The sequence below is a fragment of the Rhizophagus irregularis genome, chromosome 13 (assembly GCF_026210795.1).
Source record: "Rhizophagus irregularis chromosome 13, complete sequence".
NCBI classification, from domain to species: Eukaryota; Fungi; Glomeromycota; class Glomeromycetes; order Glomerales; family Glomeraceae; genus Rhizophagus; species Rhizophagus irregularis.
The window spans coordinates 496152-784509 of NC_089441.1; the positions used below are offsets into that span (position 1 = coordinate 496152).

General features: G+C 28.8%; 60 protein-coding genes across 61 annotated transcripts; 26 read left to right on the forward strand and 34 right to left on the reverse strand.

Annotated features, from left to right (window-relative positions):
- Positions 1-3328: 3328 nt before the first annotated feature.
- Positions 3329-4977, forward strand: OCT59_004741 (uncharacterized protein; the record flags this gene model as incomplete). Its single annotated transcript, XM_066137896.1, has 6 exons — positions 3329-3491; positions 3571-3873; positions 3948-4069; positions 4141-4355; positions 4621-4667; positions 4745-4977. The coding sequence occupies 6 exons, from the start codon at positions 3329-3331 to the stop codon at positions 4975-4977; spliced, it is 1083 nt and encodes a 360-aa protein (XP_065997093.1).
- A 101-nt stretch (positions 4978-5078) lies between these two features.
- Positions 5079-6038, forward strand: OCT59_004742 (uncharacterized protein; the record flags this gene model as incomplete). Its single annotated transcript, XM_066137897.1, has 1 exon — positions 5079-6038. One exon carries the CDS (start codon positions 5079-5081, stop codon positions 6036-6038), a length of 960 nt encoding a protein of 319 aa, XP_065997094.1.
- A 3472-nt stretch (positions 6039-9510) lies between these two features.
- OCT59_004743 (uncharacterized protein) lies at positions 9511-10652 on the forward strand (the record flags this gene model as incomplete). Its single annotated transcript, XM_066137898.1, has 5 exons — positions 9511-9670; positions 9750-10043; positions 10121-10236; positions 10309-10523; positions 10601-10652. 5 exons carry the CDS (start codon positions 9511-9513, stop codon positions 10650-10652), a joined length of 837 nt encoding a protein of 278 aa, XP_065997095.1.
- Positions 10653-10906: 254 nt separating this feature from the next.
- On the forward strand, positions 10907-11671 carry OCT59_004744 (uncharacterized protein; the record flags this gene model as incomplete). Its single annotated transcript, XM_025329542.2, has 1 exon — positions 10907-11671. One exon carries the CDS (start codon positions 10907-10909, stop codon positions 11669-11671), a length of 765 nt encoding a protein of 254 aa, XP_025167354.2.
- A 2136-nt stretch (positions 11672-13807) lies between these two features.
- OCT59_004745 (uncharacterized protein) lies at positions 13808-15302 on the forward strand (the record flags this gene model as incomplete). Its single annotated transcript, XM_025311198.2, has 3 exons — positions 13808-14272; positions 14356-15223; positions 15298-15302. 3 exons carry the CDS (start codon positions 13808-13810, stop codon positions 15300-15302), a joined length of 1338 nt encoding a protein of 445 aa, XP_025173936.2.
- Positions 15303-19602: 4300 nt separating this feature from the next.
- Positions 19603-20619, reverse strand: OCT59_004746 (uncharacterized protein; the record flags this gene model as incomplete). Its single annotated transcript, XM_025332780.2, has 1 exon — positions 19603-20619. One exon carries the CDS (start codon positions 20617-20619, stop codon positions 19603-19605), a length of 1017 nt encoding a protein of 338 aa, XP_025167352.2.
- A 2176-nt stretch (positions 20620-22795) lies between these two features.
- OCT59_004747 (uncharacterized protein) lies at positions 22796-23005 on the reverse strand (the record flags this gene model as incomplete). The annotated part of the gene is made up of 1 exon (XM_066137899.1): positions 22796-23005. The coding sequence occupies one exon, from the start codon at positions 23003-23005 to the stop codon at positions 22796-22798; it is 210 nt and encodes a 69-aa protein (XP_065997096.1).
- Positions 23006-23981: 976 nt separating this feature from the next.
- OCT59_004748 (uncharacterized protein) lies at positions 23982-25041 on the forward strand (the record flags this gene model as incomplete). The annotated part of the gene is made up of 6 exons (XM_066137900.1): positions 23982-24025; positions 24216-24238; positions 24401-24446; positions 24538-24553; positions 24640-24665; positions 24855-25041. The coding sequence occupies 6 exons, from the start codon at positions 23982-23984 to the stop codon at positions 25039-25041; spliced, it is 342 nt and encodes a 113-aa protein (XP_065997097.1).
- A 1928-nt stretch (positions 25042-26969) lies between these two features.
- OCT59_004749 (uncharacterized protein) lies at positions 26970-28118 on the forward strand (the record flags this gene model as incomplete). Its single annotated transcript, XM_066137901.1, has 4 exons — positions 26970-26992; positions 27161-27214; positions 27846-27853; positions 27925-28118. The coding sequence occupies 4 exons, from the start codon at positions 26970-26972 to the stop codon at positions 28116-28118; spliced, it is 279 nt and encodes a 92-aa protein (XP_065997098.1).
- Positions 28119-32173: 4055 nt separating this feature from the next.
- OCT59_004750 (uncharacterized protein) lies at positions 32174-32464 on the reverse strand (the record flags this gene model as incomplete). The annotated part of the gene is made up of 1 exon (XM_066137902.1): positions 32174-32464. One exon carries the CDS (start codon positions 32462-32464, stop codon positions 32174-32176), a length of 291 nt encoding a protein of 96 aa, XP_065997099.1.
- A 24465-nt stretch (positions 32465-56929) lies between these two features.
- OCT59_004751 (uncharacterized protein) lies at positions 56930-57354 on the forward strand (the record flags this gene model as incomplete). The annotated part of the gene is made up of 2 exons (XM_025328264.2): positions 56930-57183; positions 57273-57354. 2 exons carry the CDS (start codon positions 56930-56932, stop codon positions 57352-57354), a joined length of 336 nt encoding a protein of 111 aa, XP_025167346.2.
- Positions 57355-58244: 890 nt separating this feature from the next.
- On the forward strand, positions 58245-58493 carry OCT59_004752 (uncharacterized protein; the record flags this gene model as incomplete). The annotated part of the gene is made up of 1 exon (XM_066137904.1): positions 58245-58493. One exon carries the CDS (start codon positions 58245-58247, stop codon positions 58491-58493), a length of 249 nt encoding a protein of 82 aa, XP_065997100.1.
- Positions 58494-63491: 4998 nt separating this feature from the next.
- Positions 63492-63911, forward strand: OCT59_004753 (uncharacterized protein; the record flags this gene model as incomplete). Its single annotated transcript, XM_066137905.1, has 1 exon — positions 63492-63911. The coding sequence occupies one exon, from the start codon at positions 63492-63494 to the stop codon at positions 63909-63911; it is 420 nt and encodes a 139-aa protein (XP_065997101.1).
- A 787-nt stretch (positions 63912-64698) lies between these two features.
- On the forward strand, positions 64699-65214 carry OCT59_004754 (uncharacterized protein; the record flags this gene model as incomplete). Its single annotated transcript, XM_066137906.1, has 1 exon — positions 64699-65214. One exon carries the CDS (start codon positions 64699-64701, stop codon positions 65212-65214), a length of 516 nt encoding a protein of 171 aa, XP_065997102.1.
- Positions 65215-72827: 7613 nt separating this feature from the next.
- On the reverse strand, positions 72828-73228 carry OCT59_004755 (uncharacterized protein; the record flags this gene model as incomplete). Its single annotated transcript, XM_066137907.1, has 2 exons — positions 72828-73055; positions 73148-73228. 2 exons carry the CDS (start codon positions 73226-73228, stop codon positions 72828-72830), a joined length of 309 nt encoding a protein of 102 aa, XP_065997103.1.
- A 109-nt stretch (positions 73229-73337) lies between these two features.
- OCT59_004756 (uncharacterized protein) lies at positions 73338-73808 on the reverse strand (the record flags this gene model as incomplete). The annotated part of the gene is made up of 1 exon (XM_066137908.1): positions 73338-73808. One exon carries the CDS (start codon positions 73806-73808, stop codon positions 73338-73340), a length of 471 nt encoding a protein of 156 aa, XP_065997104.1.
- Positions 73809-73890: 82 nt separating this feature from the next.
- On the reverse strand, positions 73891-74385 carry OCT59_004757 (uncharacterized protein; the record flags this gene model as incomplete). The annotated part of the gene is made up of 1 exon (XM_066137909.1): positions 73891-74385. One exon carries the CDS (start codon positions 74383-74385, stop codon positions 73891-73893), a length of 495 nt encoding a protein of 164 aa, XP_065997105.1.
- A 99-nt stretch (positions 74386-74484) lies between these two features.
- Positions 74485-76332, reverse strand: OCT59_004758 (uncharacterized protein; the record flags this gene model as incomplete). The annotated part of the gene is made up of 1 exon (XM_066137910.1): positions 74485-76332. One exon carries the CDS (start codon positions 76330-76332, stop codon positions 74485-74487), a length of 1848 nt encoding a protein of 615 aa, XP_065997106.1.
- An 83-nt stretch (positions 76333-76415) lies between these two features.
- Positions 76416-77582, reverse strand: OCT59_004759 (uncharacterized protein; the record flags this gene model as incomplete). The annotated part of the gene is made up of 1 exon (XM_066137911.1): positions 76416-77582. The coding sequence occupies one exon, from the start codon at positions 77580-77582 to the stop codon at positions 76416-76418; it is 1167 nt and encodes a 388-aa protein (XP_065997107.1).
- A 1726-nt stretch (positions 77583-79308) lies between these two features.
- Positions 79309-80283, forward strand: OCT59_004760 (uncharacterized protein; the record flags this gene model as incomplete). The annotated part of the gene is made up of 2 exons (XM_066137913.1): positions 79309-79323; positions 79459-80283. The coding sequence occupies 2 exons, from the start codon at positions 79309-79311 to the stop codon at positions 80281-80283; spliced, it is 840 nt and encodes a 279-aa protein (XP_065997108.1).
- A 5908-nt stretch (positions 80284-86191) lies between these two features.
- On the reverse strand, positions 86192-86491 carry OCT59_004761 (uncharacterized protein; the record flags this gene model as incomplete). Its single annotated transcript, XM_066137914.1, has 1 exon — positions 86192-86491. The coding sequence occupies one exon, from the start codon at positions 86489-86491 to the stop codon at positions 86192-86194; it is 300 nt and encodes a 99-aa protein (XP_065997109.1).
- An 11461-nt stretch (positions 86492-97952) lies between these two features.
- OCT59_004762 (uncharacterized protein) lies at positions 97953-98252 on the reverse strand (the record flags this gene model as incomplete). The annotated part of the gene is made up of 1 exon (XM_066137915.1): positions 97953-98252. One exon carries the CDS (start codon positions 98250-98252, stop codon positions 97953-97955), a length of 300 nt encoding a protein of 99 aa, XP_065997110.1.
- Positions 98253-109666: 11414 nt separating this feature from the next.
- Positions 109667-110384, forward strand: OCT59_004763 (uncharacterized protein; the record flags this gene model as incomplete). Its single annotated transcript, XM_066137916.1, has 3 exons — positions 109667-110119; positions 110204-110278; positions 110373-110384. The coding sequence occupies exons 1-3, from the start codon at positions 109688-109690 to the stop codon at positions 110382-110384; spliced, it is 519 nt and encodes a 172-aa protein (XP_065997111.1). The 5' UTR covers positions 109667-109687.
- A 2562-nt stretch (positions 110385-112946) lies between these two features.
- On the reverse strand, positions 112947-114561 carry OCT59_004764 (uncharacterized protein; the record flags this gene model as incomplete). The annotated part of the gene is made up of 5 exons (XM_066137917.1): positions 112947-113261; positions 113344-113577; positions 113649-113842; positions 113915-114166; positions 114237-114561. 5 exons carry the CDS (start codon positions 114559-114561, stop codon positions 112947-112949), a joined length of 1320 nt encoding a protein of 439 aa, XP_065997112.1.
- A 388-nt stretch (positions 114562-114949) lies between these two features.
- OCT59_004765 (uncharacterized protein) lies at positions 114950-117693 on the forward strand (the record flags this gene model as incomplete). The annotated part of the gene is made up of 5 exons (XM_066137918.1): positions 114950-115925; positions 116015-116427; positions 116632-116889; positions 116961-117416; positions 117511-117693. 5 exons carry the CDS (start codon positions 114950-114952, stop codon positions 117691-117693), a joined length of 2286 nt encoding a protein of 761 aa, XP_065997113.1.
- A 1022-nt stretch (positions 117694-118715) lies between these two features.
- OCT59_004766 (uncharacterized protein) lies at positions 118716-119238 on the forward strand (the record flags this gene model as incomplete). Its single annotated transcript, XM_066137919.1, has 4 exons — positions 118716-118731; positions 118824-119012; positions 119083-119139; positions 119210-119238. 4 exons carry the CDS (start codon positions 118716-118718, stop codon positions 119236-119238), a joined length of 291 nt encoding a protein of 96 aa, XP_065997114.1.
- A 2822-nt stretch (positions 119239-122060) lies between these two features.
- Positions 122061-123277, forward strand: OCT59_004767 (uncharacterized protein; the record flags this gene model as incomplete). Its single annotated transcript, XM_066137920.1, has 8 exons — positions 122061-122071; positions 122475-122514; positions 122585-122618; positions 122698-122733; positions 122820-122865; positions 122945-122973; positions 123164-123193; positions 123273-123277. 8 exons carry the CDS (start codon positions 122061-122063, stop codon positions 123275-123277), a joined length of 231 nt encoding a protein of 76 aa, XP_065997115.1.
- Positions 123278-125189: 1912 nt separating this feature from the next.
- OCT59_004768 (uncharacterized protein) lies at positions 125190-126912 on the forward strand (the record flags this gene model as incomplete). The annotated part of the gene is made up of 4 exons (XM_066137921.1): positions 125190-125694; positions 125777-126680; positions 126751-126810; positions 126884-126912. The coding sequence occupies exons 1-4, from the start codon at positions 125212-125214 to the stop codon at positions 126910-126912; spliced, it is 1476 nt and encodes a 491-aa protein (XP_065997116.1). The 5' UTR covers positions 125190-125211.
- A 1308-nt stretch (positions 126913-128220) lies between these two features.
- OCT59_004769 (uncharacterized protein) lies at positions 128221-129843 on the reverse strand (the record flags this gene model as incomplete). The annotated part of the gene is made up of 1 exon (XM_025328822.1): positions 128221-129843. The coding sequence occupies one exon, from the start codon at positions 129841-129843 to the stop codon at positions 128221-128223; it is 1623 nt and encodes a 540-aa protein (XP_025165010.1).
- A 3161-nt stretch (positions 129844-133004) lies between these two features.
- On the reverse strand, positions 133005-135128 carry OCT59_004770 (uncharacterized protein; the record flags this gene model as incomplete). Its single annotated transcript, XM_066137923.1, has 8 exons — positions 133005-133048; positions 133140-133202; positions 133460-133504; positions 133588-133626; positions 133698-133739; positions 133821-134029; positions 134282-134628; positions 134706-135128. The coding sequence occupies 8 exons, from the start codon at positions 135126-135128 to the stop codon at positions 133005-133007; spliced, it is 1212 nt and encodes a 403-aa protein (XP_065997117.1).
- Positions 135129-137066: 1938 nt separating this feature from the next.
- Positions 137067-138144, forward strand: OCT59_004771 (uncharacterized protein; the record flags this gene model as incomplete). Its single annotated transcript, XM_066137924.1, has 5 exons — positions 137067-137097; positions 137719-137772; positions 137835-137876; positions 137951-138001; positions 138083-138144. 5 exons carry the CDS (start codon positions 137067-137069, stop codon positions 138142-138144), a joined length of 240 nt encoding a protein of 79 aa, XP_065997118.1.
- A 3005-nt stretch (positions 138145-141149) lies between these two features.
- OCT59_004772 (uncharacterized protein) lies at positions 141150-143066 on the reverse strand (the record flags this gene model as incomplete). Its single annotated transcript, XM_025322919.2, has 2 exons — positions 141150-142460; positions 142839-143066. The coding sequence occupies 2 exons, from the start codon at positions 143064-143066 to the stop codon at positions 141150-141152; spliced, it is 1539 nt and encodes a 512-aa protein (XP_025165008.2).
- Positions 143067-147613: 4547 nt separating this feature from the next.
- OCT59_004773 (uncharacterized protein) lies at positions 147614-149592 on the reverse strand (the record flags this gene model as incomplete). The annotated part of the gene is made up of 7 exons (XM_066137925.1): positions 147614-147657; positions 147731-147766; positions 147865-147903; positions 147976-148885; positions 148974-149134; positions 149321-149450; positions 149539-149592. 7 exons carry the CDS (start codon positions 149590-149592, stop codon positions 147614-147616), a joined length of 1374 nt encoding a protein of 457 aa, XP_065997119.1.
- A 6123-nt stretch (positions 149593-155715) lies between these two features.
- OCT59_004774 (uncharacterized protein) lies at positions 155716-156267 on the reverse strand (the record flags this gene model as incomplete). Its single annotated transcript, XM_025329683.2, has 1 exon — positions 155716-156267. The coding sequence occupies one exon, from the start codon at positions 156265-156267 to the stop codon at positions 155716-155718; it is 552 nt and encodes a 183-aa protein (XP_025165004.1).
- A 6291-nt stretch (positions 156268-162558) lies between these two features.
- OCT59_004775 (uncharacterized protein) lies at positions 162559-163074 on the forward strand (the record flags this gene model as incomplete). Its single annotated transcript, XM_066137926.1, has 1 exon — positions 162559-163074. The coding sequence occupies one exon, from the start codon at positions 162559-162561 to the stop codon at positions 163072-163074; it is 516 nt and encodes a 171-aa protein (XP_065997120.1).
- Positions 163075-170518: 7444 nt separating this feature from the next.
- On the reverse strand, positions 170519-170917 carry OCT59_004776 (uncharacterized protein; the record flags this gene model as incomplete). Its single annotated transcript, XM_066137927.1, has 1 exon — positions 170519-170917. The coding sequence occupies one exon, from the start codon at positions 170915-170917 to the stop codon at positions 170519-170521; it is 399 nt and encodes a 132-aa protein (XP_065997121.1).
- A 109-nt stretch (positions 170918-171026) lies between these two features.
- Positions 171027-171497, reverse strand: OCT59_004777 (uncharacterized protein; the record flags this gene model as incomplete). Its single annotated transcript, XM_066137928.1, has 1 exon — positions 171027-171497. The coding sequence occupies one exon, from the start codon at positions 171495-171497 to the stop codon at positions 171027-171029; it is 471 nt and encodes a 156-aa protein (XP_065997122.1).
- Positions 171498-171579: 82 nt separating this feature from the next.
- Positions 171580-172071, reverse strand: OCT59_004778 (uncharacterized protein; the record flags this gene model as incomplete). The annotated part of the gene is made up of 1 exon (XM_066137929.1): positions 171580-172071. The coding sequence occupies one exon, from the start codon at positions 172069-172071 to the stop codon at positions 171580-171582; it is 492 nt and encodes a 163-aa protein (XP_065997123.1).
- Positions 172072-172164: 93 nt separating this feature from the next.
- OCT59_004779 (uncharacterized protein) lies at positions 172165-174018 on the reverse strand (the record flags this gene model as incomplete). Its single annotated transcript, XM_066137930.1, has 1 exon — positions 172165-174018. One exon carries the CDS (start codon positions 174016-174018, stop codon positions 172165-172167), a length of 1854 nt encoding a protein of 617 aa, XP_065997124.1.
- A 12036-nt stretch (positions 174019-186054) lies between these two features.
- OCT59_004780 (uncharacterized protein) lies at positions 186055-186606 on the reverse strand (the record flags this gene model as incomplete). Its single annotated transcript, XM_025333683.2, has 1 exon — positions 186055-186606. One exon carries the CDS (start codon positions 186604-186606, stop codon positions 186055-186057), a length of 552 nt encoding a protein of 183 aa, XP_025185993.1.
- Positions 186607-191927: 5321 nt separating this feature from the next.
- OCT59_004781 (uncharacterized protein) lies at positions 191928-193360 on the reverse strand (the record flags this gene model as incomplete). Its single annotated transcript, XM_066137932.1, has 5 exons — positions 191928-192485; positions 192633-192692; positions 192852-192893; positions 193108-193173; positions 193265-193360. 5 exons carry the CDS (start codon positions 193358-193360, stop codon positions 191928-191930), a joined length of 822 nt encoding a protein of 273 aa, XP_065997125.1.
- Positions 193361-195256: 1896 nt separating this feature from the next.
- OCT59_004782 (uncharacterized protein) lies at positions 195257-197396 on the forward strand (the record flags this gene model as incomplete). Its single annotated transcript, XM_025329398.2, has 4 exons — positions 195257-195496; positions 195668-195706; positions 195809-195892; positions 196026-197396. 4 exons carry the CDS (start codon positions 195257-195259, stop codon positions 197394-197396), a joined length of 1734 nt encoding a protein of 577 aa, XP_025185995.2.
- A 591-nt stretch (positions 197397-197987) lies between these two features.
- Positions 197988-198266, reverse strand: OCT59_004783 (uncharacterized protein; the record flags this gene model as incomplete). The annotated part of the gene is made up of 1 exon (XM_066137933.1): positions 197988-198266. One exon carries the CDS (start codon positions 198264-198266, stop codon positions 197988-197990), a length of 279 nt encoding a protein of 92 aa, XP_065997126.1.
- A 53-nt stretch (positions 198267-198319) lies between these two features.
- Positions 198320-198667, reverse strand: OCT59_004784 (uncharacterized protein; the record flags this gene model as incomplete). Its single annotated transcript, XM_025333684.2, has 1 exon — positions 198320-198667. One exon carries the CDS (start codon positions 198665-198667, stop codon positions 198320-198322), a length of 348 nt encoding a protein of 115 aa, XP_025185996.1.
- Positions 198668-202667: 4000 nt separating this feature from the next.
- Positions 202668-203672, reverse strand: OCT59_004785 (uncharacterized protein; the record flags this gene model as incomplete). Its single annotated transcript, XM_025314076.2, has 1 exon — positions 202668-203672. One exon carries the CDS (start codon positions 203670-203672, stop codon positions 202668-202670), a length of 1005 nt encoding a protein of 334 aa, XP_025185997.1.
- A 6333-nt stretch (positions 203673-210005) lies between these two features.
- OCT59_004786 (uncharacterized protein) lies at positions 210006-211714 on the reverse strand (the record flags this gene model as incomplete). Its single annotated transcript, XM_066137934.1, has 5 exons — positions 210006-210037; positions 210111-210158; positions 210229-210534; positions 211099-211111; positions 211199-211714. The coding sequence occupies 5 exons, from the start codon at positions 211712-211714 to the stop codon at positions 210006-210008; spliced, it is 915 nt and encodes a 304-aa protein (XP_065997127.1).
- A 1102-nt stretch (positions 211715-212816) lies between these two features.
- On the reverse strand, positions 212817-213303 carry OCT59_004787 (uncharacterized protein; the record flags this gene model as incomplete). The annotated part of the gene is made up of 3 exons (XM_025324460.2): positions 212817-212842; positions 212915-212971; positions 213042-213303. The coding sequence occupies 3 exons, from the start codon at positions 213301-213303 to the stop codon at positions 212817-212819; spliced, it is 345 nt and encodes a 114-aa protein (XP_025185999.2).
- A 716-nt stretch (positions 213304-214019) lies between these two features.
- OCT59_004788 (uncharacterized protein) lies at positions 214020-214436 on the reverse strand (the record flags this gene model as incomplete). Its single annotated transcript, XM_066137935.1, has 1 exon — positions 214020-214436. The coding sequence occupies one exon, from the start codon at positions 214434-214436 to the stop codon at positions 214020-214022; it is 417 nt and encodes a 138-aa protein (XP_065997128.1).
- Positions 214437-215612: 1176 nt separating this feature from the next.
- On the reverse strand, positions 215613-217245 carry OCT59_004789 (uncharacterized protein; the record flags this gene model as incomplete). Its single annotated transcript, XM_066137937.1, has 5 exons — positions 215613-215638; positions 215711-215758; positions 215832-216147; positions 216646-216717; positions 216802-217245. The coding sequence occupies 5 exons, from the start codon at positions 217243-217245 to the stop codon at positions 215613-215615; spliced, it is 906 nt and encodes a 301-aa protein (XP_065997129.1).
- Positions 217246-219872: 2627 nt separating this feature from the next.
- On the reverse strand, positions 219873-221796 carry OCT59_004790 (uncharacterized protein). The gene is made up of 3 exons (XM_066137938.1): positions 221292-221796; positions 221169-221199; positions 219873-221080 (listed from the first exon to the last, which is right to left on the reverse strand). Exons 1-3 carry the CDS (start codon positions 221566-221568, stop codon positions 220210-220212), a joined length of 1179 nt encoding a protein of 392 aa, XP_065997130.1. The 5' UTR covers positions 221569-221796; the 3' UTR covers positions 219873-220209.
- A 5910-nt stretch (positions 221797-227706) lies between these two features.
- OCT59_004791 (uncharacterized protein) lies at positions 227707-229696 on the forward strand. The gene is made up of 4 exons (XM_066137939.1): positions 227707-228242; positions 228316-229180; positions 229255-229314; positions 229411-229696. The coding sequence occupies exons 1-3, from the start codon at positions 227715-227717 to the stop codon at positions 229302-229304; spliced, it is 1443 nt and encodes a 480-aa protein (XP_065997131.1). The 5' UTR covers positions 227707-227714; the 3' UTR covers positions 229305-229314; positions 229411-229696.
- Positions 229697-233448: 3752 nt separating this feature from the next.
- On the forward strand, positions 233449-235490 carry OCT59_004792 (uncharacterized protein; the record flags this gene model as incomplete). 2 transcript variants are annotated; one of them, XM_066137941.1, is made up of 15 exons in its annotated part: positions 233449-233513; positions 233756-233795; positions 233880-233920; positions 233998-234045; positions 234129-234185; positions 234268-234317; positions 234403-234441; positions 234523-234565; positions 234641-234685; positions 234779-234814; positions 234901-234954; positions 235037-235081; positions 235168-235217; positions 235308-235361; positions 235438-235490. In XM_066137941.1, the coding sequence occupies 15 exons, from the start codon at positions 233449-233451 to the stop codon at positions 235488-235490; spliced, it is 720 nt and encodes a 239-aa protein (XP_065997133.1). The 2 variants fall into 2 exon arrangements, with proteins under 2 accessions (XP_065997133.1, XP_065997132.1); XM_066137940.1 differs by lacking the exon at positions 233449-233513 and adding an exon at positions 233616-233655 and having other exon boundaries at positions 234268-234313; positions 234523-234561.
- Positions 235491-240520: 5030 nt separating this feature from the next.
- On the forward strand, positions 240521-243680 carry OCT59_004793 (uncharacterized protein; the record flags this gene model as incomplete). Its single annotated transcript, XM_066137942.1, has 7 exons — positions 240521-241084; positions 241175-242024; positions 242129-242529; positions 242603-242954; positions 243111-243470; positions 243539-243586; positions 243655-243680. The coding sequence occupies 7 exons, from the start codon at positions 240521-240523 to the stop codon at positions 243678-243680; spliced, it is 2601 nt and encodes an 866-aa protein (XP_065997134.1).
- Positions 243681-244935: 1255 nt separating this feature from the next.
- Positions 244936-247155, reverse strand: OCT59_004794 (uncharacterized protein). The gene is made up of 7 exons (XM_025314078.2): positions 246848-247155; positions 246666-246744; positions 246475-246589; positions 246230-246402; positions 245765-246138; positions 245601-245670; positions 244936-245523 (listed from the first exon to the last, which is right to left on the reverse strand). Exons 1-7 carry the CDS (start codon positions 247115-247117, stop codon positions 245066-245068), a joined length of 1539 nt encoding a protein of 512 aa, XP_025186008.1. The 5' UTR covers positions 247118-247155; the 3' UTR covers positions 244936-245065.
- Positions 247156-249214: 2059 nt separating this feature from the next.
- On the reverse strand, positions 249215-249722 carry OCT59_004795 (uncharacterized protein; the record flags this gene model as incomplete). Its single annotated transcript, XM_066137943.1, has 4 exons — positions 249215-249246; positions 249323-249389; positions 249460-249635; positions 249701-249722. 4 exons carry the CDS (start codon positions 249720-249722, stop codon positions 249215-249217), a joined length of 297 nt encoding a protein of 98 aa, XP_065997135.1.
- Positions 249723-253784: 4062 nt separating this feature from the next.
- On the reverse strand, positions 253785-258959 carry OCT59_004796 (uncharacterized protein; the record flags this gene model as incomplete). Its single annotated transcript, XM_066137944.1, has 6 exons — positions 253785-253825; positions 253904-253981; positions 254052-254487; positions 254571-254746; positions 254816-257029; positions 257126-258959. 6 exons carry the CDS (start codon positions 258957-258959, stop codon positions 253785-253787), a joined length of 4779 nt encoding a protein of 1592 aa, XP_065997136.1.
- A 5368-nt stretch (positions 258960-264327) lies between these two features.
- On the reverse strand, positions 264328-268157 carry OCT59_004797 (uncharacterized protein; the record flags this gene model as incomplete). The annotated part of the gene is made up of 6 exons (XM_066137945.1): positions 264328-264679; positions 264749-265031; positions 265166-265521; positions 265587-265919; positions 265996-267341; positions 267420-268157. 6 exons carry the CDS (start codon positions 268155-268157, stop codon positions 264328-264330), a joined length of 3408 nt encoding a protein of 1135 aa, XP_065997137.1.
- Positions 268158-268370: 213 nt separating this feature from the next.
- Positions 268371-272049, forward strand: OCT59_004798 (uncharacterized protein; the record flags this gene model as incomplete). The annotated part of the gene is made up of 9 exons (XM_066137946.1): positions 268371-268388; positions 268632-268736; positions 268811-269218; positions 269300-269686; positions 269761-269872; positions 269957-270162; positions 270238-270630; positions 270703-271086; positions 271186-272049. The coding sequence occupies 9 exons, from the start codon at positions 268371-268373 to the stop codon at positions 272047-272049; spliced, it is 2877 nt and encodes a 958-aa protein (XP_065997138.1).
- A 4590-nt stretch (positions 272050-276639) lies between these two features.
- OCT59_004799 (uncharacterized protein) lies at positions 276640-278328 on the forward strand (the record flags this gene model as incomplete). The annotated part of the gene is made up of 3 exons (XM_025310109.2): positions 276640-277104; positions 277191-278079; positions 278141-278328. 3 exons carry the CDS (start codon positions 276640-276642, stop codon positions 278182-278184), a joined length of 1398 nt encoding a protein of 465 aa, XP_025186013.1. The 3' UTR covers positions 278185-278328.
- A 7662-nt stretch (positions 278329-285990) lies between these two features.
- On the forward strand, positions 285991-286928 carry OCT59_004800 (uncharacterized protein; the record flags this gene model as incomplete). Its single annotated transcript, XM_066137948.1, has 3 exons — positions 285991-286018; positions 286469-286755; positions 286902-286928. 3 exons carry the CDS (start codon positions 285991-285993, stop codon positions 286926-286928), a joined length of 342 nt encoding a protein of 113 aa, XP_065997139.1.
- Positions 286929-288358: the final 1430 nt, after the last annotated feature.

Below are 288358 nucleotides of genomic sequence, written 5' to 3' on the forward strand. Positions count from 1 at the left end.
TTACATTTTATTTTTGTTTTAGAAACATTACTAATGTGCTTTTTCTCTAGATCGTAATTTGTTCTTTAGTTTAAAAATTTATATCAATCAATAGATATTAAATATTTCTCTTAAACTTGTGTAATTTGTTAGCAATCTCATTAATTTTGAAAATAATTTATTTTAAATTACGACAAATAATTATATTTAAAATATAAACAATTTATTTTAACCTAAAATTTCTATCAATTTTTATTAAAATTTCGTATAATTTCAAAGTAAGTATAATTCAGCTTGGGAAACAACTTTACTTATACCATAAAAGATGGGTTGATTAATAAAAAAATTGTACCAATTTATAGGTGATCAGACACTTTTTTCGGGTTGCGGTACATTTCGCCGAAGCTATTTCACCAAAGGGATAGATATTTCATCGAAGGGACGTTTCACCGAAAGTGCATTTTATCGAATCAATTTCACCGAATCGTCCATTTCGCCAAACGGACATTTCGCCGAAAATGGTAGCGATTAACACTTTAATTAAAACAGTTCATGTTTAAAGAAGAGTTAGGACTATAAAATGTAAAATATATGAAATGTGATTTATTTTGAACTTGTTCATTTCTAATAAAATCATGATATTCGAATTTATAATAAATGTTTTTTAACCATAATTGGGTTAATAAATTTATAAATTAAATTGATAATTGAAAAATTTACAATAATTTATTATCTTTAATACACGCCAAAAGAATGAGGAAAAGAAAAACAATTAAGAAAAAATTATCATTAAATAGATTATGAAGGGAAAAAAAATTTTTTAAAAAAATCAGTTTGAAAAAAGATCAAAAAATATATATATATATAATATTAAAAAAATCAAGTTTGAAAAAAAAAAAATGGAAAAAAATATTTAATAATATTAAAGCATTACTTGTAAATGAATTTAATAATATTAGATATACTTTTAATAGTTACTCGGCACTTCGTGCCGTGCCGAGTAACTGTTGTATTTGCAATAAGCAATATGATTGGTGGGATTTACTGAGCGCAGCTCAGCAAATTATATTCGTAACTGTTTTATCAGGCTTATGTAATAGGTATTTTTTATACAACTTAGTAAACTTAGTAACTGGTTGTACTAACATAAATCACCAATTAGTAAATGCCCTAATAAAATTTATTCGTTTCCATTGATGTTTGGCCTAAAATAATATAAAAAATTTAAGTGTGTACTGTAACGATTTATACTGTAAATAAAATTTTAATTCCGGCCGGCATTAAAGCTCGGCCAGAATTAACTTCGTGTAACCTAGAAACTTTTTTGGTTACAAGGTGGTACAAAACTTGTACCAATCAATAGGGAATACACGCGCTTAAGCGAAACTATTTCTAATGGTTAAAAGTGGTCAATTTGACTTAGAAAGTGGTCGATTTGGCCTATTTAATGAAAATTCATGATTATTAGCTACTTCAAGGCCAAATTGACCATTTTTAAGATCAAATTTACTAGCCAGAATTAACCAGTGACAATGATGTAAATATTAAAGGAATAAAAAAAATTCGATTTTCCGTAAAAACCCTGATTATCCAAATTGTGACATGATTTTTATGGTAATAATATCGATTAAAATCGATTGATCGAAACCGAAAATCGAATTTTTTAAATCGAATCTTGAGATTCGATTAATCGCGATTAGTCGATTTTCTCAAAATTAGAATCGATATCTGCATCTGACTCACGTCATCTGTCACCTGACGCAAATCTAATTTTTTTTTTTGTGCACTTTTCAAATGGGGCTCAATTAAAATTTTTTTGATATTAATATTTCCATTTAAATTTCTATTTACGAAATTTTTTTTTTTTTTTTTTTTTTGTACAAGATTAAATTAAGAGATCTCAATCAAATTAATTTTGATACACAAGAACGCCCTGGTCGCCTCGCATCAAATAATATTCATGCAAAGCAATGATTTTTTTGATTTATTAGGATAAGTGCATGCATATTTGTCTGAATGAAAAATACAAAATCCGTTCTTATTATTATTCTCATTATCTAATGCTATCGAAATCATTGACCATTTTAAAATAAGATTTTTTCCGTTTATACAATACCAAATAATGTTTAATTGCTGCCATCCCAAAATTTATTGGTCGAAATTGTATCCTTATTTAACGTTAACTGTTAATATTAAAATTTTTATTAAAATTTTATAAAATACGCACCTTGTCGATCAAATATTTGAACAGCAGACCAAAAAAAATTTTTATTTTTATTAATAACCGGTTAGTTTACCGTTTAAGACTTTAGTTAATTGTAAAGGTTTCATTTTATTTTAGTACGATATTCTATAAACATCACAATTATTACTGTAAATTCTATTGCTAATTCTGGGAACAAAAAATAATTAATTACAGAAAATTACTGGTACAGTTCGATATATTAAAAAATGCAATATCTATGTTCACTGTTTGTATATCGAATTCGGTTCGGTTTTGAGCTATAATTACTTTAATTATTTTTAGTCTATTTTTTAGTTTTATTGTTCTAGTTTAGATTTGTGCATGATTAATATTTAATAGCTATAAAATACACTTCGACCGGATTATTTAATGGTAGTCGGTTGAAGAACTATTTTATTTAATGTGTAAATAAGTAAAAGTTCATAAAATTGTATCACCCTTTAATTTAACAAATCCGGCCTTTTTATTATTATTATTATTATTATTTTATACTCCTTAAACAAATTTTTTAAATTCAAATTCTTATTTTCAAAACCTCTTATTGTGTACTTCTTTTTAACATCGTATCGGGTCAACTGATATTTGAGTACCTATTTCAGTATTTAACTGAATTTGGGAGACCCAAATTATCAGAAAACCTGTTTGATACGTTCGGTTTTCAGCCTCCTGTTTAAGACAAAAATCACATGTGATTATCTTTCTTTTTATAGTCGAAAGAATGAATTTAATCTGCAGAATATGTAATGATAAAAAAAAAATTCGTAAGCGAATATGCATACGAAATTTCTTTAATATATATGTAATGAAAAAAAAAAAAATTCGTAATTTTGGATGTTATTGGAAATTTACAATTACTTTGATAAATGTAATGATAAAAAAGTTCGCAGTTTAGATGCATATATTCGTTATTGGAAATCTACAATCATTTTAATCTGCTGATATATTTATTCATTATTTAATTTTTACAATTAATATACTGTATATGTATATATAGTTTTCATGTGAAACAAGATTTTAAATGCTACGCAATTAATAATAAAAAGAGCCTGAAAAATTTTTTCAAAAATTAACAATTTCTTGTTATTTATTAAATTTATATTAATCATGAGTGACGAGCCACGACCGTTTCATGTATTCCGTTTCTTTTTATACTTGTTAATTATTATCGCATATCTTTTCTACTCATCTTATTTGATATATAACATCGTAAATGATAAGCCAAACTTAAAAGTTGACCAAATCTTTTTGAATGAAATTGACGTCCCTGGTAGGATTTTACTTTTAATAAATTAAAATATTAAACTATTGAACCATTACGCTAAGCAGACGCCTTTTACTTATAATAGATATAGTAATATGTGGGGCATCCCCAGAATTAAGAATTTTACGATGTGACTTAATAGCAAATAATGACGAGAAAACCCCAATTGATGGCTGTAATAGCTATTTACCTCCTAATGTAATCGATTATGATATCTATAGAGATCATTGCCTCACCTTCAAAGCTAATAAAACCATCAAATTTGTCAAACCAAACAGTGGCATAGATGGTTTGCAAAAGATTGGCTTTTATTTCTATGATAATACGACCGCTGCAGAAATGAACACTCTTGGCATAGCTTCACTTACCATACAATTAACTCCTCCCGGTAAGTAATAATCGCTCGAAAATCACATTTAGTTTGACCTTTTGATAATTAAAATTTTATTTGTTTTGAAATAGATTTCGATTTTAATTCATTGACAAATATGAACAAGGCTATTAGTCAAATGGACAAGGCTACTCTTTCAGAGTTTAAGCTTCAATTGAACTTTATTGCCGGAATGGTCAATTATGCTGCAGTGGTAAGATATTTCACATATTTAATTATTTAGTTAACGTCATATTTATTAATTTTTTGTTATATTTCTTCAAGGTGAAGTTTAAAACGAGTACTTATAGGTCTATTCTTCCGAGGGATGCTCGTGCTATTTTTGGATTAGATCCAAATTACCACGTGACGTCAAAAATAGAAAATTTTATCAACTATTTTCCTTTTAATAATAATCCGCATGATATACCAGTAGGAACAACTGGTTATTTTTCTATAGCTGCTGGAAGCTTTATTCAAGAACAGACAAGCGAAGAACGGTAAGTTTAATTGTTAATAAAGTCGACTCCCTATATAACCACACCCTTTGGGACCGAAAAAAAAAACGGTATGATTATAAAAATATTGTATGATGTGACCAAAGAGGAGATTTTTTAATAAGTTTGTTAGTAACCTAAGCTAATATAATTATGCTTATAAAAGGATGTGACTACATATAGGGTGACTATAGAGGGGTCGACTCGTATTCTTAGTTATGATAATTACGAACATTACATTAACATCTAATTTTTGAACCCTATATAGATCAAATACCATTCTTAGTGCGATCGCAGCAGCTGGTGGCGCTTTTGGTTAGTAACTTTAATAAATTAATCATTAATAAACCTGAATTATAGTTTTAAATTATCTTCTTTTAAATAATCATTAGGCACTATCATGGCGGGTATTATAGTATTTTGTTTTGGTGATTCACGTTTAAATCCATTGGGCTTTTTACGTAATTCTCTTAATATCAGTCAAGATTCCAAAGAATTCTATGAACGTAGTAGATTTTATTCGAAACCTGAATTAAAATTTTCAAAAATTAACGACGAAGACAAGGCATTAGTACTTGTAAATGAATTTAATAATATTAGATATACAATTTATTACCATCTTTAAATCAAAGTAATATTGAAAAAATGGACAAAAATCGGAGTTGGCTTAAAAATAGGCTTGAAAATAAGCTTAAAAATAAATTCATCAAATTTTATCACTGGCTAATGAATGTGGAAAATATTGAGAAAATATTTCATGTATATGAAAAAGATAGAGAATACTATAAATTTTCAAGTATAAATGAAGATGATGGGAGATTGCTTAACAATGAAATTAACAAAATTAGATATGTTATTGATGTATACTTGTATGATACTAAATCAAAAGATCAGAAAAAATTAGCTGAATATAAATATGAACGAGAATTAAAATTTTCAGACGATACGAAAAACGAAGATAAAGAATTGCAAATAATAAATGAAGATGATCAGAAATTGCTTAATGCTGAATTTCGTAAAATTAGAAAGTTGGTTGACAAACATTTGTTAGGTAAACCAGATATTGAGGAAATATTCGATGTATACAATTTTCTTAAAAATAATAATTTTTCAAATGATATAAAGAGTATGGACGAAGGAGATACTCTTCAAAATAAAGATTTTTCAGAAGATATGGTCAAAGATAAGAAATTACTTAACGATGTATTTCAACAAATCAGTTATGTGATTTTTCGTCACCTATTAGATATACCAGAAGATGAAAAAATATTCAATAAATATAAGGAAAATGTTCAAATATCAAGTTTTTCAACTAGTATGAACAATGGTGATAAGAAGTTGCTTGTAGATGAATTTGATAGAATTAAACATATAATTAATAGTCACCTGTTTAATGGACGAAAAACTCTAGAAGTATTTGAAAAATATATAGAAGAACGAGAATTAAATTTTTCAAATAATATGAGTGAAAAAGATAAGAAATTACTTAACGATAAGTTTTGCGAAATCAGAAAAACAATTGATAATTTCTTGTTAAATGAACCAAGAATTCAGACAAAAGAAACCTTTTCAGAGAAAATGGATAGCAAAGATAAGGAATTACTTATGTCTTATATCAATAATTTCGATAACAAAATTCATAATATTAGAAATGATATTGATAACTACATATTAAATAAGGTGTAGTTGTATAATATATAATATAGTTTAATGTATAATGCTGTAATATTATTTTTGTATTCATATACATATACTGTATATATAAATAAGATTTTAATCCTTTATACTCATGAAAAATAAATCATTTTTTCTTAATTGTATCATGCATTTATTTTTTTATTTGGAAAAATGAAACCGTCGCACTACGTCATTTATCACATATATTACATATGTTAAATTTTACAGGTAAAATATATCTTTGACGTTTAGATTACCCTCCTGCATAGCTACTATTTGAGTCATGTGTACGTTCCAATTCCGGTTAATGAAATTATGATATCATCGTTTTCGGTCATTGGGACGATGCGACCGATACGTTAAATTTCTTTTTCAGGGGTTTAAAAAATTTTTTACTTTCATTTTTTTTTTCACTCATCTTTTTCGATTTGTCATTTTTTTTAATTGCGGAACCATCTTCGTTTTTATTAAAAACGTTTAATAAAAAGAATTTGAAGATCAATGATGAAATAATTTAATTTTATATCTTGTGTCAATCAAAATAACATGCCGGCCTCAAGTAATCTGAAAAAAGTTAGACTGGAAAATTATTTTCGGTTTATTTATTTAATAATTTTATTAAAATATAATAAAAATAGAAAAAAATTTTTTTTATGTGATTCATACTTTAAAATTACGATATGCAGAAATTTTCCTCGCCAACTCATTCAATTAGTAATTAAATAATATCATTAGCTAAGTCTATTTGGTTCATGCTAATGTTGATGCTAAATATCAAATATCAAAATTTATTGTAATTATATAGATTATAACGATAATGTTACATTCAACTCAATATTTCAGGATATACATAATTCATATTTCTTGTAAAAGGAACTTTGCTTATTTTAAAGGTGACGAGTGTAGGATGTTGATATCAGTCCAAGATCGACTGATTAATTACAAGTATTTTAGTGTTCTATACCAATACATTGGTTTATTCTCTTTTTTTTACTATTTTATTAAAATAAAACAAACATTTAATATATAAAATATTTTCCTACTTATATTTCAAGTAAAAAAAAAAATGAGAAACGTCCAAACTCCAAAGTCAAAATCAAGATTCAAGTCTAAAAGAGAATAAGATCATCATTTTTAACATTTTCATATGACAATAGTTTATCCATTGTAATATTGTATTATCCTTTTTTTAATCAGCAACTGAGAGAAAATGAAATTTTTTTATAATAATTATGTAAGCTAAAGTTCCTTTTCCTCACTAGCAGTATATGCATAAAGCATGTTACAAGAATCTTGCAAAAATTTAAACCAAATTTAGTAATCAAGAATTTTTTTATCTGGGTTAAATAAACTATTTACAGAAGGATCTGGCACATCGTGATAACTAACATGCTAGATAACTTGCTTAACGATGAATTTTGCAAATTAGAAAAGTGTATAAATAATAATTTAAAGGAAATTTATGTATCTATACAATATCTAAATTGTAGTTATCAAACTCTTTTATATATTAGTTAAATTATCTCTAAACTATTAAATATTTGGTTTGATGATCCATAAATCACTCTATCTTTAATTGAAAAGCCACCAAAAATATATATATTTTTGAATATCATGCTTTATTTTATTTATGGTATCACAATGGATTCATTCATGATGCTAAAAAGAATCCAAGATTTCATTTTCAAGTGTCGATCCGAGCGTTCTGCATCTTGATGCACAATTTACCGTTGTAACACCAACAATTTTATAATTAAAAATTCTACCCACGTGACCGGTGACATTTAATGGGATGTGAAAAAAACAATTTTGGGAGGCAAAAAAATTGTCCCTCAGATTCAATAAATATAAACGCGGTGGGGTGTAATGTCGGTGACGAACATTTTTAGGTCACGTGAGGTAGAAATTTGTTGGTGTTACTGGAGAAGATCTGATGCACATCAGCTGTCACCTGACGCAAATCGACAATACATACAGTATTATATATATTGTTTTGTTTTGTTTTCCTTAAATAATAATGATAATAAGAAATTTTTTTTTTTGTGCTACTTTTCACACTGGACTCAATTTTCTATTTAGATTTCTATTTACAAAATTTTTTTTTTTTTTGTATTAAAATTAAATTAGGAGATCTCAATCAAATAAATTTTGATACACAAGAACTCCCCATAATAATTAATAAAAAACTTTAACATGATTAGATGTTCATTTGGTTCAAAATTTTTATTCATACAAAGCAAATATTTGTTTTGATTTATTTGGACAAGTGCATGCATATTTGTCTGATATGAAAAATACAAAATTCGTTCTTATTGTTTGTTTATTCTATCGAAGTCGTAAGCTATTTTAAAATAAGATTATTTCTGTTTATATAGCATCAAATAATATAAATTTGTAAAATACGCACCTTGTCGATCATAAGAACAAAATAACCTTTAATAACCTGCTATTTTACCATTTTAAATTGTTATATTTTAGTACATTACACTTAATTGTTCAAAATTATCAAAACCTAATATTATTATGATTTTTGGCGTGTTTTATGCTCTTATTGGTTAATTTAAACCACGTGACTAATCTCAATATCATAAATTGTATGGACAGAAAATTTCTGGTACTGTTCAAATATAATATCCATGTTCCTAGTTTGTGTATCAATTGGGTATGCAATTCGGTTCGATTTTGGACTTTTAATTGAAAAAATACAGTTTTAAAACTGAAAATATCCATAACTCAACTAACTCCAAAAATTGGTTGAACTATAAAAAACATTTTGGCTGGATTATTTAATGGTAGTCGGTTGAATATGTGTAAATATGTAAAAATTCATAAAAATTGGATCATCTTTAAATTTAACAAATTTTGTTTTGCCTTTTATTATTATTATTATTATTACTATTTTATTTTCAAAACCTTTTAACATGGCACAAGGTCGATTGTACCCAGTTGCACCCGTTTTAAATGCAGTAATCTGAATTTGGGAGACCCAAATTATCGGAAACCCCGTTTGATACATTGGTTTCAGCCTCCTGTTTAAGACAAAAATCACATGTTATCAGTTTTCTTTTTATAGTCAAAAAAACGAGCTTAATTTGCAAGATATGTGTGTGTAACAATAAAAAAAAAAATTCGTAATTTTGGACGTTATTGGAAATTTACAATCACTTTATCTTGTGAATGCTTCAAAACTACGAATTTTTTTTTTTATTATACATACATATATCTTGCAGATTAAGCTCGTTCTTTTGACTATAAAAAGAAAACTGACAACATGAGATTTTTTGTCCTGACGTTATTGGAAATTTACAATCACTAATATCAAAAAAAAAGAAAAATTCTATGAGATGCTATTTAGTTTTTACAATCACTTTTTCTTGTGAAACAAGATTTTAAATGCTACGCAATTTATAATAAAAAGGACCTGAAATTTTTTTTTTCAAAAATTAACAGTCTCTTGTTGTTTGTTAAACTTATATTAATTATGAGAAGGATATTCGCGTTTCTTTCAATCCGTTTCATTTTATACGTTTCAACTTTTGGATTATATCCTTTATACTCATGCTACTTAATATATAACATCGTAAAAGATAAGTCAAACTTAAAAGTTGACCAAATCTTTTTGAATGAAATTGACGTCCCTGGTAAGATCTTACTTTCAATAAATTAAAATATTAAAATATTGAACAGTTACGCTAAGCAGACGCTTTTTAATTATAATAGATATAGCAATATGTGGAACCCGAGAATTGAAAATTTTACGCTGTGACCTTATAACAAATAATGTCGAGAATAGCCAACTTAATGGCTGTAATAACTATGTACTTCCTGATGTAGTCGATTATGATATCTATAGAGAACATTGTCTCACCTTCAAAGCTAATAAAACCATCAAATTTACCAAACCAGACATAGGTGGTTTGAACAAGATTGGTTTCTATTTCTATGATAACACGACTGCTACAGAGGCAAACACTATTGGCATAGCATCACTTACCATACTAGTAATTCCTTCTGGTAAGTAATAATCGCACGGGAAATTATATTTGATTTGATCTTTGCTAATTAAAACTAATTTTTTTTTTAAAAAATAGATTTTAATCCAATGACAAATTCGAACAAGGCTATTAGCCAAATGGACAAAGCTACTTTGTCAGAGTTGAAGCTTCAATTAAACTTTATTGCCGGGATGGCCAGATATGCTGCTGTGGTAAGATATTTCACATATTTAATTATTTAGTTCACGTCATATTTAATAATTTTATTGTTATGCATTTTCAAGGTCAAGTTTAAAACGAGTACTTATAGGTCCATTCTTTCGGGTGATGTTAGTGCTATTCTTGGATTTCGTCCCAATTACCACGTGACGTCAAAAATAGAAAATTTTATCAACTATTTTCCTTTTAATAATAATCCGTATAATATGCCAGAAGGAACAACTGGTTATTTTTCTGTAGCCGCTGGAAGCTTTATTCAAGAACAGATAAGCGAAGAACGGTAAATTAATTGTTAATACTCTCAGTTATGATAATTATGAACATTACATTAACATTTAATTTATAATCTCTATATAGATCAAATACTATTTATAGTGCGATTTCAGCAGCCGGTGGCGCTTTTGGTTAGTAACTTTAATTGCTTGATAATTTAAAACTATAAACCGAGTTGTATTAATGATTTTCTTTTAAATAATCATTAGGCATTTTGGGGGTGTTATGTCATATAGTCTGTATAGTCTCATTTCAACAAGATCTTATCCGAAATCTGAATTAAAATTTTCAAAAATTAACAGCAAAGATAAGAAATTACTTGTAAATGAATTTAATAATATTAGATATACAATTTATTACCATCTATTAAATCAAAGTAATATTTACAAAATGAACAAAGATCGGAGTTGGCTTAAAAATAGGCTTGAAAATAAGCTTAAAAATAAATTCATCAAGTTTTATCACTGGCTATTGAATGTGGAAAATATTGAGGAAATATTTCATGTATATGAAAAAGATAGAGAATACTATAAATTTTCAAGTATAAATGAAGAAGATGAGAGATTGCTTAACAATGAAATTAACAAAATGAGATATGTTATTGATGTATACTTGTATGATACTAAATCAAAAGATCAGAAAAAATTGGCTGCATATAAATATGAACGAGAATTAAAATTTTCAGACGATTTGAAAAACGAAGATAACGAATTGCAAATAATAAATGAAAAAGATCAGGGATTGCTTAATGCTGAATTTCGCAAAATTAGAAAGTTGATTGACAAACATTTGTTAGGTAAACCAGATATTGAGGAAATATTCGATGCATACAATTATCTTCAAAATAATGATTTTTCAGAAGATATGGATGAAGATAAGAAATTACTTAACAATGTATTTCAACAAATTAGTTATGTGATTTTTCGTCACCTATTAGATATACCAGAAGATGAAGAAATATTCAATAAATATAAGGAAAATGTTCAAATATCGAGTTTTTCAACTAATATGAACAATGGTGATAAGAAGTTGCTTGTAGATGAATTTGATAGAATTAAACATATAATTAATAGTCACCTGTTTAATGGACGAAAAACTCTAGAAGTATTTGAAAAATATATAGAAGAACGAGAATTAAAGTTTCAAATAATATGAGTGAAAAAGATAAGAAATTACTTAACGATAAGTTTCGCGAAATCAGAAAAACAATTAATAATTTCTTGTTAAATGAACCAAGAATTCAGACAAATGTAAACTTTTCAGAGAAAATGGATAGCAAGGATAAGGAATTACTTACATCTTATATCAATGAAATTCGCAAGATTAGACATGATGTTGATAAATACATATTAAATAAGGTGTAGCTGTATAATATATATATATATATATACTGTAAATTTATATATAATAATATTATTTTTGTAATTCATATACATATATTTTCTTGAAAAAAGTGAACCGTCGTACTGATATTTTTTTTTAAAACTAAGGTACAAATAATTACTATTGCATAAATATCTATGATATTTTGATGTATTACGTCATTTAAATTAAATATCACATATATTAAATTTTACAGGTAATTGGGGTCATGTGTACGTTCCAATGCGTTAAATTTCTTTTCAGGGGTTTAAAAAATTTTTTTACTTTTCATTTTTATAAAATTAAACACGTAATCAATAGCACCCTGTTTAATCAAAAAATCAAGTAATATATAAAAAATATAAATGAATAGATCATATGATTTTAATATTACTAACTAATCGAAAATTAAAGTTTTCACATAAAATGAATGATTACATATTATATAAGGTATAGCTGTATAGTGTATAATATTATAATAATACTTTTATTTATATATATGTAAATAAGATTTAATCTTTTATACTCATGAATAATAAAACATTTTTCTTGATATTTAATTGTATCATACGTTTATTTTTTCACACATTCTTTTGAAAAAAATAGTGGAAATGTCCAAAATATGCAGAAAATGCAAAGAAAATTTTTTAATATTGCTCTAACGCATAATACCTAATTATTATGCAGCCAAATTGATCATGATGTAATTGCTGTTTTTAACATACTGATACTTTATCTTTAACGCATTACGTCATTTAGATAAATATCGCATATACAGGTAAATACTATATGTTAATTAAATAGCTTATTGAGTTTATTTATATGAAACAATTGAAACATGATCTATTGAAATATCACCGAACTGCTCCGCAGTTCGGATGATATTTTAACCACCATACCCAATAACTGTTATTTATTTACGGTAATACAACGCAAATAATTATTTAAATCAAAGTGTTTTAGGATTGACTTTTTGATAAAATATATTTTTTGGAAAGTTCCATGTGTTGTGCTAAAATCCATTAATTCCTTTTTTTAAATACGATATACGAAAATTTATTATGTCGCACATAAATAATGTATTTAGCTTTTGTACATTTTTTCTGTGCACTTTAATTGTTATTACCTTTATTATTAACAGATAATATAATACTCAATTCTCATTTGAAAAATTCTTGCAGAGATTCTAAGTATGAGGGAATACTGACTTAAAATAACTTAAAATATTAGACTAATCATAATTTTAAAAGTACTGATATAACGTAAATTTCTAGAAAAAAATGATGTATTTGGAAATTTGATTTTTTATTAGTATATAAATCGAAAAAAAATATGAAATTAGAATTTTTTTTTTTGATTCAATTATAACGTATTTGACAGCATCAACATAAGCAACGGAACACTAAAAATCATTTAAAATATTCCCTTTATTTAACTCCAAAATAGCGTGAACAATACTTTTCTAAATATGGTAATTGTTCAAAGTTAAATTGATGGCGAGAATTGTCAATATTGTCAATAATAAACAATAAATAAACAATATGAATGAAGTAATTTCAAATCGGTGAAGTATTTCTCCGATTATTCGGAAAAAACTAAAAATGCTATTTACTAATTTTAGTAATTTATTCATTTTTTTTTTTAAGGTTCATTCTTTTGAACATTCCATCTTAATTTAATTAATTCATTTAAACAATGATTCTTTGATCAACTTTCAAATTTTTTTTTTGTGTACACATACTGCGTAAATTACGTAACTATGTATTAACAGTTACACAGTTACACGAGTAAATAAATACTAATTTGGGGATTTTAATATTTATTTTAACTCCTTTTTCGTTCTTATTATTTAAAACATATAACAATATAACGCCCACGCAAAAAAAAAATAACTTTTTTCTACAACGTAAAAAAAAAAAAGAAAAAAAAATGGATATGAATAAAAATAATGAAACTAAAGAAGTTTCAACAGAAACTGAATTTAATAAATTAAATATTGACAATATCGACAATATCGACAAAAAAAATTGTTCTTATTGTGATAAACCATTTAACGAAAAATTATGGTGTAAAGAATGTGATCCTCGTCATAAAATAGAAGGTTGGACTAGTGGAAATAATGATATTGATAAATTTATTAAGGATACAATTTATGACGCAAGAAAATTTAATTTTAATAGTTTTGTTGAATGGATACCTTTTGATAGATTTGAAAATGTAGAACAAATTGGTGATGAATATTCCAAAATATATTCTGCGACATGGAATGATGGTCAAGCAATTTATACTATACAAGATGATGGAAGTTGGAGAAAATTGGATCCTAAACCCATGAAAGTTGCTTTAAAAAGGTTAAACGGATCGGAAACTATTACAGATGAAAATTTAAATGAGGTAATATAATAATTTATATAAAATTTTTTATTATACGACAGAAAAAAAAAAAATATTTAATATATTACTTTATTTTATAATAGATTAAAATGCATTGGGAACTTTATTCAAGGAATAATTCATTCTTAGAATTTTATGGAATATCAAAGGATCCAGAAACTAAAGAATTTTTTGTGGTTATACAATTTGCAAATCAAAGAAATTTGAGATATGTTCTTTCAAATCATTTTAGCACAATTTCATGGAAAGAAAAGATTAATTATTTATATGGATTAGCAATTGATCTTAAAAATTTACATGAATTTGGTTATTATCATAAAAATGTTCATAGCGGAAATATATTACAAGATGATGGTGATTCTTATTTATCAAATTTTGAATATTCTGAACCATCAAATAAGCAAGAATCAGATAATAAAATTTGTGGTGTATTATCTTATATTGCTCCAGAAGTTTTAATTGGTGAATCTTATACATTATCTTCAGATATTTATAGTTTTGGCGTAATTATGGCAGAAATATCATCTGGTAAACCACCTTTTTATAAAAGAAGACATGATGCTAACTTAGCATCAGAAATATGTAATGGAATCAGACCAGAATTTGGAAGAGGAACTCCTGAAGTTTATAAAAAATTAGCTTATAAATGTATGAATGCAAATTCAAATCAAAGACCAACAGCTAATGAATTACATGAATTATTATATTTTTGGAGGGATTCTATTAATTTTTATGATAAAAAATATCCAGTAGTAGAAAAATTCGGTTATAAAGAAAAAGAAATTAATTCCATATTTAAACAAGCTAATAGTGTAAAATTAACTAACACAAATGCATATGAGAAAGTTCCTGATGTTTTATATAATAGTAGAGTTTTTACGTTTAATAATTTACCAAAACCTATTAATTCATCTATTATTATTACATATTTAAATGATGATGAAAATAAAGGTATTTTATATATTTTAAGTTTATTAATTAAAATTATTAATATTAATTTTATTTATTTTTTTATTTATTTATAGATTAAGATCCTCTGGAGGTTCTACACGTCACCGCTAATACATTTAGACATAATTTACTTAAAGTTATAAGCTTTCATCGCAATATATTTAATAAATTTTATATAAATTTCATAATTAAATTTTACTTGATAAAAAATATTTGCAATATGTTAATTCTTGAAAACTTTACACATGTCAAATCAATAATATTTAATAAAAGGACCTCGTAAATACGTAAGACTATTGGAGGTCTGAAGCGTGCAAATTTAACAATAGTAATTAAATGATGGCGTCATAAAATATCACTAGTACAATAACGTTATAGATAATTTCGTAAAAAATATGCAAGATATCACTATTTGTATATACCAACACGTGACGCAAAAAGATTTAAAATAATCAAAATTTACCAAACTGTAACAATCTAACAATCGTCCTTCCTCAGATAAAAATATATTTTAACATATTCGTTCTTTCTTCAATTGTTGATTATGCAATCAAAGATATATTTACATTACGAAAGGAAATCTATATCAAATTGCCAATGAATTTTTATAGAAATAAAAGCCACGTCGTAGAACTTCCCATCATAAATTACCATTTACAACTTGATTTTTATAATAAGATATTTTTTAACATTAAAAGTTATCTATTATTTTTAAACTATTCTTTCTTAAATCATTTGATAATCAAACATCAACTTTCTCGATTTTTTAATGAAACCAATAGTGGATCATCCTTCGGAGGTATTTATGTAATGATTTAGGGTACAATTAAATTAATATATTTCAAGAGCTCGTATTAAAAAAAAGATATAGGAGACAAAAATAAAGATTAACATAAATTTTACTAATGAAGTACGACAATTAATTGTCAATTTTTTCAAAAAACATTATTCGATTATCGCCGTTTTCAATTTGGTTGAAACTGCGGCTTGTCGATCAATTATAATAAAAAGACCGAAAACTCGTAATTTTGTGAAACTGTACTAATGAAGCATCACGTTTCACATATGAACATATAAAATATTTTGATTGACGCATTATGCTAAGCCACTCCTATATTACTTTTATAATTTTTTTTTTATTTTCGTAATGTTTCAATGGGAGATTACTAGCGATTCAACTCTAAGTATAATGGAAGTATAACAGCAGTTCCTCACCGAAAACTGCAACTTCATACTAAGTATTATATTATTATTTTTTATTTAACTGAAGTATTTAACTGAAAATACTTATTAATAATAACAAAACTTTTTTTATATGCAGCCAGATACCATGTATTTTTAAATGTTTATAACTATAGATAAATGCGTTGGGTATTTGTGTTAGAGCAATTTTTGGATTATAATTAGAAAAAGATTTATTTCTTTTTTCAAAATTAAAGAATCATTTGAATTACAGAACACTAAGATTTTGACTTTTTTTTTAAAAAATATCGTCACAATTACAGTATATAAACGTTGTAATATTTCAATTATCTGTGAATAATTTTTTATTTAAAATAGTAATTATTATTTTTAAATGGTTGGTGAAATTTTCTAATTATTGTAAAGTTGTAAAAGGCATAATAATAAATTTTTTTTTTAACTTTTGAACGTTTACGCGAAAATAATTATTTTACTTAGTAAATTATTATGTGTTTTCATTGGCTGATCATTGTTGATCAACATGTGATGTAAGTGTTTTCGTATTTTATTATTTTTATTTATAATTTGATCAGTTTCAACTAAATCGAAAATAGCGATAAAATAAAATATAATAAAAAAAAATAAACACGTTTAAAAAAAATTATGAATCCCTAATATCTTATTGTTATCTCTAAGAATCTTTGTATTCTTTTCTTTTTTTTAAAATTTTTTTTTAAAAAGATATACAGTAAATTACATGATAAAAAATTCTATTTTCAATAAATTGATCTGGATTTTTATTTTTAAGAAAAAAATTATTTATTATACTGTACATCTTTGTGACTAATGAATCATAAATTCATTAGCACTAAATAACATGAACTTGTTTTGCGATTAATATATTAGTATATTACGGAATTGTTTAAAAAAATACATATAAATACATTGAAAAAAATTCTGTTGAAAGTTTATATTCTTTCGTAAAACAAATGACTGTTTTCTTATTCTTTTGCGAAACAAACTTACTAATTAAAACAAATCACAAAAAAAAATGGATAATGCCACATATGCCATTGATTGATGTCTTAATATCGGATATCAAATCAATCGATTTACACGAGAAAATATCAGAAATACTTTGTATTAAGTACCTTTCAACTGCTGCCGAAAGAATCAGATGACATTGAAGAAATAATATTTGGTGATTTTCAGAGACTTATCGGTGCAAAGATTATGAAAATAAGAGGAAAGGTTAAAAACATAAGTTTCCTTCATCGAAACGGGATCACCAAAAACTTTTATATATGTGAAGAGGTGTTGAATTCGATATAACCCTATTTATTGCTGATTAAAAAAAAATTTTTTATACTTGAAAATAAAAACATAAACAACGCGAAATCTAATGGTTTTTTTTAAGATTCTAATGGGTTTTTGGTATAGGTGACAATTTCACGCTATTTACATATTAAATATAGTTAGAAACTATTTTATCACATCTGGTAAAAGAGCACCATCTGATGCTGATTTTCCATTTCAATTAGTACATCATGAATTTCCAGTTCGCTTTAGCATTTGTTATGATAACCAACAGCAGATGCAAGCGATAAAAATTTTATAATTGACTTTAAAATTAGGTGAATTATATTATTCAAAATATGAGATAGTGGGGAAACTTTTATAAATTTTTTAACTCTTTTTATCATTAAAGATTTTTACTTTAGTATCATTAGAATCTTCTTTGTTAAAAATATTAAACAATAAGTTACAAAAAATAAAATATTTTTTTTTTTAAAAAAAATAAATAAATATTAAAATTTAAAACCACAAAATAAATTAGATTAATTTTTCGTTTCTCATATCACTCTCATATCCCGGCCGGGTCAGTTTTTGTTACAGCTGATTTCATAATATACGGAACACCTAATAGTTACCGAGAGACAACTAGGTACATTCGGTAAAACTCGGTAAAGTTCAGAATAAGGTAAAACCATATTGTTAGATAGAGCACTGGTCCGAGCTACAGTGGTGTAGTTTTTATTTATTCTGAGTTATACCGAATCTTACCGAGTTTCTCTGAGTAAAAATGGGTGTAAATTTCAAAAAAAAAATTTTATATTATTATTTATACCGGGTAAGATTTTTTAAAAGTTAAAAAAAAAAAAATTTTCATATGAATTTTACATATAAAATTTTTTGAAAAAAAATTAAAAGTCGGGTTGCCGGGTCATTTTCAAAATTGTTATGTTATGAGAACCGAAAAATTAAGTTTTACCTGACCTAATTTAGCTAATTTTAAACCTATTGTAAAAATAAATTATACTTTAATACATAAAATTTTTTGAAATTTCAAGTACGTTATTGCGCATGAACGTGATAACGTGATAGTTCCAATCATTTCTCGTGATAGTTTTTAAATTTATTCAATTCCGGATATGACTAATTATTATTTTATAAAAAGCATAAAAAAGACGAGATTAATGTATATAAAATTTTGCTTTACTCTGATATTCATTATTTTGATATTAAATATTTAGAAATTTTTAATGATTGTATTAAGATCAGTAATCTCGTTTATAGTTACACTCCCGCGCAAAAAGTTTAAGGACCACCCGGTAAATTGTAGAAAAATGGCTTTTTCTAATAAATCAATATTTTTTAATAAGCCGTAAAAAATTATGCATAATGACTTTAATAAATAAAGAATAATTTTTTTATTATTACTTGAAAATAAAAAAACATTTATTTTTATTTTTATTTTTAAAAACCACGTGAACAAGATTACAGAAAGATAGACAAGAACAAAAGATAAAACAAAAGTCGAACGCTATCTAATACTAAGCTATAATCAAACCGCCCAAGGACAGCGCCACTCTGGTACCTTTAACAAACCCGGAGGAGTCCCTAACACGACATCACATCCCAATGGACCAAAGAAAAGGCAATCTAAACATAGACCCGTATTTTTCTTTCGGTCGAAAAGACCGCCACCTGTTAATACTGTAAGAGGTGGAATGGTTCACACTATTCTTATTGTTGTACGTTGTTAAAAAGGTGTACGTGGGGGTTACCCAAAAAAAAAAAAGATGTATAAAAATACTAGTCAAAAAAAGTAAAAAAAAGTGGCTAGGTATAACGCAAACTATGACTATCAGCGTGCCACTAAAAAAAAGATAAGCTGATAGGTGATCTAAAAATTGTTAAAGTGAGGCGGAGACTTTAAAGTCTGCTGAAGAGAGAATATCTAGTCTCAATTTTTTGATGTGGGTGGTGTGCCTGTCTGCATTTATAGTCGAGACAGGAGGACGTTTATGTGGTCTGATTTCAAGTTGTTTCGCATCATCGGATGTATGTCCTTTATAACGATAATGGGAGGCATCAATGTTCATGACTGAGAAATAGTCGATATTAAAACGACCAAGCTCCTGTTCTAACTGGAGTAATTGTTTGTTAGTTTTGAAAATGTTTTTTCCCTGTTTATGCCTGTTCTCTAGAACAGCACGACGCTCAATCAGAGGCGAGATTTTCTTGTGATAATGATCCTGGAAATTGGTGAGGTCTTTTGTCATATCTTCACGATATTCTATACGGTTGATAGAGGTACCCCAGAGTTGAGCTCTGGCAGAAAGTTCTTTTTCAAAAATGAGGCGAGCATTATCATATGCTTCTTGATCTTTTTGTTGACGTAAAGCTAATTCATGAGCTTCTTTACGTTTTTTAATACCATCTAACCAATACGCACAGCCTGGCGTAAAATGTTGACCTTTGAGTTTGGCCTGTCTTTTAGAAATATAAACAGGTTCATCGGTTACGTAAGGAAGGAGACTGTTAGGAATCCAAATACCCAGCTTGTCGTGCCAAATGTTCTCATCTTCGACGGGAACGGGTTGTGAATTGGTGGCAGGCGAGCAAGTACTTGTCGTACTAATTGAATCGTCCCTTGGATAACGTGGAGCGGGTCGGCGGAACGGGTTATGGTAATTCACATGTTGTATAGGTTTGTTAATATACTGTGAAGGTAAAAATAGAAAACGGTGTTGTCTACCACGCTGAAGTTTTTCTTCAAGACTATCCACACGTCTCTGTGACTTTTTGTTATTACCACGATTGTAGAAAACCAATCTACATGCCCGCTGAAAGCGGGATTTTTGTTTGTTACTCCTTTTACTATTGTCGGAATGGTGTGAACGGAAATTATCGAACCGTTTACGGTACATAAGGTGTTTCTTCTGCGTGTTGAAATGTTTATATTCGTTCGCTAAGTACGAGACATCATACGAAATGCCTAAGCGATTTGAGTAAACATGTTTTTTCGTGCCATGTTTCCAGTTGAAATAAGTGTGCAATGCGTGAGCTTCTTTGTGGTTAATAGTGTCATTATGGGTCAATAACGGGGTGTGTTTCTTGACATTATGAAAAATGTCTAAATTTTTATGATGAGAAACGCAGGCTCGTCTATTATGAGACATAATGAAGGGAGAGGGGACACTACACAACTGTGTGTGTTCACTTCCAAAATTGTGAGTAATGGAGAAGTTACATGGTGTGAAAATACCAAAGTAAAAACGATAACGTTTATAAGAAAAATTAAAGAAAGTTTTTGTGCGGGAATTTCTTTGTGTGACTGTGTCAGCACGTGATTTGATAAGAAAATATCTATCAAGTAATTTGGAACGAATAAGATTAAAATATTTCTTTTGAATAGATCGGGGGATAACTTTTTGATGGGAAAAAAAAAGTTGTAACATCTTACTAATCTGGTATTTCAGATTAGGAAAGCTACAGGTGGAAGAGTAGCTAATAGGGGTCGATTTCATGTGATAATCATTTGTGTGTATTTTAAGATGAATATCATTGGTGTTTGTTGAGGGATCGACTAGCTCAAAAAAGAAACTTTTTGATCTCCTGATTTCATAAATCTTGTTACATCCAGCCCGTTTGGGTCTAGTCACGTGAAATTTGTGGAATGAGACATCGAAAGAAAATTTTCCCAAGGAAATATGTTTAGGAAAAAAAGAAGCCATATTTTTCAATATGTTGTATGGGTGTGAGATAAAAAAAATATTTTATTATAAAAACTTCTTTCAGAGGTCGGGTAATAAGGAGAAGAACCTTTCCATAAGAGGCCACCCAGTGGTCCTCTTTCTTCTCGAGCGTTAACAAACGTAAAAAAGGGTAAGTAAAAAAAAACAGTATTTAACTGCGGATTTCTATGTAAAAAAATGGAAAGGGGAAAGAGTTTTTCAAATAAATATATTTTTGAAAATAAAAAAACATTTATTATCGGTAATTTAGTATTAATGTTTTCGCGTAGTCACGTTGTTTGTATCACGTGATTCTTCAAGAGAAAAAATGTATAAAATTCTTTTTAAATAAAATTCTTATTATTTATTATTTACAACATAACAAAAGAAATTCCCAGCTTGTAACTTCATAAAATTTAAAACTACAATATCAATAAAGTTTTTTAATAAAATTGCTTAATTTTTGATGAAAATTATAAAAAAAAAATTAAAAATATAATAAAAACATTCCTCAGTACCTGGTGGGATAACCACGAGCTTTTATTACTGCTTCTATTCTACGATTCGTTAGAAAGAACAGTTTCTACCCTTCGTCGCCAAATCCACAAGTTGCAATGTGTGTATCTTTCCTACTATATTATTATTATTATATTATTCCAATATTAATTTGTTGTTGCTTGCTGTGATGCGGATTTCTTATCACAAATGTTCTTTATCATATAAATCATGCTCTCTACAAGCTTTTGGTAAAACCTCATGTGGATTTGCCCTAGGGATGGGATCGGTTCGTCGGTTCTATTTCGGGTCTTCGTCGGTTTAGCAAAATATGAGTTACATGCGTCAAATTTAAGACGCAGGTAGAGCATGCGATGAAGACCCTATAAAAAATTTTTATCCAAATATTTCCATTATTTCTCCGTGTCTTCCGTAAAAATTCCGTGAAAATGATACATTCACGGATATCCATGTTAGCGAGATGAAAATTTCCATGATTTAAGGTTATTAATTCCATGAAAATGATACATTCACGGAAAAAACATGGAAAGATAAAACACGGATCAGATTTTTTACAGGGAGATCGATTAGAAAATTTTTGATTGGTCATCAAACAATGGTTGGTCCGTGATCGTCATAATTTTGATGACAACCCGATTTGGAGCGAACCGGTTCGGAGCCAGTTCCGGTTCGATTTTTAGAACAGTTCCCCAGAGTGTTTCAAAGTTCAGAATCTGCTAAAATTAGAATCGGTTCCAGAACCGGTTTGGAACCGCTCTGTTTGGAACTTCCCTATCTCTACTGACTATGGGAATAAATTTATTCCCATTTCTTCTATAAAATTTCTTGTTCTTGCGCTTGTATTAATGGTGCATTATCTTGTTGGACCATTTTCTTTCTCAAAGTTCTTTAAAAATGGGAACACATGATAGTCCGGTATTTCTTCTATATATTTTGTGCTATCAACTCGACCATCAATTCTTAATCCAAACCATGAAAAACATCCACATTCCCCTCCATATTTCAAGACAATTAATGTTATATTTTTCCTCCTGGAAGCGCCAAACCCGAATTTTTCCATCATTTTGAAACATAGTAAATCAATAATCTGTGTTCCATAAACGTCTTTCACGAGCCCAATCTAAACGTATTTTTCACTAATATTAAGGGCTGTACAACTGTTACAGCATGTTTGTTTCATATTACGCCATACATAAATTAATTTCAGTAGATCCGTTAAAATTTTCTCATTTTTTTCCACAGGTTCACGCCGGTTTTTAGTAATAATTGCCGATTCGTCTAAAATCGGCACTGCGTTACTAATAAAATTCGGGGATAGTAGCGATAATAAAAAAAAGCGTTTTTCACATCTCACGCGCGGAATACAGTAGATTTCCACCCATTTCACAAACAGAAGTACCATAAACTTTTACCTGGTTCTAATAATAAAAAATATTTCAAAAAAGTCTTTTAAAAACAACTAAAGTTATATGTTTCTAATGTAAATAACGCAAAATAGAAAAATAAAATAATAAAATATTGAAATTTCCTATATTTTAAGGTATAAATCTGACGCGCGTACATAGTAAACTCATTATTTTGCATATGAACATAAAATTTTTTTTTTTGCAAATTCTTTTTTTTTCAAGTATTTGTTTTTTCAGTATATCATATGATTTTTATTTATATTTAATATGTCGTCTATGAAATATCTTTTTTTGATTGTGTTCTAGCACAAAATCGGAAATTTAAGGTGTCGTTTATCCTGTTCAGTCAACTTTTTTGGGCGTACACTTCGGGGAGCAACGGTAATAGCACCTTTTTTCACGATATTTTGTTATTATAGTAGTTTTACCATAGCCTGTTTTTTTCTGAAATGGTCCGTTCAGAGTTACCAGCTAGTAAAAACCAATAACTTTTCCACGCTCAAAATCCATTGGTTCTCTTTTTTTAACCATCTTTGCGTTTAAAATGAAGCTAAAATTTTGTGTAATAAACATTACTAATTTATGACATAATAAATAGTTTTCGTTTAAATCACAATCATTACTGTTTGGGTAATGTTTATGCAGATCTTGATGGTTGGTTGTAAACCTTTTGCGCGGTAAATCCTGAATATGCTAAATTGGTTAAAAACTTGTTTGATCTAAGTAAATTCTCAAGGTTATAGGTTATATATTTTTAAAAAGTGAAATTGTTCAAACAAATAAAAGTACACCAATTTTCTTTCATAACGATTAACTTTGTATAATTAAACCCAAACCAAAATCGGACAAAAACTTTATTATTTTTAGAAAAAGAAATGACAAAAATTGGAGTAATATATAAAGTTTCAAAAAAGAAACATCTCGAGCCCTAACCTATTAAAATGAGAGTTCCATTTCATTACGCCATATCGCTATCTTGGTTATTGCTATCTATTCACAAACCAATTTCATCTAATGTACTAATATAATTTCGTAAAATCCTTAAACTTTAGTCTTCTTAATTCCTCCAAGTGCACGAATCTCCATTGCTCCCAAACAGTTAAGTTGTTACCTTTGAAAGATATTAGACCCGAACCTGCAAGAGAAATATGAGTGCATTAATGGATTATTTTTACATCATCCTTACCAGAAGAACTAACATTAAGGTATAATTAAGTAAAAATTTTCCTTTCTTAAACTTTTTTATTATTAAATGGATTTATTTTATTACATTAAAAAATAATATAATTAGATTAATTATTGTAGTATAAAAAACAGGTGATGTGTTTTTCCTATTTTGTACTTTCTGTGCGTTATTCTACAATTCTTTAAAAGTTAATTTTGTTATTTGTTCCCATGAAAATTCTCGAGTTTGGGAAGAAAAAAGAGAAAATTCCTTATCAACGTTATATACTCTCACCAATTCTATCGGAAGAGAATGAATCTAATAACGCCGAAGGAACGTAGATTCTTAAAATTAGAAGAAGTGATACCGAAAGTTGAGGAATTGAAGAGTATATTCAAAAAGTGCGGAGAAGAAATGGAATGGGAAGCGATAAAAGAGAATTTGAGGATGATCGTAATTCAATATCGTCAAAATTTTACGACGTTAAATAATGATTTCACAAAAAAAGTTAAGGAGGAGGAACAGTGAAATATATGAAAGAATATAAATGAAAAGAGGGCGAGTATCAGAAAAGATGGAGAGTGGAACGAGAATAGAGTAGATCGACCAATCCTAAGTTGAAGTCACGTGATTTACGTTATAAAAGATTTCCAACAATTTGTTTTTTGGAGTTTTAATGGGATACAGCCACCGGTAACCGCCGGAATTCAAAAAAAGGAAATTTAACAATGTAGTTATTGTTGTAATTTTATTTTTTGATTTCGCAGATCACAATATCACAAATTGTATAAAAAATGAGTAACTGTAACTATTAGCTATAGAGAACTTTAAATTTAGTCACAGGATTAGAAAGCAGGGGTCGAGTTTAGTTTTGGGATTTTGGGAAATATTGTTATCTAACACGCTATCACAGGTAGTGTATATATAATGACACCATCTAGAATTAGGCTCTTTTTGGATTTGCTGCTAAATTTTCGCGAGTAGTTAGGTTTGCTTATTTTAAATGTAGCTTGTAGCTTTCCTATCTATAACTCACTAATTTAATTTGATAATATATTATTAGTTTAGTTTTTTTTTGTTTTTTTTTCTCTTTGTTTCTTTTAGTTTATGGCATTTTGTTTGGTTTATATTTTAGATAGACACTTTATTGACTACATGAACAAAACGTAATTCTTTGCGTGTATATGGCGGTATTACGTTACCATGAACTGATCTTACTAATGGTTTTAACAAAAAAAAAAAAAGTTCTCGAGTTGGGATCATCAAATATTCTTTTTTGGTTGGATCTGCCTATTTCTCGATTTCTCGATTGGATTTTAGATTATTCGCCCCACCTTCATAATTTGGTGAAAGTTCAGAATAAAAATGACATCAAAGGCTTGTCTTTGCGCATAGTCCACCTTCGTTTTGTTAAAATGTATAAGCACTTGTTAGGACCAACTAGAAAAAATGCAAAATAAAATTTTTAAATTGATTAAAAAATTTTTATCAAAATAAAGTATTGATTGAATTGTTTTTCGATATTTGTCTTTCTTTTTTAGATTAGTCAAATATTTTCACCACAATCTTTTTTTTTCATCAATTCAAAACTTTTTTTACTAGGTTAAAATAAGAAAATGATTATTAATCACTTTTATTAAGAATTACAAAATCAATTGTAAATTTTGTAAATTGTAAATGGTGATCTGCAAATTCGCATTCATTTTTTTTTTAAAAAAAAAGCAAAAAGAATTATTTAAAAATTATTAATTATTAAGGACGAAGTTCATTTTGATTCTATTTTTCTTTTTAATTAAATTATTTATGAAGTAAAATCAAAAATGAAAATCCCATTTCCTTTTTTATTTTAAGATTTTTTTTTTTGATTTTTTTTTTAAAAAAAAGGTGCTTTTTTACAAAAAAGAGAAAAAAGATAAATCAAAAAAGGTAAAACCATTTCCTTTTTTATTTTAAAAAAAAAACGAAAAAAATTTTTTTTTTACATAAAGAGAAAATGGGTAAATCAAAAATGGAAACTATTTCCTTTTTTATTTTCATAAAAAATGTTGGTTTTTGCTATACTAACATATATGTAAAATTATCTGAGTGACTTTTCATCCAAATTTGGATTTATGGTTAGATTAAATGCAAATCTAATCCATAAAAATGCACTAACTAATCCATAAAAATGCATAAATTTTTTCACATTTTTTCATTTCAAGATATTTCGGCAATTTCGGCAATTTCGGTACAAAAAAGTCTATCGAATTATTTGATATGCTAGATGAAAATATCCTAGATACTTTTTTTGGCTTATCATTTCCACCATATTTTTGATTGATCTACAAATTGTATTGATATATACGGCATCATTTATACCGTTTTGTAAAAAAAATTGCTAAGCGTGCGTGAGACGATTTTCTTTTTTTTCTTTCTTCATACAATCAACTTATCAACTGGCTTTTTACTTGTAAGTTATGAGTTTAAGAAATTCTAAGAAGTATTTATTTATTTTTTTTCGTATGATTATAGAAAATATTTTTTTTTCATGGATAAATAACGTAATATTTTCATGAATTAATAACGTAAGATATTAATTGTTGACACGAAAAAAACATTTCTTTTTTCCGTAAATGTAAATAAAATTTTATTTATTCGTAATTAAAAGTGATTGTAATGATGAAAATGTTTTCGATGAATTTTCATATACTTCTATAAGAAAGTATAAGACATCATTATGTAAGATCATAATTTAGAAATGTTTTCATCGGGCTGATTTTAAGAAAAAAAAAATTGGGTAAAAGCGTGAGGGTTTTCTCCTTCCGTTATCATTCCGTTGTGAAGCCTCTTTTTTTTTCATGAGAAAAAAAATTTTGGATTTTTTTTTTAAAAAAAAAAAGAAGTTTGAAATTTGAAAAAGGTATATAAAACAAAGTATTTCATACTTTTTCCATTCAATTATTCACTATTTAACAAAATTCCCACTATGCCTGCTAAAATCTCAACTATTTATTACCTACTACAGAATGACTGACTCAAGATTATATAGTCAAAGAAATCACAAATAAATGATATTGATGCGACAAAGGACATTTATCTTTTCCATCCGACCGAAATATATCGATTTTGAGAAAGGCGATGTCATATTTTTGAAAAAAAGTTTATGGGATGTACTGGGTGTCCTATAAAAATTTTATCCGTTATTTCTGAAAAAAACTCCATAAAAATGAGCCTCCATTCACGGAAAATGTCGGAAAATGTAAATCATTCGATAAATTCCGTGATATACCGGAAATATGATTCTTTTACCGAAAAAAAGATGAAATGTAAAAACGGATCGACTTTTTTTACAGGGTATTCTGTAAGTAGCCAAATTTTCAATGTGTGAATGATTCTATCCTTTTACTGATTTTACCTCTTAATAACACTAAGATCAATGCAACGTCGATAAAGGTCATGGAAAATTTGGATTTGATACAAAGCCATCGATCAAATTAAATATTATGGTTGTAGGGAGAGATCAACAACAAAAAACGATCAGAAATGTAGATGGAAAATCGGTGTTGGATTTTTACGTTGAAGAAAATCTCGATTCCGTGAATCCTGGGTTGAAGCAATTTCGCTGAAGGGAATCAAGGGATGTTTCACCGAAGTGCCATTTTCGCTGAAATGACATTTTTCCGAATGTCCATTTCCCTGAATGGCCATTTTTACCGAAGTACATTTCTCCGAAGTCATTTCGACGAAGGGACATTTAATTCCCTTTTCTTTTTTATAAGAAAACGAATTATTTACACATTACAAGTCACGTTTGTTTATTTTTTATTTAATTAAAGGAAAATTAATTTTATTAAACAATTTCATCGTACTCATCAAATTTTCTGAAAAATTTTTTTTTTTTCTTTGTATTGATTAAGGAATTGTGTTAATCACTTGGTTAAATCTTAGGTACCTTTTCAATAAAACCAATTCCATTAATTAAACGATGAGATTCACAACAGGGATATTCGTAGGATCAATTAATACGAACCGGCGGTAATTGATGAAATTACCCAAGAAGAAGCATCACCCAGCAAACATATTATAAATCTTGAATCCTATAGAAAATTTTATCCGTTATTCCTGAAAAAAACTCCGTAAAAATGAGCCTTTCACTGATTCATTCACAAAAAATGTAAATAATTCGATAAATTCCGGAAATATGAGCCTTTTACGGAAAAAAAGATGGAATATATAAAACGGATCGACTTTTTTTACAGGGTTGGTATTTTATAAGTCAAAATTTTCAATGTGTGAATGATTCTATTTCTTCCTCTTAACAACATTAAGATCAATGTAACGTCGATGAAGTCATGGAGAATTTAGAATTTGATACGATACCATAAATATTATGGTTTTAGGGATCACAACAAGAAATGTGGAAAAGCGATCGTGAACCCCGTGAATTTTGGGTTAAGATAAGACATGACCCTAATTTTAGGTACCTTTCCGATAAACCAATTCCATTGACTAAACAATGAACAGATTTCAGCCATTTTATGAATATTAAGGAATTTTTTTTTTAGATATCTTATCAATGCATAACACAACACAACAAAAAAAAATTGAATCCGTAATTACTAGATTATGCATTGGGGTGCAGTGTTATAATATAAATAAAAAAAAAAATTTTAATTTTTATTAATTAAAATCCGTGTAAAATGCGCCCATTCGAATTCATCCGGTAGGATCATCTGCGTGTCCATTACCCAAGTAATATTGCAGATCCATAAATTTTTATCAACAAAATTTTCATATTTATTTATTTCATATGAAAATGAGAATAAAAGAAACCTTTTTGTAACGTATGATTAAACCGAACATAATTCCTCTGCTGTCCTGTCATACCTTCTTGGTATAACATGGCGTGGGTACTAGTGATAAAGTACTAGCTGACTATTATAATATTATAGAACAAAAAAAGAGGTATAAACATGATATCATGAGAATAAAAAAAACCTTTTTGTAACGTATTATTAAACGGGACATAATTCCTGAATAAATTTAATGATAAAAAAAAAATTATTTTTACTTAAACAAATCCACCTTAGATTATATCTTATTTGACAAAATAATTTATTAATTGGTTCTCGATTCCTTCGAAAACGAGTAATAAAGGTTTTGAAGATTATATGAACAGACAATATAAACAATGAACAATATAAAAAAAAATAACCGGGAAAGGAAACAGTAATTGGCGTAAATAACAACAATAATAAATGGACAATTATTTTTTTTTAATATTTAAAGGATATGACAAGGTGAATAAAATTTTTTCTCTACCATTATGTCTTGATGGTCTTTTTATATATTTCTCATAATTTATTCACTCTTTAAAAATTTCTTCACGCTCAATGTATGGCATTTATATTATAAAAAATTGAATAATTTTTTTTGTCAATATATATTCATATTTTAATTTATTTTTTGAAAATATTAATTAATTATTAATACTCTATTCTTTTCTATATTTTAGAACTATTGCTAAAAGCAAAAAAAATTAAAAAAAATCATGTGAAGAATATTATGATGGGAAGGTATATTTAGATAATTAAGAAACCAATCGATAAATTCTAAATTTAATTGTGGGGAAATTTATTTCTTATTTTCTTATTTTATTTTATTCGAAAAAAAAAAATATGTATGTTATTATTTTGAAAAGCCAAAATTTACTTCTTTTTCTTTCCTTTTGATAAATTGAACATTAAGAATTTTTTAAGTGAAACATGTTAAATTAAGTAAGTATATATGATATAATTTAGTTATAGAATTTTTTATGATTTATTAAATTAAGAAATTTAAGTATCAACTTGTTGAAACTTGTGAATTACTGGAATGTTTTTCACTTTATTTCATCATTTAATAATAATTTTTTTTAGGAGGTAACTTGATATATACAAGACTTTGGACGATATTCGGTTTGTTAATCGGGTATTGCAAAAAAGTACAAAAATACACGTGAAAGATTTTGATACAAAAAATAGAAATGTTGTTTGTCGATTTTAGAAATATTGAAACAGTTTACTAATCAAAATTTATTAATAGGTAAGTTTTACATAAATAAACAATAGAACAAAGAAAAAACTTTTGACAAAATTAATAATGGTAAAGATAAACAATAATAGCTGATAATCACAATATGATGGAGATTATATTTAATTGGAAATAATAAAAATAAATAGATTTTGACATAAATAATAATTGATCGTTGGTAATTGGTAAATTATATTTTGTAATTTATCGTAGTATAAGTTATTTTGTATTTTCTGTGCGTTGTTCTACGAAACATTCGTTCCCATGGAAGTTGATCATCAAAACACTAGCAATGTATATTAATGTTTATTCCTTTTTGGTTGGATCTGTTTGGCCAAAATAGGAAAATATTTCTGTAAAACTTTATTTCTTATTTCTATAAAAGTATTCCTATTTTCATTTCGATTTATATTTAGATTGAATGTTAGATTATGTCGCCTCACCCTCCCTTCCATATGATCGCATGTCATATAAATAAAAAAGAAATTTATTTCGTATATCGAGGATCGAAATTTTTTTTTTGTATATAAGAAATTATCTAAGATGTAAATGTATCGTTTTTGACCCACCACGCGGTGCTAACTTGACCCGCATAAAGCATAATATATTTTAACAATAAGTTACCACCAGTTTGGCATCAAAGTTACTTTTTTGGAAAAACTCGGCTTATCATTTCCATTTTAGTTTTAATTGATTTACAAATTGTAATGATATGTTACAGTGCTGAGCGTTTGAGGTTTTTTTTCTTTTCTCCTTTCCATACAATCAACCGATTTTTTACTTGTAAGTTATATGAGTTTGGTGCTTTCTAAGAAGTATTTCTTTTTTTTTTCTATTTTTTTTTATTTAATATACATTCTTTTTTTCATATGATTATAAATTTTTCATGGATAAATAACGTAATATATTATTTGTTCGACATGAAAAAAAATTTTTAAAATTTTTTTATTTCGTAAATATAAATAAATTATATCCTATTTGTATCGAAAGTAATGGTAATGATGAAAAATGTTTTTTTGATGAATACCTCTATAAGGAAGTATAAGATAATGTTATGTAAGAACATAGTTTATGTCATCTGGAAAATGTTAATTTTAAGAGAAAAAGCGTGAGAGATTTCTCCTTTGGTTATCATTCCTTTGTGATTGTGGTGGAGCCACTTTTTTTTTTTCATGAGAAAAAATTTCGTATTACTTTGGATTGCTTTTTTTTTCAAAAAAAAAGAGATTTGGAATTTGAAAAAGGTATATAAAACAAAATATTTCCTACTTTTTCCATACTTTACTTAACAAAATTCACTAAAATCTCGACCATTACCTAGATTACACGGTCAAAGAAATCATTCGAGAATAGATAATAGTATGCGACCAAGGTCATTAACTTAAGGTCAAGATCTGACCAACCTAAATTGACGATTTTGAGAATGGTGATGTCATATTTTTGAAAGAAAAATTTTTGTGGGATGTCCTGGGTGGTATTCTGTAAGTATCCAAATTTTTCAATGTTTTTAATGTGTAAATGATTCTCTCCCTTTGCTGATTTCGCCTTTTAACAACACTAAAGTCAATTCATGAAAAATTTAGATTTTGATACGATGCCATCAATCAGATTAAATATAATGGATGGCGGTAGGCGGGTAGGGAGATAAGTAATGTAGATGGAAAATTGATGTTGGATTTTTTGCGATCGCGAATCTTGTGAATTCTGGGTTGAGATAAGACACGACCCTAATCTTTGGTACCTTTCCAATAAGACCAATTCCATTAACCAAGCAACGAGATCCACGGTTATGCTTAGCATTAGATGGAAACATTTTCTCACCTATATAGCTTTCAGCAGATGTTGTTCTTGGGATAATATTGAAATATCTCACCTTGACATATTCGCGTTCATGAATCATGATTGACCAGTTTCAGAATAAAAGAGATTGGCTAATATCCAATACGAATCTGTACCTATTCTCTTGACTCTTCAATAAGCTCCCCTTGCTATCAGAGATATTATTAAATTTTACATCTTAATCAAATAATACATAATAATTATTTTTATAATTCGCTATTACTTGCAAGTTTTAATCTATTATTTACCATTTTTATATAAAAACTTATTATTAAATATTATATATACTGTAAATAAAATTTTTTTCAATATACTTATTTTATTACATGAAATCTTCAATAAAATAAAATAAAATAAAATCACAAATTTACTTTACGATCTGCGTGTCCATTCCAAGTAATAATGGCGCCGTAGCTGCCGTCCTTGGAAAGATCTACTCTAAATGTATCCAGGGGATTATTGAACATTTACCCCGGATGTAAAGATGATCATTGAATTTCTACACCGGATGTTATATAAACTCCTCCAAGCTTTGGCACGTGGTATAAAGTGTGGCGTCTAAATTTTGATTGGTTGATCTTGTGTAACATTTAACTTTTGAAAAAAAAATAATAAACTTTTTTTAATATTTAAGTAACTAAATAAAATGAATTTTTTAAGTTTAAATAGTTTTATTATATTTTTATTGAATAATACTGTAAACAATACAGAAAAATATACAGAAAAATTTTTACTTTATATATTTATGAATTATGAGATAAAAAATTTATTTTTTCTTTGTTTTTTTTAAAAAAATTCTCTGTATAAATGATAAAGTAACATATACTCTAATTAAAAATATACAAGTTTGTGTTATTTATACAAAAAAATGTTAAAATATATAAAATTAATATATATAAATACTTTAATACTTGCTAAAACAAACTTTAAAAATTTCAAAGAAATGTAAAACATTATATTAATATTTATTATTTATAATATATAAAAATAATAAAAAAAATAAATGAAAAGAAAAGACAGTATTTATAATATAGATTTCCAAGGTTTTCAAAAAATAAAAATGTATAATGAAATAGGTGAATAGGTGAGTTAATATTTGATATGAGAAAAAAATTATTTATTAATATCGCATCAAATACAGCTACATTATGGATTATATACCTGAGCTTTTTTTTGTTAATTGGTTATTATTATGGGATATATATATTATTCATTATTCCTTTTTTTTATCACTAGTCGAAATAGGACAATTCAGCCTAAATTTGACCAGGTCGAATATAGGTTGAATAATGATCTAACCTGTGTTAAATTAAGGTCAAATTTTTGGGTGCATTTAGGGTGCCAATCATGTTATATTCGAAAAGAATATTTGACTAATATTAGACTTTAATTTTACTATCATTCGACTAGTATTAATAATTTATTTGACTAGCATTAGTAATTTATTGGACTTAAATTTTAAGCCAAATTATGAACTATTGGTAGTAAATTTTTTACTGAAATGTTTCTGAATTTATTCATTTTATTAGATATTTGCATTATATTATTACAAATTATACTATCTATTTTAATTCTACTCATAATATCTATTATAAAGACTAATTTATTTGCAAAATTCACCAGAAATTGTTCAACAAAAAAGCTGATTTTTCCTACAAAAAAGAAAATAATGTTAAAAAAAAGTATTAAATAGTGTTTTGAGAAAAATTTCAAAACTTGCCTGTATTCATTAAATATCCCAGATTTGGCTGTCCAAGGAACTGATATCTACAAAAAAAAAATAAAATAGAAAAAAAATGAAAGTTTCAAATTTTTGAATCAAAACTTACCATATCGGCATATCTAAGTTCCAAAGCTGAAAGAATCAATACTTACAAAAAAAAAGAGAAATTAAAAAAAAAATAAAAAATAAAAAAATGTAAGTTTTGCTTTGAAACTTACCAATTCATTCTGAAGCCAAGTGGCATCCAATATCAAGAAATCCAACTAAAGTCCAATGCTGAAGGAACTAAATACCTATAAAAAAAAGATAAAATTAAAAAAACAAACTAAAAAAATTATTAAATAAGTTTTGAATAGAACTTACCATATTGGCATAATAATAAAAAAAACCAAGATTCGTACTTATGAATCTTGGTTCTTCTTCAGAAGCCCTGAAAGCTAAAAAAAAAAGAAAGAACAGTTATTAGTAACTGTTCATAATATTAAAAAAAAATAAAAAAAATAAAACCAAGATTTCTTACTTATGAATCTTTGGTTTTTTCCCATTCTTCTGAACACAGAAATCCACCTGATCCTAAAAAAAGAAAAGAACGGTTAGTAAACCATTCATATATTAAAAAAAATAAAAAAAAAGAATCAAAGATTCATACTTACTTATGAATCTTAGTTTCTTGGTTTTTCATTCTTCGGAAGCCCACTTAATCCTAAAAAAAGAAAAGAACGGTTATTAGTAACTGTTTATTAATATTAAAAAAAAACAAAAAAAAGAACCAAGATTCGTAGTTACTTATAAATCTTGGTTCCACTTTTTTCAAAGATCAGAAGCCCACCCGAAACCTAAAAAAAAGAAAGAACGGTTTTTAGTAACCGTTCATTAATATTAAAAAAATATAAAAAAAATAAACTAAGATTCGTACTTACTTATGAATCTTGGTTTCTTGGTTTTCCGTTCTTCAGAAGCCTACCTGATCCTAAAAAAAAGAAAAAAACGGTTAGTAAACTGTTCATATATTAAAAAAAAAATATATAAAAAATAAACCAAGATTCGTACTTATGAATCTTGGTTCCTATTTCCCAAAGGTCAGAAGCCCGCCTGATCCTAGAAAAAAAAGAAAAAGAACGGTTATTAGTAACTGTTCATAATATTCATAATATTAAAAAAAAAATAAAAAAAACTAAGATTCGTACCTTGGCTTTTTTTGTCTTTCAGAAGTTCATCCCCTTTTATTTTCCCTTTCGTTTCCCCTTTCATTTTCTCTTTCCTTTCATTTTACCCTCGTTTATATTTACCCTTTCTTTTTCATTTTTCATTTTTCTTTTCATTTTTCCCTTTTGTTTTACCTTTCCTTTTAGTTTTTTCTTTCATTTTACCCTTCCCTTTGTTTTACCCTTTCGTTTTTCCCTTTCACTTTTTCACTTTCATTTTACCCTTTCCCTTTCACCTCATTAAACAAAAGAGTGATTCAATTAAAGATTTATTCAGATAATACTATATTATTAAGATTGATCAATATAATGACTACTCATTAATTTAATTTGATTTCCAAAAATTCTTGTAGAGATCATAAGCTTTATTTTACCTTTCATTTTTCTGACCTATAAAAAAAATAAGAATAGTTAGTAATAACCATTCCAAAATATTAAAAAAGAAAAAAAACAAAACCAAGATTCGTATATATTTACGAATCTTGGTTCTTTTCCGTTCTTTGGAACTAGGAAGCCTGCCTAAAACCTAAAAAATAAAAGAATGGTTGTAACCGTTCATAATATTTTTTTAAAAAAATAAAAAAAAAATCCAAGATTCTTATGAATCTTTAGAATTTTCTTGTTCTTCAGAATACGGAAGCCCCTCCTGAGACACTGAACCTATAAAAATAAAAGAAAAAGAATGGTTAATAACCGTTCATAATATTAAAAAATAACAAAAAAAATAACCAAGTTTCGAACTTACGAAACTTGGTTTTTTCCATTCTTCAGAAATCGCCCAAAAGCTGAAATTAAAAAAAAGTAAAAAAGAATGGTTTATAGTATTAACCGTTCATATTTAATTAAAAAGACAAAAAAAAAATCCAAAGAATTTGTACTTATGAATCTTTGGATTTCTATATTTCAGAAGACCAGCCGAGAACTGAACCTAAAAAAAAGTAAAAAAGAATGGTTAGTATTAACCGTTTATATTTTATTAAAAAAAAATAAAAAAAAACTCCAAAGAATTTGTACTTATGAATCTTTGGGTTTCTGTACTTCAGAAGCCCACCCGAGCCTTTTAAATGGACATCTTGAATTTAAAAAAGAAAAAAATGAAAATGTTAGTAAAATGTTTCGTTAAAAAAAGTAAAAATTTGAAGGTATATGTATACCTTTGAAAGAGATAAGTGATGAAAGGAAAGGAGAAGTAAGCTACTCATTTCAGGTGCAGTGGAGGAGGAAACAGGTGTATTGGTTTTAATCATAGCGCTTTTATAGAGAAAATTTGCAAATGAAAAAATGTGTTACATTATGTCATGCAATAAAATTTTAATTTTACTTTTACAAAAATATTAAATGTTAATTTACTTATGTGAGGAATTCTCCTGTCACACAGACTTGCCATAGAACGTGATCTTGCAAAACTATCATATATACGTGATGCTCTTCGATAAAAAACATTTTACTATTAAAAATTAACCACAATTTATATTAGGCAATTATATATAGAAAAATATTTAAAATACATTTATAGATTTTTTATGATGTGTAACAAAATCATTTCAACAGCGCAGTAAATTATGATAATTTTGGCCAGTACTATTTGTCAAAATTTCACTTCTTTTAGATAATAAATTATTGGTCAATAATATTATTGTTAATCAGTAAAATTTCAGTGTAATAAAGTTAACTCTTCTGATTATTTTCTAGAATTTCTAACTATCACCGGGGATGATGATCACTGGTGACTGAAATTATGATGATTGACCAGCATTAAAAAAATATAGTGCCGGTAAAAATCGATAATTCTGGCCAACGGTGATGATCCCTCAAAGTAAAAATCAATTTTCTAATTTGTATTTATATTAAAATAATTTAATGTATAATCCTTATCAATTTGCGAAGCAGCATAAGCAGCATAGCATCATATCTATATACCAGGTTCAATAAAATTATTAGATTATATATCAGTCACTGGACATTTCCGGCAACAGGAATGTCAAATGGATTTACTAATTAAATATGCAGATTGTCAATCACTTTTTTTACTATGATTTGTTAGTAAATATTCAAAATTCTGGTTTTTTCTTACATGTAAACTTTAATTTTTATCCAATAAATATGCGCAAAAAATTTTTTTTTCTTACTCTCTAAGTTCTAACTGACTATGGCAAGTGGTAGTGGTCAAAAGTGCGTAGCAAAACATAGCGTGTACATGCTACAAAACATAGCGTATACATGTTATCTTTTACGGCGGGTTACCCCTGTTCTGTTGGATTAACCTGTCAATTTCAGGGGTAACCCACCATAAAAAACAGCGTGTATACGCTACATAATTTAACGTGTATACGCTTTATATTATAACGGTTTATTAATTTATTTTGGATCAAATTTTAAAATTTTCAAGGGATTGAATACCCGCTGCTTCACATATCAGGTACCCGCTGCTTCACACATTGGGTACCCGCCATTTAATTTTTTTTTTAAAAAAATTTTTTTTTTTTTCTTGGCTTTTTTTTATAAACAAATTTTGTAGAGAATTTTTATTTTTAATATAGGCAAAGGCTTTGTTTGATAGAATTTCATTGGGAATTTTTTTAATAAGAAGATTTTTTTTGATAAAAAATTTCATTAGAAAATTTTTTTTATTGATAGGGACATTTCTGGGTTTTTTTTTTTATGCATAATTTCGTTAAAAACTTTTATTTGATAGAAATTTCATTGGAGAATTTTTAAATAAGATTTTTTTTTTTTTGTAGAAAATTATTTGAAGAATTTTTTTAATAGAGAAGATTTTTTTTTTGATAGATAATTTCGTTAGAAAATTTTTTAACAAGTGAAATTTTTTTTGATAGAGAATTTTGTTACGAATTTTTTTTAATTGAAGGAGTTTTCCTTAATAAAGAATTTCTTTTGGGAATTTTTTTAATAGGTGAAAGTATTTTTTGACAGAGAATTTTATTAGAGAATTTTTTTTTAATAGGGGGATTGTTTTTGATAGAGAATTTCATTAATTGCCGATCCGTTTAAGAACGGCACTATCGTATATATAAAATACATATAGCTTTTAAATCTGACGCGCGTACAATGTAAAGTCATTCTTTTCCATAGTAAAGTTATAATTTTTTTAACATATTATTTTTCCTTGGGTTTTTTTACATATATTATATGATTTTTATTAAAAAATATTGAGTTATCGCAGTTTTAGTATTTGTGAATTTATTGCCAACTATGCAATTTTCGTTAAATTTCACCCCGCACATATAATGCTAAAAAAGTAAAAATTGTGCCAATATTAAACGAATTGACAATTAAATAATTAATAAATGGTTTTTTTTAGTAATTTAAAGTTGGTTGATTGTTACTATAAGCCATTTGTTGATATTTAAATATATTAATATAATAAAAAGTTATCAAAATTCGCATATAAAAGTTAAATCTGACGCGCGTGAAATGTAAAGTTGTTTTTTTCAATAATAAAGGTACAAATATTTTAGCATATTATTTTTTCTTGGGTTTTTTTATATATTATATAATTTTTATTATATATAATGAATTATTCCCTTCTTTAGTATTATGTAGTTTTCTTACAATTGTGCAATTTTTGCTTAAATTTAACCGTTAATTAACCCTGAAAAAAGTGCCGATTTTAAACGGATCAGCAATTAAAGAATTTTCTTAAATAGATTTTGCTGAGAATATTTTTTTTTTGATAGAAATTTCATCATAGAATTTTTTTTTGATAGATAATTTCGTTAGTATAAATTTTTTTAACAGGGAGATTTTTTTTGATAGAGAATTTCGGTAAAGATTTTTTTTTTTTAATAGGAGAGGAGTTTTTTTTTTAGTATAGAAATTCTTTTGAGAATTTTTTTTAATAGGTGGTAAGAATCTTTGAATTTTTCTTTAATCGGGATATTTTTTTGATTGAGAATTCATTAGAGAATTGTTTGTTGAAAAATTTTTTTATTTTTTTGATGGAGAATTTTGTTTAGAAATCTTAATAGAAAATTTTATTGAAAATAGTTTTTTTTAATAAGTGTATCGAGAATTTTGGCTTGAAAATTTTTTTTAATAAAGAATTTCATTAGAGATCTTTTTTTTATAAAAAATTGATTGAAAATTTATTGGAAAATTTTTTATTAAATTTACAATTTTAATAAATTTTTACTTCTCTTCATCTTCCCATCACTTCCTTTCATCTCCCATCGCTCCTTTTCGTCTCCCATTACTTCTCTTCGTCTACCATCACTCCTTTTCATCTCTCATTATGTCCTATTTCTCCTTTTTGTTTTCTATCACTTTTCATTACTCTTTTTTACTCCCTTTCATCTTCTATTACTTTTCATTACTCCACTGTTATTTCATTTTTTTATTAGCATCTTTATCCTTGATCATTGTAATTTACTTATCTTTTTTATTTATTGTTATTGTTAATTTTATTTGTACACTTCAATAAAAATAAATATGGTGATTTTTTTCTTTAAAATCGTAAATGTGTGACTTAAATTTTAATATTTGTCAAATAAAATTTCATTAAATAAATAATTATCATTATTGATGTTTATCAAAAGTTAATATGCAGACTGCCAGTTCTTATAATGGGTACCCGCCGTTTCTTATAACAGGTACCCGTCGTTTCTTATAGCGGGTACCTGCCATTTCTTATAATGGGTACCCGCTGTTTTTTATAACAGGTACCCACTGTTTCTTATAACGGGTACCTGTCATAACATATAACGTATATAACGCTATGAAATATAGCATATTAAATGCTATTTTTTGCAACAGGTTACCCCTGAAACAGACAGAACAGGGGTAACCCGCCGTGAAATATAACGTATATGCGCTACAAAACATAGCATATACACGTTATGTTTTGCTACGCACTTTTGACCATGGCGGCTTTCCATAACTGACACGTCAATATAATTTTCCAAGGGTTGTTTATTAATAACAAGTTAGAAGAATCTCTACTTGAAGTTGGCTATTTTTTCGTTAAAATACTACAAAGTTACAAACATATAGAATATTTTTCAAACTATAAAAGCCAATTTAGCCTTCAAAATTATACTACTTCTATTTAAGATCTCATTTTTAAACGAAACTAATATTATTTTAATTGATGGCCGACCCTCTCCATAGTGAATTTTTATATAGTGAATAATGCTATAATGAAGAAAAGTTTAGGTACAGATTTTTTTTATATATAATAAATTGACCCTCAGTATAGTGAATTTCTCACTATAATGAATTTTAATCTCCAGCCCATAGGATTCACTATAGTGAGGGTGAACTGTATAAATCTGATGTGGAAAATGGATAATAGAAAAAAGTTGTTGATTAGTGAATATTATTCTGAAACATGTAATTAGAAATTTATTTAAATTATTGATATTTTTTTAATAAAATTATATAAAAAAGTTGAATGTGAAGTTTAGAAGTGTCTGTAAACTAAACATTTTTTGGTTCTGACGCTTACTGTATAATAAGGAATTTACCTTCTCAGCTATTTATCAACAACGCACATCTAAACTTCCAACCAAATTTTACAACAATAAAACTATACTAATAGTTGGTTCGTCACGTAAAAATCTCTTTGAAAGAACTAATATTGGCGGAAGGATCTCAGTTTAAAGGTTAAAAAGTCATAGAAAAACCTTATATAGTGAAATATTTAAGGAAGTGAGGTATTTTGATAAAATTAGTGTCATTTGAAAGTTCATATATGATACTTTTAATGTATTGTAAAAAAAGTTATATTTTGTTAAATCTTTGTCCCGTTCGAACTAAATGAAGATAGACTAATTTATGTAGTACAAAATTTTTAATTAGTGATTGGCGCTGCGCTGGAAATGTCCAGTGACTGATATGTAGTTTTCAATTTATATACCAGTACGGTATCATTATTTTAATAGTCTCTCCTTAGTATTAGTATTCACGTGGCTTGGCTTATTTGTCTTCAATGTCGAGATAAATATGCACTAGACGATTTGCGATTTGATAGTTAACCATGTAATATTCCTTCCTATCCACCTACGTCATCTTTATTCACCCTTGCTTTTCCTTTTTTGATTATATCTCCTTTTATTTGTATCACTGATGCAAAAGTATTGATCTTGATATTGTATGACATATCTGTCATGTGAAGTTACGCGAAAAAAATTACTCCTTATGACATGTAATAATTTTATAATTTAAATAATTTAAATATTTATCTTTTTTTTTTGTCTTCTTTTTTTTAGGTCTGTTTTCTCTCTTTTTTGTCTTCTTTTTTTAGGTCTGTTTTCTCTCTGTCTAGGTCTTCTCTTTATTCTTAGGCCCCTTTTCTTTACGTTTTCCTTTAGGTATGTGGGTTGTAGGTTTGTGTGTGTGGTTTATGTGTGGGTGGTGTGTATGTTTGTGTATTTCCTTTGCTCTTTCTCTCTCATCCCTTTCGTTTCCCTTTAGTTTTCGTTTTTCTCTTTCCCCTTTCCCTTCGTTTCCTTTCCCCTTCGTTTTCCCCTTTCCCCTTCGTTTCCCTTTCCCTTCGTTTTCCCCTTTCCGTCCCCTTCGTTTCCCTTTCCCCTTCGTTTTCCCCTTTCCCCTTCGTTTTCTCCTTTCCCTTTCGTTTTTCCCTTTCCCCTCTTCCTTTTGCTTTCCCCTTCCCCCCTGATCAATGTTGCTGCACCTCAACGTGGTGATCAGGTGACAACAAGTTTTTTAAAAAGACTTGGCTAAGTCAGCAACAAATAGTAATTACATATTACATAAATCATTAAATCGATTTGTTCACTTTTATTAATTTATTAAATTGATTTCGTTACTAAATAAGTAATTTGATATATCTAATTTTTTTAAAGCTATTTGATAAAATTTTTAACATTCAAATTTAAACAATGATTTTCTATAATATAAAGAGTACATATTAGAAATTACGCAAAATAGACTATACTATAAAAGCATACAACGTTTAAAACTATCACAGCTAAAGTAGAATACCACTAGAGCAGACGGAGCCTAAGAAGTCATTAGCAGAGGAACGGTAGCCGAATTATTCTTTCTACCGGTGAAAAAGGGTATAGTCATTGTTATTTAACAGGTCTTTCCGAAGAATTTAATGCATTAATGTCGAATTCAGGTAAAGAAATCATTACTCTTATATTCAGAAATTAAGTCGCAAATGTACTGTAGATCAAATCGGAAAATTTCTTTGCCGAAAATTACGTCATAAAAGTGATGATTTTTTTTTTTTTCACAAAAAACCAAAATCCTTTTTTTATTCAATCCGAAACGCAGCACTATTTCTTATTAGAGCAATAAAATTATTATTATTTTGATCCTAAAGTAAGTACAACGTCCATTTTAGTTGACGAAATAAAAAATTTATTACGGATAAACTTTTCAAATTTTATGTCTTATAATTTAATATAATTAACAACGGGATAACAGTTCTTGCGGACTTTGCTAGGGAACTCAGTGAACGGAAATAGTTTGAATTTTGAAAGAGATGTTATATAAATATGGTCTTGGCTCCAAAGTTCACGTTTATTCGGCCATGGTTGATTAAGAAAATACGTTATCAAGGTATAGGATAATCATGACAATTCCTTAGTATTAAACTCTGGTTTTTCAATCTCAGGGATCTATCTTATTTGCATCACTGAATATAAACAACATAATGATCTCTTGGGATTTATTTCTGGAAAGATGTTAACGCTTTTACCGCTTTATAATTTACTAAAAGGGCATCGGAAGAAAACTGAGAAGTATCTTACGTTGTTTAAGAGCGTGAAAAAGTTATAAAACAATTGTATAGTTGTTAAAGGAATTTCCCTATAATGTCACTCTAGTGTTACAGATTCTTTCTCGTTTATGTAATTTTTATATAACTTGGCACGATCTTTTAATAATAAAACATAATAGTAATCATTATATATGATGGAAATTTGGGAATATGAAATGCCTAATCGTCAAGATTGTCTAATCTATGATTGTAGCCATGAAATAAAATCTAGAATGTTTAAGGTTTGCTTAATTAATTATCATGTTTTTATATCCTGTCGTTAGGATTTGCTTAATTAACTATATGTTTTTTATGCATCATTTCGATATATTGAATTTATAACTTTAATATTTAGGTGAAATGAGAAAGGAAATAAGGCTCAATAATTTAACATTATGGACAGTGTAACTTTGACAAATATTTCAGAGAGGTTTCCAGCTTGATCTACTAAACCAGATCATCTCTGAGATCTCAACGAACCGTTACTACCATAGTACCATGATATACTCCATTAAACATGTCTCAAGGAACGGTTTGTGCGTATATCTGTTAAATGACCAGAAAAAATTTTTTTAGTCGCTTCAAAAAAAAAAAAAAAAGTACCAACACATAAAATTAAAATCATCCCGGAAAAATGATAACTGTAGATCACCAATAATAATGGGCAATATTTCTCCTGCTGGACAAGAGAACATCACCATCTACATGAGATCAATCAAAAATTATTAATAATGAAAATAATGCCAATACGAATGTCGATAATGATACTTTTGTGAAAGAGAATAGTACTCAAACCTGATCAAGAAGAAATTCGTCTAACACAAGCGATCTCCCAATACCAAAAATAAATTTTGAAAGCTATACTTGGGCCCGACTGAAAAACAATATAATGATATTAACGCTTTAAAGGTAGGTCAAAAAACATGACACAACTAGTTAGGCCAATTTTGAAGAAATTCATGTTATTACAATTATGGGTGAGCACATGAGAAGAGGGTAGAAGAAATTATGAATGCATTATACCTTCCGGACTTTAATAAGGATATTTTACGTAAAGGCAATGAAGATATAAAGTAAGAATTAAATGGATCGTCATAGTGTGAATTCTTTTTTTGATCACGTGCAACTATTCATGTCATTCCCCGCCACATGACGTTATTATTTTTTTACTTTCCCTTTTTTTCGAATAAACAATATTTGACCAGAGAAATTAACTTGTGTAACAGAATTTACAATGATCAACCATTTGCGTAAAATGAACATTTTTATTAATTTGAACTTTGGAAAAAATCTTGCTTGGATATTATTCTTTATAAATCGGCTGGGAATTACTAAGAATTAAATTATTTATAATTAAAAAATTTCAAAATTTTGAGAAAATGATTGATTAATCGCCTTTAATCTAATAATAGGATTCCAATCTATTCCTAATTTGTGCGATAATCTAAACCAAAAGTGGAATAATTTAAAACCTGTACAACTCCTTAGTGCGGAGTAGTACATGATCGCATTTTCCACCACCTTCTTTGACTTATTTGTCTAAATCTACTTTATTGTTTCGACCATAAAGGCAAATTGTCATTATTTTTTTTAAAAAAAAATGACCAATTTTGTTAAGTTTTTCTCATAAAAAGTAAGTGCCATTTTTTTACTTTGTCAATTTTACTACTTTGAACATAAAGGAAGTTACTAATTCGTTTTAGATTTATCTTATTGTTTAGTTTTAGATTTATTTTATTGTTTAGCTCATTAAAGTTATCAGATTATTCATTTTTTCCCACAGCCAAAATTAAATTTGGCTGGAATTAAATTAACACTGGCCAAATTTTGGATTTTTGGTACCCGATCAAAAAAAAATTCGGGGTATGGTCTTAAACATATTTAATTATATTAATTGTTTAACATATAAGTGAAAAAAATGGCTTGCATTTGATTGTTTTCGTAAAATAATAATGAAACTTGTCAAAAGATGGAAAGAAGTTATTTCTTACTATCCTCAAAAAGATGGAAAGATGTTATTGCTTACTATCCTCAAACAAAATATCAAACTTCTCCTTAATTTGTAATAAAAGATGTTTGATATCTCAAAAAAAAAAATCAAACTTTTCCTTAAATTATCATTTTCTTGTCGATTTTGTTGAAGAAAAATTTCTTTACATTCTACTGATGTCAAACACTTCTCCGTGAACCTATCTAAAATTGTCAAAGAAAAATGTTTGAAGTGAAAAATTTTTATTTTGATTAATCAAAATTTTCCAAAATTGTCGAACAAAAAAATGATAGGATTCAGTAGTTATAAATACAAGCTCTATCTCCATAAAATTTTAATCAAAAAAATAAAACAACAAATTACAAATACAATCTACAAATCAAACCTTTAATTTAAACTCAACAAAAAAATTTAAACATGCAATTCTCAAAAGTCAGCTTTTTCTTATTCCTATTTACCATCATTACAATCGTTAACGCTATACCAAGTAACGATTTACAAAAACGTATCTCATGCAGTTTTGGCGATGCTGGTTGCAGTAAATATCTTTAATTATTTATTATTATAAGTTTTTAAAAGTATTTTTTTTTCTTTTTTTTTTGATACTAATCATTCTCATTTAAAATAATTATTAGAGGCCTCATGTTTCAGCAAAAATGGTTGCTGCTGTAATACTTGTAATGGAAGTTCTTGCAAAGATATTTGTGATTGCAGTTGTAGTTGCTTTAAAAAATAACAAATTAAATGTTGTTCAATTTTTATTTTATTATTTTTATTCACATCTTTACAATTTCGATATGTTTATTTAATTCATTTGTTTGTCTTTACTTTTTTGTATTAGTTTTTATTTTTTTTCTTTCATAGAAATAGAAATAATGCAATGACGCAATTCGCGTGATTCCTCTGAAATGTGTAATTTATAAGTCCAATATGTCATGCTAAAAATAAAATGTTAATAAATCTAAATTTTTGAAATTCTACGCTTATTAAGGTCATCAATTACTATTCATTATTCTGCTGCTTTTGTGAATCTAAATCCCATGACGATTACTGCGCTGTAAATTATTTCATAAAAAAATAAATCGGATACATTTATACATTTATTTTATTCGTAAAAATTAATAAAGATATATAACATATAATTTTCTTTTTAATTATTATTACATTTTTTTTTGCTTTGCTTGAAAATTTAAATCAATCGTATTTATTCCATATTAAAGATCAATTTCTATAACAAGTACTTAATAATTTTTTTTTAAATGAACTGAAAATTGATTGTGATGAAATATGTATATAAAAAATTCTATAAATTCTGATAAATTAGTAAACATATATATTTTTTCTCCACAAATACACTTAGTTATTATAGATTAAAAACGCTCCACGAAAAAAAAATTGAATAAAACAATAATAATTATTAACAGCAGGTTAAATTCGATCATAAAGCAATCAATGTGACTAACATTACAAACAGCTTGCTACATATTTTAAAATTTTATTAATTCCCATTCTTAGATAAAGTTTTGGCTATATTCTATTGACCAAAAACTTTTAAATTATATAAATTGCAAAAAGATAATTTGTAAAAAAGAATAACGTCACATTTTATGATAAAGTACTCCGGCCCTGCCACAAAGGGACTTCCTAAGAAGCGCACTATGCTCCGCCCGTGAAAATCACGCATAGCACCATGCCGGACCACAACCAACCGGTCCTATCGCAGGACTGCAGCAAAGGCTGGTACCCACGAGCTTACTAAAAGTAAGCGTCTATGCTCCAACCCTCGCATAGTACTATACCGCTCCAAAAATATTCCCAACCAGCCCTACTGTGAGACTGCAGCGAAGCTGGTACCCACAGGCTTACAAAGTAAGCATGCTATGCTCCCGCCCATGCATAGCATCATGCTGCTCCAAAAAAAAATACTCTTCTTACTTGAAAGCTCACTTAACATAATTTGTTTAGATAGTTAAGCTTGGAGACGAAAAAAAGTGTAATAAGATTGATATGAACGAGGCTGAATAGAAAAGGAAGAAATTGAAGGAAAGAGAGGAAGAAGGAGGAGACAAAAGAGTGGGGAAAGAACAAAGAGAAAAGTAGAAAGAGTGAGAAGAGAGAGAGAAGAAGGAAAAGAACGAAGGGAAGGAAAAGAAGGAGGAAAAGGGAAAAAGAGGAACGAAGAGAGGAAGTGAGATAGGGAACGGAAAAAAGCGTGAAAACAGACGGAAAGAACAGAAAGAAGAGAGGGAACGGCAAAAGTAAGAGAGAAGAAGAACGAGAGGGAAGTGTAAGTTAGTCAAAAATTTTTTGGGTGATTATTCTATTTGTCGTACTTCATAATCATTTGTCATTTATGTCATCATTTTGATTTGTTGACATCTTATCACGTGATTTTAATCGACGAAAATAACAAAATTAAAGTATAATGTAGGCCAGAATTATAGTGCTGGCCAACATTAATCTCAAATGAGGGCCGTTTGAATCATTTATTATTTCAAGTCATTTTCTACACTGCTTTTGAGAATAACACGATTCTGTTTGTTTTCTAAAGGTTTTTAACGAGCAGCAAAGTTGTAAGAAATAATTTAGTTTTGGAAAACTTCATTTATATTTTTATATTTTTTTAATATTTAAAAGAATTTTGCAGTAGGTAACAGCGAAATTTATCATTGTTATTAAAAATAAGTATTAACTCTTAATATTTATTTTAAATATGAGAATGGCATGATTTGTTACAAAAGTAATTTTTTTGATAAATAATTAGTATACTACAAAATAATTAATTTAGTTCTAATTATATATTTCATATATTAATTTTAATAAACGTTTTATATCATATTTTGTCTTTTACTATAAATTTGCATTACTAAATATTTATTTACTATACCTAACTAGCATTTGTGTTACCGGAATTGGATAATAAATTTCCAACGTTTTCTTTGGAATATTTTGATTTAATAGGATAATTTTGATTTTCTTTAAATAAATAGAATGATAAAAGTAATGTTAAAATGGGACAAAAAAATAGTAAAAAATTTTTATTATGATTATAAATTGTTAGGGATAACTTTTATTTTATTTCTTGAAAAAATACTTGTCTTTGAAAGTTTCTGGAACATTTGAGCAAATTTGGTGTTCATTAAATCCATATATTTTGTCTGGTAGGAAATTAAATCTGATTAATATATATTATCATATAAATAGAATTTGTTTTAATTGATTTAGCATATATATATTGGAAGCTGATATTTAACCCTTCAAGTTTTGATACATCCTCATATTTTGATCTCTTTTTGTTTATAATCCTATAATTAAATTAATATTAATATAAATTTAAATAAAATAAAAATCTTAAATAATTAAACTTACATTCTTAACTATAAATTTTATAAAGCGATCATTAGACAAAATTTTTTTAACATATGGGTCCTGCTGATAAGCTGATTTTAAATTCCTAACATTCACAATTTATTATCTTTTTTTATTACTTTTTTTGGTTGGATATAATAATTTTGCAATAATTTGAATAATGGTGTAGTTAGCCGAAAAATTCAGCCGAAGGCGAAGTAAATTTTCGGCTAGCCGTAAATAGTAGTGGTCGAATGAACTCGGCTGGGTGTTGTTTAGCCGAAAATTTACTGCGCCTTCGGCTGAATTTTTCGGCACTACAATATTATATAATTTTGATGTAATAACTAATATTTTTTATTAATATTTAATAATATTTAATAATTTTAAAGGGTTTTGTTTTTTATCGCACCCGCGATATGTCGCAAGGGCATGCGCCTCCTAATTTTATTGGCGAAAAATTTTTTTGTGGCGCGTCAAATTTCAATTGTAACACGATCTTAAAAAATTTTTTTTTAAAAAATTCTTCGATCTGTTTTGGTTTCTTTGTCCCTACCCTTTAATAAAAACAAACCTTTACATTTCTTTTCTAATTACGTTTTCATTAAAAACATTGTTTATCATGTTTATATTCGATGGTTGGTTTCTTTTTTCTTCTTTTTTGTCTTGTTTTGAAAACTACACTAAAGGTTTTTTTTTCTTTTTTCAGGTCCTTTGCGTTGTGGATTTTGACGTTAATATCATTTGAAAAGAGACTTTTCGTTCTTTAAAGACTCGGTAGGTGAAGTTTAATACACCGTGTTTAATAACCTTAAAAACACTATTAACGATTTTTTTTTTTACTTTAGATTCTTTCACTTTAGATTCTTTTCACAACGGAAGTTTAATGTCAATTTCGTTACTCTTCCTTCTTCTCATTTGGAAAAAATATTGGTAAGTGTCGGTTATATAGACTATGAACTAATTTAAACGGCCTCTTCAAAGTTTTTGTATATGTATTAACCTCTTGTAAACAATATTAACCAATTTTCTTCTTTTTTTTAGGTTCTTTAATTTGATTTCCTTTCTAAAGAAGACCTCTTACTTTCCACTTTGGCGAAGTCTCGGTAGGTGTTATTCAGGTTGTTGGTGTACGCGAAGCTTTTAGAAACAACACTAACAGGTGTTTTTTCTTTTTTTTTAGGTTTTTTTTCGTTGTAAAAGCTAAGATTTACCGCCAATTGTGTTTTTTTTCATTTCGGTAGGTGTTATATAGGTTAATGGTGCATGTAATAACCTGTTATAAATGATATTAATGAGTTTTTTTCTTTTTTTAGGTTCTTTCACGTTGTTAAAGCCAAACTTTAAAGCTGATCTCATTTTTAAGGTACCTTTGTTACCTTTCACTTCGGTAGGTGTTATATGGGCTAATGGTGTATGTAATAACCTATTATAAATGATAATATTAATGAGTTTTTTTTTCTTTTTTTAGGTTTTTTTCACGTTGTTAAAGCCAAACTTTAAAACTGATCCCATTTCTAAGGTACCTTTGTTACCTTTCACTTCGGTAGGTGTTATATGGGCTAATGGTGTATGTACTATATAGTAGTCTTTAAAATGAATTAATGGTTTTTTTTCTTTTTTAGATTCATACGGATGTAATTCACCCGACAATGATGATACAGCAAGTGTAACAAGTACGACTAGTGAACATGAAAAATGCACATGGAAACTCTGATGTCTTCTATTTCGGAGATAATAAATAGATTAGTGGTGTATGTATATCTTTGGGAAGTATTAGTGAAGATTTAATTAGGAGGCTTAATAAACTTTATTGTCAAATTTAAAGATACTTTAGCATTTGATAACTATCTTAAAATATTACAATTTCGCTTATTATGACCCATATCACCACAATTTCCACATTTATATTGTTTACTATTTACTGAAGTCGTAGCCTTTTCTTTTTCATGGCTTGCTTTAATTCGTTTTGTACCCTTCGGGCGTCCTTTAGACCTGGTTTGTTTATTAGGATTATTGAGAATAAAAGGAAAATTTTCCTTATCAGATTCATCATCTTTTGTATCTTCTAATTCGATATTTTCATTTTGTTCTTCATCTTGTTCTTCATCAACATCTTTTAAGTAATTCTCCAAAATATGTATTATACGTATATCCCTTTTACTAACAGCTTTCATAGTAGCTTTATGTGATAAGCCAGCAATTTTACCATATAATTGTATGTCTGTAAGTTGTTCATGCCGAGTAATAAATTCTTGTGATGTTTTGCAAATTGCAGTTAAAAATGGAACATTATGTTGAGGAATAAGAGGTGTAATCTCATTTTCAAATTTGCTAGCAACTAAAAATTGCTCTTTACTAGGATCTTTATCTCTATAATACCATCGTGAAGGAATAAGTCTTAAATGGAATCTTGCTGCAGGACTACGAAGCATTATTTGAAAATAATGCCTGCAAATAATTCCTCGATTAATAAGAGATAGACAAGAGCAATAATGAGATCCATTTATTAATAAGATAATAAAATGTTTCTCAACAAGTTTGTTTTCAACATTTACAGCCCACATAGATGAAATTTGATCTTTATTAATGTTGGAAATCATACATGCTGCAGTTATTTGACGAGCATCAGATACATCTTCCAAATATTGACCTAATAAGAGATCATACTGCAAACACATGTAATAGCAATGTTAAATCAAGTAAAATACAAACATAATAAGTATACAATTATTATTGTAATATATACTTTATCAAATTCATCAATTACTTCTTGGGTAACTTGTACAGCATTATAAAAAACACACTGACGAATTTCATCTCTTTGAAGTTCTAATATGGCAGGAGGCAAATATTCTTCAAGTTTTTGGTTAATAGAAGTAAACATGAACGCAGCAGTGGAAATCTGAGTAGGCATACAGGGAATAGCAGCTTTCCATAACACAAGTTGATATTTTTTGTTTTCTGCCATTTGTCTTCTCTCTATTACATCCCCAAGTTCACATAAAGAAATATTAGAGTTAAAAATATAACTTTTAATCCATGCATTAATGCTTTCTACAGGAGAAGATGCATGGAGTCCTGCAGTAAATTGGTGACATGTCCAAGGATGAGCCCATGATTCTTTAGTATTATAAAGAGTATTTATCAAATATTGCTGTATTTCAGGATATTGAGTAATTAATTTTCTCCATTCTGATTCAAAGGAAAGTGTGTTTAGTGTATTACGTACAGCATGAAATTTTGTAAAAAACTCTTGAAATTTATTTCCAATTAGTTTTTGAACCTTTTTAATCAAATTTTGGCTAATATGAAAAGTGCAATGCATCGGGTATGTGGTAGGAAATGTAGACCTAATCGCAGCATGTACAGCTGGATCTGCATCTGTCATTATTACTTGTGGATACACATTATTTGTTGCTAAATTGAGTTGTTCAAATGACCATTCATGTGATTCTTTTGTTTCATCAATTAATAATGCTTGTGCAACAAGTCTTACATTCCGATTTTCATCAAGAATAATAAATAAACTTAAAGCCATCTCATACCTATTGGTTTTACAAGTTACATCTTGTACCACAATATCTGAATACCGATACCATAATTCTAACTGAGATGGCGTCATCCAGAATAAATGTGTAAGAGTATTATTATTATCAAATTTGATCGCAACCTTCCACATTGGATTATTTTGTGATAATTCAAGTAATTTCGTATACAATTTAGCTGCATCATTACTATCATCTTTATTTTGTGGACGAAAATGTTGAATTGCTTTATACAAATCATTATCATAAATTATTTGTCCTGGGAACTTTGCTTCAAGATATTGTCTTTGTGTAGCAGCTCCCATTCTGCATTTAATAGTAAGAAATTCAATCTCCTTCATAATTTCAGGAGGTATGTATTTGTTATCTCCAAATTGAATGATATTAGGATTAAGATTATGTGAATGGATATCATGAAGTGTTGTAATATAAACATATTTAAAAGGATTTTTAGAGGTAGGTTCTGATAAATTAATATGCCAAGCACAGCCTAGACGTTTTGTTGTTGTCTCTTTATTGGATTTTGTAACATAATTACCATGATGTTCACATTGTGCAGTACGTCTACGAAAAGTTCCATCAGATTTTTTCTCAACACGACTATATATGATATTAAACCCTTGCTGCTTTGCCCGACTTTCAATAGTTTCAAATGCTTGCTTCCAAGTGGTGAAAGCCTTTCCTTGATACAAAACTGGTTCAGAGTTTTCTTGTTGCATTGTAGTAAACAAAGGTATAAGGTGTGTAAAAAGCAAAAAAAAATAAAGGGACGTACAAAAAAATTAGGTAAACAAATAGTAACTTTTGTGTTACAATCACAATTCATATATTTACTAGCCAATAAAATTAAGCATTGTCCGCACACTAATATTTTCGTTTATTCAGAACTAAAACCAAGTTAATGACATTTATAAAAGCAATAACATATACTATTAGTCCTATCAACACTTTACCGAAAATGAAAAGTCTTTTTTTAACAAGATTTAAAATTAAAATTAAGCTTCTGCAATAAAAGAAGTCTTTTAATATAATATTTACCAACTCTCTATCAAAATAAAAAGACAATACCATCAAGAAAGTAAGAAAAGTAAGGATTAATCATTAATTATTAGACCTTTTCTATATAAGAATTTTATGTGTATGTAATTAATTACTTTATTAAAAAAATTGTTAAGCATCCTGGTTCCTAATTTATATACTTTAATCATTTCCAAAGGCTGTTTCATACACCATTAGCCCATATAACACCTACCGAAGTAAAAAATAACAAAGGTACCAAAAAAATGGAGAAAAAAGGATTTATACCATTTATCCTGGTAGAGCGTTAGAATTTTTCCGCCAAACAATTTCTACTAGTCCTTTATTACCTGGTATGTTTCGTCCGACGGTATCAGCTTTAAAGTTTGGCTTTAACAACGTGAAAACCCCTAAAAAAAGAAAAAAAACTCATTAATATTATCATTTATAATAGGTTATTACATACACCATTAGCCCATATAACACCTACCGAAGTGAAAGGTAACAAAGGTACCTTAGAAATGGGATCAGTTTTAAAGTTTGGCTTTAACAACGTGAAAAAAACCTAAAAAAAGAAAAAAAAACTCATTAATATTATCATTTATAATAGGTTATTACATACACCATTAGCCCATATAACACCTACCGAAGTGAAAGGTAACAAAGGTACCTTAAAAATGAGATCAGCTTTAAAGTTTGGCTTTAACAACGTGAAAGAACCTAAAAAAAGAAAAAAACTCATTAATATCATTTATAACAGGTTATTACATGCACCATTAACCTATATAACACCTACCGAAATGAAAAAAAACACAATTGGCGGTAAATCTTAGCTTTTACAACGAAAAAAAACCTAAAAAAAAAGAAAAAACACCTGTTAGTGTTGTTTCTAAAAGCTTCGCGTACACCAACAACCTGAATAACACCTACCGAGACTTCGCCAAAGTGGAAAGTAAGAGGTCTTCTTTAGAAAGGAAATCAAATTAAAGAACCTAAAAAAAAGAAGAAAATTGGTTAATATTGTTTACAAGAGGTTAATACATATACAAAAACTTTGAAGAGGCCGTTTAAATTAGTTCATAGTCTATATAACCGACACTTACCAATATTTTTTCCAAATGAGAAGAAGGAAGAGTAACGAAATTGACATTAAACTTCCGTTGTGAAAAGAATCTAAAGTGAAAGAATCTAAAGTAAAAAAAAAATCGTTAATAGTGTTTTTAAGGTTATTAAACACGGTGTATTAAACTTCACCTACCGAGTCTTTAAAGAACGAAAAGTCTCTTTTCAAATGATATTAACGTCAAAATCCACAACGCAAAGGACCTGAAAAAAGAAAAAAAAACCTTTAGTGTAGTTTTCAAAACAAGACAAAAAAGAAGAAAAAAGAAACCAACCATCGAATATAAACATGATAAACAATGTTTTTAATGAAAACGTAATTAGAAAAGAAATGTAAAGGTTTGTTTTTATTAAAGGGTAGGGACAAAGAAACCAAAACAGATCGAAGAATTTTTTAAAAAAAAATTTTTTAAGATCGTGTTACAATTGAAATTTGACGCGCCACAAAAAAATTTTTCGCCAATAAAATTAGGAGGCGCATGCCCTTGCGACATATCGCGGGTGCGATAAAAAACAAAACCCAATTTTAAAATATTAAGTGAAAATTAATTTCTATTAATATAATTTTAATAATTTTTATTCTGAATTTATTAGTTAGAAAAAAAATATATTTCATTTTTTTTGCTTTATATTAATATTTTTAATATACTGATTGAATTCAATAAATCATTTTTAATTCATGACGTAAACATCGAGTTCATTGCTAAATAAATATTAAAGTCTTTAATTTCTAATTGTACTTTTTTAATAAAATGTTCAATTACAAATTTATACTTCGGTAGAAGAAAGTGGTGATATATAGAACACGTGTATGATAAGGTTTGTCTAATTGTATACGTCGTTTAAGGATGTTATTTATTAAACTTGTTTATTAAAAAATTAATAAAAATTCGGTTGTTAAAAAATAAGTTTGGATAACCGTGACATAAAATTCACAGCCTTGGGCTGCATTAGGGAATTTGACCAGAATTATTTTGAGATACCAATTAACCGTCTTAATCGATTAATTTAATCGTCTACAATAACACAGCCACAGAACAGTCAGAACATCCATAATATATTTTTAGTTTGATTTGATTTATATTTTTTAATTTGTATTTATTACGTTGTTTTTTATCTGTACTTTTTATGTTTAATTATTTTTCTATTTTTTATCTTCGTTAATTTGTTTTTTTTTAATTTGTTGTTTTTTTTTATTTAGTAGACGATTTATAACTAGTGGCAAGGACATTAAGGAGTCTTGGAGGAGATTAGCCTATGTATCTGCCTTCTATTATAAAAATAATTAGTATGTTTCTTAAACAATACTAGGAGTTTAGGACCACTTCTTTTTTTATAGTTTCGTTTCTTTCGTGTTATTCTTGAAATTTCTTTACAAACGGATTGAGTATTTGACTAACGAATTGAAAAGTTTTTAAAATTTTTGAAAATAGCTAGATGTAAATTTGATCGAGCATAACCGTCATTGAATCATTTATTTAATCGATTATCCCGATTCTGGCCGAAATTATTCCAGTGCGGGCCCAAATTTACTACAAAAATTGTTGATTTAAGCACATGGTCAATTAGCAAATCAAAGTTAAAATTATCAATAATGATTTGATATAAAAATGCATAAAATAATCCAAATAGTTCAAGGAATATGGGAAAGAAAAGTTAGAAACTAATGTGACGTTCTACTAGAGGCGTGAACAAGAGCGACAAAGAATAAGATGTACTTTCAAAACTGCTGATATACATCTAAAGAAAAAGATATTAATAATATTGATTTTTTTTGATAATTCCTTTTGTGCATACTAAACCACTTACCGAATTCAATTGTAATATTCTAAAGTTTCACTTTAAATTAAACAAAGCTTTTTGCCGCGTTATCTAGTGAAATATGAATCTGGGTGATATCTTAAAGAATAAACATTAATTGTGCAAAATTTCCCTTTTGTTTAAGTATATTATCCTTTTATTATTAACCACAAACTGCAAACTCATAAAAATCTCGGTATTAGATTTTAAATTTTAAATTGAAAGAAAATAGTCGAATAAGCAACTTGTATTTGTAAATCAGGCCCAAACATGTGCTACATAAATAATACGTACTGAACCTAAGTTTTCAAGTTTAAAAAAAGTTTAGTTCTAAGGAAACAACCGAAAACTTTTTCCAACTAATTAGATAAATATCAAAAAATTTTTAGGTTTATCTAATTGACTGTCGTTTATTATTATTATTTTTAATTTAAATAGTTCCAAGTGGAAAAGAGCTTATATGGATTCATGATATACATTATTTAATTTATTACTTTTAATTGAATTTAGTAAACTGTTCATTAACCGATTTTTATAGATTCGGTTAACTTTATTTTATTTTGTCGCAAAATCACTGACAGGTTTTTATCTTACATAGGTTGAATTCGTAGAAAAGAATTTCGATTTGTAAGTTGGTTTATACATAAAAACCATTACTAATGGTTATTTATTTATTGTTAAATAAAACCATAACTGATAAATAATAAGTAAAAGAAAGTTGTTCCTATCATAATTTTATAATTCGGATAAATCAAATGAATCATATAATTTCCTTGATTTCAAATCCTTCTTCTATTGTTGTAGTATGTATTCTATACTTGGTCCACGTGGTCCAACCTTGGTCCAACAACTAGAAATTATAGAAAAAACATAACTATTAAACTAGATATAAATTTTCTTACGTGATTATTTCGATCACGCGATTAGGACTGATCAATCGGCGAGTTTGTGTAACACTACCGACATTGTTGTTATTGTCCAATTATTTTATTATTCATTTTCCACTTTAAAATTCAATTAATTATAATGGTTGAAAATTATTTGTCAAAATTATCTCAAAATTTGCTTGATGTTTTAAATGATGAAGAATTTTACGATATTATTATTGAAGTTGGTAAAAACCCTTACGTAAAAATATTTCGTACACATGTGGTTATTTTATATTATCGTTCCCCTTATTTGAAAAGAATTTTATCAACTAATAAAAAGGAAAATGATAGAACTTTTGCGCACATTAAATTATCAAATATTTCATCAGAAAATTTTTCAATAATTTTAAGGTACTAATATAAAAATAAATATATTGTTACATTATTATTTTTTTGCTTTATTTTTCAGAAAGTAAAAATATATTCATAATTTTTTATAGATATATAATTTATGGAGGTAATGATTCTTTAGAGGAGTGTGATGTTTTAGATATCATTAAAAATTTTGGGTGCTTCAAGTGAATTAAGTCTTCAGGAATTGGTCGCTTTATTTACAATCATTTTTGATTGAAAATAAAACAAATTGGACTGAAGAAAATTTTAATTTTATATATCAAACAAGTTTTGAAAACAATTCTTTATTGGAACTTCAAAAATTTTATATTGATTTAATATCAAAAGACCCAGATTAAGATATTTAAACCATCAAATTTTTCTTCAATTCCGGAAAAAATTTTGATATCTCTTATTCAGAATGATCAATCTTCAAATGAGCGAAGTTCAAATTTTGGGATCAAGTGATTAAATTGGAGAATCACTCAAAATTCAGATCTTTCCTTTAATTTTACAAACTAGTGCTGTATTCAAAAGATGATTTCAAACTTTAAAAAATAGTATCCATTTATTAAATTTTATAATTTAACTTCTAAAGAATTTATGATAAAGTATTACCTTTCAGAAAACTTTTACCAAAGGAATTATATGAAGATTTATTAAAAGCTTTTTTTTGAGTCTTTCAGATACCGATAGCAAGTCAATAAATAAAACAAGGCATTATAAAACTAATGATAATTTATTCTTAACAAACAACGATAAGAATTTTGTAACAAAGGTTGTTAGTGGTCAAGTAAACAAAATTAGTGAAAAAGATACAAATTGATTAATGATAATATACACTCCCCGCGTCAAAAGTTTAGGACCACCTAAATTTTTTTGTGGTCTGATCTCTATTTGTCACTTGCATAAAATGTCACATCCTTTATGCAGTGTAACTAACACTATTAATATTCGTAACATGCGAGGTGGTGTAAGATTATCCCTGAAACGAAAACTATTTATGACGTACGTTAATTAGTAATGTTTATTACACAAAGTTTTAGCTTCTTTTTTGTTTTAAAAAAAAAATAAACATAATGGTTAAAACAAAAGAACTAACGGATTTCGAACGTGGAAAGGTTATCAGTTATTATAAAGCTGGTGACACTGAAATAGCTATTTCAGAAAAAACAGGCTATGGAAAAACCACTATCCACAATATAATAACAAAATATCGTAAAACAGGTGCTATTACTGTTGCTCCTCGAAGTGGTCATCCAAAGAAGCTGACTGTAAGGGATAAACGAAAATTTAAGGGAAATTTTTATTGCATCCACTGGAAATGATATCAGCAGAAGTACTATGCAATGAACATTATATGGCATGGGTTATAATAGCTGTACAGCACTTAGAAAACCCAGTATTAGTGAACGTAATTGAAAAATACGATTAAATTGGACTCGTGAAAGATGTTTATGGACCATAGATGATTGCAAGAAAGTAGTGTGGAGTGATGAATCTCGATTCACCATGTTTTAAAATGATGGAAAAATTCAGGTTTGGCGTCTTACAGAAGAAAAATATGATATTAATTGCTTCGTCCCAACAGTGAAACATGGTGGAGGTGGAGTTATGATGTGGGGGTGTTTTTCATGGTTTGGGTTGGGTCCCTTGGTGAGGATTGATGGTTGAATTAATAGTCAAAGGTACATAGAAGAGATACTTGGGTGTCACATGATACCATTTTTAGAAAGTTTTGAAGAAGAAAATGGGGACTATCTGTTCCAGCAAGACAATGCACCAATTCACACTAGTGCAAGGACGCGAAATTTTATAGAAGAAAGTGAAATAAATTTGCTACCATGGCCAGGACAAAGTCCTGACCTTAACCCTATTGAATATTTGTGGGATGAGCTTGAAAGGCGCATACGAGCTAACGAGCAAAGCAAAATAATCCTAAAAATTTAGCAGAATTGGAGGTACTTCTTCAAGAATGTTGCTTAGAAATTCCGAGTAAAGTTTACCAAAAGCTTGTGGAAAGCATGATTTGTAGAATTGATGCAGTCTTAAAAAGCTCGTGGGTATCTCACAAGATACTGAGGAATAATGTTTTTATTATATTTTTATATAGTAGGTTTCGTAAATTAATTTTTTTATTTACATTTTCATTAAAAATTAAGCATTTTTATTAAAAAACTTTAGCATTATTTTAATTTATACAGTGCGGTACCTCTATAATAGGTATCCCTTATATCTTGTGATCTAATGGTCAGAATTTTATAAAATTTTAAAATTAGATAGCTTTTAAAAAGATTAATACATTAAGCAAATAAAAAAATTTTCTCAATTTTTTTTGCTGACATAATACAAAATCACATGACTTAAAATACATTTGATTGGCTAATACAATACTTAATGTTAATTAGAATTATGCATAATTTTTTATATATAATTTATTATTCATTATAATTATTTAAAGTAATTTGATTAAGCATATCATCAGGAACTTTTCTATAGGATTTATATTTTTTTTAGCAAGTTTTCCTGTAATTCTTTTTTGAGAAATAAACATAATATAATTTGCAATAAATAAAAACTACCAAAATTTTTTTTAAATTTTTTTTCAAAATTTTTTTAATAAAGCATGGGTAAGTTTATAAGCTAAAATGATTTATTTGAATAAGTACTATCAAATTATTGTTTTTTTTATGTTACACAAAAATCACTTATTCTCAAATTTTTCCCATCATAATAAATTACCTGAACTTCAAACTTATGTAACATTAGCAAAATTTATTATTTTTTAATCTAACCTGATAAGTTTAAAAGCTCTTGATATGCTTTATTAAAATTATTGGTTAGAATTTTAAAATATTATTTTTTGCTAATGTGACATCTTTTTGAAAATGGGTTGGTTATAGAGGTACCACACTGTAGTTTTGTGAAGTTATGGGCCAGAAATTATATTTTTTTATTATACATAACAAGAGGTTTAATAAAAATTTTTTTTTATACATTGCAGAAACTTCATTTTTTTAAACAACGTTGTCACTACGCTATAATCACATGATTAGCTCATTGTCTTGTGCGTCGCTATCAAACGTCATACGACGCGTTGCAAAAGTAAGAAAATGCATTGCCACTATACTTTTTTAATTTACTGTAAAAACGATTTCACTATACTTATTTTACTATTGTGAATATACAGTCTATGTGCTATTATTTATTATTTACAACGTTGTAAACATACTTTAATTACAAATATTTAATAAAGTAAATAATGCAATTTATTTTTACGCCAAATTATACATTATTATTAATAATATAATTCCCTGTATAAAATATAAAAGCATCTAAAAATAAATTATTCCATGCATCCAAATACTCCAAGAAGAACTGACCATTTACAAAAAAGAATAAATGAAACATTAGTGAATGTTTCGTTAAAATGGATTAAAAATTCCTGCTCTCCCTACTGAAATCCACACATCCAGAAAAATTGGCTGTCTAAAAAAAAGAATAAAAATAAACATAAGTTTCGTTAAAATAAAAAATTCAAGGAAGATTGCTGAAATACTCACCAAAATTCCATGATTTTACACGTCCTAGTACTGGTCCCTTATAAAATAGAAGAAAATAACAAAATATTAGTAAGTTTCATCAAAAAGTAAGGTTCGTTAAAATAAAGATAAAAAGAAATCCGTTGAAAAATTTGCTGAATTCAACAAAAATCCAATCTTCGACCATCTAAAAAAAAATATGAATGAATTGTTAAAAAAATATTTTGTTGAAAGAAATATATTAAATCCTTTCCCTATCGAATTCTCACACGTCCTAACGAACAAAGAAAAACCCCCAAAAAAGGAAAATTAGTATATATATAAATGAACAAAAACCAAATAAAATAAAAAAACCTACCTAAAAGAGCACCATTCGCACATCCAAAGAGTTGGAGACCCATCTAAAATAATGAAAAACGAAATTGTTAGGTTAACATTTCGTTAAAATAAAAGTTTAAGAATGTAAAAAAAAATACCGTAATCTGCGTCTAAGGACCCTGAAGCTGCCTAAAAAACTGAAATGTCAGTAAACATTTCATTAAAGAATAATTTAAAAAATCACTTTTCCTACCAAAATTCCCACACGTCCAAATATTCAAAGACTACAAAAATGAACAAATGAAACATTAGTGAATTTTTTGTCAAGAGAAACAATAAATAGTAAAAAAAACTTCACCCACCAAATTTTCCATGTATCTAGATACTGTATTTTGTCTACAAAAAGAAAAAAAAAGAAACTTTAATTGTTTCTTTAAAAAGTAAAGAGAAAAAAAGTTCTTTTTTTAATTAAAATAAAAAACTGCTAAAAAAACGATTTACCCACCAAATTTTCCATACACCCAAACATATAAAAAACGCCTAAAAAAGTAAAAAATGAGTGTTAATAACCTTCATTAATAAGAGAAACAACTTGAAGAGAGAAACTTATGAAACCATGTTCAAGGGGATTCAAAGTAGCTGCTAAAAAAAAAAGTAAAGAAAAAAATGGGGAAAGGGTGAGAAAAACAAAAAGAAAAAGAAAGGATAAAAGAAAGGGGAAAGAACAAAGAGGGAAAGAGTGGGAGAGAGGAAATTGAAAAGAGGAAATTATGAAAGGAAAGAGAAAGCTAACGAAAAAAAAGATTAAGCTTAAAAAAGCTTAGTCTTTATCAAACTGCAATTTGCGGATCATCATTAATTTGAATGATTTTTGAAATAAACTATTCTCTTGTATTTAGTGATTTATATACGATAATTTCTTCTTTCCATGCACGTTCTCTTCACATTATTTTACCCTCTTAACTATTGAAACTTATCTTTAATTTTTTTTTAAAAGTTTTTTAAATCGAAACTTTTTAATTATTTCTTTTAATTTTTTTAAAAGTTTTGATCGAACTGTCAAACTTTTTTTGAAAAGCTTTAAAATTTTTAACGTATAATATTAGAGATCATAAGCTTTCTCACCAGCTGGCAAAATGTATGAAATTTCTTTTAAATCACAAAGAAAGCCTTGCTAAAGTTATCTTTAGTGTAGGTCTAGTAATACATTGCCTTAATTGAGCATGGCTACGAAGTTTGTTGTTTTTTTTTTGTTATTTTGTAATGACATAATGATAATGGTGTGAAAAAAGGTAATTTTTTACGATTAAAAGATGTGGGAATAGGTGTAAAGGTGTAAAAAGGAGAATTTTTGATTAAAGAATATAGGAATAATGTAAAAAAGAAATTAAAGAAATGTAATAAATCAATAAAAAAAATAACACAGTTACGTTATTATTTTGTGCAGATTGATTAAGTCACGAATTTTTTAAGTAAACTTAGCCAAGTCACATGATCAAAATTATATACCAGTGCATTTGGAGTATTGTAAATACATATGACATTATGGGTAAAATTTGAGAAAAAAAAAAAAACTCTCTCCGCTCTACCCAATTTTTGTTAAAATGGCGCAGTAGAATTACTTTTATTATTACGAACTAGACGTTTTTTTTATTTTATTTTCGCTAGCTATTACATTTTTTTTTAACTTACAACAACTCGCGAATATACACAAGTCACTCCATATCTTTTAGTATATACATATGGTAAAAGTTTTACTTTTAATAGAATTATACAGTCAAGAGACAACGTCATATATACCCCCTTTACGTAATATACACCCCAGTAGTTATATAAGAGTTTTTTTTATTTTTAACTGTTGCTACATTATATACTTGAACCTTTATATTTTAATATTCAAAATATAAAATTTTTACTATCTTTTATTATTATATATCCCTTAAAATGTCTTCCAAAAATTTTTCTTTGGAAAAAAATTTTTCGAAAACTCCTTTGCAGGTATCCCTGAAAAAATTCCATGTGACCAAACCAAATCGATCAGGTTACAACAAGATATATGAAATACGTCGATCAAGAAGTTTCTTTTTTGAGCTTGCTGATCATAATTCAAACACCAATAATATTCAATTAACAATACACACAAATGATTATCAGATGAACACAAAACCTATTAATTATAAAAACACGAGTTCATTTCCAAATAACAAATACCAAATTAGTGTTATGCTCACACACTTTTTTTCTTCACAAAGAGTTATACCCCGACGTATTCAACAAAAATATTTCAATATGATTCGTAATAGATTATTGGACCGAATCAATATTATAGAATCACGTGGTTCGTTGGTAACGTCCAGAAATATTCACACTCGAACTTTTTTTAATTTTAGTTACAAAAAATATAGATTTTATTTTGGAATTTTTATACCCTGTTCTCATAATCAATCAACTCCCGACACCTTCCCTATGTTAGGCAAATGTAGAATTCCCGCTCCTTTTATTATGTCACGTGATAGACGTGCTTGCGTCAATCACCAACCACAATTTTTTAAAGAAAAGATTTTTCATAATATTAAACCCAAACCTGAACACAATGATAAAGATATCACGCCTGATTTTACTAATAGTAAAACTTCACACGCTAACCTGTTGTATTTTAGATGGTTAGCTGGACGACCAAAACATATTTTCTCTAAAAGAATGGGTATATCCTTTATTTCTTCTTACCATGCTCGGGACAATTTATCGGTCCTGAAATTTCACAACAAACACATGTACAGAAAAAGACTATCCAACTTTGAAAAGATTCCAAGTCCTAATCTTCGTACACAGAAAAACAAGAAATTCGTTTTAATCGCGCTTGTCGTCGCATATTCAGTAAGATGAAATTACCTTCTGGACGTACCGCTCAACACTCAGATTATTTGGCTATGGGAAGAAAATACCGATTCCTATTCGTTAAATCACAGTATATCGTCATCGGGCTGGTAGTGTGCTCTCGCTAGCGCTCACCCCACCTCGGCCTCAAGGGCCTCGCAGTACCTACATCTCCCCTCCGTGGGGCAGGTTTACCTGCCACAGTACCATGGTCTGCCACGGTATTTTTCCACTTATTTTTTTTTCTACATTTTTTCTTATATATAACTTACTATGACAACTATGGCAACTATGGCAGACTACTTAAAAACGGAATAAAAACGCGAATAAAGCTGAAATCAAACAGAATCTCCTGCCATAGTACCTGCCATAGTATGAAAAATCTTATAATAATACTATGGCAGCCTTAGTCAGCCCCTCAGACCCCAAAACCCGATTCACGCTATGATTACCCTTTATATACTCACCTAGACCCCCAAGTATGACCCCCTATGTCCTGAACTATGGCACCCGAACTATGGCAGCCGAACTATGGCAGCCGAATTATGGCACCTGAACTATGGCACCCGAATTATGGCAGCCGAACTATGACCCCAAGTATGACCCCCTATGTCCTGAACTATGGCACCTGAATTATGGCAGCCGAACTATGACCCCCAAGTATGACCCCCTATGTCCTGAACTATGGCACCCGAACTATGACCATCAAACTATGACCACCGAACTATAACCACTTGCCCCCGTCAGAAAAAATATATTTGGCAATTGAAGATTAGGTAACTATAAGTAACATACAATGATAAACTTACACGCCGCCACTTCTCTTGCCGAAGATCTTGGTCTCGATCTTGTAGACATCTATGGAATCTGTAAATGGATCCAAATGCAGGCTTCGCCCTTCAATGACCCGGACATAGTAGCAGAGATGGTCAGAAACCTTCCGGTTAAAGAATTCAGAAAACATCTCAAGATTAACAGACTCTGGTATAACTGTTGTAAAGCCGAGTTGTGGAAGCGGCATAAAGAAGCTGAAGAGGTATACAAACAGGCAGTAGACTACTACAAAGAAGCCATTGACAATTTCAATGAAGCCGATCAGAAAAAATACACCAGGTTTGCAGGGATGGTAGTAATAGAAAGAGCACTCCTCAGATGCGGCTTTATAACGCAAGAGTCTGACTGGGAGAAATGGACTCAAATAACGTACAACATCCAATTGCTTAAGGAAGGTCGCACTCCTGACGACTCGGATGATGAATCAGATGATGGAGAGGTATCTCTCGATGACTCAGATGATGAGGAATACTTTTAGAAGGCGGTACTAATCCGTCTTCCTCTTTTTTGCCTCCTTAAGGCATTTATCAATACACTGCTTACACGTGTCATCAGAATCTAAGATTTTCTGCCCGAGTTTTTTGCATTGCCGATTGTACGCCGTCTGATGTCTTTTAGCCGCAGTTTCTTTTTTCTTCTCCTTGGTTTTCTTTTTGATAACCCAGTCTATCCCAGTAAAAGTATTCTTATGCATCCCACAAACTACACAGTCACCATGTAAACGATAGCGGCCATTTGTGGTCATATCTTGTATTTCACTAGCAGTCTCGGTTTCCTTCTTACACTTTAGGCAGTAAAATCGTGTCATCTTAAGATTTGAAGTCCGAAATCTTTCCTTTAATTTGTCGTAATATGTCGCATTTAGAGAATTACTACAAATACTACAATCTCTCCAGAGTACCGGCACGAATTCTGAAAGGTGAGGAGCACTACAACCTATATAAAAAGCCCCTAAAGGAGAAGTCATCAGAGCGTCCACGAGTAGTTGTATGGAAACCAAATGCAACACATCAGGCAGATCTTGCAGAGATGCCAGTCGACCCCAAAGGATTCCACTATTTCCTCGTAGTGGTGGAAGTCGCGGGTAAACAAGTCGATGCAGAACCCCTAAAGGATAAAACCGCAAATAAGGTTCTCAATGGATTTGTTAAAATCTACAGAAGAAATCGCATTAAGCCACCAACACATCGAATAGAGACAGACTCCGGATCAGAATTCACCAATGATCAGGTACGTGATTTTTTCCTGAACAGCCTAGGGGTGATGATGAGGTTCGGCGAACCAGGAAGACACAAACAGCAATCATACGCTGAACGAGCCATCCAAGCAATCCAGGAACCTCTCCTAAAACGAATGGTGGCACAGGAGTTGAAGACCGGGGTGATATCCGTGGAATGGTCAGAAGATTTCCGTGATGTAGTTAATAAAATAGATGAAATCTGGCAGAGAAATCCCCCAGACATTCCGACAGGGTCACCCAAAGTGTCAAAAAAGACGGAACTTCTCTCTGAAGGAACACATGTCCGAGTCAAGTTAGACGAACCTATTTCAGTACTCGGGAATAAACTCCATGGAAAATTTCGTACAGGTGACATAAGATGGAATCCCAATATCCGTGTTATCAAAAAAATGATCCTCTCACCCGAACAGCCTCCTACGTATCTTCTTGATGGACCACACGGGCGTCTAGGTGTATCCAGATGTGCGTACACCCGAAAAGAGTTGCAGATTGTTCCAGAAAATGAACATCCCCCACCTGACTCCGTGATAAGAGGGCAACCCGAAAGATTTGTACCTGAGCGGATACTCCGGCATCGCATCAGGAAGGGTCAAGACCAGTATCTAGTCAAGTGGGAACGATACCCAGATACCGAAGCCACTTGGGAACCCGCTGACCGGTTGGAGGAGGATGTCCCTGCCTTAATCCGCAAGTTTTGGGAATAAAAAATAAATATTCCCTATTTTTTGTCTCCTCGATTCACGTCAGAAACTATCGGGATAAAAACATTCTTCTCATTACAAGTAAGGGCGATATGTTCACGTGATTCATGGACATCATAATTGTAACGTTTCAGACACGTCCGGCTCAATCCAATCTCCCTATGCTTGTAATCGCTTAAAACCGCGAGATTCTCAGTGATTACACAATCAGGGGTTAGTTTGATTGACACACCTTTTACCATGCCGAATGTCCTACCAGAACCCGGAGCACCGGATATGTTATGTGTAATACTCTTGTCGATATCCAACCCTAATTCTTCAGCGGCTTCCCTCTGAATAAAAGACGCGTTAGCACAAGTGTCTGCTAAACACTGAATTGCTATCTCATTGACCTTCCCATCCAGCGCTAAAAGATCTTTAGTATTCTCCAAACGAGCTATGTCAATATCCATCGGGTCATCTTCCCTGATATCCTCTTCTTGTTTTTCCTCAACTAGGTCTTCTGGAATCTCTGTACTTTTACGAGCAGACTTTAATTCTTCCCGAAGAATCTCGCGGAGTAATTTTCTAAAATCTGCAGACCTTAATAAACTTAATGAATCATTTTTGGTGACGGCTTTTATAAGTGTGGGCTTACTACTAGTAACCTTCACAGGAATCTTAATAGGAGTCATTTTAACTGATTTTTTTGGAACAGATTTAAGAAGTTTCGAGATACTTACACTCTTATCCGAGTTTACTTTTTTTTTGTACTTCAAACCGCACAAATCCGAAAACCACCTTCCTCATCGGGAACAATTTTCAAGTCATCAAAACTCGCGGTATTAGTATCAATATCCATAGCATCATCATTAAGATCGAGGTTTCTCATTGCTCGGGCTAATTCCAAATCATCGCGTCTATCTTTAGCCTTCTGAAGTCTCTTTGGAAATCTTTTAGACGTCTCATATCCCATAATAAGATCAATAACATGTTGATCATCCTCACTAGTCCACTCAGGAGCATCAGGGTCACCAGGGTCATCACCAAAATCATGATCTACATAACCATCATCCCAATCAGGATCCTGATGATCCTGAACAACGCGTAGCCGTGGCTTTGGCCGAACAGGTTTAATCTGTTGTCTATAGACCGGTGGTTTACGAACTGGCTTAGATGCTTGTAATTGTTTAAATTGTGCCTGGAAATTCTTGGTAAGTTCCTCGGCTTGTGCCTTGAGCAATTCTTGTAATCGTTCTTGAGTAATAACGTCTGTCGACCTTTGTATTACAGCACCTTCGTGTGGAGTCACGGGATGAGTATAGCCAGCCAATTCCTCTTTTTTAGCCTTTTCAATACCCTGACGCCTTTGTAATCCATAGAACATTTCGCCCTTTCGTCGCTCAAGATCACTTAATCTATCGATTAATATATTAAGAGGCGCCGCCCCGATTCTGGAAGCTTCAATAACGTTTTCTGGCAAAAGTCCTCTATAGAACTGGTCAGTAACCATAATTCGATTATATCCTACAATATCCCCAGCCCTCTCAACTCGCTTATAGTAAGATCGAACAGGTTCGCCTTGTTCCTGGTAAAGGTTACTAAATCGTATCTGAAGTCTTTCTTCCACGACGGTTGGAAAATTTGTGCGCATATGCATAAATGCTTGATCCAGGAGAATCCCCTGTAAGACTATCGGTTGATTCTGGACAGCAGCATTAAATGGACCTCCATGATTTCCCAACCCATTAACGGGTTGATGAGTAGGACGTCCGCCCGCACGCCTCCACTGCTCTTCAACTTTAAAATTCGATCTAATGATATCAGCGCGTGATGGGAAAAATGCATCTCCAACGGTTACCGCCGCATTACCTGCAACCCTTGAATATACATCAGCATCAGACCCGGGTAAGTAAGTACCAACATGTAATCCATTAGCAACCTCAGGAACAGCCAAAGCTCTGAATGCTCGGCGAGTAGCACCGGCTCCACCATTTGCAGCAGCCACTAACCGAATATTTGAGAGTTCCCAATTTTTTCCAGTAAGTTCTGCATCAAACCACCTCGCCGCTTCATCTCTCATACAGCTACGAACACAGGTCGAAATGCTAAAAATCGGCAAAAAAAATGGCGCGAAAAGCAGTGGCTATTCTTGGCTATTCTTGGCTATTCTTGGCTGTTTTTGGCAATTTACGAATTAACCTATACTATTTGCAAATAGTTTATACAAATTTGCGAATAGTTTATGCGATTTGCGCCATTTTTTTTGCCTATTTTTGATCATTTAACGTGTGGAAGAACCCCTATCGCTCTCACCCGACCAGGAGGCGCACCGGCATCGTCCAATGGATCAATACCAACGGTATTAATATACCCTAAAAAGTTATCAATAAAAAGATTAAGATCTTCATCTTCCCGACCATGAAATATGGGGGCAGCTATACCAACAACAGCCATATCGTATTTTGTGGATGGTTGAGAGGAGGTGGAGGAGGGTTCAATTGTCTAATCCGAAACCATTGTACTTGGATACGCAGAGTGGCTATTTGTTGGAAAAGTCGATTCCTAAGACGTCCCAATGTCCGAATTCCAAAAAGAACCCGATTATTGGCATATACAAGCCGATTTCGTGCCACATCACGCTCGCCTATAGCCCTATTACGTTCACCTATAGCTCTATTACGTTCTCCTTTCATAAGATTATATTGCTGCTGAAGACGATGATTAGTCGTCCGCATACCACCAAACTCACGTTCCAATTCAGCCAAATTAGCTTCTAAACTAGTAATAGTATCTTGTACGTTATTTAGCTCATCTTGTGTAAGACCTAACAAACCTGTTTGAACCTCGAGTTCGTCTTGTAATTCATCGCATTCTTTTCGAGATCGATCGCGTTCCGCTTTTAATATATCGCGTTCTTCGTATGTTTCTCTACAGCGATGAATTAATAAATTAAGAGCATATTTAAGACGATGGTTTGCATTTTGTACATCTCGATTAACAACCATGCGATCACTGACAGTTAAAAAATCTGTTAGATCCTTAATTACCGCAACTAATGGTATATTATTCATATCACGCAAATCCCTAGGAGGCGGTCCAGTAGGCTCTGAAGGAGTATAAATTGCAATTGGTGTCGACATCGTATTTAAACTAAGATAGAATAAAATTCAAATGGATCTTTATGTATACAATTTGGACGAGTACACGACCGACTCGAGACAGGGTAATGAGTTTGCCCCATCATGGCCTTTCCGTCTTGCCGTAGCAGGAAGTTCTGACTCGGGTAAGACAACTATGATCATTAATTTATTAATGGGAGACAAGAAGGCAAAGGAGGATGGCGAAAGGTACATATTATGTGATGCGGTAATTCTAGTTGGCAGATACCTCGATGAACCGAAGTGGGCAGTCGTACGTGATTTTTTCAAAGAAGAAGAAATTCCGTTTACCGCAGTATCCCATAGTGAGATTCCAAATGTTAAGGACTTCAACTCCACCCAGGCTACTGTGGTAATCTTCGAGGATTTGATGGATGCGCCTAAAAAAACCCAGGATCTCATCACTGGATTTTTTACACACGGACGACACAAAAATATTTCATGTATTTATGTGGCCCAAAGATTCTTTACCATTCCCAAGGCTATTCGTGAAAATGTGAATTATATTTCCCTACATGGAGGTCACGGAAGTTTGACCGATACTAAGAGGATCATCCGCCAGTATACAGAAGAATCGGAGTCACTAGCTCCAGTAATCGATGACCTTACTCTACAACGCGAATTTGTAGTGTTTGATCTTAGAAGATCCAAGAGCGATCCGTTATCCATTCGGGTTAGATGGGATACTAGTCTCAGTTCGATCACTGATCAATCTCAGTTCGATCCTAGTTCGAACTCAGTTCAATCCCCGTTCGATCCGAGTTTGAACCCAGTTCGATCAAAGTTTAGTCCTTATGGCCAGAAAGCTGTAGCTGAAGCAAAAAAGTCCTCCCAGCTAATTGAGTTTGCTCGGGAATATCCATCGCCTAAAGAGAGAAAACACCTCCTCGTATCTGGTATTATAGCTAAGAACGCAGATACCTGGATTAAGTACGTCTTTCGGGAAGCCTACGGACTATCTGGTAAAACCCTGGGATCAGACTTCCAAAAATTCTTAGCAAAAGTACGGGATAGGACCGCGAAGACTGAAATTCCAAAACCTGAGACCGTAAAGGAGTTATTCTTCCGATATGAAGTCCTGAAGTCTAGTCACCCTTTGGATAATAAAAAAATAATAGAAGGCATCGGGGTCCTTTTACAGATCTTTTCTAAGGGTCATATGGACCGTCGAGCATTACGAGTAGGGATCAATAGTATTTTGTAAGAATCTGGTTGCTTTAGCAACCCATCTCGCGAAGTTCTTCCGCAGAAGCCCTAAGAATCATGGCGCTTTTTTTACGTCCTTCGAAGTCAATCCGTAGCATCCTAGCTTTTAATCCAATAGCTCCTAAGGCTCGAGAAGCAAAGTTCTTAGTCATCGGATTTCTTACATGATTTACATAGTTCTCATAGAATGTAGTAAAGGGTTCGTCAATACCATCTGGGTATGTATTCCGTAAGAACTGATATAAGGCAATTTCCCCACTGTCACATCCAATGGCTATAAGCTGTTCAAGAAGCCACTTCCTAGTATCCTCGTATGAATCTCCGTCCATAATTTTCATATCTAGTCTTTGTGTGAATAATTGTGTAAAATCCGCATTACTTGCCCGACGGATAATCTGGACCAACTTATCCCTGGCAAGTCCCAAGGCTTGTAAAGGTTCACTCTCGTCACCAATCTTCTTTATAATCTGTCTATACAACATGCTGGATAATCCTCTATATGCCGCTTTTGCAGAGAATACTCCACAGTTCTGACACTGGTTTATTACGATTGATGTTGACATGGCTATCTTTCTTTGATTATTCGCTCATTTAGTATCCTTCACAATCTTTTTTATATATTGTTATCTTTAAATACCTGTCATTTGTATAAAAAAAAAATAACTGGCATTAAGGGATCAACCGTTGGAAAGACCGGAAGACCAGAGGACCGGAGGACTGACCATTAGGAAGCGCAGTCCTTGCACAACTTGTCCGTTAAGTCACTTGGGCTTACAGGCATGAGACATTCCCTACACAACTCAATATTAAGCTCTGCAAGTCTCAGGGCATAGTCCTCCAAAGTTCGTGGACGACCGGAAGGACCGGAGGAAGGTGTCCCGTTAGTCGTATTCTGCTGTAAGATAAAATCATCATATTCATCTTGGTCAGCTTGAATAGCGGCTCTGATTTGTTGTATATTATTGAAAGTTAACCGCTGGCCATCAAGATTTTCCTCATTATAGCGTGTTTCATTGATGATTTCCTCTATAAGCTCCTCCTTTTCAGAATGAACAAGGTAGTAGTCCTCAACTACCTCGTAGTCACTCTCAACCAGTCTATGATACGTTCTAGTACCGTGTTGAATATAGCGTCCTGTATCTGTATTTAAATATACAGGTTGTTCCTGGGTGGAGGCGGTACGGTTTGTCTACGGACAAGCCTTCCATCGATATAATCATGGGATTCCATAACTATTCGATTAAAGGTATCTCCACCAACACGGATTGGACGTCCGGTTATAGGATTAGTTATATAAGGGTATGACATGTCTTTTTTCTGTACGTGTCTACATACCTAATTGTTATCTTCAATTTACAATAACCAAGTGACATCGTCATCAGTCCTTGTCAAAAAATGCGAGGATGCCTGATGATGAGGTTACATGGTCATCAGTCCTTGTCGCAAAACACGAGGATACCTGATGAATAAGTTATTGGATTATTGGCCTAAAAAGCATTCATGGAAAAACTATGGATTATATTACAGAAAATGTGAACGGAGTTCATGTCACGTGATACCCTGAACAAATGTGTAGAGTGTCACGTGATTTCATGCGGTACGTAGATCATTTCCTTTTTGGGCGATACCCGTTCCACAAAAAATCGATTTTGGTAAAAATGCGTTTGGAACCTTGTGTAACATAAATTTCCTTTTTCGGTAATTCGGGATTACGCGGTAATGCCGGCCGGATCTAAAAAATATGACTCTGCAGGGTAATTCCTACGAAAGTCAAGTACAAAATGCTTACTCTTGTTGAGTCCATTCATACCACTCCCAGTCCCCAAGGATCGCCTCCCCATCTTTGTTCACTTAATGCATACTCTATGGTTTCCCTCTCTTGGGGGTCCACGACCATCCCATTCCTAAGCATTTTCTCCATAATATAAAGCTGATCCTCGGTGAGGCGGTCTATCCAGTTTTTATAGAAGTTGTTTACATCTTCAAACGTCATCCACTCAATATCCCCCTTTTCAAACCGCTTTCCAAGAGCCTGGATTTCCCAGTACACATCCCCGATCGTAGTGGCATAATTTTTCCACCTCTTATATGCCTCTTGACGAACTTCCTGCCACCACACTCTACCTTACTCACTGCAATAAGGTCAGTATCCGGGATCTTTGCGACAATGCGTTCGACTATTTCTACTGGTAATCGGTCCAACATGATGTTATGTTACTTATACTATAGCTATCTTCAATTACTGTATGCCTATTACACATGGATAAAAAATATATACTAAATTCGTACAGAATCGTAGGACCACAGAAGCCGCTTATGCAAGAAGTTCTGTTAAGGTTTTCTCAGCCTTGTTTTTAGTAATAGCTCGCTTTGGGGGACCGGTTGATGAGTCCTTAGTCGCATTATAATACAATTCGAAGAGGGCCTCAAGCTTATCTAGGAGAGCTTGTTTATTCTTGTATGATTCGCGGATTTTTGCTATTTTAGCAGTATATGCCGCATTATCTGGGAAGAGTTTTCTGGCCACGAACTTCACATATGATACAGGAGAATTTGCCGTTTGGATTCGCTTGATATACTTCACGTGGTCCTGGACGAGGTAACTGGTTTTGCTAAACCCAGATACTAATGCGATTACTATAGTATCTTTTAATGCGCGGATAATCTTGGGGACAGTTTCGTCAGAGACAACATTAGGCTGAATGCGCGATGCCTCGTAAATAACCTCCTCACTAGTGCTGTCAGTGCTGTTAACAATGCTTGCGAATTCGGTATATGTTGACATGATTCTTTGTACTTTGTAAAAAATATAAATCTTCAGTTACCTGTTCATTCGAATGAGAAAAAATAAATATGAACCTCGGGGTTTACACTTGGGATACTGCAAGACAGTAGAAGCGTCGCTCGGCCTTTTGCATCAATGGAGAGCCTGGTCTATATAACCAGGGGATAGCGACTTTCTGGATTATCCTAGCCGCTTTATTGTTCCTTCTTTCTATATATCTCCTAAAGGCATTCTGGATCATTTCAGCATGATGAGTATAATAGTCGAAATTAAAATGCTTTGGGCAACTATATAAATGTAGTCGCACCGCTTGATCCATGAAAGCGTCAGCTCCCCATCCGCGATCAATAAAAGATTTACAGTAGGTACAGTACCACCTATTTGGTAGTCGTGATACTATTCTCCTAATGTGCACAATATAAGCATATACAGCTTGACGAGACCTTGGATAAGGTAGCCGCCTATGAAAACCTATTCTACTACAAGTCTCATAATATTGCACAGCATTCTGAATGCGCTTAGCCCACGCGTGGAAACTTTCGTCGTCTTGTCTACCTAATCCGTTGGTGTTTTGCATTTGGGTATCTCGTAAGATTACATATCCCATAGGTTTATTCAATTATGCCATCACAATATGTCAGTAAAAAATATACATACCGGTCCCTAGCAATCATGTTCAGATAACCTTGTTCGCATTTTTCACATGGCAGTATCCCGCGGTTTCAAACTTGAAAGTCTTTAGAGTCATATCTGCATTTTCTGAACAAGTGAAAAGCGCGGGGCTATCTGGCTGTTCTTCTAAAATAAATCCATCTGTATGGATACGTCGTACTTTATCCTTGTATGGTTGAATTGCCTCAGATGTGATTTTGCGACCACGTGCTAATAAGAATGGGGCGATCCTGGGATACTCACCTTTGAAGGGATTACCCGGGTTTGTAAACTGGAATCGCCACTGGTCAGATCCTACTGGTATGATAGAGTCGAGTGTATGGCCCTCTGGAAATGTAAATGGGTCTGTTTGATCTGTGGTGAGTATCTTGTAATTACGCTTCCTCTGGTATAATGCTCCCCATAATGTGTTGAGGACTCGCTTTGCCACGCGGCCAGCTATGCCACCCTGGTTTTTAATTTTGAAGAGGAAGTGTACATACTCACCGAATATTACGGTCCCAGGGATTCTTGCGTCTCTGTCGTATATCAAGGCATTTGGCTTCCCATCCTGTATTAACTGTATATTGAGACCAAGTTTTTTTGCTCGTTGTAAGTCGATGAATGTATAGATTCCCCTTTTATTCTGTCGGAAGAGAATATTATTCCCATTTACCCTAGCACGGAATAATCCATATAAGGCATAACCCCTGTGGTCAACAAAGTCATTAAGTGTCTGGAATTTACCCCGTCTGATTGGAAAGTTCGCGTTCGATTGTTGGATACTCGGGTATAAACTTGTTGCATCGTACTGTCTTCCATAGCCCTTCCACTCGTTATCTGCCCAGATTAATCCGCCCATCATTGCATCACTTAACCACTCTGCTTCTATCGGGTCAAGAGGATCATTGGCTGGAATCCCTACACTTAATCGTTCGAATAACCAGAGAGCCGTTCTTTTGTAAGACCAGTTATGGTATGATAAGTCGATTCCTAAACCGAACTTCTTTGTCTCCTGTAGAAAGGAATTCCGCTCCTCGTGGATTCTCTGATATGCTTCTTCGAGAGTTTCATATACCCCAGTCTTACGGTTTTTCTCGACGGGGATGAAAGAACTCTTGGAATTCTTAGTTTTTTGAAACTGCCCAATTGTGCAAGACTTAACCGTTTTGCCGTTGTATATTGTGACTACATTATTGGTCCCATCTTCATGGTATACAATGGGTAAATTATGCTTTCTATCTATTTTACTGGGGTGGAGTCTTCCGGGATTTAACGTGAGGGAGTAATGGCCCTCAGACAGGATGAGAGTCGCACGTCTATCGGACTTACTCTTAGAGATTCGGGTGATGTCCCCCACAATATTAATTGCGAGACTTCCTGCGAGTTGTTCAACCTTGTCCATGCATGAAACTGGGATGGGAGCATCGCGATTGAGACCTAATGCCTTTTTGATATACTTGGGCTTTTCGATTGACTTTGGCATTTTAGAGAATGTGCCGTAGATATTTTTCAGGCATTCATACAGGCAATCATTTAGCTCCCCGTTGCAACCTCCTGCAACCGGTGGGGCATCTCTCACATAAATTATGAATCGTTCAAAATAATCAGGGTCTGCGTCATCCGGTAGTTGTGCTTCGTCGTAGTGGTCCAAGAGTGAGAAAAGGCTAGCTGGTTGGTTTCCTGATGTCCATCCACCGGGTTTCCAGTTTTCATAGGGGAGCAGGATCTGAAATTTATGTGTCGGATACCGGGATTGGAGTCGCTGTCCAAGTTTTGCTATTGCTCCTCTGGAAAATCTTGCGCCTGAATACTGTAATTCTTTGATATCCGGTCTTGTAGGTAAAGCACGGACAATCTCTGAATAAACCATTTGATGTATTTATGAATTGTGTTCAGTTGTAATATAGGTTTTTTATACAAAAAATATAAGATAACTAAGAAGTGCTTATCTTATTAAAAGGAGTCAATCTTGCTGCATACACGATCAAGATCCTCTTCATCCCAGTCGTCGATGAGTCCATTGGCGGCTTCCCATTCACGTTCCATATCGGTTTTTGGACATTCCTCGGGGATCTCTCGCGCTTTACCCTTATCTGCCCTCATAGTTTCATAACCAGAGGGGGTGGGGATAATTTCAGCATCACGATTATCCTTGTATACTCTTATTAAATCCGTGAGTTCTTTACGGCTAGGTGTTTTGGGTAAGTATCCATTATATTCGATCCAGTCCTTGAAGCGGTCTACTACTTCCCTAAGGTAGTACTGGTACTCGTTCTCAATACGTGTTGTGGGACATTCCTTTACTTCAAACGCGAGTATTTCCCAGTCATAGTCATCTGACGCGTCTTGGTACTTGGCCCATAATTCCTTACCTGTATTGTAGAGATCATTGAAGACCTGGTCCTTTGAATTTTTAACCCACGGTTTGCGATCCCATCGGTGCCTTTCATACCAAGCCCAGTGCGCTCGAGTACCTTCCTTTGGTTTAGGGTCCCAGTCAACTTCTAGTTCTGTGTCGGGTTCTGGGATAGGTTGCTCTTCAGGAGCCGGTTCTGGGTCAGGCTTAGTGACAGATGCAGAAAATTCTGCGAGGGATTCGGATTTTGTGGAAGATTCTGCGGGTGACTCGGGTTGTTGCTTAAGAACTGGGTCTACGGTTGTAGAATCCGAGTCTGATAACAAGTCATCTAAGACGTCGTAGTCATCTGACTCGGGGATGGATTCTTCTTGGTCAGATTCCTCGTCAGATAGATAACAATCTGAGAAGCTATCTATAAGTTCATCGGTGTCTGACTCATTAGTATCTTTATCGGGATCCGGTTGTTCTTCCCTTAACTCTTGTTGACGTTCTTTTAAGTGGTCAGGCTTGGGTGGAAGCGGTGGAGGAGTCTTACGAATTACAGGTGCGGGTTTTTCCTCAGCGGGTTCGGGTTTTTTCTCAGTGGGTTTTTCCTCAGCGGGTTTTTCCTCAGCGGGTTTCTCGGCAACTAACTCTACTCCCTCTACTGGTGCTTCCTGTACGTCTTGTACATCTTGGATTACTTTACTAAAATTCTCCACGATTTTTGCTTTATCTAGTATGTAATAGTTTATTCGGGTACCTGAGCGGCTTACACGCATTTTAGGGGCGAATTGTTTAATCTCCATACCGAATTTATTGTCACTTAGTGTTTTGTTTTCACCCTTCTCACTGCACCAATTCTGGTAAGTGCTATAGAAATTTGTACACGGGATTTCAAGTGTGTCGCAATTGTCGGCCACATCATTTCAAGGTAATATTGTATAAAACGCTGGGGATTCGGGATACTTGCTTCAATTAACTCCCGTTTCATTTGAGTATCAGGAATAGATCGGGGATTGAAGCCAGTTAAGTCTCGGCTAAGTAGATAGGACATGAAGGAACTGGCTGTATCCGGATTTTCTAATACTTTTACGAGAGAACCGAAGTATTCTCTATTGCCCTTATATTTGGCTGAGACGTTGAGAGCTACAAATCTTTCATCTCCCATTTCTATGCGGATTGGCATAGCATGATTACTGAGGATCATGTAGCCAGCAAAGTCATCAATAACCTTCACATCTATCCCCTTTTCCTCAATAGAGATGTAAGGCTCGGTGATTAAACTCTTGAGTCGGTTGTTTGCCCCGTGCCATTCCTTGCCTGACATATCGCATTCATTGAGGATGATAAGTTTTTTGGCACGAACAGCCGCATTGAACCTTCCCATTACATCTTCAAGACGAGTAGTGGAGAGGAAATTTTCACGGCCAAGAATACGTTCTCCGATAAAATCGGTTAAGATATTCTTACCACATCTGGGGGGACTGCGCATGATAATTGCTGTACCGGGTTTTTTGTCTGGATTTTGAATTAGAAATGCGAGCCAGTTGAGGATGTATATAGTTAATTGCTTATCTTCTGCACACCATACCTCATGAACATGTCGGATGATTGGATTAACTAGGTTTGGTTTGATGCGCTCAGCGGGTTGGGCCCTGAAACCTAGGAAGAGATTGAAGAATTCAGGATTATACTTTGGCGCATTTGGGGGATAAGGCATGAAGTTTACATCTGTATAACAGATCTTTGCGATTGATGCTTGGAGAAGAAGATCCTTTAATTTGGTGGATGTGGTCACGTCACTGTCTTCTCTGGTATCTGACCGAATAATTACCTTGTGCTTAGTAGAAATCCCCTTAAGATCTGCGGCGAACTCGAAGTATATGCTTCCATTGTAAGCCTTCTTTTTTCTAATCCACATGCTGGATTTTGTGGTGATGAAAGCCACAGAAGCCAAGATTGCTGAATTGACGCTTTCCTTCGTGTGTGTACCTACACATTTTTTAAGAAGGTCATCGTAGAAGAAACGGTTGTTGGGGTTAAAGATTGCTGGAACTTGAGCGGCCATTTTTTGTTCTATCAAATCGAGTACTAATTTATAGTTACCTAATCTTCAATTGCCGAATGTATTTTTTCTGACGGGGGTAAGTGGTCATAGTTCGGGTGCCATAGTTCGGCTGCCATAGTTCGGCTGCCATAGTTCGGGTGCCATAGTTCAGGACATAGGGGGTCATACTTGGGGGTCTAGGTGAGTATATAAAGGGTAATCATAGCGTGAATCGGGTTTTGGGGTCTGAGGGGCTGACTAAGGCTGCCATAGTATTATTATAAGATTTTTCATACTATGGCAGGTACTATGGCAGGAGATTCTGTTTGATTTCGGCTTTATTCGCGTTTTTATTCCGTTTTTAAGTAGTCTGCCATAGTTGCCATAGTTGTCATAGTAAGTTATATATAAGAAAAAATGTAGAAAAAAAAATAAGTGGAAAAATACCGTGGCAGACCATGGTACTGTGGCAGGTAAACCTGCCCCACGGAGGGGAGATGTAGGTACTGCGAGGCCCTTGAGGCCGAGGTGGGGTGAGCGCTAGCGAGAGCACACTACCAGCCCGACGACATATCAACAAACCAATCAAACATTTATTATACAAAAAGGACAACATTGCTCCGAATGCTGACAACTACCAATTTTTTATACCTTTTTATATAAACAATTCCCAACACGCTAATACAATCAAGGCGAATGTGAATCATCTTGGGGCTCGTATTCACATTTCTTCTACTTCACTATCATTCGATGATTTGATTCCTTGGGTTGAAGAATATAATCCTATTCCTAACATATTTATCCCGTTAAAATACCGAGATATTATCCCAAAAGAACCTATTTACATTTTGACTGAAGAAGGTGATACTTATATTCCACCTGGCTCTAGACAGTGGTTCACTTATATGTACAATTTAGAAAAGAGAATCAGAAGACAACAACGTTTCGATGAACAGGATCGCCAACTCCAGGCTGAAGCTCTAGCCGAATGGAATTTACGAGAACAAAATAATAATGCAAGGGCCGCTTATTATGGTACAAGTCGCAAACATTTAGGATCACGTTTACGAGATCCAGTTATACTTACAACCGTACAGAATTGCTATGATGAATATATACGCCGTCATATTGAAGACAAGAATCACCCCGATCATATCAATAATGAAAGAAAACAGCGTAATCTTAACAAAAATTTATCTAAATTTTTGAAACAATTTACATTCAATTCTCTTACTCGTCAAGACGACTTATCAGATGATACTAAAATTTTAGAACATCGACCCAACAAACACGATTCAACTCGATTTACTAATACAATTTCCAACAATTTATCACATCCTAACAAACGTCCTCGTCCTTCTACTGATACATTAGACAACTCCACAGTAGCTGGACCGTCAACTAATTCAGAAAAATTTTTTATTTATATGTAATTTTTATACATTAGGAGTTAAATACCCTTATCAAGTAGTTTAATCTACATTTTATTTCACTTAATTTTTTTTATATATATTTTAACAAAAAACAACTTAAAATAGTGTGAAACATTCCACTTCTTACAGTATTTACAAGTGGCGACCTTGGTCGAAAGAAAAATACGGATTCTTATTTTTTAGTTTGAATTGTTTTTAGATTCTTTTTTACGGATGGGTCTTTAGGTTTTCTTTTTTTCTTTTCCCCATTCGAAGTATTAGCGTAGTTCTAGTAGTTTGAATAGTATTGTTCGAAGGGTGGGGTCCCGTAGGGGATTAATTTCCAAAATTCTATACACGCCTATTTGTACCATCATGTAAATGATGTTTTACTCTTATTTTGTAATAGTTTTGGGAGTACTACTCTTTTAGTAATAAAATAAATAAATAAATAAATAAAACATATGACATTATGACGTAAACTACCAAAATGTACTAGATTAAACAAAAAATTTAATATGACTATTTGACGATCATTTAGTATAGTATCATCATTATCACTATGCAATTACAAGTATCATATCTACATTTTGACATCTCTGAAATTTAATAATACAAATAATTTTTTAATACAAAAAAAATTTAAATTTACAGTATTATTACAATATATCTAACAACACAGTCACAATGTCATAAGTGTATTGCAACTTTGTGTTAATGTACAATGCATTGTCACGTTATTACAACTGTGATGTTATACCATAGTGGAAGTGTTGTCTTAAAATCATAAGTTTCTGCTATGTAATTTATTCAATATGAATTTTTTTCTCTCTTTTTCGATACATCACGTGATGTAAACATTAGTCACGTGACTGTGCGAAAGTGAAATTACTGATAATTTATTTTATTATTTTTAAGTAATAATAAATAATTGTTCTTTATCCATTAAAGTAATTATAAATGATTTTTTTATAGCTTAAAAATATGTTGATTCATTAAAAAAACCAATTTTTTAAAAATTTACCGGGTGGTCCTAAACTTTTGACGCGGGAGTGTAGCTTATTGGGATGAACATATAAATGATAAAGTTAATGTACAAGATGCAAAAGTGATTAATAATAAATAATTTATTGGGATGAACACGAATGATGATACAAATTTATTGAGGTGAACGCATCAATAATAATTATAAATTTGTTAATATAGTATTTAGACGAATCTATAGCAAAAAATTAAATCGTTTGCAACATAACGACTTTATCGCTACTGTTACGCGAATTTTTGCGCATGTGATTTCCGATATTATATGGTGATCCGATGAAATTCGGTACATTTGTGTACATGTCGATTTCCGGTGTTATGAGACGATTTACGCCGATATATGATTTGTATATATCGGTTAACTATATTAAAGATATTGATTTTGTTTGATAGATTTACTTATATATCATTTTTATAGTTATTTTATTTTATTTAGATAATTTATTTATATTATTTATTTTCTTTATTTGTATTGTTTATATATAAGATTTTATTAGAAGTTATTGTAGGGAAATTAGCTCAATAGTAATTAACCGTCTAAAATTATCATTTGTACTTTATTAAAAATGGCTTATAATCGTATTGTAATTGTATTGATATATTACGAAATCAATAACCCATCAATAGACATCTATAGATTAGATTTTGCCTTGATGACAGGAAAAAGAGATGACGGTTAGATAAAATAAGATATAAATACACCTTCCGCCAACTCTTTGATAGAGTAGTTACCATATAGCTATTTTTCTGTAGTTATTTTGTCGTTAAATATCTTTAAGATATATTTCCTATCCCTTTCTGTCACTTTTTATCACTTTGTTGTAAAGATCCGAATTTACACCTGTTTAATAAAATCGTTATATTTGGTCAATATTACACGTTGTTTCTAACAGTCATATAACAGTTGTTGTTATAACCATTGCGTATTTTCATTTATCGTATTTATAGTGTTTACCTTGACGATTCTTAACGAACAATACCGGAAGTACCTTGGATAGGTAGTATTGAGTAAGAATTTTGTTGGTATTCGTGTAGTTATACGATATAAGTCATCCGCCATTCGTCCCTTAATTACCGTCATTATTCGGTAACAATTGGTGCCTTCTGCCAGAAACTAACAAAAATCGACCGTGTGATTACCCCTGAATTGAGTTGACAACAAAGGATAATCTTTCCTATTGTATGAACAATAGAAATCTCCTGAAACGCCACGATCAGTTACACCGGATATACCCTAATATTCTCCTATTTGAATTAGCAGACGATTCTTGTTGTATTTGTCATCCCGTTCTCACAATACCAGACCGATATTTCCTACGATTTTGGAACTGGTATTCATTAGAGATTCCCACGTTATCTTATTCTGCAAAAACAGTCCAATATTTCTACGAATATAGCCAAGGAACGGTATTAAGACAGCAATATCTTATACGAAAATTAATATCAAGTATTAGATATCAAAACGCCTCGTTATCTTACGACCGTTTAGCCATCAAGATATATACCGCTCGTGAAAGGTTTCAGAACTTCAACCTTGACCCTTTTGTTTGTTATCAGCACGAAGACGAACCATTAGGATACGAGTTGTCTTTTATAACACCACCGACCTCTCCGATATTACGATATCCCAGAAATTTTCTTTTTATTAACGAACCGTTATACCTAGAATACCTGTTTGACGACGAAAATATGTCGAATCTTCAGAATAATCAAGGTCAAGGACAGCCTCCTAACCGATTCAACCAAGCTCCTCAAGTCAACCAAGCAGATATACAAGCCTTGACAGCAGCCGTACAGGCCTTGACAGGACAAATGTTAGCGCCTAATAATCTCGGAAACGCAATGAACACGTTAAACGCAACGGTAGCCGCGAATAACAATGCTTTACAAAACCGAAACCATAACGTTGCGCAAGTACCGACGTTTAACGGAGGAAACCAAGATCCAATCACCTGGTTAAACGAGTTTAATGCAACTGCGACGGCTAATGGATGGAACGACGCACGAAAACTACAAGTTGTCCCCGCTTATTTAAAAGGACCAGCTGCCGTTTGGTATCAAGCAGCGGTATTGGCGCCTATTAAAGCTTGGGCAGCAGCAGCCAACGTTAACAACTTCGAACATGCCTTCCTTACTCGGTTCTGAACTGCGGCTATGGTAGAGATGTGGGCGACTGAGTTAGATCAGAGACAGCAACAACCGAACGAAAGCGTGGATGAGTATGCCTCGTCTATCCAGGAACTATATCAACGAGTTAACGATGCCGCCTTCGCCTACCCCGATAATTTACAAGCTCGGAAATTTGTTTCTGGATTGCAACCTGAGCTCTATATGGCGGTAAAGCCCTTTGGGGATCAAACGTTAGCGGATGCAATAGGAAGAGCCAAGGGCTGTGAACTCACCTTACGATCAGGAAAAACTAAGTTATTGAACTATACCGGTCAAACTACGTCTGAAATCACCGAACTCACTAAATTGGTCGCAGCTCTAACTGAGCAAATCACAGAAATCGGAAAGAAGGTTACAGGAAATCGACCGCCACCACGAAGTGATAGTAGAAATCCGAATGTTCCTTCGGGACCAAATCGAACGATTGTTTGTTATACGTGTGGAGAAGCTGGGCATGTGAGTCGAAGGTGTCCGAATAACGCAACAAACACCAGCGTTACAAATCCAGTAATTGCACCTGTTGTAACAACTACACCACCTACTTCAGCCACTAATGATACTCAGAGTTTAGTACAAGAATTACTGAAACAGTTGAATTCCGCGAGTAATACGACCACCACTAATGGTCAACAATCGTCTTTAAACTAAGTGGTGCATCTGCGGGAGGTGTAGATGCGAAACCTGATAAATCCTCTATATCATTAAATACCTTATTCGAAGCTTATCCTGCCCAACGAAGGAGTCAAATGAGAAGAGCCGAACCATATTCTAGACCAGTCGTTTCAGAAGAAGAGGAATCGTCACAACCTCTTGATATTCCGACTGCTCCAATTGATATACCAAAAACAGTTGAACCAATGATAGTTACCGAAACGGCGGAAACATCATCCAAAGCTATTGAACGAACTACCGTTAATATAGCCGCGAAGAAAAAGAAAGCTCCGGTAGTTAAGAAGAAAAAGAAGATGAATCTTCAGCCCTTGATATCACTACATGTACCACCTTATTCGATGGTAGACGACATCAAGAATCAACAAGCTCGTATCACATTCGGACAATTATTGGAAGTTGCGCCGAAGTGTCGTTCAGAACTGATACGAGGAATACGAAAACCCACGGTTCGAAAGATGAATCTCGGTGAACAGGAAACAGAAGATACGGCCACTGCATTGTATTGTGATGCAACGGTGAAAGGAACTGAGATCCTGTTGATTATCGATAGTGGTGCCGCCGGAAGTATTGTGTCATGTCAATTATTAAAAGACCTTAAGATCCCTATCGATAGGCCATCGACCACCATGATGATTAATGTGAATGGTGAACGAAAACGACCGTTAGGAGAAGTGTTGAATTTCCCCATCACCATTCAAGATATTACTGTTCCAATTAACGTAGTAGTAACTGAAGCCGAATCTTATGCTGCAATTGTTGGAAATGATTGGTTAAGTAAAGTCAGGGCTAACATCGACTACGAATCGTCTACCATGAACCTCACTTGGAATAAGCGGACCATCGGAGTGCCAGTTGAATATCGGCTCATGCCTCAAGAGAAAAGGAAGCTACAAGGCCTTATTGATTCAAGCAGTCCACCGAAAGAAGACGATGATGGATCGGAAAAAGAAGATACCGACGAAGAGGAAACTGATGATGACTCCATTAAAGAAGAAGAGGAGGAGTTTGAAGACGATGAGCCTGAAGAACGAGTGTTCTTCACTATGCAGTTTGAAAAACCTAGACGTCCGACGCGTATTCGGTATCGCAATAATAAAAAGAAAGCTGAAGTTCGGAAGCGAGATCCACTTCCAGAATCTTCAGTAATATTAGACTGCAAGTTTGCTAACGTTGTTATAGACGCCATATATCCATGTGAAGATTTTGTGTTAACCAACGAAGGGATTTACCTTGGTAAATGTTTCCATACGTGGGGACATCTTCAACATTTGAATCAAAAGTTCAAGACGACGCCTCCTAAGAAAGCAACTTGGGTATATGATTGGAAAGGGCCGAAAGCTAAATGTTGGTGTCGAAATTCATTATACTCCCCGGTGTCACCCCCGTCTGCCACCCGGCGGTAAACAAAGTTCCCTGCTTCTGTTATATGTGCTCCACGAAACATTAATATTCTTGCTTGGTTTAGTTTTATTACTACTTAACTTTCAAATTGCGATAGCTCTCGCCACGATATTTCATCCATTATCTTCTTTCAAAATACGATAGTTCTCTTTACAAAAGTTTATATTTTATTCATTTCATAATTCTCGTTATGACATTAAATTCACCATGAATTTGTCCAATTAAAATTAATTAAGCGAACATTACAGTAAAGTTTAGGGCGAACCTATTACCTTTAAAATAACATTACGCTTTACTAACAATTAATTAAACAAAATTACTTTTTCATCATAAGAAAATAGTAACAAAAACAATCGAAACAATTAATTTTCATATAAAGGGTATTTTATTTATTCTTCATAAAATTCACAATTAACTAATTTACTTAAAGTTTTACATCGTATCTGACGACTGTGGAATTCACTTCCCATTCCGCTCCTATTTAAACCAACTTTCTTATTCTTTCTTTTCCTACTTCTTATTTCTTTCTAATATTTTATATGTTATCTTTTATGCGCTATCTTATATGCTATTTTATATGTTATCTTTTCTAATATGTTATACTATTTTAATACGCTATCTTTTCTTTAAAATAATCTTTCGCATGTTATGTTGTAAAGATATAATCCATCTTTTGTGGCCGTGCTATCTTTTCTTTAAAATAAAATAATCTTTCAAATATTATATCGTAAAGATCCATCTTTTGTGGCTGTGCTATCTTTTCTTTAAAATAAAGTAATCTTTCAAATATTATATCATAAAGATCCATCTTTTGTGGCTGTGCTATCTTTTCTTTAAAATAAAATAATCTTTCAAATATTATATTGTAAAGATCCATCTTTTGTGGCTGTGCTATCTTTTCTTTAAAATAAAGTAATCTTTCAAATATTATATCGCAAAGATCCATCTTTTGTGGCTGTGCTATCTTTTCTACTGCATCTCGTCAACTATTCTTCTACTGCGGCTGCAGTTCATCAATATTTTACATGTTCCTATTTTTTTGTTCCTTTAATTCGCTATCCTTCCTTTTTATATGATTTACCATTTGTGGCTTATGATTACTCCTCCTAATTGCTCTTATTGTTGAACTTGATAAACTGGTTGCTAAGCCACATCGATCAACTCCCCACTTGATCTATTGGTTCTCCGTTAATCATTTAATAAACATTACATCATGTAGATCATTCCTTCTCCTAAAAGTTTATCCTTTCCGGTTAATTTTATCCTATCATGTGACTTCCTATCGTTTAATCTTTTATTCCATATTATTCCTCCATATTATGCGATTACTCCAGTATCTATGGCTACAGTTTGCCCCCCACCTAAAATTTGAGTCCCATCAAATTCGAACTATTACTTCAAAATTTGTCCTATCAATATATTCTTTCAGTAATTCACCATTTACTGGTGTTTTCAATATCTTCCCTTCCATAGTTTTAATTCTGTATGATCCTTTAGAAATTATCTCATGTACATAATAAGGTCCTTTCCATTTTTCTTCTAACTTTCCAGACCATTGTTTCTCTTTTGCTGCATCATAATATAGTACTTTATCTCCGATTTGTAATTTCTGCTTTATTCTATTCTTTTTATCATGGTACGATTTTTGTTTTTCCTGAGATTTCCTGACATTTTCTTTAGCTTGATTCCTAATGTTTGGTAATCCTTCGATCAACCCATTAACTCTCTCTGCCATGGTAATTTCCTTATCTTCTAAATCTAATAATGTCTTCATTTGTCTCCCATATATTAAATATCCTGGTTCCATTTTCGTTGAATCATTCCTTTTAGTTCGATACGCGAACAATACTCCTGGTACTTTCAAATCCCAATCTTCGATATTACTTAGCTTTGCTAATGATTCACATAACGTCTTGTTAAATCTTTCAATTAACCCATTAGTTTTTGGATGATAAGGCGTCGAAAAGTTATGTTTTATCTGAAATTCCTCCATTAATGATTTCACTAATTTATTATTGAAATGACTTCCTCTATCACTCAGTATCTTCTTTGGACATCCATGCCTACATATTATATCTTCATAAATAAATCTTGCAATTTCCTTAGCGTCTGCTGTTTCCAATGCCTTTGCTTCAGGCCATTTCGTAAAATAATCCATCGCTGTAACTATATATCTATTATTTCTCTTTGTTACTGGTAATGGTCCCACTACATCAATCCCAATTTGATAAAATGGTTCTATAACTTTGATTACATTCAGTTCATGTTTTCCTATTGGTTTTCCTCTTCTCTGACAATTATTACATGATTTGACATAAGCTTCCACATCTTTTCTCATCCCTTTCCAATAATACCCATCCTTGATCCTATTATACGTTGCATCTATTCCAAAGTGTCCTGATAATTCATGATCATGAGCTATGTACATTAATCCTTCAAATTCGTATTTTCTTATCACTCTTAGTCTTTTCTCATCTTTTATTTTGTAAATTGATCCTCCTATAATTTCATATTCCCGTTCGTCATTGATATTCCTCGCTATCCTATTATATTCTTCCTCTTCCATGTCTATGTTGTAATTCTAAAAGCTAAGGTGTTGTAAAAGGTTGAAATGTTATAAAGGGTTGAAGTCTTGTAAAAATTAAGGTGTTGTAAAAATTAAGGTGTTGTAAAAAAAAAAAATTAAGGTGTTGTAAAAATTAAGGTGTTGTAAAAATTAAGGTGTTGTAAAAATAAAGCGTCGTGATAACTGTTCCATATATTTTTAATTTTTATCTCTTGATTTATTTTTGATCCTTGGTATTTCTATCCTTCTTATATATTTTTCATTCCCTATAATCAATTTAGATCGTACCCATCCCAATCCTTTTTCTATTGGTCTTTCTTCTATTATCATATTGTTTCCATCTTCCATAATTAATTTCACCTTTTTCTCTTTTAGTCTTATTATAATGTGTACATCTACTAGTATGAAGTCTTCTTCTTCTTCAATCCTTAAATGGATAATTGTTTCGTTCTCTTCCTCTTTTATAGTCACTTTCCATATCTTATCGACCTTTACTCGATAGGTAAGAAACCAATTCATATAACAATCTCCTAATACCATTTTGGAAATATAATTTTAAGCTCTTTGATGTTTTTCTATCTCCTTATATACTTTTCTCCAACTACTATCGTCATTCCTAACTTCAATTTGACTGTATCTTTTGGTATCTTTGTATACATCCTGGTTTTCTTTAAACATTTTAACCATGTCCAAATATTCATCTTTCTTTAATGTTGGGTATGACGATTTCTCCATTTTCTTCATTTCTCTTCCAATATAATTTTCCCAACATACATCGCCATCTTTTTCCAAAAATATCACTATTGATTCATCTATTGTTCCTTTTAATCTGAATATTTCTTTTTCCATCTCATGGTTCCCATGTGGAGTAATTAATCCTCTGTTGAAACTTTTCGTCTTCTGATAATAATATTCGCAATATGGCGATTTGTCTAGAATTATTATATCCGTATCTTCATCATATTCTAATATTCTTCTGTTTATTTGTTCTACTACTTCCTTTCTAAATTTCCATTCTGTTTCTAATTTTGATTCGTGAAATTCACCTTTGTCTTTTCTTCTCCTTTTGAATGTATTAAATCTTACTTTTAATCCTTGCTTTTCCCACTCTTTAATCAAATTTTGTACTATACTTGTTTTTCCTAATCCATCCACTCCGTCGATTATAATAACTTGTGGCTTATTTTCTCTTCCCAATTTCTTTAATAATTCTTTTTCTGTCCTTTCCTCCAAATTCAAAAGTATTGCTTCTTTATCGGTAAAATATTTTTCATCATTCCATCTCCCTTTAAATCTTTTAGCATTATACCATTTATTCCTAAATTTGATATATCTCAATTTCCCCTTATTACTTTCTATTTTTGTTATTTCTTGATTCTCGTTCCTTTCTGTTTCTTTTTCTTTAAATCTCAGTCTTGATAATCCATCTGCATTTTTAATTTTCTTTCCACTTCTATGTACTATTTTAAAATCAAATTGTTGTAATTTCATTACCCATCTTGCTCTCCTTCCCGTTTGTTCCTTTCCATCTGTTAATCCTTTTAATGCTGCGTGATCTGTTATCACTATAAATTTCCTTCCCACTAAGTATTTCTGAAAATGTTGTATTCCCCAAAATACCGCTAAGCATTCCAATTCTGTTGGTGGATAATTCTTCTCTGCTCCAACTGTACTCCTACTTGCGTAAGCTATTACAACCTCTTTATTTTCTTCATTCATTTGAGCTAACACTGCTCCTAATCCTATCTTAGATCCATCAGTTATCAATATAAATTCTCTGCTGAAATCCGGATATACTAAAATTGGATTTTCTGTCAATTTTGTCCTTAATACGTCAAATGCTTCTTGTTGTTCTTCTTTCCATTCAAACTTTTCGTTCTTTCTTGTTAAGTTAAGCAAAGGTTTTGCTATCTTCGAAAAACCTTTTATAAATCTCCTATAATATGAACATAATCCTAAAAATGATCTTACTTCTGTGACAGTTTTCGGCCTCCTCATATTTTCTATTTTCTCAACTTTCTCTTTATCTGGTTGCAATCCATCTCTTCCTACTATATGCCCTAAGAAATTTATATTTCTCAATCCAAACTGACATTTCTTCAATTTCACAATCATATTATTCTCTCTCAATTTACTCAATACTTTATCTACATGTTCTATATGTTCCTCAAAATCTTCTGAATAAATCATTATATCATCTAAATACACTGTAACAAATTCTCCTATATATTCTTTTAATATTTTATCCATTAATCTCTGAAATGTTCCTGGTGCGTTCTTCAATCCAAATGGCATAACATTGTATTCATATAATCCTTGTGAACAAATGAATGCTGTTTTCTCTTTATCTTCTTCTGCCATTTCTACTTGATGATATCCTGCTGCTAAATCCAAACTTGTGAACCAACTTCCCTTTCTAAATTTTTCTAACAATTCGTCTATCCGGGGTAAAGGATATTCATCTGATTTTGTCACATTATTTAGCTTTCTATAATCTATACAAAATCTATAATTTCCAGTTTTCTTTCCTGCTAACGTTACTGGAGATGCCCAATTACTCCATGATTCTCTTATCTTTCCCATCTTTAACAATTGTTCAATTTCTTTCTTTATAAACTTTCCTTTTTCATCAGTTTCTTTATATCTCTTTTGTGCTATTGGTCCTTGATTTTCTTCAATTATTATTTCATGTTTAACTGTATTTATCCTTCCCAGTTTCTCTTCGTCATATTCGAATATATCTTCATATTCCCTTATCAATTTTTTAAATGCTATTCTCTCCTCATCGTTCATTTCTCCCAGATGTGTTTTCTTTTCAAATTTTTCTTCTTTGCTCTCATTTAGCATCTTTACCGTCTCTCCTTCATTCAGAAAGCCAAGACCATTCATTTTTCCTCATCCCTCTTTTCTCTATCAGTTTTTACAATCGATAACAACTCTTCTTTTTCCATCTCCTCATATTCATCTTCACTCTCTGACTCTTCACTAGAATTGCCATCTATATCATCTATATCCTTTGGATCTCCATTAAATTCACCCCTATTCCCTGACTCCTCAAATTCAACATTTTTCTTTCCTCTAAAATCAATTGGTATTTCATATATTCCATTATCCCATTCTATTGTTAACAGACCTTCTTTCATATTTATTATCCCATATCTTAATAAATCAGTTCCTAATATTAAATCTTTTCTTCTCGAGTCGATTACTTCGAACTCCAAAGGTATTTCTAAATTTTCGTCAATTTCTATTCTAATTTCCACTCTTCCTAATGAAGCTATGTTATTTCCATCTGCTATTGTTAATACGACATTACTTTCCTTCGTTATTGGTATATTTAATTCTTTTCTCAGCTCATTCGTTATTACTGAAGGTCCTGCTCCTGTATCAACTAATGCTCTAATCATTTTTCCTTCAATTATTATATTACATCTTGTTGCTTGTGATTTTTCTTCTTTCTGATTAATATTCTTTAATTCCCCCGAGTGTAGTCAATATCTCAAACCATTTAATAACTTCTTCCTTACTTCTGGTCTCTCATTCATCATTTGTTCCCAATTAATTGGTACGCTTGAATTTACAAATTGCTCAAAAGGATCAAAATCTCCAACATTTGGTATATTTCGATTTAACTTCACTTTCTCGTTTGTACATTCTCTAGCAAAATGTCCTTGTTGTCCACAATTGTGACACCTATTATTATTCTTTCTAGTTTCATATCCTTTCTGTAATTGTTCTTTTGTAAAACCCCTCTTATTATTCTCCTGTGCTTTTTGCTGTTGTCCTTGCCATTGTGCATTTCTCCTTCTATCTCTTTCATCGTTCATAACCTTGTCTTTATTTCTTTCACTCTTTCTAGGTGGTACTGGGAACATATCATATCTCTCCTCATCTTCATAGTTATTCACTTCGTATCCATCGAATCCATTATTATAGTTATCATATCCACCACCCTCATTATATCCATCATATTCATCATTATATTCCATATTATACACATTATATCCTTTACCATAATATTCTTCATCAAGGTAATTAACTTGATTATTTTGGCTATATGACCCTTTATTATTTCCTCCATATGATCTTCTTTGACCTTCCCTACAAACTCTAGAAGTATGTCCTTTTCTTCCACATGTATAGCAAGTCATTCTATCCCAGTTCATATTATTTCTTTGGACATTATTATTTCCGATCGGTCTCCTATCATTCCTATTCCTTTGCATTACATACGCTTCATTTCTTTGCATTACATGTGCTTCCAACCTTTTTATTCCATCAATTAACTCATCCCATTCCTCACTTTTAACTTCTTTTTTTTGTAATTCTTTCGCAATTGGATTCATTCCTTTGTATTCATTTGTCTCTTCTTTCAAAATTTCTTCCATGTTTTTCTCTTGTCCTACTCGTTTCATATCTAATCCCGTTGTTTTCATTAACAACTCATCCTTCGCTTCCTCTTCTCTTTTTGCTTCGTTAACTGCATCATTCAGATTCGTCGGATTACTTCTCCTAACATGATAACCTAGCATGGCATCTAACCCTTGAATAAAATAATTCACTTGATATAAATCATCTAACGCATGACCTCTAGTTGCAACTCTTAATATTGACCTAAATCTCCTAGTATATTCTTCAACACTTTCATTTGTTCCCTGTTTAACTCTTGTTAATTCCAACATTTTTCTTCTTTGAACATCATTCCTAGTAAATCTGTCGATTAATCTTCTTTTTAAATTCCTGTCCTCATTATGGTCACACCAATTCACTAAATTAGCTGCTACCTTTTCTTTTTCCTCATTATACCATTGTAATGCAATTCCTCTTAAACAAGTTATAGCTATGTTTGCCTTATTTTGTCTACATACACCTCCTCCAACATTTCCTTCTGGTCGTCCACTTACTGTAAATGCTATCTCAAATTGTCTAATCCAATCATTAATATCTTCATCCTCTTTTCCACTAAAAGTTGGCATACCTACTATTCCTCCCATTCCTGCAGTCTGAATCCTATCCGCCAAAGTCTGTCCTGCTCCTAACGCATTATCTAATGCATTTGGTGCCAATCCCATAGCATTCTCCATTATTCTTCTTATTTGTGCTTCATTTGCCATATTTACTATATTCTCTTGAAATAATTCTTGTAAATTGTAATCAGATATTTCACTTTCTGTGTCAGAATTTTTAAAATTTAATGAACTATTCGAATCTGAATTTTGATTCAGACCAAAACCTCCTGTATTTATAACATTTTCGATTTCATTTTCAGATTCTTCTTCTTCAAAATCTTCATCACTTCCGTCCCATATTTCATCCGGACTTAATATTTCTCCAATCTTTTCTGAATTATCCGTATTGTCTTCTTCTGATTCTTCATTATCACTCTTTTCACCACTTTCTTCACTATCCATTACTCCTGCTTGTTCTTTCAACAACTTATCTAACTTTTTCTTCAATTCTTTTTCCGACTCATTCTTATTTTCTTGAAAGATTTCAATGAATTCTTTATCTAAAATTTCTCCATCTGTATATCCCATACTAGTTAATCTTAACAATTCTTCTTCAGTTATCATTGTTCCAATATCTTCAAAAATCTTTTGCAATCTTTTTACCCGATCATCAATTTCATCAATATCTTCTTCCTCACAATCTTTGCATATAGTTCCTTCTAATCTAAACATATCATTCATCCATCTTATTTCGCATCTTTCGCACCAAGTTGTATTCTCATTTAACCACTTATGAATCTCTTTTCTTAACTCTCTATCTTCTAATTCTATTATTCCCATATACCTTTCTATGAATTCTTCTGTTACCATTATTCGATTATTAACTCCAAAATTCTTTATTCTTTGAATTTCCGATACATCCATTTCGTATCCTAATTTTTCTAAGTTGTTTTTTAGTTCTATTAATTCATCTTGTTCATCTTCCCGTATTTCCCGATTACATTCTTCACATCTGCCGTCCTCTTCCGATATCACATAATCTAATTTCTGTTTATTGCATCTACCACATATTTTTGTACTCAAATCTATCCACTCCTTTATGTCTTCAGACTTATCAAATTTCCCCTCCTGAAAAATATAATATCTTATAAAATCATATGTCAACAGTACTCCCGTCTCTATCTTTTCTTTTATTCCAAATTTCATTATTTCTCTGATGAATTCTTCTTTTGGATTTACCATCAGTTGTCTTAATCCTGTCCTTATTTCACTTAACTTCCACGTTTTATCTTCTACTATTATTTCTATTTCTTCTTCAGAATCATACATTTCATTATCTTCTCCTTGCTTTATCTCCACTAACTTGAATTTTTGTGTTCTTTCCATTGTTTCTTTTAAGTCTGTTACAACCCATTCTATTACACCATCATCTATTCTCAATATGATAGGATTTCTTGTATATATATCTTCGCTATCTTTAAATGTCATACTATCCATTAGTTTTCTTACAGTATCTTCTTGCAAATTTTCTCCCTCAGATAACATCTTCTCGAACCATTCTGGTGAATCATTTTCATGATATGTATGTATTTGTCTACCTTCATATTTGTCATTCCACCAGTACCTAAATCTTTCAAATCTAAGATATAAACTCGTGTTAAAATTCTTTTTCATTTCGTAACTTTCTAAACTATCTTCGCTTTCTGAATCTTCTGGTTCTTTTATAAAGCCCCTAGTATCTATAAATATTCTTATTATCTTTTGTACCATATTCCTGTGATATTCGTGAACATTTTCTATGTCTATATTCCCATATTCCATATTGGACATTAATTCTTTTACTTTCTCCTCATTCGTAGCTATTCCTTCTTCTTCATAAAGTAATTCCCTGAATGTCTTTATTGCTCCCATCTTTACCCGTAATGGTTTAACTTCTTTCGATGTGATCTTGTACCATTGCCAAAATTTTTCAAACCTTCTTTCAACATCCCAATCTTCCAAAATATATTTGTGTTCTATTAATTCAGGATTCCCAATTAATCTATCAAATACTTCATTCCCTAAATCTCCTTCAATACAATCTCTTACAATTACTAATATAATTGTTCGTAATCCTTTTTCTTTCATTTTTGGTTGTATTCTATATCTTATCGACTCTGTTATTCTATCCATTATGTCTCTACATTTTCCCTTGTGTATTGTATCTTCTCTTTCTGAATTATCCATACTTAATAAATCTATTACTCCCTTGATCGTTACATTATTATATATTATTATTGTATCTTCGAACTTAAATAATGCATCCCAAAATTTCTTGAATACCATTGGTTCATTTCCTATCGGATGACATAATTCACAATTTAAACATTCATCTAATTCTCCCGTTCTTAACTCATGTTCTCCTTTATGTGTCCTATATTCACTTTCCCATTGATGGTACCATTCCATCGTATACTCCAATTAAATTATTATAAATATTCATCCAGAATTCAAATTGAAATTCCACTCTCTTATATATCATTTTTATCGCTTCTATTTTGATCTTCTAACCATCCTTTACTATATTGTCCTTTCCTATTACCTATATTGAATGTATAATCTTTCTTTCATTATGAATATTCATTTAACAACTTATTTTTTTTTCTAAATCTTTTACTTATTCATAATATTCTTATATTAATCTTTCAATCTTTAAATCCTCTCTTTTTTTTTTTGATTTTCACAAGTTTCTTCTGCTATTCTTATCTTTCATAATTTCATGTATATATTTTACTGCGCCATTAATTCAAAAATTATTCTAAGTCCACAATCTCCTCAGACTGCGGAGGTTTTTACTGCGCATTCTAAAAATTTCAAAAATTTTCTAAGTTTTTACTGCGCCTCAAAATTTTCTCTTATCATCAAAATTTATAATTTTCGCATTTCACGAATTTCAAAATTCTCATAACTTCTAAAGTTCGTGAATTTTTAGTTCTTTTTCGTTATATATATGTAATCTTTACATCTATATATTCAATATTACGCAAAATATCTTCTTTGTTTAATCTTGTACTAATTCTTATTATAACCATTATGTCGACACACAACATATTATACTTTATGCGACACACGCATTTACACTTATGCGACACACGCATTTACACTTATGCGACACACGCATTTACACTTATGCGACACACGCATTTACACTTATTTAACGGTGTTTCTTCTTATTTATTATCTTTTACAATTTAATAACCTATACTCGGCTTGCCTTTACCTTCACAATGAAGTATAGTAGTTTCGAGGTTTGCTATTCACATTTTATCATTTGACCAGCAAATATTCCTAAATTTCGCATTATTCCATAATATTCATCTTCTTTTCGTGAGTTCAATTGCGCATTTCCCTAAATGCTTTCAGTTTCATCTGAAGAAGTTATACTCACGATGGTTTCTCTTTTTGCCTTGTGAATTCAATTACGCATTTTCAAAATGCTTTCAGTAGGGAGATGTTCCACTCACGTCTGAGTCCAATTATTTCAATTCCCATCTGAAGAAGTTATATTCACAGCCGGTGTTTTTGTAATAGGTTCTCACGTAACCCTTGTGTTTTAAATAGGTTCCCACGCAACCCTTGTGTTTTGGTAATAGGTTCCCACGTAACCCTTGAGTTTATAGCTTACTCGTCAACTTTTCGTTACAACATTGTATCCCCAGGAACTTCTGGCATCTGCAAAATACAATGGTGCCCCTCCCAGAATACCACATCTTACGAGGGCTTCCTTAATTTCTTGGTTTTACAATTATTAGCGCGAAAACTTCAAAGACGACAACTTTTGTGACTTACTACAATACTTTCCGGATTTTCCTGTAATAAATCTATTATTTTGAAACGAGTTCATTATATTCCATCATATCACCGCATCCTTCTTTTTATAATTCCTAAGGTAGGTGTACAATATCGCTATTTTTGCCCGTTTCTATTTTAAAGTTTTTCAGGTACTTACAACCTTTTTCCCCAATATTATATTTTAATTCTAATACCTCTTTTCTGAGTTCAGATTCTTCGGAATACCACGTCGGTACCATGATCAGAACGATCCTTCCCTTCGCGAGTGATCAATTCACTTAGTTGTTGACCGTTTCCTTCTTAATACCGCATAGGTACTTGACTATATGAAGATAGTCAAAATGTCGACGTAAAGTCAACATTTCCTTTCTCGGAGCATGCACCAAATTGTCACCCCCGTCTGCCACCCGGCGGTAAACAAAGTTCCCTGCTTCTGTTATATGTGCTCCACGAAACATTAATATTCTTGCTTGGTTTAGTTTTATTACTACTTAACTTTCAAATTGCGATAGCTCTCGCCACGATATTTCATCCATTATCTTCTTTCAAAATACGATAGTTCTCTTTACAAAAGTTTATATTTTATTCATTTCATAATTCTCGTTATGACATTAAATTCACCATGAATTTGTCCAATTAAAATTAATTAAGCGAACATTACAGTAAAGTTTAGGGCGAACCTATTACCTTTAAAATAACATTACGCTTTACTAACAATTAATTAAACAAAATTACTTTTTCATCATAAGAAAATAGTAACAAAAACAATCGAAACAATTAATTTTCATATAAAGGGTATTTTATTTATTCTTCATAAAATTCACAATTAACTAATTTACTTAAAGTTTTACATCGTATCTGACGACTGTGGAATTCACTTCCCATTCCGCTCCTATTTAAACCAACTTTCTTATTCTTTCTTTTCCTACTTCTTATTTCTTTCTAATATTTTATATGTTATCTTTTATGCGCTATCTTATATGCTATTTTATATGTTATCTTTTCTAATATGTTATACTATTTTAATACGCTATCTTTTCTTTAAAATAATCTTTCGCATATTATGTTGTAAAGATATAATCCATCTTTTGTGGCCGTGCTATCTTTTCTTTAAAATAAAATAATCTTTCAAATATTATATCGTAAAGATCCATCTTTTGTGGCTGTGCTATCTTTTCTTTAAAATAAAGTAATCTTTCAAATATTATATCATAAAGATCCATCTTTTGTGGCTGTGCTATCTTTTCTTTAAAATAAAATAATCTTTCAAATATTATATTGTAAAGATCCATCTTTTGTGGCTGTGCTATCTTTTCTTTAAAATAAAGTAATCTTTCAAATATTATATCGCAAAGATCCATCTTTTGTGGCTGTGCTATCTTTTCTACTGCATCTCGTCAACTATTCTTCTACTGCGGCTGCAGTTCATCAATATTTTACATGTTCCTATTTTTTTGTTCCTTTAATTCGCTATCCTTCCTTTTTATATGATTTACCATTTGTGGCTTATGATTACTCCTCCTAATTGCTCTTATTGTTGAACTTGATAAACTGGTTGCTAAGCCACATCGATCAACTCCCCACTTGATCTATTGGTTCTCCGTTAATCATTTAATAAACATTACATCATGTAGATCATTCCTTCTCCTAAAAGTTTATCCTTTCCGGTTAATTTTATCCTATCATGTGACTTCCTATCGTTTAATCTTTTATTCCATATTATTCCTCCATATTATGCGATTACTCCAGTATCTATGGCTACACCGGAAGACGCCTGTTATTTCTGCCAAGATGATTTAATAACCTATCAATCAGTATGCCGACTCTCATCAACCATTCTAAAAGAATTGAGTAGAGGACGATGTGATGATGGAGTTGTACCTTCCGAGGAACAACGAAAATTTGCATTAACCAATCAACTTTATAATCAGTTAGTCTTGGAGAAGGTTGCCGCTGAAAATGACCGACAGTTATGCTATCACTGTGGACAGAAGACGCATTTGGAGTATGAGCGATTATCCAAGGAAGTCGAATATTATCATGTAGAAGTAGGATCCGGAATTGAGACTACCCCTACTACCATTAAGATGAAAGTCGGAACTCTTCCTACTGATTTAGAATTACCATTACTTCGATTTCTTGTTCAACGTCGTGGTAATTTTGCATGGAGTTCTTCTGAGTTAGGTCGAACTAATTTAATCCGACACTCCATCGATACCGGTAACAATAAGGTGGTACGAAAACATTAGTATCGCACGTCCAAAAATGAGCGGAATTTCATTGAGGAAGAAATTCAACGTATGTTACAAGAGGGACTAATTGAAAGATCAACAGGTCCATGGGCCGCTCCGGTAGTCCTAGTTCGGAAGAAAAACGGAAAGCTGCATTTTTGTGTTGATTACCGAGAATTGAATAACGTTACGATAAAAGATGCCTATCCTCTTCCCAGGATAGATGACATGCTCGACTCATTTGGAAAAGCTCAATGGTTTACATCCCTGGATTTAGCCAGTGGATATCGGCAAGTAGAGATGAACCCCGCAGATAGACCCAAAACTGCTTTTATTACTCAATTCGGCACTTACCAGTTCAAAGTAATGCCGTTCGGCTTATGTAACGCTCCGGCCACATTTCAGCGTCTGATGGATGAAGTCTTACGAGGTTACCTTTGGAAATTTGTAATGGTATATTTAGACGATGTTATCATCTATTCGGATACCTTTGAACAACACCTAGAACATCTTCGAGTTATTTTTGATCGATTGGAAGATGCTGGCTTAAAGTTAAATCCCGATAAATGCTCGTTTGTAAAAGAAGAGCTGGAGTTCTTGGGACATATCGTTAGCAACAAAGGGATAAGGACCGACCCTGCTAAGATACAGAAAGTAAAAGATTTTCCAGTACCGTTGAATGTCACCCAATTACGAGGTTTTCTTGGGCTTGCTTCTTATTATCGACGATTTGTGCCTGGATTTTCTCGTATTGCAACACCCTTAAATAAGCTATTGAAGAAAGGAGTTGCATATAGTTGGGGTAAAGAACAGCAAGTTGCGTTTGAACAGTTGAAACAGACCTTGATCGCCTCACCTATCCTCATCTTTTCTGATTTTGAAAAACAGTTCGTATTATTAACGGATGCTTCGACCTTTGGGTTGGGCGCGATATTATCTCAATTGGATGAAGATGGGAATGATCGTGTAATCGCGTACGCTAGTCGTACATGTAATAAGGCAGAGAGTAATTATTCGGCAACTGAATTGGAATGTCTTGCCGTAATATGGGTAGTAAAACATTTCCACGCGTATATCTATGGGCAACGATTCAAATTAGTCACTGACCATGCAGCGTTATGTCATTTATTTAATACGGCTACCCCTATCGGAAGATTGGCCCGTTGGGTCATGAAGCTCCAAATGTATGATTTTGAAACTACACATCGCTCCGGAAGGAAGCACCTCAACGTTGATAGCCTATCTAGGATAAGAATCTAGATATATACCTAAATCATCTTTTTACCATTCTCCATTATTACCGACGCCGATTTTTGGATTATTTTTTTGATTTCAACCCAACCTATGGATTTCACCACATATTTTAACATTTTACGCTATTTGGAAACCTTAGAATTGCCTGATAATATTGATGCTGACCAACGCCGTGCTTTTAAACGAAAGGCCCATTATTATGTTTCGATAGATGGCCTATTGTATAAAAAGAATAAGGAAAGCCCTACTCGACCTTTACGTGTATTAAAGAAAAGTGAACTGGCCACTGTGTTATATAATTTTCACGAAGATCCACTTGCAGGACATTTTGGGTTTTCCAAAACCTATCGTGCTATTAGTTTACGATATTTTTGGCCACAGATGGGAAACGATATTAGAAGTTATGTCCAATCGTGTGATATATGTCAACGACGAAAAAGACCATTAAGAAATGAGCCTCTTCACCCTATAAAGATCGGACAACCCTTCGACCGTGTTGGGATGGATATTGTTGGCCCGTTACCTATTACCACTCGTGGAAATAAGTATATTGTTGTATTAACCGAATACTTAACGAAGTGGCCCGAAGCTCGAGCATTACCAGATGCCAAGGCCGCGTCTGTTGTTTCTTTCTTTTATGAGGACGTTATTTGTAGACATGGATGTCCGAAAGTTCTTTTGACTGACCAAGGGACACATTTCGTAAACGAACTTTTAGATTTGTTATGTACTCGACTAGGTGTTAAACATCACTTATCAACCGCATATCGACCACAAACTAACGGGTTGACCGAACGATTCAATCGAACATTATGTGAGACTTTAGCAAAATATTCTATGGAGGATCAATCGAATTGGGACCTATATTTGCCTTCTGCGTTGTTTGCATATAGAACCATCCGACAACAAACCACCCGATTTGAACCCTTCTACCTTACTTACGGAAGGGAAGCAACTTTGCCGATTGAATTGAAATTGCCTAGTGATCCTACTGTTATCAGATCAGATGTTCAACAAGACCAACAAGTTGAAGATTTTCAGGAACAGTTTTACCAAAGGATTCGGATGTTGATAGGACCCTTAGAGGACAATCGTCAGTTAGCTAGAAGTAATGTGCATACTAGTCAAGAGAAACAAAAGCAACGATATGATGCTCAAATTCATCCTAAACAATACGCTATTGGAGAACAAGTATTGTTGAAGAATTTCCGACCGAAGAAGCTGGATACGAAGTGGAATGGACCTTATTATGTGCATGATCGTCGTAACAATGGAAATTATCAATTACAAACAATCGATGGGAAAATTCGTAAGAAGTGGGTGCATGCCGACCAACTTCGTCCTTATATCAGTAGATCATTGGAGATGTCGGATATCGGATAATATTCGATAGTGTTCTCGTTCGCAGGAGCTCACGTTTCAAGAGGGGATGATGTTACGCGAATTTTTGCGCATGTGATTTCCGATATTATATGGTGATCCGATGAAATTCGGTACATTTGTGTACATGTCGATTTCCGGTGTTATGAGACGATTTACGCCGATATATGATTTGTGTATATCGGTTAACTATATTAAAGATATTGATTTTGTTTGATAGATTTACTTATATATCGTTTTTATAGTTATTTTATTTTATTTAGATAATTTATTTATATTATTTATTTTCTTTATTTGTATTGTTTATATATAAGATTTTATTAGAAGTTATTGTAGGGAAATTAGCTCAATAGTAATTAACCGTCTAAAATTATCATTTGTACTTTATTAAAAATGGCTTATAATCGTATTGTAATTGTATTGATATATTACGAAATCAATAACCCATCAATAGACATCTATAGATTAGATTTTGCCTTGATGACAGGAAAAAGAGATGACGGTTAGATAAAATAAGATATAAATACACCTTCCGCCAACTCTTTGATAGAGTAGTTACCATATAGCTATTTTTCTGTAGTTATTTTGTCGTTAAATATCTTTAAGATATATTTCCTATCCCTTTCTGTCACTTTTTATCACTTTGTTGTAAAGATCCGAATTTACACCTGTTTAATAAAATCGTTATATTTGGTCAATATTACACGTTGTTTCTAACAGTCATATAACAGTTGTTGTTATAACCATTGCGTATTTTCATTTATCGTATTTATAGTGTTTACCTTGACGATTCTTAACGAACAATACCGGAAGTACCTTGGATAGGTAGTATTGAGTAAGAATTTTGTTGGTATTCGTGTAGTTATACGATATAAGTCATCCGCCATTCGTCCCTTAATTACCGTCATTATTCGGTAACACTACGCTACAAATTTAGATTTAATCGACATATTTATTATTTAATTATTAAAAGCGAACAAAGGATAAAAGTCTTAAATTTGATTTGTATACTAAATTCAAACCATTTTGGTAAAGTGATTAAAAATGTGAAGTATAACGGGAAAAAAATAATTCAAATATATGTACCAAAAGGGTGTAAATATGGAACGTTCTGAAAAAAAAAAATAATATGTATTTATGTAAAGTGTAACAAACGTAATTTGCCCACTAAAAATATTCTTAAACAAATTAAATCATTTGCAGCATAATAACTTTATCACTACACTACAAATTTGAATTTAATACAAATTAAATCATTTGCAGCATAACGACTTTATTGCTACACTACAAATTTAGATTTAATCGGCGTATTGTAACAAGAAATTCCTACATATGTTTATACCTTAATGGATTATCTTATAAAGATTTTTCTAAGCTAAAAAAATATTATGCTATTGCATAGGTGAGCTGTATTTCAATAATTTACGTTAAACGAGAAAAATTGAAATATAAAAGTCTCAATATAATAAATCAAACCATTTTGATAACGTGATTAAAAATGTGAGAAAAAATAATTCAAATATGCGACAAGTGACTTTGAATTAATTAGATAAGAATAAGAAATTTATTAAACAAATACATTGCTTGGTTTATTATTACATATAAATATAAGACGCGAATTTTGGGTTATAAAATATAATATTTATTGGATTAAAATTATTACATTGTGAAAATTGTGAAAATAATTTTAAAAGTAAAGATTTTAATTAACATCTCCCTTTTTTAAAACTTCTCCAAAAGTTACTCCTTATATAACTATTTTAAGGGTACTTATTTTAGGGCTATTAACTTCTAATGTTTCATTATCCTTTAACATTACCGAGTTGGACTAAACTATCAGGCATGGATAGGCAAAATGTCACATTATGTCTGACATTTTACCTGTTCATGCTTGATGTTCATCTGTCCGTGTTTGAAGTTTCTCTATCATGTGATTGATATTTAACTGATATTTATGTGTTTGTGCTTTATATTTAATCCGTCTATTAAAATATCAGGCATGAACAGATAAAACATCAAGCACGAGATAAAAAATGTGATAGATAAACATCAAGCAGATAAAAATATCACACACATGACAGGTGAATATCAAGCATACAGATAAAATATCAAGAACGGACAGATGAATATCAAGCATGAACAGGTAAAATGTCAGGCACGGTGTAACATTTTGCCAGTTTTTCACGCCTGATAGCTCATAATTACTGTATGTCCATCACCATGCGGGTTCATGAGTTTAGAAAATGATTTACATCACGTGTTAATCAATTATTTCAATACTGCGCCACATATCACGAAGTGGGCAGTGTAAATATGGCGAAACGTTCTGGAAAAAAAAAAATAATGTGTATTTATATAAAGTGTAACAAACGTATATCCTACGCTACAAATTTAGATTTAGTCGATAGCGATGGAATATTACGTTTATGGATTGTCTTACAAAGCTAAAGAATATTTTGTTATTGCATAGGCGTTTCATATCATGACCATTAATTGTTAAGTGTTAACAAAACTTTTTTGATAAAAATTATAAAGATAAGATTGAAGTTTTTTTTAGTTATTCATAATTTATTTGTCACACCAAGAAATTTTAATGTATGGAAAAAAATTAATTTATAATTTCTACATACCGACGCACGAATAAATTTTTTTATTACAGAATTCCAGTGATGTGCTCTTGGAAGATTGGAAGCACCATTGGAAGCTTCCAATTTTATACTATTGCACATGACTGCAGAATTCTATGGAATCATTTCTACGACTGATCTGATCCGAATAAGTTATTACGGTTCTCTCAACATTCCTTTTTTGAATGATCACCTAAATTATCTAAATTACGTAAACTTTGCCCACCCATCATAAATATCGTAAATTATAAGTAGTTTCGTAACACGGTGTAGTTAGTATCTTAAAGAATATTCTTTTTTTTCCTTCTTTTTTTTCTCATTTAAAAAAGAGAAATTCTTAAAGTTCCACATGAATAATAATTTACAAATAATTATAAGTTACGCTGCAGAATTTTTATATTTTTACCAAAAACTTATTAAATATAACATAATGGACTTCCACAGATTATATGGACAGAAGTATTGTAAACATGTTTATTATCATCATACATTGAAAGTATAACGCAAATTTCTTACAAGAAGCATTTAGAAATTCATATCTTTACTACAACGCAATATATTTTTAGAAACATATGGTTTTCTAATATGTTCAAAATTCTTTTTTAAAGATACAGTATTAGCAGTAATACTTTGTACTGTTCTCTTCTTTAATTGGGTACTTTCATTTCCTAATTGTATTCTCTTCCTACAATTGGATAACTTTTCCATCGAATTTTAATTCAAGTTTTCAGGGATCATTCGGATAGTATTCGAATGCCATCTTTAAATATTTGTAATATAACAAATAATTATTGGATGACAATTGTGCGTTCTGCTAATTAGAAAAATTATTTAACACAAATGTACTATATTTAACATTCCTTATTTTACGTTTAACTGTTAGCACAAATTTAATTTTTTCTTTTCACGGCAGTTAATGCAGAAAATGTACTTGTCAACAATCCTTATTATAGCGAATTTGGTGGGTTAGAAATTAAAATTCATTATAATGAAGAATTCTGGTATGGTATCACATATAGCGAATAAAAGATTAATATTAAATCAACATAACTTATTATTAACGAAGCAAATTAACTCAACTTTTGCTACAATTAATTTATATTCAAAATAATTAACATAAATAATATAAATAATATAAAACTATACCTGTATATCTCACTTAATTTATACTAGGGATCGAAATAAAATAAATTTTATATTCTAAAACAATATTAATTTTAAATAACTTTAAATAACAATATAAATATTTTCTTACCTTTATACATGTATTTACTAAATTCATTAACAATTCCAAATTCGATAAAATCATTAAAATCATCGTTATTATTTACAGAATTTAACCAAAAATCCGAATACTTTTGCAATAAATGATCATATAAAATAAAATTATGGATATTTTCTAGATCTATTATATTTGCTTTTGTATAATATAATATAGTTTTAATATATTGTGCCATATTACATAAAATTTCTCATTAATAATTAAACAACATATTTAATATTTTTAGAGCACTTAAATAATCTCCTTTTTTTTCATAACTGCGTGCATAATTTTTAAGTCATAAATAATTAATTAGATCATTTTTTAATGCACATGGTCTTTTGGGTTTAAGAAACTAGCTTCTTTTAAATATAAATATTATTGCTCTTATTAAGTCATCTATAAATATAAGCTAAAATGCATCTTTAAAATTTTTCTTAAAAGTTATTCTTTAAGATCCTTTACATAAAGATTCAGCTTTTTCATAATGATTTCATTTAGTTCTTTTATAATATTTGATAAGTTGGATGTTATTTTTTTATTTTTGGAAGTAATAATGAAATATTAGAATTTAATTTAATAATTGTACTATTCATAAATTTCTTATTTTTTATTAATACAATATCTGATTAATTTCTGAATTATTCTGAATCATCACTATCAACATCTGATTCTGCTTAACTTTTTTAAATTATTTAATTGATCCGTTGGTTTAGTGTTAATTGGACAAATCATTTCATTTACTATAAAATCTAAAACATTAGAATTCGATATTTGTTTTATCTTTAAATATAAATTGTTTTTTTCTATCTCTTTCCCTTTTCTATTATCATTAGTTAAAATTTTTAAATCTTCAAGGTATTTTCTTTAATAAATTTTGAAATTTTTCTGAATCTGTTAAATTATTTTCACTTCTTTTGTTTGTATTGATCAAAATCAATTTCAATCATTAAAAAACATTTCATTATCAATATTGTATAAATGTAATTATAATTCAATAGCTTTGAATTATATAAAACTATTTAGTGCTTTATTAAGTGACTCAATAGTCAAATAGTAACAAAGACTATATGAGTAGATCTTTAGATAAGATTTTGTGCAAGGTCTAATACTTCAAACCACAAAGTATGTGGTATCATAATGCGATGGCTTAGTTTCTAGCAAGATCATTTATAAAATTTCCTTAACGATTTTATTTGATACTTCTTTAAATTTTGTTTGAGAATCCAAAATAGGTTTATCTGTAGCTCTAAGATATATTCCATATACTCTATTAATATCAATTCCCTAAAATTTTTTACTAATAGTCTTTTCAGAACCTTCAGAGTTCAGACGAGATAAAAATATTATTTTGAATATTAACATAATACTGGATATTTAAAACTTAAACTTCGACTTACTTGAGTAAGAAATTAGCTAGTTTAATTGTATATAAATATTATAACAACAATAAGTAATAATAGAATTAAATAAATAATAACTTACTTTCTATAAAATAATTTTAAATAGCAATGATAAAATTGAACAATTATCTTTTGGAAACGCAATTCTGCCATTGATAAAGTCCTTGGTGTAATATTTAATGCAGCTTTAAGAAAGTTTTTAGTTCTTCGTATCAATTCTTGAAACCAAGTCGTAGACTATGAAATGTATCTCTCAAATGGATTAATGAAAAATCAATATTAATATAGTTACGCCTTTTATTGTGATTTATTCATGCTGATTATTGTTTTGTTGATTAAATTGATTAAAATTTGACCTAAAGTTATTATAAAGTCCTATTTCAATAACCTGCTGTGTTGTTTACGATAAATCTCAGTAAAGGACTTCGAGATAAAGTTTATAATTTTTTAGCAAAATTTACAAAGTACTATCGGTGTAAAACATATTCGTTCTAAGACTATCACTAAAGTTCTTAAATGTAACTAATCTAGTAGTCATGCTCTCTTTATGAATAATAATTAAAGGAACTGGTGAATGGTGTCAACTAGAGCTTCTAATGAATTTATTTAGGATTGAGTCGAAAACTCATTTTTTAAATTTTCAAAAAGCACCTTCAAAGCATGTAAATAGTTTATTTCGGACAGTTGCTTAATAGATTTTTTTGCTGGGCGTGATAAACTCATCCTCTTCTAATTTGAGAATTCATGAGAATTGGTTTCATAAACAAGGTTATTAGTTTCAATTATTGGAAGCAGCGTTGCTAGAAGAACCTTCGTTCTATATACGCAAAAAAATTATAGATAGTTTTTTAACCTAGTTTAAAATTTATAATTTACCTGATTTGAATTTCCAACGATATTTTATTATTATTATTATTGTTGATTATTTTTTTTTATTACAAGGAAAATAAGAGCAGTATTAAATATATTCCGATTTGTTTCAGACTAAATTTATATTAGAATCGATTTTCCGTAGTACCAATCAAATGATTTGCGCTGCGTCATATTTTTATTTTGATAATAATTACGTAAGATTTGTTTTAATCACCGGATTATACGTTGTATAATTAAATTATATCATTAAAACGAAGGACCAATCAACTTTATTATTTAACCGAGTATTTTCATTAACGGCAATTAAACATATTTATATTTATCGCACATTTATTTTACCGTAAAAAAAAGAATACATCTATTGATTCTATATACAGTAATTAGGATAATTAAATAATGTATTTAAAGACAACAAGATAGTAAATTATTATTAATTTCATGTGCACTTTACCATCTTCACTTAAATAGGATAAATAAGTTTCAATACAACGATAATTTTGGCGTTTGGAATCGTTGAATAACACCACAATGTTTTCTAAATACTGTATATATTTCATATGTTTTTTTGGGTAAATCTTATTTTTTAGCTGTGAGTGACGCCCGTGACTTCCATTTCAATTTTAGGTAACGTTGGACGTACTACTCTATAAAAAGGCAACAAGAATATTTATTTATTTATTTATTTTATTCTAAAGAGCGTCTAGCCGTCTAATACAATTATAACTATAATGTTACATGAAGAAACAAAGTGAACTATCTGGTATTAAGAACTAAATATTCATCCCGACGCCAGGACCTCACCCTTCGGATAGCACTATTTTAGCAGTAAACTACGCTACGATAAAGGCAAGAAATAATTCCGGCATGCAGATCTCTTGTTATCACCTAAAATCACGTGACTCAATTTTTAATGTCTAACAGTTAACGTTAAATATACAATAAAAAATACTAAAATTATTTGAAATTTAAAAAATATTCAATATTTGAATTTAATAGATGAGATTAATTAAATTAAATTAAATTTAAAAATTAGAATTAGAAAATATTAATCAAAATGATAGTAAAGAATATAATAAAGATGATGATTTTTTTTCTTTATTTGATATTAATGATAATAGTTTCTTTTTTGGTAACTTACTATGTCTTAAATTTTGTTAGTAACTTACCCGTTACTTTACTGTTAATTTTACTAACTTACCAATTTTGACCAAGAACCTATTGTGGAACCAAACCGGTTCACTCCAGTTCGAAACAGCTCAAGTCAATCCATTCAATAGATTAACACTTTATCTATCGTTATTGCAAAAATAAAAAAAATAATGAAGTGTGTACGGGTACAAAGTACAAGCGAGAAAGAAGATTAACACTTTTATATTATATTATAAATGGTTTAATATTTATATGTTATTTGTTAAAAACATAAATGTGATATACCGTAAATAATTTCCTGGCAAAACATTTCATAATGTCAAGCACTCTAGTTTAAAAACTTAAATTTGACCAAAATTATTAATTCGGCTAGGGTTAATTACGAAATTACTTATCCTGTTATACCGTCGATCATTTTGTGTACATAGCATTTTTTTTTCTGTACAGCTTTACAATTTTACGCCAATCTAAATGAATTTCTGTAATACAAACATTTCTATCGTACTATTCTATTTTTTGGTTATATAATTCCTTTTTAATCCTTTCTAATAAAAGTATTTAAATAAACGCTCAATTTTTTTACTAATTTATTTTCTATCGAAATTTTTAATCATAAAAATGAGTTACATTAATAGAAAAATAAAACAATTAGTATCCAAATTTAATAAATTAAATATCAACCATAAAAATTGTAATCCATGGTGTAAAGAATGTGTTCCTCGTTACATAATTGAAGGATGGACCAGTGAAAATCACGATGTTGATGAATTTATCAAGGATACGATTTATAATGCAAAATATCCATTATGGGGTGATGATACAAGATGTCCATTATTTCTTGAATGGGTACCATTTGATAGATTTGAAGATATGAAACAAATTGGGGAAGGTGGATTTGCTAAAGTATATTCTGCAACATGGGTTGATGGTAAAACGAAATATGAAAGACAAGATGATGGAATTAGGAAAAAAAAAGAATCCAACCCAATGAAAGTTGCCTTGAAAGGGTTAAATGATTCACAGAATATATCAGTTGAATATTTAAATGAGGTATATTTTATATTCAAATTTACAATATGTAATTTTGTTATGTTAATTAATATATGTTTAAACTATTTTTAATTTAAATTATAGCTTCAAATACATTGGAATTATTTTAAGAGAAGTAAGATATCATTTTTAAAATTTTATGGAATGACAAAAAATCCGGTAACTAAAGAATTTATGATGATTATTGAATTTTCAGAAAAGGGGAATTTAAGAAGTGTACTTACAAAAGATTTTAACAATATTTTATGGAAAGATAAAATTATGAATTTGTTTAAATTATCAGTTGAACTTTGTAATTTTCATAAATTAGGATATTGTCATAAGGATTTACATAGTGGAAATATATTACAAATTTATAATGAAGAAGTAAAGTCTATTGTTTCTTATATTTCAGATTTTGGATTATCAGGATCATTGAATAAACAAAAATCAGATGGTAAAATATGTGGTGTGTTGCCATATGTTGCTCCAGAAGTATTAAATAAAGAGCCATATACAACATCATCTGATATTTATAGTTTTGGTGTAATTATGGCTGAATTATCATCTGGAAAACCACCCTTCCATAAAAGAAAACATGATGCTATCTTAGCATTAGAAATATGTAATGGACTCAGGCCAGAATTTGGAAAAGGAACTCCTAAAATTTATAAAAAATTAGCTTATAGATGTATGAATGCTATTACTAATCAAAGACCAACAGCAGGAGAATTAGTTAGTATAATAATGTTTTGGTATAAGTCCATAAAAAGTGAAGGTGATTATCAGGAAAAAAAAATATTTCTTTGCAGAAACCTTAAATTTTTGCGAGGTATCATTGCGTCATTACTAAGATATATGCAAGATATATTTAGGGTAATGTGACGATCCTTTTTTATTAATGAATTGTTCCGATGTTAATCCAGTATCACAATGAGATTTGCACAGTATTTTGACTGCATCGGAACAATTCTTTTTATAATATTGTTAATTCATTGAAAATATACATAGAAAAGCGTATTATAGGTATTTTCACGGTATTTTAAAGACATTATAAATTACTTTGCTAACATCATAAAATTTTCGTAAATTACAAATAACTTAAATATAGCAATTAACAATTTAAATTACAATCTAATTAAAAATCTTTTATAATATAACCATTTGTAATTATTGCGCTTTTCAAAATTGTGCCACCCCCTGCAGGTCATCTAATTAAAAAGATTATGAGATTATGATTTTACAGGACGATTACTGGACAAAAACCGGACAATTTTGTCCGGTAATTGTCCTGTAATTGTCCTATAATCATCCTATAATCGTCCTATAATCATAATCACTCGGTAATTATCCAGTAATTGTCCAGTAATTGTCCTGTAATCATAATCATCAAGTAATTACAACGTATACAGAATTCTGAAAACTGCGATAATAATATTATTTCAATATGTAAAAAATATATATGCATGATTATCTAATGTTCCTCTTGTTATAATTGGATAGCCGCGGATTTTTAAGCGATCAACGTACTAAATTTCCGTTGACATAGCGCCCCTGGTGACACAACTATAACAAGGTGGGACCTGATTTGGACAATGGTATCATACAATCATCTGATTTGACCTGATGATCTCCGTGTTCACCTGGAATTTCAATTCTCAAGTCGGAGCTAATTCTTCCATACAAAAAAAAGTTAAAAGCCATTTTTTATTAAAGGTTTCCCATACGTCCAGATTCACCTAAAAAGAAAGGGTTGAAATGTCAAGAGATGTTTTGTTAAAATAATAAGTTGACACAAAGAAAAACCCACTTACCGAATTCTCATGTGTCTAATGAACATCTAAAAAAGTATAAATGTAACATATTAGGAAACGTTTTGTTAAGAAAAATGAACTGATTTCCTACCGAGATCCCATGACTCTAATATTCGTACCATCGCCTTGATATATTGAAAGATAGATTTTTGAATTCGGTACATTGGTACTGTTATACAAGGCGATCAACTTTAGCTTTAATAGTGTTACATCGATATTATAGATCCATCTAAAAAAAAAGAAATATTAATAACCATTCGTTAAAAGTATTTATAGGAAACAAAGAAAAACTCACTGAAATTCATGCACAAAAAGCTAAAGAACCAACTGTCTAATAAAAGAAAGAAAACAAACTGTAGTAAATGTTTATTAGAAGACAGGTAAAGAAGAAAAGTTGAAAATTTGCACTTATCAAAATTTTACATAAAAACCTCCTAAAAAAAACGTAAAGTGTTAATAATGTTCGTTTAAAGAGGGATAAAATTTAAAAAAAATTGCACATACCAAAATCTCGCATTAAAATTTTTTGAAATTTTAAACTAAAAAAAAGTATCGAAACTAAACTTTTCAAGAAGTTGATTAAACTTTTAAAAAAGTAATTTGACAGTTTGATTGAAAAAAAAATAATTAATTAATTAAAAAAATTCGATCAAAACTTTTTAAAAAAAGTTAAAAAAAGTTTCGATAGTTTAATTGAGAAAAAAAAAGAATTGATCAAAACTATCTTGAAACTTAAAAGTCTAAGTCCGATTTTGATCAATTACCGTGACACTACCATGACACACGTAATTTTTATTAATTGCAAAGTTTATTATAAATTATTTATAAAATTTATGTACAATATGTATATATAAATCTTATGAAAATATTGTGAAAAATAAATATATTATATATATTTATATATTTTACGAATGTTTGCAAATAAATTAATGCATTGCCAGAAATATTTAAACATTATTATCACGATAAATAATTACATATCGATATCATAACTAGTTCCTATGAGTTTATCTTGCATTTTATTACTATTACTATTAATATAATTCCAAATTCATAGCGATATTACGGCCACTTTTTGAAAATACTTGCATATTACATGTAATAGCATCCAGTGCTTTGATAGCTTTTATATCACGTTTATTGAAACTAGCTTTAAATGCAGATTGTAATAACCCTACTAATATTTCCATATTTCCGTTTTCATTAAAAAGTCGTCTATTTGTAGCAGCAAGAAATCTGGAGAATACTTTATTGGCTACTGCTTCATCTATAAAATCCTCAATTTCAAGGTCATTTAACGTAACCCTCCTAATTAAAGAAGACAGTATGTAAAGAAAATTAAAAATATGCTACTATTTTTATTAATTAATTATTTTATTTTTTTTTTTTAATGAGAATTGAACTCAGGTTGGTAGTGACAAAACTCTATACTTGCCTTTGTTGCCGCTCTTTATATTTTGTAACTAGTGCATCAATATCATTGTTAAAATTATTTCGAAAATCACCAAACACTTTTTTTGTATGTTTAATAATGTCTATGGCGTTATCGGTATATGGCTCGTATCCAAATATTTCTTTAATGAGTTCTTCAATACTAGACGCAGGTGGTGATCGACATCGTAAAAATAAACATTTTGCTTCTTCCAACCATAGACGTGCAGATCCCTTATAGTCAAAATGCTATTATTTATTATTTATGTACTATAACTGAATAAGAAAAAAAAATTTTTTTGTACCTTGTCGTCAGATTGTGGTGTTGGCACTGATGATGCTGTCAAAACTGTCGAAGTTTTAGATGTTATTTCATTATCAAAGGATTGTGGTGACATATTTCTCATAGCACAAAGTTGATTTGCTACTTGTAAAATATGCGGATTATTTGACAGCCATATACATATTTCAAACATATTTCCTATATTGTTAAGTGCCACTGATATTTTAAGTATAACAAATAAGAGTTAAACTTTTTTAATAATCAATAGATTTTTTTAATAATATTTACCAGGAGTTGAATTCGTATTTAACCCTGCCACGGCTCCAGATACATTTTTAGTGGCTTTCTTGTCGTTAAGCTTTACTAGGTTGGAAACGGCTTCCTCATCATCATCTATTTCATCAACGCCAATCCTAGTATTTGCTGTTTTTGTTGTTTTTTGCTGGTTTTTCGGTGGCATAGTTGGTTGTGGCCGTGATGATTTTTCCAGATCATTTTTATTAGTGACTTCTTTTTGGACGGTTTCATCATCTTCGGTATCTAATATAATATACCATACTATTAAATCTAATATAGAATATGCTTTAATATTAATAAATTATGTAAATACCAGACAAATAATCATTAGTTTCATTTAAAAAATCAATAAGTGCATTGCTTTCTTTTAGCGTAATACTATCTTCTAATTGCTGTGTCAATGGCTCTTCTACATCAATTATAGTATAGACATCTGATGGTTGTATTGCTGCTTCTTTTTGTCTACTAGTATATGATCGTTTTTGTTTTTTTTGCGACCCTTCAACACCAATTATAGTAGATTGCAGCGTTTCTGCTTTTTTTTGCCTAGTATATGTTCGTTTCTGTTTATTTTGAATTGAAGTAGTCTGTACTACTTTTTCTTGAATTCTACTATTATTACGTGTTCTTGGTGGCATGATAGTTTTTATTATTTCTTCAATTTATTTTTTAAAGAGAGAATTAACTAGATTATCAATAATAAATTAATATGATCCTATTATATATTTTTTACTTAGCTTATTAATATCGTGAGAATTTAATTTTCGTTTCCAATAAAATCTGATGTTATTTATTGATTACTAATTAACGCGATTTAACTTTTTTTGACTTTTTATATAACTAATATTAATAAAAAAAGATATTATGACTAATATGAATAAAAAGCCTAACTAATTTAACTTAAATATATTTTTCGGTAAAGTTTTTCTCATAAAAATTTTATTTTTAACCTAAATATATTTTTTGGTAAAGTTTTCTCGAATTTTTTTTATTTCTACTTTTAAAATATTTTAAAAAAATATAAGCATGATTCGAAATAGAATTAATTCTTTACATAAAAAACCATTTTATTTACGCCATAAGTTTTTTACAAACACATCTTCAAATGTTTTAAACGAAAATGAAGTCAATTTGAATAGTAATAATTTAAATATAAACGATCATAATTTGAATGAAAAAGATAATGATATAGGTGAGGCTAATAATATAAATATAAATGATAACAATGATGATAATCTAAATGAAGATGACAGTTACAACGATTTTAACGATAATGATAATAATCTGAACGAAGATGACAGTTACAACGATTTTAACGATGATGATAATAATCTGAACGAAGATGACAGTTACAACAACTTTAATAATGATGATAATGATCTGAACGAAGATGACAGTGATGACAATTTTAATGATGATGATAATAATGATAACCTGAACGACAATGATTTTAATGATGATGATAATGATCTGAATGAAGATGATAATTTTGAAGATGATATAAATACTATTATTAGCGAGGCAATTGTTGATGAGGCATTAAAATCAGATAAGTTACTACAAAATGATTGTGAATTTGGACCATATTTTGAAAGTATTACTGCCACATTACTTTTTTGTTGGATTCAAAAACACAGCATTTCTACACGTGCGTATGATGAGTTAGTTGACATATTAAAGCATCCACAATTTCGTGTTAGTGATATTATTTCAAATAACCGACGATTTAGAGAGTGGCGGCGACGTTTACCGTTAATACCTATTCGATCACATTCCATTAAAATATCTACTAAAAAAACTCCATCAATAACTCCTAGTATTAAGCCTGCTTATTATTTATCAATATCAGATATAATATGGCATATTCTTAACAATAAATCAATATTTGATCGGATGTACTTTGGACCAGCCATTGAAACTGAAGAACATTCAGAATTCTGGCATGGAGAAATTTGGGGTGAATCTCCTTGTTTTGGCGATAATAGTATTATGATAAGACAAGGTAATATTTATAGAGAAATATATATAGTACAGTATTTAATTTTTATAGGAATAGCTTATTTAGAATTTTAAATATTTATTTTTTTATAGTTAAATATCAAATTGGAGAATATTTATGCTATAATGACAATAATAGAAGAAAATTAGGACGTCTTTTGGCTATTTTATATGGAAACGATGGCTACAAATTAAAAATACAACGTATATTAACCTATAATGAGCTTCCAACAAATTTTAAAAGTAACTCTCGATCAAGAAGTTATGAGCAAGGTGAATTTTGGTTACTTGATCGTAATGAAAATAATGCAGTTATACTAATTGAACCTCAAGATGTTATCAAACGTGTCAATATTTCACAAGATCCAAATGCTGACGGACATATTAATGAGATTTTATATAAACATAATAACCGCTGGAAATTGAGATCAGTATCATTGGAGTATAAGCATCCATCTGAATATGCTAAGTTAGAATTGACACAAAATTATGAAGATGCATTGCCAGTATACAAATTATTTGTTGATTTGTACTACGACGATTTTGGAACCTACAGGAATGTTTATCACTCTCTTGGAGGAGTCTATATACAATTTGGAAACATGCCATTTAATATGAGAAAGCAACTAAAAAATCACTTTATACTTGGATTTGTCCCATTTGGAGGTAATTTCAACGAATTTATTAAGCCATTTATTAACGAAATGAAGCAGTTAGAAAAAGGTAAGATTTTCAAAATAAATGGACAAGATTCATTAATTATAGCGAGCATTGGACAAATTACTGCAGATTTACCGCAAGGAAATGATCTTACAGGTGTTAAACGTCACATTGCTGTAAAAGGTTGCCGATCTTGTCAGGCAACTAGGGATATTTTTACTAACCCAAATTTAGATATAGCTGCAATATCTCGTTATCATCATGTTACAGATACTCAATTTGAAGAAATAAATTTAGCAACAACAATAGTGGGTCAGAAAAGTATTGCTACAAATTATGGACTTTGTACAAAAAAATCAATATTAGATCACTTGAAAAGAGAACGGCATTTGCAAACTCCACAGGATGTTTATCACCTAACTGCTGGAAAAATTCAAAGATTATTAAGTATAACTATGAATCTTCTTTCACAAGAAGGGAAAAAAAATTTTTAGAAATATGGAAACATTTTGAATATCCTAAACAATGGCATAAATTGCCAAATCCTGTAGGTCATCATGATAGCTTTATGATGTCCGATTGCCTTAGGTTAGCTATGATGATGCCATTTATTTTGAATCGATTTTTAGAACCATCATGCATAAAAAAATTAGATCTTTCTACAATTCAACAAAGGTGCAATGTTAATCAGGGTAATGCAGCTACTAAAATTATCATTACATGCTGGAAAACTATAGCGGAAACAACAGCTTTCATTTTTAAAGAGTCTTTTAGTAAAGATGATTATATGGAATTGCAGCGATGTTTAGAAACGGAGATGATAATTCTCTCACAGGTAATTACTACTATTATTAATTATATTATAATATTGTATATTAATATTATCAAATTATTTCAATATAGCTGTATTTACTATATTTTTTTCATAGGCATTTGAGGAATTTAGTAATTTACCAAACCTACATGCAAATTTTCATCTAGTTAAAAATGCAAAAACTTTTGCCACATTAATTAATTCTTCTGTAGGTGTCAAAGAAATTGTGCATAAAATTTTTAAGGGAATGGTACCAAAGATGAATCGAAAAAATATTGAATTGGATTTAATGAAATGATATACGACACTTTTTGCATTACGACACTTAATTGATGGTGGCATCGATCCAAGGATATCCAAATTTTGTGAAGGTTTCACTAATTTATCAGATGATTTTGCACGGATAGCTGGTGATTGGTTTATTATTGAAGAACAACCTTATGACAGTGATATTGAAACAAATGGTTAGTTTTTGATATTTCATTGGTTTTATTATATTAGATTATTTTTTTACTTTGTTCTATTCTTTAGTACAAACAAACGCCGAAAATATTGTTAAGTTATCTCTTAGGCAACGTATATCAATATTAAAGCTAGGGAACGTTTCTGTAGATCTATATGGACCTTTATTCCGATCGGAATTAATGATATCATATTCAGATATGGGTTATAATGCTGCCTTGATACACAAAAAAATTTTCATTTATGAACTCGCGACATATTTTTACAAAAATGAACATGGCACTTTCACTAAAAATCACTTGCGTATTGGAGATGTTGTTATGATGCAAATACAAGATTACAATGAAAGTTACGCTATTGTTGAAGCAATTTTTAGTCACCAAGGTAACGATAATAAGTTGTATGTATTTATTATTGTGAAATGGTTTGAAGAGACTAATCGGACTAGACTTGGCTGTCCAGTATATAGAATACAAACCGATAATAGATGGCGACATGTTTTTCCATTATCTGCGATAGATTTAGTTAATAATGTGTATTTTCTTCATGATTGTAGTAATAGTTGTACATCGTCTCATGATTTACTGAATACTGACTATATAAGAAACTTGTACTACTTTAAGGCTATTTAATAGTAATTTGCAATAAATTTTGTTATTTATTAATTAATACAGCTCATATATCGTTAATATATCGTTACATAATTGTTCTAATATTTATACGATACTGATAAGTTATTAAAAATACATTATAATAAATCTTTTCGACTTTAATTTGATGTCTTGAAGATTCGTATAATAATATAGTGATAACATTGTAACGATAACTGATGATGTGCAGTTATTTTACCGTTACTTAATGGTAACTGTCTCGTGTAAGAATATAAACCATTACAATATTGGTGTTTTACCGATACCTTATCAATACCATATTGACATCGGAAAAAATTTTATAGTTTCTGCAAAGTTGGTTACAAAGGAAAAGATATTAAAGCCATATTTGAAGAAGCTGATAAAGAGATACCAAATATTTCAACTACATATGAAAAGAATCCTGATGCCATTTATACTAGTAGATTATTTTCATTTAACAATTTGTCTAAACCCATTAATTCACCCATCATTACTTCATATCTAAATGAAGAAGATAATAAAGGTACCATTTTCACATTTTACATAATCAATAATTGATTGTTCAAATAGTTACTAATGTAATACTTTAACAGATTGTCAAGATTCACAATTACTTGATTTAGAGGTCCCTAGCTCATTACACTCAAGAAGTATTTAATTTACATACCGACATTGTTATAATTTTATGTATGTAATATTAATTTTTAATTTATTTAATAGAGATAGTTGATGACCAAAATGGTTCTTGAATTTTTCTTGTAAGTTTATATCTTACATTGGAAATCGGCATATATACTTTTATTTATATTATTACTTTTTTTCATGGTTTATATTATTAAATTGATTTGATAATTTCTTTATTATTGATAAATATTAATGGATAATTAGTTGAATATTAATATACATTTTTATCTATTATTAGTGATATTGCAAATTAATTAAAATATAAAATATAACGAAAAGAAAATTTTACTTTACTTATTTCCAAATCAAACTTAACAATAATTCATTATGTAATAGCAATAGATATTAGTACTTAATATATTTGCTAGATGATTTTCGTATTATCATTAGACTTCTTTATCTGTTTTCGCAAATAACTCATATTTATATCAGATATTGTATAAGTTAATTGAAATTAAGAACAATAAACATAAACATATTTTATTAAATTTAATCAAATATTATGTCCTTCGGCGAAATGGAGTTCGGTGGCTTCGGCAAAATAGATTTTGGCAAAAAGTCCCGATGCTATATACACTATGTTATACGTCTACCTTATAAAAAATTTTTATCCGAATATTTCCATTATTTCTCCGTATCTTCCGTAAAAATTCCGTGAAAATGATACATTCACGGATATCCGTGTTAGCGAGATGAAAATTTCCATGATTTAAGGCTATAAATTCCATGAAAATGATACTTTGCTAACAATGCTAAATTTTCATGATGCATTGTGCAATCATTGTACAAGCCTTGTACAAGGTATTTTAAATCTGAAAATATATAGTACGATATTTCTAACAATACATTTTTAAAATTAATTTATTCACAATCAATTGTAAAATATATAATTCTGATACATTTTCTAATGAATCTTATAATCTTTTACAATGTTTTCACAAGATTTTACTTATATATATTGTACAAAATATTGTATAATGAATTTCACAAGTTACGTTTAGATTAACCTGTATAAATTAATTTTGAATTGCTGATCTGTATTCTTTATAGCTAAGACCCACTTGATCGGCAAGTCATATTGTTATCAATTGAAATTTTAATCGGATTATTAGACCGATTTATATTTTTTTTTAAACCTATTTTTAAAATTTTATCTTTTCTTTTGAACCTAATTGAACTTTCAATTCCTTTTTTTTTTAATTTTCTTTTTTTTTCTTGAATCGATCTTTTACTTTCAGTTCTTTCTTTTTTTTAAGTTTCCTCTTTTCTCTTTCGAACCTTTTTCCTTTTTCTTTTCCTTTTTTTTTCCTTTTTTTTAAAAAAAAATTTTCATTTTTTTCCCTCTTTTTCGGGGTTTTTTTTTCCAACCCGAGAATTTTATTGGTTTTTTCCCCAAACTGAAAAATTTTTTTTTTATTGGTTATTTAAGACTATTTTTTTATATTATTATTTTTTTCGGTCTTTTTTTAGACCATATTATTAATTTATTTAAAATTTTTTTTCAGTCTTTTTGGACCAGATTATTGTTCTTTTTTTTCAGAATTTTTTTCGGTACTTATTTTTTTTACGGATTCCTTTTGTTCTTTCCTTATCCTTTTTCTTTTCCCCCAAATTATATTTTTCGCTCTTTTTTCCAATTTTCTTCATTGTTATTATTTTTTTCCCAAACCACATTCTTAAACCATTTAGATTTAGATCAGTGATCGGATTGATGCTGTAGCACCACGGTAATTTCCTTTTTTCCCGATTCTTATTATTAGTAATATTTTCCCTAATTATTTTTTAGGCTCAATATAAATAGACTGACATAATTTATTTATTTTTTGTAACAATAGATCGGTTTAGTAAATTCTATGGGAAAATGTTTTTTCATGACAATAGATTGTTATAATTGGGGATGATTTTTTTCATGACAATAGATTGTTATAATTGGGAAATTTTTTTTCATAGCAATAGATTGTTTTTGGGGGATTGTGAAATATTTTTTTGGAAGGATTGCTAACTGTCGCCTGGGCGATCACCGCCTGGGTTTTTTTTCAAATATGTCACATGATGTACAAATTTATTAGTCGGCTGGGCTGATTTTTTAACTTAGCTATTTTGATCGGTTAAATTTAAATTTTATTGCGAAGATATTTATAAAAAAAATTTTTTTGCATAATTATTCAAAATAATCTTATTTGATAAAATTTTATTTGCAAATATTAAAATTTAAGCCACACATTTACAATTTTAAAGAAAAAAATCACTGTATTTAAACAATAACAATAAATAAAAAGATAAATAAATTACAATGACCAAGGAGAAGATGCTAATAAAAAAACGAAATAACAATGGAGTAATGGAAAGTAATAGAAGATGAAAGAGAAAAAAAGAGTAATGAGAAGTGATAGGAAGCAAAAAGGAGAAATAGGACATGATGAGAGATGAAAAGTAGTGATGGGAAATGAAAAGAAGTGACGGGAGACGAAGAGGAGTGATGGGAAATAAAAAGGAGTGATGGGAAGTAAAAAGGAGTGATGGGAGAGTGATGGGAGATGAAAAGGCGTAATGGGAGACGAAAAGGAGTGATGGGATATGAAAAGGAGCGATGGGAGACGTAAAGAATTGATGAGAAGATGAAGAGGAGTGATGGGAGACGTGTGTTATTATTACTCTCTTTATACTCTCTTATTTGATGGGCAAGTATCATTCCCGCCACAACGCGACGGGTTACATCTAGTATATACTATTAAAATGTAATATTGACAATAGTGTATAATCTATAATGTGATGAAGAGGAGGGGCTTTTTGTTATATAAGATATATATATGTGTGTATGTATATGAGCACATATATACATGTCATTAAAAATATAAAAAAAAGTTTCGGAGAACCCCATAAAATTATGTATCACGTGTATGTGATATAATTCGCAGTTCGATCAACTAAATTAAACTTTTTTTTTAACATTTTCTTTTTTTTAAAACTTTTTTTTTTTAACATTTTCTTTTTTTTTAAACTTTTTTTTTTGAACCTTTTTTTTCATTTTTCCCTTTTCCTTCGTTCGTCCCTTCATTTCCCTTCATACCCTTCTTTTGTCTTTCCTTCATTCTTTCCTTTTCCTTCCCTTCCCCTTTCCCTTTACTTTTACATTTCCCATTTCTTTTTTTCTTTTTTCTGCTTCTCTCGCACCTTTTGTTGAAAAATCTTACTAGCTATCTCTCCTTAGATGCGAACTTCGGTAAATTTGTCTTTTTTTTTAATTGTTTTATTTTTTAACTAACGATTTCTAATAGTTATTTCTCTTACTTTTTTTTAGACGATTTAGTTCTTCGGCTATTTTGACGCGTGGAAATAAGGTGGAAAATTTTTTTTTCTTAATTATCTATTTTAATGAAACGTTTTAACATTTCAACTTTTTTTTTTTAGGCAGTTCTTTCGGTCTTCTTAGATGCAAATCTCGGTAAGTTATTCAAATTTTTTTTTAATTGTTTTGTTTTAACGAACAGATTCTAACAATTCGTTTACTTTCTTTTATCTAGACGATTCTCTCAATTCTCTTTGGATATGGGATTCTGGTATGATATTTTTTGTTTTTTTTTTGTTTTTTCTTTAATTATTTTATTTAACGAACTTTATTAATAGTTCGTTTTTCTTCTTTTAGAGTTGCCAATTCTCTTTGAAAATAGAAGTGAGTGTCCGTCTCTTGTGTAAATAGAGGTAGGTTTTTTTTTTATAGTTTGTTGTTTTGTTGTTTTCGTCTTTGGTACTAAATTTTCTTCTTTTTAGGACTTATCTATCGGACATGTGGGATTTCGGTAAGAAATCAGACAATATTTTTTAATGTTTCTTTATATTTTTTTAACGAACCATTTTTTAATATTTTGGGGTTTCTCTTTTTTTTTAGGTGACCGGATCTTAAAAGTATTGGTATCAGAACTTTCTTAGAAATTATTCCTTTTAACGAAACATTTTACTAACGTTTTGATATTTTTCCTTTTTTTTTAGACGACAGATCTTTGAAAAATGTTGATTTCGGTAAGTATTGAAACTTTTCTTTGAACTTATTCCTTTAACGAAACATTTTATTAACCTTTCAATATTCTCTTTTTTTTAGGTTGAGCAGGTCTTTGGACACGTAGAGTTCTTTATAGGTAAACGAAATACAACAAATTGCCTGAATCTTTGAAAAAAATGGTTAGACCAAATATATTTAATATATATGAATATTGAATTTTTTTAGAAAAGAACTATTATTTATTTGATTTAAAAGAATTTTTTTTAATTTATACTTTAATGAAACATTTTACTAACGTTTCAATTTTCTCTCTTTTTTTTAGACGGCCAGTACCTGGGTGCGTATTGTTTCGGTAAGGGATTCTGAAATATATTTTATTAATTTAATTCTTTTAGTGAAACGTCTTGCTAACGTTTCAATTTTATCTTTTTTTTTTATATGCAGTCAAGTCCTTGGACGCGCAGAATTTTTGTAGGGGATTCTTTCTTTAACGAAACGCGGAATTGGTAAGTTTTTTCTCTGCTTTAGTTTATTTATACTAACGAAATTTATTTTAACATTCCAAATTCTATTCTTTTTTTTGATAGGCCTGAACGTATGAATTTTGAAAATTTTCTTTTTTTATACAGATTTAGAATGTGGATTTTGGTGGGAAGATGAATATGTTTTTTTAAAATCTTTTTATTTAACGTTAACGAAATGTTTCTAACATTTCGTGTTGGTTTTCAGATTTTTGTAAGTATTTTCTTTATCTTTAGTTATATTAACGAACAGTTACTGATGCATAATTTCTTTAATAGCGTTTACATCAAAAAAAGATGAAGAATGGTAGAGGAGTATTTAAATGAAGATAGAGGAAATGTATTTTACGATTAAAATTACAGATGTATTTTTACAATAAAATTTACAATTTATTTTATAATTAAATTTTACAATATATTTTACAATAATTTGCTACAATTTATATTAAATATACATATTAATAAATTAATATTACAATTAATATTATATAACTATTGTACGATGTCCCTACAAGACCAATAACGAGTATCTTAACATGGTTTGTATATAATGTACTGTAATATTAATTTTACAATACATTTAAAAAATTTTAAGTTGTTAGCAAAGTACATTCACGGGAAAAAAATGGAAAGATAAAACACGGATCAGATTTTTTACAGGGCTATATAATACAATTTTAATAAATAATATAACATCCGAGTGAAATTCAAAAAATTATGTTTTTCTCATAAATAAATCTATATTGCTATAGGAGCAAAAAACAATTGTGAAGTGTATGAATGTGAAGATAAAGAGTCTAGGAGGAAGATAAAGAGAAAGCTACTGAAAGTTATTTAAACGTAAACATTTGATGATTAACACTTTATTAACAAATGGTTTAAGATTTATTTATTATTTGTTAAAAACATAAAACGCGATATACCGTAAATAGGACCCCGAAATATATATGTAGAGGTCAGGTCCAGAAGTGGTCCAAAATACGCATTCTTTCAGGGCCGGAATTATGATAATTTCAGCCATTATCTAAATTAGGAAATATTATTTTGGCTGGGATTATCCATAAAAGGAATGATCTACATGATTTTTTGACTCATTATACGCAAACTCTGACCTGACCCTTTTATGTATATTTCGGGGTCCTCCGTAAATAACTTCCTGCAAAAAATTCAGTGTCCAGTTTTAAAAAAACTTTTAAAATTATTAATTCGGCTAGGGTTAAATATTATGAGTGTTGAAATGGAATAAATTAACGGATTTTATGTAATTTGTTTATAGGGTATAATACGTATAAATATACCGTCGATCATTTTGTACATCATTTTCTTTGCTGTACAACCTTAAAATTTTTACGCCAATCTAATTCCTAATAAATAAATTTCTGTAATACAAACATCTTCTACAATACTATTCTATTTTTGGTTATATATCTCCTTTTTTACCCTTATTAAAAAGAATTTAAATAAACGCCCAATATTTTTACAAATATCTTTTACTGAAAATTTTTAATTATAAAAATATGAGTAAGGATAATTATAAAGAAAATGAAAATCAATTAGAATCTGAACTTGATAAATTAAATATTTCTGACAATGATTCAAGTTCAGTGAATATCAACCATAAAGATTGTTATGTCAACTATGTAAAATCATGGTGTAAAGAATGTGTTCCTCGTTGCATAATTGAAGGATGGACCAGTGAAAATCACGATATTGATGAATTTATCAAGGATACAATTTATAATGCAAGGCCGATATATAATAATTATGATGTTGATTATCCATTATTTCTTGAATGGGTACTATTTGATAGATTTGAAGATATAAAACAAATTGGGGAAGGTGGATTTGCTAAAGTATATTCTGCAACATGGGTTGATGGTCAAGCAAAATATGAAAGACAAGATGATGGAATTTGGAAAAAAAAAGAATCCAGCCCAATGAAAGTTGCCTTGAAAAAGTTAAATGATTCACAGAATATATCAGTTGAATATTTAAATGAGGTAAATTTTATATTCAAATATACAATATGTATTTGTTATGTTAATTAATATATGTTTAAACTATTTTTAATTTAAATTATAGCTTCAAATACATTGGGATTATTTTAAGAAAAATAATGAATCATTTTTAAAATTTTATGGAATGACAAAAGATCCAGTAACTAAAGAATTTATGATGATTATTGAATTTTCAGAAAAAGGAAATTTAAGAAGTGTACTTTCAAAAGATTTTAATAATATTTTATGGAAAGATAAAATTATATTTTTGCGTAAATTATCATATGAACTTAATAATTTTCATAAATTAGGATATTGTCATAAGGATTTACATAGTGGTAATGTATTACAAATTTATCATGGTGGATATAGGTCCAATGTTTCTTATATTTCAGATTTTGGATTATCAGGACCATTGAATAAACAACAATCAGATGGTAAAATATGTGGAGTGTTGCCATATGTTGCTCCAGAAGTATTAAATAAAGAGCCATATACAACATCATCTGATATTTATAGTTTTGGTGTAATTATGGCAGAATTATCATCTGGAAAACCACCCTTTCATAAAAGAAAACATGATGCTATGTTAGCATTAAAAATATGTAATGGACTCAGACCAGAATTTGGAAAAGGAACTCCTGAAATTTATAAAAAATTAGCTTATAGATGTATGAATGCTAATCCAAATCAAAGACCAATAGCAAAGGAATTATTTGATATATTGGCTTTTTGGTATAGTTCCACACATGATAATGAAAATGAAAATGAAAATGAATACTATCAGGAAAAAGAAAAATTTGGTTACAAAGGAAAAGAAATTAAAGCCATATTTGAAGAAGCTGATAAAGAGATACCAAATATTTCAACTACATATGAAAAGAACCCTGATGCCATTTATACTAGTAGATTATTTTCATTTAACAATTTGTCTAAACCCATTAATTCACCCATCATTACTTCATATCTAAATGAGGAAGATAATAAAGGTAGCATTTTCACATCTTATATTATCAATAATTGATTATACAAATAGTTACTAATGTAATTCATTAACAGATTGTCAAGATTCACAATTACTTGATTTAGAGGTTTCTAGCTCATTACAATTATCAAGAGGTATTTGATTTAATTTATCATACATTGTTATAATTTTATGTATGTAATATTAATTTTAATTCATTTAATACAGAGATAGTTGATGATGAAAATAGTTCTTGAATTTTTCTTATAGGTTTATATCTTACATTAGAAATCGGAATATGTGCTTTTATTTATATATTATTTTCTTTGAAAATAGAAATATTATTTATTCATGGTTTATATTGTTAAATTGATTTGATAATTTCTTTATTATCATTGATAAATAATGATGAATAATTAGTGAATATTAATATACATTTTTATCTATTATTAGTGATATTGCTAATTAACTAAAATATAAAACATAATGAAAAAAAATTTTGTTACCCTTATTTCCAAATCAAACTTAACAATAATTCATTATGTAATAGCATAGATATTAGTACTTAATATATTATTTGCTAAATGATTTTCGTATTATCATTAGATTTCTTCATCTGTTTCCGCGAATGTATATCAGATATTGTATAAGTTAATTGGAATTAAGAACAATAAACATATTTTTATCAAATTTAATCAAATATTATATAATTAGAATATATCTTCAGAACAGAGTAAAAGTAAAATCATCAATATTATATTACGAATGTACGAATGAGATAAAGCAATAAATTACTCCTAATATAAAATAAATTACTCCTAATATAAAATAAATTTCTAATTATATTTTATTGATGCACTGCAGTTTAATAAAAGGATAAATTTTACAAAGTACTACAAAATTATAAATAAATCTTTGATCATGAAATTTTACTTACAATTAATAATTTCGTAATAATATACAACACATGTTATACAAAATATACAAAGAACCTATGAACCTATGAATGTAATAATTTAATATAATTGTTATAATTTAAAAATAATCTATTAATATTATTTCTCCAGATTTTCATAAAAATGCAAGAAATTGGACATATACCATTTGGAACTAAATAAAAAATTTTGATTTGTAATTTTTCATGATTATATTCTTTCCTTTACAGTTTTTACATATATATGTACGTTAAAGAATCCTACGTTTACCTTGCGTTCATTAAATTATTTTTTCAAATTTTTTCTTGGTGGGAAAAAATTTTTTTTTTCCGAAATGATAATTATTAACGGGACGGTCGGGACGTGAACGGTGAACTTGTCACAAGAATTTAGTTGACTGCGTGACTGGATTTTAAAAATTATCATTGTTTAAATCACGTATATTTATTATTTATAATGTCAGATCAATAATCTTGCATTGTTTTTCACATACTGTATCATATATATATATATTATTTGATTTTGTTAAGTTCAATGAAAGGATGCGTAAAAAAATGTATAAAAACTGACTCATACATCATACATCATACAAATTCCATTTTTAAGATACAAGTTTATTATTAAATGATGTTACTTATTATAAATAATATCTTTTATAATAATACATAAATCAAAATATTTTCGTACTACAATATTATGTAATTTAAATTCATTAACTTCATCTTTTAAATAAAACAAATCTTTATTCGTATCACTAAAAGGAACCAATTCTAAATAAGCTAAATATTTAACCTTTTCCTTCATCATAATATATTTCTTTATATAAGATAAAATACTTTTATCATCATTTTTCATTATATTTCTAATTAATAATTTTTTAATAAAAGTATTTTGAGAATTTTTTAAGAATATTTCAAAATCTTTTGTATTAAAAGAAAATGATAAAGATAAATAATCTAATTTAGAAGGTAAAACTTGACCTAAATTTTGTAATATGATTAAACTTAAATCATCAGAATAATTAAGATTCAAATCAATATTAATATAATTAATAGTTTGACCAATATTTTCAATTAATAAATAAATATTATTATCATCAGGTTTATCAGAAGTAAAACGTTTAATATTTGTACAATAATTTATAATTAATCCAAGTAATTTTTTTCTTGATTCTTCATATTCTTCTCGCATAGAACCAAATTCAAAATTTTCTAAATAATTTCCAAATTTTTTTAATAAAAATTGTAATGAATCAAAATGTGAGATTTCTTTCATAAATAAACTCTTCAATTTAAAAGGTTTAATAATCTTATTAATTTGTTGAATAAAATTAGAATTTATAGAATGACAATAAAGAATATGAATAGATTCTAAAACATTCAAATGATTAAATACTTCATTAAAGATACAAATTATATCATTAAAATCAATATAATAAAATACAATTGTATTTAAGGTATTTGAACAATTAGAATTTTTTAATGATAAAAAAGGATTATATAAAATAGTATTAGATTCAAATGAGATTTTTTTAAGATTATTTTGTGAAATAATTATTTGTGATAAATATTTTTCAATTAATGAACGATTATTAATATTATATATAGGAAAATTTAAAATAATTGATGAAATTGAATTACAATTAGAATATAAAAATTTTAAAAAAGGAATAATATTCATAATATCATGAAATGATATATTATAAATATTAAATGTTAAATTTTTAATATTATATGTAAGATTTGGATTTTGTAAAATTAATTCCATGGTATCAAAATATTCAATACCAGCAAACATTACAATTTCAAAAGAATATAAAATTCCTTCATTTTTAATGAATATTTCAAATAATGATCTATAAACTAATTCTTCTAATTTTTCACGATCATCATCCAATAAGGTACAAACCCACTCTTTAGTAGAAATATAAATGGTACCTAAATTTAAACATTTAATAAAACTAGGATAATTGAATAATAATGTATTAGAAGGTAATAAATTATTAATAATTTCATATTCATTAAATTTTGTTTTATTATCATCATTTAAATATGATAAATAAATTTCAATACATCGATAATTTTTGGTAGGAATCGAAAATGGATTTTCCCATAATAATGGAATCGCTAAACGACACCATAATCTATTAACAAAAATACATGAATACAAAGTTGTTAAATCTTTTTTAAAATATTGTATAATTTCATTTGTTATTTCAGGTAAATCTCCTGAAAATATTTTTGAGTATGCCATGTTATAGGAAGAAAGAGCGGGTGACTTTTTTTTTCATTTTTTTAAAAAAAAATTTTATTAAATTTATCAATTTTTTAGTCGTACACTCGTACTGCTCCACAGAAAGAAAATGTAAATCGTTCTTTTTTTGGATACATGCTGATCTATTCTCGGTTATCGATCAAAATTATGTCATAATTGCGTATCATAAAATAGATTAGGTTAAATATTTGGCAAATTTGTTACAGCCACATAACTCTCGTCATTTTATTAAAGTTACAGATTTACATATACAAAATTTTTAAGGTTGTTTAATTTTGAAATTGGATTTGGCTCAGTATGAGCGTTGCACTAACGTTTTTAATGATAATCTAACCTTTTAAATTTAGACCTGAAATTTTTAGGTTTGATTAAAATGGGAATTTTAAGAAATAGCGTAATGGCGTAATGGCGTATTGCAGCTAGAGTTTGGATCCTTTATTTGAACGGATATTTTTAATTTGGTTAGGGTGATAGACTTTCAAATTTTTAAAAATGGTTTAGTAATAAATAATTTATTTTCGTAATGTTGTAGTAATGGAATATCTCGAATATCCGGAGTATAATTTGTGTATAGTGAATCTATTACTATCAAAATTAAACCCATTAATTTTTTGAAGAATACTGCGGCTATTCTCACGGTTGCTATTTTTTTTGGTTATTTAAATTTTTTTTAATTGCTGTTTCTCTACGTCGATCAATATAAAAAATTGCATTTAAGTCGCAAGACATCTTTGTTTATTTCTCTTTTATAATGAAATTCATTAAATTTATATTGTAAGCAACAAAAAAACTGTAGATAGGATAATTTTTATAAATTATTGCATGTACTGTAAAGTCTGGCTTAATAAATTGTCTTGATTTTTCAGTTTTGAAATGTCTAACTATAGAGTTTATTAATAAAAAAAGGAAATTTTTGTTATATTTTACTGATATTAGCCATAAAATTTATATCCTGAAAAGTTCTAGGTTGTTCAAACTAAATGAAAGATTTTATATAATAAAAAAAAAAATTCTTTTTTTTTTGGAAATGTGACAATGAGTGCCACGGTTTACCATTTTGAAAATTCCAACTAAAAAATAATGATTTAATAACCTTTATTTTTTATTATTTTTTTTTTTGAACTTATCCAATTATGTTACCTATTTGAATAGCCGCAGTACGCCATTCCATTTCAACCGTAGAAAATAATTAGCGAAAAGCTAACTACCGGAATTGTCCTGCGAAAAGCCCATTTCGAACCTGGACTGGAATTTCTAATTTTTACATTGAAAAGGGTATAAGGCTATTTAATAAGGGATTTATTAAAAAATTAAGTTTTATTCATTTATCACTACTAAAATTGAGATGAGGGAAACAATTTGAAAATAATCTTTGATGTATGTTAACGTTAACGTTAACGTTAACGTTTACGAAGTACCGGAATGAACCAAATCTCAACGTTAACCGATGCACCCATTGGAGACTACAGATTCTGTTGGGATATTTAATATTTACTTGATTAGTTTATATATTATGTGATTCATCACCTAGTCCACATTCAAACTTTCAATTTGCAATCTTGTTAAAATGACAATAATATGTTCGTCAAAATAATGTACTAAATCAAGAGAAAGTTATATTTAGAACAATTTTCGCACTATATAATACAAATAAATTGTTATTACGGTAATTACTTGACTAAAAATAGCATAATACAATAAAAGATTAAACAATCAATCGTTTAATTTAGTAAGAAAATAATAAGAAAAAATATATATGCAATAAAGGTCGAATGTATCAAATTAAACCAAGCATAAAAAAACAACAGAGATTGCTTTTTTGTTCGAAGCGTAGTGTAGGACTATATGTTAGATTCGATATCATGTAATGTCACGCCACGTGTATAACCAATGAAATTTAGGATCAGGTACGCGTAAATAATTTATTTAAATAGTTTAAATAGTTTAATTTATAATAGTATAATAAATATAAATTTAAAGAAATCGGGTTTACATTATTTTTAAGTATTTTTAAGGAACTAATACTTTTATGATTTTTATGTAAAAAAAATTGTTATAAATAAAAATTTGAAAATAAATATCTCTTTGGCTTTTAAAGTGCAAATAGACCGTTGCTTTTTTAGTGATACATTATTTAGTGATATATATTTTTTTAGATGGTCATGTGAATATAACGCTTCGGACGCTCCAACGGTTCTGCTGTTACCTAGTACTATTAGTAAATTTAAGAATTACCAAAAGAAAAGTTGAGTCCACATCTACAAATATCAATTAATTGATCTAATTGCATAAAATGAATATTCGTTAATAACAGTTGTGAGTAATTACTGCATAAGGCTAAATAAAAATTACAACAAACAGACGAAACTGATTTTGGAGAATATGAAAGTATAATAGCATCGCTGAATTGGACTTATATACATCATGGGCATAATTTTAAGGAACGGAGTTTTATCTTAACGGAATATTACTGATTTTAATATTCCTGCCATCAAAATCCATACAAGTCGATTTACCCTTAACGGAATATTCATACCATATGTAAATATGAAAATATTATTGTTATATATAAACTGCCTTATCATTTGTGATTTGTTCCATTTTTTTTGATTTTGGCTAACTCGAGCGCATGACATTTTCATGGACGACACGTTCAGTTCTCATATCCCATAAATTCTGATTTCTAAGATTTAATTTTCTTTTTTATATTTAAAACTATAATATGTTTTTTATTTCTTATTTATTTATTAATATACACTAAACAAGCGTATCACGTTATAACTAATATAATAATTATAACTGTTCGTGGTATAAAAATCAAAAAATAAATACTATAAAATGAACAAAACTGATTTATTAGAAAAATTTTGTTAACTGATTAAATCAAGATATGAAACCCGATTTTTTAATATCATGCATGTAGTAATAAAATATTATAGGCTATATGAAAATATTAGCATAATAAATAACTATTCAGCGATTATAATGGTAGGATGACTTTAAAGTTCCTATAAAATTAATCTATTTGTATATTAAATCTATTAAATCTATTAAATAATCCCGCTAACTACAGTAATGCGTAATAAGTAAAAAATTCGAAAAAAAAGTAAAAAAAAAAATTAATTCTTTAAAATTATAATTTAAAGATCATTGATATCAAAATCAATTGCTTTGGTGACGTATCCTAATTGTTAAAATTTTTATAACAAGAATTAGGTAAAAATTTTTATAATGTTGACTCCATATTTATAAATACTACAGTATATGTTGCTTACCATTATTACAAGGTTGATTAGAACTCATATTAGTATCAAATCCAATTTCTTTTGTAGAGTAATCTATAAAATCATAAGGATCAATTAGAATTAGGCCGTCCCAACTTGATTGTTTGTAAAGTTTGAGGGGGGAGGGGGGGGGTCTTAATTAAACAAACTAAATGAAATAAACATAATAAAACGTTGGAAATTTTGGAAAATTCGGAAAATTTCAGAAAAATTTAAATTTAATTTAGAAGGGACATTTAAACATATATATTGTCATATGTGGGGTGGGTACGTTATACAAACAATCAAGCCCTATGTGTAATTTTATTTACCACTATTTTCATCTTCAAGAAATTTTCTTCTTTTGATACTTTGGTCTAAATCATTATGAAAACTAAAATGTGAATTAAATAGTAAAAGTATAAATAAAAAAATAATTTTTCAGATTTGATTATCGTACCATTGTCATCAGCTGAATCATCTTCGAACTTTCTTTTATCTTTAAAATAATATTAATAAAATAAGTAAACAACATAAATTAATAAAACATTAAAAAAACTGAATAATTACCAGTAGATATTAAGTTATTTTTCTGATAATAATAAAATGGATCTAAGAATTGTTTAAAAATAAATAATTGTTCAAAAAATTTTTTTTTTCAACAAAAAAAAGTAATATAATAAAATTTGTTACCATTAGTTTGACTACTTGAACTCCTTGAAGACATTGCAGATTGAATCATGCAACTTAATGGTCTGCTCTTATAAATGGCGCCTGGATCTTTTATTTTTGCAGGTCCAATATCTGATGATTCTGTAATTTCAGTTTGATTTAAATCCGAAAACTCTTCTTCATTAAACCACATTTTATCAATTTTCTCAGATATATCATTAGCTGTTGGTCTTTTTACTGGATCAGAATGCCAGCACCTCTTCATTAATTCAATATATCCCTTAGGTGCATTTGTAACAATTGGTGGTCGTAAACCATCACATATCTCAATTATAAGTCCTATATCATGATTTTTATCCAAAAAAGGTCTTCTACCTGTCATAAATTCCCACATAATCATTCCAAAACTATATATATCTGAAGCTTCGGTATATTTTTGTCCATGAAAAATCTCTGGCGCCATATAAGGAATGATACCATACCTCTCATTATCATTATTTGATTCAGTTGCAGATCTACTTATTCCCAAATCACCGATGTACGCATAATCTTTATCAAAAAAAATATTTCCACTATGTAAATCTCTGTGGATAATTTTTGCTCTATGTATATCTACAAGTCCAAGTATTATAGAAGATAATCTATCCAGCTTTATCCGCCAACTAATATTATAAAAGTTATTACTTAAATAACGCATCAAGTCGCCTAATTCATAATATGGCATAATAATCATCATATCTTTAGTATTAGGTTCTTGAGTAATTCCAAAATATTCACCAATACCATTACTAATCATATCATTTGATAAAATCTGATAATATACTTTAAGCTAAATAAATAAAAAAAAAAAATATTAATTTATCATTCATCATCACGTTAAAGATTAGAATATTGCATGTACTGTACCTCGTTCAGTTCTTCGGATGTAATGTTTTTAGAATTATCAAGTCTTTTGAGAACAACTGAAAAATTATTTTTACGAACAATATTATCAGTATCAGGTTTAAAAGAGAAATAATCAATTGGACCATCAACCCAAATAGCTTTATAAATTTTACTAAATCCTCCTTCAGCAATAAATTCTATATCTTTAAATTGGTCATAGGGAATAAATTCCAATATCCAATCTTTTGAACCTGTAACAAAATTAACTTGCGTATTTCTGATAATGCCATCAATGACTTTGTTCCCACTTAAATTAGTTTTGAATATTCCATAACATACTTGACAAGTCTCATGATTTTCATCTGTAGTTATTCTTATTTTACATTTTATACATTTTATCTCTATTTTACTAACTACAGTTCGTGCTGATCGACTTAAGGACATGTTGTCTGATATCAGAAACAATATTTATGTTCGTAGTTTATTGGTTGTTTTGTTATTTCAAAAATTTATAATTTACTTGTAACGTTCAAGAAATATTTAAAATGAGCCGAACGCTCATGAAATTTTTCATGAAAAGATATTGAATGAATTTTGACAAGAATTCCGAAAGAATAAAAGAATTCTTATATATATGTATATTTTTTTTTTTTTTTTAACGATATTCTATAGATGCAGTGTTACAGGAGCAAGTCCGTTTTTTCCATTAAAAGTAAGTTATCGCTGTTTGTGCAACAACCCTCGTAATAATAATAATTGTTTTGTAACAATAGCTAAACTCGATATCGATTATACACCAGGCAAATTATATAATATGTTAAATCATTAAGGTTTGGGACTTTAGAGTATTAATACTAATTATAGTATGTTATAGATACTCATCAAAAAATGCAAGATAATTTTATGAAAATATTTAATTCGCAATTCGCGAGATTTTCATCAATGATCGGCGGGCAATTTTAGTATTTAGTACCATAATCGGCTATACTAATTTTAGCCCTACTTCCGTTTGTCCGATTAACCAACATCTGGGGATTTTTCAATTTGTAATCATTTGTAATCATTTGTAATCTTCCGGGTCCATGTCTTCTGCCGTCATTATATGAATCCGAGTTAATTCCACGTCGGATCCAACGGGAACCTGGGCGAAAATTAGTATATCTGGAGCCAAAATGCAATTATTGGTACAGTTTTATTGTGATTTCGAACTTTTAAAAGTACCAAACAAATTCTTGACATTCTGACTATCTCTCATTAAAAAATAATGAGGATATCTTCAAAATTGCAAATTTTAAATGAGGGCTGAAATCACAAAATTAGACATTGTCGTCGGCTTATGAGCATATTGTTTGTATTTTTCAACAATTAAGAGCTTTTTCTCTGCAGTCAGTGCTAACCGAATTATATATATTATGGAAATTAAGATTTTTATAATATGGTTAAGGGCCGCTTTGCTTAATTACAAATAAAAATATGTACAAAAAAAAAATTTGATGAAAATCCTTTCCATTTCTCACGAATTGTGAATTAATGTTTTGGAAAAAAAAATTTAATTTATTAATTTCTATTTAATATATAACAAGTAAACATTAAACATGGAATATTGACAAAAATAATTCATTATTCATGTTTACTTTTATCGAAAATATCTAACTATCTAATAATACAAAATGTAAAAATCTAATTATGCTATATGAAATAATATTTAATAATACAAAATATAAAAATCTAATTATGCTATATGAAATAATATTTAACAATGAAAAAAAAATTTATAATAAATTGATAAATAAATAATAAAAAGTTGGGTTTTAACCTAAATATATATATATATATATAATATGAAAAATAACCTCTATGAAAAATTACTATACAATGTAAATATTTACTAATTTAAAAACGGTTGTATTGTATATAAAAAATGTAATTATGTATATTATACTGATCGCTGAGAACGCTTAAATAGTGTTTCGATCCGTTTCCGGGTTCAACCGGATAAACCCGGATAAATTTTTTTTTTAGGTATCCGGATAATTACGGTTTTTACCCGGATAAATATCCGGATAAAAAATAGTAAGATTGACCCGGAATCCGGATAAAAAACAATTTTTTTTTAAAAAATTTAAATCACTTATTAATTTTCATAACATTTCATATATTTTTAATACTATGATTCAATTTGGTAAATTCATATTATATAAAGGCTAGATTTTACTTTAAAGATATAATAATATATTTTTTATTATTTTTAATCCCTATAAGAAATATGTATACGGAAAGGATACGTTTTGTATACATTTTATGTACGTTTCTATAGATTCCGTGTACAAATTCCGTATATTTAATAAGCAATTCATTTTTGAACATTTTTTAAAAAAACTAATGTATACGGAAAAAATTAATCATACGGAATGTATACGGAATTTTTAAACTTAATATTTTTAGAAAATAATTTTACAAAAATCTCGTATCATACTAACACGAGATCACGTGATTGTTTATTGTTTTGTTATGATACGTTTTTTGTTTTTATATAAACCCTTACTTTGATGAGTTTGATCTTCCGATCTTCCTTTCTGTCTTTCCCTTCCTTCTCTTTTCTCTTGTCTTATTTTTGTTATTTTTCTAAATTTTTCTTCTTTTTTCGTCACCCCCCTTTTAAAAAAAAATTTTTTTTTTCGTACCTCACTTTAAAAATTTTTTTTTCATCACTCTCCTTTAAAAAAAAAATTTTTTTGATTTTATTCTTTTATTCCCACTCTTCTTTTTTTTAAAAAAAATTTTCTTCTTTCTATTTCTATTTCCTCTTTATAAAAAATTTTTTGTTTTTCTAACTTTGACGTCCTCCCTTTAAAAAAATATTTTTTTTAACTTTCCTAACTTCGTTACTCTCTTTTTAAGAAAATTTTTTTTTTTAATTTATTCTTTATTCCCCTTTCTTTTTTATTTATATTTATCCCTTTTTTTATTTCATAGGCCAGCAGATTTTTTTTTGTGAGAAGATTCAGTTTCTTTTTTCTTTTTTGTAGATCAGTTTGGGAGTCCTTTCCTTTTTGTAGGATTGTTCAGGATTTTTTTCTTTTTTTAGGTCAGTTCAAATTTTCTTTTTTTTTTTTTGTAAGTTGGATTCAGTTTCTTTTCTTTTTGTAGGTTGTTTCAGTTTTGTTGCTTCAGAGTCTTCTTTTTTTGTAGGTCAGTTTTGGATTTATTTTGTTGTTTTGGTTTCTTTTTCATCAGATGCTTCATAATTCTTTTCATTTATGTAGGTCAGACATTCTGGAGTTCTCTTTCTTTTTTTGTAGGAATGCTGACCTTTGGTGACTTGGACGATTGCAGATACTATATGAAGGGGGTTTTTGTTTCCAATTAAGTTAGACGTTCTTTTTTGTTTTTTTTAGGTTGTTTGACTCCAAATGAACCTGAAATTATAGATAATTTTGGTTGCAATAGGTGGCCTTAATAAAGAGGGAATTTTCATAATGTATTTGTATTTTGTTTATTTTTTATTTTATATTTAATTTAATAAAGTAAAATTAGATTTATGTAAATATAATTATAGTAAACTGTAATACAAATAGTAAATTCAGTGACCAAATCGTATAAATTTCGTGATAAAATCAGTGATCAAATCATGTAAATTCCGTATGAATTCCGTGCAAATTCCGTATCCAAACCATATTTTTAGTGATACGGAATTGTGCATTTTTCCGTATCCTATTATGATACGTTATTTCTAAGGAAAAAAATCGTATAAAAACTTTATAAAAAACGTATCCAATTTTTTTATAGGGAATTATTCATTAACTACAAGGAAATAATTTTAAATTATATCGCATAATTTGAATATAAAATATTAAATTCGCGGCATTTATTATTAAATTTATATAGTTCAGCATTTAATTATATAATATAGTTAATATTATACAGTATTTATTTATTTTGGTTATTTAGGACTAGATTAACTGTAATTTAAATTTAATAAATAAAGGATAAATGCTATAAATTGATTAATAAATTTTTACAAGAATCCCGTGAAATTTAATTGTTATAAATTTAATAAATGCCACGAATTTAGTTCAATAAAGCCACAAATTAAAGCCACAGATTTAATCAAATAAATCATGAATTTAATCAAATAAAAGCCACATATTTAAGTAAAAAATACACTAATTTAATTAAATAATGCCACATTTGAATTTAATAATTGCCACGAATTTAATTAAATAAATGTTACATATTAAATTAATTAAATGCCATATATTAAATTAAATGAATGCCACGAATTTTATTTAATAAAAATGATCTATAGTAAAAAAAAATTTTGTTAATTTTATCCGGGTTTCGGTTTCTATCTGGATATATCCGGATTTTTATCCGAGTCGGATAATCCGGATAGAAACCGGATATTTTTTTTAATTTATCCGGATGACGGTTTCTGCCCGGATCGAAACACTACGCTTAAAGCAATAGTTTGCGCAATTGTGGTACCAAAAGAGCCAATTTTATTATGATACAATATTTCCAAGGATTCGTGTTTTGGTTTATCAGGAGACTTTTTAATAGTTACCAAATATGACGTAAAAAAGGTATGCTCCTCTCTTTTCACGTAAAATTCCATTTGTTTAAGAAAATTGATAAAATTTTCACCTTTCACTGACTTTTCATTATCTTGAATCATTTGTTGAGCGGGAATTTCGTAATTTTCTAGTACTGTAGTAATGTGCATGCTTCTACGTTTTTATCTTGAACTTTGATGACTAAAGCGTAGATATTAGAGACATCAAATTTGGGAAGAAGACCCCATTTTCTAACCCCCGAGTCCACGCCCCAATGTATGCTTGTTTCGGAATCGAAATACCGTGCTGTTATTGTCGTTATAATGTTTGTAAAGGATCATATTCCCTTCCCGAAAGCTATCGCAAAACACATTGATATTATTAATATGATTCATTTTAAAAAATTATTTAAAGGTAGTTTGGTGATTATTAATTATAGGAGAATTCTTTTTTAAAAAACTTATATTTTAATTTTTATTTTGAATTTTCCAAGAAATTCAATCCTTTTATGATTTTTTATTTAAGATTTCTATTTGTTCCGAACTTTTTCTTGGAATTCGATCCAACATTATTATAATTTAGGCGTTCCTCCGAACTTTCTTGGAATTCGATCCAACATTATAATTTTAGTCGTTGCTTTCTTAAGAATATCAAAATCCTTCATTTTCAATTTATCCTAAATAGGAAAAGAATATTAGATCGAATTCTGATTTCAAAAGTTCAAACTATAAAAAAAATATATATATATCGGATCTATTCCGAAGGTAAATATAATGAACCCGTTTTGGTATTAGGCTTGTTTATTTTTAAGGCATTAAAATCAAAATTTTTTTCATTGTATGGCGTAGTCGGCTGCTGAGCTTACCGTATTTGGTTGGTTTACGGAATTGTATTCCTGGTGTATTGTACGTAAAAGAAACTAAACTAAACTATTTTCACATTAATTATTACACAAAAAATCAGTTTTTCTTTTGGTTATTTTTTCCCTACCCGTGTTATAAAATTGTAATGATGATGTATGATGTATTACCGCATGAAGATTTGATGATCATCCTAACGTATAATTTTGACGATAGAGTTAAAATACGTACAATTAATTATAATGTTTCTGAATAATCAAGTGCAGATACATTTATTATCACGTAAATAGGACCCCGAAATATACATAAAAGGGTCAGGTCAGAGTTTGCGTATAATGAGTCAAAAAAATCATGTAGATCATTCCTTTTATGGATAATCCCAGCCAAAATAATATTTCCTAATTTAGATAATGGCTGAAATTATCGTAATTCCGGCCCTGAAAGAATGCGTATTTTGGACCACTTCTGGATATTTATTTATTTATTTATTTTATGTGAAGACGGACAGACTATTAACAGGACATATACGTAACCGTGCTATCCTACTTCTAGCTATCATCCCCCCTAGGACGGACCCGAACTTCTTTAAATCCAACGAACCAGGATGATCCCCTCCCCTACCAGAAAGGAACCAATGAACCGAAAGAAAGAAAATGATAAAGGGCACTAACAAAATATTAAGAAGTTGTGGCAATCTACACATTATAAATAGCAAAATTCAATTTATTGACAAGCAAAAATCCGTATTTTTCTTTCAACCACAAGGGTTGCCACCTGTAAATACTGTAAGAGGTGGAATGGTTTACACTGTTTTAAGTTGTGAAAAATCTAACGTAAAAAAAAAACAAGAATGCTAAAAAGCATGTACATAAAGAAACTATTATATGTATAAGGGTTATATTAAAGTAACTAGTAAGTACTTAAATAGTACGAGTAGAGGAACTGTTTTCTGAATCCTTTGACACGGATATTATACAAACCTTTTTATCTATATGATAGCTATAATGAGTATCTAAATTGCCATTATCTCTGGCGTTTCGTTTAAGCGGTCAATCGTCCATGAGAGCACAAGGCTGATATGCCAGACTATAATCACTCCTATAGTATTGCCTGTAAATCATGTTTTCCTCATTGATGACCCAATCATGCAAGTCCTCTAAGATATCGGTATCTTCCTGTTTTTTCCGTTCAAATTCTTTTAATAATTGTGAATGACGCTTTTCGCGTTTTTTGCGATCGCTGTTTTTAATCGGTCCAGTTACAATTGGTAATTCAGGAGGTACTGACGATGAAATTTCAAGTAATTTCTTTTCATATGCATGTTTGTGGTCCGTTACTTGCATTATAACATTGCAAAGATTTCTCCGATATTCGCCTTGATCGGGGGTAGTTTCCCATTGTATTCCAGCATCGATTTTACCTTGATTATATTTTGTCGTTGATATGTGATCATCATAAATTTCTTTCATGAGGGCTAACCAGCCAGCGCTGCCAACAGCTAGTGGTTGTAGTTGTTTTGTATGAATTTTTAAACGAGAAGGTTGATTCAATCGACCACCTTCGTAAACGGGAAATGGAGGGATCAAAGGAATATAGTGTTCAGGTACATTCTCCCAAATGTTTGTGTTGATTGGGGGTTGAGGATATTGAGATGATGTGGACGCAACAGAGCTAGCGTTGCAAGGCGGTTCCAAAAAAGCAGGTACAGATACAATCCTTGGTTTGTGAAAAGGGATCGGAAAGGTATAATAACCTTTTGACGGTACGACGAATCTTTTCTTGTATCGAAGGTGTTTAATAGGAGTTATAAAACTTTGATTTTCTTGGAATAATAGTTTGTGATGTCGTGCCACTTGAAGTTTATCATCCGTAAGCGCGTTGTCATCCAACTTGGCGTTATGAAAAGTGTGTCTAACCAGAGCATTAAAACGTGCTTCTTGTCTTTTCTTGACCTTTGAAGAAGAACTGGGAGTAAATTGAAAATTCCCATAACTTTTGCCATAAATAAAGTCAAATCCTTTTGTAGCGACGACGTTGGTGTTATATGCGTAGTATGATGTGGTGAAAGAAATTCCCAATCGGTTCGAAAAATTCTGAGAACATTTCTTATTAGTCCATCTATTGTAGAGGCGAGATGCGTGAAAATCTTTGAATGTTTTACAACGACTATAGTCAGGAATTTTATTGTCCTTCGAGATACAGTATAGAACTAGATTCTTATGGTGTATGATGCAGGCATGACGATGATGTGACATTGTAAAGGGGACCGGAATGGAGCAAGTCGCAGTAGTATTGGGAAGTAAACCTACTGTGTGAGTATGATTGCATGGGAGGTAAATTCCGAAATAAAATCTATATTTCTTATACGAAAAATTAAAAAAGGTTTTAGTCATGTGATTGTTTTTGTCTTTTTTATGGGCACGTGATCTTATAAAATCCAAACGCTCCAATAGTTTTTTACGAATATATGTAAAAAATTTTTCTTGCAATCTTCGAGGAATAACTTTTTGTGTTGAAAAAAAGTGCGTGAGCTGTTTCGATATTTGAAATTTGAAATTAGGGAGTCGGCTTGTGGAATCGTGATTAATCGGGTTAGAGGACATATGATAATCATTTGTGTAAATCTTCAATTGAAGTTGATTGGTGTCTGGTAAATGATCAACCAGCTCAAAAAAGAAACTTTTTGAGCGCCTAAAATTGTAAATCTTGTTATAACCGGCTCTATGGTTTGGAGTCACGTAGAACTTTTCGTATTTTGTAGAAAAAATATAAGTTTTGTTAGGCGAAGAGAAAGGCCTAATATCATCAAAGTCGTTATGAAATGAAGGTGTTTCCAATAAAGTGTCATCAATAGGAGGTACTGTTTGTAAAGTATCATGGTTGAAAATGAAGTCATCAGGACCAGCAGGTGTATAGTCGTATCCGGGTGTAAGAGCAAAGTCGTCAGCTCTTGGAAAATAAGACATGACCAACCCTTAAATATGGGTATAATGAGAACAATAAAACCTCGTCTTATGCCCGAGGCGCCCTTTAGGGCCTCTTCCCTTTGGTTGTTTCAAATAGAAACTAAAAAAAATGAACTTGCGCAAAATTACTGCGGGAAATTACCGAAATGAAGAAAAAGGGGAAAGAGTTTTTTTCCTGGACCACTTCTGGACCTGACCTCTACATATATATTTCGGGGTCCTACGTAAATCACGTGAATTTTCCAATCAAACATTTCAATTACCGTATGTTCTAGCAGCCATATTTAAATGAGAAGGTCCAGTACTCAGACCAGTAGAGGTTCCAGTTCACTGTCGACATAATATTTTTTCTAATTATACCTTTATAATTATTTAATTGTTATTTGTTACTCGGCATAAAGTGCCAAGTAACTGTGATATTTTGAGCGTAGCGCAATTTTACTGATCATATTCTTATTTGCAAATACATGTATTAATATAATATTTTTGAAAGAAATTCAACTAAGAGTTTTCTGATATTCTAAAGATAAATATCATTTGGTAAAGTTAAACGCTTCAAGATTATCTTGTTATATTTATTAAAGTATTTTATTAAACAAATTTTATGTTTATTTGGTGTTAAAGAAAAAAATTATCCACAAATTTATTTTATGCGATTTAAATTATGTTTGTGTTATAAATTACAATTAAAACGTCAGTAAATTATTTGAGATGTAGTTCCTTAAGGAATCCATAAATTACCATAGAATCCTCACGGATCTGAAAATTTATGGATTCTTTAAAAAAAAATGAATTTTCAAAACCCGTGCAAATGATCTACAAATGTTGTGTTACAAAATCTTTATATTTATTTACATATCAAATATACTAACAATCACCCGTTGTTTCGCACCGGGACCAATGAGTTTGTTCAAATAGAAAAATTTAGTATTATAATGTAATACTAAGTAAATTCAGTAGTTTTTTATTTATAATTAGGAATTTAATTAGGTCTTTCGGTTCTTTGTAACTACTAAGGTATGTTTTTTGTTTTTTATTTATTACATGTAATTTCCGTTCCCTACTAACTTTATTTCTTCTTTTAATTTTATGGGTTTGGTTTTTACTTGGTCCCCCTGTTTATCTCATTTTCGTCCCTTCTCCATTTTTTTGGTTTCTTTTTGTCTCTTCATTTCTTTTGTTCTTTTTATTCTTCCCTTCCTTCATTTTTCCATTGTTTTTTATTTCCTCTTCGTTCCTTTCGTCTTTTTCATTCCTTTACACTACCCTTCGTTCCTTTCATTTTTATTCCATTCCTACTTCATCTTTTTCGTTCCTTTACACTATCTTTGTTCTTTTCATTTTTTTTCATTCCCGTTTCTTTACACTACCCTTTGTTCCTTTTATTTTTTATTCTCCTTTGCTCTATTTCGTCCCCTCCATTCTTTTCATTTTTTTTCATTAGTTCCCACTTGATCTTTTTCGTTCCTTTTGTTTCTTTCACTCCCCCTTTCCCTTTTACTCTCCCTATTTTTTCATTCACCCTCATTTTTTTGATTAATTTTTTAGAAGTATTTTCGAAAAAACTTTTAATAATATGAAAATACTACAAATATTTTATTAATTAATTATAAATTTTATAATTATTTCTTATTTTATATTAACGTCAATCTTAAACTTATAACCAACTTAGGAATAATATTTGAATAATTAAATGTATTAGAATCTATTCATTTCATTTATTATTATTCATTTTACTCGATAAATTATTTAATTTAACTAAACCATTTAATTGAAATCTTATTCAAAAATCTGGTGGTTATTTAGAGAATTTCGGAATTCGGATATGGATTTGGTTATAATAATAATCTATTATTAAATCAACAATTTCTTCAAAAAGAATTGATATTTTCACATATTTTATAATTAATTAATTTATTTTTATGAATTTTGAAATCAAACTATTTATCCAGCGTTCAATTTAATTGAAAAAATCTTACTCATCTTTCTATCAACGTCGGTCAATTTTTCTATATCTGATATGTTATATTGATTTTTTTTTAAAAAAATAATAATTTTGTAAATATATTTAATATTTTATTTTATTTTTTATTTTATAATAATAAAAAAATTGAAAGAAAAAGAAAAAAAAATTTAAAACAAATTTGGGGGGAAGAAAAAGGATAAAGAAAGAAATCAGTTTAAAAAAAAGGGAAATTTCCGAAAAAAAAGGAACCCAAAAAAAAAAAATAAGTACGAAAAAAAATTCTGAAAAAAAAGGATAATAATAGATAATAATCCAATCCAAAAAAAGTGAAAAAAAAATTTTTTTTAAAAAAAATAACAATAATAAAAATACGGTCTAAGAAAACAAATAATATAAAAAAAATTGGTCTTAAAAGACCGAAACAATGGGGATTATTTAATAAAAAAAAAAATTTTTTTCAGTTTGGGAAAAAAAATTAATCCTAAACGGGAAAAGAATGAGAAAAACAAATTTTTCGGGTTGAAAAGAAAAACTAAAGTGAAAGAAAAGGGAGAAAAAATTTGTTCGGTTTGAAAAATTTTAAAAAAAAGGGACTAAAAAAAAATCGGACAAAAAAAGTTAATCAAAAAAAAAAATCCTATTATGATAACTGAAATTGGATTAGTATGATTGGAATGCACACGGATCGAATAGTTGTTGACCATAAGTATATCAGGCGGAGGCATGTCACGCCTGTCACGGGTTTTAATTATATGGGTCAATAACTCGGGTTTGACCTGACCCTTTCGGAACACAAGACTTCCTATTGCTTTAGTTGAATCCTTGTAATCTATGTATGTATGTTTATATTAATGATAAAATTTATTCTTCTGCGTAGTACATACTTTGTACTATACCCATTTTTCACCATTTATGTAATGAAAACTCTATGGGGAATGAATATTATAATGTTAATCTTGCCTGACACTTCTCTTTTGGATATCTTAGATTCTTTTATTCTCTTCGCATCAATAATATCTATATTAACAAAAAATTCGTGTGTAGCGGAGAGTTTTAGATTATCCTGTATAAATAATTTTGGAATTGCGCGACGTGTGATTCTCCTGCACCTGATCTATATAATTATTATGGTTTAAATAATTTGATTGCTTCCGGGTCATGTGTACGTTCCGATGGCCAATTACCATTGCTAATACAGTTCCGTATAATGATATTTTTTTTTTATTTGCTAATTAACAAAAAAAAATCTTTCAATTTAATTTTTTTTTTTAGTTACACGCACTTCTTTATTAAAATATATATACAATAAAGTATACACTATCTATTACTAGTTCCATAATCAGTCGTTAACATTTTTAGGATGATGCGATCGGCCATCAGAACGTTGATTTTAAAATCTTTTTTTTGGTCTCATTTTTAGACCGGATCACTTTTTTTAATAGTATTTTTTTTTTTTTGGTCTTTTTTAGACTGGATCTTTTTTTTTAATAATAATATTTTTTTCGGTCTTTTTTTTTCAAATAACGATATTTTTTTCGGCCTTTTTTTCTTAGACCGGATTTTTTTTTTTTAATATTACAGTTTTTTTTAAAACTGATATTTTAATAATTTTTCTTTCCAATTTTTTTCTAAAAACTGAATTTTATAATACTTTTCATCCTGGTTTTTTTCTCTGCTCAGATCTAGATCAGTGATCGGATTGATGCTGCGGTCCTACGGTAAGCGTGATTTTCTATTTTAATAATTTTTTCTTATTATTTACAATATAATCAAAATAAAATTTTTTTTTTTGTTGAATAAATATGCTTTACATGATTTTAGTTAGGATAAGTATATTTTTTTACCTAAAAATAAAAAAAAATGTTAATATTATATAAGATTTAATTTATCTATAAAATATAAAACAAAAATTTTATTGTTATATATTGATTTTAACTCATTTAATCCTGTTGCAGCGCAACAGGCTACAGCTAGTATATATCAAAATAATTAATTTCATCCGTTCATTTTCGTAATTACAAAGAATTGTAAAGTTTTTAAGTGCAACAAAACATACTATTTACCTGAACAATGTATGGATCCGGTCTAAACTTGTTTAGGATTAGAGTATTGTATTTTAATTGACTCAAAATATATTGATCAATCATCAATGATTTGATCGAGTAAAATTCACAAAATTCGATTACGTTTAATTGATTGTATATAATCGATCATGTGATTAATCTACTGCACTGGTTGTTTGATCAATCACATTTTTTTATCAAAATTTTAAAATTATTAGAATTTTATATTTTTAACAAAAGAAAATTGTTAACTGTTTCATTTTTTTTTTCTGCATATATATTTTTTTAATAATTAAAAATATTTTATAAAAAATAAATTTATTTATATAGAATATTCATAAATATAAAATCAAATAAATCTTCATGTACTATATGATATACTATGTAAAATTGTAAATAAAAAAACTAAGATAAAAATTTATAAAGTATAAATGAAAGAAAAATAAAAATGAAACTAACTTCAACATTCAAACTAGTAATTTAAACTATTTGACTCTAATTTTCACATAAAAGATACTTCATTCAATATTATGTTCACTATCTTGACAAATTTCATTTAGTTCTATAAAAAAAAAAATAGATTAGATAAATTAGAAAGGAAATATTAGTAAAATTACAAATAAATAATAACTTACCCAATTCACTTAATTGAACATCTAAGCATTCTGAAACTGTAAATTAAAATTATGATATTCATAGTATATAAATATCAACAAATGTAAAAATAAAATAATTATACTATAATAATAATAATTAGTAGAATACTTACTTGGATTTGTTGATGTTGATTGAGCAGTATAATTAGTATCTATTAAAAAAATAAAATAACATTAATAATGTAAAATGGACTATGATAAAGAAAATTAAATTTAATAATTACCTGAACTGAATTGAAAAGATGATAAATCTGAAGAATTTACTGGTTTTGGAAGATTTTTGAAATTTAAAAGTCTACTAGTATAAATTGCTTGTGGATGTGTTTTGAAGCTTTTGGATTTATCTTCATTTGATCTGTTTTTGAATTTTTCTTTTCTAATTTTATCACATTCTTTTATTTGAAAATATATTTCATTATTTTGACTATTGTCACAATTTTCATTAATTTCTTCACTATCTTCAATATCTTCATCATCACTATATTCAATATCTTTAATTTCATCATGCCATTTCCTTAATAGTTGATACAATTCTTTTGTGGTTGGTCTATTTTTTATTTCAGCATTCCAACATTTTATTATTAAATCTGCAAATAATTTTGGTATGTCTGTAGAAATTGTTGGTCTAAGTCCTTTACAAATTTTAATAGCTAAAAAATCATCATGAGGAATATCATTAAAAGGAATTTCTTCAGAAAGAAATTCGTTCATTATTATTCCAAATGAGTAAATATCTGCTGCTTTTGTATATTGGTATCCACGTAAAATTTCTGGTGCCATATATGGTAATACTCCATAAATTCCTTCTTCTTTAACTTTTTGCTTATTTGCTGATTGACACATTCCTAAATCACTTATAAATGAATAAATACCATCAATTAATATATTACCTGAATGAAAATCTTTGTGAACTTTTTCAGCATTATGAATATCTAAAAGTCCACTTGCAATTTGTTGTAATTGATGAATTTTTGATTTATAATTAATATAATTATTTGATTTATTTAAATAATTTCTCAAATTTCCATTTTCACAATAAAAAAAAACCATCATATACTCTTTATTATTTGGATCTTGAGTAATTCCATAACATTGAACAATATCAACAAGATAAATCTGAAGATGAGATTTAATCTAATTATCATCAAAAAGGAAAAATCTTATTAATAAATAAATGCAAAATAAAAATCTTTATATATAAGACAAAGTAAGTTTAAATTACCTCATTTAAAAAATCTGAACATATATTAGAAGAATTATTCAAACTTTTTAATGCATATTTATCAAACCCTTTGAATCTATCCCATTTTTGATTTTCAATATCCCAATAACCAACATGTCCTTCAGGCCATTCAGCTGAATAAATCTTACCAAAACCACCTTCTGCAATATAAGTAATATTTTGAAATTTTTCAAAAGGTACCCATTCAAGACAGTTTCTGAAATATACAGCATTAAGTTGTGATTGTTGTATAAATTCATCAATATCTTTATTTCCACTAGTCCAATTTTTAAAGTTATCTTTAAATCTTTTAGCATTACAAGGTTGACACCATTTATATCCTGTACCAGGTTCTTTACATTCTCCACATATTCCATATGCTTGTTTTCTTTTTTCTAAATCTTCTATATAAACTACACTTTCATCTACATTTTCTGGTTTAATAGTTGAATCAATAGTAGAAATTGTAACATGCAACTTTTAATAGACAAAAATTATTAATATTTTTAACTACAAAAATTCAATAAAATAATTATAATTATTAAAAATATTAAATTGCTATTACCTGATATTTACTATCATCAGTATCCTCCCATATATCGTTTGGCTTTTCATCCATATTAACTAATTTGAGTTGTGGATTATAATTTTAATTTTAGTTATATAAACAGATTATAACGTTACTCGAAAAAAATTCCAGAATTATTATAAACTAAAGAAAAAAATTAATTGAACGAAGTTCAAATAAATTGCGTACTTTTGTATTACTTATTTGTATTACTGTTTGTACTACTATTGTATACAAAAATTACTATTTTGTGACAAAGAAAATCCGTAAGCAGATGCTGATCATCATAAAAGAAAGAGAACTAATCTAACCCGAAATGGTTAAAATGATGAAATGATGGTTGCATAAGAGATCTACATTTTGTAAATACGAAGTATGCGAAGTAACATTTTTTTTTATCTGAACTTAATTTTTTTTGGTAATGTACATCTTTTTTCTATATTTTCAAAAAAAATAAAAATAGTACCAATCTTACTAATCTTTGATGAGACGTAAAAAATTAAGAACGAATAAAGTATAAAAATTATGCTCAAATAGTAAATGGCTCTTGTATTAACAAATCCATTTCTATAATAAAAAATATTAACAAATGTTTTTTAAAAAAAGACAATCTAATATTCTGAAATTATAAATCACATAATTTGTATTAATTGAATTAAACATTATCTGGAATATTTTTTTAGATAAGAATTGCTTATGATGGACCCCATTAATTTACAATATTCATATATATTCCTTACATTATCATAATTTGTAGTCTCATTTTATATGTCGTTTGTTTATTACGGTTTTACCGACACATAAAAAGATCGAATGTACGTCCAAGTCATCCAGAGAGTGTAAGAGAATAAGAGTATTACCAATTAATTAATATTTGTTAGATGTGACAGTTGCAAGATTATTTTACGCAGCTTTACATCTTAAGCAAGTAAATTATTTCTAATAAGTATATAGTTTGAATTTATATAACTTTTATCTTATAAATAAAGTACATACATGGATTTATTAACATTTTTTGTTTAAAGGTGAAAACTTCTATTTATTTTTTAGTTACTAACCATTAAATTTTCAAACTTTCAAAGAAAAGAAAACTTTACTAAATATTAACATTATTTTCATTAATTCTACAACTCTATAAAAAATAAATAATATTAGTATATATTGAACATCGATGTCATACTAGTTTGTCATTAAAACTGATAATAATTAACTATGAAGTATGAACAATACCGTACTTCTTGACTTAATTCTATAAATCTATATAATACATTAAATAATTTAAATTACATGTATTCGAAACTAATAATAATTAAGAGAAATATTCTAATGTTGAGCTGCAATATCAAAGTAAATATATAATAAAAATACTTGGATTTTCTATATGTAATAACAAATAATGTGTCGGACTGAAAGCTAAGTCATTTACTAAAATTACACATGCATCTTTTTGTATTTAAGTTCCCTGTGAATTTAAACTTTTTTTCTGAATTCTCTTGTTTATTAACGACACTTTTTGGTTTTTCTGAATTAACAAAATAATCAGAATAAACGAGACCGAATTCTTTATTATCGTCAAATCTAAATAGTAAAAAAAATATAATTAAATTATGGCAAATGCTAGTCGCCGCAAGCCACAATATTCCTGGAGCAATTATGATAGCTCTGTAAAAAAAAATTAGTGATAAAATAAGTGGCCAAAGATGGTACAACTAGAAACTTATGATGAAAAATTTGATTAGAGTCTATAATGGTGGTGGTATGGACGAGGTCATGAAGCATCTTGAATAAAAATTTTCTTCTTGCTTATAAGTTCAATCAGAAGACAAATTAAGGGGTAGTAGGATGCACATTTATCATGAAACTTAATTAGGCGAAAAAAATAATTTTTAATCAATATATTAATTCCACGAATTTTTTGCTATAGTTCCTTATATTTGTGTGAACGTTATTATGGAGCTTTAATGATTTTGGGTTTCATTAAGATACTGTAAATAAAAGCACTATAAAGTAAAGAATACTGCACTTTTATTTGTTATGTAAATGAATAAAGCTGGCTTCTTTATTAAGAAGTTTAATAATATTTTTATCAATTATTATTTATAATATTATTATTAAATATTTTCAATTACTAAATTAAATTAATGTTACTATTACCGTTTAATTATTTATTTTTTATTGCGCATAAAAAAATCTTTTACCTCACAAGGTCTTACACGTGACGCCAAGTTGCCTAAGTACGTTAAGATAGAATTTTTTATTAAATTCTCAGATCAAATTTTTAATACTTATTTTACAAATCGCACGTAATTTTTTTCCTTTAACCAATTTAATAAGTTTACTCTATTTTTTATTATTAGTGTATAACAATAAATTTTTATATAACAAGACACTATCATGGTAATTTCTCACATTACATTGTTTCTTTTGTTACAATAGTATAATATTATAATTCCGGAATAATCTTCATCTTATTTATAACTTGTAAACTGCATCGCATTATTATGATATAATTTATTAGAAATTTCGAGAGTCGAATAATTTGACAAATATATCCCTGATGTTAAGTCATTGTGAAATACTAATTTTTACGTTATTTTGAATCGGATATTTACGCATTATATTTCCACTTCGACTTTTTCCCCTCTCTTGATACGAATAATTTAACTTTATTTTTCTAAAATACGACAAAACAATTTTTTCGTTCATTTTCATAATTATTATAAAAAATTAAAAGCGTAAGAATGCAAGACACGCTATTTATCAGCGTTATTAGTGATGGGAATAGATGTCAAAATTATAAAATACTTTTCACTTTATGTATATCGTTAATTACCGTTCTTTTATTCTTCATAACTATAATAAAGGAACTCCGTAGTAATCTGAAATCTTTAACTTAATATGATTGTTACTTGAATAAATTAAAGAATATGATTATTTATGCTCTGTAATTACATTTAATGTTTCCATAATAAAGTATTAAGTGAAGATACTATTATATAACGACTATGTAACTGAATTCAATACAAGACGTTGCGAAACTTAAATTTTTTATTTATTTATTTTCTTTTTTTTATAAGAAACGTTATCTAATGTTTCTCTTTTTTTAACAGGCGTAATTCCAATTTCATTTCGGATGTACGTTATCGTTAATGACATTAAATACTTTAATTAATAAATAATATTATGGGATTATTTATCGTTGTTTCCATAGATTGAGTGTTACTTGTTTCAACAGATGCAATATTTTCTAGAAAAAAAATCTTTCAGTGTCTCAACTCTCAAGTTTCGAGAGCCTTGATATCATATAAAATAACTAGTACGATATTACTAAATTTATTATATAAACCTTTTTAAAAGATATGTATTAGTATATATATTATATTTTATTCCAAGCTGTAAATTGAATTAATTATTATAAAAATATTTTTATTTTGTGAAAGTGATGCTTATTACATATCTTTAATAAAAAGTTTTTTTCGTTTAAATTAAAAATAATTTTTTTTTCATTTGTAAAATTAAATAGTAATGCTTAATGTTTAATATAACAATCATCAAATTTTTTTATATTTAGAGCCCGTGAATAGCGACATATTTATATAATTCAATTCTTTATTTTCGTCAGTAAACTGGTTAATAATCAAATAAATTTAGCGCTGGAGAATTTTAGTAGATAAAATTCTTAAATTTATTATTTTTTTGTCCTTTAAGATCGTGAACATATATTCTATTAAACTTATTGTATTGGAAATAAATAAAAAAAAAATCTTTATGATAAATGAACCAATATTTTTCTGAAGTGACACTGCGGATACGATTATTAATCGAAGTCTTTGATAAATTTTAAAAAAAAAATTGAGATTTTTTTTTTATCAAATTTTTTTTTATCAAGATTCAAGATTTTATTTCCTTTATGAAATAAATCTTTATAACTGATTAATGATAGGAGAAATGATTCTGTAGTGATATTACGCTTAAAAAAGTTTTTTTAATTTGATGGTAGTTTTGTAGTTAAAAAAGATTCATATTACAAGTTTCCAGATCTAATCAATACATTAGAAAATTAGGAATAGATCGATGTAATAAATGTGATTCACGATCAATATACCCCTATAAATATTATCGCTGTTTTCAAATTAGTGGGACCCCCTGTATGTCACCCCCTAAGGAAATCGATTTTCAAAAATTTGTGAAAACCCAGAATTTTTCTGAATAACTATGTAGGAAAAGGTCAATTATTAGTGATTTCCAGAGGAAATCTTGCGAAATTTTCAATTATAAAGGTAGTTTGCTTATAAAAAAGTGTTTATGTTACACAAAGTTTTATCACTCACTTATAAGCAAACTATTTGAATAATTGAGAATTTCCTGAGATTTCCTCCAGAAATCACTAGCAATCGGACCTTTTCTACAAAGTTATTCAGAAAAATTCTGGGGTTTCCACATTTGCGAAAACTGATTTCCTTAGTGGGTGACATGCAGGGGGTCTCACTAATTTGAAAACAGCGATAATCATAATTAATTAACTATATTTTAATTTTTTTTTTTACTTTTTTTTACTTTTTTTAACTTTTTTTTAGAAAAAAAGATGTTTTTTTCATCAAGATTCAAGATTTTATGAGTCATTAGTTCCTTTATGAAACAATATAGTAAAATATATAAACAAATCTTGATCTTGTAATTTTATTATCATCGAAGTTCCCAATCTCTGCGATCTGCTACCGATCTAATACGTACTAATACGTAAGTACTTGATAAAATTCTGGCTCGGTCACATTATGTTTTAACCAGCGATTACTTTTGACGGTCGAAATCAATAATGACTTAGATTTACGGCAAAAAATGCCTGATTTGGTGAATACATAAAGTACTTGATAGATCCAAGACATCATTATTAATTAATTGATGATATTGGGAAATAGGTATTGATCGTACATTTTGATGAATTTCAGTTGGACTTTCATATATTGAATTATCAATTATTTCAATAGAGATATACTACAATGAAATTTTTTTATTCATTTTTTTATTCAACTATTTTTTTTATATTCTTAGTTTTATTTTCGTCTCCCTGATAAATTATACAAAATCAAAAAAATCAATATACTGTACAAAGATTTTGAAAAAGATTTTAATAAATGGTTTAAAACAGTTTTAAAAAAAAATGGTAAGTCGAAACTGATCTATGCAATCCGCAGTACCGGTGTATTACATTATAAATCTGGAAAAAATCCCTGATGCCCTTAGCTTATGACACTTTACTGGACTTGGACATTTAAGTTAGTTATTTTTTTTAGGAACGCTTCTAACGTTCTTTCATTTTTTTTCTTTAGGCTGCACTTGGACGCATCTTGGATACCTGGATTTGTAAGTGTAAGCGAAGAAAGAGGTACTTTTTCTTGTTTCTAACGTCTCTTCAATTTTTTTTTCTCTAGAACGCCCCCTGGGCCGCTGGCGTGAATTTCAGTGAGTATTTGAGGTCTATTTATCTAAAAGTGAGTATGTTTGAGGATGGGGAGAATTTTTTTTGTAGGTCCCTCCTTTGGATTTTAAATATAATTTTGGTATGTATTTATAAAAACGCGCGTGTGCTTTCTTTATTTAAGAAAGTTACTAACATTCTTTCAATTCTTTGTAAACTGTAGGTGCATCTCTAATTTTAAATATGGAGTAAGTTATGTATTAGAAGATGTGGATGGTTTTGTTTTTATTTATTCAAGTATATTTACTAAACAATAATTTTATGTAGGTTGGTGGGTATGTAATATTTAGAGAAGGGTTAATTTTTTTTATTATTCTTTAACTATAGTATGTCTTTAAATGTCAGATACATATTTTATAACTTTAAATATAAATTTTCACGGTAATGAAAAAGTTGTCTAATGCCACTTAAACTAAAGTCTACAATATATTTCATGAGTACATCCAAATGAAATTATAACTTTCTTTGTAATTATTATACTGTATGATAAAGTCTAATCTATACTATATCTAAGAAGTTCTTCATCAAGTAATATTTAATAATGAAAAAAAAAGGGTTTAACTCAAATAATATGAACTATACAACTAATGTAAATATATTTACAATTTAAAAAAGGGTTTAACGAACTAAATGTAAATATATTTTTATTAATTTAAAAACGGTTTATTGTATATAAAAATGTAATTATATTAAGATTACATATTAACTACATAATTGCTAAGAACTTTTATAAGATAAGTTCGCGCAAATGTGGCACTAGAAGTACCAAGACTATCTAAGCCTAATTCCGTTTTAATTTTATCATGATACAATATTTCCAAGGATTCGTGTCTTGGTTCATCATCAGGAGACTTTTTAATAGTTACCAAATATGACGTAAAAAAGGTATGCTCCTCTCTTGACACGTAAAATTCCATTTGTTTAAGAAAGTTGATAAAAATTTCACCTTTAACTGACTTTTTATTATCTTGAATCATTTGTTGAGCGGGAATTTCACAATTTTCTAATAATTTGCATGCTTCTTCTACGTTTCTATCTTGAAATTTTATGACTATAGCGTAGATATTAGAGACATCAATCTTGGGAAGAAAACCCAATGTGCCAAACCCACCGATTCCACGCCCTACCGTATGCCTGTTTCGAAATCGAAATACCGTGCTGTTATCGTCGTCATAATGTTTGTAAAGGATCATATTCCCTTCCCGAAAGCTATCGCAAAACACATTGATATTATTAATATGATTCATTTTAAAAATTATTTAAAGGTAGTTTTGGTGACTATTAATTATAGGAGAATTCTTTTTAAAAAAAACATATTTCAATTTTTATTTTGAATTTGCTAGGAGATTCAATCCTTTTATAATTTTTTTATTAAGTTTTTTATTTGTTTCACACTTTTTTTTGGAATTCGATCTAACATTATAATTTAGACGTTGCTTTCTTAAGAATACCAAAATCGAATTCCCAGTGCTCATCCATATATAATTGGCTCTAGATCGGCTTAAATTTGGATCATTTTTTGCATAAATTTGAGCTAATTTCGAGCCAATGAGCCCGTTTGGTATAAATTTATACAAAAACTATTTACTGGGATTCTGCATTTCAAAGTTTAAACTATAAAAAAAAAAATGAATAGTATTCGGGATCTTATTCCGAAGGCAAAAATATATATATATATTTAATAAACACGTTTTAGTATTAGGCTTGTTGTACGATCAACATTTCTAATTTGTCGGCAGCTGAGCTCACCATATTTGGTTGGTTTCCCAGTAAATAGTTTTTGTATAAATTTATATCAAACGGGCTCATTGGCTCGAAATTAGCTCAAATTTATGCAATAAATAATCCAAATTTAAGCCAATCTAGAGCCAATTATATATGGATGAGCCCATTTGGTACAAATTTATACAAAAACTATTTACTGGGTATTTACGGAATTGTATTCCCCGGTGTATTGTATATAAACTATTTTCACATTAATTATTACACAAAAAATCAGTTTTTCTTTTGGTTATTTTTTCCCTACCCGTAATCAACCGATGTATAATGTATTACCGCATGAAGATTGAAAGATCATCCTTCACCTTTAAAAATATACATACAATTAATTATATGAAATCAAGTGCAGATATCACGTAAATCACGTGAATTTCTGATAAAACATTTCAATTATCGTATGTTCTAGCAGCCATATTTAAATGAGAAGGTCCAGTAGAGGTTCCAGTTCACTGTAGACATAATATTTTTTCTAATTATACCTTTACAATTGTTTAATAGTTACTCGGCACAAAGTGCCAAGTAACTGTGATATTTTGAGCGTAGCGCAATTTTACTGATCATGTTCTTATTTGCAAATACATGTAGTAATATAACATTTTTGAAAGGAATTCAACTAAGATTTTTTCTGATATTCTAAAGATAAATATCATTTGGTAAAGTTAAACGCTCCAAGATTATCTTGTTATATTTATTTTAAAAGTATTTTATTAGAAAAAATTTCGTTTATAAAAAAACAAATTTTATGTTTATTTTAGTGAAAGAAAAAAATTATCCACAAATTTATTTTATTACTTAAAAAAAATTATTCACGGAAAAAAATTTGTGCAATTTAAATTATGTTTGTGTTATAAAATTATAATTAAAACGTCAGTAAATTATTTGAGATGTACTAAGTGAAAAGGAAGTACCGGCAATTACAAAGAAACATTACCAATGGTGTTAGTGGATCACGTATTTTATTGCGACGATTGAGAAATTTACCAGAGAAGTTTAGCAGTTACATTGGCCTCATCAATTGCGTACACGACTACTACACGTGTTTTACCACGCAACTGAGTCTGTTTTATAACAAAGTTCAATGAGGAATATTTGGCATTGCCAGAGCAGCTGATTTAATAGATTATTTATCAAATAATGCGAAGAATTATTTCCGTATTCGTGAATTTAAGTTTAAGGGAATTCAAATACTTTTTAATATTTCTTGACTACCATTAATTTGTGCAAGAAGATAATCACAGTGGTGTAATACCGATTTGGACACGATTAGTTTTATACCATCACACTTTAATTTCGAAAGTCGCCTGTAAGAAGTTACTGAATATTAAGGTGATCACCACCTGACTTGATCGAATCGTGCAAAATTAATTACCAAAATTGCAACAAAAATCGTAAAAATGTACTATCGAAATCGTATCAAATTTATAAACAAATCATAAATAAATAGTAAAGCATTCTTAAATATTTAAGTTATTGTTCTTTTTGAAATTGTAAAGTTTTAGTAAATATATTAGACAGTATTGAAAAAAATGCATATAACTAAAACTAAATACACTGTAACTAACTTCTAATAGATAAATATTTATCGTTTGTAAATTGTAACTTACAATACTTACTGATAATCTAGTGTTATTCCACTAATATAAAAACTTCACCCAATTGAAAATAAATGCCATCACTAAATAAGACAAGGACTGGAAAAATCAACAACGGGTCAATTGTGGAATTGCTTGAACTTGCCCATTTTCAACCTCCATGAAGTATCCGATGTACTTCGTTCAATGTTCAAGGTCAAATCATGGAAGATATCATGTAAGAAAAATAGATCAACTTCGGTCCTCTATTTACCAATTTGCATGGAGATTTGCTTAACATTTATCAAGTGAAGTCAGGTGGGTTTTCTAGTCCTCTCAACAAAAAAAAAGTAGGATCAAAGAGCCAAGGCTCAAAGATCCGTTCGGTATTCCTAAGTCAAAGCTGGATTCGTACAAAATATAAATAAACATAATAAAAAAAGTCCCCACATATCCAAAGATTACGTCACTTAGGGGAAAAAAAGAAACATTGAAACATTAATATGACATTTCATTAAAGAAACAAATTCAAAGAAAATTCCATTACCCACCAAAATCTACGTCCAAATATCTGGTCATAAACTCATGAGGTAGAAATTGTTGATCTTCGGTAGAATCAGCTTGTAGAGTTGGATGTGATTTCTTTTAATATGTTCTTTATTAAACTTGAGTTTGATCCTTAATAAATATAATACTAATATAATATCATTTACCATGACACCTTAAAGGAAAGAGTTGGAAAGTAAGATGTTTCATTAAAAGAAATAAATCAAAAAAATATTCTGGTACCCACCAAATCCACACGTTAGAGGTCTGCAAACGGGACCCGGAACCCGGAAACCCTAACCCGGCCCGGACCCGGATCCGGGTTTGGGCCGGTGTAACACCTGAGCCCATAGAGAATTATGTTTGCCACCTCAGGTATTAACAAAATGACTCTTTATTAATAATATAAATAAATACAATAATATGCTTGGTTTAATAACATTAAATAACAAAATAAATAACTCATAACAAAATTCGTCTAATTTTCTCTCCTTCCCAAAAGTTGATCTTCACGCCCTTTTATGTTTGTTTTTTGTGTAACTAAATTCATAATTTCGATTCATGGATTTAAATTATTAAAGTATTTCCATTGTTTTAAAGTATTTCCATTATCTTAATTTTGTATCCATTTGATCATCATAAACTCCTAAATTATGATTTATAATATTAACGTAGTGATCAACAAATTAATCACTTGACACCTCAGATCACTTGATTTCATTCAGTTTAGTATCTTTCGGATCTTCATTTATCCTTAAATCCCGTGACTAATAGTTTAAGGTCATCACGGACCAATTACCTTAATCCATGTGATTATTAGTTTAACGACTTCTCGGTCCGATTAAAATAAAAATAAAAATAAGTTAAAATTTTATACACTAAGACTAAATGTAATACTGCGCCTCACAATTAATAAATTTACTAGATATACTACGGCATTACAACTATCCCCCGCATAAAAATTTAATGCCCACATTAAATTTATTCTAAGAATCGAACTCGTGTCTCGAAGTGGTAGGTGCGAATTATACCACTAAATCAAACATGCATTGTCACTTGACTCAGCTGCGTTTTAAATATTCCTTTTTGCTGCGTCCACATCTGCGGTTTATCATGTGTTCGTTAAGTCTACGGTTTTCCTGTACCGGATTTCACTTCGGTCTTTCTTAGGAAATTTTCATTAGTTTTTCCTATTTTCAAAAATTATTTTTATGTCATGTGATTTTATTTCACATGATTATAAATTATCTTTATTTTTCTAAGTCCATTGATGATAGTTATCATTTACTCATCGGTGTATGGTAAGTCTTTAATAATTCTCCATTTACAGGTATCTTCTTGATGACACCTTTAATATTTTTAATTCTATAAGCTCCATTCGGTAGTATTTCATGAATGTAAAATGGTCCCAACCATTTTGATTCTAATTTTCCTGATAGTTGTTGTGCTTTGGCTTTATCATAGAGTAGTATTTTATCTCCAATTCCAAAGGTGTGTTCTTTGGTTATTTTTCTGTCATGATACTCTTTTTGTTTTGTTTGAGATTTCAGTATTTGTTCTTTGGCTTCATGTCGGATTTTTGGTAGTTCTTCTAATAATCCAACTATTCTATCACTTAGGTTAATTTCTTTGATATTTTCATCCATTATTGTCCGTACATTTCTTCCGTATGTTAAATAAAATGGTCGAATTCTTGTTGAACTATGCTTTTTATTTCGGTAAGCAAATAATATGGGTGCTATCCTTTGATCCCAATCATCTTTGGTTGATAATTTTGCTAATGCTTGACCTAATGTTCGGTTGAATCTTTCAACAAGTCCGTTTGTCTCTGGATGATAACTTGTAGAAAAATTCCATTTAATTTTGAATTTTTCCATTAATTCCTTAATCATTTCATTATTGAAATGACTTCCTCTATCACTCAATATTTTCATTGGACATCCATGTCTACAAATGATGTCTTCATAAATAAATTTTGATACTTCTTTGGCAGTTGCTTCTTTTACTGCTTTGGCTTCTGGCCATTTTGTAAAATAATCCATTGCTACTATGATGTATTTATTACCATTTGTTGTTGTGTTCAATGGTCCAACAAAGTCAATCCCGATTTGATACCATGGTTCTACTACTTTAATTGGGTGTAATTCATTTTTCCCTTGTGGTTTTCCTCTTCTTTGACATTCATCACATGTCCTTACATATCTTTCAACATCATTCAGCATATTTTCCCAATAATATTTATCTTTTAAATTATCATAAGTACTTTTGATTCCCATATGTGCCGATAATTCATGACTGTGAGCTAAATATAGTGCTCCCATCTTTTCAAAGTCTTCTATTATTCTGATGTTTTTACCATTTTTCTCAATATGCTTTTTACCATCAGTTACTCTGATGTTATCCTTAATCTCAACATTTTTAACCTCTATTGGTGGTTTATCTCCATCTAATTCTATTACTTTATTATATACTCTTTCCCAATCTGTGTCATTATTCGATATTTTAATATTAGCATATTTTTCTCCTTCGTAAATATCTTGACATTCTTTGAATGATTTCACCATCTCCATATATCTTTCTTCATCTAATAATGGATATGATGTTTTATGTCCTTGATCCTTTTTCGAATATTCTCTACCTTTGTAATTTTTCCAACATTTTTCATTTTCTAAAAATATCACTATTGATTCATCAATTATCCTTTTGTTCCTAAATACTTCCTTTTCTAATAGGTGGTTCTCATATCTTGTTATGTATCCTTTGTCGAATGATGGTGTTTGTTGATAAAAGTACTCACTATAGGGACTTTTATCTAATATTAACCAATCCTCATTATCATGTTCTTCCATTCTCCTGTTGATTTGTTCGACAACTTCCTTCCTGAATTCCCATTCTATACCTTTCTTTGGTATTTTATACTTATCATTGTCCTCTCTTCTCCTTTTAAAGGTGTTAAACCTCACACTTTGTCCTACTTTTTCAAATTCTTTTATAAGTTTATTTACAATGAATGTTTTTCCAGTACCATCAACTCCACATATGATTATTATTTTAGGTCCCATTTTTACATAATTCTGATAATTTTAGCTTGTTTACTTTACTTAATATCACCTCTATTTGTAATATTTCCTCTTGAGTTTCCAATATTAAGTCGTCGGGCTGGTAGTGTGTCTCGCTAGCGCTCACCCCACCTCGGCCATGGCCTCGCAGTACCTACATCCCCCCTCCGTGGGGGTAGGACTCCCCAAGATCCGTTACTATCCGTTACTACATCTGTTACTAAAAATATACTAAAAAACAGATAAAATAAGGGAAAAGAGAGGAAAATACGATAGAATCGGAAGGGAGTAACAGATGTAACAGATGTAACAGATATTTCAGAAAGTTAGGAGAGGACACCCCCTCAGAAAAAAGTTTTGATTTTACCCCCCCAGATCTGTTACATTCGTTACGATCCGTTACTCTTTCAGGATTCCGTTCGTTTTCTCATTGGAGGCAATGAGATAGCAAACCAAGTTAACAGGTAGGTTAATAGCCCCTAGAAGGACTGTAGAGCCGTAGAGATATAACCGGGTAGGAGCGCGGATCTTTGGAAAAAATACATTCGGCAATTGAAGATTAGGTAACTATAAGTAACATACAATGATAAACTTACACGCCGCCACTTCTCTTGCCGAAGACCTCGGGCTTGATCTTGTAGACATCTATGGAATCCGTAAATGGATCCAAATGCAGGCTTCGCCCCTCAACGACCCAGACATAGTGAGAGAGATGGTCAGAAACCTTCCGATCAAAGAATTCGGAAAACATCTCAAGATAAACAGACTCTGGTATAACGGTTGTAAAGCCGAGTTGTGGAAGCGATATAAAGAAGCTGAGGAGGTATACAAACAGGCAGTAGACTACTACAGAGAGGCCATTGACAATTTCAATGAAGCCGATCAGAAAAAATACACTAGGTTCGCAGGAATGGTGGCAGTAGAAAGAGCTCTCCTCAGATGTGGCTTTATAACGCAAGAGTCCGACTGGGAGAAATGGACTCAAATAACGTACAACATCCAATTGCTTAAGGAAGGCCACACTCTTGATGACTCGGACGATGAATCAGATGATGGAGAGGTATCTCTCGATGACTCGGATGATGAGGAATACTTTTAGAAGGCGGTACTAATCCGTCTTCCTCTTTTTTGCTTCCTTAAGGCATTTATCAATACACTGTTTACACGCGTCATCAGCCTCTAAAATTTTTTGCCCAAGTTTTTTGCATTGCCGATTATACACCGTTTGATGTCTTTTAGCCGCGGTTTCTTTTTTCTTCTCCTTGGTTTTCTTTTTGATAACCCAGTCTATCCCAGTAAAAGTATTCTTATGCATACCACAAACTGTGCAATCACCATGCAGCCGGTAACGCCCATTTGTGGTCATATCTTGTATTTCACTAGAAGTCTCGGTTTCCTTCTTACACTTTAGGCAGTAAAATCGTGTCATCTTAAGATTTGAAGTCCGAAATCTTTCCTTTAATTTGTCGTAATATGTCGCATTTAGAGAATTATTACAAATACTACAATCTCTCCGGAGTACCAGCACGAATTCTAAAAGGTGAGGAGCACTACAACCTATACAAAAAGCCCCTAAAGGAAAAGTCATCAGAGCGTCCACGAGTAGTTGTATGGAAACCAAATGCGACGCATCAGGCAGATCTCGCAGAGATGCCAGTCGACCCCAAAGGATTCCACTATTTCCTCGTAGTGGTGGAAATCGCGGGTAAACGAGTCGACGCAGAACCCCTAAAGGATAAAACTGCAAATAAGGTTCTCAATGGATTCGTTAAAATCTACAGAAGAAATCACATTAAGCCACCAACACATCGAATAGAGACAGACTCCGGATCAGAATTCACCAATGATCAGGTACGTGATTTTTTCCTGAACAGCCTAGGGGTGATGATGAGGTTTGGAGAGCCGGGAAGACACAAACAGCAATCATACGCTGAACGAGCTATCCAAGCTATTCAAGAACCTCTCCTAAAACGAATGGTGGCACAGGAGTTGAAGACCGGGGTGACATCTGTAGAATGGTCAGAAGATTTCCGTGATGTAGTTAATAAAATAGATAAACTCTGGCAAAGAAATCCCCCAGACATTCCGACTGGGTCACCCAAAGTGTCAAAAAAGACGGAACTTCTTTCTGAAGGAATGCGTGTCCGAGTCAAGTTAGATGAACCTATTTCAGTACTCGGGAATAAACTCCATGGAAAATTTCGTACAGGTGACATAAGATGGAATCCCAATATCCGTGTCATCAAAAAAATGATCCTCTCACCCGAACAGCCTCCTACGTATCTTCTTGATGGACCACACGGGCGTCTAGGTGTATCCAGATGTGCGTACACCCGAAAAGAGTTGCAAATTGTTCCAGAAAATGAACATCCCCCACCTGGCTCCGTGATAAGAGGGCAACCCGAAAGATTTGTACCTGAGCGGATACTCCGGCATCGCATCAGGAAGGGTCAAGACCAGTATCTAGTCAAGTGGGAACGATACCCAGATACCGAAGCCACTTGGGAACCTGCTGACCGGTTGGAGGAGGATGTCCCTGCCTTAATCCGCAAGTTTTGGGAATAAAAAATAAATATTCCCTATTTTTTGTCTCCTCGATTCACGTCAGAAACTATCGGGATAAAAACATTCTTCTCATTACAAGTAAGGGCGATATGTTCACGTGATTCATGGACATCATAATTGTAACGTTTCAGACACGTCCGGCTCAATCCAATCTCCCTATGCTTGTAATCGCTTAAAACCGCGAGATTCTCAGTGATTACACAATCAGGGGTTAGTTTGATTGACACACCTTTTACCATGCCGAATGTCCTACCAGATCCTGGAGCACCGGATATGTTATGTGTAATACTCTTGTCGATATCCAACCCTAATTCTTCAGCAGCTTCTCTCTGAATAAAAGACGCGTTAGCACAAGTGTCTGCTAAACACTGAATTGCTATCCCATTGACCTTCCCATCCAGCGCTAAAAGATCTTTAGTATTCTCCAAACGAGCTATGTCAATATCCATCGGGTCATCTTCCCTGATATCCTCCTTACGGTCTTCTTGTTTTTCCTCAACTAGGTCTTCCGGAATCTCCGTACTTTTACGAGCAGACTTTAATTCTTCCCGAAGAATCTCGCGGAGTAATTTTCTAAAATCTGCAGACCTTAATAAACTTAATGAATCATTTTTGGTGACGGCTTTTATAAGTGTGGGCTTACTACTAGTAACCTTCACAGGAATCTTAATAGGAGTTATTTTAACCGATTTTTTTGGAACAGATTTAAGAAGTTTCGAGATACTTACACCCTTATCCGAGTTTACTTTTTTTTTGTACTTCGAACCGCACAAATCCGAAAACCACCTTCCTCATCGGGAACAATTTTCAAGTCATCAAAACTCACAGTATCAATGTCCATAGCATCATCATTAAGATCGAGGTTTCTCATTGCTCGGGCTAATTCCAGATCATCGCGTCTATCTTTAGCCTTCTGAAGTCTCTTTGGAAATCTTTTAGACGTCTCATATCCCATAATAAGATCAATAACATGTTGATCATCCTCACTAGTCCATTCAGGAACATCAGGGTCACCAGGGTCATCACCAAAATCATGATCTACATAACCATCATCCCAATCAGGATCCTGATGATCCTGAACGACACGTCTCTGTGGTTTTGGTCGAACAGGTTTAATCTGTTGTCTATAGACCGGTGGTTTACGAACTGGCTTAGATGCTTGTAATTGTTTAAATTGTGCCTGGAAATTCTTGGTAAGTTCCTCGGCTTGTGCCTTGAGCAATTCTTGTAATCGTTCTTGAGTAATAACGTCTGTCGACCTTTGTATTACAGCACCTTCGTGTGGAGTCACGGGATGAGTATAGCCAGCCAATTCCTCTTTTTTAGCCTTTTCAATACCCTGACGCCTTTGTAATCCATAGAACATTTCGCCCTTTCGTCGTTCAAGATCACTCAATCTATCGATTAATGTATTAAGAGGCGCCGCCCCGATTCTGGAAGCTTCAATAACGTTTTCCGGCAAAAGTCCTCTATAGAACTGGTCAGTAACCATGATTTGATTATATCCTACAATACCCCCAGCCCTCTCAACTCGCTTATAGTAAGATCGAACAGGTTCACCTTGTTCCTGGTAAAGGTTACTAAATCGTATTTGAAGTCTTTCTTCCACGACGGTTGGAAAATTTGTGCGCATATGCATAAATGCTTGATCCAGGAGAATCCCCTGTAAGACTATCGGTTGATTCTGGGCAGCAGCATTGAATGGACCTCCATGATCTCCCAACCCATTAACGGGTAGATGAGTAGGACGTCCGCCCGCACGCCTCCACTGCTCTTCAACTTTAAAATTCGATCTAACGATATCAGCGCGTGACGGGAAAAATGCGTCTCCAATAGTTACCGCCGCATTAGCCGCAACTAGAGAATATGCATGAGCAGCAGATCCAGGCACATAAGTATTAGGATGTAGTCGTCCAGCACCAACATTTTCAGGAACAACCAAAGCTCTGAATGCTCGGCGAGTAGCACCGGCTCTACCATTTGCAGCAGCTACTAACCGAATATTCGAGAGTTCCCAATTTTTTCCAGTAAGTTCTGCATCAAACCACCTCGCCGCTTCATCTCTCATACAGCTACGAAGAACCCCCATCGCTCGCACTCGACCAGGAGGCGCACCGGCATCGTCCAATGGATCAATACCAACGGTATTAATATACCCTAAAAAGTTATCAATAAAAAGATTAAGATCTTCATCTTCCCGACCATGAAATATGGGGGCAGCTATACCAACGGCAGCCATATCGTATTTTGTGGATGGTTGAGAGGAGGTGGAGGAGGGTTCAATTGTCTAATCCGAAACCATTGTACTTGGATACGCAGAGCGGCTATTTGTTGGAAAAATCGATTCCTAAGACGTCCCAATGTCCGAATTCCAAAAAGAACCCGATTATTGGCATATACAAGCCGATTTCGTGCCGCATCACGCTCGCCTATAGCTCTATTACGTTCACCTATAGCTCTATTACGTTCTCCTCTCATAAGATTATATTGCTGCTGAAGTCGACGATTAGTCGTCCGCATACCACCAAACTCACGTTCCAATTCAGCCAAATTAGCTTCTAAACCAGTAATAGTATCTTGTACGATATTTAGCTCATCTTGTGTAAGACCTAACAAACCTGTTTGAACCTCGAGTTCGTCTTGTAATTCATCGCGTTCTTTTCGAGATCGATCGCGTTCCGCTTTTAATATATCACGTTCTTCGTATGTTTCTCTACAGCGATGAATTAATAAATTAAGAGCATGTTTAAGACGATGGTTTGCATTTTGTACATCTCGATTAACAACCATGCGATCACTGACAGTTAAAAAATCTGTTAGATCCTTAATTACCGCAACTAATGGTATATTATTCATATCACGCGAATCCCTAGGAGGCGGTCCAGTAGGCTCTGAAGGAGTATAAATTGCAATTGGTGTCGACATCGTATTTAAACTAAATTAGAATAAAATTCAAATGGATCTTTATGTATACAATTTGGACGAGTACACGACCGACTCGAGACAGGGTAATGAGTTTGCCCCATCATGGCCTTTCCGTCTTGCCGTAGCAGGAAGTTCTGACTCGGGTAAAACAACTATGATCATTAATTTGTTAATGGGAGACAAGAAGGCAAAGGAGGATGGCGAAAGGTACATATTATGTGATGCGGTAATTCTAGTTGGCAGATACCTCGATGAACCGAAGTGGGCAGTCGTACGTGATTTTTTCAAAGAAGAAGAAATTCCGTTTACCGCAGTATCCCATAGTGAGATTCCAAATGTTAAGGACTTCGACCCTACCCAGGCAACTGTGGTAATCTTCGAGGATTTGATGGATGCGCCTAAAAAAACCCAGGATCTCATCACTGGATTTTTTACACACGGGCGTCACAAAAATATCTCGTGTATCTATGTGGCCCAAAGATTCTTTACCATTCCCAAGGCTATTCGTGAAAATGTGAATTATATTTCCCTACATGGAGGTCACGGAAGTTTGACAGATACTAAGAGGATCATTCGCCAGTATACAGAAGAATCAGAGTCACTAGCTCCAGTAATTGACGACCTTACTCTACAACGCGAATTTATAGTATTTGATCTTAGAAGATCTAAGAGCGATCCGTTATCTATTCGGGTTAGATGGGATACTAGTCTCAGTTCGATCACCGATCAATCTCAGTTCGATCCTAGTTCAATCTCAGTTCAATCCCCGTTCGATCCGAGTTTGAACCCAGTTCGATCCCTGTTCGATCCAAGTTTGAACCCAGTTCGATCGAAGTTTAGTCCTTATGGCCAGAAAGCCGTAGCTGAAGCAAAAAAGTCCTCCCAGCTAATCGAGTTTGCTCGGGAATATCCGTCGCCTAAAGAGAGAAAACACCTTCTCATATCTGGTGTTATAGCTAAGAACGCAGATACCTGGATTAAGTACGTCTTTCGGGAAGCCTACGGACTATCTGGTAAAACCCTGGGATCAGACTTCCAAAACTTCTTAGCGAAAGTACGGGATAGGACCACGAAGACTGAAATTCCAAAACCTGAGACCGTAAAGGAGTTATTCTCCCGATATGAAGTCCTGAAGTCTAGTCACCCTTTGGATAATAAAAAAATAATAGAAGGCATCGGGGTCCTTTTACAGATCTTTTCTAAGGGTCATATGGACCGTCGAGCATTACGAGTAGGGATCAATAGTATTTTGTAAGAATCTGGTTGCTTTAGCAACCCATCTCGCGAAGTTCTTTCGCAGAAGCCCTAAGAATCATGGCGCTTTTTTTACGTCCTTCGAAGTCAATCCGTAGCATCCTAGCTTTTAACCCAATAGCTCCTAAGGCTCGAGAAGCAAAGTTCTTAGTCATCGGATTACTTACATGACTTACATAGTTCTCATAGAATGTAGTAAAGGGTTCGTCAATACCATCCGGGTATGTATTCCGTAAGAACTGATATAAGGCAATTTCCCCACTGTCACATCCAATGGCTATAAGCTGTTCAAGAAGCCACTTCCTAGTATCCTCGTATGAATCTCCGTCCATAATTTTCATATCCAGTCTTTGTGTGAATAATTGCGTAAAATCTGCATTACTTGCCCGACGGATAATCTGGACCAACTTATCCCTGGCAAGTCCCAAGGCTTGTAAAGGTTCACTCTCGTCGCCAATCTTTTTTATAATCTGTCTATACAACACGCTGGATAATCCTCTATATGCTGCTTTTGCAGAGAATACTCCACAGTTCTGACACTGGTTTATTACGATTGATGTTGACATGGCTATCTTTCTTTGATTATTCGCTCACTTAGTATCCTTCACAATCTTTTTTATATATTGTTATCTTTAAATACCTGTCATTTGTAGAAAAAAAAAATAACTGGCATTAAGGGATCAACCGTTGGAAAGACCGGAGGACCGGAGGACTGACCATTAGGAAGCGCAGTCCTTGCACAACTTGTCCGTTAAGTCACTTGGGCTTACAGGCATGAGACATTCCCTACACAACTCAATATTAAGCTCTGCAAGTCTCGGGGCATGGTCCTCCAAAGTTCGTGGACGACCGGAAGGACCGGAGGAAGGTGTCCCGTTAGTCGTATCCTGCTGTAAGATAAAATCATCATATTCATCTTGGTCAGCCTGAATAGCGGCCCTGATTTGTTGTATATCATTGAAAGTTAACCGCTGGCCATCAAGATTTTCCTCATTATAGCGTGTTTCATTGATGATTTCCTCTATAAGCTCCTCCTCTTCAGAATGAACAAGGTAGTAGTCCTCGACTACCTCGTAGTCACTCTCAACCAGTCTATGATACGTTCTAGTACCGTGTTGAATATAGCGTCCTGTATCTGTATTTAAATATACAGGTTGTTCCTGGTGTGGAGGCGGTGCGGTTTGTCTACGGACAAGCCTTCCATCGATATAATCATGGGATTCCATAACTATTCGATTAAAGGTATCTCCACCAACACGGATTGGACGTCCGGTTATAGGATTAGTTATATAAGTGTAAGACATGTCTTTTTTCTGTACGTGTCTACATACCTAATTGTTATCTTCAATTTACAATAACCAAGTAACATTGTCATCAGTCCTTGTCATGAAACACGAGGATACCTGATGATGAGGTTACATAGTCATCAGTCCTTGTCGCGAAACACGAGGATACCTGATAAATAAGTTACTGGGTTATTGGCCTAGAATGCATTCATGGAAAAACTATGGATTATATTACAGAAAATGTGAACGGAGTTCATGTCACGTGATACCCTGAACAAATGTGTAGAGTGTCACGTGATTTCATGCGGTACGTAGATCATTTCCTGTTTGGGCGATACCCGTTCCACAAAAATCGATTTTGGTAAAAATGCGTTTGGAATCTTGTGTAACATAAATTTCCTTTTTCGGTAATTCTGGATTACGCGGTAATGCCGGCCGGATCTAAAAAATATGACTCTGCAGGGTAATTCCTACGAAAGTCAAGTATAAAATGCTTACTCCTGTTGAGTCCATTCATACCAGTCCCCAAGGATCGCCTCCCCATCTTTGTTCACTTAATGCATGCTCTATGGTTTCCCTCTCTTGGGGGTCCACGACCATCCCATTCCTAAGCATTTTCTCCATAATATAAAGCTGATCCTCGGTAAGGCAGTCTATCAATCTTTTATAGAGGTCGTGTACATCTTCAAACGTTATCCAGTCAATATTCCCTTCTCCATACTGATCTCCGAGAGCTCGGATTTCCCAGTATATATCCCGGAGTGTAGTGGCATAAAATTTCCACCTCTTATATGCCTCTTGACGAACTTCCTGCCACCACACTCTATCTACCTTACTCACTGCAATAAGGTCAGTATCCGGGATCTTTGCGACAATGCGTTCGACTATTTCTACTGGTAATCGGTCCAACATGATATTATGTTACTTATACTATAGCTATCTTCAATTACTGTATGCCTATTACACATGGATAAAAAATATAGACTAAATTCGTACAGGATCATAGGACCACAGGGGCCGCTTATGCAAGAAGTTCTATTAAGGTTTTCTCAGCCTCATTTTTAGTAATAGCTCGCTTTGGGGGACCGGTTGATGAGTCCTTAGTCGCATTATAATACAATTCGAAGAGGGCCTCAAGCTTATCTAGGAGAGCTTGTTTATTTTTATATGATTCGTGGATTTTTGCTATCTTAGCAGTATATGCTGCATTATCTGGGAAGAGTTTTCTGGCCACGAACTTCACATATGATACAGGGGAATTTGCCGTCTGGATTCGCTTGATATACTTCACGTGGTCCTGGACGAGGTAACTGGTTTTGCTAAACCCAGATACTAATGCGACTACTATAGTATCTTTTAATGCGCGGATAATTTTGGGGACAGTTTCGTCAGAGACAACATTAGGCTGAATGCGCGATGCCTCGTAAATAACCTCCTCACTAGTGCTGTCAGTGCTGTTAATAATGCTTGCGAATTCGGTATATGTTGACATGATTCTTTGTACTTTGTAAAAAATATAAATCTTCAGTTACCTGTTCATTCGAATGAGAAAAAATAAGTATGAACCTCAGGGTTTACACTTGGGATACTGCAAGGCGGTAGAAGCGTTGCTCGGCCTTTTGCATCAATGGAGAGCCTGGTCTATACAACCAGGGGATAGCGACTTTCTGGATAATCCTAGCCGCTTTATTGTTCCTTCTTTCTATATATCTCCTAAAGGCATTCTGGATCATTTCAGCATGATGAGTATAATAGTCGAAATTAAAATGCTTTGGGCAACTATATAAATGTAGTCGTACCGCTTGATCCATGGAAGCGTCGGCTCCCCATCCGCGATCAATAAAAGATTTACAGTAGGTACAGTACCACCTATTTGGTAGTCGTGATACTATTCTCCTAATGTGCACAATATAAGCATATACAGCTTGACGAGACCTTGGATAAGGTGGCCGCTTATAACCTATTCTACTACAAGTATCATAATATTGCACAGCATTCTGAATGCGCCTAGCCCACGTGTGGAAACTTTCGTCGTCTTGTCTACCTAATCCGTCGGTGTTTTGCATTTGGGTATCTCGTAAGATTACATATCCCATAGGTTTATTCAATTATGCCATCACGGTATGTCAGTAAAAAATACACATACCGGTCCCTAGCAATCATGTCCAGATAACTTTGTTCGCATTTTTCACATGGCAGTATCCCGCGGTTTCAAACTTGAAAGTCTTTAGAGTCGTATCTGCATTCTCTGAACAAGTGAAAAGCGCGGGGCTATCTGGCTGTTCTTCTAAAATAAATCCGTCTGTATGGATACGTCGTACTTTATCCTTGTATGGTTGAATTGCCTCAGATGTGATTTTGCGACCACGTGCTAATAAGAATGGGGCGATCCTGGGATACTCACCTTTGAAGGGATTACCCGGGTTTGTAAACTGGAATCGCCACTGGTCGGATCCTACTGGTATGATAGAGTCGAGTGTATGGCCCTCTGGAAATGTAAATGGGTCTGTTTGATCTGTGGTGAGTGTCTTGTAATTACGCTTCCTCTGGCATAATGCTCCCCATAATGTGTTGAGGACTCGCTTTGCCACGCGGCCAGCTATGCCTCCCTGGTTTTTAATTTTGAAGAGGAAGTGTACATACTCACCGAATATTACAGTTCCAGGGATTCTCGCTTCTCTATCATATATCAATGCATTTGGCTTCCCATCCTGTATTAATTGTATATTGAGACCAAGTTTTTTTGCTCGTTGTAAGTCGATGAATGTATAGATTCCCCTTTTATTCTGTCGGAAGAGAATATTATTCCCACTTACTTTGGCATGGAATAATCCATACAAGGCATAACCCCTGTGGTCGACAAAGTCATTAAGTGTCTGGAATTTACCCCGTCTGATTGGAAAGTTCGCGTTTGATTGCTGGATACTCGGGTATAAACTTGTTGCGTCGTACTGTCTTCCATAGCCCTTCCACTCGTTATCTGCCCAGATTAATCCTCCCATCATTGCATCACTTAACCACTCTGCTTCTATCGGGTCAAGAGGATCATTGGCTGGAATCCCTACACTTAATCGTTCGAATAACCAGAGAGCCGTTCTTTTGTAAGACCAGTTATGGTATGATAAGTCGATTCCTAAACCGAACTTCTTTGTAGTCTGTAAGAAGACATCCCGCTCCTCGTGGATTCTCTGATATGCTTCTTCAAGAGTTTCATATATTCCCGTTTTACGGTTCTTCTCGACGGGGATGAAAGAACTCTTGGAATTCTTAGTTTTTTGAAACTGCCCAATTGTGCAAGACTTAACCGTTTTGCCGTTGTATATTGTGACTACATTGTTTACTCCATCTTCATGATACACAATGGGCAGATTACGCTTCCTATCTAATTTACTGGGGTGGAGTCTTCCGGGATTTAACGCGAGGGAGTAATGGCCTTCTGACAGGATGAGAGTCGCACGTCTATCGGACTTACTCTTAGAGATTCGGGTAATGTCCCCCACGATATTAATTGCGAGACTTCCTGCGAGTTGTTCAACTTTGTCCATGCATGAAACTGGGATGGGAGCATCGCGATTGAGACCTAATGCCTTTTTGATATACTCGGGCTTTTCGATTGACTTTGGCATTTTAGAGAATGTGCCGTAGATATATTTCAGGCATTCATACAGGCAATCATTTAGCTCCCCGTTGCAACCCCCTGCAACCGGTGGGGCATCTCTCACATAAATTATGAATCGTTCAAAATAATCAGGGTCTGCGTCATCCGGTAGTTGTGCTTCGTCGTAGTGGTCCAAGAGTGAGAAGAGGCTGGTTGGTTGGTTTCCTGATGTCCATCCACCGGGTTTCCAGTTTTCATAGGGAAGTAGGATCTGGAACTTTCTATCTGGAAATCGCGCCTGGAGAGTCTGACCGAGTCTGGTGATAGCTCCTCTGGAAAAGCGGGCACCAGAATATTGAAGTTCCTTGATGTCAGGTCGTGTTGGTAAAGTGCGGGCGATTCTTGAGTATTGCATTTTTATGTATATGATTTGTCTTCAAATATAAATAATAACTTTCTATATATACGAAAAAAAAAAAAAGATATAATCTCAAATAGCGCTTACAATATGTCGTTGATAGCGCCCTCAGTATCCTCTTCGTTCCAGTCATTGATGATTCCATTGGCGGCCTCCCATTCACGTTCCATATCAGTTTTTGGACGTTCCTCGGGGATCTCTCGCGCTTTTCCCTTATCTGCCCTCATAGTTTCATACCCAGAGGGGGTGGGAATAATCTCGGCATTACGATTCTCCTTGCATGCTCTTATTAAATCCGCGAGTTCTTTACGGCTAGGTATTTTAGGTAAGTATCCATTATATTCAATCCAGTCCTTGAAGCGGTCTACTACTTCCCTAAGGTAGTACTGGTACTCGTCCTCAATACGTGTTGTGGGACATTCCTCTACTTCAAACGCGAGTATTTCCCAGTCATAGTCATCTGACGCGTCTTGGTACTTGGCCCATAATTCCTTACCTGTATTGTAGAGATCATCGAAGGCCTGGTCCTTTGAATTTTTAACCCACGGTTTGCGATCCCATCGGTGCCTTTCGTGCCAGGCCCAGTGTGCTCGAGTACCTTCCTTTGGTTCAGGATCCTGGTCAACTTCTGGTTCTGTGTCGGGTTCTGGGATAAATTGCTTTTCAGGAGCCAGTTCTGGGTCAGGCTTAGTGACAGATACAGAAGATTCTGCGGGGGACTCGGGTTGTTGTTCAGAAGTTGGGTCCACGGTTATAGAATCCAAGTCTGATAACAAGTCGTCTAAGACGTCGTAGTTATCTGGCTCGGGGGTGGGTTCTTCTTGGTCAGGTTCCTCATCAGATAGATAACAGTCTGAAAAGTTATCTATAGGTTCATCGGGATCCGGTTGTTCTTCCCTTAACTCTTGTGGACGTTCTTTTAAGTGGTCAGGCTTGGGTGGAAGCAGTGGAGGAGCCTTGCGAATTACAGGTGCGGGTTTTTCCTCAGCGGGTTCGGGTTTTTTCTCGGCGGGTTTCTTTTGTACGTCTTGTGGATTATTAGCAGGAATGCTATATATATTTGCCAAGAACTTCTCTAAGGCTTTGGGATCAGATGCGGGTTTCTTAGAAGTCTCTACATCTATTCCTTCTATGTCTATCTCGTCTATTTCATGAATCCAGTTTTTTCCGAGGAATTTCTTGTAAAGGTCCTCCCTGGATATACTATAGACACGGGTCGGTTTCTTATCTTTACGAACTAATTTGCTATTTATAGCCAACTCATTTGATAGGATTCTAGAAGCGTTTATCTTTGATAAGGGTGAAATACAATGAGTTTCGCAATATGAAGTATATACCCTATAAAATTCTTGAACAGGCAGGTCGATCATATAATTTTTCATTACGAGGTATGTGTCCTTTATAAATTGGAATAGCGGTGGAAGAGTCGAGATGATATGTTCCTGTTTGGATGTTGTCATAGGTGGCGGATTTCCATTGAAGTCCGGGTAAGCATCCGCGATGGCTCTCAAATAAGCATAGAATGCCTCACTAGCGCCTGGGTATTTCATAGCGTCACCGAGTTTTTTGAAGTAGTTGAGGTCCCCCTTGCGGGATGGTGACACATCCAAGAACACTGTGCGCCTATCATCATTATCCACTCTGAGAGCATTTTCGTTGGTTAGGACGATAGTAGACATAAAGTTTTTATAATGTGTTGGTGTCTTGTATTTTTCATGGATTTCCATTATGTCACTCGTTACCTTATCCTTTAAAGAGCGATACAGATTATTCCACTGGCTTTTTTCCGTGGGCATTTCCTCGAGAAGAAGAAGAATCTTACCCTGTAATTGCCCATTGAAACTTCCACGAATCGTCTGAGGATCGCTGGTCTTATAGACGAGTTGAGTGCCTAGGACGCTGCGCTGAATGAAATCTGTTATAATGCCTTTGCCCCAACCCTGTCCAGATTTCAGGTAAAGGATCGAGTACATCTTCCTTCCAGCAGATACACCGGCCAACCACTTGATGATATACTCAGTGAGATTCCAATCACCCGAACACCAGATATCCTGAATGTGAGAGAAGATAAATTTAACCGCGAGGTGAATTGTAGACTTAAAGGTTGATATCGGACGTAAGACGTGGAGGAATCCTGGGAAGATATTTAGATAGAGTTGGCCGGTTAAGGATCTGAAGATTCGCTGTTTATGGGGATCACAGGTTGCATTACATACATCAGTATTCTCGACCATAAACCACTTGTAAATGTTGAACTCGGTCTTTTGAGAGGGTCCTTGTTCAGGTTGTGTGTAGAATGCCTTCGTGATTGGACGGATAAGTTTACCAATATTTTTGTCAATAACGTGTTTCAAACTTTTACTATCCGGGTCCCACCAGAAAACCCCATGAGGATCTGCACAGGGAATGAAATAACTGCAAAGATACCTCTTGGCTTGATCGAGATCACTCATACTTTTAGCAGCGTTAATGAGTCGTTTAAGCTCATTGATACTGAAGGCTTTCTTTTGTTCACCGAACTTGGGGATAACTTGAGCTTGAGCGGCCATTTTTTGTTCTATTAAATCGAGTACTAATTTATAGTTACCTAATCTTCAATTGCCGAATGTATTTTTTCCAAAGATCCGCGCTCCTACCCGGTTATATCTCTACGGCTCTACAGTCCTTCTAGGGGCTATTAACCTACCTGTTAACTTGGTTTGCTATCTCATTGCCTCCAATGAGAAAACGAACGGAATCCTGAAAGAGTAACGGATCGTAACGAATGTAACAGATCTGGGGGGTAAAATCAAAACTTTTTTCTGAGGGGGTGTCCTCTCCTAACTTTCTGAAATATCTGTTACATCTGTTACATCTGTTACTCCCTTCCGATTCTATCGTATTTTCCTCTCTTTTCCCTTATTTTATCTGTTTTTTAGTATATTTTTAGTAACAGATGTAGTAACGGATAGTAACGGATCTTGGGGAGTCCTACCCCCACGGAGGGGGGATGTAGGTACTGCGAGGCCATGGCCGAGGTGGGGTGAGCGCTAGCGACACACACTACCAGCCCGACGACATTAATGGTCTTTCTTCACTATCTTCAAAATTTTTGGCTTTGAATTTATAGTTATAATTTATCCTGTTTAATTCCTTTGTTATACCTTCTAAATTTTCGATTATATCCTTTATTTTATGATTTGTATTTCTTACCACTTGTTCCATTTTTATTTTTGAAAAGTAACTCTTTTACCCATCTATTTATATTATTCTTGATAAGGCATCTGCGTTTTTATTTTCTTTTCCTGGTCTATGGGTTATTTCAAAATCATACTGTTCCAATTCCATGACCCATCTTGATCTCTTTCCTTTTGGTACTTTTGCAGTCATTAATCCCTTCAAAGCTGCATGGTCTGTTACTACCTCAAATTTTCTATTGATCAAGTATTTATGGAAATGTTGTATTCCCCATACAATTGCATAACATTCTTGTTCGGTTATTGGCCATCTTTGTTCTGTCCTGTTTAAACTTTTACTGGCATACTCTATTACATATTCTTGACCTTTATCATCTTTTTGAGCTAGCACTGCCCCTAATCCTATTCCTGAAGCATCTGTAATTAATATAAATTTCCTTAACCAATCTGGTTGTCTTAACACCGGTTCTTCGGTTAATTTCCTTTTTAATATTTCTAATGCTTCATGTTGTTTGATGCCCCATTCAAACTTTTCATCTTTTCTCAATAAAGATGTTATTGGTTTTACTATTTTTGAAAAATCTTTAATAAATTTTCTATAATACGTACATAACCCCAATATTGACCTTACACCTTTTATATTTATAGGTGCTGTTAATTTTTGTATCTTTTCAACCTTTCCTGGACTTGGTTTTAATCCATTTTTACCAACTACATGTCCTAGAAATTCTATTTCTGTTTTTCCGAATATACATTTCTTTAACTTTAGTATTAAACTGGCTTCCTTTAATTTTTCTAACACTAACTTTATGTGTTTTAGGTGGTCTTCAAAATTTTCCGAATATATCATTATATCATCAATGTATACTATCACAAATTCATTTAGGTACTCCTTTAATACTTTATCCATTAACCTTTGAAAGCTTGCAGGCGCATTTGTTAACCCAAATGGCATGACATTATATTCATATAATCCTGCTGAGCATATGAATGCTGTTTTCTCAATATCTTCCTCAGCCATTTCTATCTGATTAAACCCTGATGCTAAGTCTAAGCTTGTGAACCACTTTCCTGAGCTTATCCTTTCTAATTGTTCGTCAATCCTTGGTAATGGATATGCATCTGCTATTGTAACTTTATTTAATTTTCTATAATCGATGCAAAATCTATAATTTCCAGACTTTTTTCCTGCTAAAGTCACTGGTGAAGACCAAGGGCTTCTGGATTCTCTAATTTTTCCTAATTTTAACATTTCATCCACCTCTTTTCTAATGAATTTACCTTTTTCATCGTTTTCTTTGTACCTCTTTTGAGCTATTGGTTCAGTGTCTTCCTTTAATCTTATCTCATGTTTCACCAGATTTGTCCTGTTATATTTTTCACCATCGTACTCAAATATATCCTTATATTTTTCTACTAATACTTTTAATTTACCCTTTTGTTCATTGGTTATATCCCCTACTTTAAATTTTTCAGTAAATTTTTCATGATCATTTTTATGCTTCTTTATCGTCTCTTCAGTATCATTCTGACCAAGACTTATACTTTAAAATTTTCATTTTCATAATTCTCATAATCATCTTCATATATGTTGTATAATTCATCTTGGTATAATTCATCCAATAATTCATCCTCAATTAATGTTTCTTCAAATCCTTTGATGGTCTTTTGTATATATTTTACTGGTACATCCATGGTTTCATCATCCATTCTAAGTATTATTGTTTTATCTGTGTAATCTATATTCGCCTTAAACATATCTAATACTCCATTCCCTAACACAATTTCATTTTTTTCCAGAATCAATTACTTCGACCTTAATGGGTACCTCCTTATCCCCAAACTGTATGTATATTGTTGTGGTGCCTCTTGATGCTACTTTATCCTCATTTATCATCACACATCTTACTGTACTTGGCTCTTCAATTCTTAGGTCCATTTCATCCATTATCTGACTAGTTATTACATTTACTGCTGCCCCTGTATCAAACATTACATCCTTCAATTCTTGATTTATTATCAGTTTACCCCTTAATGCTGTCAAATGTTCAGCTTCAATGTTATTTATTGGTTCTTGTAGTCAATCTACTTGTGGATATCTTCTCATACCATCATAATATATTTTTCTTTGTTCTGGGCTTATATCTATAATTTGTGAAAAAGTTGCATTTGCTCTGGTATTCTTCATGTCCTGTAATACGTTATATTTTGGTACATTTCTTTGAAATGCGCTTGTCCTATGAATACCTTCAACACGTTCATTTTTACATTCTGATGCATAGTGACCTTTTCGTCCACAATTTCCACATGTATTATTATTTCTCTTTGTTTCCTGGGCTTTTCTCAAACTCTCACTGGTAAATCCCCTTTTTGGTAATGCTGCTGCCTTATCCTGTTGACTGGCATATTTATCATTTCTTCTGCGTGCTTGTTCTTGTTCAATTTCCATATCTACGTCTCGCTCACTTGACCTATTTTTTATATTACTCCTTGTTTGTCTTGGAATAGTATAAAAATCTTGATCAACATGGTTAAATACTACATCATTGTTTTGGTAATATGGGTCACCATAATTGTATTCTTGGTCGTAATCATCTTGATAATCCTGACTATCATAATCATATTGGTCATATTGGTCATTATAATTATCATATTCCACTACATTGAATCCTCGATTATTGTTTTGGTGGTTTGGTGGTCTGTTATAGTTATTTGGTCTTCCATTATAGTTATTTGATCTTCTATTATAATTTTGATTATTTGGTCTTCCATAGTTTCTTTGACCATTATTTACCCTACATTCATTTGCATAATGTCCTGGTTGTTTACAATTATAACATGCTCGAGGTGGTGGTCCTTGTCTATTATTATTGTTTGGTGGTCTCTTTTGCCCTCCAAGTTGATTTACTAGTTTTACCTCTAATTTTTTAAACATGTCGGCAAGGTCATCCTCATAATTTTTCTCCAATGGTTTTTCAAACATATTCTTTGGTTTGTCATCTTGTATATCGATTCCTTTTCTTTGGGTACTAACTGATATACCACGTGTCTTTCTTATTAATTCATTAGTAGCTTCCTCCTCTCTTCTTGCTGTATTCACTGCATCATTTAAATTTGCTGGGTTTTGTCTTCTGACTTGATATCCCAATGTTGGTGTTAATCCTTCGATATAATTATCCACTTGTAATTCATCATCTAATGCATGGCCTCTGGTAGCTATCCTTAATATTTGTCTAAACCTTATCGTATATGCCTCAACATTTTCATTTACTCCTTGTGTTATTTTCCTTAATTCTAACATTTTCCTTTTTCTAACATCTTCCCTGGTAAATCTTTGTTTAATCCTATGTTTTAAATCATTATCATTATCGTTATCTTGCCAATTTACCAAATGACCATTGTTTGCTTCCTTCTTTTCATTATACCATTGTGCTGCTGCACCTTTCAAACAGGTAGCTGCCATTGCTGCTTGTCTAGCTCCATTTACTCCTGCTGCTTTTCCTATAGCAGTAAATGCTGTTTCAAATTGTCTTACCCAATCGTTTATGTCTTCTTCTTCCCTTCCATAAAATTGTGGCATACTAATTATTCCTCCAGCTACATTTCCTGCATCCTCAATTGCATTTGCTAATGGGTTGGCTGCGACTAATCCAGCCCAATTACCTCCTATATCATGTCCCGTTGCTGCTAGTAAAGCCGCTCTAAAATCTTCCCTTACTTCAGCTCTTGTTGCTCCCATAATTATTGGTACTATTGGTAGAATTGGTGGTATCGGTGGTGTTAAAGGTGTTTCAAATAAATTTTCTATATTATAATCAGATATTTCACTTTTATCCTCAGAGTTTGATTCTGAACTTTCACTTGAGTCAAAACCAGGTCTATTTATAATGTTTTCTTCATAAGGTTCTTCAAAATTTTCATTGTTATCGGTATCATTTGGATTTAAAATTTCTCCGTCTTTTCCAGATCCATCTGATTCTTTTTCAGATCCATCAGATTTTTCATTATCAGATTCATTTCCACTACTTTCACTATCCTCAATTCCAGCTTGCTGTTTTAGAAATTTATCTAATATTCGCCTTAAATTTTTCTCCATTTCATTTTTATTTCCTTGGAATATTTCAATAAATTCTTGATCCAATATTTCTCCATCAGTATATCCCATACTGATTAACCTCAATAACTCTCCATTAGTTATTCCTATTTTATTATCATCACATATTTGTTTTAATCTTTTAACCCTGATATCAATTTCATTTTCGTCATTTTCACAATCCCTACACTTGGTTTTTCCTTCGTCAAATTTATTGTTTATCCATCTTATTCCACATTCATTACAAAATGTGGTATTTTCATTTATCCATTCATATAATTTCGTCCTTAATTCTTTGTCATTCGTATCAATTTCCTGGAGATATTCTTCCATAAATTCCGTTGTTAATATTATACTATTGCTTATCCTGAATTTTCTTATTCTCTCTATTTCTGACACATTTAATTCGTATCCTAGTTTTTCTAAGTCATCCTTTAATTCTAGTAATTCTTTTTGTTCACAATTTTTACATTGTCCAATGTCTGCTATCATATCAGGTAACTTTCTATTTCTACAATTTCCACATATTAATGTTTCTTTTGTTAACCATTCATTTATTTCATCTTTTAATTTTTCATCACTTAGTCTCATTAATTCGAAAAATGTACCTAAAAAGTCCTCTGTTAATATCAATTCTATCCTTATCCTTAGGTCCCACATTCTTTGTATATCTTTGTCGGTGAACCTTCCACCCATTTCTTCAATTTTTCTTTTTAATGATTCCACTGTCCATTCGACATCATCCTCTATTTTTATTTCATAATGTATACTACCATCACTGTCCTCTAATTCATAACTTTCAGGACTATCACTTTCTGGGTCCTCAGGTTCCCTTGTAAATTGTTTGGTGTCAATAAATCTTTGTCTTACTTTCTGTATCAATCTCTTCCATGCATCCTTTCCTTCTTGAGTGAATGCCTCACATCTATTCTGGTGTTCTATCTGGAGTATTAATTCAACTACCTTTTCACTCCTCAACAGATCTTCTGTTTCTTCATATAATAAATCCCTGAATAACTTTATTGCTAACTTCTTAACATGTATTGCTTTCATTTCATTTTCCAATATCGTGTTATACCAATCCCAAAATTTTTGAAATCTATTTTCAACATCCCAATCTTCTAAGATGTATCCATGTTCCATTATTTCTGGACATCCAATTAATCGGTCAAATACTTCATTTTCTAAGTCTCCTTCAATACAATCCCTTACAATTACTACAATTATTATCCTTAAACCTTTTTCTTTCATTTTTGGTTGTTGTCTGTACCTTATTGATTCAATTATTCTATCTACTATATTCCTACATTTTCCTTTATGTATTGTATCCTCCCTTTCTCTATTGTCCATACTTAATAAATTCAATAATTCTTTATGTGTCACATTATTGTACATTAGTATTGTATCCTCGAATTTAAACAAAGCATCCCAAAATTTCTTGAATGCCGCTGATACTTCTCTTTCTATTGGGTTACATATTTCACATGCTAAACATTCCTCTGGTTCTATCACTCCTAGGTCATGTTCTTGTTTATGGTTTATATATTCAGCGTTCCAAACATGGTACCATTCCATTTTAATAAAATTCTCTAAAAATTTTCACATCTTTTACTTTTTATCCTTCTTTTATATTTTATTTGACCTATACTGGGCTTGCCTTTACCTCATTTGTTCATTACTGAGTATGGTAGTTTACAGGTTTGTACAAATAAATTTATATTCCATAAAATTTTCCAACCTAAGGTTGGGATGTGTTTCCATATTTGATTTATCTCTTTCCTGTAATTTTCTCATATTTGTCCAGCAAATATTATTTTTAATAAAAATTTTTTTAATCATGATTTTTCTTGGGTACCCTCACACAGAATTGTTTTTGAAAGTTCACACAGAACTATTCTCAATTGATCACACAGAATACCTCAATTGAGTTCACACAGAAAAAGCTCACACAGAACTATTCTCAATTGATCACACAGAAAACCTCAATTGAGTTCACACAGAATTACCCCACCATCGTATTTATAGTGTCGGCTTTTGGGTACACTTTTTATCCTTAACTTAACCTCAATTATTTATAAAAATTATTTTTAATCCTTAATTCATGGAACTTATTTACAATATTCTATTAAAACCCCTTCTAACTTGATTAGCCTCGCATTTCCCTTGATAATCAATTACTACCATACATATTTGGTTCATATGTATGAAAATTATTATAATAATAATTTTTCATTGACTTATCAGCCGGTGGTCAAGTTAGATCAAAAATTTAATTTTGAACATTATCTCTTTATATATTTATGGTCATACTTACCCAAATTAATACCTTTTACATTAGTAACCATTATTTTCACGTATCCTTTAAAATATTTGACTTTATTTTATTAACATTTGTCATTAATACACCTTAAATTCTTTTTTAACCAAGACTTAGAACTTTTAATTTTATAATTCCTTAACTTCGTCGATCCTTTATTTGTAACTTCTAATGATCACGTGGGGTGATCATTTTCTTTTCTCAGAGATCCTGTACTTATAACCTGTAGTGATCATGTGAGGATGATCACTTTCCTTTCTCGGAGCATGCACCACTTGTAACACCTGAGCCCATAGAGAATTATGTTTGCCACCTCAGGTATTAACAAAATGACTCTTTATTAATAATATAAATAAATACAATAATATGCTTGGTTTAATAACATTAAATAACAAAATAAATAACTCATAACAAAATTCGTCTAATTTTCTCTCCTTCCCAAAAGTTGATCTTCACGCCCTTTTATGTTTGTTTTTTGTGTAACTAAATTCATAATTTCGATTCATGGATTTAAATTATTAAAGTATTTCCATTGTTTTAAAGTATTTCCATTATCTTAATTTTGTATCCATTTGATCATCATAAACTCCTAAATTATGATTTATAATATTAACGTAGTGATCAACAAATTAATCACTTGACACCTCAGATCACTTGATTTCATTCAGTTTAGTATCTTTCGGATCTTCATTTATCCTTAAATCCCGTGACTAATAGTTTAAGGTCATCACGGACCAATTACCTTAATCCATGTGATTATTAGTTTAACGACTTCTCGGTCCGATTAAAATAAAAATAAAAATAAGTTAAAATTTTATACACTAAGACTAAATGTAATACTGCGCCTCACAATTAATAAATTTACTAGATATACTACGGCATTACACCGGCAAACTTTCTTCAAAATTCACCCGGGTCCGGGCCGGCACATGATTTTTCGTTAAATCGTGATTCTGGCCAAAATCGTCTTAATTCCGGCCGAAATTAATCTGGCCAAAATTAAGTTGGCCGATTTTTTTTGTTTTTACAACAAAATGATATAATAAAAGTCCGGGTCCGGTCCGGGTTATAGGATAGGGGTCAATGCAGTCCTCTGCTGACACGTTCAAAGATCTGGTTGGCTAAAAAAAAGAGAAGAATCGAAATATTAGAAAATATTTCATTGAAAGAAATATATTAAAAAATTCCTGATTTCTCACCAGAGTTCTACATATGTACGAAGACAAATCCTAAAAAAGAAGAATATTAGTACAAAAACAACAAGAAAAAACAGTAAATAATAAAAAAATGCCTTCATTCCCACAAGAACCTAAAAAAAAAGAAGTACCAAATCCCTAGCAAAATTAAAAGTAAGATGATTGTTAGTAATAAAGTCACTCCATTTCAAAGTAAACTGGTAAAAGGAAAAAAAAATAATCCATTTGGACTCTTTTTACGTATTAATGGTCAAACTAAATCCTTCCATTCCAACTAGCAAAAGCACAATTTTCATTGATTTGATATTCGTGGAGCTTTGACAGTTGTTAATTTTTAAAAAGAAAACCTTGAGAGAGCTTCTGAGATCTAAAAAAAAAGAAGCTAAAATCTACAAAAGAATGAAAGACAAAAGTTACTAACGAAGAGAAAAACAAACAAAAAATAAGTCTAAAATAGTGATGAATATACGGAAAAAAGAAAGAAAATGAATACTCACCGGCTGACTAGCTAATAAGTACGTAATGATTATTTATGTGAGAGGAAGGAGAAAAATGGAAAAGGGAAGACAAAAAAAGAGGAAAGAGAAATTGCGATAGAGAGGAAAAAGGAAAAATAAAAAAGGGAGGAAAAGAATGAAAGAAGAGTGAAAAAAGGTTAAAAAAGGTTAAAAAAGGGAAAGGGGAAGACGAAAAAAAGGAAAAGAGAAATTGCAAGAGAGAGAAAAAAGGTAGAAATGAAAGAGGGAAAGATTAAAAAGTAAAGGCTTAATCGAACTGCGGCTGATGATTATATTGCCTATATAATTTTACTGATAATAGAATTTATTAATTTTATTGTTTATAAATTTTATATTCACATTTAATTTCACGAATTTTTAACACTTCAAAAAAGAACTATTTTAATACAAAACAAAAAAAAAAAATATTTTTTGCATCTTAAGCAAATTAGTCGATCCAACTCGCTACTATTTCAAGACTGGTTTTCATCGAAAACTTAGCAAAAAATGTCATCACAAGATTGGTGTCAAGCACGTGACTGTTAGGTTGCAAAAACACCAGGTTTCTGCAAAGTAATATTTAATATATAATGATAAAAAAAAAGGTTTTAGCTCAAATAATATGAACTATAAAACTAATGTAAATATATTTACTAATTTAAAAAAGGGTTTAACTGAACTATACAATGTAAATATATAATTTACTAATTTACAAACGGTTGTATTGTATATAAAAAATGTAATTATATTAAGATTATATATTACTGATTTGATCGCCAAGAAAGCCAATAAGAATACTTTGCGCAATCGTGGCACCAAAAGAACCAATACTATCCAAGCCTAATTCCTTTTTAATTTTACGATGATACCAATTTTCCAAGGATTCATGTCTTGGTTCATCATCAGGAGACTTTTTAATAGTTACCAAATATGACGTAAAAAAGTTATGCTTCTCTTTTTTCACGTAAAATTCCATTTGTTTAAGAAAGTTGATAAAATTTTCACCTTTCACTGACTTTTTATTATCTTGAATCATTTGTTGAGCGGGAATTTCATAATTTTCTAATAATGTGCATGCTTCTTCTACGTTTCTATCTTGAAATTTTATAACTATAGCGTAGATATTAGAGACATCAAGCTTGGGAAGAAGACCCAACGTGCTAACCCCACCGAATCCACGCCCCACCGTATGCTTGTTTCGAAATCGAAATACCGTGCTGTTATCGTCGTCATAATGTTTATAAAGGATCATATTCCCTTCCCGAAAGCTATCGCAAAACACATTGATATTATTAATACAATCCATTTTAAAAATTATTTAAAGGTAGTTTGGTGACTAATAATTATAGGAGAATTCTTTTTAAAAAAAGCAAATTTTAATTATTATTTTGCATTTACTATTCCTTTTATAATTTTTTTGTTTAAATTTTTTATTTGGTCTGAACTTTTTCTTGGAATTCGATCCAACATTATAATCTAGGCGTTGCTTTCTTAAGAATACCAAAATCGAATTCTTCATTTCAAAGTTTAAACAAAAAAAAAATATGAATAACAACTTTCATTCAATTTCCTAAATAGGAGGAAAAAAATCTATTCCGAAGGTAAAAAAAAATATACATATAATAAACACGTTTTGGTAATAATTGGTATCCTATTGTATGATTGTGTGATCAACATTTTAAGGCATTAAAATCAAAATTTTTTCATTGTAGGCAGCTGAGCTTACCGTATTTGGTTGGTTCACGGAATTGTATTCCCGGTATTGTTAGTAGAGATGGTTAGTCGGTCTTTCGGTCCTGCCCGGTCTTTGAGAAAGTTATAAGGAATGCACCCTTGAATTTTTGGGACGCAGCAAGGGGGGAGTAGAAAGTGAGTAACATAGATTGACTAATTGAGTAACGTAAGATTACATAAATTACTCAATCTACGTTACTCCCATATATAAGACACGGAACGTAAGATGTACTTTATCCCATCTTTACTCCTCTTATATATAGTGTACAAGTAATATATAAAGAATTTATAATTACCTTACGTCCCGTACTTTATACAAATCACGTTGTTTATATTTTTTTATTAAATATTTTGCACAAATATCTTTATTATAACATAATGAATACAAATAAGAAGTTATGTTTATCACTATATTATTTAATTTTCTCCTAATTCTAATAATTCTTTCTATTTAAATAATATAACATATTTAATTAATTGTTTCTATTTTAAATTAAAAAATTATTATTACATATAGAAATTATTAAATACATACGCGATCTGTAGTTACCTCAAATTTATTCATAGAGTTTTGTTTTTTTCATTATCAGATAACTGAAAATCAGACTCCGTCGTATTAGTTGTTTTATCATAGTCATAAATAGTTTCCATTTTTTTTTGCATAGATACAATCTAAAATAGCAAAAACAATATTGTTTACAAAATAATAATTTGATTTTTACAGGTAAACTATTGTATTACACTACTTACATAAATTTAAAAAGAACTTATTGCATCTATTATATTGAGAATTGTTGAAAATCTTGCAAAGGCCAAAGAGTCAAAGTCTAACTTGAGATGATGGCGGTTAACACGTATATTATTGGATATTCAAGCCATGATTATAACACACTATATTGTTATTAATGTATACTTTATTTATGGATTGAAAATAGTAATATATAAAGTACTCCAAAGAACGTAAAATCACATGATCATTTCCTTACATATTACGTTCCGCACTTTATTAATATACTGCCAAGTAAGGGGAGTAACGTAAAGTAATTAAAAATTCACTTTACGTTCCATGCCTTTTTAAGGGAAGTAACGTTAGAAAAATGTGTGACATTACGCTACTCACTTAACCATCTTACGTTACTTACTTTCTATATACTCGGACCACATATATATATATATTAAATCTCTTAAAAGGAATTAAAAACTTCATCCGCCCAAATTAAGGATAAAGAATGGTTGGCGAAAGTAAAAACTGAGAAAAAGAAAGTGAGGGACTGAGGGTATGTTATTAGATCCTAATTGTTTTCAAGCGAAGTAGTACGCAGTAAAATTCGATATACCGAAACCTTGATATAACGGAACATCGGAATTGGGGTATGGAACGGATTATCATAATCTATAATTAATTTGCCCTCGATATAACGGATTTCTCGATATAAAGGATTTTTGATAAATTTTACTAATGGAACGGATGGTTCTGTTATATCGAATTTCACTGTGTAGTATAGTAAAGAACAAAAAAATGAGGGATACTAACCGTTTTCGTAATCTTTTAACAATTAGAATTTTTTGTTTTGTTTTAATTCAATTTGGTTTAAATTTACCTATCGGATTAATTGTTAATTTCTTTCATTTGAATCCATTTTTCCTCGATTAGGTTTAAATTTACCTATCGAGTTTAATTGCTAATTTCTTTCATTTGAATCCATTTTTTCTGTTTTTATTAAATAGTTATAAATCTTTCTAAAGAAACTTAAACGTCTTGGTAAATTCAAACGATCATTTTCGCCGTAGTAATAATTAAATTAGGAGTTGAATTAGTTGAATTTGACCTAAAAAACATTTCTTAATTCCAAAGATAAACTTCGTGTAATTGAAATTTAGGCTAATAAAATGCAACAATAATTTACGCGAAGGTGAAGATTTAATTGGTAACAACAAAACTCCAGTAAAGTAAGTAAAAATTAATATATATGTAGGATATTCAAATAATAAAAAAAATATTAAATGAAATAATTCATAACAAGTAATTTTTATTTGCTTATTTGCTTTGTTAAATAAACGCCAATCTAGTTATCAAGTTTTACAAAAAACCAAAAAAGGGTGGTAAAAATTCCACAAATTAATTCAAACAATTTCTCATGATCAATAAACAAATACAGTAACTTATAATGACACTAAAACCTTATTACTCATTAGAACACAAAACATTGATTATTAATAATATTACAAATACATTATACTTGTATCTTATCATGAATTCTTTGATAAAAAAAAAAATTTGTCGAATTAAATGAATAAATTTTTTGACCAATCCTAGTCTTTATTTGTAAACAATTTGAATATATTGAACTTTATCTATATGAACATATTAAAAAAAATTTTATTAATATAATAAAATTTTTTAATAATTCCTAATGAAATATTGTACGGTACAGTAAGGTTTAAAATAATAGAATAGTAGTAAAAATTTTTTTGATGGCATCACGACTCACGGGATTTACCGCAAAGTTTAAAAACAAAAAAAGAAATATTTAAATTTTTTTTTTTTTTTTTTTTCTTTACCAGATACCAGATACCAGATACTGTGTGTTTCATGGATAATCTTTTTTTATTTTGATTGGTATTCGGTAATAAGTATTTTTTTATTCAATTCCGATTACCCCTTCTAATACACTTTACCATTATTATCATTATTATCTGTTTCAATAAAAACTTAATAATAATTTTTGTATTTCCTTTTTCTCTTATTAAATTTACCGTAATTTACCAGAAAACATTAAAAATACGGTAATTTTGAAGTTAAAATTTTTTTTAGAATTTTCTAATCCAAAAATAGAATCACTATTAACATTATTTTAGTAATCTGTACAATTTTTTGAAAATATTCAATGAAGATTTTAATAGACAATACATAATGTGAAAATCATGAGAATCATGCGAAATTTGAAATTTGAATGTGTACAATTTTGTTTTAATTGCTTAAAAAAAAAAAAAATTTTTATTAATTTCAGTTATTTGAAAGAAAATTGAACACAACGGAAATACAAAATGAATCTAAAAAAGTATTTTTTATTTGTACATATATATATATATAAACTGTAATACATTATAATACATTATATATCGTGTTAGTATCGTGTTATTATCGTGTTATTATCGTGTTATTATCGTGTTCGATGTAATTGATCGAATTGTATAAATGTATAAATGCAATGTAATGCAAAAAATTGTTTTTTTATACGAGAAAAAACGATTTTTTGAAACAAAATGTTTAATATATGGACATGAAAGACGGTACGCGAAGTCGGCGAAGATGAAAATTAAAAATGTTTAGAATGCCGATAACAAAGTGGCAGGTATTTCAAAGATTCATCACCAAATTTGAACTTTGTAAGATCCGTTTCACGCTGGGCTAATAATGATTTGCTCGATTAACTTTGCCGATATTCAATAGAAGTTAATTCAATATTGAACCATTGAAAATATGTATACGTAACTCTCAAGGTTTATTTGAAGTTCGGAAATGTTAGCAACGAGAGAATAGATTGAAAGTGAGTTTCGCGTCGTTCGCTTCCGAACTTTTCAAATTTATTTACGGTACCATACACAGAAGCATATTTGGTATTTAACCTGAGATTTTACGTAAAAGATCACAACAGCAGCAAATATACAGTATATGGGCTTTTCAGAAGTGATCAGTGGTAATATGATTAACTTGTCCTCGCTATTCACAAATTTTAGATTTCAAGACCTGGTAAAATGGTGATAAAACATTGATCCTAACAATTTTGGGACTTACGAGAACAGTATTTAGATTTGTTGAACGTTAAGGGTTCATTTAGGTTAGACTTTGTATTGGAGAGATTGAAGAAAGGTTAAGAAAGGGGATGGGATAACGAGTAGAAGCACAATCTCTGGAAAATCACAAAATCACAAAACTCGCTTACCGATTAATCGACCGTCATACGCAATGAAAAATCAAGATAAAATCAACTTAAATAATTTGTGGATTTCCTCTAGTTAACCTAGTTAATTAGTATTAAATCTTCTATTAAAGTGGTATAAGTGGTATGAGTCTGTATATAATGGCTATTATAAATTATAATAAAGGTTGCGATCAGGTGCAAATCACCGACTTAAAGTAGTATGAATTGTTTGTTCAATGTGATGACGTTATTTAATAAATTACTTTGTTGATTTCTTTTTGCGTTACTTTCCGACGTTGTAAGACAATAATAACGATATTAATCGTTAAATCGTTGATTTTGACATATAAATATTTATTTATTTACGATCATATCACATAAATTTGTTTTGAAGTTGTGTGAGACGCTTTATTATTATTGTCAAATTAATTAAAGTTTTGTAAATTTAATAAATTTATTAATGCTGACAATTAATGTATAATACAAAATAATATGGAAAATTGCTAATATTTTAATCTCATAAAAATACATGAATAAAAAAAAATGTTTACACTTTTTTAAATACTAATTGAAATAATTTGTATTACTTATATATATATAGAGAGAGAGAGAGAAAAAGCGCTAATAATTATTTAAAAAAAATCATCTATGTTTCCTTAACATGCTAGTTTCATTATTTGAAAGTAAAATTGAAAGTATTGTATTATTTTCAATAATTTAGTACAATATACAAATAAATTTTTTTTTTTTTTTTTTTTTTTTTTTTTTTAAAGAAAAAAAATATAAAGTACCGTAAATAATAATAATTATACAAAATATTCCAAGTGTATTTTACACACCCCCAAAAAAAATCCTCCCAAGTAAAAAAAAAAACAATATAAATAAAAAACATCCCAAAAAAAAACCCCGTCGACTCATAAATTCAGATCTCCATCATCAATTTTCCAGAGAGGGTATTTGAATAATCCTAATTTCTTCCATTCCTTTCCTCTGTATAATTCGTGAATTCATTTTCTTTTTGCAAATGATCTTCAACTTCTTGTACGCGTTCCAAAGAAGCAGGTTCACCACGAATTTCGTTCATCATAGAACTAATATATATATTGAATTCATTGGCAGGAGATGTTTTTTTTGCATTTTCTTCTTCTATATAATTTCTCATGATTTCATTCTCTCTTTGTAATTCACGGTTACGAGCTTCAACATCACGAACACGTTCTTGTAGAGCATCAACAATATCTTCAGCATCTAATAGTTCAGCTTCTTTTTCTCTTAACCAATCATCACGTTCTAATAAGATCCTTTTCAATTTCTTAACTTCTTCACGTAACGCGATTTCAGAAGAACGAGAATAATTAGAATGTGTTGATGAAGAAGGAACACCATGGTTTTTCTTTTTATCAGTTTTTGTGGAAGATGATTGACGACTGTTTTGAGAAGAAGGAGAATCCTCTCTTGGTCTTTTTGAAAAAGTTGATTTAGATGTAGATTGAACAGTTTGTTTATTTCGTTCGATAAAATCTTTCTGTTGGTTACCCATATTGATATTATGAGGAATAAAAAAAAATAAAAAAAAAAATTATTTTTTTTATTATCATTAAAAATAATATAAAAGGATATTTGTATAAAAATATTCTTCAATTATATCTTTAAGTTTTTGTTTAATAATTACCTTTTTTGATTTAGCCGTTATTGTGGTTTCATCAGCAATGATTTGTTCATCTTGCATTTCCTATATAATAATGAAAAAAAAAAATATTGTCATTTTTTGTATGTATATGCAGAAATATGTGCAGATTATTCTTTGTCTTAAATGATTATCCAATCAAAAAAAAGCGAGATAAGAAAAAAAAAAGAAAAAAAAAGAAAAAAAAATTTTTCTTTTTTTTACCTCATCCCAAATTATTGATGTTGTATTATAAACAGAATCACCCTAATAAGTCATATTAAAAGAACAAAAAGAATATTGATTAGGAAAACTATTAAAAATTGTTGAATATATATACATATATATGTATATATATATATATATTATTATTTTTTTTTTTTTTTAGGTTGTAAATTCACGCATTACCCTTTTTTTTTTCACTCGCCAACCAAATTTTTCCGCGACGTAACAATTAAAAAAATATATGTGTATCAGATACCTGTCTGTGATTACCCATACTAGTATTATACTTTTCTGTATGTGACGTATTATGGCGCGTCATGTTCTGTTTTTATATATGTACATATATACATTACTATGAATTCGTTTTTAGTATAAATGAACAATGATTAAATTTTTTTTTTTTTTTAACGCACCAAATGATTCAATATCAATCCAAAAATTAGATAAATCGAACGAATTGTTATAGAAAATGAATAGGAAAATGAATAAGAAAAAATAATTAAATACATAAAAAAAAAAGAGGGGAAGGAAAGAGGAAAAAGTATTTTAAAAGTAAAAAATATACAAAGTTTTTTTTTTATTTATTTAATAAAACGATAAAAACGAAATAGAATGATTATAATAACTAATAAATGATAACGAAATTATTTTATTTTTCTTTTTTAAACGATGTCCACGTCAACTGCACTATGCTAGTCTTTTACTTTAATTATAAAGTTTCTCAAAAAAAAATAATAAGTTCAAAATGATAAAAAAAAAAACTTTGTAAGACTGTATTTATATAGCTTTATGTATCATACTATTCATACGTGACCAGGTACTAATTTTAGTTTGGGATCAATATATCTGTGTAACAGAATAGTTGAACAATGATCTACTTTATGAGATCATCAACACATGAATTCGTATAAATCCAGAACAAAGGATTTTTTTGATTAAAAACGAATATAGTAAAATTATATTACTTCTTTGATTAGTTTGATATAAGAACAAAAATCATGTGTTCTCTTGCAGTTATTAATTTTTAATTAATAAACCCTTAGCGGATAACCATTATGGTGTTTTTTTGACAATAACATCCATTGTTTTACTTTTGGCATACGTGCATTTATTACATTGAATCTAATGTAATTGGAAAAAATCCAAAAATAATGGAAAGTAACAAGATTTCTTGGAACGAGATTGAGATTATGATTAAGATTAGAAGTTAATCGGGATTTTACGCGATCAAAAAAAAAACATGATTTCTTTATAGTCTTTATTAAATATTGTTGTCATCTTTGACGTTTATAAAATTTTTCAAAGAAAAACTTTCTATTGTTCTTTATCGAAAGAAAAAATCTTTTTATTGATATAATCCTTTTTGTGCAGGTTAAATAGGTTAAATGATTTATTGATAACATCTTTTTAAATTCTTTGCATTCTTCTTCAAATCTATGCACCTCCTTTTTCTTCCATTTTTCTAGTAATAGATTTATATTAAGAAAAAAGAATATTCATAGAATTTATTTATATATATAATATATATTATATAATATTTGAAATAAATTATAAAATGTTTGTTAAAAAATCAAGATTTAATCTATATATAGAATTTGTAACATAATGCGTAATAGGAAGTTAGGAACTTTTCAAGGATCATCTGATCATCTGTTGATTTCTATAAATCATTCATCATTCAATCATTAAAAATTATCTTGATATCGAATAATCGAATAGTAGTAAGAAAATTTATTCTATTAAAAAATGGAAAAATATTATTTGTTAAAAAAAATTGTAGCTAATGCAAAATGTACGTATAATAAATGTGAAAGGATGAAACGTTTTAGTTATTCCTTTAGGAAATTAAACTTAACCTAATTATTAAATTTCATAAATAAAAATTTTTATATTAAATTGCATAACATTTTATTCATCCAATCAATTATTGATAAAAATAACTAAAATAGTATATACTATTCCATATATGATGTTCATGTAAATAAAACTGTTTGACGCCCCTGTAATAATATTACACGGAACCTTATGCACCTGCAATGTGACAAACTTAACACAACCCGAAGGCAATTTAACGCACCACGTGCATTATTATTTAACATCATCCTATTTGTATACTATATAAAGATTAATGTACTGTATCAAGGGGGAACTTTTTTTTTTTTACCGCTCAAAATTTTATCCTCGTTTTACTTATTGTTACACGCATAATTCAATTATTATTATTTTTTATTTATTCAGTACTTCAATTTTTTTCCTCTTCCACGATAAAATCAAGGTAGTGATTTTTCATGATTTTAATATTATCATCAAATATTTGTAAATAATAAAATATTTTTTTTTACAAATTTTTCTTACATTTTTCATTCTTTTTTTTAAAATAAAAGTATTTGTTCAATAGGGTAATGATGTCAATTAGAACTCCTGCATCTTTTAATTCAAAAATTCGTGGAAAGAAAATCAATATTTCTGAATATAATAAGAATTTAATTTCAGACGCACTTTCTTTAATTTGGATAAAAACTGACCATAAAATTGAAACATGTTATTTTGAAAGAAATAATGTTAGAGTATCATACAAAAAAAATGAAGGTTATGGATATTTTGATTTACATGAATCATTTGAAGAAATCTCAACAGATTTTATGGTAAATGTATTTGATTTTTTTTTTTTTTTTTTTGGAAAAATAAAAAAGGATTTAAAAAATTTTTTTTTGAATTATTAGAAAAAAAAATTGGATTTTAAATTTGAAAAAATATACAAATATACAAATATAATATATAAATATATATTTTTTTTTTAATAAATTTTTTTTTAGTCGTTACAACAGAAAAATGTCGAGTTAGATGATATGAAGGTATAGTAGTTATGATTTATAATTAATTTAATTATCGTAAATAATTATTGATTTTTTTTGTAATTAATAATTGTAATTAATAATTGCTAATTTTTTTTGTAGTTAAAATTAAATAACGTGATAAATGAACTTGAAGATTATAAAAATAAATATGAATCAATATTAAATCAGAATATTAATTTACAGGTAAAATCAATTATAACTATTATAATTATTATAATTATAATTTATTATTTTTTTCTTTTATTTTTTTTTTCAAAAAAATTTTAATTATTATTATTAATCAATTCTTTTCTTTTCTTTCTTTTATGTTAAAAAGAATGAATTACAAAAGTTTACTTCTTTACAAAAGAATTCAATTAATGATATTACTACTGCTGGTACAGTAGATTATTCGAACGATATAATTGATGAATTAACAAAAGAAGTTCTTGCTTCAGTAAGCGTTAAAGATTTTTGTAATGATCTTGATAAATGGATTATTAAAAATAATAATTCTTTTGGTAAATATGATGCTACTATTACTATTACTGGTAAAGTTGATACCGTAGTTTCTTCAGATACAACAAAATCTTCTGTAAGAATAATAGATTATCATGATGATATTAATAAACGGATTATGAAAATTAATAATTTTGATGAATCATCAGTATCATCAGTAGCAGTAACGACATCATCATCATCATCATCATCAACGTCATCATCATCAACGTCATCGATGACGATGGAAATAAAGCCTCCAGAAAAAGTATTAACAAAAGAGAAGGAAGCACATAAGATTACCGTGTCAAAGTGTAAACAAACAAATATTAAGTTCAAAGATGCTAATAAGAAAAATTGCAAGAATGATAAGAATGATGATATAGAAAAGTCAAACAAAAACAAAAGCAAAGCTCAAAAACGTAAAATTAATCATATTGAGACTTCGGATGATAACAATAATAATAAGTTGGATCCTTTACAATTTTTATTATTAAAAAAAGGAAGAAAGCTAAATAAAATTTTATCACGACCACCAATTAATGACGATGATGCACTTATTATTTCTAATCAATCAGAATCGAAAATAATAAATATTATTAATGAATTATTAGTTGAACCAATTAAAATAATAGATGAAAATTCTGCTGAAGCTAGAATTTATCAATGGAAAAATCAAGAATTACAATATGAAAAATTCAGAGTAGCACTTGAATCTTATAATTTATTACATTTAATGTCACTTATTAAGATTTATGATGATCTTTTAAAAGTTGGTGAAGAAATAAAAAATAATCCTGAAAAGAATATTAAAAATGTTAAAATTTGGGTATTTGATTTTGTACGTAACAAATTAAATATTAAAAGTAAATTAGAACAAAGAAATAGACTTGGTTGTAATAGGTTACTTCAATTATTTAACGAAGGAATTACAAGTGATCAAATTGTAAAAGCTGGATTTCATAAATGTGATTTTTTTGTTAAACAACAAGATTATGATATTTTTTTATCTCAAATCCCTTCATCTTTAAATTTATCAAATGATTATTTATCGGATAGTACAGAAACTTCTAATATTAATAAACCCCAATTAATACATAATAATGATGAATTACAAATTAATAATAATAATAATAATAATCAAAACACTACCAAAAATGAGGCAAAACAAAATACATCAAATAAAAAACAAAAAATTATGAAATCTTGATAATAAATAGACTATATAATAAACGTATTTTAATTTATTATTAGAATTTAGACATATAATTTTTTTATTTTTTTTTTTACTTTAATAGAATATTCATAATACTATTTTATAAATTTGTAATTTTGTATGAAATTTGTAAACTTTTAAAATTTTAAAGAATTGTTATTAATAGTAATAAATCTCATATTTCGTTTAAAATCATTACAATTAATGAAATTGCAAAACGATTTAATGCATATTTAACAAATGTATTAATAAATGAAGACGAGGACGAAGATACATTAAGAATTTGAAAGCTGATAATGCTAGATGATTACAATTGACAATGCCACGCACTTAATGTGAACTTAGGAAAATAATCAATCTTCTCATAAAGTTTGACCTAATCTTACGCGATCTTTTTACATTACCGACATAGGATACGATCCAGCAATTCCACTCCGGAGGTAAGTTGCTAATATAAAAATACAACTTTTCACGAACGCCTTTATCAATACCAATATTTTAATACGTTATTAAATTTATTCTTTTTAGATAGTAATTGTGCCATCTTGAAAATGGTTTTTCCTATTGGAAAGAATCCATCATCAATCATACGTTTATACCAGTATATAGAATTTTATCATCATCCTTTTGAATAAATCCGTCAATTATTGATATTGTATTTCGAGTTGGAATATTACATTTTTCCCTATTATTTAAATAATAATCACCTTGTGCTACGCGCCAAAGAATTTTTTCGAAGGCTACATTTGATAATTGAGACTCAGTTTTGGATATCGTATGAAAAAGTTTTTCAATCACTTTATTATCTTCTAATTTTGAAGCCGAATCAAGAAGTCGAATAACTTCTGACTTTTTAAACTTCATTTTTCGAATTTATAATAATAATAATTTGTACGTTTCATCAATATTTTTATGTATCAATAAAGATCGATCATAAAAGTATAAATTTGTGAATCCGGAGATACATTATCATTTTTCATCCTGTTAAATAATTCTATAGCCTTTTCGATTTCATTATTCTGTAAATAAGTACCTGTTAGAATAGTATAAGTTGCAAGACTTGGTTGGATAAACTTCATTTTCTTGCATAATATTAAAAATTTTGATCGCGTCATCATATTCAAACATCCACGTAAAAGTGTATTATAATCTAATAAATTTAAATTTATACCGTTCGAATCTTGTAATTTTTGAATAGCGTCTAATCCGGTGATCCCCAAAGAATCAAGGATTAAAACATTGGGTTTGATTCCTTCAGATTCCATCTCACGAAAAAATTCCTTCGCGCGTTCCTTTTCTTCACGTAAAATCGTTGCTCTAATAAGACTAATAATATGTTAAGACTGTTGATTTGATTCCTCTTGATTTCATTTCTTCATAAATTTTAATAATTTGATACCCATCAGAATCATACATTAAAACATTTAATAATACATTATAAATCTGAACATCCGGTTTTATATTAAAGCGTCTAAAAAGTGTATATCCTTAGCGCGTGCAGCAAGTAGTATCGCGTAAGTAACTATGCTACTTTTGATTCCCAAATTAATAATTTCTTTATGTAACGAGCATATATTTTGACGTGAACCTAATTTAGCGAATCCTGTCATCATGATATTATATATATGAAACTGTATTTGGTTGAATTCCTCGACTCTTCATAATTTTGAATAAATTACGTAAATTTTGATAAATCACCAAAATTTAAAGCCGTGGACATAAATATGTTGTAAGTAGAAACATCAGGTATCAGATCTTCAAATATTGAATATTGATATGATTTGTTATAAATTAAAGATTTATCAGATTTATCAGAAAAATCAGTACCTTTTAAGAATTTTCTGAACGTTTCAATAATAAGATTGAAATCTTTTACTGTCAAAGTCTTAAATTGTATGAGTGAGATTATTATAATCATTCCATAAATCATCAATGTTCCTTCCTTCAAGTTGAATAATTGGATGATGTACTTGTTCTTTGATATTTGAAGTTGAAATATCAATTTCTACATCTTTTTTTGCGTCCTTGTTGTAATCTAATGAACCACTATTATCCAAAGATGCTTCCTTATCAGAAAAGGGTTCTGGAACTTATGAACCTTGTTAAATTTTATAATAGAACGATAAAAAAATTTTTTTGTGGCTTATGGTGAGTCATTGTTACATATAAATGTGATTTTAGAGTCAAAGACGTCATTTATAATAAAGATAGATCTGCGCCAGATCTTATGCGATTGTATTAATTTTATTTAATATTAGATTCTCCCATTTTTATTAATTAGCAAAGTAAATACTGCATTTAATGAAACTGTTTAAAAAAATAAAAAGATTTACAAAATATTTATTATCCTTTTCAAAACGTGGAACAATATGAATAGAAATTGATCTTCGTCGAGTGCAACCAAGATATTATGTTACAAAAAAATTAAATGTTCATTTAAAAATTACAATCAAGTTGCATCACTCTTAAAGTATAAATCATTTTTTTTATCTAATCAAGAATCTATCATGTTTTTCATTTATATATTATTTATGATTATAAGTAGAGGTATGGATGTTAATTAATATTTTAACATTTTAATAATTTCTAAGATACGTGGCCATAGTTTTTCAGTTATAATTTAGAAAATGTTAAATAGATATTGTTATTGACTATAACACAGATAAGTTGTTTTCATCAGTATGGTAAATAGAAATTGACAAATTCATGTATATAGTACTAATAACAAAATATAAGTATCTAAATAATTTTTGTTTATATTAAAATAATGAATACATTTTCTTCCTGCTTTTTTGGGTTCAAAAGTTCCTGGCTTGAGTTCTTTACTCATTTTCTACTAAAATGATGTTTGTTCCACCACGGATGCTGTAAGGCGAACTCAACCCTTAAAAAGTAGAATTTACTACTAATGTGATTTAAAAATGATAGTGAATACATTAAATTTTATATAATTTCTATTTAATAATTCTATATTTTATATTATTATTAATTAATTTTATCAAATTTGTATGTATCATTATTAAGTATTATGAAAGATATGAAAGATACTTTTTTTGGTCTACCCTTTACTATTAAAATATCACATATTTTTAAAAAAAACCCAGTTTTTTAAGGTTAGCTAAATAAATAAATATATATTTTTGAAGTATAAAATGGTATTAAGTATCAAAGCCTAAAATGATGAAAAATTCTGACAAAACCCAGAATTTTTGAGAAACATCTGAGCATACCAATGTTTCCGAATTTTTTGTCAGAAAAATCTAAATTTTCATAAGAAATTTCTATATTCTATCGCTTGAAAAAATTTGATTTCTATTTTCAACCTGATCCCAGATTAACATATTTAAGCAATAAATATTATATGGAAATTAATAGGATGCTAAAAATATTTTTTTTTTAAAAAAAACTTCTTATAAATTATAATTGTGATTCCATTATGTACAAAGTTTATTGTAAAACTGGATAATTTTTTTAATTTGAAAATACACTTGATAATTTTATGGCTGTCGAGCCTAATGATGCATTCGATCTGGTAAAGTTGCACTATATATATTTAAACGTGGGTGCTTTCAAAATATATTTGGTAATTCACTTAATCTATTATGAAATTATTTGTATAATTACTTGGAAATTAATGGATTCTAATGTTTTTGATATACTGTATATCTTAAAAATATGATTGAATAATAATCAGTAGTCAAATTTGAGATTGTTTCTCTTTGGGATTTTTAGACTCTTTGTCTTTAGTCTGAGAATGGTATCCATATCATTGCATCCATGTTATTCAAGTTAAATAAATTGATTTGAAGAAAAAAGAGGAGATATCTCCGTCATTTTATAAATCTTTTATCACATGACTGCGTGATATAATATTCTCTTTAGCAATTTTAGGCAATAATACACCTGAGGAAAATCAAAGTGTTTAATTCTTGTTTGCTTGTTTGCCCGTGTGGGTTTTATTTATATGAACTTATGTAATCTTTTAGCACTAAATATTTTTGATATTAAAGATTTTATAAATATTTTTGAGAAATATCATATGATAACATGATCAATAATTTAAGCAATAACTTGTGAAACTTGTGACATATTGAAATAGCAAGATCTATTTTATTGCTAATAGAATTCAATAGGATTCAGTTAAATTTTTCATAAATAATTAATGCTATTTCAAATACTGATAATATAATTTATAAAATTTTAGAAGTTTCAGTTTGATTTTTTTGGTTCATACCTATCTTTAATCGGATGTCAGTTTGATCATCTTCATTTTCTGAATAATCTAAATAATCAATAATAATAACAATATAATAATATCTAAAATTAAAGGAAGAAGGATTATATATTTTACTATTTTATTATTTTTTTTATAATATATTTTTGCTAAATAATAATAATGATTTACTATATGTAGCTATGATTATTAATTTTAATAAAATTATGAGGTTGGATATAGGATTGATTAGATTTTTTAAAGTTATAACATATGTTCAATATTGCTAAAACTAAATATTTTTATATATAACAGCAGAATTGTGGCCCTAACTTGATTTTATTATATATGCTTTTATGACAATGAATACTTCAGCTCACTCCTAATTACTAAATGAATCAAGTATATATTGGCTGAATTCTCTGTATTATAACGAACTTTACGTTAATGATTAAATAATTTTTATTTAATTTTAACTTTTTACTATATTATATATTAAAAATTTTATGTCAAAATGTTCTATTTGTTAAATTTCAATATTTTTTTTTAAAAAAAAATTCAAGCTCGTTTATTTATGTTCAAATTCTTGTTATATTTAGGTCCCTTAAAGAGTAAATTATATTAGTGTACTGATTTGGAAGTTAATATTATAATTTCCTTATTTTGACCTTTAATAATATTTCTTGAAATACGAAAAAATTTATTATTCAAAATTATGCTTCAATGAACATAAACTTTACGTTTTTTAAGTAATAAATGATAAAATATAGAAAGTATAACAAAATAATATTAAAATTTTACTGTCGATATAAAAATTTTGGAAAGAATAACATTTTTTTTATTTCATTCAAATCTTTTAAATAAAAAAAAAATATGAACCATAAATATTAAAATAAATAATAAATAAATAATATACAAGCATGCATAATCAAGTTGTATCGGTCTTACTATACAGCAGTAAATAAAAATCATATTTCCGAAATTTTAATCCTCTGGTATAATAGCCTTTTAATTTTCCTATAATGTAAATATACCCTTTCTACTGAATAGCTTCATCCGTGAATGGTAAACAAATGGATTGCCCACTGTACTAAACCAAATCGATACCACCACAGGTTGATCAAACTTTGGTGGCTAAGTATTTGTGGTTTTTGTGTTGAAGGTAATCTCATCAACTTTGCAACAAATTCAACACAGTAACCATTCGTTGAATACGTAGACTGTAACCCAGAGATAACTATCAAGATTGCAGATCCAACACCACCCAATGCCCAAATGAAATAACCGCGAATTACAAACATTCCTACGAGTACCGCTGCACAAAGTGCTGTATATACAATAATAAGAAACCATCCAACAGCTGGTTCAAATTGAATACAATTATAAATTTTAGCTTGGCCCCAATCAGCAATAATATATCCACACGAAGGTATTTCTATGGAAGTATGAAAATTTTCTGGAAAACTAGCCAAACATATTTCATCATTTATAGAATCAAACGGAAGCCACCACTCCCACACACGAATTACGCCCCACATCATAGCCATAAGAGCAACTATTAATGCAAACAATCTTGATATCTCTTCGATTCGGTAATAAATTTTAAATGATTTTCCGTTTTTATCATTTTGATAATCCGATTCTATCCAATCATCATCTGTTGATGAAGTTGTATACTGAGGACTTTCTCCATTAATTACTTTAAAGAACGTTTTCCACCTTTCTTTAAACCCTTTGGTTCCATCTTCAAGGGTAAGTCTGATAATATTAGATCCAATTGTTAAAGGTAAGTTGAAAGGCATATTATATGCTACAATCATTGGACCTTGCTTTGCACTACATACACGCCAAAGAGACAATGAACTACTAATAACGGCCCATAATGCTGAAATAAGGCTGAACCTATTCCATTTATATGTCGGATATAACATTACCATATTGAGAACTAAGACTGTTACGCTTATTGGCCATGGAGTAAGTTGACTTTCTTCTGAAGGTACCAATACAAGGCCTCCGAATGAACTTCCTTTACAGTATATTTCACTACTTGGAAACATATTTTTAGACAACTTTTTGAACACAATAAACTGAATATATCGATATAATTAATCGGTGTTTATTTTTTATTTTGCACGCGATTACAATTATAATTTTGACCTTTTAATTTATGGAATTATAATCTTTATTTATGTAAAATATAATTATAATAATGAAAATAATCCTTTTTAAAAATAATTCATATTCTCCGTTAATTTTATATTTGTATCATGATTTAAAAAAAAAGGAGCTTAAAAAAGTAGATCATTTGAAATTTTGGTACGTTATCGAATTGCTTATCTTGGTATTTGTCTACCAAAAAAAAAATTGGGGGTGATAAACAAACCAAATAGAGCAATAAATTAATTGTAAATTCAAACCTGTTAATCCTATTTCCCCTTCTTGATTTGGAATTATTAAATGAGTCAGCCTAAGTCATCCCGTGGCGCAGTCAGGATATTTTTGCACAAACAAATAATACATTTATTTTTAGCATTAAATATATACAGTATCATTCATAAACAAATAAGGAAACTACTAGAAAGACCATTATAAATAAATTAAGTAAATATTTACATAAATTTATCTCGAATAATAGCTGTTTTTTTATTGGTTCTATGAATAATAATTTTATTTTAAGGATGAAATTCGAACAAAAATTCAAATAGATTACAATGATCAAGATTGGATCGGATATTATCTGCCTAAAAGAATTTTTTATTACTTAATATATTTTATATATTCCTATTATTGCAAATTTTCAAGTATAGACTAAAGCTTGAAAAAATCGGATTATCTTTAAGAGCATAGATGACTTTTTTTTGTTTTATGCATTAATACCTCGTTTTCATCCATTTCATCATAGAAGTCTTCCATTGATGCAATACCATCATAAGGATTATTGGTCCTTTCATCAAACAAATTTATATACTACATACACTCTGTGTCTGGAACACCCTGAATTCTAGGATTAGCTGATTTAACCATTTTGCTAATTGTTTCAAATGCGGTCTTATGTTTCGTTAATGTAAGCATCATGATTTCCTTATTTATGCCCAGCTAGAAAATATTCCAAACATTCTTCAAATCCGTTAGCACTCCAATAATTTTCACATCTTTATTTACAAAACAATCCGCGATAATCATCTCAAGGATTGCTAGTCTAACGTCTCTCTGCTACTATTTTTTTGAGTTCAAAAATTGCATGAATTCCTGGTCTGAGTGCGTTACCCTCGACACGACTTCTTTTATTAAAATTACGTCCTTTCTACCACGGATGTTGAAAGGTAATATTGAACCTTTACGAATGTTAAGGAATCCTTTTTCATTTGAAACATCTTCGAGTACAATCTCATCAGGAAGTTACGGTCCAAGATGAGCATTAAGTTTCTTTGCACTTTGCTAAATAGTTTTCTGCAAGAGTATTTCATTTATAAGGATCTATGTCTTGCTTTGGATATTGTCCACGGAAAAGTACAGGCTTTATGGACAATTTAGTAAAATCAAGAAAACGCTGGAAGCGATCGTAATTAATTGTTGAAAGTGATGCTGTTCGGATTTTACCTTCATATGCTCATAAATAACTTAACTTGAGAGTTGAGACACAACTTCCTCAGTGAGCAAAAAACCTTTAAATAAAATGAAAGATTAAATGTTAGTGGCGAAAAATTAATTGGCAGAAAGACAGGACGAGTTATATTGTGTTCACTTGCATTGAATAATTTATTACGACTCACTTACCACCAGGGTTGATCTATAATAACGCGAATGTGTTTTTTGGGCGGGTTTGACGATAAGAAGCAGGAAAGAAAAGCAAAAGATTATGTAAGTGTTTAAAAAATTACATGGAAATTTCGTTCCCACCGGCTTTTACAATAACTCTAACGCTGTTTCCTCTGGTGTTTCGAAAGACTTCTTCAACTTTTAATCCTGAAACTTCTAATTTATTTTCTTCATTTGACATATCATCAATAGAAGTGGCCTTAATTTGACCCTGATCTATATTAACTTGCCATAGAACGAGTTGATCGGCGTCAACAGTAGCAAACTCGTTTTGTTTCTTATTCTTAATGGCCTCTTTGAGGTCGAAAATAAAGTTGTCACGTAGAAAGCAGAATTGCTTTCATGAGCAAGACAATAAAGTCTGATAGGCGTTCCAGAAATCGTAATTGTAGACATTTTGTACGTTTTTATTTGTATGACAACGGACAAACAGGGAAGAAATTTTTTCTTGTAAAATAAAAATTTGGGACTATATGAGAAATCGAATCATATACAGATTGATCTGATCAGTTACACAACCGGTTTCGTTATTTAGTTTTTTCCGACATTTAACTTACCAATGGTAACGATTTTTTACAAAGAAAAAAATTGATTATTAATGATTTAGCGAATGAAATGTATGATGCTATCAAAGAGGGAGGAAGTACGCGGACCCTAGACCATTTAATGCGAGTTCCAACATCAAGTTATTTCATTGCTCTCTCGCATTTCTGATAAATTTTTATGGCTTAATTCATTCCTATCACTATATCTAACTACAAGATTCTGTTTTCTACAAACACGAAATAAACTATATTTACAAAATCCCGCCAATATAAGTCACTCCTACCCACACAGATATATAGAAATTTTCGATTTTATATAAGCTCCGAAAAAGAAGTTTCCCAAGATTGAATAGTTTCGAGTCTACAGCGTAAATCGGGAGATCAGCAATTGAGGTAAAAAAAGCAATGTAATGTTACTATTTGATTTACACGTCTCATTTTTCGAACATTCCAGTCCGCCTCGTTTTTTAGGAAACCTGACGCTGTAATTCCAGAATTTACCTAGAGAATTTATTAATTGTGGGCGCAGTATTATATTTAGTCTAAGTGTATAAATTTTGTATTTAGTATTATGACTTGTATAACTCCGAGATCATGAGTATAAACTGAGCCATATGTAATGTTTAGTATTACATAGTTCTTGTGTTTGCATTTATTTTTAGAATTGGAAATGAGAATTAGAATCGTAAAATTGCTAGATAAGGGAAGAAGCTTGGAGATTAAAAATGAAGGAATATTTATTTTTACAAGGAAAAAGGTGTTCGAATTAGAATTCTGACGGGGAAAGTGAGTAGAAGTGAAAGGTTCACTAAAAATAAAACTTGGAATAAGAATTGGAGATTTCAAAAAGGAGAACCGAAATATTTTTATGATCTTAGAATTTTTTTGTTATGAAAATCAATTTCTATAAATAGGGTGAGATTTAGGACAACGAAAAAGGAAATGAAATCAATGGGAATAATCATGAATCATGAATTATTATAACTAATTATATTAGGATATATTATTAAAGGTAGTGTGTATGCTGATCATTTTTCATAAGTGCGCAGTGGTAAATAATTTTGTTGATCACATGAGGTTCCAGAAACTCGGTACGTATTAAAGCGGGTTTCAAAACGAGTTTTTCTTTTGCTGACATATAGTAATATGACACGTAACTGATATCAAAATTATTAAAAAAATTTTTCAAAACTCAAGTTATTAAAAAAAAATAAAAAATATTCGTAGTATTGTTCTTTCAGTATTTAATGACGATATTATTTCAATAAATAAGATGTTATTTTGTTAATTGTATGGCTGTAATAAATTACTTGATTATATACTTCCTGCTAAACAATTCCCTACACGTTCTTTCCAAGACCAATAGCCAAAACAAACTAACCTTAAATAAAGTTTAAGCAAGTCAAAGAAGTATTATTAAAGGAAACTAAATTTAGTAAAAATAAGTGGAAACCAGAAAGTAATAATGGAATGTTTATAGAAATGAGGTAGGGAATAAAATTAAATGATTCTAATTTAATTTTTTTTAATGAAAGAGGGGAGAGTGTGAAACTAGACTAAATTTAACAATAAAATACGCGTGAAAGTGAAATCAATAAAATTTTTTAACTAAATGGGATAAGGAATAATATTACTGATTCAGAGTTAAATTTTTTAGTTGAAAAAGGGAAAGGGAGCGAAATCAGATGAGATATAACGTAAAATACGAAATTTTTTCATAAAAATAAGGTAAATAATGACATAACATTTAATGAAATATATTTAAAAATGGTTCTAATTGAATTTTTAAAGAATGAAATATAGAATCAATTCAAAATTACATGGTTTATAAATATATACAGGTGAGGAACATGATGGTGGCTAACAGTTATTTGAAATTATTTATTTGATGCTAATGAACTATATTTAATTTGTAGATATTAAAATGATAAACATATTATCATCTACACGGATATTACGATGGGTTTGCTTTATTCTTTAGAAGCAAAGGTGGAAGGATGTACGTGCGAAGTACAGTATATGTATGCCAATACTTTCCGTGCAGGCGGTGGCATAAGCAATCTACATATCATAATAGAAATATTACTGTTATTAATTTAACCATAGAATACAAAATTTATGTTCTTATTCGTTAGACGCGTAAAAAGTAATAAATTTCAATAGTTAACGCTAATTTTACTAAATAAATAGTTCTTTGGTATTTTAAAATAAATATAGAACTAACTACAGTGTAAAGAAATGGTTTACAAAAGTATTTCTAATAAGTTAAAACAATAAACACTTTTAAAAAAGTATTTATTCAGTATTTAAATTATATTATATTATAAACGTATTATAAGCGTTACCAAGTTCTTTTGTTGAGTCGACACCAGTAAATAGGAAACCAATAAAAACCTTATTTGCCCATTCGCAAAAAAAGATTCCCATTCGCAACTTCATACGACGTTTTTTCAAAAGTTTTTTATGCAACAAAATTTTTTAAAGTTGCAAAGTGTTGCTCAAGTTCGTGGCTTTCTAAACATATAAATTTTTACCCCCTTACGTTAGTATTACAAAGTCTATATTGTACTGAAAATTTGTATTCCGATTTGCCATGTTGATCAATAAGAAATTATCACGTGATTTACAATACCTTTAAATTAAGCATTATATTATTATATTTGTTAAATCTTATCTTATTAATAACTGATAAGGTCCATTTCAACACATATAATTTTTTAATCTTGGCCGGAACAATAATTTTGTCAATTTTAAAAGTCTTTTAAACTGAACACTATGAATTCTTTTTTACCAGGAAATTATTTACGGTATATCGTGTTTAAGTTTCTAATAAATAAACAGATAAAATGTTAATCATCAAATGTTTACGTTTAAATAACTTTCAGTAGTTTTCTCTTTATATTTCCTCCAAGTTTTGTTAAACTCTTTAGTCTTCACGTTCATACACTACACAATTTTTTTTTACTCCTATAACAATGGATTTATTAAGAAAAATAAAATTTTTTGAATTTTACTTAGACATCATGGTTCATCTTGCTGAAATCTTTTGCCGAAGGGATATTTCACCGACGGAAGAGATGTTTCACTGAAAGGACGTTTCACCAAAAGTAGTACATTTTATCGAATCCGTTTCATCGCCGAATGGACATTTCGTCGAAAATGGTAGCAATTAACATTTTTATAAAAAGAATTCATCGCGTAATGAAAATAAACATAAATTATTTTAGAGATCTTTTTTTTTCAAGGATATTATCACTTTAACATTTAAGTAACTGATATTAATTGTTATATTTTCCTGCTGATAACATTTATTTACGAAAAGTAAGTGAAAAAAGATTAATGTATTATAAACAACGAGATAAATTTAATAAAAATTATCTAATTCAAAAATTTTTCTAGAAAAGATTTCTTAATAATCTATTTAGTATAAATTTTTTGGCAAAATGTTCATTCAGCAAAATATGATATCCATTTGGAGAAATGTCCATATGAATATCTATTGTTGTTATATTATCCTGTAAAAAATCTGACCCGTGTTTTATCTTTCCATGTTTTTTCCGTGAATGTATCATTTTCATGGAATTTATAGCCTTAAATCATGGGAATTTTCATCTCGCTAACACGGATATCCATGAATGTATCATTTTCACGGAATTTTATGGAAGACACGGAGAAATAATGGAAATATTCGGATAAAAATTTTTTATAGGGTTAAGTTTGATTTAGAAACATGTATATTAAATTTTTTCGTTACGTTTCAATATTTTAATTCATTTGCAATACTTCTACAATAAATAAAAATGTATAGTATTAAATAGCAACAAATTTCCCATTCTTTATTAATAATAGAAGAAATTATCAAATCAAAGTTAACTGTTAATAACATAAACCATAAATAAATAATAGTTCCATTTTAAAGAAGGTAGAAATATAAATAAAAGTACATATTCAACATAAGATATAAACTTAATAAAGAAATAATAATATAAATAAAAAAATTTGGAAATATTGAAATATTCGAAATATTTAAGAACTATTTTCATTATCATTAACTATCTCTATATCAAATAAATTAAAAATTAACATTATGTGCATATATTGTAACAATGTATGATAAATTAAATCAAATACCTCTTGAGCTAGGAACCTCTAAATCAAGTAATTGTGAATCTTGACAATCTGTTAAAGGATAATATTAGTAAATATTATATAATTAATTATTTGATTATATAAGATGTGAACATGGTACCTTTATTTTCTTCTTCATTTAGATATGAAGTAATGATAGGTGAATTAATGGGTTTTGGCAAATTACTAAATGTAAATAATCTACTAGTATAAACGGCATCAGGATTCTTTTCATATGTAGTTGAAATATTTGGTATCTCTTTGTCAGCTTCTTCAAAAATAGCTTTAATTTCCTTTCTTTTATAACCAAATTCTCCTTCTTCTTGATCTTCATCATTAGTACAAGATAAATACCAAAAATGTAATATATTAAATAATTCGTTTGCTGTTGGCCTTTGATCAGGAATAGCATTCATACATCTATAAGCTAATTTTTTATAAATTTTAGGAGTTCCTTTTCCAAATTCTGGTCTGAGTCCATTACATATTTCTAATGCTAATCCAATATTGTGTTTTCTTTTATGAAAGGGTGGTTTTCCAGATGATAATTCCGTCATAATTACACCAAAACTATAGATATCAGAAGATAATGTATATGGTTCTCCATTTAATACTTCTGGAGCAACATATGGCAACACACCACATAACTTACCATCTGATGTTTGTTTATTTAATGGTCCTGATAATCCAAAATCTGAAATATAGGACATATTGGACTTTATTATACCACCATAATAAATCTGTAATATATTTCCACTATGAAAATCCTTATGACAATATCCTAATTTATGTAACTTATCAAGGTCATATGATAATTTATATAAGAAATTAATTTTATCTTTCCATAAAATATTATTAAAATCTTTTGAAAGTACACTTCTTAAATTTCCCATTTCTGAAAATTCAACAATCATCATAAATTCTTTGGTTACTGGATCTTTTGTCATTCCATAAAATTTTAGCAAATCAGTTCTTTCTCTACAATAATCACAATGTATTTGAAGCTATGATAATTTAAATTAAAATATTTTAAACATAATATTAATTAACAGAATAAAATTACACATTGTAAATTTGAATATAAAATATACCTCATTTAAATATTCAACTGATATATTCTGTGAATCATTTAACCTTTTCAAGGCAATTTTCATTGGGCTGGATTCTTTTTTTTTCCAAATTCCATCATATTTTCTTTTATATTTTGCTTGACCATCAACCCATGTTGCAGAATATACTTTAGCAAATCCACCTTCTCCAATTTGTTTTATATCTTCAAATCTATCAAATGGTACCCATTCAAGAAATAATGGATAATAATCATCATCATTATTAAAACTTATCTTTGCATTATAAATCGTATCCTTGATAAATTCATCAATATTGTGATTTTCACTGGTCCATCCTTCAATTATGCAACGAGGAACACATTCTTTACACCATGGTTTATAATTATAGTAATAACAATTTTTATGGTTGATATTTACTGAACTTGAATCAAGTTCAGATTCAACTTGAATTTCATTTTCTTTATAATTATCCTTACTCAATTTTTTTATATTAAATTTGGATACTAACTTTTTTATTTTTCTATTAATGTAACTCATTTTTATAATTAAGAATTTTGATAGAAAATAAATTCGTAAAAAAAAACTGGGCGTTTACTTATTATTTGGATAAAAAAGGAATAGTAAGATAGAAAATGTTTGTATTACAGAAATTCATTTATTAGGAATCAGATTGGCGTAAAAATAATAGTTGTACAGAAAAAACAAAATGATCGACGATATTAGGTCCATTTTAACAATTTTTTTTAATCTTGGCCGAAACAATAATTTTGGGTCTTTTAAACTGAACACTATGAATTTTTTTTTTTGCCAGGAAATTATTTACGGTACATCGTGTTTATGTTTTTGATAAATATAAAATCTTAAATATTTTATAATAAAATGTTAATCATCAAATGTTTACTTTTAAATAGTAGTTTTCTCTTTATTTTCCTCCAAGTTTTGTTAGACCTTTTAATCTTCACGTTCATACACTACACAATTTTTTTTTGCTCTTATAGCAATAGATTTATTAAGAAAAATATAATTTTGAATTTTACTTAGACGTCATAAAATAAATTGTACGTTAAAAAAAAACAGAATAATCAAATTATACAGACGTGTAACGTAGGTGTATATAAAAATATCAAAATTATCATGCACAGACGTAAAATTTAAAATTTGACACGAGAAACTTGGATTTTTTTTTTTAATTTTATTAAAAGGGTTTATATATAATCGAAGAAATATGAAGTTCTGTATTTTTTTTATTAAATAGAATCTTTGTTAAAACATTATAAAACTGAATTATTTCGAACAGTTGACGGTCAAGACACATGAAGATGATCTTTTTAAAATAGCCAAAATATGGAATATGGGTGGTAATTTCTCAATGAAAATAAACATCAACAAATTATTTACAATATTTCTACAATAAATAAAAAATATATAATATTAAATAGTAATAAATTTCCCATTCTTTATTAATAGAAGAAATTATCAAATCAAAGTTAACTAGTATTAATAAACTATAAATAAATAATAGTTCCATTTTAAAGAAGGTGGAAATATAAATAAAAGTCCATATTTAATATAAGATATAAACTTATAAAGAAATAATAATATAAATAAAAAATTTGGGATATTGAAATATTAGAAATATTCAAGAACTATTTTCATTGACTATCTCTATATCAAATAAATTAAAATTAACATTGTGTACATATATTGTAACAATGTATGATAAATTAAATCAAATACCTCTTGATTGCGATGAGCTAGGAACCTCTAAATCAAGTAATTGTGAATCTTGGCAATCTGTTAAAGAATAATATTAGTAATATTATATAATTAAATTATTTGATTATATAATATGTAAACATGGTACCTTTATTTTCTTCTTCATTTAGATATGAAGTAATGATAGGTGAATTAATGGGTTTTGGCAAATTACTAAATGTAAATAATCTACTAGTATAAACGGCATCAGGATTCTTTTCATATGTAGTTGAAATATTTGGTATCTCTTTATCAGCTTCTTCAAATATGGCTTTAATTTCTTCTTCATTATTAGTACAAGATAAATACCAGACTTGTAATATATCAAATAATTCGTTTGCTGTTGGCCTTTGATCAGGAATAGCATCCATACATCTATAAGCTAATTTTTTATAAATTTCAGGAGTTCCTTTTCCAAATTCTGGTCTGAGTCCATTACATATTTCTAATGCTAAGATAGCATCATGTTTTCTTTTATGAAAGGGTGGTTTTCCGGATGATAATTCCGTCATAATTACACCAAAACTATAGATATCAGATGATGTTGTATATGGCTCTTTATTTAATACTTCCGGAGCAACATATGGCAACACTCCACATATTTTACCATCTGATTTTTGTTTATTCAATGGTCCTGATAATCCAAAATCTGAAATATAGGAAGTATTGACCCTTAAATCTTTATGATAAATTTGTAATATATTTCCACTATGAAAATCCCTATGACAAAATCCTATATTATGTAATTTATCAAGGTCAAAAGATAATTTAAATAAGGACGTAATTTTATCTTTCCATAAAATATTATTAAAATCTTTTGAAAGTATACTTCTTAAATTTCCCATTTCTGAAAATTGAACAATCATCATAAATTCTTTGGTTACTGGATCTTTTGTCGTTCCATAAAATTTTAGCAAATTATTGTTTTCCCTACAATAATCCCAATGTATTTGAAGCTATAATTTAAATTAAAAATAGTTTAAACATAAATTAATTAACAGAACAAAATAACATATTGTAAATTTGAATATAAAATATACCTCATTTAAATATTCAACTGATATATACTGTGAATCATTTAACCTTTTCAAGGCAATTTCCATTGGGCTGGATTCTTTTTTTTTCCAAACTCCATCACTTCACCATCAACCCATGTTGCAGAATATACTTCAGCAAATCCACCTTCCCCAATTTTTTTTATATCCTCAAATCTATTAAATGGTACCCATTCAAGAAATAATGGATAACCATCAATATCTTCATCATCTATCTTTGCATTATAAATCGTATCCTTGATAAATTCATCAATATCGTGATTTTCACTGGTCCATCCTTCAATTATGCAACGAGGAACACATTCTTTACACCATAGTCTTTTATCTTTTTCGTTATAACAATTTTCATGGTTGATGTTTACTGAACTTGAATCATTGTCGGAAATATTTAATTTATCAAGTTCAGATTCAACTTGAATTTCATTTTCTTTATAATTATCCTTACTCATTTTATTTTATAATTAAAAATTTCGGTAAAAAAATTTGTAACATATTGGGCGTTTATTTAAATAAGGATATTTAATATATAACTAAAAATAGAATAGGAAGATAGAAAATGTTTGTATTACAGAAATTCATTTATTAGGAATTAGATTGGGCGTAAAAATTTAGTTGTACAGAAAAAAAAATGTTGTACAAAAAGATCGACGATATATTAAGAAAAAGAAAAATAATAAAACAATATTCCTTTAACCTAAAATAATATCATACATAAGGTCCATTTCAACACATAATTTTTAATCTTGGCCAAAACAATAATTTTTGGTCAATTTTAAGTCTTTTAAACTGAATTTTTTTTTTTTGCCAGGAAATTATTTACAGTATATCGTGTTTGTGTTTTTAATAGATAAAATCTTAAACCTTTTATAATAAAGTGGTAATCATCAAATGTTTACGTTTAAAAACTTTCAGTAGTTTTCTCTTTTATTTTCCTCCAAGTTAGACTTTTTAATCTTCGCGTTCATGCACTACACAATTTTTTTTTTACTCCTATAGCAATATATTTATTAAGAAAAATATAATTTTTTGAATTTTATTTAGACGTCAAAATCAATTGTACGTTAAAGAAAAACAAAACATGATAGTCAAATTATACAGACGTGTAACGTACTAGTGTATATAAAAATATCAAAATTCAGTTATCATTCAGACAAAATTTGATACGAGAAACTTAGATTTTTTTTTTAATTTTATTAAAGGGATTTTTATATAATCGAAGAAATATAAAGTTTTGTATTTTTTATTAAATATAATCTTTGTAAAACATTATAAAGCTGAATTATTTCGATAATTGAAAACAGTTGACTGGTCAAGACACGAAGATGATCTTTTTTTAAATAGCCAAAATATGGAATATGGGTGGTAATTTCTCAATGAAAATAAACATCAACAAATTATTTGCAATATTTCTACAATAAATAAAAAATATATAATATTAAATAGTAATAAATTTCCCGTTCTTTATTAATAATAGAAGAAATTATCAAATCAAAGTTAACTATTAATAAACTATAAATAAATAATAGTTTCATTTTAAAGAAGGTAGAAATGTAAATAAAAGTACATATTCACCATAAGATATAAACTTATAAAGAAATAATAATATATTGAAATATTAGAAATATTTAAGAACTATTTTCATTAACTATCTCTATATCAAATAAATTAAAATTAACATTATGTACATATATTGTAACAATGTATGATAAATTAAATCAAATACCTCTTGAGCTAGAAACCTCTAAATCAAGTAATTGTGAATCTTGGCAATCTGTTAAAGAATAACATTAGTAAATATTACATAATTAGTAAATATTTGATTATATAAGATGTGAACATGGTACCTTTATTTTCTTCTTCATTTAGATATGAAGTAATGATAGGTGAATTAATGGGTTTTGACAAATTACTAAATGTAAATAATCTACTAGTATAAACGGCATCAGGATTCTTTTCATATGTAGTTGAAATATTTGGTATCTCTTTATCAGCTTCTTCAAACATGGCTTTAATTTCTTTTACTTTATAACCAAATTCTTCTATTTCTCGATACCCATCCCTATCATAAATATGAGAATTATACCAAAACATCAAATTATTTTTTAATTCATCTGCTGTTGGTCTTTGATCAGGATTAGCATTCATACATCTATAAGCTAACTTTTTATAAATTTCAGGAGTTCCTTTTCCAAATTCTGGTCTGAGTCCATTACATATTTCTAATGCTAAGATAGTATCATGTTTTCTTTTATGAAAGGGTGGTTTTCCAGATGATAATTCCGTCATAATTGCACCAAAACTATAGATATCAGAAGATAATGTATATGATTCTCCATTTAATACTTCTGGAGCAACATATGGCAACACACCACATATCTTACCATCTGATTTTTGTTTATTTAATGGTCCTGATAATCCAAAATCTGAAATATAGGACATATTGGACTTTACATCTTTATTATAAACTTGTAATATATTTCCGCTATGAAAATCCTTATGACAATATCCTAAATTATGTAATCTATCAAGGTCATATGATAATTTATATAAGAAATTAATTTTATCTTTCCATAAAATATTATTAAAATCTTTTGAAAGTACACTTCTTAAATTTCCAATTTCTGAAAATTCAATAATCATCATAAATTCTTTGGTTACTGGATCTTTTGTCATTCCATAAAATTTTAGCAAATTATTGTTTTCCCTACAATAATCCCAATGTATTTGAAGCTATAATTTAAATTAAAAATAGTTTAAACATATATTAATTAACAAAACGAAATTACATATTGTAAATTTGAATATAAAATATACCTCATTTAAATATTCAACTGATATATTCTGTGAATCATTTAACCTTTTCAAGGCAATTTTCATTGGGCTGGATTCTTTTTTTTTCCAAGTTACATCATCTTGTCTTTCATATTTTGCTTGACCATCAACCCATGTTGCAGAATATACTTTAGCAAATCCACCTTCCCCAATTTGTTTTATATCTTCAAATCTATTAAATGGTACCCATTCAAGAAATAATGGATAATAAACATCATTATTAATATATTTTATCTTTGCATTATAAATCGTATCCTTGATAAATTCATCAATATCGTGATTTTCACTGGTCCATCCTTCAATTATGCAACGGGGGACACATTCTTTACACCATGGTTTTTCATTACTTGATTTATAACAATCTTTATGCATCAATTTATTAAATTTTGATGCTAATTGTTTTATTTTACTATTAATATAACTCATTTTATGATTAAAAATTTCAGTAAAAAAATTATTTGTAAAATATTGGGCGTTTATTTAAATTCTTTTTAATAGATGATGTTTGTATCACAGAAATTCATTTATTAGGAATTAGATTGGCGTAAAAATCAGTTGTACATAAAAAAAAAAAATGTTGTACAAAATGATCGACAATAAATTCATACATATCCATAATCTTTTAATCTTGGCCGAAACAATAATTTTGTCAATTTTAAAACTGAACTCTATGAATTTTTTTTTTTGCCAGAAAATTATTTACGGTACATCGTGTTTAATAAATAAACAGATAAAATCTTAAACCTTTTGTAATAAAGTGTTAATCATCAACTACGTTTAAATAACTTTCAGTAGTTTTCTCTTTTATTTTCCTCTAAGTTTTGTTAGACTTTTTAATCTTTACGTTCAACACTTCACAATTATTTTTTGCTCCTATAGCAATATATTTATTGAGAAAAATATAATTTTTGAATTTTATTTAGACGTCATAAAATAAATTGTACGTTAAAGAAAAAAGACAGAATAGCCAAATTATACAAAATTATCATGCACAGACGTAAAATTCAAAATTTGATATGAGAAACTTCGATTATATATCCAAAAAATACAAAGTACTGTGTTTTTTTATTAAATATAAGCTTTGTAAAACATTATAAAACCGAATTATTTCGATAATTGAAAACAGTTGACGGTCAAGACACATGAAGATGATCTTTTTAAAATAGCCAAAATATTGGAATATGGGTGGTAATTTCTCAAGAGTTCAAAAGTTATTATACTGTTTCATTGCATAATATATTTGATATAAACTAATGAAAACAAACATCAACAAATTATAAATTTGTTAGCAAAACCAATCTTTTTTTAAAAAATATTAGAAATCTTGGCATTTGATAAATAAACTTTAAAAAACTTGGAAATATTTAAGTACGTAATTTAAACTAGCAGGAAAATTATGATCAGCCGCTGATCTTAATAAGACGTAATTTAACACTCATATTACACATGATATCAAGAGTGATCACGTAGTTAAAAGGATCTAACCGAATTTGGGAAATTTTTGTAACACATCCACCGTTCACATGTCCGTTAATAATTATGCATTTCAGAAAAAATATTTTTTTCCCGCCAAGAAAAAAATTTTGAAAAAATAATTTAATAAACGCAAGGTAACGTAGGATTCTTTAACATATATATACATTAAAAAACTGTAAAAGAGAGAAGTAATAAACGAATATAATTATGCAAACAAATTTTTATTAGTTCCAAGTGATGCATATCCAATTTCTGAAATTTTCTTTGATGATGTTCCAAAAATCCGAAAAAATAATATAATAATATCAATTTTCTAATATTTTAAATTATTACATTCATAGGTTCTTTGTATATTTTAGTACAACAATTACAACAATATGTTGTGTATTTATTAATCGTAAGTATAATCATAGGTTTCAATTATTATAATTTTTATAATTTTTAAATTTCAGTGTATTGTTCTTAATTAAAATTAACTTTTACTTTATCGTTTATATTTACTAGATGATTTTCGTATTATAGTTATAACGACTCGAAAATAGCTGTTTCCGTATATCATATATATTTACCGGGAATGAAGATTTAATATTTTTAGGTTAACAGTTAATATTTTTAGATTAATACTTTTAAGTTAATACTTTTTAAGTAGATTAATACTTTTATATACTGTATATTTAAATATTTTTATCTAAATATTAAAATTTTTTGAATATTGATTAATAGATATTATTAGAACGAGTATCATAAAAAAATTCTTTATTATATCAGATATCATTCGTTTCCAAATAATGTATCTTATTAATTTAAACATCCGTTCGGTAATCAAGTATTTTTTTCATTAAAAATATACCAAAATACCAAAAGTACATTTGAACGACGATAATTGTACTATAAATTGATCTTATTTTTGTATTTACTGTATATATCGATATCTATATTTAAATAATCTATTTTTAAATAAAAAGGTTAGATTATAAAAATTTATAGTAAATCTCAAGTTAACATGTGCTTCACAAAATTTATAACGTGAATCCTTATATAGAAAAAAAACTTAAAAAAGTCCAAAAAAAAAAAAAAAAAAAAAAAATTTGATAAACAACAATAGCTATAATAAATTATTATTTTATGCAAGATGATAATTCAAAAGATATTATTTTCTTCTAAATATAAATTTTTTTTTTTTTGGATCAACAACGGGTATTATTTTAAATTTTTTGTCAGTCATTTTTTGAAGATCAAAAATTATCTCATTTTGTTTATCATGGGTGTGCGAAATTGCGACAATTGCGACAATTGTGAAATGTTAATCAAACTCGATAAAACCCTTATCTGTCAAATAATCCGAAATCCAATTTTTTTATTATAATAATTTTTATAAATTTAATTTTCTTTTTTCCGATTTTAAATTCCGTTACTAATTCCGAATAATTTTTTTTTTCGAAAAAAAAAAAAAAAAAAAATATAATCTAAATACTTTTCAAATATCACATTACATATACGATCATTATTTATTTATTTATATAATATTTATATATTTATTTATTTATTTATTTTTATTTGTGCATATCTTTTTTTTTCATTTGAAACTTTTTTTAGTAAACAATAAAAATTATTTTAAATTATATTATATTCATCGTTTCATATTATTTATTACTTTGAACTAATTCGTTTTGATCGAAATAATAATAAAAAAAAAAATTCTAGAACAAATTAACATTAAAAAAGAAATTTTATTATCGAAATCTTTAAAAAAAAAAACTTAGCCTTTAAAAAAAAAGTAATTAATTATTAAGATACGACTAATTTTTTTTTATTATTATTAACTATTATTGTTCTCTACATAAAAATTATTATAAAAAAGAAAATCTATTTGTATACAAATTATTTAAAATGAATATAATAAAAACCCAATATTTAAATGAACATGACAGATCCCACAATAAATGATACAAATGACCATAAATTAACACTGTTTAAAGTATTTGCAGCACTGGTAGTAGCAGGGGTAGAGGAAGCTGATGGTATAGCAGCTGTTGAATCACCAACAACATATGGCATTGAACTAGGATATGCTGCCGGTGCTGGTGCTGGTGCTGCATCAGCTGCTGGTGCTGGTGCTGGTGCTGCATTAGCTGCTGGTGCTGCTGCTGGTGCTGCATTAGCTGCTGGTGCTGCTGCTGGTGCTGGTGCTGTAGTTGAAGTAGTTGTATCAAGGGAAACATCTTCAACATATGGTTTTTCTCCTAAACAAACAGAGACGGGTTTAATAGTGAATCCAGCTTTTGTAACGATTGGTAAAGCTATTGGAGCTCTCCCAGCGGTTTGTTTATAAAGGTCATGTTCAAGAGAAATATGACCGGTAGTAGCAGGTTCCTTAACCCATTCAGTGAAATTTCCTTCAATCCATGTAAGTTGGAAAGTTTTATCATCTGCTGACATCCAATCATTTGTATCTTTATCCCAAATAACAACTTTGTAACCAAGTTGAGTTGCAATTGATCTTACACGATCATCATAATCCCCGAATGGTGGACGTACATATTTTGGTGTAAGTCCAACAGCTTGTTTTATTGCAGCTTCAGTCCATTTAAATTCTGCAATAATTTGTTCATTGGATTGTGATGTAAGAGATGGATGAGACCAAGTATGTATACCGATTTGATGTCCCGCCTTAACTGCTCTTTGTAAAATTTCTGGATTTTCAAATACTCTAGAACCAACAACGAAGAATGTTACTTTATCATTTGTTGTATCAAGGAAATCTAACAAGGTGGACGTGAATTCTCTATAAAATATAAAAAAAAGATTTTTAAATATGAGGGTGTTGACATGATATGACATAAATAAATATTACATGTAAAAATAAAACTTACGTTGGACCATCATCAAAAGTGATACCCCAATCTATATATTATCGAAAGAAATTATTTAAAAGTTAATATTTTAATTAATTTTTCAAGTTAAAAAAAAATAATAATATTTTTTTTTGTACTAACCTCCTTTATTTGGACATATGATGACGTCGGAGTCGGGCTTAGTACACCCAGTACAACTCCAATTACAAAAAGTATCCTTGTCTGGACATTTGACTCCTACATCTGCTGCTTTTACTAAAGGAGCATTGGGAACCTTTGTTAAATCAACCAAAGCGGTCCATTCCTTCACAGGTGGTGGAGGTTGATCAACAGGTGGCCATTTACCAGTTAACGCCGCCGCGTCTGTAAACGTAACAAGTAATGATGCGAAAACACAAAGAGAAATAGTGACCTTCATGATTGTGTTATAAACTTGATAAAGAAAAAATTAATATTTGTTTCTTTTTTTAAAAAAAAAAAAAATTGTTGGGAATTTTTTGTTTAGTTATATATAAATTATGGTGATGTTGATGTGTGATGTCTGACGAAAGTGTATAGGGGGGTGATATAAGGAATAAATGAATGGAATAAATGAATGTACTTGTTCAAAAAAAGGTTTTTTTGAACTCTGAAACTATTGATGCGCTTAAAAAAAAAAAAGAAAATGGAAAGTTCGAAACTTCACCCTTATTTTTATAAAGAAAAAAAATTTTTTTTTTTGTTACAATTCATTGAAACAATAAATAAAAATTTATTGAAGCACATGTAGAATATAAGCGACAAATTAAGTACTCTGAAACTAAAAAAAAAACAAAATACGTATATATATTATATATTAATATATATATATAAATAAACATATAAATAATAAATAAAATAAAATAATAACAGATAATATAAATATATATATATGTACTGTATATATATATCACTCGGCCTTTTTTCGGATTCCAGTAATAAAATCGGGATTGTCGGGAGAAAAGAAGAATAAAAGAATAAAAAGATGCTAAAAAAAGCGGACAAATGGATATAAAGAATAAATATAAGAAATATATAAATACAGTATATAATTATTCATTTTTACCTTTTATTATCCTTGATTGTTATTAAAATAAAATAAAATCTTTTAAAAAAAGTAAATTTTTTTATGTTACCAAAAATAAATAACAATACGAATGGACCATAATTAAATTACCTTTTTAATAATAATGAAATTCAATAAATTTCGTTTCGGAAAATATTCAAAAAAATTAATAATTTTCATTCATTATTGCCAAGAAAGTACACAAATTTTATAAAAAAAAATTAAAAAAAATTGCAAATCACCAATTATATTTTTATGACGAAATTACCTCTTTTCCTTTAACAGTTTAACTGATGAGATCTCTCCAAAGACGCAAGGGTTTACATGGGATTTTTAAAACTATTACGAAATTAGTTATAGTCTTATTTCATTTTCCTTAAATTAAATACAAACAGTAAAGTGTTTAATATAAACAATTTTTAAAATAGGGAAACACAGTAAATGGGACGAAAAATTATTGAAGGATCGAATCTAAAAAAAATGTTGATCTTTGTGATCATTGTGTTCATGTGTTATGATTAAAGTAACACAATATAATTACTAATTACTCAAATTGGAGTGCCAAGAATTGCCAAGAGTTTATTATGCGCAAAGAAATCAACATACATATGGTTGTGTAACACTTCAATTGTTGATCATTGCGGATTCAAATCCATAATCTCGGTTTTATAATATATTGCTAATATATAAAAATTTTCATTATTTAATAAAAAAAAAAATTGGATTATCAAGTTATTATACTTGAAAAGTGAAAAAAGGGAATTATGAGATAAAATGCCATACATGAGGAACTAACTCCGATTTTTCCTTTAGCCAATTATATTACGGAAATTAAAAAACTTTAAGTTTCGAGCTTTTTTGAGCCATTAAAAAATTATTTATGAAACGTAACTATGTAACGTTTCATCCCATTATAAGGTTACTTTCGGAGAACTAAAATTCTATTATTATATTTGAGGATAAACATAATTTCCATTTTAATAATGTTTTTTTTTTTTACGTGGCGCCCATCGCCAGCTTTCTATTTCAAAATATTTCAATCATACACTTATCAAATTTTCTTTGTTCCTGTTTAAATTATAAAGCCCTTTGTAATATTTGTTGCCGTTAAATCCATGTTAGATTACGGGTGATTCTTTTTTTGCAATTTTCCCTTATCTCGCCTAAAGTTTAAAATCTTTTTTTTTTTAAAAAAAACTTTAATTTTTTACAACTTAAATTTTTGCAACTTAAATTTATGTTTTATAAATATGTTCCAATCATTTGATAAAATCATTGAATGAATCATGGTCAGGGCATCAACATAATTCCATTTGCTAAAAAAAAATATTTTATAAAAAAAAAAAAATGTATTGTATATCCCTTGATTGTTACAAAACGTAAATTAATTATAATAATTTATTTTTTGTTTCATTTTTATTTTTTTTTTTAGTAAACAACTATTAAATTATTTTACCAACTAGGTGCTTAAAATATAATTTAATATTACAAATCCCTGCTTTTTGATAAACCTTTTTGATCGAGTTATAGTATTGTGACACAACTAATCAGCTATCACGTGTGCGTGCCACGTTACATTTCGTCATTTAACAACATTTTTATTTAAAAATTCTGAAGGCTTACAAAAACATTAAAAATATCTTTTTGTCAAAATAAGTAATTTATAATATATTATATAAATAATTCGGCGAAAATAACTTAAACGAAAAAACTAGTTTTGTTATGAAATCGGCCAGAATTAAAGTACTATCAGATCTCGTGAGCTAATCTGGCTAGTGCACGCCCACTTTAGTTTAGAAATTATGTTAATCATTTGGCTGGGGTGCATGATTAAGTTATAGTCTAGTACTGTGTAACTATCACGTGTGAGTGCCATGTTACATTTCATCATTTAGCAACATTTAAACATTTATTTTATTATTTTTTATTTAAAAATATTTTTTTTTTAAAAAAAAAGGAAATGATCCCTCACAAACTTTAATAAAATTTTTTAAATATTTTCAAATTGAAAAATAAGTAATTGATAATATATTATATAAAAAAAATAATCTTTCATGTAAAAAAAAAATAATAATAATTTGACGAAAAATAATATGTTAACGAAAAAATTATAATAAACCATTATTTTTTTATTAAATCTGTAATACTTTATTATTCCAATGTTTTAAGTATAATTTCGATAAAAAGTTTCGAATTTTAATTTTTATAATCGTTTTTTAAAATTTTTTTTTTTTTTTTAAAAAAAAAATAGTAACGCACTTTATTGAATTATCTGGATCATCGTTTTTTAAAATTTATTAACCGATAGATTTTGAACTGCAAACTGCGATAATTTTTTTTGTGATACGAGCATTTGACGTCGTCGTCCTGTCTGTCTTCCTGTCGTCCTGCGTCCTGCGTCCTGTCGTTATAAATTTGAAACTAATATGAAATATATTAGATCCATATTTAACAAATTGAATGTCTCAACTCAATCATTACGATCCACATTATGAAAAACCATGATATAAAGAAAATGTTCTTCGTTGCATAATTTGAAGGATGAACCAGTGAAAATTACGAGATAGAATTTACCAAGGATACGATTTATAATGATTTATAATGCAAAATTAAAATATGATGATGTTAAATATCTATTATTTCTTAAATGGGTATCATTTTATAGATTTGAAATATAAAACGAATTGGTGAAGGTGGACTTACTAAAGTGTACTATGCAACATAGATTAACGGTAAAGCAAAATATGTTAAACAAATAACAAAAATGGAAGTTGAAAGAAAAGAAAATCTGAACCTATGAAAACTGCTTTGAAAAGATTAATTAGATCACAGAATATTTCGGTTGAATATTTAAATAAGGTATCAAATTCAGTAATTACACATAATTTTTTTTTTTAGTTAAATTATTTTAAATTCATTTAATGATTTATATTTGAATTTATCTTAATTTTATCACAGCTTTAAGATACATTGGAACATACAATATTAAATTTTTATGGAAGAACAAACGATCCAGGAACAAAAGAACTTAATGATGATTAATAAATTTTCTGAAAGAGGAAGTTTAAGACAATAGATTTAAATTTATACATGAATTGATTGAATTGTCATAAAGATTTTCATAGTGGAATATATCACGTCTTTATAATCTTAGTACAAAAACCTAAGATAATAAAATATGTGGCGTATTTGAAGTAATAAATAGTGAACCATATAGGCACATACTTTATCTTCCAATATTTATAGTTATGACAGAATTATCATCTGGAAAAGCTCCTTTTTATGAAAAAAGACATAATATTATCTTAGCGTTAGAAGTATATAATGGACTCGGACCAGAATTTGGAAAAGGAACTCCTGAAAATTATAAAAAAATTAGTTTATAGATGTATGAACGCTAATTCTGATCAAAGTAATAAATATGGTTACAAAAGGAAAAGAAATCAAAGCTATGTTCAAAGAAGTTGATGAAAGAAATACAAGTAGGGCGATCACATTCGGTTATTTATCAAAACCTATGAATTAATCTATTATTACTTCATACATAAATGATGAAGAAACAACGAAGGTATTTTTTATTTATAACCATTATCAGTTATTAAATGTTCATTATTAAATAATCAATCTTTATTAATTAATTTTAACGCTCGCTTAATGTATTATTGTCAAGATTCTCAATAAATTAATTAGAAGTTTCTAGTAATTCATTACAATTAAATCATTTACCAGTATTTTAAAATATTTAAATTATAAAGTAACATCGTATAATTTATTTATACTAGTTTTTTACGATGAAAGTATTGCTGATAATAAAGTACTAATTAATTATATTTTTCAATTATTTCATTTCATTCTACATAAGTTTTCTTTAATATATGGCCTTTTATTTAGAAATATTTGATATTTATTAGGGGTTTATTTCTGCGCGCTCGCGCAAAACGTATTTGCAAAAAAATTTTATCTCCGCAGAATAGGCGGTAAAAATGAGGGCGTGGTATCTGATATATTGTAACAACTAGCGTTAAACCTCGTTGCTAAACTTAATTTCGCTGCCAGGTATAGAGCACGCTTGAATAACAAATTCTTTTATTTATAACTAGGCGTAACCCGTCGCGTTGCGCAAGCAAAGAGAGTAATAATAATATGTTTAAATTTATTTTCCATGCGTCTAGTTTTTTAATATTATTAAGATGGCATTAGTAGGAAATAATAATAAATTTATACAATTATATGCTTATACAAATAATAGTGGATTGTGTGTGTGTTATATACATTATATGAAATACTATTATTAAATACAAATTTTACTTTTAGAGTGAAAATATTTCGTGGTATACAATATTTTTTGTCTTGCAATTTTCGCTATCATCTATGAGAACTTTAATATGTTGATATGAAAGTTATTCTTGAGAAGGCAACATATAATTGACCATGTGAAAAAACAGGTAAATACCAACCCTGGTTAAAGTTTGTCCTTGTAATTTATTAATTATCATTGAAAATCAAAGCAAAAATTTATTTATCACACGAAATAAATGTTGCAATACTGTGAAATTCATGATTTATTTATATATTTACAAATTCATTACAAAACAATTTTAAATAAGTATTTTATTATAAAAAAAAATCTAAAAAATCCCCATAAAATTTATTATGCCGATCTATTGTCATGAAAAAAAACAAATCCCCATAAAATTTGACCAATTATGAAAAAAAAATCCTCAATTGTTACACAAAATTTGAAATTTATTATCTACTACTTATTAGTATTAGTAGAAACGGCAGTCACCGGAAAACTAAAAATAATACATTATTAGTAATCAACATGGATCAAGCGGGCCTTAACTATAAAGAATATGGATCTTACTGATCGACATTTATTTTAATAGAAAATTTATTGGTACAATAAGTTAACGAACAAATATGATTTGGTCTCCATTTATAGATACATCCATTTTCTTTTTTTTTAAAAAAAAAGTTTTTGTAAAAGAAAATTATATAACACCAAGAAAAATGTATACATAACTAACGAGAAAAAAGTATCTGATTGTGTGACACTATCAAAATTGCTGCGGTACCATAGTGTCACAGGTCTTGACACCGCAGAACCGAAGATGTTTCCTCGGATTGCGCAGATGGACAATGGTCTTTGTGTTTCCTTGAATTGTGATACTAGTCTTGAGACTGAAGATCCCTCCACTCCCCTCTTTATTTGTAAATTAAAGGTTCCTCTTTTAATAATTATATCCTAATCAAATAAACATAAACTATATCCTGGTCCTATCGGCCGATCATTTATCCGATCTTCCTTAGCCAAGAGGGACGGAAAAATAATTTAATTCTTTACATCATATTGAAATGCAAACTGCGGTAGAGTTTTCATACTGTGTGATACGAGTATTTGGCACATGATATTTTTTTACGCCTTTCATCCTTTTTTATTAAAAGTAACAGTAAATAAAAAAAATCTTTACCCTAATATGAATTTTAAAATGAATGTCAATAACGATAAAGAAAAAATGTTAATAGAATCTGAGCTTAAAAAGTTAAATATTACCAAAAAAAATTATAGTCCGATAAACAATCATGAAAATTGTTATAATCCGGATGATAAAAAATTATGGTGTAAAGAATGTGTACCTCGTTATATAATTGAAGGTTGGACAAGTGAAAATCATGATATTGATAAATTTATCAAGGAAACAATTTATAATGCAAAATATTATTATGATGATTATTATAATGGTGATAGTTATAGTAATGATGATATTAAAGATAGTAATTTTCCAATATTTCTTGAATGGGTACCATTTGATAATTTTGAAAATATAAAGCAAATCGGTGAAGGTGGATTTGCTAAAGTATATTCTGCAATATGGATTAATGGTAGATCAAAATATGATAAACAAGATGATGGAAGTTGGGAAAAAAGAGAATCTGAACCTATGAGGGTCGCTTTGAAAAGATTGAATAATTCACAAAATATTTCTGCTGAATATTTAAATGAGGTATATTAAATTTTTAAAATATGTTTTTTTTTATTCTGTTGATTGATAAACTTTTTTTTAATTTAAACTATAGCTTAAAACACATTGGAATTATAATAAGTTACAATGTGATGTCTTAAAATTTTATGGTATGACAAAGGATCCGGAAACCAAGGAATTCATGATGATTATAGAATTTTCAGAAAAGGGAAATTTAAGAAGCTTTCTTTTAAATGATTTTATCAATATTACGTGGGAAGATAAAATTTATTTTTTATCTAAATTATCATATGACCTTCAAAGTTTACACAAATTAGGATATTGTCATAAGGATTTTCATAGTGGAAATATATTACAAATTTATGATGATGAAGTAGAATCTTATGTTACTTACATTTCAGATTTTGGATTATCTGGACCATCAAATAAGCAAAAAACGGATGTTAAAATATGTGGCGTATTACCATATATTGCACCAGAAGTATTAAATGGAGAGCCGTATACATTTTCTTCTGATATCTATAGTTTTGGTGTAATTATGACAGAGTTATCATCTGGAAAACCTCCTTTTTATAAAAGAAAACATGATATTAACTTAGCATTGGAAATATGTAATGGACTCAGACCAGAATTTGGAAAAGGAACTCCTGAAATTTATAAGAAATTAGCTTATAAATGTATGAGCGCTAATCCTGATCAAAGACCAACAGCAGATGAATTATATGAGGTATTATATTTTTGGTATAGTTACGATCAAGAAAAAAAATTTGGTTATGAAGGAAAAGAAATTAGAGACATGTTTGAAAAAGCTGATAAGGAGATACCAAATATTTCAACTTTGTATGAAAAGGATCCTGATGCTATTTACACTGGTAGAGTTTTTACATTCGGTTATTTATCAAAACCCATTAATTCATCTGTTATTACTTCTTACCTAAGTGATGAAAGTGATAATAAAGGTAAGGTATCAATTAATAATTTAAATTTTTATCTTTGATTATTATTATTATATTAAGTATTATTTATTTAAAAGGATGCCAAGATTCACAACTAATTGAATTAGAAGTTTCTAGTTCATTATAATAAAATAAAGGTAATCTAATTTATAATGTATTTACAATATCCGTTCCTAATTATTAGTAAATATCTTGTTCTTAGATATAAATTAATACTATTTAATTTATTGTAGTCGTATGCGATCTGATGACAAATAATTGAATAATGTTTAAAATCACAGTTTCTTTGTTTCTTTTTTATTTGTTCGTGTAACTTTGAGTTTAGAAATATTGATATTATTTTTTCTGTGTCAAAAGAGGTCTATAAAAGCCACGTTATAAATATGGATGTGTTACATCGTGACAACTAATATCTAAGTGATCTAATCCTATAGAATACATGTTTCTTTATTTTAATTATGGCTTATTAATAATTTAATATAAGATGATTTAATGCTACAATAAATTGACATTATACGTAAAAAATTATTTAATGCTTTATGAACATGTTACAATTGTTACATGAAAAAAATCAGATCCGTTTGTAATAGGTCTTTGACCGTTTCCATCCCTAATTAGAATCGGTCTTGATCTTTTTTTTTTTTTTTTTTGAAATTGTTAAAAATTTTTATATTTGTAAAATTTAGATTTTTTGAAAACTCTTCTTTTAATAATAATAGTATGATAACCATAGTGAATGAAAATTGTAACAAATATTTCTTTTTTGGGATTAATTGTTTTTTTGTAACGTTCGCTATATAGTTTCGATATTTGGATGGGATTGATTTATGGTACAAACTTTTGTGCACATGACTACTTACGCCATTCCTAATCCTTTTTGTTGTTAAAGACGGTGAGTTATTTTCTTTTCTAAATAATTTTCTATTCGCATAATATAAAATTTTAATAACGATAAGAATGAACAAACTGAATATCTCTAATAAAAATTCTAATCCGGAAAAGAAAATCGTTATAGACCAAAATATAACAAATTTTGGTGTAAAGAATGTTCCTTGTTGCATATTTTGAAAATATTGTTAAATTATTTTATACATTATACTGGATTTGGTCTAAGTTTAACGTAAAATTTCAATATATATTAAAAATATTATGACATTATTTTATTATTATTACAAAAATTGCATACAGTATACTAAAATATGTTGAACACAACACATATAATATCTATTGATAACAACCAGAGGTTTTTGGAAAGTAGTTAAATAACCAAAATAACAATATGAGTTAAAATAATAAAGGAATCAAGAAGGAACAAAAGGACTAAAAGGAAGCAGAAATAATGATGACTGAGGAACAAGAAAAATTATGGGAGAGGAAAAGAAGGCAAAATGAATGATAAAAAATAAAAAAAAATGATAGGAAGCAAAAGGAAATGAGAAATGATTGGGACAAAAAAAAAAAACAAAAAGAAATGAAAAGAAATGGCAAGAGACAGCAAGAGACTAAAAGGACAATAAGAATGAAGAGAAATAACCAGAATGAGAATCCACTACCTTGTTTTTAATAATCACTATTGCTCTATGACGTTACCTCAAAATTGTCTAAAGAAAAACAAAATTAGAAAAAGCAATAAGAAAAAATAACATCAGAGGCCGTAATAGTTGTTAAAGGTATGTAAGGCAGCAAAGAGAGGTACCACAGCACTTTTTATAGTTTCTTTCCTATTTTTCTTGAAAATTTGTTCTTTCTTCTCTCCCTATTCTAGATTACATGGGCTTGGTCGGACTCGAACTGACATCTTTTAACAGGTTGAAAGGTTGTATGTCGATAAAGTTGTAATTTCCGTAATTTTCCGGTAATATTCTGACTCGTTGTAATTGGTGTAATGTCCGAAATGGATGTAATGTTTGATGAATACTAATCGTACATTAGATACTCTAGATATTAAAGTTCTAAGTATAGAAGTGAGGTAATTTTTACAATGTTTCGAAAAATTAACAAATATTTAATAGGATCCGTTAGGACCCAGAAATATATATAAAAGGGTCAGGTTTGAGTTTGCGTATTTTGAACTAAAAAAATCATGAAAATCTTTCCTTTTTTAGATAATTTTTAATAATGCCAGTCAGAATTTTATTTCCTATTATAGGGGACGTCTAAAGCGGAGTTAAATCACGTGATCATTGAGATGATCATGATTGGTCGCGCGGGCTATCGATCAGTGATTAGTCCTTTTTTGCTTATCATCATGCGCGATGACGGCATGGCGCGAAACAATTTTTTTTTTTTTCCCTTGAAGAAAATAAAATTATTTTCTTTATGTTATTGTGATTTTAAAAATAAAATGTAATTTTTCAGCGATAAAAAAGCTTCAAAGCTAAAGGGGCGAGTATTTGGAACGTTAATTAAGGGAAGAACGCGGAAAAAATAAACGATTAAATAAAAGGGAAAAGAAAAAGTGAGAAAACAAGGGAAGAAAAGAAACGAAGGAAGGAAGAAAAACAAAGAAATGGAAATAATAGAAACGTCCACTACCGTTAGGCCAGCAGCAAACCTTATGCCAGATGAAAAATGGGGTTTGTTTTTTGATGTAACTTGTCCTTTGGAAATCCCAATGGAAGATTTTGACGAAAATTGGTGGCCGTTAGTTTCGAATATCTGGATGCAATGGAATTCGTACAAACAAGCAAATGGTAACGTTCGAAAAGATTTCGCCTGTCATCTTACGAAGCACCGGGAATCGAGCTCACGACAAAAAGAAAATGTCTCTATTGAAAAGCGCCGAATAACGAAGACACGACCATCCAAATTATGTCATGCTAAGATTAGGGTGTTGTGGTTAATCTCGTTAGAAATAGTCAGAATCGAACGTTATAAAGACTCACCCAATCACACGCATACAGTATTAGACTCGGATAGAATTAAACGCTCTCAAGCCGTTCGAATTTTAGTGGAAAATGAAGCGGTAAAAAACTATTCTCCTCCTGCGATCACTGTTGCCGTTAGAGAATATGCAACTGAGTTAGGTCTTGGTACAAGTGTGAGCGAGCTGAAGCGCAAGGAAGTATCTAATATTAAATATAAAGTTCGTGGACCTATGGAATCACACCTTTTTTGCAATTCTGATTTAAAATCGGATATTTCGGAATCCATATCATTTTTGATAGAAAAAGGATACCATGTTGAAAATTACCACGTTTCCCATCGGTCCACCAAATCCACCAAATCCACCAAGGGCATTGTATTCGCGCACCCAACACAGCTTGAGAAACTTCGGAGTCATGGATGGTTGACTCTTATCGATTCAACCCATAAGACGAATAAGTATGATTGGAGGCTTTTTACTTTATACGTTCGCGATCACTAGTCGAAAAAGGAACATTCGGCCTTAATACAATTCGGCCTATATTCGACTAAAATTAAAAAATTCGACTTCAATTAGTAATGATCTACGATTAGACATATATTCAACCTTGTTGAATAAACATTACGCGTTACGCGTTACGCGTATTAAAAGTTTAAAAAAGGATCATCTTATTGCATTCTTTTTTAAACTTTTTTTAATTTTCTTTCTTCCCCTTCCCCTTTCCCTTCGTTCCTCTTTCCCTCCTTTTACTTCCCTTCGTCCCTTTACTTTTCTTATCCTTTTTCCCCTTTCCCCTTTCCCTTCGTCCCTCAGTTTTTTTTCTTTTGTAGGTCCAAGACGCCCATTCAGAAGGCCGGACTCCTATTTCGAAGGTATATATATACCTTCAAATTTTATTTTGTTGTTTTTTAACGAAACGTTTTACTAACGTTTTCGTTTTTTGCTTTTGTAGATCCAAGACGTGACTGAGATTCGTAAGTATTATTACGAATAGTGGATTTTTTTTAATATTATAGAACGGTTTACCAGCCGTTCTTGTTTTTTTATAGGTTTCAAGAGGAAGTGAAAACGAAAGGGGAAGAGAAAACGAGAGGGGAAGCGAAAAATGAAAGGGAAGCGAAAAAATGAAAGGGGAAGCTAAAAACGAAAGGGAAGCGAAAAAATGAAAGGGGAAGCTAAAAACGAAAGGGGAAGCTAAAAACGAAAGGGGAAGCTAAAAACGAAAGGGGAAGCTAAAAACGAAAGGGAAGCTAAAAACGAAAGGGGAAGCTAAAAACGAAAGGGGAAGCTAAAAACGAAAGGGGAAGCTAAAAACGAAAGGGAAGCTAAAAACGAAAGGGGAAGCTAAAAACGAAAGGGGAAGCTAAAAACGAAAGGGATAGGGTAAAACGAAAGGAAAAGGAAAATGGAAAAGAAAGGGGAAAACGAAAGGGGAAAAGAAAGGGGAAAACGAAAGGGGAAAACGAAAGGGTAAAACGAAAGGGTAAAACGAAAGGGGAAAACGAAAGGGGAAAACGAAAGGGTGAAACGAAAGGGGAAAACGAAAGGGGAAAACGAAAGGGGAAGGGTAAAATGAAAGGAGATGGATTTCCGAAAGAGTATTTTAAGATTCGTAAATATTGTATTACGAATCAAATATTTTTTTTTTTTTTTTGTTTTTTTTAAATATTATCGTTATGAACGGTTTACTAACCGTTCTTTCTTTTTTTTAGGTTCGGGTGGGCTTCCGAAGAACGGAAAACCCAAAGATTCGTAAGTACGAATCTTTAATTTATTTTTGTTATTTTTTTATTATTACGAACGGTTTACTAACCGTTCTTGTATTTTTTTTTATAGGTTCGGGAGGGCTTCCGAAGAACGAAAACCCAAAGATTCACGTACGAATCTTATTTTTTTTTATTTTTTTTTTAATATTATGAACGGTTACTAATAACCGTTCTTTTTCTTTTTTTAGGATCGGATGGGCTTCCGTGTTCCGAAGAACGGGAAAATTCCAAGATTCGTAAGAATCTTGGATTTTTTTTTATTTTTTTTAAAAAAAATATTACGAACGGTTACTAATAACCGTTCTTTTATTTTTTATAGGTTCGGCCGTTTGGGTGGGCTTCCGTGTTCCGAAGAACGGGAAATCTCCAAAGATTCGTAAGAATCTTGGATTTTTTTTTTATTGTTTTTAAAAAAAATATTACGAACGGTTACTAATAACCGTTCTTTCTTTTTTTAGGATCTGGTGGGCTTCCGAAGAAAGGAAAACCAAGAAACCAAGATTCGTAAGTAAGTACGAATCTTGGTTTAATTTTTTTGTTTTTTTTTTAATATATGAACGGTTTACTAATAACCGTTCTTTTCTTTTTTTTAGGATCGGGTGGGCTTCCGAAGAACGAAAACCCAAAGATTCGTAAGTACGAATCTTTAATTTTTGTTTTTATTTATTATTATTACGAATGGTTTACTAACCATTCTTTCTTTTTTTTTATAGGTTCGGGTGGGCTTCCAAAGAACGAAAACCCAAAGATTCGTAAGTACGAATCTTTAATCTTTTTTTTATTTATTATTATTACGAATGGTTTACTAACCATTCTTTCTTTTTTTTTTAGGTTCGGGTGGGCTTCCGAAGAACGAAAACCCAAAGATAAAGATTCGTAAGTACAGTACGAATCTTTATATATTTTTTATTTTTATTTTTTTTTATCATTTTGGAACGGTTTACTAACCGTTCCTTTCTTTTTTTATAGGTTCGGGCGGGCTTTTGTGTGGAAAAACCAAGATTCGTAAGTACGAATCTTGGTTTAATTTTTTTAATTTTTTTTTTAATATTAATGAACGGTTACTAATAACCGTTCTTTCTTTTTTTTAGGATCGGGTGGAGTGGGCTTCCGACCTTCGGGAAAAGAAGAACCAAGATTCGTAAGTACGAATCTTGGTTTATTTTTTTAATTTTTTTTTTTTAATATTACGAACGGTTACTAATAACCGTTCTTTCTTTTTTTTAGGATCGGGTGGGCTTCTGACCTTTGGGAAAAGAGGAACCAAGATTCGTAAGTACGAATCTTGGTTTATTTTTTTTTGATTTTTTTTTCAATATTAATGAACGGTTACTAATAACCGTTCTTTCTTTTTTTAGGATCGGGTGGAGTGGGCTTCCGACCTTCGGGAAAAGAAGAACCAAGATTCGTAAGTACGAATCTTGGTTTATTTTTTTGATTTTTTTTTTAATATTATTATGAACGGTTACTAATAACCGTTCTTTTCTTTTCTTTTTAGGTCTCGGGTGTCTCAGGTGTCTTCTGAAGAACGGAAAAAACCAAAGATTCGTAAGTAAGTACGAATCTTGGTTTTTTTTCTTATTTTTTTAATATTATGAACGGTTACTAACCGTTCTTCTCTTTTATAGGTTCGGGTGGATTGCTAAAGAACAATCAAAGATTCGTATATACGAATACATGAATCATGTAATTGTGGAATTGTATTTGAATTAGCAATATTTTTTGTAAATTAGATAGATGCAATAATAATAATATAATTATAAAGTATTTAAGCATTAATAAATACATTTATTTAATAAATTTGATAAAAAAAATCAAAATAAATTCATAAATAAATGGGTTGTTATTAGACCATAATTCGGCTTAAAGTTTTAAGGTCGAATATTGGTCAATTTAAACCTAAATAATGGTCGAATAATTAGTCCGAATTTGGGACGATTGGCACCCTAAATGCGCCCGAAAATTCAACCTCAATTTGACACAGGTTAGACCATTATTCGACCTATATTCGACCTGGTCAAATTTAGGCCGAATTGTCCTTTTTCGACTAGTGGATACTTACGGGTGCTGGAATGTGGGAGCTCACTTCTTTGTGAGTAACGAAGATTGTGATACTGTTTCAGAAGCGTTAAAAATAGTTCGTAGTAGTTTCTGTCGCTGGATTCCCCGTTATATTTTTTCAGATCAAAGTAGTATCGAGGCTAAAGCCATCAAGAAGGCTTTTCCCGGGATCAGTGCTGGTGAACAGGAGTGCGAAGTAATCCTTTGTGTTGTACACGTTACAAGAACGTGGATGACAAAGATTTATGAGAAACAAACTCGGGATGTTATGAACGCAGCAATGCATAAAAGAACAAAAATCAGCTGCGAGAAACTTGTGCAAGATGCAATCAATGATTGTCCCGTTCCCGCTATTCAAAATTATATAAAAAGGAATTTTATGAAAAATACACAACAATGGGGGTTGTGGGCACGCCAACATTCGCCGCTTCTTCTGCAGGTTACATCTACGAATCCGTTGGAATCCTACCACAGCGAATTGAAGAGATTAACATCTTCGTCACATGGATTAATTGGTATGCCTGCCTCTTTTCGTTTATTCATTTTCTTCCATTTTTCTCTATTACTCACTCTTTTTCTTTACTTTTTTCTTATTTTCCTCTTCTCTTGCCGTTTTGTTCTTTTCATTTTCTCTTGGTTGTTTTCTTTTCTTTTACACTTTTCCTTCTTCTCTCCTTCCCCTTTCTTTCATTTGATCACTTATTTAAGGTGCCGTATATAATACTGTTGATGTTGATTTCAAAAAGATATCCGAAGCTGAAAGAGCTGCTTTTGAATTCCGTACAAAGAAAATATCTGCCTATGGTGTGGATAATGATATTATAGAGGAAATTCACAAGTTTCCCTTTCCACTTCAACGTCTACTTGTTAAGGAGGCTTGTTCTGTGATGAATAGAATTGAAAAAGGTAAAGGTGCACCGGGTTTATCCTCGCTTAATTGTCACTGTCTGTTTCGAAATTGATATCTGCTACCATGCAAACATATTTTTCACGAACACATCTATGGAAGCACCAAATTATTGACCGTTGATGTATGGAAAGCATTTCAGGGAATGTTTGAAGAATGTGGCTATGAAATATATGAAAATCGCGAATCAGTGATAGAATTTGTGCAGACGAAACAACTAAAAGAAGCTGAAGATAGGAGACTTACTGTGGTGGAACTAACCGAAAGAATTCGTGATAAATACTGGAGTGTTGAAGAGAGGGGTGATACTGAGAAAACAGAAACTTTTATTTCTATGCTAGAAGCTTCTCTAAATCTGATTATTTCGAATTTTGATAAATCAAATTAAAAAAATTTAATTTTTTAGATTAAGTGAACGAAAATTTATTCATTATGTATTTTTTTTTGTTTTACAATTCTTTTTTTAAAAATTATCAATTAAAAATTTTTCGCTTAAGAATTTATTAAATTAATCTATTAAAAATTTCTATTAAAAATTTTTTCTATTTAAAAATTTTCATTAAAAAAATTTTACTAAATTTCTAAATTTTATTATTTGTATAATAAATATAAAATAATAACAATAAATATGTATAATAAATAAATAATAACAATTTTCGGCATTAAATCTTTAAATAATATGATTTTTTCTTTAAATTTGTACCAATTACAGTCACCTAAGAGTCACGTGACTTAAACTGATCACGTGATTTAACTCCGCTTTAGACGCCCCCCTATTATAGTAACTTACTGACATTATCATAATTCCGGCCCTGAAAAAATGTGTACAGCTTATATTAAAAAATTTTTTTCATCACCTGACCCCTATATGTATATTTCTGGGTCCTGATCCGTTCATACAACAGAAACTTAATTCCGGCTGGAATTAAGTTTTATTTGGACAATTTGTCCAAATGATTATCGGTAAATTGATTGTGACATGCATATCAGACCGATAAATACATTAATACCTGTGGTTCCAATAAATAAATTAATTACTGATCACACTAATTTGAAATATTACAATTTCAATTCCCATAATTATTACTTACGGCGACCACTACAGCAAATAACAAAAAAAATCTCACCTTAAGAAATGGTACTACAATAAGGAAAAAAACTAAAAAAAAAGAAAGGATCACTTATAAATAAACATTAGCGCTTAATAAAATGTGAATTTGTTGCGTGATTTTTGAGTAAATTAAATGACGGATCTCCATAATAGGTTACACTAAACCTGTCTGATCCTAATGCAGACCATTACGGAATTTTTCGGTATTACTGGGATCGCTGAATTATCACAAAGTTTCAGAAAATTTTCAAAGACCGGTCAGGACTCAGGACCGAGGACCAAGTGAGCATCTTTACTATAAAGAATCAAGTTATTGCCCACCGTTCGTAGATGGTTTAAAAAATACAGTACATAATGCATTAATGGTGAAATCGTTTAATTAGTGGAAATAATAATAATAAGCATTTTAAATCAATTAATTGAATTTTACTTTTCATTTTTGTCTATTATTGAGTATTTATTTTACAAATTTATATAAATACATAAAACAAAAATTTTATTTGTGAGGTATTTTAATTTAAATATATAATTGGGTTTAAAATTTGAACGCACCTGCGCGCACCTTACCACGTGATTTATTTTTAAAATTTGATTGGCTAATTATTTATTTATCAAATAAACAAACTTTTGGTTATTTTATTTTATTTTATTTTATTTTTGAACTTGAAAATGGCTTTTCTAAAAAAGTGTTCTCAAATAAAAAACACCGAAATAATAATATATGCGGTTTTAAAACCCATACTGAAGTCCAGGTAAACCTAAAAAAGAAAAGAGAGGGAACGTTAATAGCGATCTCATAAAAAAACCACCAAAATAATAAAAAAAACCCAAGAATCTCGCCTTCTTATGATTTTAAAGCCCATATCAAGACCCGCGGTATTCTTAAAAAAGGGAAAGAAAGAAAGAAAACATTAATAGTATTCTCAAATAAAAAAAAGACACCAAAATAAAAAAAAATCAAGAAACTCACCTTCTTACTCGCGATTTCAACGTTCATACCGAAGTCCAAGGTGTTTCTAAGAAAAAGAGAGAAAGAACTTAGCAATATTATTAAACAAAAAAAGTAAATATAATAAAAAAAAATCAAGAAATTCACCTTCCTACTCGTGATTTCAAAGTTTATACCAAAGCTCAAGGTGTTCCTAAAAAATGAGTGAGAAAGATCTTTAATAATATTTTCAAACAAAAAAAAAGACACAAAAATAATAAAAAACCAAGAAACCCACTTTATGATTTCAAAGTCCATACCGAAGTTCAAGTTATTCCTAAAAAAAGAAAGCGTTAATAACGTCCTCAGATAAAAAAAAGAGACGTGAAAACAACAAAAGACAAGAAATTTTTACTTTCTTACTTGCGATTTCAAAGTTTTTACCATTTTAAGAGAGAAAAAATAATATTTTCAAAAGAAGGAATATTGCATAGCGGGTTGACTGGTGCATAACAAAAATACGCTCCAATTAGCCAATCAAATTTTAAAAATAAATCACGTGCTAAGGTGCAGGTGCGTTTAAATTTTAAACCTATTTATATAATTTGGTAGAAGTTTTTTCAATTTCAGGATTAATATAATTTTTTTGGAAAATAAAAATTATCTAATAAGTGTATCCAAAAGGTAATATGGCTCATATTCCGTAATTTCTTTATACATTTCTGTACGCATCCGGATGTATTACAATTGGTGGTATCTATCAGGTTCTATTTATTATTTATTATCATACTACTATGTAACTTTCACGTAGTTTTCTTTTATTTATTTATGCAATTTTGGTATTTAAATATTTGATTTTTTATTTTCTAGTTTCTACTTGTTTTATACAATAGTGACAAATAACACTATTTAACTATTTTATAAAAATTGTTCTCGGAATAAGCGTTAAAAATAAGGGTGCATTGTTACAGTTGATAAATATCTAACCCATTTCGTGAGTGCATTTTGTGTGGACATGAAACTATATAATCTATAATTATTGTGTCAACATTTAATATCAGAAAAATTTGATGCTAATCGTTTTAGTTTGCATTACCAAATATAGTATATCCCATAAAAAAATCATATGCAATATAGCCCAGATGCATAAAGAATATGTGAAACATGTGGGGATGTCTCTCCTGCATTAAGAATCAGGCCTTTTTTCTTTTGAAATTATTAAAAAATGATTAATTTAAATTTTATATTAATTGAAAATTAAATAACTTCATTTTAATAAAAATAATATTTTCCACTCAGACGTAAATGAAGTAAATATTTAAGTTTATATTATACAATTTTAATATCTGTAATTTAGTTAATTAAAAACTTAATTAATTGGTAAAAATAATCAATAACGAAAAAATTTGCATCAATATAACTCCTCTTTTGGATTAATTATTTTTTGTAATATTACTATATGAATTCGTATGTCGTATACTGTGATACGACGTATATGGACGCATGATTTTTTTACGCCAGTCCGTTTGTTATTATAATTTCTCCTTTTGGATTAATTATTTTATACGAGTATATGGGCGCATGAATTTTTTACGCTAGTCCGTTTACCAATATAATTCCTTTTTTATTCTCATTGATTTATAAAGTATTAAAGAAACGCCGAGCTATTTTAAAAAAAATCCTACCGTAATATAAAATTTTAAGATGAATCATAGTAACGACAAAAAGAATGAAACTCAAATCCCAATAGAATCTGAATTTAACAAATTAAATGTCTCTGACAAAATTTCTAATCCGTCAAACAATCATAAAAAGTGTTATAGACCAAAATATAAAAAATTATGGTGCAGAGAATGTGCCCCTTGTTGCATAATTGAAGGATGGACCAGTGATAATAAGTATATTGATAAATTTATCAAGGAAACGATTTATAATGCAAAATATTTTGTTTATGAATATGATAATGATGATAGTAGTGATGATAGTTTATATGATAGTGATGATCATGATGATTATATTAATCGGTATAATAAGGATTATTATCATCTACTATTTCTTGAATGGGTACCATTTGATAAATTTGAAGGTATAAAACAAATTGGGGAAGGTGGATTTTCTAAAATATATTCTGCAACATGGATCGATGGTAAAGCAAAGTATAAAAGACAAGATGATGGAAGTTGGAAAAAAAAAGAATCCAGCCCAATGAAAATTGCTTTGAAAAAGTTAAATGATTCACAGAATATATCAGTTGAATATCTAAATAAAGTATGTTTTTATATTCAATATTAATTTATTATGATAATTTTTTGTTCTGTTTTTTAATATGCATTTAAACTATTCCTAATTTAATCATAGCTTAAAACATATTGGAATTTACAAAGGAAAGATTCAAAATATTATGGAATAACAAAAGATTCAGAAACAAAGGAATTTATGATGATTATTGAATTTTCAGAAAGAGGAAGTTTAAGAAGCATTCTTTCTAATGATTTTAGCAATATTTTATGGAAAGATAAAATTAATTGCTTATTTAAATTATCATCCAACCTTCAAAAATTACACAAATTAGAATATATCCATAAAAATTTTCATAGTGGAAATGTATTATATAATGAAGATAAAGTTATCTATATTTCAGATTTTGGATTATTAGGACCATCATATAGACAAAAGGTAGATGATGAAGTATGTGGTGTGCTACCATATATTGCACCGGAAGTATTAAATGGAGAACCATATACATTTTCTTCTGATATCTATAGTTTTGGTGTAATTATGACAGAGTTATCATCTGGAAAACCTCCTTTTTATAAAAGAAAACATGATATTAACTTGGCATTGGAAATATGTAATGGACTCAGACCAGAATTTGGAAAGGGAACTCCTGAAATTTACAAGAAATTAGCTCATAGATGTATGAACGCTATTCCAAATCAAAGGCCAACAGCAACTGAATTGACTAAAATTTTAGATTATTGGCATGATTCTTTACATGTAAAGACATACGATAAATTTGGTTATAAAGGAGAGGAAATTATGACCATGTTTGAAAAAGCTGATAAAGAGATACCAAATATTTTAACTTCATATGAAACGAATCCCGATGCTATTTACACTAGTAGAGTATTTACATTTAACAATTTATCAAAACCCATTAATTCACCTGTTATTACTTCATATCTGAATGATGAAGGAGGCAATGAAGGTACAAATTATATTCTAGATTTTTTTATTATCAAGCAATAAGATCATAATTACTAATTTTATTTAACATTCTGAATTTAATAAATTGATGAAAATTCAATTCAGTAAACAATAAACATAGAGGATGTTATTATCTACCTTATACATTATGGTGCAAAGAATGTGTTCCTCATTGCATAATTGAAGGATGGACTAGCGGAAACCATAATATTGATGAATTTATCAAGGATACGATTTATAATGCAAAATATACAAAATATAGTGATTATGATGATTATAAGTATCCATTATTTCTTGAATGGGTACCATTTGATAGATTTAAAGACGTAAAACCAATTGGTGAAGGTGGATTTGCTAAAGTATATTCTGCAATATGGATTGATGGAAAAACGAAATATGAAAGACAATATGATGGAAGTTGGGAAAAAAGAGAACCTGAACCTATAAAAGTTGCTTTGAAAAAATTGAATGAATCACAAAATATTTCAGCTGAATATTTAAATGAGGTATAGTATTTTGTATTAAAGTTACTTGTAATGATTTATTTCGTTTATAAACTTTTTCTAATTTATATTATAGCTTAAAATACATTGGAAATATAATAATAGGGAAGCAAATGACTTTTTGAAGTTTTATGGAATAACAAAAGACCCAGAGACCAATGAGCTCATTATGATTATTGAATTTTCAGAAAAGGGAAATTTAAGAAACTTTCTTTTAAATGAATTCAACAATACTTTATGGAAAGATAAAATTTTGTTCTTACTTAAATTATCATATGATCTTTATAATTTACATAAATTAGGATATTGTCATAAAGATTTTCATAGTGGAAATATATTACAAATTTATAATCAAGAAACAGAGACCAATATTTCTTACATTTCAGATTTTGGATTATCAGGATCATTAAGTAAACAAAAATCAGATGGTAAGATATGTGGTGTGTTGCCATATATTGCTCCGGAAGTATTAAATGGAGAACCATATACAATATCTTCAGATATCTATAGTTTTGGTATAATTATGGCTGAATTATCATCCGGAAAACCACCTTTCCATAAAAGAAAACATGGTTCTATCTTAGCACTAGAAATATGTAATGGATTCAGACCAGCATTTGGAAAAGGAACTCCTGAAATTTACAAGAAATTAGCTTATAGATGTATGAATGCTATTCCAGATCAAAGACCAACAGCAAAAGAATTGTATTATGTAATGCGTTCTTGGATAAATAATGATGAAGAAACGAAAGAAATAAGCTATAAAGAAGAAGTTAAGGTCATTTTTGAAGAAGCTGATAAAGAGATACCAAATATTTCAATCTCATATGAAAAGAATCCTGATGCTATTTATACTAGTAGATTATTTACATTTAGTAATTTATCAAAACCCATTAACTCACCTATTATTACTTCATACCTAAATGAAGAAGAAGAAGATAAAGGTATTAATCATATTTCAGATTTTTTTTACGAAGTAATAACATTATAATCACTAATTATTATTTAACAGAATGTCAAGATTCACAAATAATCGACTTAGAAGTTCCTAGTTCAGAAGGTAATTTCATTTATCATGTATTTACAATCGTTATTAAAAATAAACTAATACTATTAATTTATTTGTAGACGAATGCGACGAAAATAACGCTTAAATATTCCAATTATATTAAATTCATTCTATAGAGGCTGTTTTTTTATAGATTGTTTTTTGTTTCCTTTTATTTGTGTAACTTCAAATTTAGAATTATTTTTCTAAGCATTTACGTAAAATGTACGTTGACAAAGTTCCAATAGTAAATATGACAGAAGGGCGTGCCACAATTGTCACAACGTGATCTTATCGTAGTCAAACTTACCTTAAATAGTTATTTCGCTGTTAAATACCATCTTGTAAAGAACGTATAAAATAAATTTTTTTATTATATCTTATGATTATTTTTTTGAAATGTTAAAAATGTTTATTTAATCGTGTTAAATAAAAATTAAAAATATTATCCACTTAAAGTAAAAATTAAATATTATAATGTATGTATTAAGATATGAAAATTTTTTTAAATTAATTGAGTAATAAATAATTTATAACGAAGGAATATAAGTCTAATTACGTCTAACCGCTGTAAATTTTCATTGTACAATATATTGATTAATTATATTTATATAAAGGTATTCTTGATTTGCCTACGTGATTATAAGCTCAGCAATAATTGCGTGGGTTCAATATTTTGACATATAATAACGAGTCCTTTTTTTGACATTCAAAGATAAAGGCGTAAGAATTTTTTTATTAGTAATAATCAGGCAGAATTATCCTCTAATTAAAAAAAATGCGCTTATGTTTTCTTAAAATTGCGTTCTGATTATAATAATGGCGATTCTTAATTTCTCCAAAAGTTTTAAATTCACGTTCCAAAATAAAAATATAAAAAGATTTTTTAGCCTCATTTTCTAATAGATGGTAGTTAATAGTATTATAATATGAGTAATAAACTAATAAGTAATAAACTATTCGTAATTCCTGTTGGATAAAATTTCATTTTACTATTATTTTTACCGCGCCTTTTTGTGAATCAATAATAATCAAGTAGCATTTGAGTTTATTCAATTATTTGTAAGACTTCCAAATTTAATGAAAATTTTTGCTCATAACTGTCTTTAATTAAATTTCTTCCAATAACTCACCAGTTTATTGATGAAAAAGTCATTATCGCTATTACGTCACGCACATTTGGTAGGCTATTGAAAATTTTCCTTATTTTTTTTTTATTGATGCAGAATTATTTATATTATCCATCTAGCCTTTAGCCAGTCCTTTTGAAATAAAAAGAATTAAATATTATTATCTTAACTTTTTTACTTTTTGTGATTGCGATTGCGATTTTTTCACGGTGAAATAATTTCATAATACATTTATATTGTATATTATTAATATTATTATTAGTTTATTTTAAGAGAAATTTTTTAAAATTAACAAAAAAATATATATATGTATATTAAAAATTCTATTATTATAGTCATCTCTTTTTTCATTATTTTATATTTACAAACCACAAATACGACTACCTTTCAAACTTTTTTCAGGATAAAGTACTTTTGGTTCACCATTAATTTTAACTGGTACATTTAATGATCCATCAATAGTAATTTTTTCATCACATTTTAAAATATTAACCAATACTTCACCAGTTGGCCATACTCCATTTCCTTGTATAACTAAATCTCTATTTGGATTATTTCCACCATAATTAGATGTGATGATTAATACTTTCTCTTTAATAAAAGCGTAAATATGTTCATCTATCCATGCTTCTATTGAGAGTGAAGTATAAAATGATGGAGATACCACTTTACGAAGTGCATTAATGTTGGCTATAAATTGATATGTTGGAGTTGTTTGAGAGTATGATGATGGCCATAATGCTTCACGATTAAAAGGATCATTTCCTGTTGGAGCCCCTGTGAAATCTTGTTCTACTCCTTGATATATTATTGGAATTCCTATATGTGAAAAAAAAGGGATAAATAAGATTAAAAATAAAGAACCGAAAGAAAAAAAAATCAATTTTTAAACATACCATCCATTAATAAAACAAGAGTTAATGCATTTCGAAATAAAACTTTATCTTGAGTTTTATGAGCGAATCTCTATTATAAATTGATAAATAAATTAATAGTTAAATTAAAATTTAATTTTTGACAATATTATTTAAATAAATAGAATAAACAATCAATCCTTTACCTCTTGATCATGACTATCAATAAAATTTCCTAAAATTCTAGTATCTTTAAAGGCATTTCTATCATTATTTATTACATCCCTCAACTCATACATATTAGCATTAGGATTAGTATATAATCTTATTAATTTAGTGTATAATGGATAACCTAATGTACTATCCATATGTGATTGATATGATGCTACATATCCTGAATTATCACTTAATATTTCACCTATAGAAAACACTCCACTACTTCTCGTGAACTCATCCCAAAAATTTTGTCGAATATGTCTTGCTGTATCTATACGTATTCCATCAAAATCAAATTCTCTGGTTAACCAACTTATCCAATTATTAAGTTCAGAAATCACTGCAGGGTTTTCTGTGTCAAGATCTTTAAAAAAAAAAAATTTTTTTTAGGTTGAAATTATGAAACTAACAAATTTTAAAAAATAAATATTTATATGTTGTATTTTTTAACATACCAGGTAATGGATCGTCAGCAGAACCAATACTACAATATTCAACATTTCCTTGATCATCATAATTGGTAATGAGACAAAAAACGTGATAATGTTCAGTCTTATTAAATGGACTATAAGCTTTAACATATTTATCAGTTCTAGGAGGTAATTTTTCTTGCGGTCCCATATGATTTCTAAAAGATAAAATAATTATTTTATGATTTGGAATTAACCTTGTATAATTGAAATGTAATAAAAATTCTTACGCTACTACATCGACCATAACCCAAATGTCTTTATCGTGAGCAGCCTTAACGAGTTTCTTTAAATCATCAGCTGTACCAAAATGTGGATTAATTTGATAAATATCTTGGGCCCAATCTACAGTATATAAAAGAATAAATCAATCAATTATAAACCATCAAAATATAATGACATAATGGATAAATCAAATTACATCCGTGCCATCCAACACCGATTGAAGTTAAATTATCCATTTGTTTTACGACCGGACTAATCCAAATTGCGTCAAGCCCCTTATAAAATTCAAATGGAAAATATAAAAATATTAATAACACCATAAAACTAAAACGTGTAATAACAAAAAAAAAAAAAAAAAAAGGATTTTAAATAAATTACCAGATTTTTTATGTAATCGAGTTTATTAATTATTCCTGAAAAAGTTCCACCACAATAACGTCTAATTTCAGCTTCATTACGATTATCTGAACAAAGTTTAGGATTTTCTTGACCAGGAGCTTGAGCAAATCTATCGGTTATTAATTGATAAATTGTACGAGACCTCCATTCTTCCGCAGTTCTTGCCAATGAAAATTGTGGCGCAGTTACAAATAATAGTAATGTGGCGAGTGTGAATAATTTTTGAGTTGAGAAAGTTGAGAATTTCATATTTTATTAATTTTTATTTTAAAGGAAAATTATTTTACGAAAAGAAAAAAAAAGGAAAGTGTAAAGTCAATTCATTTAAATACAGCGATAACGGACGGTGTATTTTACACTATTTGTTTTACTTTTAGATGATAACATTTTAAAAAAATGATTAATTAATGATATTAATTTGGCTTAGAGTCGGCTTTAAATTATTTGTTGTTAACTAAACTTGTAATTTTCAAGTTAAATAAATAAAGGTTAGCATTGCCTCAATTTTAAAAATTCGGGCAATGCATTAAAATCAAATTTATCCCGATTTGGAAAATTAGGGCTTTGATTTAACTTGAAAAAATTTTCAGCCACCTTGTGTTCAACAAATAATGTACATGAATGCGAAATATTGTTGAAAAGAACGTGGAGATTTTCGATGCAGGAATTTAGAGAATGTAAAAAAAAAAGAATGAATTGTTAAAAAAAAAAAGAAATGTTATTAATAGTTTGTTTCAGCCACCTTAAAATTTTTTTTATGTGGCACATAATTTGTTGCGCCAACGCATAGAACCAATAAATAAGTTGTTTGTCTGAAATTCTTTTATTAAAAATTGATTTTATGTAATTGCTTACATAGTTATATTGTTTACACTTTTTCATTAATTGATTACATATATATTTTATAAATATTCGCTGTACTATAATAAACAATATTAAAAAGCAGCTACTTTTTTTTCTGCATAAAATAATTAAAATAATTTGAAAGAATTGAATATGAGAATAATCACTCGAAAAATTTTTCATATATAATTGTATATCCCGTTAAACGTTAATTTGATTTAAAATATTTAATAAATCATTAATTTTGTACGATCAAAAATGATATCAAAAATATTTGTGACACAGTTGTTAAAATTTTATTATGTATTCTATGTTCTTTAAACGTTAAAATTTTTTTTTTTTAAAAAAACAAAACTATGCACGTGCTTTATTCACTTTTAATAAATGTTAATGTATTCAATAAAATTGTAATATAACTTTTTGATAATGATGAATAATTAAGGACACAAATAATTTTGGAAAATCCGAATTTTTCTTTTTTTGTAACAAAATTTTGAAAAAGAAAAAAAAAAATTTTTTTTTACATGCATAATTTTACATACGGCTAAAGCGATTTACAAATAAATGTATATAAAGGTAATAATGTCATATTGATATTCTATAAACGTGTTACTGTACGCCCGTCGCCTTGCATACAACGAATTCCAAATATGTACATTTATCAAATACATTCCTTAAAAAGTTACGTTATTGTAATATTGTCCTTTTCGAAAAAAATATCAACTCAATTGCACGTGTCATTGTAAAAATATTTTTTTTTTTGTTATACAAGAAAAAATTTTTTAAACCGTACGCCTAAAGATTATATATATATATATTTTTAGGTAAATGTTACTTATTTTGATACATAAAATACGCACATGGAATATAGTTGCAATATCGAATAAAATCCAATAAAAAAAATACGATAATAATAAAAAACGTAGTATTATATTTCATAATTAAACCATTGAGTGAAAAGCGAAACTATTTTTAGATAAAGTCCGCACAGTATCCAATGGCGCAGTTTCCATCAACAATAGTTTGTCTAAAGTCTATTATGACAATACTTTCATTTATTTCATATAATTATATTAATTAATTTCGTAATTTAATATTTATAATTTAGATAACGTTCATGATTATTTACCATCACATCTACCATCATGTCAAACTACGAGAATTTAGTTTTTATTAATTTGCGTAATTAAAAAAATTCTGAATTGATCCAAATTTTACACGAAATTTTCAAACACATAAATAATAATAATTGAATAATTACGATATAATTAGATAATGTATAATAGTTTAAATAACCCGCTAATACAGATGACAAATTTATTATTCTTTTTTATTCGCCGTTTAAAAGATTCAAACAATTAATAACAGATAATAATCAAATGATGAGCGTAAAACAAGTAGACAAAACTACTATGCTATAAAAAAATCATGCTTAACGAAAATACATGGATAATGATAATTAATAATTATTTCTATACAATTTTCAATTTTCATACACTGTATTTAGTCATCACTTGTTTCTTCTTTATCAACATCTGTATTTTTAAATACACAATTAATATTGTATAGTATTATACTTAAAAATAAATATTATGTACAACCTTATATTACCTCTTAATTGTAATGAGTTATAAACATTTAATTCAACCAATTGAGAATCTTTATAATTATTAATCTTCTTGCTTTAATAAATTGTTAAGTTTAATTAATAACAATATTTTAAGCATAAATATTCTAAATATTCTTACGATTTTCTTCATTAGAAGTAATAATAGATGAATTAATGGGATTTGACTAATTGTTAGATGTGAAGGCTCCACTAGTATAAATAGCATCGAAATATTTGGTATTTCTTTATCAGCTTCTTTAAACATAGCTTTTAATATCTTTGCTTTTGTAGCCAAATTTCTCTTCTTTATAACTTCTAAAAGATGTTGAATTATACCAAAATTCTAATATTTCATGTAATTCATCTGCCGTTGGTCGTACCTATTCCAAATTCGTTACACATTTCTAATACTACTAAACTAGTAACATGTTTTCTTTTATGAAAAGGTGGTTTTCCAGATGATAATTCTGTCGTAATTACGCCAAAACTATAAATATCAGAAGATAATATATACGGTTCTCCATTAATACTTCTGGAGCAACATATGGTAGTACGCCACATATTTTACCATCTAATTTTGTAATATAAGAAATGTTTGATTGTGCGCCAGGATGATAAATTTGTAATATATTTCCACTATGAAATCTTTATGACAATATCCTAATTTATGTAAACTCGTAAGATCAAGTATTGATTCTTGTAAGAATATAATTTTATCTTCCCATAAAATATTATTGAAATTATTTAAAATAACGTATAATTTCCTTGACTTGCAAATTGCATAACTAACATAAATTCTTTAGTTTCTGAATCTTTGGTTATTCTATAAAATTTTAGAGAATTACTTTCCAAGTTGTAGAGATTCCAATGTGTTTTAATCTAATATAAAAATTAAATATTAAATAAAAAAAAATCAATTTATTATTATTATTAAAAATAATAAAATTATACATACGGTACTTCATTCAAATATTTAGCTGACATATTTTGTGATCCTTTTAACTTTTTAAAGCAACTTCCATAGGTTTAGATTCTTATTTTTTTTCAACTTCCATCACATTGTTTAGTATATTTTGTTTTACCATCAAATCCATATTACAGAATATACTTTAGAAAATCTACCTTCGCCAATTTGTTTCATATCTTTGAATTTATCAAATGGAATCCATTCAAGAAATAATGGATAAAATCCATTATGATATTTTAATTTTGCATTATAAATTGTTTCCTTAATGATTTCATCAATATAATTATTTTCACTAGTCCAACCTTCAATTATGAAACAAGAAACACATTCTTACACCATGGTAAATTTATTATCTTTTAAATTATAACAATTTTCATGATTAAATTAAAATTTTTATCGGATATATTCAATTCGTTAAATTCGGATTTTATTTGGATTTCGATAATTCGATTATTAATATTCATAATTATATTTTGCGTTTAAAAAAATTTTTTATTGCGGTTTTCAGAAATGTTGGCATTGATAGATTTTCCATATATATATTTTGTGTTTTTGTGTTTTTCCGGACATTTTTGATGACAATTTCCGGACATTTTCCAGATATTTTCCGGACAAAAAAGAACACAAAATACAAAACACAAATACAATATTTTGTCTGTAAAATATCCAGAAAATATCTGGAAATTGTCCGGAAGTTGTATCAAAAATGTCTGGAAAAACACAAAAACACAAAATATACAATATATTGAAATCTATCAATGCCAACATTTCTGAAAACCGCAATAATTCAGCGTATTTTTTTTAATGAGAATTAAAAAAGGACAAAAGGCGTAAATAATCATGTGCCGAAATGCCATGGTTCGAAAATTATGACACAATCGGGGATGACGAAGTTTAATAAAGGTCACATGACCAAAGTGCTAACCTTTGTTCTGCGGTAAAGTTGGGATGACATAAATCCTGATATGATGAGGCATTTTAGATTATGTTATTCAGAACCTTCAAAAGGAAGCGAACGAAAGAGATAGAAGACCTTTTATCAGAGGAAAACAATGGATAGATTTTCCTATACATATATTTTTAAAGTGAAAAAAAATAATATACATTGTTGCTAATAAAAATCGGCATGTTTTTATTAGTTATATGGTGGTCGACTTTATAGAGAAAAAATAATTGATTTTTTTTTTTTTTAGGAAAATGGTGACGCTAGAATTGTTGTTCGAATGTGATATGAAGTTATTCATTAATTCATTTACTGTACATACGTATTTTTTATGTATTTTAAATTATACTTTGAGATCATTTAAATACTAATACCAGGAAATCTTCAAAATGATTTTAGAAAACTCAACCACTTATCTATCATTCATATAGTAATTACTGTGTAAGTGTTTTTAGGATTAGCTCCAAAATTAGATAAGATATTATGCGTAAACAATGATAATACTGAAAATGAAGAATGATTTTTTGAAATAAGAAAATCGATTTCAGCATTTTATATATTGTTTTTTTTTTTTATGCGTGAAAATTATATAAATGTATAATTCGCAAGCACATAACAACTTTATTAATCTACAATCGATTTTTTTAAAAAAAGATCAGTTAACCTTACAAATTGTTGTAAATTTAACAAATTTTATTTTGAATATGTTGTAGGTGGAAACGGAATCTATGTGGATTCTGAATCCACATATGTGGATACGGGATGTTGGCCAGAATTAAAGCATAGTGCCGGACTAGGATTTCGTAATGCTTGCCAAGATCTGATTTCCACCGGTATTCAGAAACCACATACAACAAATATAAAAAAAGTTTATAAATAATTTTCTGTCTTTTTTAAGTCAGAGATTAGCAAAATATATATATAATAATTAATTAGTAATCCGTATAATAATAATTTTCATAATTTTGGAATCCAACTTTCTTTCTAATTAAGACATCATTTATAAAATGTAATATTAGAATTAGCAAACATAGTAAATTTTATAATTTAGGAAATTTACATTCATATTGTACTTTATGTCAAAAACTAGCTTATAGCACTCATCTCAGTATTTTAAATAAATAATGGGACATTATTTCAAGTAATAGTACAAGGTAGTGATAGGAACTGAACTCATTTATTTTATCAAAGAATAAATTATTTAATACATATTTACTCCACTCCTTGTGGTCGCGTAATTTTGGTGATGAAAACATAAGAATAAATTTAAAGTTTCATGCTTCAAATTTATAATAACTGATTTTATATGCATTTGTAATACAGAAATACAGCAGCAAGGTTTAACAAATAGTCTATATCTCATAATTATATACTAATTATTCTGGATTAAGAAACCTAAATTATAAAAACGGGAGCACATATTTATTTGGCGGGTTTTGAAAGAAAATATGCATATTATGTTAGATGCTTCACGAGTGAATTAATATTATATAATCGATTTGATGTACAATTTAATTATTCTTAAGTTTGACCATTGCAGTGTCACAATTCACCATAAAGTGGTAGGTAAACCATAAAAACCAATGTCAAAGAAACAAGTAATATCACGTGACTTTGTGTCACGATAAGGCAGATAATTATTACGTAATCAGGATGATTACATAATCATGAAGATCAATTACATAATCACCTGACGATCAATTAACCTGCTACACTATGACTCACATTTCATTAATCGGTTATGTGATCTTCATGTATCACTATCTCGTTGCATTAGTATAAACCTATAGTTTTTCCTAATAACCTATAATTTATTCAAATGAATAAATATGTCCATTTTCCTTTTACTTTTTACTCAGACTATTCTGAGATTTTTGGGATCAAAGAAAATTAATAAAGTCTCAATTTAGTTATCCTAATCAGTACATGTTAGATTATTAGATGTGTAATTTAATTTTAGTTGAGATAGTCTCTATAAACTAAATTCGGGATGAAATCATAAAATTTGCCAGAATTTTCTTAAATAACATATTTAAAGCATGTTTTATTTTACTTAAGCTTTAATAATTGGTAATTGTAACTAAAAAAAACTATGGTAAGAAGTAAATATTTGGAGAAATGATATTATTAAGTATTGACCTCACAAATTGAATTATCTCTTGAATTAATCTATAAGGCGCTTTGCGCAGAGGCTCTTAAAACCAAAAGTTCAACGTATACAGTATAGCACAATTTTTATTTTATTCTTAATAAAAACATTATAGTATTTTATTTAAAAATATTCTATAATTGTAATGCATTTAAAGATGGATATAAATTTATGAAATATAAACAGACTCTTTACAATTAGTAATTCCTTTTAATGTAGGAGTAAAATGGATATATTATTCTAATTTAAGCTAAAATTATTTAATTCAAGTCTAGTATTTAGGAAATATTACATAATTAATTGGTGGTTTTTAAATTAAGTGCATATTCAATTCTATTTATTTGTCAGCTTTTAAAAAAAAGAAATACACAATTGTTTTTACATTTTTGTAACTTCTTTGAAAATCTAATTGCTTTGAGTGTTATTCAACGCTTTGCTCCAGTCAACTAAATATAATAAAGTATGTAATATGAGTTCAATATCAAATCTTAATAAGTAAGGAAAGTAAAGGATTATAAACTTACTGTGGAAATATGAAGAAGAATGAACATATTCTAAAGATTCGGCACTAGCTTGCAATTCCAAAGTTAAATTATCATTATCTATAATGAACAGATACTATCAATATAAATAAAGACAAAAATTAAATGTAATAGGAACATAAATAAATACCTTCGGATAACTTATTTGTAACATTATTTCCAAAACCCATTCTTTCAAATTCACCCAATATTTCATTAATACTTGATCTTTGTTCAGGTTCTTGATTCCAACAATTTTTATAGAGATTTTCATATTCTTTAGGTGTACCAGGAATTGTGACCTCACGAGCACCATTACTAATAGAAACAGCAAGTGCAATTTTATTGTCATTATCTTTAAATGGAGGATATCCACTAGAAATTTCCCACATTAATACACCAAAACTATAGATATCTGAAGGTTCAGCATATGGAAAATTTGGATCTATAAAACGTTTTGGTTCCATATAAGCAACAACACCAAAATTGCCAACATAGGCTGTTGAAGATTGATTATTTTGATTTTTTGAAATACCAAAATCTGTAATTTTAGCATTATTTTCATGAATAACTATATTCTTAGAATGCTAAAAGAAAAAAAATTGCATAAATACATTATTATTATTACTAGTACTTATGATATTAAACAATAAATACTAATAGTACTTACAAGATCTCTATGTAAAATATTTTCATTATGTAAGTAATTTAATCCATCTGCAATTTGAAATGCTAATTTTTTCTTGTCATTCCATGTTAAATTCTTAAAATTATTTTTAAGATGATTTTGAAGATCTCCACCATTAGCATATTGCATAATAAGAAGATATTCATTTGTTTTTGGGTCTAAAAAGGAAAAATTTATGAGAAATTAAAAAAAACAATGCAAAAAAATAAAAAATATATTTCAATTACCTAAACTAATACCAAAATAACGAATAATTCTATCACTATAATTAAGGTGCAGGTGCATTTTTAGTTCATGAATAAATGCATCTAACAAATCATTCTTAATATAAGTTGCATTAGCCAATTTTTTACAAATAACATAACTATTAGTTTTAGTCCAAATAGCTTTTGATATTCTTCCAAATCCTCCTGTATCAAATGATACTTCATTTTTTAGTTCATTATAAGATATGAATTTAACTTTTTCATAATTCAAAGCTTTTTCAATCCATTCATTTGCATTTAAACTTCCCTTTTCTGCTTTTTTAAAGCAATAAATAGACTCGTCAATCTTATTAATGAACTCAGGTTTATATTGTGCATTTCTAAATCCTTGTTGAGCTGCTTTTTGATACCAATAAGAGGCTTTAACTTCATCTTTTTCGATACCAATTCCTACTTCATAGCAAACACCTAAATTAAATTGTGCTTCTTTATCTCCATTTTCTGCTGCTTTTTGATATAAATCAAAGGCTTTTTCTAAATCCTTTTTTGTTCCTATTCCATTTTCATAACAAATGGCTAAATTATTCATTGCAATTCCATTACCATTTTTTACTGCTTTTTGATACCAATAAAAGGCTTTTTCTAAATTCTTTTCTGTTCCTTCTCCATTTTCATAACATATGGCTAAATAAAACATTGCAAATTTATTATAATTTTTTGCTGCTTTCTGATACCAATGAAAGGCTTTTTCTAAATTCTTTTCTATTCCTTTTCCATATTTATAATACCCGGCTAACCTATCCATTAAAACTTCATTATCATTTTCTGCTGCTTTTTGACACCAATAAAATGCTTTTTCTAAATTCTTTTCTGTTCCCTTTCCCTTTTCATAGCATTTGACTATTTCAAATATTGCACCTTCAATACTGCTTTCTGCAGCTTTTTGGTACCAATAAAAGGTTTTTTCCAAATTCTTTTCTGTTCCTTCTCCATATTTATAGCAATTGGCTAAATTAAACATTGCATCTTCATTACCATATTCTACTGCTTTTTGGTACAAATGAAAGGCTTTTTCTAAATTCTTTTCTGTTCCTTCTCCATATTTATAACAATTGGCTAAATTAAACATTGCATCTTCATTACCATTTTCTGCTGCTTTTTGACACCAATAAAATGCTTTTTCTAAATTCTTTTCTGTTCCTTCTCCATTATAATAAAGTAAAGACAAATTATACATTGCTCCTTTAATATCATTTTCTGTTGCTTTTTGGTACCAATAAAAGGCTTTTTCTAAATTCTTTTCTGTTCCTTCTCCATACCTATAGCAATTGGCTAAATTAAACATTGCATCTTCATTACCATTTTCTGCTGCTTTTTGATACCAATAAAAGGTTTTTTCTAAATTCTTTAATGTTCCTTCTCCAATTGCATAATACAAGGCTAACCTATTCATTGCATTTTCATTACCATTTTCTGCTGCTTTGTGACACCAATAAAATGCTTTTTCTAAATTCTTTTCTGTTTCTTCTCCATTTTCATAACACATGGCTAAATGAAACATTGCAAATTTATTACCATTTTCTGCTGCTTTTTGGTACCAATAAAAAGCTTTTTCTAAATTCTTTCCTGTTCCTTCTCCATATTTATAATAATTGGCTAAATTAAACATTGAATCTTTATTACCATTATCTGCTGATTTTTGGTACCAATGAAAGGCTTTTTCTAAATTCTTTTCTGTTCCTTCTCCATTATAATAACAATTGGCTAAATTAAACATTGCATCTTCATTACCATTTTCTGCTGATTTTTGGTACCAATGAAAGGCTTTTTCTAAATTCTTTAATGTTCCTTCTCCAATTACATAATACAAGGCTAACTTATTCATTGCATTTTCATTACCATTTTCTGCTGTTTTTTGACACCAATAGAATGCTTTTTCTAAATTCTTTTCTGTTCCTTCTCCATTATAATAAAGCAAGGACAAATTATATATTGCATCTTTAATACCATTTTCTGCTGCTTTTTGATACAAATGAAAGGCTTTTTCTAAATTCTTTTCTACTCCCTTTCCATTTTCATAACAAATGGCTAAACTATTCATTGCATTTTTATTACCATTTTTTACTGCTTTTTGATACCAATAAAAGGCTTTTTCTAAATTCTTTTCTGTTCCTTTTCCATTTTCATAACATATGGCTAAATGAAACATTGCAAATTTATTACCATTTTCTGCTGCTTTTTGGAACCAATAAAATGCTGTTTCTAAATTCTTTTCTGTTTCTTCTCAATTTTCATAATATATAGCTAAATGATATATTGCAAATTTATTACCATTTTCTGCTGCTTTTTGATACCAATAAAAGGCATTTTCTAAATTCTTTTCTGTTCCTTCTCCATATTTATAGCAATTGGCTAAATTAAACATTGCATCTTCATTACCATTTTCTGCTGATTTTTGGTACCAATGAAAGGTTTTTTCTAAATTCTTTTCTGTTCCTTCTCCAATTGCATAATACAAGGCTAACCTATTCATTGCATCTTCATTACCATTTTCTGCTGCTTTGTGACACCAATAAAATGCTTTTTCTAAATTCTTTTCTGTTTCTTCTCCATTTTCATAACATATGGCTAAATGAAACATTGCAAATTTATTACCATTTTCTGCTGCTTTTTGGTACCAATAAAAGGTTTTTTCTAAATTCTTTTCTGTTCCTTCTCCATATTTATAACAATTGGCTAAATGAAACATTGCATCTTCATTACCATTTTCTGCTGCTTTTTGATACCAATAAAAGGCATTTTCTAAATTCTTTTCTGTTTTTTCTCCATATTTATAACAACTGGCTAAATTAAACATTGCATCTTTATTACCATTTTCTGCTGATTTTTGGTACCAATGAAAGGCTTTTTCTAAATTCTTTAATGTTCCTTCTCCAATTTCATAATACAAGGCTAACCTATTCATTGCATTTTCATTACCATTTTCTGCTGCTTTTTGACACCAATAAAATGCCATTTCTAAATTCTTTTCTGTTTCTTCTTGATTTTCATAATATATAGCTAAATGATATATTGCAAATTTATTACCATTTTCTGCTGCTTTTTGGTACCAATAAAAAGCTTTTTCTAAATTCTTTTCTGTTTCTTCTCCATATTTATAACAATTGGCTAAATTAAACATTGCATCTTTATTACCATTTTCTGCTGCTTTTTGACACCAATAAAATGCTTTTTTTAAATTCTTTTCTGTTCCTTTTCCCTTTTTATAACAAATGGCTAAGTTATCCATTGCATCTTTATTACCATTTTTTACTGCTTTCTCATACCAATGAAAGGCTTCTTCTAAATTCTTTTCTATTCCTTCTCCATTTTCATAACATATGGCTAAATTTAACATTGCACTTTCAATGCCATTTTCTGCTGCTTTTTGGTACCAATAAAAAGCTTTTTCTAAATTCTTTTTTGTTCCTTCTCCAATATAATAACATAAAGCTAAATAAAGCATTGCAGATTTATTGCCATTTTTTACTGCTTTTTGATAACAATGAAAAGCTTGTTTTAAATTCTTTTCCGTTCCTTCTCCATTTTTATAACATATGGCTAAATTATACATTTCATCTTCATTACCATTATCTGCTGCTTTTTGATACCAATAATAGGCTTTTTCTAAATTCTTTTCTGTTTCTTCTCCATTATAATAACATGCAGCTAAACCATTCATTGCTATAATATGATTTTTTCCTGCTGCTTTTTGATACCAATAAAAGGCTTTGGCTTTATCACTTTTGGTACCAATTCCATTTTTATAAAATATGGCTAAATTTAACATTGCATTTTCATTACCATTTTCTGCTGCTTTGTGACACCAATAAAATGCTTTTTCTAAATTCTTTTCTGTTTCTTCTCCATTTTCATAACATATGGCTAAATGAAACATTGCAAATTTATTACCATTTTCTGCTGCTTTTTGATACCAATAAAAGGCTTTTTCAAAATTTTTTTCTGTTCCCTTTCCATTTTTATAACATATGGCTAAATTATTCATTGCATCTTCATTCCCATTTTTTGCTGCTTTTTGATTCTGATTAAATAATTTAATTTCATTTTTTTTGCTATCAGTTACATTTTTCTTAGTACTTAAAAAAAAAAAAGGTTTAATTTTCATTATTAAAAATGTCTAGCCAGTCTAAGATTTTGTTCAATTTTATTAAGAGTAATAAAATAAACAATGTAAAACCTTTGATACAACAAATTACAAAGTAAAAAGAAAATAGACTCCCCTATCTATAAATGAAATAATGAAGGTTGAAACAAACAATTATGTTTGTGGGCGTTGTAGATCAACAATTTGTGTAATAGAACAGTTCTGGTGTCTGGTTTGACAATGCAAGAAATTACAAAGTAGAAAGAAAATTGACTCCCTGTCTAAACAAACAATTATGTTTGTGGAATTGTGGGCGTTGTAGATCAATAGTTTGTTTGTGTAGTAGTGGTTCTGATGTTTGGTCTGACAAAAGATCAGCTTAGTGAGCTAATAAAGATCAGCACCGATGAGTTGACAAAAGATCAGCATCGGATTGGCAACAGGGTTGACTGACAGATCGGCGGAGTCAATCTTTTTTTTTGTTGGCACAGATATTAAAAAAAACGCGAATTTTTTTGTATGTATAAAATAAAAATTTTTTGTAGAGGATTTTTTTAATATAGGTAAACCCTTTTTTTGTTAGAATTTAATTTTTTTTAATAAGATTTTTTTTTTTTTGATGGAGAATTCGTTAAAGAATTTTTTTTTTTAATAGAGGGGAGTTTTTTTTTATAAGAGAATTTTTTTAGAAAATTTCTATAATAAGGGAGATTTTTTTTTGATAGAGAATTTCATTAAATTTTTCTTTAATAAAGGAGTTTTTTTTATGATAGTTTTGTTGGTTGAAAAGTTTTTTAAAGGTGAATCTTTTTTTGATGGAGAATTTCATTTAAAAGTCTTAATAAAAAATTTATTGAAAATAATTTTTATTTTTAATAAGGGTATTGAGAATTTTGGCTTGAAATTTTTTTTTTTTTTTTAATAAAGAATTTCGTTAGAAAAGTATACAGTCGTCCTCCCATATAGTCACCCCCTGTATAATCACAACTCCCTTATAAGCACATTTACATTAATCCCAAGTTACTAATAAACTTATTAAAAAAACCTTCCCTTTAATCACATCATATATAATTTTTATAGTCACACCATTTTTTTATAGTCCCGAAGGGTGTGATTATATGGGAGGATGACTGTATTGGAAAATTTTTATTAAATTTTACAATTTTACAATTTTTTTAATAAATTTATAAAATTAATTATTATTTTTTTTTTAATAATAAATATTTGTTTTACTAATGTTTTATTTTTTTTTCTAAATTTTTAATATTATTATAATATAAATATAAATTACAGTATATATATAAGGGTTTTGTTTTTTATCGCACCTGCGTTATGTCGCACCCCTATAATATGTTACATATAAAAGTCAAAAATGACATTCTAAATCCTTTTTGATATATTAAGAAAACTTGTAGAACGGTCAAAAATACGTATAGTATAAGGTTTCTTATAGTACATAGTAAGTGCATAAGGTCTCACGCAAGGATTTTTTAAAAAATGGGAAATCTTAACAAAGTCATGTGATAAAAATGATCGACATAATTAATATATAAAAATTACCAAAAAAGGGAGATGTGACATATTGCAGGTGCGAAAAAAACATATTCCCTATATAAAAAAATTGCTTATTTCAGGGGTATTTTTCAAAAATTTTAAATTACATACCCCTGCTTTTTAACTAACCAAAAAATTAAAATTAAAACATTTAATATTCTATTAATTGACTATATTTATTTAAAAAAATAATTCCATTAAAATTAATATCTGTAAAAATAATAATTTAAATTAATAATAGTTTCTATTTATGCATAAGGTATTTAAATAAAAAAAATGTTTTTATGCCAATTATTTAATATTATTAATCAAAAAAAGGAATTAATTACTTATAACACGACAAATTGTATAACGCAGCAAATTAAATTGATAATCAACTTCTTTTTTGCTCCATCCATTATATTATCAATAGGACCTTTTTAATTATCTCTTATCGAAGTTTTTAGCAATTAATGAACATTAGCCAACCAAAACCATCGAATATCTAACTTGTTTATATACCGAATCTACAAATCAAAATTTCAAAAAATTTTTTCCTATTATAAAGGTCGAGAACTGACTATATCGATTTTAATTAGCTTAGAACTTGTTACAGCATTAAATTTAATTGTATTTTAATATGAGAACTGAAACTATAATTGAGCATATCATTCTAATACAAAATTTTAAACCATGTGAATTTTAATGCTGCTGATCAACTTGGTGATATCTAGAGCTCCGAATGGGTCAGGTCAGGTCAGGTTAATTGATAAACCTGACCTGAAATTTTTTTTCAGGTCAGGTCAGGTCAGGTTATATCAGGTTGTCTGTTTGACCTGACCTGACCTGAAACCTGAAAATTTTCAGGACTATTTTTATTAAAGTATTGAAAAAAAATGGTACAAAACTTTTTTTTTAATATAATATTATGAAAAAAAAACGTTTTTGCAACGTTTTTTATTAAAATATTGAAAAAAAATATTGCAAAACGTTTTTTTAATATAACATTATGAAAAAAATGTTTTCGCAACGTTATTATTGAAATATCAAAAAAAAAACGTTACGAAACATTTTTTTAATATAATATTATGAAAAAACGTTTTCGCAACGTTTTTTCTCGAAATATTGCGATTCAACATTTTTATATTAAAATCATATAAAAAAGTGAATCCCAATACTGCAATTCACTTTTTTATATTGATTTTGTATAAAAAAAGTGAGTTGCGGTATTGCGATTCACTTTTTTTATATAGAATTAATATAAAAAAGTGAATCGCAATATCGCAACTCACTTTTATTATATAAAATCTATATAAAAAAGTGAATCGCAATACCGCAACTCACTTTTTTTATACAAAATCAATATAAAAAAGTGAATCGCAATACCGCAACTCACTTTTTTTATATAGAATCTATATAAAAAAGTGAATCGCAATACTGCAACTCACTTTTATTATATAAAATCAATATAAAAAAGTGAATCGCAATACTGCAACTCACTTTTATTATATAGTAGAATCAATAGTTTCAGGTCAACAGGTCAATCAGGTCAGGTCAATCTTCATACCTGACCTGAATTTTTTTTAAAAATCTCATACCTGACCTGAATTTCAGGTCAGGTCAGGTCAGGTTACCTGAATTTGGCTGACCTGTTCGGAGCTCTAGTGATATCTAATGAAACAGATACAAAACGGGAAGCCTGAATAATAATTAATAATATACTTAAATCGCAAATTAAAGTACATTTTTGAGATCAATATTGAACATATTGATTAGTCATTAATAATTTTATTATTTTAATGGTACGAGTTAGTACCAAAGCAGTAAGTATATTTCCCGATCTATGGGTTCCCGGATGGAAAAAAATTTGTTTTGAGTTCTCCAAAAGGACGAAAAAAAAAAATTCTAAAATAATCAAATGGGAGATCAGCGATCACCATAGTAAGAATCTACAACTGAATATGCTTAAAAATACAACTTAACAATAATATTGTTTTGCATCAATATTAGTATCTCGTTGTTTTGAATCATATAGAGAATAAATAATCAAAACAAACTATTCTAATGATTTTCGTTGTGGAATTAGTTTTTAATTCAATAATTTCTTTTTTTGAGTTAAATGTGTTTTCTTGTTGAATGGTTGCAAGTTGTGAACTTGTGATCTATGATCATAAATCTCCTTTTTTAAGTAAATCTACTTTACTATTTTGTTTTTGTGAATTATAATCGAAGTTGGTGAATATAATTCAGAAATATGTACAGAAATTCTTTAGCTAATTTATTTTTTAAATGTTCTTTTTAATCGATTCTTTAAAAAAATGCTCAAAATACAAAGGATATAATTAAGTTCTGATAGTAAAATATGAGGAAATTTTAGGATTTTGAACGAATCTTAATTCAATTACTCGTTCCCAAATTTGTACTTAGCTCGTTTTGTAAATAATCATTTTAAATAAGAGATATCAAAAGCTTTTCTGGAATTAAAGAAAAATTTGGGTGATTTGAATATTATAACCAGTTTTTTAAATATTAAATCAAAAAAGAATCATTTTTGAAACTTGTCTGATATATTAAATCAAAATAATTTTTCCATTAGTAATTAGCGGTACCTAAAATTTTAATTATATCTGGAGTATCATATTTCTTCAGAGAAATTCTTCCCATAAATATACTTAGGAAAATTATACTACAATAAATCAAAACCAAAAAAAAAATAATGAACTATTTAACTATTTATAGTTCTTAATACCTTAAAATTATTTGAAAAATTTTAGATGATGCAATTGATAATTTAACGTGCGCTAAATATTTTTTACATAGTGGTTATTACCAATTGAACTTCAATTGTAATATTACAATATTCTTTATCGTTTAGAATAACCATTACAACTATTATAATTAAATTTAAAATTTTAAAATTGAAAGAGTTGAAAATGAATTACCAATTAACCTTTGTAAATCAGGCAGTTAAAGCCTATAAACTGTAATTAAATAATTTAAAAAATCCTTTAATAATAAAAGAATAAATTACTATCCAATTGTTTTTAAAGATCATTTATAAGTTGAATAATGTTAAAGTAAATACAGAAAAAATTAATATAAAAAAGGACGTGAGAAAAATCATGTGACCACTGTAGTGCCAGAATTCACCATAACATATAATTAACCACGAAAGTGGTAGGCAACTCAAAACCGAACTAATGGAAAAGTAACAATCACATGACCTTAAACAATAATAACGATTACACCAACAGGATAATCATTTAGCCGGATGATCGACAAGAGGTACCAGACCCGATGATCAATCAAGGAACTAATGATCGGCATGCAAATCATTTGATCTGATGATCAATTGACCGGATAGTACCACCAAGAAGATCATTTAACCGAATAGTAGCACAGCCAAGGAGTAGGAGTCATGTGAAATATTTAGTGTAGCATAAATAACATAATGGTGTAGTTAGCCGAAAAATTCAGCCGAAGGCGCAGTAAATTTTCGGCTAACAACACCCAGCCGAAAAAAATTCATGTTGATCTAGAATATTTTATTGAATATTTTATTGGTTCAACATCTACTATTTTCGGCTGAATATTTTCGTCTAACTACACTTTTTTTAAATAATAGTGTAGTTAGCCGAAATATTTAACCAGGAGTGCAAGAAACGCCAATATATAATATTCCAGGAGACCAAATCGAATCAACAAGACAAGGAGGAACATCAATTTTATATATATTTAATATATTTAACCTATTTAATTTATAAAATATATAAAATTTTATAATCATTTATACTTTATTAAGCTATAATAAATGTTCAAACAAAATTTATTTTAATTACATTATTATTCAATTTAATTATGCCACAAATGCCTTACTTTCAGTTTGTTTCTCAATCCATAATTTAATAGCATCTCTCGTCAATGCATTAGCAGGTAATTCAGATCTTTTAACAATTTTAGAAACAGCTGATTGTCCAAATCCAATTTGTGATTTAGCTAATTCACAAATTTCATCAGCAGCAATTTGTTGTGTAATACCTTTAAAAGAATTTTTACGCTTTTGAAATGCTTCAACAAATCCATTTGCTATTATTTGATCCTCTAGTGATACTTTTGTTTCTTTCCATTGTTCAATAGGATCATCATCTTTAATTTCATTTAACCTTTGTTTTTTATTTGGCTGAGAGCTTTTTACATATTTTCGTGATCTTTATATTTAATATTATTATATTAGTAATCTAAATTAAATATAGCAAATAAAGAAATATCAATCTTACCTATTATTTATTAATTTATCAGCAACTAATAGTTGATTGGCTTTAAGTGCATTAGTTCTTTCATATAGATATTTATCAAGATCCAGGTTACGTTGCTTTATATCATAATGCTTTATAATTTTATTCTCAACTTCAATTGTTGCTGTAGTTTTCCTTGATCTTTCTCTTATTTGAGTCACAACATTACTCCATAAAACTAAAGTCTTCCACCATGTATTTTTTAAATATTGTTGTAGATTTATATTAAAAAAAGGATTATGAATATCATTAATATCAGTTGTTACTGTTGATATTTTTAAATTTATTATTGGAAATATACAGTATAATTATTTGTATCATCTTTGAAAATTTGAAGAATTACTTCATTATTAAAGGTATATTTCCAGTAAAATTGTTGAAATTCATTATTTTGGTTACTATTTTGCAATGAATTTTCATAGATTTCTGAAATAATATTGGAATCATCTTTATCTAATAAATTATCCAAATCTGAAATTTCTGTAAATGCATCTTCATTAAAATCATAATCTAAATTCAAGGTAACAAGATTGCTAATTTTTGAAATATCAATTTCAAGATCCTGTAATTTTAAAGTTTTCTGTTCCAAAATCCAATGCCATAATCTTGCTTTTATTTCTGCATTATAGAGTGTTTCTTGAATTCGTACATTATTCCAAATTTTCATTGCAAATTTAGATAACAACTTCTTGTCACAACATTTACATTGACATGATATTACAAACTTTTTATCTTTTACATATTGACATACAGCTCTAATTGAATGACCATAACACCATGCAATAATTACTTTTGAATTATCATGTTCTTTTTTTCATACAAATCATTCAACATCCTTTTTATATATTCAGCATAACTTTCATTATTGTATGCATGAAGGCAAGCCAATAAAATATTTTTTCCACAATCAGCATTAATCAAAAATGGAATAACATTAAATCCATAAATTCTTTTTTCTTCACTTCTTAAAGTGCGAAGATAATTTTCTAAATTAGATGCAGTCAAATCATTTGTAATTATTTCAAAAATATTAATAATAGGAGCATCTAATCCAGATCCTGAGTTCATTGACATCAAAGCATTTAAAATTCTTGGTTCCGATTGTGATAACATTGTATTAGAATGAGTTGAAATTAAATACTTTGGTAGAGATCTATAATAATTAAGCATATATCAGTAAATTCATCAAACTAACTGAAATAAGTATATATTATAAGTTCATTATTTACCTTACAAGAGAACCTGTATAATCTATAAATACCCCAGGATCATTTCCAGCATACATGTGATAATAACAAAGTGAAGCTTCATTCAATAAAAAAATTGACAATGGTACAGTTTTTATGGGTGGTTGAATATATCCCCACATTTTTATTTTCTTTGCAGCCTCCTCTCCATTTTCAAAAATATATTGTGACTTATGAGTTTCATTAATGCTAGCAATTGCTATATGAATTCGTTCAATTATTGATTTTTTGGGCTTAATTTGAGCTGATAAAGTTTTAGCTGCACTTGCAGTTGGAACATTTTGTCTATTTCCTGTAAAACGAGATTCTGAAGAAATATTATTTAATGCATATTGTCGTAATTGTCTTGGATATAATTTATCGCTTATCATTTTTATAGCACTTTCTTTTCTTGCATACCCACGTAATTGACCATAGGATTTTCCTTGTTCATGTTGGCAAATATTTTTCTCTTTATTAAAATTAACTATAATGTGAATAATTTCTTTTTCAAGAAATAATTCTTGTTTATTAATTTTTACTGAAAAAGTTGACCTATCTTTATCTCTATTCCCATAACATCCCTGACAATATAAATCCAATACTAGCATTTTAGAATAAAAATCTTTATGAGTTTTTCTAATAGCAACTGCTATTTGTGGTGGAAAATTCTTATTATTTTTTAACAAAGATACTATTTCATAAACTGACTCATCAGTTTGTTTCCATTTGAAATGTGTTTCATCATTAATAAGAATAATATCCACAAAATCCCTTAAAACTTGAGACCTTGGTAATTCAATTGTAAAATCTTTAGCTGCTTCATAACAAATCAGATCACCTTTTAAAGTAGAGTTAGGAATTTTACTAACATCAGTATGTGTTAATAAACCAACTAATTTGCTAGTATTATCTAAAGTAATGTTATTGAAATCAGAATTAACATTATAATCTTCAGAATAAACATTTTCTTTTACATTAGAATCACTATTTTGATTATCAAGTAAAATATTTTCCTCATAATTTGTGTTGATAATATCTTTAATATTCATCCTAGAATCACTATTTTGATTATCAAGTAAAATATTTTCCTCATAATTTGTGTTGGTAATGCCTTTAATATTCATCTTAGAATCACTATTTTGATTATTAAGTAAAATATTTTCCTCATAATTTGTGTTGATAATATCTTTAATATTCATTTCAGAATCAATGTTTTGATCTTCAAACAATGTACTTTCATCATTTACTATAGTACTAGTATCAGAGTCAAAATTTGGGTCTTCAAAAAAAGTGCTTTCTTCAAAATTAAAATCAAAATTAATTGGATAATTAACAGTAGATTTATTCTAACAAAAAGTTAATTATTATTAGTGAATTATATATAAAATGTATAATACAAAATTTTAATTAAATAAAATAATTACCTTCAAATAGCAACCAACAAAATGATTAGGTGCAAAATAGTTAGAAGATAATAGCTTCTTGGCTTTTTTTTCATTTACTCCACCTACAGACCATAATACAGCAATTGCAACATCATATTTTTGTTTTCTAGGTTCAATGATTCGTGTAAAACCTCTTAATAATGGTGAGTTTATTGGAGAATAAATTGACTGTATTGGTCTTTCTAATACTGAAGCTAAACCATATAGAGCACCTAATGGACTCCATGCTCCTATACGACACATTTCCATAATCTCAGCAACAAATGGTGCAATATTTCTATATTCTGGTTGCTGATATCTCTTATTATTTGCTTTTGAAAATGCTCTATCTGAATACGAATAATCTTTTTCAAAAACTTCTAAGACAAGATATTCATCAGCATATGCCATCAACTCTAATATTGTAGATAGACGAAGTTGTGTTGATAAAGAGTTTTCGTGAATAAAAAAATAGGATACTGCATTATATAAGCAATTTCCATCAGCAGTTGTATCAGCACATATATAACCATTAAATTCATCTGGTAATAATAAACATGCACCTTCATCTATAACTATACCCTCAGATATATAAACATCTACATATGAAAGATCACAAGATAAAATTTGAATTTTTTTATGCTTTTGTCCATAAGACATTATCTCACTTAAACTTGGTAATTTGGCAAGAAATTTTCTAGTTTTAGTTAAAAGTTGTTTAGTGGAAATGGAATCCATAATTAAGTGAAAAATTTCAGTAAATTTAGCAAATTTGATAACAAAGAAAAAAAGTTTATGAAAAAAAAAATTATCTTTGATTATATTTAAATCCATTTTATTGAATATTTTCCATGTCTATAATATAATTTCCGCGTCTATAATATAATTTTCCGCGTCTATAATATAATTTTCCGCGTCTATAATATAATTTTCCCATAGCTATAATTAACCATGCAGATCATTAGAATTGTTAGAACTAATTCAAATCAATATTTAATTTTTTAAAAAGAAAACCAAAAAATTTAAAAATTATTTACAAGCAAATATTAAAATTACACATTTTAAAGAAACAATTTTACACCAAACAATACCATTTAATAATTGACGATTCTGTATTACATAAATTAATATTATCAAGAAAAGTATATTATTTATTATTATTGTAATAATTACATAATATTTACCGTTAAATAATAATGGCCACTTATTAAGAAGTATAGTTTGAGTGAAAGTTATTATACAAGAGATTCAAATAAAGTAATTTCTTTAAAATGTTTGCATAATTTAAAGGAATCCATTGATTCTTTAATAAGTGAGGTATGAAATTTCTTTAAATATTTAAATACTTTTCTTAATTAGTATATTTACTATTTTCTTTTATTTATAATTAGGCTAAAAAATATCCAACAGAACATAATAAATTTCAAGCATTATATGGAATATCTCAAAATCCCAATACAGTGGATTATATTTTGGTTCAAAATAATTTTATGAACTTAACAAGTTGGACCAGTGGAAATGAAAAAATTGATGATTTTATTCAAGAAAGGCAATTAAAATTAAAATTTGATAACTATGATGATATAATCTTTGAATGGATACCATACAATCAGTTTAATGAAATTAAAGAAACAGAAAAAAATAAACTTATTACATTATATTCAGCAATATGGAAGGATGGTCCACTTATTAAGAATCAAAGTTTGGGTGTAAGTTACCATACAAGAGATTCAAATAAAGTAGTTTCATTAAAATGTTTGCATAATTTAAAAGAATCCATTGATTCCTTAATAAATGAGGTATGAATTTCTTTAAATACTTAAATACTCGTTTTTAATTAGTATACTGTATTTACTAGTATTTCTTTTATTTATAATTAGGCTAAAAAATATCCAACAAAACATAATGCATTTCAAGCATTATATGGAATATCTCAAAATCCAGGTGCAGAGGATTATATTTTGGTTCAAAATAATTATTTATGGATAAGTGGAAATAAAAAAATTGATGATTTCATTCAAGAAAGTCAATTAAAAATTAATAACTATAATGATATAGTACTTGAATGGATACCATACAATCAGTTTAATGAAATTAAAGAAATAGGCAAAAATAAACTTATAACAGTATATTCAGCAATATGGAAGGGTGGTCCATTACACAGAAAGAATCAGCAAGATAAAAATTATACCAGAGATTCAAATAAAGTAGTTTCTTTAAAATGTTTGCATAATTTAAAGGAATCCATTGATTCCTTAATGAATGAAGTATGAAATTTCCTTAAATATTTAAATACTCTTTCTTAATTAGTATATTTACTATTTCTTTTGTTTATAATTAGGCTAAAAAATATCCAACAGAACATAATAAATTTCAAGCATTATATGGAATATCTCAAAATCCCAATATAATGGATTATATTTTGGTTCAAAATAATTTTATGAACTTAACAAGTTGGACCAGTGGAAATGAAAAAATTGATGATTTTATTCAAGAAAGGCAATTAAAATTAAGATTTGATAACTATGATGATATAGTGCTTGAATGGATACCATACAATCAGTTTAATGAAATTAAAGAGACAGAAAAAAATAAACTTATTACATTATATTCAGCAATATGGAAGGATGGACCATTGTACTATTATAATAATAAGTATAAATATACAAGAGATTCAAATAAAGAAGTTGCTTTAAAATATTTGCATGATCCACAAAATTCTGTTGACTCCCTAATAAATGAGGTATGAAATTTCTTTAAATATTTAAATACTTTCTTTATAATTAGTATATTTACAATTTCTCTTATTTATAATTAGGCTGAAAAATATTCAACAAAATATAAAGCATTTCAAGCATTATATGGAATATCTAAAAATCCAGATACAGAGCAATATATTTTTGTTCAAAAGAATTCTATAAACTTGACAAATTGGATAAGTGGAAATGAAAAAATTGATGACTTTATTCAGGAAATGCAATTAAAATTCAATGACAAACATTATACAATATTTGAATGGATACCTTACAATCAACTTAGCAAAATTAAGGAAATAGGTAAAAATGGACCTATTACTATATATTCAGCAATATGGAAGGATGGACCATTGTATTGTAATAATAAGTATAAATATACAAGAGATTCAAATAAAGAAGTTGCTTTAAAATATTTGCATGATTCACAAAATTCTGTTGACTCTCTAATAAATGAGGTATAACATTATATTTTAATAGTTATTTTTAATATTTACTATATTATATTTATCTCTTTTATTTATATTTAGGTGAAAAAATATTTGTCAAAAAAAATACTTGACAGAGTAATTTGTAATATATATGGTATATCTCAAAATCCAAATACAAAAAATTATATTTTAATTCTGGCATGGGCAAGTGGAAATGAAAAAATTGATGATCTTATTCAAGAAATACAATTACAAATAAATAATCATAGTGATAAAGTATTTGAATGGATATCATATAATCAGTTTAATAATATTAAGGAAATAGATAAAGGTGGATTTGCTACAGTATATTCTGCAAATTGGAAAGATGGTCCATTAGAATATAATACTGCTAACGAAGTATATAAAAGGAATCCGAATAGAGTAATTGCTTTAAAATGCTTGCATAATTCACAGAATATTACCAATAAATTTTTAAATGAGGTATGAAATTTCTTTGATAATTGAAGTTCATTTTAGTAATAAATATGTTAGTTTAAGCATAATATAGTAATCATTATTTATTATAAATACATTTAACAGGTCAAAGAATACTCAATAAATAAAAGAAGTAATATTCTTAATGTACATGGAATATCTCAAAATCCAGATACAAAAGAATATATTATGGTTCTCCAATATGCAAAAGAAGGCAATTTTAATCATTGGATAAATAAAAACTATGAATATTTTAATTGGAAAAATAAATTATCTGCATTGCTTGATATTATTAATGGTCTTAAAGAGATTCATCAAAAAAATATAGTTCATTGTGATATTCATACAGGAAATATATTATTTTTAAATAATATAAATGTTTTTGGTAATTGCATATCAATTTCAGACATGGGATTATGTGGAGAAGTTGGTAATATAGATGAAACAAAAATTTATGGAGTTATGCCTTACGTGGCTCCTGAAGTATTAAGAAGAAAGCCTTATACCCAAGAATCTGATATCTATAGTTTTGGTATGATAATGTATTTTGTAGCAACTGGAAGGCAACCTTTTTACAATCGTGCGCATGATAAGTTATTAGCATTAGATATTTGTGAAGGAGTTAGACCTGAAATAGATGAACTTGAAGCACCAAGTTGTTATATTGATTTAATAAAAAAGTGTTTGGACTTAAATCCAAATAATAGGCCAAATAGTTTTAAAGTAAAGGAATTAATCATGTCATTTCATAAGTCATATGGAAGGGATTTTTTCATAGTAGAAAATGAAGATATTGAAATGCAATTCAAGAAAGCAGAAGAATATAGAAAAGCAAATCTTTCAATTATTAAAAATTATCAAATAACTACCCATTCACAAGCTATATATACATCTCGATTACTTAATCCTTTTACAGAAGACCTTCCAGAATATGATGATAATTCCCAATGTTTAGATCAAGCAATCTAAATCAAATATTTGTATAACTGTTGTTTTATAGAAATTTACAATTAATTATAATTTTGTCCAACAACTATAGTTTTTTTTACAAAAATAAATCTGTTTGTATTTGGACACATTGTGTGTAATATTTTCTTTGATATGATAAAAATATTGCTTGATAGAATTGGTTACAGTATAATTTCCTGAACGAATTATGAAACAATTTAAAGAAGCATAAATTTACGGAAAATTACACCTCTCTTCCTTTAAGAAAAAAAAAACAACATCCAAGGGCTATTTATACATATAAATTACTTGTTCTCTTTACAAAAGATCTTCTATCCTTGTCGCATTTTAATATATCAATTAGATTCACTAAATTTTTGATACCTTATTATGAAATTAGTGTGCAGACGGTTAATTGACTATAATATTTTGTTCTTATTACAATATTTTTACATATATCATAGATTTTATTTAATATCCTGCTTAGATGATTTCTTTCTATACTACTAACATTGGTAAATCAAATTATAATTTTCAATATTATTGATAATCATATTAAGATATATGAATAATTACATTTTTTCCTATATATTATATATTTAGTTATTGTTCAACACTGATTATAGAGTATACGTAATTTTTTATTTACATAAAATAAAATCAGTTTGTAATTGAGCAATTTCATTATAATTTTAAGAGCTTAAATAATAATTTTTCAAATGATTAATAATCAGACTTTTAATATTGTCATAAATTATTGATGATCTTTCGAGTAGATTGATACATTCCTCAATTTCAGAAGCAACCGTAAGGAGGTTTCATTTAACCTCCTTGAAAAAAAAATTATTGCAATTAAATTTATTGAAATTAGCTTGTATTTCATTAAAATAATTTATGAAATCGTTATTCATAACATAAAATTACAACATTTATTTCATTATGGAACAATTATATATAAAATTCAAATATTAGATGTTCGTGGTGACTAAGTTTCTAAACTTTTAAAAATTTGATTTAATCTGAAATTTAATCGGTCAGATTATGGTTGTACACAATATAGATTTTAGTATAATATTTATAATGAAATAATCCATGGAAGTATTTTATTGTTTAGAAAATATTTAAAATTTCTACGTCATACATTACTCCAAAATTGTGAAACCAAATGTAAACAAAATTTCCATTTACAATGATAATGAAAAGAAAAAGCCCAGTTGCCCAAAAGAGATAAAATATTGACAATCAAATAATGCAATTAACGATAAAAAATATTTCTTTATTATTACTTTGATTTTAATAAAAGCATCATACTAACATCTAGTGATGGCAAAACACATGTTTAAAACAAAAAAAAAGTTTTAGAACAATAAATTTAAATTGTTTTAAAACATCTTGTTTTAAATCGTGTACCAATTGTGCCATCCCTATATCTATACATTTTTTATTTATTTCTGTCTTACAAACAACGTTCATTAAATTTTAATATTTCTACTGTTTCGTGAATGATAAATAAAATTATGTTAAATTTTGTTGATAGATTATATTTTGCGTTAAATTTAATCTGGTTTCGTCCCCTTTCTCTCTTTCATTAAAAAATCCAATAAGAATCATTTTTCACACATATTTTTGCCATTTCATAAAAAATTTCATTATTACTTCCCATTTCATTTCCACATGTTTTTACTAATTTACTGAGGGTTAATTAAGCCTTTTTTTTGTTTCGACTAATTTAAAAAGAATGGAAGGGAACTTGTTTAGAGGTTAGTATAATCAAATTTATTACGCTCTGTTGCAGCAGAATGTTGATCAAATTTATTTTTTTTCTGTTTTTTAAACCTGGTTTTTTTTTGTATTATTAATATTTTTATTTTATTATTTTTTTTTTTAATACCGGAAATAAATTCTTCTAATCATTTTTTTAATTTTTTCAGTACCAAAAAAAGATTAGCTGATTTTTTTTTTTAAAAAAAAAGGAAAGAAAATTATAATATACGTAATTTTTTTTTTTACAATTATCACTGCTATCTATTTAGTTGTATAATAACACGACATTTATTTCTTCTAATAGGGGTACAGATAGAGGTACAGTATAGATAATGTGAAGCTCTTTATTGTTAGAATTAAAATCTATTTCGCGAAGCATATGTTAGTAATATTAGTTGAAATGAAAAAAAAAACAGATTTCTCTTCAAATGCCTTTATATAGTTAGTTTTTTTCTTTAATTTCCGTCACGCCAATATATAAGATTCGAATTACTTTTTTTTATAAAGCATTAATAATCATGATAATTTTATTCGATATTTATGATAGCATTTTTCAATTCTAATTTCTGATATTAGGCTAGTAAATAATAAAATAATGCAAAAAATTATCATGAAATTATAAACCTTGTAGGAAAGCCTTGACTATAGAAATCTGAATATTAAGTATTAACAAGGGAGGAATGAAATTTGTAAAAAAAAACTAACTTTTCATACAACACATCATATTGTGTTGCTGATCAATTTGGTACTACACGTGTATATACAAAAAAGGGATAATAACGAATCTATGTCCTATGATACTGAATCAACAAATCAGCATTTCAAATGTTTTATCATTTATTATTTATCACGACATTAAAATTTTAACAGACATAGCCATTATTTTAATTTAATTTTGGAGGAGTTAGAAAGCTGTTAGCATAAAGGTGATAGCTACAGTTGTTACAGAGCTGAAATAAAGGAATTAAAGATGGTCAGCAACAGTGCTCGTAGATGAAGAAGAATAGTATTGGTGAAGGTGTAGCAGGATGTTCATTTCTGATGCCAACGGAATGTTAGTTGTATATTGATTTGTATAGGTTCTCTTCCCATATATCAATAAATTGCAGCAATATACCTTGTGTCGCGTTCGCGATTAAAAAAAAAAAAAATGTTTTATCATTTATGATATTTTTATGAAATATATTCTAATCAACCAAGAATTTGTACGCCATTTAATTGCAATTTATTATGAGGCTATATATGTTTATCACATATTGGAACACGCGGCGAAGTCCATTTAGTCCATTTGTCCGCACGTGTCACGACGTCACGTCACTGAAATTTTATGTTACATCCTTCTACTAAGTATTTGTTTTATTTTAAAATCGTATTAAAATACATTATTAATTACCGATATATAATTGTTTCATTTACAATAGTCTAATTTCGTTTACATTGGATACATTGGATATAAGTTGTTCATTTTGATTGGTTCGCTCGGTTCAATTTTTTGAGTCTTTTTTGGTCATACGCAAAATGGGCAAAATTGATCATTCAATTGGTTCAACCCTAAAAGTCCAAATTTTATTGGTCAAAAGTCAGATATTTCATGTGATACAAAAAGTCAGAGTCAGACGAATCAACCCAGAACCTGACAGGAGATGAATAGGGCTATTATTATACAGTATATAGTATTGTAAAAAAGAATCTCTTAAAATTTTTCACAATCGTTAATTAATTTTTAAAACATTTAATTAAAAATATTATATTAAATTTTTAAAAACACTATGTATCATGTCAGATATAGATGTACTAGTACGTCAATTAGCCAATTGGTCTAACTTGAGTTATAAATTAAGTCCTTTATGTTATGCTTTCTTTATGTTAATAAGACTAAAATTACCTAATAATGGTACTGCACCTCTTGTCATACATTCTATTATCATTAATATATAATTTTAATTCAACAGGAAATTAACATGTCATTATTGGATAAATAATTACTAAATATACTAAAGATGACAAAATTAGACTTTCGAGATGATTGGTTGGACATAACCATTGTATTAATAAAAAATTATTTTATATTTACAATAATGAAGATGAAATAAAAAATAGAACCCAAATTTAATGAATCGAATATTCCTAATAGGAATTCAAATAACAATCATAAAACGAAAACTGATTTCAGCAAAATTTTATATTGTTCACAAACCTATGACATGACAAATTGTTTAATGCAACAAATTACTGTATATCGATAATCACATAGTCAGAATTACATGAGCCAGTCTTTGAAATATTACTTGATTCATATCAATATCAATATATTCGTTATTATCATCTCCATCATCTCCATCACCTCCATCATCCTATCACCTCCATCATCTCAATCCATCTCCATCATCTCCATCTCCATAATCTCCATAATCTCCATCATCTCCGTCATCTGTGGAATAAGATGAAATATCAAACTGCCAATTAAAACCATTAAATATCTAACTTGTTTATCATTATACCGAATCTACAAATCAAATTTTCTTTTTTATAAAGGTCGAGAACAACAATATTACTATAACGATGATTATGAAATTTATTCTACTTAACTTAGAACTTGTACGCCATTTAATTGCAATTTAGTATGAGAAATGAAACGAATGCATATAATTGAAGTTTAATTCGAATCCTTAATGGCACAAATTTAAAACACGTGCCGCCGATCAATTTGTACTATACAATGAAACTATGTCCTACATCCCTTACTATTTTGTATTACCATTCACGAACCACAAAATATAAATAAATAAAAATATTAAATTAACCGAAAATTCCTTTTACCTCTTAAAATTTCTTTTGTAAAAAAAAATGAGCTACGATAATAAAGAAGAAATACAAATAGAATCGAAATTTATTGAATTGAATATCTCAGATGGAAATGTAGATATCAATCATGAAAATTGTTATAATTCAAGTAATAAAAAACCATGGTGTAAAGAATGTGTTCCTCGATGTATAATTGAAGGATGGACTAGTGAAAATAATGATATTGATGAATTTATCAAGGATACGATTTACAATGCAAAATTAATATATGATGTTAATAATGCTAATTATAATCCAGAATGGGTACCATTTGATAAATTTAAAGATATAAAACATATTGGCGAAGGTGGTTTTGCTAAAGTATATTCTGCAACATGGATTGATGGTAAATCGAAATATTTTAGACAAAATGATGGAAGTTGGAAAAAAAGAGAATCCGAACCCATAGAAGTAGCTTTGAAAAAATTAAATGATTCACAGAATATTTCAGCTGATTATTTAAATGAGGTATATTTTATAATGAGTGTTTCTTTTTTTATTTTAATTCTCCTTTAATAATAATTAACTTTTTTTAATTTTAATTTGTTTAATAGCTTAAAACACATTGGAAATTATATAACTTAGAAAATTATTCGTTAAAATTTTATGGAATAACCAAAGATCCAGAAACAAAAGAATTTATGATGATTATACAATTAGCAGATCGAGGAAATTTGAGAAGTGTTCTTTCAAGCAATTTCAATAATCTTTTGTGGAAAGCTAAAATATTTTCCTTATATTATATAGCAATTGATCTTAAAAACTTACATCAATTAGGATATTTTCATAAGGATTTTCATAGTGGAAATATATTACAAAATCACAATAAAAACAATGATGGAAATCTTTCTTATATTTCAGATTTTGGATTGTCCGGACCATCAAATGAACAAAATTCAGATAATAAAATATGTGGAGTATTACCATATATTGCTCCAGAAGTTTTGAATGGAGAACCATATACAATATCTTCTGATATTTATAGTTTTGGGGTGATTATGGCTGAATTATCATCCGGAATGCAACCTTTTTATGAAAGAAAACACGATACTATATTAGCATTAGAAATATGTAACGGAATCAGACCAGGATTTGGAAAAGGAACTCCTGAAATATATAAAAAATTAGCTTATAGATGTATGAGTGCTAATCCTGACCAAAGACCAACGGCAAGTGAATTATATAGAATATTAAACTTTTGGTATAATTCTTGTAATAATAATATACATTATCAGGAAAAAGATAAATTTGGTTATAAAGGAAAAGAAATTAAAGCTATTTTTGATGAAGCTAATGAAAAGATACCAAATATTTCAACTTCATATGAAAAAAATCCTGATGCTATATATACAAGTAGAGTATTCACATTTAGTAATTTGCCGAAACCTGTTGATTCTTCTATTATTACTTCATATCTTAATGATGATGACGAAGGAGATAAAGGTATTATTACTATTATATCTATTACTAATTTCATAATTACTAATTTTTTTCATTTTAATAGATTGCCAGGATTCTAAATTATTTGATCTAGAAGTTTCTAATTAATTGTAATATCATTTATTCATAAATTTATAGTTTTTTTTATATAAATATTACTAATTCTAATAATTTATATTTTTACTCAATAAGTAGATGAGTACAAAGATAATTAAACGTCATTATAGTAAAGATTATTTGTTTGTTAAATAAACAAATTTTGCTATATCATGAAGTAGTTTACTTTATATGGAATACAACTGTCAGATTTTTTATTTATATCTAGAGAATTTTCTTTTGGTGAATCATTATTTTGTTATTTATATTTTTCAAATATCTATTTTTTTATGTCCAGTATTCGATAAACAAATATTATTAATAAATTTTTTTTATTAATTTATGTTAATTTTATATTAATGAAAAAATTTGTCTCAGTAATTTCGGGCTAACGTAAAACTGGCAATGGACCAAACCTAAATTCTGGCCAGAATTAGTTAACATCAGCTTTATCACAAATAAATATAGTACGTATGTGCTAGTTTATGATTAAACTTCGGTATACGAAATTTAAATATAATGAATGATAAATTAATTTGTTATGAGTGATGTATCTGTTTATTTGTCTTACCATTCCTGGCATCTAAAAAAGGATGTTCTCCTGGAATAGATAGGTAATTGCGTACAAATATTGGTAACATGAGAAGTTTTTTTATTTTGATCCCCACTACTCAAAAGTTTTCGTAATATTTTCATTAGGATAATCGTTCAATTTAGCTGGATTTATTTTTACGTTTTTCATTTATAAAATATTTTTTTATTTTTTTAAGATAATTGAATTTTAAGAATTTTATTTTAAATAAAAAGTTTCGGAGCGTTAAAAAAAAATATTTCTAACAGTTGATTGGAGAAAATTTATTGATCTTTGGTTATTAGTCGTCCGTTACATAAACTGATTCCAACCTCAAAAACAATAAATTTGTGCTTAAATTATGCAACACACAATATAAATAATATAAACTGATTAAATTATGATGAGAATAATGTAAAACAATTGTATAATGATTACTTTTTCGGTATTTTTACGGAAATGTAATAATTGCTTTTAAAATTACTCACAATAAAATAACAGAAAGAATATAAAATTTCATTCGTTTAAGACATTAAAATTATTGTTCGTTTTAACAGATCAATTAATAAAAGAATTCCATGAACATTAAATCAAGATATCAAGATGTTATCAAAGCCCATAATTATGTTAAACTTCAATTTTTTTCACTTATAAAACAAAGAAACAAACTTAACTAGGAAACGGGAACCGTTACAAGTCCGGAGCGATTTCATTGGATAACGCCACGTGAGGGAGAAATTCACCTCAGTTGGTCGATCATTTTTCATAATTGCGTAGACGTAAATATATATGGCTTCTTTACTTTATGGATTGACAGAGTGCATTATTTAGCCAATCTGCATTATTAATCAAACCCTCAATATTTTTTTTTTTCCCAAACATTTTAAACAATGTCTTCAAAATTTTGGGCAGAGTTGTCAAGTGATTATGAAAAACTTTTTAAAACAGAATTAGGATACGACGTTATCATTTATGCTGGAGAAGAGTCAAACGTTAAAGAAATTCATGCACATTCAAATATTTTGAGCATCAGGTCTCAATATTTTCGTTCTGCATTTTCTAACGAATGGGCTGAAAAAAAAGACGGAAAATTTATTTTAAGAAAACCAAATATTTCACCTCACCTATTTAATATCATTCTCAGGTAATGTATATATATAAATCAATTTATGAAATTATTTTTTGGAATTAGGTGAAATATATGTGATTATAATTATTTTTAATATTTTAGATTTATTTATTGTGGAAATATTGAACTGAAGAATTTACAAGGTTCTGATGTATTGAAACTCTTGATAGCAGTTGATGAACTTAATATTCAACAATTGATTTCTTATATTCAAGAATATTTGATTGAACACCAAACTGAATTTTTACATCAAAATCCAACTGGTATTCTTGAAACTGTTTATCAATATGAATCATTTACGGATTTATGGGATTTTTGTCTTGAAAAAATTTGTGAAAATCCTAAAATTTTATTTAATTCAGATAAATTTACTGATATAAAGGCTCCATTATTGGAATTATTGATAAAACGGGATGATTTAAATATGGAAGAAGTTGAGATTTGGGAAGGTTTATTAAAATGGTGTTTTTATCAACAAAATATGATAAATGATCCAACCAAATGGAGTAAAGATGATGTTATAAAAATTGAGAGTTCATTACATAGATTTATTCCTTTAATTAGATTTCATGATATTAAACCTATAGATTTCTTTTATAAAGTTTATTGTTATAAAGAAATCTTGCCTCAAGAATTAATTCATAATCTTTTAGAATTTCATATAGTTCCTAATATGAAACCTAAAACTAATGTAACAACTCCAAGAAAACAAAATTTAAAATTTAATCTTGATTCAACTTTAATTGAAACAAAACACATTCCTCTATTTGCTTCATGGTTAGATAAAAAAAATTATTCACGTCATAATAAGATTCCTTATGAATTAAACTTATTATATCGTTCAAGTAGAGATGGATTTAATGCTGCATCATTTCATAAAAATTGTGACAATAAAGGAGCTACTATTTGGATAGCAAAAATTAAAGGTTCATCACAATTAATTGGAGGGTACAATCCACTTGATTGGAATGGAAATGGAGCGAAAAACACTGCTGATAGTTTTCTATTTAATTTTACAGATGGAAAAAATACTTCTACTGCGAAATTTGGTTATGTCATTCATCCAAATAATGCTATTTACTGTTATCATAATCAAGGGCCTAGTATGGGTAATTTGTTTTGCCGCAGTTCTAATAATTGGTCTTTTTATACAGGAGATATTTATCCTGATATAGATATTTCAGCAGGAGATTTGGCAGTGGAAAATTATGAAGTGTTCCAAGTAATTAGTCGGTAAAATATTATTTTTTTGTTATGTAAAATTTAGTTTAACGGGAATGAATTTTTTTTCTTAAATAAAATTTTCCTTTTAAAATATAAATATTAAAAATTTTTTTCATTAACATAATTTTAAAATTTTAAACATATTTTATTAAGTTTACTGTTTATAAAATTTTTTTGAGCGATCGAATATATTCGAAGAGCTAACATATGTTTAAAGGTTTTAATGTTTTCATTCCATTATTTTCAGTAAAAAATAAAATATTCGGAAAAAATTTAAATTAAATTAAATAACCAGCATTATCGAATTATAATAGTAATATTCCATCGGCTTCGTTCGTAAACTGAAAGTTGGTTATTTTGAATGAATAAAATATCCATAATTTGCAGAACTTATATAAAAATTTTTTAACAATTGTCAGATAAATTCTTTCTATCAGCTGTTCTGATAATTTCGATAATTTCGAGTAAAATGAAAATTGATTTTCAAACAAATTTAATGTGTACAGTAAAATTAATGATAATTTACTTTTTTTTTTATGAAAATAAGAGTAATATGATATTTTGTCATCAATAAAGAAAATTAAAAATCACAATACAAAAAAAAACAAGAAATATATTGATCAATTTTTTTCCAAACTTTTATTCACCTTATACATTATTTATTATTTATATAACGGGTAACTAGCGAGATGACATCAGCAGGTGAAATAAAGGAAAATTCCATGGGTTACCACAAAATTATTAAGTACTCTACAATAGAAAGTTCTTCGATACGTTCCGGACAATTATTTCTACGATATATTAAATGTTTATGATATCTTTTCAAAGTTTCATATGACGTTACCATTTTGTTGGTGTAAATAATTCATATTTTTACGATTCAGTTCTCAAATCCTAGTTGCACTATATTTCTAAGGCTATTATATGCGTATTGTGAAGCTTGAAAGCAAACAAATACCTAAAATTTTGTTAATTAAGACCACTGCTAAATTATTAATGGATATTCAGTTTATTACTGATGAGAACTTTCCTAATGTAAGAAGAAAATTCAATCTGGCAGTTTTTTTGTTTAACTATTTACATCGTTTGTATTTCGTAATTTATAAAGACAATTTCAGTGATTTATGGAGTCTTAGCGGCGGTACTCAGAAGTTATCACCCAAGAGATTTCCTATCCAAGATCAAGCGCTAGGCTCGCCTAGGGTATTTCCAAGCGAGGCCCCAATTATATAATAATGGTTGAATAATTAATCATGATAATTAACTATGATAAATAAAAGGTCAATAAATTTTTTTAATCGTAACAAAAAATTTACCCTTTTGGAGCTTCTCATTATCCTCATGGCGAAAAACAAGATTTCCAAAGTACTGTATGATATAATTTACCACTTCGATCACCATTTTATCCAAAATAATACAAGTACGTGACTGTTCACCTTTTAGATAGTCCTATTTCAAAGTATTTTTTCGTAAATGATGAATTTTTTTCTTTTATTTACACCTTGTTATTTTTGACTTTCTCTAAAACTCAATAAAGAACTTGACTCTGCATTTTTATTTCTAAAAATTTTAATCGGAAAATTATTATTAACTTTTCCTTTTTCCGAAGGAATTTTGTTAATAATTTCAATAATTAAAATCAAATTCCCATTGTCTTATGCATAATTATTGTTTCATGTTTTATTCGAAAGTCTCAATTTTCAAAAAAATTATTTCAAGGAAAAAAATTGATCTAATGATAATCATAAATGATAATACTTTGCCATCTTTGCATCTCATGAAAATTGAATAAAGGAGGGAACAAAAAGGGTCACATAATAGCCAATCTTGCAATCCGTTTCATGAGAAATTTTCAAATTTTAGATTAAAATTTGAAAATGGAAAACTTTGGGAAAAAAAATAATAAACTGGATGGTCATCCATGAATTGGATCGCCGGTTTCACCAAGTATTCCAGATTTTTTTTTATAACTGAACTAGGAAAACAGAAACCGTTATTGTGATTTTTGCTACGTAACAATGAGATGATTGACATTCATTCCTGACATGCAAATTTTGTTTGTCATACATGCAATACTTGTACTTGTGATCAACATTTGTATACAATGCATTTTGCACAATGAAGTTTGCATAAATATTATTACCATATTTATCTGTACTAATAGGACGTTTAATATAAATAATAAAAAAGATATTTACTTTATCTTTCCAATTAGGAAGAATTTGATATAGTAATGGAAGTAATGGATCAACGTATTGATGAAGGTAATCATACAGAATATAAAATTAGAATTATCCTGTCAAAATTTTTAAACAATTTTGCAAATATGAACTAACTATATTATATAAAAATTATATTAAATAACTTAGCCCGTAAGTTAATAGGTTATCTCATAATTAAATAAAATTAAATAATAACAGATAATGAAATTAATTATTATTATTATATTCTAAATTCATTTAATGATTAATAATACTATAGTTTGTAAGTTATTAGTTATTTAAATTTTAGCTTTTTACTTTATTTATTTTACATAATATTCAAATAACTAAATACTTTGTTTAAATAACTAATTAATTATATTGCAGCTGGTAAGTTATAATACTTAAGGATATTATATTTAATTTATTTATTTATTAACATCTAATATTTTAATATAATTTAACTAATTATATTCTTAATTTAAATAAAATAGATTGTAAGTGATATATTAATTTATAGTAAATACTTTTCTATTATATTTATACCTAACTAATTAATAATTGATTATACTACAGGGTGTAAGTTATATGATGTTTATAGTTCTATTATTCAAGCTAACTAAATTCTTTATTTAAAAAATTATTTTTGCAATTTCTTTTAGTTGGTAAGTTATTTAAAATTTAATTCTATTATTAGTACTTATTGTTATAATATTTACATATAATTTAAACTAAATACTTTTAAATTAACTAAATTCTTTATTTAAAAAATTTCTTTTAGTTGGTAAGTTATTTATTTAATTATTGTTATAATAATATTTACATATAATTTAAACTAACTAAATTCTTTATTTAAAAATTATTTAAATAATATAGTGAGTAAGTTATTTATTTAATTCACTTATTGTTATAATATTTACATATAATTTAAACTAACTAAATTCTTTATTTAAAAAAATTCTTTTAGTTGGTAAGTTATTTATTTAATTCTATTATTACTTATTGTTATAATATTTACATATAATTTAAACTAACTAAATTCTTTATTCAAAAATTATTTAAATAATATAGGGAGTAAGTTATTTATTTAATTCACTTATTGTTATAATATTTACATATAATTTAAACTAACTAAATTCTTTATTTAAAAAAATTCTTTTAGTTGGTAAGTTATTTATTTAATTCTATTATTACTTATTGTTATAATATTTACATATAATTTAAACTAACTGAATTCTTTATTTGATAGATTGTAAGTTATAAGTTATTTATTTAATTCTATTATTACTTATTGTTATAATATATACATATAATTTAAACTAACTAAATTCTTTATTTAAAAATTATTTAAATAATATAGGGGGTAAGTTATTTATTTAATTCCATTATTACTTATTGTTATAGTATTTACATATAATTTAAACTAACTAAATTCTTTATTTAAAAATTATTTAAATAATATAGGGGGTAAGTTATTTATTTAATTCCATTATTACTTATTGTTATAGTATTTACATATAATTTAAACTAACTAAATTCTTTATTTAAAAATTATTTAAATAATATAGGGAGTAAGTTATTTATTTATTTAATTCTATTATTACTTATTGTTATAATATTTACATATAATTTAAACTAACTAAATTCTTTATTTAAAAATTTCTTTTAGTTGGTAAGCTATTTATTTAATTTTATTATTACTTATTGTTATAATATTTACATATAATTTAAACCAACTAAATCCTTTATTTAAAAAATTATTTAAATAATATAGAGGGTAAGTTATTTATTTAATTCTATTATTACTCATTGTTAAAATATTTATATAATTTAAACTAACTAATTTCTTTATTTAAAAAATTTCTTTTAGTTGGTAAGTTAAATATTTAATTCTATTATTACTTATTGTTATAATATTTATAATTTAAACTAACTAATTTCTTTATTTAAAAAAATTTCTTTTAGTTGGTAAGTTATTTAAAATTTAATTCTATTATTAACTTATTGTTATAATATTTATATATAATTTAAACTAAATAAATTCTTTATTTAAAAAATTATTAATAATATAGCTTGTAAGTTATTTGTTATTTCTATTGTTATATATTTTATATAATATTTATTTATTAATTGTATTTTTTCTATTACTTTAGTTGGTAAGTTATGAATATAGCTTATTGTTATAAATATTTACACAAAAACTAAGGCATACATTATCCTAAATTCCTATTTAAATTTTAGAGTAAGTGTTAATTTTAATTTTAGATTTTAGTGTAAATTTTATTATATAATTTTAATCATTTAAATTTGTAGATTTGGAAAAAGTGGAAATAAAATCATAGATGAATTTATTCTTGAAAAAAAATTAAGTTGGATACCTTATAATAAATTTAAAAATGTTGAATATCTTATTGAAGGAGGATTTGGTACTATATACAAAGCTATTTGGTTAAGAAATAATGAAGATAATAAAGAAGTAATTCTTAAATGCCATAATAATTTAAATGAAAATTTAAATGAATTTTTAAATGAAGTATGATACTATATTATTTACTTTTTTTAATTTAAATTATAATTTATTTGTATTAATATATTATTATTTTTTATAGTGGAAATATCATGAAAGTTGTTCATATTTATATGAAATGATTCATTTTTATGGATTTACAAAAAATCCAGATACTTTGAAATATATGGCAGTAATTGATTATGCAAACAAAGGTAATTTAAGAGGAAACTTAACAGGAATAGTTAAAAATGGTTGGGGCCAAAAATTATACATGTTGTATGAAATTATTTCTGGACTTAATACTATACATAAACAAAATCTTATTCATTGTGATTTTCATGATGGCAATATTTTAAATCATAATGATGAAGAGAATAAAGCAGACAAAATTTATATTAGTGATTTAGGATTATGTCAACCTGTAAAATCATTTTTGAAAGAGTATAAGATTTATGGTGTTGTACCATTTATGGCACCTGAAGTTTTAAGAGGCAAACCTTATACTCCAGCTAGTGATATATATAGTTTTTCTATGATTATGTGGGAATTTACATCTGGAATACCACCATTTAATAATAGAGCACATGATATTCAACTTAGCTTAAGTATTTGTGAAGGTGAACGTCCTGAAATAATTGAAAATACTCCACAATGCTTTGTAGATTTGATGAAAAAATGTTGGGATGAAGATCCATTAAAAAGGCCATCTTCTAAAGAAGTGTTCAATATTATTAAAGAATGGATTTCTCTTCCAGATAATGTGAAAGTTAAAGATATTAATGAAGAATTAAAATGCAATATTATGGAATTTATAAATGCACCAATTGGGCATAACAATCTTGCTACTGAATCTCACTCACAAGCTTGCTATACAAGTCGCTTACTTAATTTTACTAGTAAACAATTGAATGAAATTCTTGAAAGTAAAAATTCACAAACTAGTGTACAAGTGAGTGAAATGCTAGTAAGCGAAGATTTGGATGAATGCATATTTAATTTAAAGAAATTAGGTATGTAAAATGTATATAATATAGCTATTATAGTATAAAATAAATTAATTTACAAGTTAATTACTTTTATTTATTTAATATTTAGATATCAAAACAAATGAAAATTAACTAATTATTTGTGTTTTAAAAAAAGATATAGTTTTTTTTAAAATCATGCATTTAGCAAAAATTGTTCTTCATTTTATTCTTTTTAGATTTATTTAAACACTAATGCTAGAGTAGTAAAATATTTTAAAAGATTCTTAGTTTGTAATTTAAATAATTATTTTATTCAAATATTAAATATATGTATTCTCTTCTTAGAATTATTTAAACACTAGGACTAGAAGTAGTAAATACTATTTTACAAATTTCTTAGTTTGTAATTTAAATAAATCTTTTTTTTATAAATTATCAAATATAAGTATATAAGCCTATTTCTAATACATAAATTAAAAATGAATAATGTAAAATTTTTATACTTATTTCAATAGCTGATTGTATTTAATTGTTATTGTTAACTTTATTTTTGATCTTATTTAAATATTTTGGTCAATATAGGAATCTAATACACCAATAATATCTGCTGGATTATATAATACATTAGTTACTTTTTTGATAAATCAAAGTCTGCTAACTTTATCCTATTTTGATGTGCAAGTACATTTATGTATGCTAAAATGAATATATTTAATTTATTGCTTGATGTAATAAATTAAAAAAATCAATATACAGTAAACTATTATGTTACTAAATCACAATAAAAAACTCCCTCATCATGCAAACATTTTACAGCATTTGCAAATTGAAGTGCTAATTTATATTTATCATTCTATTTGGAGTTTATTAAAATTCTCTTTTAAATAGAATTGTAATGATTCACAAAACTTCTCATTGCATTTTTAGCTATATTAGCAGTATACACATACATATAAATATTACATACCAGTTTTAAATATTTTACCTCATTAACAATATTGTTAATGGTTAAATTAATTAAAAATATTAAAGCTATAACAATATCAGAAATTTACAATTTGTACAAATGCATTCTTAAAGACTCAGTGAGATTAAATTAGATTAATTTGGGGTTAATAATTATGGTTATTACCTATTGCTTTTATGATGTTAGTTTTAATATTATTACTATACTTATTATAATAAATTAATCGTAATAACTTCACTAAAATGCACGTCTGAAATGTGTGCCAGGTTGATGGCGCAGTGTGACGCAGTAATTTCAAAAAAAAATTAAGTTAAAGATTTTCTTTTTAATGTAAAGCTTTCAAATTTATGCATTAGATGTATTTTCATCTGTTTTACAAAATTCACTTATAAATGGAAGGAGGTTTTGGAAGTAGATTTTGACTTTAGTATATAACAACCAATTTTTATCGTCTTTGCCGATCATTTCCAAAATTGGATTTGTTGAAAAAACAGTTTTTGTTAAATAACTCGAAAATGGCCTTCTAAACCACCTGTATATTCTTTAAGTAAATTTGCAGAGCGGACGAAAATACATCTAGTGCAGGAATTTAAAGGGTTTATTTTAAATAAAAAAAA

Bases quoted from the DNA above. Each gene is read 5' to 3' on its own strand.
- OCT59_004791 (XM_066137939.1), top strand. From the start codon at position 227,715: ATGAATTTTAAAATGAATGTCAATAACGATAAAGAAAAAATGTTAATA. The intron at 228,243-228,315 runs GTATATTAAATT...TTTAAACTATAG, and splicing joins CTGCTGAATATTTAAATGAG to CTTAAAACACATTGGAATTA. The intron at 229,181-229,254 runs GTAAGGTATCAA...TTTATTTAAAAG, and splicing joins TGATGAAAGTGATAATAAAG to GATGCCAAGATTCACAACTA.
- OCT59_004794 (XM_025314078.2), bottom strand. From the start codon at position 247,117: ATGAAATTCTCAACTTTCTCAACTCAAAAATTATTCACACTCGCCACA. The intron at 246,403-246,474 runs GTAAGAATTTTT...TTTATCTTTTAG, and splicing joins GTTATGGTCGATGTAGTAGC to AAATCATATGGGACCGCAAG. The intron at 245,671-245,764 runs GTAAAGGATTGA...AATTTATAATAG, and splicing joins TTGATAGTCATGATCAAGAG to AGATTCGCTCATAAAACTCA.
- OCT59_004790 (XM_066137938.1), bottom strand. From the start codon at position 221,568: ATGAAGGTCACTATTTCTCTTTGTGTTTTCGCATCATTACTTGTTACG. The intron at 221,200-221,291 runs GTTAGTACAAAA...GATAATATATAG, and splicing joins CATATGTCCAAATAAAGGAG to ATTGGGGTATCACTTTTGAT. The intron at 221,081-221,168 runs GTAAGTTTTATT...TATATTTTATAG, and splicing joins ACTTTTGATGATGGTCCAAC to AGAATTCACGTCCACCTTGT.